A 288,358-nucleotide genomic window follows, 5' to 3' on the forward strand; every position below is an offset into this window, starting at 1 on the left:
CAGTCTGTGAATTCGAGCCCTGCATTGGTCTCTATGCTGACAGCTTCAAGCCTGGAGCCTGCTTTGGATTCTGTGTCTCCCACTCTCTCTGCCTCTCCCCAGCTTGAGCTCTATCTCTTTCTTTCTCTCTCTCTATTTTTAAATAAAAAAATAGTAAATAAAATAAAATAAGACAGTATGCAAATATAGCATATGGAATATACTTAATAATATTGTAACAATTTTATATGGTGATAGTAGCTAAATTTATTGTGGTGATCACTTCATAATACATATTAATGCTGATTCACTATGTTATACACCTAAAACTAATATAATATTTTATCAACTAACAAAAAATTTTTAAAAATTTTTAATTAAAAAAAGAATGGTAGGCTTCCTTTGGTGATTTTATTCTTTTTTTTTTTTTTTGAGAGACAGTGAGCACAAATGGGGGAGGGGGCAGAGGGAGAGAGAGAAAGAGAGAGAGAGAGAGAGAGACAGAATCTTAAGCAGGCTCCATGCTCAGCACAGTGCCCAACCTGGGGCTCAATCCCACGACCCTGGGATCATAACATGAGCCAAAATCAAAAGTCAGAAGCTCAACTGACTGAGTCACCCAGGCACCCCCTTTGGTGATTTTACTGAGAAATTCTAATTTACATAGCCGCAGACAATAAAATGTAATGGTTTTGAAATCAGAGCTACCTGATTTCTAATTCTAGTTCTACCTCTTAGACAAATTGAATGACAATGAGAACAATGCTACATTTCCAGTGAATGGCCTATAGCAAGCCTGATAGCAACTAAAAAGTAGTTTTGGGGTATTTGGCTGAGAGCTGTCACCCATTTGGCTGAGACCTGTCCATGCAATCACCCAGAGTGATTCAGCCGATCTGGCTGGCAAACAATTATCCCATTTTTCCCTCACCACTCAGAAGCTGCATTCTAGGTTAAAACTAAAAAGAAAAACATAAAGATATCCTTCCCCATTTAGAAAGAACTACTTTTATGTATCAAGAGTATAAGGACACATAACCCACTGTCAGAAGGATGACAGTGTAAGTACTGAGATGATAGAATTTTGACAGTAGAGAATACTTATTTTCATCAATATTTTTAGAATCAGTTTCTTAAAAAGGTACACACAATTGGAAAATTCTTCTCACACTACAAGATTTATTCTTTATACTACCATAGCAAAGCTTCCAAAAAGTCCTATAATAAAGAAAATTTTCCACAATGTTTTAGCTTAGGATTTCCCAAGCTTCTGTAGTTATGGACCCCTTTTTCCCTTGGAATACCTCTAAACACTATGTTGAACTAGCTTCCAAAATAAGAGCATTTGAAGACTTCTGATCTGAGCTAATCATTGCATACATCTGAAAACCTAAGGCCAATTCTCTATAAATACCTGAGTTCCCAGAAATCTATCCCACTTGGGGTCCCATTATCCATCTTCAGTGTTGTGAAGTTTTAACTCAATTATGGACTTTATTTGACCTCTGAAATTGTCTTTTCAGAATTAGATCATACATATATGTATTAAATAAAATAACCTAGCTCTTACCCACACTGCTTTGTATCACAATTGCACATAATACTACCAAAACTAGGTTTAAAGTCCTCTCAAATCCTTAACTCTTCCATTAAATTCTCCAGAATGCTTTACATAGACATCCAGATATATGATGACCCAGAATTGCAACATTATTTGAAGCTACTTGAGGAAGGAGGAAATTGAGTTTGTTTCCAACATTCCATCCATGTTCCATCTAGACCCACATTTACTAGACTACACTTCTTAAGACAAGAAGATAAAACAACATATTTTACCCTCTGACATTAAAATGTCATAGAGAAAGATCCTCTGTAGTTTAATGATTTCTGAGAACTAGGTCATATGCATCTTATTACCACATAATTTGGGCATTTCCATACAGCCAGAGTGAAGATTATAGTACAGCTAACAAATGCATTCAAATAAATGTAAAAAGTCAGTGCGCATTATTCAAATCCAAAATACATTAAGAGGGATTTTATTGGCCTGTATCATCAGGAGAATTTCCTCTCCACTTAGTTTACTTGCATTGGCACAGCTTTAGGGAAATGAATCTACAGATAATGCTTTACTTTAAATCAAGCCATGGAGGAAATCCTATATTTCTCATTTATTTCCTGCATTGTCTTAACTTCCATTTCATAAGAAAAATATTCCCCAATAAACTAGAGTTAAAACTTGGATGAGACGGGATCTAGCCAAAGAGCTTCTTAAACTCTATAGTCCTCCAACAGACATAAATTCTGGGAACTGGAGAGTTCTCCTAACTTCTTGAAGACTTTTTTAAATTCCCTTTTATTGTTTGTCATACTCCTAGTCTCAACAAGTTCTCCAGTCCATGAGGATGCCCTAATTTCCCTCTTGCAGCTCCTAAAATCGTGGCTCCGTCTTGCTTTAGTCTAAGTTCTTACCAAATACACTAAAATTGAGCTGTATTCTACTCTCCTGTAGTGCCAATTCTGTACTTTAAAGTTAGAGAACACGTAAATCTCAAAATTCCTTAAGTGTGAGATTTTATCCCTACTTCCTTAAGCCTATATATTAAGTTCATTAATAAATAATTTATTAAGAATGAAGGGAAGTGTATATCCATATTACCATCCTTGATATCTTTTTTCCACAGGCTTGGGGAAAATAATTTGAACAACACATTTATTGCTAATGGTAGTTCACATTTATTAGGCACTATTCTAAGTTCTTTGCATGGATTAGTTCATTCAATCTTCACAACCATCTCATCAGGCAGGTACAATTATTATCCTCATTCTATAGATGAGAAAATTGAGGCACGTAAGGTTAGTTAATGTGACCCAGATTAAACAGTTAGTGACAGCCATGGTATTTGAACTCAAGTAATCTAGCTCCAGAATAAATGCTTTCAATTACTACACTATAGTACCTCTTTTGAAATCGTGAGCAAGAAAGTCAATCATTTGAAGTCCCCATATTGAGAGATACTAAAATTAATATTTTAAGTATTCTTTCAGGTCTTTAGATACATTTTCACTCCCAAGATGTCTTCTTCACTCATATGCCTGGCACCTTGATTTCTCTCTCCACATGGAAACTCATCTTTTAAGGACTCAGGGTTGTCACACTTCTTTCATTGTGGCTCAGGGCTCCAAGAGAAGAAAGTAGAAGCTGCCACTCTCTTTGGGCCTAATCCTGGAAAGTGGTGGGGCTTCACTTCTGCTATGTTCTGCCTGTCAGAGCAGTCACAGAGTCTGTCCAAATCTGAGCAGAGAGTTCATGGATGGCCACACCTTGACAGGAGGAACGTCAAAAAATTCTTGGCCATCTTTTGTCTGGCACAACACAATTAATATCTTTTAATCAGGCTTTCAAGTGTGTCTTCAGACACATAGCCACATATACTGTAAATTTGAAATAAATGGAAATATGAGACAAATGCTATTTTTGTGGACTCCTCTCTTTAAGTAGTTGACTTTTCTCCTCCCGAATACATGCCTACTTTCCCCAGCCTGGTAACCAATGTTAAAATCATTTTCTGCAGTCATATAATCATATGTTTTACACACACACACACACACACACACACACACACAGGTCTTTATGTAGTCATTAAACAGCTGACAGGGGCGCCTGAGTGGCTCAGTCAGTTGAGCATCCAACTTTGGCTCAGGTCATGATCTCATGGTTCACGAGGTGAAGCCCCACATGGGGCTCTGTGCTGACAACTCAGAGCCTGGAGCCTGCTTCAGATTCTGTGTCTCCCTCTCTCTCTGCCCCTCCCCCATGCACACTCTGTCTCTGTCTCTGTCTCTCTCTCTCTCTCTCTCAAAAAATGAAAAAATGTTTTTAAAAAATTAAAATAAAAAATAAAACAGTTGATGAAGCCTCTGCTTGATCAAACTTTAATTAGGCTCCTCTAAAGCCCTCTTTTCAGCTAGGCTTCAACATTGAGCTTCAGTGTGTGTCTGTTACATAGCCCAGTTGTAGCAAGAATCCTAAGTCAGTGTACAGCAAATCCATACCTGATATCTGATCCCACAGTATACAATAAAATTCCTCATCCCCTACATCAGATATCTGATCACCTTGGCCTGCCTTCGGCAAGAGTCCTGTCAAGTTGGCGTAGCCAGAATCCTCCCTTACTCTTAATGTTTCCTCTTAGTCATATTTCACCCCTTGGTCCCCATGCTACTCTTTGGCTATAAATTCCCACTTGTTCATGCTGTATTAGGAATTGAGCTCTGTTCACATGGAGGTCTTTTTTCCCCTATTACAACAGTTCCTGAATAAAATCTGGTTTTACTGCTTTACAGTTCTGGTTTTTCTTTAACATAATACCTCTCTCCAATGTACATGGAAAAGAGTTAACATTCTTTTTATTGAATATATATCTATGTTATTAATATGGCAAAATGCATTCAACCATTCCCTTTAAAGATAGAAAGTGATATTCATGAAAATTATGGAAATAAAGTGCTGATGCAGAAAAAGATGGTGGATTAAACAAAGGTGTCTACTCCTACCCCTTCCTAAAGGTTTACTGAAATGCATTCACAGAAAACTTACTGTAATCTCAAACCTACAATGACAAGGAGAGTGCATAACAGCAACAAAATCTTAGAAGCTAGAAAGCTGATGATGTTTGGTCAATCATGTTTCAGACCCGAGAAAATGAATTCCTGTCAGTAGTAAGCAAAGCCAAGAACCAACCAATTTATACTGTAAAATCACCAAATATCACAATTGGTGATTGGAATATCTCTGGAGGAAGGGTTGAATGGGAAACTAAGGTGTATTGATTGTAAGCCTATTTAAGAAACAGGAGATGTGACATCATCAAGATCACAACATGGGCCATTTCTGGCTTCCATTCTCCTCTCAAGAAGAACAGTTACCAACTATCCACAGATAGGACATGATTGTGAAAATCCCAGAACCTGTAGTGAGCCTGAGGCACATCCCTTGGTGACAGGATCAAGGAGGACCATATTAGAAGGGTAAAAGGAGCAGTTTCACTTTGACTTCATTGCCCATCCCCCAGACCAGCACAGCATCACAAGGAGAGGACTCCCTCAGGCCTGTGGCCTTGCCAGTGGGAAAACAGAGTCCAAAGTGGACATCAGTTGCTCCAGCATTGCAGGACACTTTTCAGGAGACCCGTTCAGATCTTTCATCAGGAGGATCACTGAGAGAATCTCCAGGGCTAGACCACCGCGGATCAGATAGAGAAAGGGGGCAGAGTTTATAGCAACTAGTGCTTAGATCTTGAAGGATCACATTCTTTCTCACAGCTATGCCTGAACAGAGATTTCATCCAGCAGCTCTGCCCACCTGCAGAGCCAAACCAGTGGCCTGGTCTGGCCAGGGAGCTTGGTGGGCAATTCTGTCCAATTTGGATTCCCAGCCAATGGGCTCTACCTGCCATGGAGACTGTTCTATGGCCCATCCAGTCAGGGAAGCAAATTCTCAGTTCTATCCAATGGCACAGCATAGCCTCCAATCCTATCTGATCACAAAGCCCAGCCTACCATGTGATCCAATAATTCCACTTCTGGGTATGTAGCTGAAGGAAATGAAATCACTATCTCAAGGAGATGTCTGCACTCCCATATTTATTGCATCATTATTTACAGTAGCCAAGATATGGAAACAACCTAAGTGTCCATCAATGGATGAATGGTAAAGAAAATGTGATAATACACACACACACACACACACACACACACACACACACACACACAGAACTATTATTCAGCCATAAAAGAGACAGAAATCCTGCCACTCACAACAACATAGATGGACTTCAAGGGCATTATGCTAAGTGAAAAAAGAGAAAAACAAATACTGTATGATCCCACTTTTGTGGAATCTAAGAAAACTGAATTCACAGAAAGAGTAGATTGGTAGTTCTCACGGGCAGGGAGAGGTAGGGGAAATGGATGAAGATATTCAAAGAGTACAAACTTTCAGTTATAGGATGAAAATTTTTTGGATCACAAGCTCCTTAGAAGCTTCCCAGGTGTAATCTAAAACTAGCCCCCCTACAGAGAGGGTAAAGAGACACTAAAAAAGAGGCAGGCCCCTCCAGGTTGGTAGACGGCAGTTTCACTAAGCAAAGGGAACTTACATACAAGGCTTAATTTGGGTGGCAAGACAAGAAGATCTCTGCACCTGTCCACCAAATCTTAAAAGTTTATATAGAGGCCTTAACTGGGTTCAGTCACACATACAGGCCAGATGGCTTCAGTACCATATCACTATCTTAAGGCTGTGTCCTTGGAGCAGCCTCCAGGAGCAGAGAAAGCAAGTGGAACTCACATTCCAAGGAGAGGAGAAAGGTGAAGAGCCTCCAATTGCTAGGGTCCAGCTCATGGGTCAACTGCTGGTCAGGTCTTTTCAGTGATCTTCCCCAACAGTATGTTTTGGAGATTAATATATAGCATGGTGACTACATTTAACAAACCATAGTGTTTATTTTGAAGTGGATAAGAAAGTACATCCTAAAAGTTCTCATCACACACACACACACACACACACACACGTAACTATGTGAAGTGTTAGGTATGTTATCTAACCTTATTGTGCTTATCATTTTGCAATATATATGTATATCAAATCATCACCTTCTATACCTTAAACTTACACAATGTTATATGTCCATTACATCACAATAGAACTCGGTGGAGAGGAAAAGAAACAGATCTCACCTCCAATCAGAACAGGCAGAAGATTGCCTTTCTCCCACCCTGGCAGAAAACTAGAGGTTTAGTTTTTAAAGAAAGTAAAATAGAAGATGTGGCAGTTACTGCTATGTGTTCACCAAAATCAGTTTCCTTTTCCTTCCAGGAACACAGCTAGACAACATTTGCCGGTCTCGCCTGCAATGAGAGGCAACCATGGACTGAATTCCAGTCACTAGAATATATGAGTGGGAGTGATGTGTGCCTCTCATCAAAACTTCCCACACATTTTTCCCCTTTTGGCCAACCAGATGCAATGGACCTAGCATAAATTACAAGGCCATAAAATTGAAATAAACTGGTTCCCTAATGTGAAATAAGTCAGACCAGAAAAAGACAAATATGGTATGATATAACTTACATGTGGAATCTAAAAAAGCCAAACTCATATATACAGAGACTAGAGGCTGGTTGCCATGGCTGGAGAGTCAGGAAATGGGGAGACACTGGTCAAGAGCAGAAACCTCTCCTTAAAAGATTAATAAGTTCTGGGGCCTAATGTGTAGCATGGTAATTATAATTAATAACACTGTATTGTATACTTGAAAGTTGCTAAAAGAGTAGAAGTGAAATGTTCTCACCACAGAAAAAGAAATAGTAATTACATAACATGATTCAAGGTGTCAGCTAGAACCACAGTGGTAATCATTGCCCAGTAGGTAAGTGAATCAAATCAACATGCTGTACCCCTTAAATTTACACAATGTTAGGTGTCAATTATATCTCAGTAAACCTGGGGGGAAAAAGAAATCTATAAAAGTTTCTTAAGTTGAAAAGGATGTTCATTAACTCCCCCAAATGGGTATAACTTTCTAATAGAGTAGGTAGAACTGGGCTTGAAGTTACAAAAGGAACTTATTGTTGACTGCTCTATATTCTCCTGACAGCATCATTCTGTCACACAACTCTAGGGGACACTATTCACATGGATAATTGTGAATGATGTCCCCTGGATTTATGCAATATGGTGGCCTGAATTCCTGTTCAACTATCTCTGATTTGAATGGCAATAAGTTGCTTTAGACTTTTCTGCATTTAAAATAAATGACAGAGTTCTCAAGGACAGTGCCATTTGGGTGAATTAGTGCTCAAAATCTCTGCTCCCCAGTGCTCCATTCCCATCGTCCTCATCACATGGTATTGCAATTTCTCTGTTGATAGGCCAGTTTTCCTCACTCAATTCCTCAAGGGTAAAGAGAAGAAGATGACAGGGAGAAGGATGTCCCTTTGCTTTTCAGCATGAGGACACATGATGAGGGAAAGAGCAATGTGGGGAGAGTCCAGGTTTTTCTCAAGCGACTATTATCTGAAAGATCAAAGACGTATCCATGTAGTGTGTCAGGTGGATAAATTTTGGCCTTAAAAAAGTGAATCCTCTGGCTGCCTGAATAACCATATAGAAAGCATATAGAAAACATACCGAACATTACATTAGATTTTGGGTAAGCAAAGTGTGAACTTTTACTGTATTAAACCATTATGATTTGGGAATTTGTTTTAACAGCTAATATTCTTTATACCAACTTAGAACCTATCACCCCAAAGTGAGGAGCTTTCATAACAAAACAACAAAACCTAAATTATGTGAGGTTGACATGGGGTTCAAGTAAACAAACATGAGGGTATGAATGGCCAGAGACCCTTGTAATACCAGGCAAAACATTTGATAAAACTGCTGTCTGCAATAACTTAAAAGACAGGCGACTGCCTATGAGTCTGGAGCTCCAGGGGAAGTGGTTGGAAAGTGTTAGAGAGATCATACACAATGGCTACTATTGGTATTGCATGTAAAAGATGAGCTCAGGTAAGAATTCGCCTGGTTTTCAAGTAATGACAGAAAAGAACAGACAGTCCGAAGTCAGAATGCTTTCCAGGTTGGAAAATCTGTCTCTTCGTTTACCAAATACTAAAAGATAAGATTTCAAAACACCTTAAGAAACAAGAGTCTTTTCGACTAAGCAAGGAAATTCAGCCTTGCAGCAGATGCCAATAAGGGTGCCACCTTCCAACCAAGACACAACTCAAAGTAGTCATTCTTTTTTTTTTTTCAACGTTTATTTATTTTGGGGACAGAGAGAGACAGAGCATGAATGGGGGAGGGGCAGAGAGAGAGAGAGAGACACAGAATCGGAAACAGGCTCCAGGCTCTGAGCCATCAGCCCAGAGCCTGATGCGGGGCTCGAACTCACGGACCGCGAGATCGTGACCTGGCTGAAGTTGGAAGCTCAACCGACTGCACCACCCAGGCGCCCCAAAGTAGTCATTCTTAAGTTGAGCAATGTGAGAGTAAACAAATAAACAGGGAAAGCTTAAGACGTATGTCCAGGGAATTTCTATGTGAGTGGTAACCAGTATTTGGAACTTATTGAAAGTAATAGTTTAAAAACTATCAAAATTTTGATAGAATTGCCAAAGAAATCATGAGTCTGGTTTAAAGAAACCTGATTTGGAAAAGTCTTACTACAGCCCTCCAGAAGGAAAGGACAATGAGATTTACACATACTGCCAGAAAGTTACACATTCTCTGCCAGTATGCCAGAGAAGACATACTCATCAAAGTCTATGTTTGATGTGAATATAAAAGGCAATGGAGGAGAAAGAACCTCCTAGAAGGAGAGCCAGGGGCCATGAGGAACAGAGTCAGGGAAATTCCTCTCCAAAAGCAGAATCGGAGCCACACAAGAAATGTCTGTATCTTCAGGCTAGGACACTTCTATAATGCTTGCTTAACAAAATTTCAGAATCTATACACCAGAGATTGTTGTGTATCTCCTACCTTTTCTTTCCTGAGTAGAATTTTCTTTGTGTTTATCCTGTCCCTGCTCTACCATTACTGAGGTGGAAGAAGAGTAGTTCCCTTGTTCACCTGTCAGTGCTTCACAGGTAACCACATCCAGCCCTTGTAGGGGGACTGCATATCACTCAGAAATCCCAAAGTAGGAACTGGATGCCATGACCAGATGGGTTGTCTGCCTTGGGGAGGGCTGGAGGGTGATATGTTCTATGTGTGAGAGGAAAATAAGACAGATCCTAAGTGGCCAGCAGAGCAAATGATCGCAGAAGTCTCTTTATGTTCACAAAACCCTTGTTTTCTCCTCCTGGGCACATGCTAGACTACATGTTCCCAACTTGCTTACATTTAGGTGTGACTAACAGACTTTGGCCAGTAGGATATAAGTGTAACGATGTATACCAGTTCTAGGTCTGGCCCATTAAAACCTCCCGAGGTGATCCTCCCTCTCCTTTCCTATCTGCTGGCTACATTCAGAGATCTGGATGAGGATCCCAAGGACCTCGGGGATGGCACAGCCACAAGGTCAAACAAACACAAACAGACAACAAAAAACTTGGGTCACTGTAGAACCAGGAAAGAACAAGGACGGTGAAGAAGGGACCATCATCAGAGAGTTGAGAAAATTGTTTCCAGAACAAGAGTATAAGCTCTATCAAAGCAAAAATTGTACGATAAAGGTGAATAGGTAAAGAAGACTTTATTCAAGGCTACTGCAACAGAGAAGAGAGGCCAGAACCAAGTCTAGTTCAACTCCTCCACCAAAATAACCTTTAGGAGAGGCTGTAAGACCTAAGGTGGGGGTTCATAGACCACTTGTGTTTGCTAATTGCCTTACCCAAACTAAGTAAATTTGCTTTTATCTTTATGATAGGAGTTAGTTTTATAACTTGAAGCAAAGCTGTCTACCAAAGTTAGACTTCTACTCTCCCACAGAGAAGGAGAAATGGGGGCCTGATCTTCCTCAATGATTACATTTCAAAGGGAGGGTTCCCAGGTCCTTGAGAAAGACAATCAGGGATGCAAAACTGGCAAGAGGCCTTTTTAAAATTTTACACTGAGACTCAAAGGACATCAAAAGAATTTACAATTGCAAGTTTTCTAAACTAAATTACCTAAGAAAAGGAGGGAAGAGGCCTGGAGGAAGAAGTCTGTCTAACTAAAGTTTAGTCAAGCTGAGAGGAGCATGAAGTCCTTATTGCAAATGTCCAACAAAGTCTTAGGACAGTGGATGAAAACAGACCCACAAGAAGGCATGTGATTGTGAAATTTCAGAATAGTGAGAGTAATCAAAGATCAAGAAGTTCCTACAGAGAAAAAGCAGGTCACTTACAAAACAGAAACACAGATGACTTTGAATTTCTCAAAGTAATGCTGGAAGCTAGAAAACAATGGAGCAATGCTTTCAAATTTCTGAGGGGAAATAACGTCCAACCTAGACTTCCATACAGAGCCAAACCATCAAGCAAGTGTAAAGGTAGAATTAAGACTTTCATACTAAGTGTCAATTTGTTTCTCATGCCTTCTCCCTGAGGAATCTATAGTTCAATGTCAGTGAAATAGTTAACCAAGAAAGAAGGAAAAGAGGAGAAAAGAGGAGATTGCATAGAAAAGAGAGAAAGAAAAAAAGAATCTCTAGGTGCTAGTGAAAGGAGATCTCCAGAAAAGAAGCGTGCCTCAGGCTGAGGGGGCCACCATTCCAGAGTGAAGTAATCAGAAAACACTGAATAGAATATCTGATGCATCAGAACATCTTGGGAAGAGGGGCACCTGGGTGGTTCAGTTGGCCGAGCATCAGACTTCTGCTCAGGTCATGATCTCACATTCAACGTATTGAAGCCCCGCATCGGGCTCTGTGCTGACAGCTCAGAGCCTGGAGCCTGTTTCGGATTCTGTGTCTCCCTCTCTCTGCACCCCCCCGCCCCCCGCCAAATGACGCTCTTTCTCTCTCAAAAATAAACATTAAAAAAAAAAAAAAAGAACCTCTTGGAGGAGATTTAGGCAATTGGTGCCAATTTGGAAATGAATTGATAGTGACTATATTAAAAACTGAGCAAGTCACAAAAATCACTGTTAACCCTTGGAAGACTAAAAAGTTGTATAAGAAAAGACAAATTATCATAGTACACTAAATATTTCCATTGTGAATACAGTTTTAGAGTTATAATAATATAATCAGTGAATATTTTTCTAACCAAAAGTACAATATACATGTACATTGAGTGGATGAGGAGATAGGCAGGGTCCATGTGCTGCAGGGATGGGGAACAAAAGAGAGCTAAATCCTCATCTAACATAATGGGATATCAACATGAAATTCAATGTAAAGTAGGAATCTCTAAGTTATTTAATTATTGCCTCTAACAGAGGGAAAGGGGACAACAGAGCCAACATGGACAGCTGGTTTTCGAAGGGACAAAAGTCTTATGAAATTATTATACTTTTATTTTTTTAATTTTTTTTAACGTTTTATTTATTTTTGAGACAGGGGGAGACAGAGCATGAACAGGGGAGGGTCAGAGAGAGGGAGACACAGAATCTGAAACAGGCTTCAGGCTCCGAACTGTCAGCACAGAGCCCGACGCGGGGCTCGAACTCACGGACCGCAAGATCATGACCTGAGCCGAAGTCAGCCGCCCAACCGACTGAGCCACACAGGCGCCCCGAAATTATTATACTTTTAAACTGTAAGCATGTATAGTTTGATAAGTCCAAAACAAAAATAGAATAAATAAAACAGAATAAAAGAGTGAGAGAGTATTTTCCTCACCAGAGAGTAAAGCATGCTATTAAGCCATTGTAGTCAAATCAATTTGTTGCTGGCATGGTAAAGGATGAATAGTTAATAAAACACAAAAAAGCTAAACCCAACTAGATTCCACTATATATGGTAACTTAATTATGAAAAAGGTGATATTTGAATTCTATAGGGAAAACATAGCTTGGCACAAACCACCACTCGTCTGAAAGAAAATAAAATCATACCCCTACCTAACCACAACATATAAAAATAACCTTAAGACACCTTAAAGACTTAAATATACAATAAGGGATTTAAATTTTTAGGAAAAATAACTGTAAGTAAGGTTTTTTAAAGAAGGTAAGATTTATTTGACTTTACAAAAACAAATTGTTATGTGGGCAAAAGACACTATAACAAAATCAGTGAAGAAATAACATGTGATCTATGAATATATGTTTGAACTTGCAGGCAATTAGAGAAAAGCAAATTAATTTTTTTTAATATTTATTTATTTTTGAGAGATGGAGAGAGACAGAGAGACAGAGCATGAGCAGGAGAGGGGCAGACAGAGAGGGAGACACAGAATCGGAAGCTGGCTCCAGGCTCTGAGCTGTCAGCACAGAGCCTAATGTGGGGGTCAAACTCACAAACCATGGGATCATGACCTGAGATGAAGTTGTATGCTTAACCGACTCAGCCACCCAGGCGCCCCAAGAAAAACACATTAAAGTAGCCATATTATGAGTTTGTACATATACCAGATTAGCCATTTTCTTTAGTGAAGCCTACTTTGATGGCATTGCCAGGAGAAGGCACTGCTAGCAGAAATGTGAGTCATTATAAGAGTGTTTTTAAGAAACAATCTGCCATTACCAGATACACTTAAAATTCATGTAGCCTCAGACTCAGAAATCTCCTGCATGGATAGCTACCACATAGAAATAAAGTGCCAGTGGGTAAGAATATCAGTACAAAGATGTTTATTGTAGCATTGTTTGAAGAGGCAAAAACTGTCAACCTCTTACAGGGTTTTTTAATGGCGCCACTGATGAAAACAGCTGTTTCAATAGGTTAAACCACAAAAACTGAATCAACAGACTCAGTTCCATTTAAACACCATCTCTGACTTATCAAGAAAGCTAGTATTTCCTTTTTTACACCCTGTCTCTTGGTTTCAATCATTCACACACTTTCAAATCTCTGGACCCCATGTCAGCAAAATCCCTGGAACCCACAAAAACGGTCACATGCCCAAAGCTTTTCATCAGAAAGCAACCACTCCATTTCTGTTTTCTGCACTCACTGTTTCCCTTTAGACCATGCCTCCTTTAATAATATATTGCTTTGAGAGTCCAGGAAACTGAGTAATGATTATATGGCTAAAAAGCAGCCATATCTGGTGTAGTCCTACTCACATGTGAAAATATTGTCTTTCTCTAGAAAGGCACCACCAAATTCTCAACAGAAGAATAACTCCACTTGCTTCATGAAAGTACCACTCATTCTTACTTCCTTCTTTCTGTTCTACCACTTCCACATTTCATTCAATAAATACGTACTTTTGTCAGCGGCAACCACAATAAACATAATGTTATCACAGTTCCAACTTTTGTCTTCACCCATATTGATGTAATATATCTGAGAGTGGGAAGAAAGGCATAATTGTTTCTAAAAGATACTTACTGGAATAGTGAAATGAAAAATCTCATTAGCAATATATAAAAATGACCTATAAAAGGGTACAGTGACTCTGTCTGGGCCCACAAATAAAATTTTGCAATGAAATTTTAAAGGAAATGGTCCTTCCATTTTAACAGTCTCTAAAACTTCAGAAACCATTCAAAGAACAACTCCCCACTTGCCTTTGTCCAGTAGCCATGTATATAAAAGATAGATGCTAATATACCTACATAAGTAAGATTTTTCTCTAAGGAATACTCAGAAAGCGTAACTCTATCAAAAATATATTAGCCCATAAAATCAAGTTACTGCTATTCATATTTGGGATCTTACTGAGAAATAAGTCTCTATAAGGTTATATCATAAGTAAAGATAATAGAAAGCATCTTGAAGAGGTCACACACAAAAGAAGCCATAATTCTCTCATAATAGGGAACAATCACATTATATGTAGCCTTTGTAGGAAGAGATGTATTGAATGCACCATGAACTTGAGGATACTATGCCAAGGAGAACAAAGCCTCCACGTAAGTTGTCCTTTTGATTTAAAGTTATAATACCTTGCCCTCCCTCAATTCCATATGGCATTATATTTCAGCAACTCAAGGCTCTGAAATGAGCTCATATAATACAGACAAAATCTACCTCAATCTCATGCTTGCAAATATCCCAATTAACATCAAGTGATGTGAGCAGTGGTAAAACAACACAAGAAGCAGAGTCAGGAGTCCTGGATTCCAGGCTGGGAGCTCTCACAGGCTGACCTTGAGTAAGTCCCAGAATTCATTTTTCTTTCATGCAATGTGGTTAAATTAGATGATCTCTAAGTCTCCTGCCAGAAAGTCTACAACTTTGGGGCAGGTTGTAATCAGGACTGAGGAACTTAACAGCTTCTTCAGCCTCCAAATGCAACTGAGGGCCGCCCTTCCTCTGCCCTTCATTCCCTCATGTATCTGATCTTTCTTGCTTTACACTGCCCTTTCCTTCCTCCTACTGCCAATTCCCTGCCTTCATTCAACACTGCCCTCCATTATTCTCCAGTAATAATGGTAACATTCATTGAATACTTTCTATGCACCACACAGTTCACATTCATTTTCTCATTTAAGCCTGAAAACTACCTCATGAAATAGGGTAAATTATTTTCTCATATAGACCATGAATCTGGGTCTTAGAAAGATGGTTTTTCCTTCACTCTACCTCTGATCGCCACATTCCAGTATATACAATAAAGTAATGAAGCAATTATTAAACACCTGGTATGAAGTCCTTGGCCACAGTGACCAGAATAAAAGGATCACATGGTGAAGGGTGAATAGTTAGTAAAACACACAAAAAAGCTAAACCCAAATAGGTCCTGCTATACATAGTAACTTAATTATGAAAAAGGCGATATTCTGTAGGGAAAGCATAGCTTGGCACAAACCACCACTCATCTGAAAGAAAATAAAATCATACCCTTACTTACCACAACATATAAAAATAACCTTAAGACACATTAAAGACTTAAATATATAATAAGGGATTGAAAATTTAGGGATATAACTATAAGTAAGATTTTTTTAAGAAGGTAGATTTACTTGACTTTATAGAAACAAATTGTTATGTGGGCAAAAGATGCTCTAACAAAACCAGTGAAGAAATAACCTGTGATCTATGAAGATATACTTGAACTTGCAGAACTTGCAGGTAATTAGAGAAAAACAAATTAAAATTAAAATAGCCATATTATGAGTTTGTACATATATCAGTTTAGCAATGTCTCAGCTCACAGCTGCTCTTCATGATTCTTAAACAAATCTTTTAACTAATGCCTGAGGTTAAAGTGGGGCTGTGAAAGCTGCTTGGGGAATGGGATGATTTCTTCCCTCCTACAGTAACCTGCATAGATCATGGTTGTGCTTCAGCTGTAGCAGAAGTTTGGGTGTGATGTGTCTACTTTGACCAAGGACAAGATCCCCATACTCACAGAAGCTAATATTCAACAGGTTAGGAACCAGAGAAAAACACTTTGGTCACCAAGACTTTGTTCCCTTTTTAATCAATTGACTATAAACTGCTCCAATTTTTCTATGCATATATTTTAGACTCACTAAGATGTTATGAAAGTTAAGGGGAACTATCAGATGCATCACGTTGTTGCAAAGAAAAGCTTTGTGGGCTTGAGCACATTATCCTCTCTAAGCATCAATTTCCTGATTTATAAAATGAAAAAAGTACCTATTTTCAAAGAGTTTTATGCACATTAAATAAAATAACTTCTATCACCTCTTAGCTGTTAGAATGGCTATCACCAAAAAGTCAAGAAATAGCAAGTGCTGGTAAAGATGTGGAGGAAAAGGAACCCTTGTGCACTGTTGGTGGGAATGTAAATTGGTGCAGCCACTGTGGAAAACAATAGGGAGGATCCTCAAAACTTTAAAAAAAGAAGTACCATAGGATGCAGTAATTCCACCTCTGGGTGTGCGTTTGAAGAAAACAAAAATACTCATTCAAAAAGATATACACCCCCCCCCCACTTATTGCAGCATTATTTACAATAGTCAAGACATGGAAACAACCTAAGTGTCTGTTGAAGGATGACTCAATAACTAGAGTGTGGAATGTATGTGCGCACATGCGTGTGTGTGTGCACACTCGCGCACAATGGAAAATTATTCAGCCATAAAAAGGAATGAAATCTTGGTGGGAACTTATTCCTTTCTTGCTCCAGCCATCTTGGCAGCTGCTCTTGGTTGGGTCCATCCCGCACCTAAGGCAGGAAGATGGTGGCCGCTAGGAAGACAAAAAAGTCACTGGAGTTGATCAACTCTAGGCAGCCACTCATTACAAAAAGTGGAAAGCACATGCTGGGATTCAAGCAGACTCTGAAAATGATCAGACATGGCAAAGTGAAACTGGTCATCCTTGCCAACTACTGCCCATCCTTGAGGAAATTTGAAATAGAATACTATGCCATGTTGGCCAAAACTAGTGTCCATCACTACAGGGGCAATAACACTGAATCGGGCACAGCACGTGGGAAATACTACAGAGTGTGCACTCCAGCTATCACTGATCCATATGATTCTGATATCTCATTAGAAGCATGTCATAACTGACTGGTGAAAAGTAAATCATGCAAAAATTTTTTTTAATAAAACTAGCCAGAGCTTGTTTAAAAAAAAAAGTGGGGCACCTGGGTGGCTCAGTGGGTTGAGCGTCCGACTTCGGCTCAGGTCATGATCTCACGGTTTGTGAGTTCGGGCCCGCATTGGGCTCTGTGCTGACAGCTCAGAGCCTGGAGCCTGCTTCAGATTCTATGTCTCCCTCTCTCTCTGCCCCTCCCCCACTTGTGCTTTGTCTCTCTCTATCAAAAATAAATAAAATGTAAAAAAAAAAAAAAGAAGAGACAGAAAGACAGATACCATATGTTTTCACTCTTATGTGGATCCTGAGAAACTTAACAGAAACCCATGGAGGAGGGGAAGAAAAAAAAAAAAGAGGTTAGAGTGGGAGAGAGCCAAAGCATAAGAGACTCTTAAAAACTGAGAACAAACTGAGGGTTGATGGGGGGTGGGAGGGAGGGAAGGGTGGGTGGTGGGTATTGAGGAGGGCACCTTTTGGGATGAGCACTGGGTGTTGTATGGAAACCAATTTGACAATAAATTTCATATATTGAAAAAAAAAGAAGAAAACAAAAAAAAAGAGAAAAGAAAGAAAAAGAAAAGGAATGAAATCCTGCCATTTACAACAACATGGATAGATCTTGACGGCATTATGCTAAGTGAAGTAAGTTAGACAGAAAAAGACAAATATTGTATAAGCTCACTTATATGTGGAATCTGAAAAAAAATTAAAAAACTGAGCTCATAGATATAGGGAACAGATTGGTGGTTGTCACAGGTGGGAGGAAGGGATGGAGAACAGGTGAAGAAGGACAAAAGGTACAAATTTCCAGTTATAAAATACATAAGCCACAGGATGTAGTGTGTAGTGTGCTTACTATAGTTAATAATACTGCATTGCATACTCGAAAGTTGTTAATAGATTTTAAAAGTTCTCATCACAAGAAAAAACATTTTTTGTAACTATGTATGGTGACAGATGTTAACTACACTGACTATGCTGATCATTTTTCAATATATCCGAATATTGAAACATTATGTTGTACACCTCAACATAGCATAATCTTATAGGCCAATTATACCTCAATAAAAAATAATAACTTATGGAAATGCTTGAAATGGTAAGAATTTGGTACCAATAAAATCAGTGAATATTAGATAGTAAATAGTAGATAGTAGATAGTAAAGGATAGTATGTAACGATATGCATATATATGTATATGTATACACACATAAGCAAACATAGATGATGTTCAGACACACAGGAGTGAACATACCAAATCTGATGCCTACTATAAGCTTCATGGAAATTCTTTAAAAAATTTTGTAATCTCTATGTATTCTTGAGAGAGAGAGAGAGAGAGAGAGAGAGAGAGAGGGACAGAGAGAGAGGGAGACACAGAATCTGAAGCAGGCTCCAGGCTCTGAGCTGTCAGCCCAGAGCGGGGCACGGGGCTCGAACTCAGACACCATGAGATTATGAGCTGACCCTAAGTCAGTCGCTTAACTGACTGAGCCATCCAGGGGCTAAGCCTCATGGAAATTCTTTAGACCTTGGAATATGCGCAGCTATCATAATACCAACACAATCACAAAAAAATGCCATCCTTCTCTCTTTACAGTAAGTTTGAAAAAATCTGGTGAAACAATGTATGCAGAAAGCAGCAGAGGCAGATGCCCTGGGCTCTTTCTTCATGTTCACCACAAAGGGCTCTGGCGCCACCGTGTGGCCACATAGCACAACAGCCCACCACTGAATCAACTCTGCAGAAGCTGTGAAGTCTGGACTTTCCAAAGGCCCCCTTTCCACACTGAGAAGATGAATATGGTTTCCTTGGTAAGAACCCTATCCCGCCTCAGACGGAAACAGTGCATAAAGTTCGCTTTAATTGTCCACCAACCTATTTCTGTGTTTTGTGTTGAATTACCCCAACTGACCACTCTCCCTGTGAAGTTCATGATGTTCTTAAGGATTCTGTAGCTGCCCTTATCAGGAGAGATAAGCATGTTGCATGATGGACTAGAACATGATCAGGAAAGAGCTATAATAGAGGTGTGTAGACAAAAATGAGGGCGTTGGGGGAGGCTAACTTGAATACAAAAGCAGAACTAAAGACAGGCTGACAGCAAGGGCTGAGTGGGAGAATTCAACTCAAATTTTTTTTTTTTTTTTTTTTTTTTTTTGAGCTGCAGTTACTATGAGTCATGCTCTCTGCTCAGGGCTAGAGATATGAAAAAAGCTAACACTTTAACAAGCTCACTGAGGAACGAGAAATCTTCAGGAAGTCCTAAGGAATCAAAACCAATACACTTAGAAAACCTCTGGTTAACCCAAGGAAGCAGTGCTTTGGGGGAAGAACCCTACCAAGTTTATAAAGCTAATTTCTAGACATAAACATGTTGCTAGACAAGAGTAAACTTCAATCTATATATGCCACTTCTGGTTTTGGAGAGAAAACAAAATCTTTCTTTTTCCCCATGAAAAAACTTTCACTCTTCAGAGGCCAAGTTCAAAAAACATCCACTTCTCCACTATATTTTCCATAACAAAATAAATGCCAAATCATTGCTCCATCACTTCCATGAATTTTAGGCACCTCTGTCTGTATTTTATTGCCCAGTTCTTGGTTCTAAGTGCTTCTGCAATTTTTTCACTAGTGAACTCAGTTATTCATATATCTTATCACCCAATTTTACTCAAAGGGCATACATTCTGAAGACAAAGAACAACTCATCAATTTTTGCAGTTTTTTTTTTTTTTACTTATTTAGAGAGAGAGAGAGCATGTGATCAGGGGAGGGGCAGAGAGAGAGAGAGGAGACAGAGAATTCCAAGTAGGCTCAGCACTGTCAGTGCAGAGCCCCACACGGGGCTTGATCCCATGAACTGTGAGATCACGACCTGAGCTGAAGTCAAGAGTTGGATGCTTAACTGGCTAAGCCACCCAGGCGCCTCATCAATTTTTGCAGTTTCAGAGTCGTACCCTCCATCCTGTTCAGCTGGTCTTGACTCCCATCAGACCAAGGCTCACTCACTGTCCTTCACCCCTCCCCACAAGACTGTGGGCATCTCACATTTCTCTTCTTTCTCCTAATCTCTGAGAAAAAGGGGGCCTCTGCTTCTGCCCAAAGATAATTTTTCTGCCATGTTCTGCTTCTCCTCTCTGTTCACTTTTCTCCAGTACCTAATTCCATCAACTAATCTCTTTTTTTCATAGATCTTCAATCTCTCTCTACATGCAGCTCTCTTCTTCTCATCCTATAAGAAGAATCTCATCTCTCTCAGCCTGGAAAGAATGTTCTCTAGCTGCTGCTCCAGCTCTCCTTCCTTTTGTATCCAACCTATCAGGGTCTGTTCCCCACTTCTCCATTGTTGCACTCAGTATGGCTTCCTCCCTCAATGTTTGCATCCAGTTAACTGAGTCATCTCAAAGGTTGAATCCAACAGTCTTTTTTACTTCTTACCTTATTTGACCTTTTCATAGCACTTCACACTGTCGACCACTTGCTCCTTAAATTCTCCCCAAGAAGAAGCAATTTATCAGCTCTTTGTGATATACTGTGTTCTTTACTAAGCCTGAGAAATCAAATGAAAAGAAATGGCCCCTGCCTCTGAACAGTTGACAGTTTAGCAGAGAACACTGAGTACAAAGAAAGGAAAGTGCAGAAGTCTCTGAGTCTTCTGGTTCTCCTACTGAACTTTTCCATGTTCCCCTTTCCCTACAACAAAGGTCTCTTCAATTTTTTTATCATATACCCTATCTATGTATACATCCCTAATATACTTATAAATATAAGCACATATATACAATCATAGGCTAAAATCTGAACATAATAAGGTAAGATTTGTCACTATCTATGCTAGATATAAATCCACATTTCAAATGGTCTCTGGATGGCTTTCCCAAAAATTACTTTGTAATGAAACTGACAAAGAGGTTTAACTTGAAGTAAGAAAAAATGCCAGCTCAAGGATATTTATACACTGTTGGTGGGAATTTTAACCGGTACAGCTGCTATAAAAAAGAAAAAGAAAAAAAAACAGTATGGCAAGTTCCTAAACAAATTAAAAATAGAACTACCATATCATCCAGCAAGCCCACTTCTGGATATATACATATATATATATATATATATATATATATATATATACACACACACATTTATATACATATATATGTGTGTGTATATATATATATATGAAGGAAATAAAATCACTATATTGAAGAGATCTCTTGAATAGATGCATTTGATATATTATATTATGCATTTGATATATATACTCAAATGCAAACACATACACACACACTGGAATATTGTTCAGACACAAAAAAGAAGAAAATTCTGCCATTTGTGACAACATATATGAAACTTGAGCACATTATGCTAAGTGAAATAAGGAAGAGAAAGACAAACACAGAGAAAGATATCACTTACATGTGGAGAGAACAGACTGGTGGATTCCAGAAGCCAGGGCAGGGGTGGGGAGGTGTGGAATGGGCGAAAGTGGTGAAAATACAAACTTCCAGTTATAAGGTGAGTAAGTCCTGGTGATGGAATGTATAGCATGGTGACTATACTTAACAATACTGCATTGTATATTTGAAAATTGCTAAGACAGTAGTGCTTAAAAGTCCTCACCACGAAAAGAAAATTGTTAACAATGTGAGGTCATGAATTTGTTAACTAACCACGTTACATGTCAATTATATCTCAGTGAAGCTGACAGAAAATAAAAACAAAAGACAGCAGCAATAAAACATGCCAGTTCTTTCACCTTCTTTTTGTTGGCTTATGCTTTCATTATAGATATTTATCTTCAAACTGCAATTTCTTTGCAAGAGTCTTTTAAATGACTGTTGAAGTTGACTTATAGAATTCAGCATAATGATAGACACACACACACACACACACACTGCACTTAATGAGTATTTATTAACAAAGTAATATGCATTAGGGCTTTGGTATTTTCTGTGCTAAGAAAAAAATATGTTTTGGGTCCTTAGGAAGACTTTAGAAACCCAAGGTGCTGAAACTGGAAAAGCTGCTAAGAAAGGGCTCTGGGTCACTTTGCATAAATACTCCTCTCTCGGGAATATAAATAACATGTCATATAGATTTGCCTTCTTGGTACCCCCAGTATTGCTTTTCAGTTATGGCATCTGGCAATTTTTTTAATTAAAAGGAAAAATTAATTCTATGGTAGCAAGGAGCTTCATAGTGGAACCAAGCTGTGTTCCCACTGAGTATTCGCCACGTCCAGCTTTACCTGGCAAGCCAGCAGGAAGACCATGTAAGAGATCCTCCACACAAGGATGCTCATGGTCAAGACATATAAGGGCTTGCTTTGGTACTAACACCCTCCAGTGTAAGACTAAGCTGTGAGTAACAAGTTTACCCTGAACTTTCAAACAGGCTTCAGAATGAGGAAGACATTAAGCCCAATGAAGGAAGAAATCAAAGTTCCCAAGCTTGGTATGAACACAAGGATCAGAGTTGGAGGTGAATGGAGAATGTGGCAGAGACTTCTAGCTGTTCGCCAAAATTTGCTACCCATTTCCACACTAACAGACCTTAAAAGCTGGCCACTGGGCCAGAGACTACATTTCTCTGCCTACCTTGACACATGACTAAATTATCAGCAATAGAATGTGAGAGAAAGTGCAATTTCTGCCTCGATAATTGCTTTGGACTTGTACTCTCTCCTTTTCCTGCCAGCTAGACCATGGATCTGCCTACGCCACACTTCAACCATGATGCCGAGAACAGTGCCCTAGGAGACATCAGAGCTGCCAGATGGAAGGGGTCAGTATGGTGTGCCTAAATGACGTCATGGAGCAGAACAACCTCACCAACATGGAATACCTGCTGCAGGACTATTACAGGACAGTGAAACCACTTGTTTAAATGCCCTATTTGGTCTTCTTTGTCAGAGTAGCTTAGCCAACACTCTAACGGATACCGAGGGGAAACTGAATGGATTATTGGATGATTTCTGTTAACTGTTACTCTCTTGAATCCACCCTCCCCCCACCCCAACCAAGTACAGCCTGACTGCGTACAGCCAATACAGTACTTTGGCTGCGTATTTGTGGTTATAGAGGTAGTGTTAAACAAGAGAACTGGCATCAAGCAGACTTTGGCTGAAGTCCCAGCTTGACCTCTAAAAACTATACAACTTTGATTGAGTTACTTGAACTTTCCAAGCTTCAGTTCACCTGTAAACAGAGGATTATAGCAATACAGTGGGGATACTGAGAGAACCAAACACAGTCCTGGGAAAGAGTAGGAATTTCAGAACTGATAGTGTCCTTTCTTCTGAAAGCTCAAATCCAGGAATCAGTAGGCATGGTTCTTTATGCCAAGGACTTTTTATAAGCCAGAGTCCATTACAAGAGACTTTAGGTCTAACTCTACCAATCAGCCTTCTTGAACTATCTATTGAACCAGCTCCCCCTATCCAACACTCTCCAGCTCCCCATTTCCTGCAACCCAAAACAGGTAAGGCTGTAATTTCTGTGACAATGACAACTCTGGACCTACATGTTCCTGTAGTAGAAAACAAGAAGGATACAGACTAAGGAAGGTGGGTAAGAGTGTGTCCTGTTTGAAAGAAATAAGTAACAATGGATATGTGCCACAGTTTTTCTCTAAATCATGTCTAGACATTCATAGGTTCCATATTTATATGCCCAATACAACTTTTCTGAGACCAAGGACTAAAATCACCTTCCACAAACATTTACAATGAGTCTATTCCATCAATCCCTATGTTACAAGAGATACAAGGATTAAAGTTGGCAAGGTCTCTACTTGCTTAAAGTTCACATTTTAATGAGGATAACAGAAACACATATAAAAATATTTAATATAGACAGACTCTAAAAAGTGCTATATCAAACAAGCTAGGGTATGGGCTTAGCTACTATAACAAAGAGGACCAAGATGGAATGGTTTAAGCAAGAGTGTATTTCACTATCACAAAACGTCTGATATACACATGTGGTGAAAGGAGAAATTGCCTAGTTTAAGTAATATTATGGAAATTGTGAAATCTATCCCCTTGGTCCTAGTGCTTCTTTTTCTTCTAAGATACAACCCTTTTACAGCTCCCCAGTGTAAATCTTCAAGTTACTGACATTTCACTCCCTATACTAGAACATATTTTCAAAAAAAGCACTGAAATATTTATTTATAGTAGGATGTAAATAACTGGTGAGGCTTAATATGGTACCATTTCCAGGGACTTTAGCCCTTTGATGAATTACAACAGATACAAAGACAATAGGGGTGCCTGGGTGGCTCAGTCGGCTAAGCATCTGACTCTTGATGTCAGCTCAGGTCATAATCTCTTGGTTGGTGGGATTGAGCCCTGCGTCAGATTCTCAGGCTCTACACAATGGTGTGAAGCCTGCTTGGGATTCTCTCTCTCTCTCTCTCTCTCTCTCTCTCTCAAAATAATTTTTTTAAAAAAGATCCAAAGAGAATAGAATATATTTTGTCATGGAATTCTGAGCATCATTAAGCAGTATTTGGGCAGAGATAGATCTGTGAGCACCAAAATAAACCAGCTATTCTTAAAATCTACCCAGAACAGATGTTGAATCTTAACAGTGTTGGTAAAAGAACAATAAATTGGGTTGGGATAGATTACGTGGAAGAATTTTTTAATCCCAAGCCCAACAGTAGAACTTCTGTCTACTCCCAACCACCTTCACATACAGACTTGGGGACAAACTAATCACACACAGTACTTTGATCATTAACAGGAAATCTTGAGAGAGTGACTAGAATTTATCATAGAAGGGTAGCAGAATTAGAAAATTAGGCCAGTAGACCTTTACCATGTGTGCATTAAAATTATCATTTTGACAAAATATTTCTTCATGAATTTCAGGTAATTTTTTCCTTGTCTTAAGATATATCTGATCATTCTTAGTAAGTAGACTTGGGAATATGCTGATCATAATTTGAATTACTGTGCCCTTAGGAGTTAGTTTGATTTCCCAAGGAGATAAACTAAATAAAGTTCTTATCATCAACTTACAATTTACTGTGTATTGCTCTTGTGATTATTTTCAATGGTGCGATCATTTTTATTTTATCTTTTACACCATCATACTCCATTCTTCTTAAATGGCAGTCATCCCATCAAGTTCTAAGATTAAGTTGCTTATTGGTCAGAGAGAAGTATTCATAGATACTAAATTAGTGTTACTTTCCCCATGAAATGTTCATGTGAAATCACTAGTTTAGTTCAAATAACACTGAAGAACTGTTTTGTTAGTATACTCTCTTGCTATAGTTTAAGTTCATCACAAATATTCTGAATGATCCATATTTGATTGTAGCTCACAGTTGAATTCTCTAGTGCTTATTTTAAAATTCTCTAGTGCTTATGTGTCATGCCAAAACCGGTAGTCTGATTTTCAAAATTTTCAAAATTCAAACCGGTAACACTGTTTTCCACAAATCATACTGGTTTTAAAAAGTTTGTGCTATACAGAGGTTGACTCAGAACATTTTACATGCTTTGGCTTTGCGTTTCTCAAAAAAACAAAACAAAAACAAAACACTTTTTCTTTATCTCATACCCAAATCACAGGTTATTTGTATGCAAAAATTGCAGAAATTTCATTTGTAATATTAACCCCTGATGACTCAGTAGAAGTTCTTTAATACCATGGTTTTTTAATCCAACATTGTGTTGCCTTTATAATATCTACAAACTAATTTGTAAACAACCTCATATTTTCAATCTTTTCACTTTGAAATATAGGGTTGCTGGAGAGGAGGTGGGTGGGGCAGATGGGCTAGATGGGTGATGGGCATTAAGAGGGGCACTTGTTGGGATGAGCGCTGGGTGTTATATGTAAGTGATGAATCACTAAATTCTACTCCTGAAACCAATACTACACTATATGTTAGCTAACTTGAATTTAAACTAAATTAAATTAAGCTTAATTTAATTTTAAAAATTTTAGTTTAAGTATAAAACAAAACATTTGGGCTTGATTTTACAGGTTTTAATTAGAAGAAGAAAACCATTTTTAGTTGGAATTTTCTATAATTAGCCAACTTATATTAATATAATAACTTCCTTATTCTCTTCATGTGCAAAATATATTATTAAAAAGAGGATGACCTTTGTTCTACCAAAGCTTAAAAAATGAAAGCAATATTGCTTTGCTCAATCACTTAAAAGCCAAGATCATTTGAAAAATTCAACAATGCTTAGACTCATTCTTAATTCTTTGTGGTTTGTGCAATAAATACAGAGAGATTTTTTTTTTCCAAAACTTTTTTAAGTGATTATTTTCTAGTTTCACTAGAAATAAAGTGTAAGATTCTATTTCTACCACAAGGCGTCAGTCCATGGTAATTTAATCTTCAAAGGGCTTTAATATTACCCGGTGGAAAGTCAATGAGTACAAAAAAAATACATATTAAAACAGGCACAGCCCTTAGTTGATTACAATCATGAAATTGCAGTTGAGAGTTTATCTTCCTTTGTTTTTCTAATCAGGTTAGCTCTGGGGATGTTGTGTACTAACTCCCCAAATGTTGCAATTCAGGTTTCAGACACGCTAACCCTGAGGCTGGTTCCAACTCAGAGTTAAATCCCCCGCACACATTCTCTTTCTCCATAACCCTCATTTTTTAAAAACACCCCAACACTTCTAAATAGTGACAGTAGCTTTAATTTCAGTTTGGAGTACCTGATTGGGTTAGGTATGGGAAGTTGGCTTTAATATATCAGAGGCTAGGAAGAGGAGTTAGCAAGGAGTTGAAGGGCTTATGACAGAGTTTGTGCAGTTTAGCGTACAAGATTTGCACAATTTAAAGGGCAAGTCACTCTCAGAGATTCACATTCGGATTCCTCAACTGTAAACAGCAGTCACTTCATTGAGTTGCTGCGAAGTTTTAAATGGACTAGCTAAGCTCTAAAGCAGTCCATGTCATAGTGTGATCTGAGAGTGCTCCAGCATCACCTGGGAACTTGTTAGAAATGCGGAAACTCGGGTCCCAGCCCAGACTTGCGGATCAGGAAACCCTGAGGGAGGCCCCAATCTGTGTGTTAGCAAGGCCTGCAGGTGATACGCATTAAAGTTTGAGCACCACTGCTCCAAAGAATTACACCAGTGTTCGTTACTTAGATTAACCAAAGTGGGAGGCCGAGGAGCAGACCTGAGGCAGGAGACAGGGCCATTTGAAAGAAAATTGGGAGCAGCCAGGTTGCAATGTGGGGATACCCTTGATTGGGTCTCTGGAACCTCCGAGGAATGCCACTCCAAGGAGCCGCGCGGACTCCAGGCACCTGCAGGTGGCGCTGGACGGGGCACTGACACGGAGGCGGGGTCTGCAGCCAGAGTGCAGGCTTTGGACTCCCAGGGCTTGGACGCCGCGTGGGGCTGGCACTTCTCCGCAGCAGTTGCGCCGCAACTTACCGTCCGGACGGTTGCGCCTAGAAGTGGGTGAGTCCCTAGAATCGTCCCAGCTCGCCGCTTGCTCCCCGTCTCCGGGTGCCCCTGGGAGGGCGGGCGCGGGCTCCCAGTCTCGGGAAGGTGTAGCGGGTTGCAAGCCTCCCAGCCCTGGGGCGGAGGCGCTCCGGGGCGAGTGTAGCTCAATTCTTCCCTTATGCGCGGCTCCAGGACGCGCTGCCCTCCTGCCTAGCTCTCCCCGGAGCACACTGCTCCGTTGTGGCCGGTCCAGGGGCTGGGAGCCAGGGACTCACGAGGAAGTCTTTTCGCTAGGGGCTTGGGGAGTATGATGGGTTATTAAGTTTGTCCTTCGGTTGGGTTCTGATGGCAAGTTTTCCAGCTTGGCAAAATCGCGGCGGGTTTGCATAGCATTGATGAATGGTACATAGTGCTTAAAATCGTGTGACTTGACTTCAAGTTTCCTAGTAACAGGAAGTTTTCATTTTAAGTTCTGGGAACATTAGTCCTACTCTTTCAGGATCTGGTTTGAGATTCAAGTTCTCTCCAAATAGTGGATCAAGGCTTCATATATGTCATGGGTCAAACCCACCAGAAGGGGTTTATAGACATAAACATTTACAAACACTTCAAATTTCTTTCCCTGTATTAAAAAAAAAAAAAAATCCCACAATATCCTGACATTGACTAAGATTTATTTAACACAGATATTAAGCAATGCTTTAAAAAAAAAGAAAGAAAGAAAGAAAGAAAAAAAACCAGCCCAGTGAAAAAAACATCTTCTCTTTACATAGTTAAATGTGGTGAAACAAGTATATGCTTGAAAGTTTAGAAGGTTTGGAAATGCAAAGCAATTCATATTGTATTCTAGTCATCCAGTTTCTTCATATTCTAAACTCTTTGACAAAAACATGAGTCAGTTGGGCTGTGTCAATATTTAGCAGGAACATCAGGTCAGCAGCCATCCTGGTACAGCAAAACAGAACAGTCGCATCAAAAATATGTTTTGCTTTTTAAATGGGACGAAAGTTAGAGAACTTTGGGTCAAATCTGGAGTTCCAAACATCTGAACACTATGTAGTTTCCTGGGGGTTTTTTTTTTCTTTCATGAAAAGATTTTACTGTAGAATTTAAATTATACATTTGGTTAATGTCTGATGGAAACCAACATATTTGATTTGACTGGTATTTTATTTTCTTGGTTTCTGGCACAAATCTAACTGTGGACCACAGAGCCAACAGGCTCCCTCACTGCCCTGGACTTTTCCTTGGCCTTGCTCTTCAGTATGGTCTTCCTACAGTGCAGATGAATGGGTGGATACTTCTCCAAGGCCACTTTGCCTTTTCACCCAGATTCTGTATGAAGTGGCCCTCACTCAGCAAATGCTGCCAACTTGCTTGACGCCCCAGGACCAGGTCTGCAAGAGAGCCCTCACCCTTTCCGTGCCACAATCTGTCTATAAAACTGCCTTCCTTTAGAATTCATTGCATTACCATGCGGTTAGTTGTTGAAATTTCTGCCCTCTCTCCTAGACTTTGAGGTTTTGAGAGCAGAGGCTCCATCTCATTTAACTTCACATTCCCACTGCCTAATATTATTGTTCACAATAGAATTAATGAGTTTATATTGAATAAGTGTAGATTTGTGTGTTAACATCTTTGCCATCCTACAATTCAGAGTTAAAACATCTAAACGTAGTGCATTATATTTTGTTTGATTACAGTAGATAAAACTTCTATTCTTATTCGTAGACACACACCCACCTCCCAGAGTACTCTATAATGTTGGTTAAATCACTAAATGATTTGGAATAATATTTATTAAGGAAATAACTGTGAGCTCCTCCAGAACAGACATAAAGTCTCATTTCTTTTTCCTCAGTGTCTATTATAAAGTTGAGTTCCATAAATATCTGATGATTGGCATATGCTTTACTCAGGAGTCTTTAAAATGCCAGCGATAGATACCCTATTGAAACTAAAGCAAAAAAGGAAAAGTATTGGCTTGTGTGACTGAAAAATTCATTATCTGGTCTCCGGAACTCTAAATACTTAAAATATATCACCAGGACTCTTCTGTGTCTTTCCCTATTTCTTGCTTGTACTTTCGTGTGTTGGCTTTCTCCTGTTCTGTTGAAGATATCTTCCTCCTTATGGCTTGTAGAAGAAAGCATAGAAGGCTTCAATCATCCCAACTTAAAAACATGTTAAAGACATCTCTTTATCTTCCACTTCCATATATAAATATCAGAGAGGGACTCTAATAATTCAACTATGGTTGTATGCCATCTGTAAGTCAATCAGTGCCATCAAGGGAACAGCGAACTGTGATTAGCCAGGACTGAGTCATATGCCAAAGGAGGGCCATTTCTCCAAATGGAGAAAATGTGGGCAGAACAAAACAAATATCCTCAGCATGAACACTGCAAATTTTCAAGATAGATAATATATGGAAAATGTTCTCAGAGCACTTCAACAAAGGCAAATGGTTGGCATTATATAAAGATGGCTCCTCTTTATTTTTTGAGAAAAGCAAACCTTTAAAAGTTGGAGAATGCGGGCGCCTGGGTGGCTCAGTCGGTTAAGCATGTGACTTCGGCTCAGGTCATGATCTCACAGTTCGTGAGTTTGAGCCCCACATCAGGCTCTGTGCTGACAGCCTAGAGCCTGGAGCCTGCTTCAAATTCTGTCTCCCTCTCTTCCTGCTCCTCCCCCGCTCATGCTCTGTCTCTCTCTCCTTCAAAAATAAATAAAAACATTAAAAGAAATTTTTTTTAATAAATAAAAGTTGGAGAATGTTTAAAGTATTTTAAGCTACTCCTGGAAACAACTTTGCACTTAATAAAGTATTATAGGTGGTCTAAAATTCAGGAACACTTGGAATGTTTCTGTCAGCCAAGTTGTTGTATATCTAATCTGTTTTTCTCATTGAAGTGCAAATTGGTGAGGTAGTCCTCAGAAATAAATTTAAAACTAATAAAAAACAGTGAATAATATTGTACTGTTTCTCTTCCTTAAAAAAAAAAAATAATAATAATAATGCCACCCCAAGCCTGAGGAGGACCTGTGAAGGGTGTTAAGAAAGAGATTCTTTTGTCAGGCAGGAAGTTTGGAGAATTAGCATGTCAATGATTGAACACGATTCAACAACCCCTGTGGAAATATACTAACAGTTCATGTCTTACCTACAAAAACCAACCTGTTACTCCAATGATAAAATGACACTCTGAACATACAGCTTTTGGTCCTTTATGCCACTATCAGGGTCCACCTTTCCAAAAGCATCTGTTCTGTTTACTGTCTGAACCTCAGAATACATTGTCCCCATAAAGTCATTTAATTATTTCAGATTCCAGTATCAACCCCAAAAGTCTATTCAACCCAACTTCCTAAAGGATAATCTTACATCAGCCAATTCCAACCTCTACTGATAGCATTGTGCCTCAAAAAAAAAAAAAAAAAAAAAAAAAAAGCATTCCTAATTCTATTTACCTTTGAGCAGAGTTGGCTTTCCTCGAAATGAGCACCAGGAGTCAACTTCTCCTAAAATAAAAGGTGACATCTGACTCTTTGAATTCCCTATAGACATGTTTGTCACTCATTGCACCAATAGTCAACAAAGAAAAGCAGTTACTGTTGACACAAGGGCACTAGTTTGAGATTCTTACAGATTATGTGAGGTTAAATAGTAAATCAGTCACTATCTGTATTTTAATTATACTTTCTAGGCCACTCTCGTCCTAATGTGAGTAAATTTTTCATATTGCCCTATCTATCCAACATTAGACTCAAAGAAGATAATTGTGTTTTCATAGGTGGCTGAAGCAATTCTATTTTACAGAATTAATGGAGAACAGACAAGACATTACAAACCAAGAACCTTGGACAATGAAACCTAGGAGAAATCTAGAAGAAGATGATTATTTGGTAATATAATAATAATAATTAATTAAAATCTAGAAACATGACTTTAATGCTGTCCTCCATCTCCTAGGGTTGTAAAAGTGATTTTCACCCTAGCTGCCTGATATCTTGATTCTGATTCCTGTCACTGATATTGTGATGGGTGAAGGTATAGCGTGGTATGTAAGAGAAAGTCTACCTTGATTGACTTGTCATGGACTTAGTTGAATAACCTCAAATAAGTCACTGAAAATCCTGGGTCTTGGTTTTTCAATAAAATGAGAGAGTTGGACTAGTTCATCTCCAAGGCCCTTCCAATTCCTTCTAACATACTATGGGTCTAAATTTGTAGAAAGAGTCACCAGTGCCCATATAACAGTAATTTTGTGAGCATGCATTTTTTTTTCCATAGGTATTATGGCAGCTTACCAAGAGATCATCAAGTTAATTGATGATTCACCATTTAAACAAATAAATTCCATTTTGGAATAAGAATCATTTGTCCCGCTTTTGTGCCACCTTACATTACTCGACTGAAAAAGTGTTGGAAATTTTTTGTTCCAAACCCTTTTCACCTTTCTAAATGGTATTGCCTGCAGTTGTTACAGAAATTATTTTACCTTAATTATTTTAATAGGAAAAATAGTATATATAATAATTATATTAGTGTTACTTATTTATATTATTTTTGTTAATTATTTTAATGGGAATAATAAGATAGTACTACCACACATTCTATAAAATAAGTGTGCATAAAATAAAATCATCTTCATTTTTCAAGTTAACCATCTTACCTGCTGTTCTATAAATCTTCATCATTAACCAGAAAATTGATCTCAGTCAACTGTACTTAGATTGTTTTAACATGCAGAGATGACAGAAGCTGTATCATGCTCAACTCCCTTCTAAATGGAGCACCTGGAAAAAGCATTGGATGTAACAGTGATTTATCACTGAAAGTAAAAGTGAAATGGCAAGAGGCTACTTTTAAACACTAAAAATGATAGAGAACTATGTGAATTAAGGTTATTCTGCATAAAATGAGGAAATGAACAAGATCATGACTAATATTTTGAGCACTAAAATTTTATGGTTCTACATATAGAGCTCTAAGAAATGAGAAATAACATACTGGGTGAAAAAGTAAATTTATTAATTAAAGCAATACAATATGAAACATTCTAAGTTCTTATTTAGAAGTGTTGTGTTGTTTTGTTTTGTTTTGTTTTGTTTTGTTTTGTTTTGTTTTGTTTTGTTTTGTTTTGTTTTACCTTGCTGGTGTATCAGTCAGTTGGGGAAATGACCAAATATTCAAAGCATTCTTCTTTTGAGTTGTTGACTGCTTAGAAATGCAACTGGGTAAAGAAGTATAACTTTATTAGGAAATAGATCATCCCTATGAGATTTAACTACTTATATAAACTTTGCACCTTCTGATAGAGTAGTTGACAATCACTAATTACACAAATGAGATATTTTAGAAATATAAAATCAAAGTATATCATCATGGAAATTAGATATTTTCATAATTGTAATGACTGTATTCTTCTTGATCCTTTGTACTTGACTTAATGAAGAATTCACTCTTTAATTCTTTGTGGAGAGTTGCCCAGTAACCAATAAAAATATTATAAGACAAATACAACTATCTATGTAACCTACAAGTATTATTTTTACCAAGGATTCCTGAAGTTTTTTTTAAGTTTTTCAATTTCAGTTTCCCACTTACATTATTCTATTCTTTGGTGCCCTCAAAATAGAAACACAATGGTGTGAGCTTTAATGGAGATATCTTCGGTCTTAAAGCACGTATCCTTCTGTCTTACAGAAAAATGAGTAACAGAAACTAATGGAGAACCCTAGAGGCATGTGGGTGGCTCAATAGGTTAAGAATCCAACTCTTGGTTTCGGCTTGGGTCATGACCTCACAGTTCGTGAGATCGAGCCCCGTGTTGGGTTCTATGCTGGCAGTGCAGAGCCTGCTTGGGATTCTCTCTCCCCCTCTCTGCCCTTCCCCACTTATGCTCGCTCGCTCTCTCTCTCTCTCTCTCGCTCTCTCTCTTTCAAAAAATAAATAAATAAAATTTTTTTTTAAATTTATAATGGAGAAACCTAACATAGCTAAGTCTACCTTTGATCAGTGCTACATAGGACTATGACATCTTCAGCTAACCAGTATCCAAAAGCAAGGTTCTGAATGTCCTTTTTTACTAATAAGCACAATGAGCAAAATAAGTAATTAGTTGAAAGGAAATCCCATTATTTTGTTTAATTTTTAAATGTTTATTTTCTTTCCATTGTAGAATAAGGACTCAGGCGAGACCAGCATGCTAAAAAGACCTGTGCCTTTGCACACGCACCAAACAACCCATTTTGATGAATTTGATTGCCCTGCGGAGCTTCAACACAAACAGGATCTCTTTCCAAAGTGGCGCTTGCCAATTAAAATTGCTGCTATCGTATCATCTCTGACTTTTCTTTACACTCTTCTGAGGGAAATAATTCACCCTTTTGTAACTTCCCATCAACATTATTTTTATAAAATTCCAATCCTGGTCATCAACAAAGTCTTGCCAATGGTTTCCATCACCCTCTTGGCACTGGTTTATTTGCCAGGTGTGATAGCAGCAGTTGTACAGCTTCATAATGGAACCAAATATAAGAAATTTCCACATTGGTTGGATAGATGGATGTTAACAAGAAAACAATTTGGGCTTCTCAGTTTCTTTTTTGCTGTACTGCATGCGATCTATAGTTTATCCTATCCAATGCGGCGATCCTACAGATACAAGTTGCTAAACTGGGCATATCAACAGGTAGGTGACAATATTGATAATATCACTAAACTAAAAAGTCTAAGTCATCTACAGATTAATTCTATCTTATTTTAATATCAATACCCCAAACCTGTCTTGAAATGCTGTGCTGGGAATGTAATCTGCATTTTTAAGTGTTTTAGTGTAACTCTTCATTGGGGCTTGTTATAAATAGTTTTACACTGAGGATTTTTTTTTTCAGTTGAAAATAGTAAACTACAATTTGAACAACATAAATACGTGTTTTGTTCATGGACAGGGCCACACAGCAACCTTCTGCCACCCTCATGAGATTACTTTGTAACTCTAATTGTTCTTCACCACACAAGCATGCACATTACAATTCTAAGCATCAAATAACTATTACGTAAATTAATAAAACAGATTATGTAAATGTTGCATTCAAGGAAAGAGACTGATGTCTCCTATGTCACTTCACTTAGAGGAATGCAAAAAAAAGTCACAGATTTGTGGAGGCTCCAAGTTAGTAGGCCCTCCCGTCATAGACGGAATGTAGAAAGAAGGAGGCTCATCTGCCAGAAACCAATGTTGTTTGCATGCCCTTCCTCTTTTTACCCTCTGGTAGGTCCAACAAAATAAAGAAGATGCCTGGATTGAGCATGATGTTTGGAGAATGGAAATTTATGTGTCTCTGGGAATTGTGGCACTCGCCATACTGGCTCTGTTAGCTGTGACATCTATTCCATCTGTGAGCGACTCTCTGACATGGAGAGAGTTTCACTATATCCAGGTAAATTATATATAAAAGAACTCTGGCCCCTCAGAGAGGCAAATCTTTTTGTGCTTATATCATCAAGTATATTGACTTTACACCATAAAAAAGTAACAGATGGTTTTCCAATAGCAAAAATCCCACACTTGTTCCAATCAATAACGTGCTCTCCAATCATTTTTCCCTGTTGCTTCTAAATAGAAGTGTTTTCTAGACATAAATAAAAAGGCATTACTCGAAGAAAAATATTCTAACATTTGAAACTTGTTAGACAATTTTCTATTCACCTACTAACTACAAAGGTGATATTTTAGGAATTTAATATCCACAGTTTTTAAGTTCCCCCAAAATGAAAATATTCTTTTGCCTGTCCCCTGATTTTATTTATGCCTTTTAAGTTACACAGCTTGGTACTATCCATAAAAAAGCATCCCTCCTTGAAATATGTAGTTTTATCTACCGAAGATATTCTAATATCTAATTTTAAAGGCTGCTTTTTCCAACTTCCATTTCATGTAGCTCTCTCACTGGAAGTTTCTGTATTCTTGTAATTCAAAACTGTCTCAGATTTACTGAGGTTAATCTGCTAGTGGTAGATTACACCCTAAGAAGAGCAATGTGCCAGAATTCACAGGGGGGATTCATGTCTGACCAGAGTCAAAGGACTACATTTAATTTAGTCACAGGCATTGCCAAGATTTTTTAAAGTATATTGCTTTAGCTTTTATGGGTGGGCATTTTTGGAAATTCCCACAAAGTCAGACATTCCCCACTATCTCTTCTACAGGTCTATACATATACTTCTACAGACACTTTATCAGGACATCTGATGAGGTTGGAAAATATGTCTCCATCTGAATTTTTCCAGTGGAGCTTAGAAATGGCACCACATTTTCCAAGCACAGTGTTTGCTGATTTTGTAGGCTCAGCATGATAGGCATTAGAGTTCTCCATTCCTCATTAAATAACTTTCTTCTTACATTTGCTCTGCCTGTCACACATATGCTGAGCATCGCTTCTCAGATTTTATTAGGAATTCACACACTGCATCTTGACATTCCAGCCCATTCCCACTATGTACACAATACCTAACCCATAATAAGAATACAGTACATACTTGGTTAACTTGATCTTCAACCAATCACATGTATTTTTCAATTAATAACCTAGAAACTTTTCATTTACAATTCAAGAACTAGTTACTGCATGATTTACCTTGGAGATTTATATTTGAAAATATAAACTTAGCTATTTGATTGTATTCGTTGGGGCTTAAGAGTGCTTACTGCTGAATAATTGTGAGTTGGATTCATTCTGGCAGGCTAATGACCATTTCCAGTAAAATGAATTGAAGTCAAAACTTATCTGGAAAAGCTATTGTCAGAATGCCATAAAATTACGTAGGTGAACAACTGTTTTTAAGCAACTTTTTCTGGATAGTGCCGGGTATCCCAGTGCAAGTTGAAAATTTTCTTCACATCTTCACGTCTCTATGTGTTGTTCAAACAGTGGAAATAATTGTTGGTGTTTTTCTACTTTATCAGGATGTTTGATTTTTAACATGGGCCAAGTTTATTCACTTTAGTATCCATGTACCAAAATCAGAGTCACTTACTTTAGTTGCTTTCATAATTGGTAAAGATCACTAATACCAAATTGATTTTTGCACTAATCTTCAGTCAACCCATTAATATTTACTGAGCACCCAAAATGCACAAATCATTGTGTTGACTCTGCAGGGACCCTGTGATGAGTAAGAGTCCCTGATCTTAGATGTCTCTTGATAGAATGAAGGCAAATGCTCAAGAGACAAAGCGCCATCAAATAAATGTCATAAGACAAATGAAAAAAATGTGGAGAAAAGGAAGACAGTGTTATTGATTGGCTGAGACTGAGAGGAGATTGATTGTGGATTCTCTTAAATAACCTGGGGGCAAAGACATTACCCAAAGTAAGGCGGGGATATGTGAAAAGAATGGAAAGATGTGAGTGGACATTATTGACAAATATGATAGGGAAATAAACACAGGTGAATGAAAGAATTGCCAAGCAGCAGAATATATCCAGAAAAGTTCAGAAAAAATAAACTCTTACTGAACCAATCCCACCAACATAATCTTTTTTTTTCTTTTGCAGAGCAAGCTAGGAATTGTTTGCCTTCTGCTGGGCACTATACATGCATTGATTTTCGCCTGGAATAAATGGGTAGATATAAAACAATTTATATGGTATACACCTCCAACTTTTATGATCGCTGTTTTCCTTCCAATTGTTGTCCTGATTTGTAAAGCCATACTATTCCTGCCATGCTTGAGGAAGAAGATACTAAAGATTAGACATGGTTGGGAAGATGTCACCAAAATTAATAAAACCAAGATGTCTTCCCAGTTGTAGAACTACTGTTTACAAACATTTTTGTTTGATACTGATGTATTTTACCATAAACATTTCAAATTTGTATTTGTTTAATAAAATGACCACTTGAGGGTCTTCATGTATCTCTTTGGTTATGAGTCATGAGTTTGAAATATCTGTAGTTCTTTGTAGTTTGATTCAAAGCAATAAATAAAATAATCTTCAGCACATTCTCTATGTTCAGTAGAACTAACCATAATAAAACAATCGCATCTGATTTGTCAGAATGTAGAGCATATTTATAAATAACAAAAGGCCATGAAGTACAAGTCCTTACTACTCACTAAAAGATATCATGAGCCATTAAAAAATGTATTATCTGAATCTACCATGCAAGTATATCTAGTATTTATGATTGTTATTAAAGAAGTTTCATTTTCCTGTAGTGCCTGGGTGGCTCATCAGTTAAGTATGTGACTCTTGAATGCAGTTCAGGTCATGATCCCAGGATCATGGAATCAAGTCCCATGTGGGGCTCCGCACTGAACATGGAACCTGCTTGAGACACTCTCTCTCTCTCTCTCTCTCTCTCTCTCTCTCTCTCTCTCTCCCCCCCCTTTCCCACCCCACTCATGTGCATGCTTTCTCTCTCCTCTTTCTCTCAAAAGTAAAAAAAAAATTCAAAAAGAAGTTCCTTTTCCTGTAACTGGGTGTTATTCATGAAACAACAAACACAAAAAAACACAGATTCTGTCTATACAAGTTAGGAAACAGAATAATATCAGATATATGTCCAGGCAAAATAAAGCTCAGGCTCTCCAGGAGAAAAAGTAAATTCACTCTTCTCTATATGAGTTACGTAGAACTCAGTTGAACATAATACACTGGTAAAACCTTGAACCTGTTCCTCAGAGAGCTGTAGACATCTGCTGTCAGGACTCTGCAACCCAATTGACTGTACTTCACAGGTTTTTTATAATTAGCAAAACTAACCACCAACCATATCTTTTATGTAGATAAACGATTTGTTATGATTAAAAACAACAGAACTAATGCTAAAGATACAAATTAGGAAAATAGTACATTCACTGAGTGTTCATTTAAAAAAAAAATTATTCTGTTACAAAGGACTATTCTGTATTATTACATGGGGACCAAGGAGGCTTCTGGAGTATAAATTTGAGTTCTATGCACTATTGAGATTCAGACTTACAGAAACAGATCTATGTCTGCAGATAGTGAAGAAGAGTTCAGAGTGGCACAATTGGAAACAGCAGAAAGTAGTGCCCTTGAGAAATAATTCACCATTAGAGAAGAAGGAATTTAGGGCTCTAGAATTGCAAAGCAGATCCTTCAGGGGGATATAACAATGGTTCACTTAACTAAGCATATGATACATGTCATACCCTTACCAAGCAGCCCTGGGATGCATCAATCAAGTGCTTGCCCTCTCAACTGCATTTCGTGATGGCATAGTGGCAGCATCTCCAGGACTGAGAGGAAGAACTTGAGCTCCAGCCTTCTGGCAACAAGACATCATGGTGGCTGCAGCTTAGGAAACAATCCACAATATTACAAAGATAGTAATTTTTTTAAATGAAGATTGTTACTGAGAGGATAGATAGGAGAGTTAATGACACATGATAGGAAGACAGAATTTGCAGGAATTCATTACCAATAGAATATGAGGAGTGAGGGAGGAGAAGGTATTTAGAATGGGAATTCTAGGATTTGGTTAGCATGGATGACTTAAAGAATGGGGCCATGGTATTATTTACAATAGCCAAGGTGTAGAAGCAACCCAAGTGTCCATCCACAGATGATAAAGATGTGGCATACATATATACAAGGACATATTACTCAGCCATAAAAAAGAATGAAATCTTGCCACTTAAAACAATTTGCAGTGGATGCAATCTGGAGGGTATACTGCTAAGTGAAATAAGTCAAAGAGAAATACCATATTATTTCACTCACATGTGGAAACTAAGAAAGCAAACGAACAAAGAAAAAGAGTCAGACATAAAAACAGACTCTTAAATATGGAGAACAAACGTGGTTGCCAAAGGGGAGTTGGGGGAGGGTTGGGTGAAATAGGTGAAGGGAATTAAGTGTACACTTAGCGTGATGAGCCCTGAGTAATGTATAGAATTGTTGAATCACTATACTATACACCTGAAACTAACATAACACTGTATGTTATACTGGAATTTTAAAAATAAGTATAAATGAATGAATGGATGGATGGATGATGCCATGAAACAGAACAGGGAATTCTACAAGAGAAGATTTTTAAAACAAAACAAAAACTGTGAGTGTGTTCCGTATGTTGTATGCTGTTTACAATCATCTCCGTTGCCAAGGCATGCGGTGTGGTGTTTTAGTTTCAGCATATACACACGTAACTATGAAAGGCATACCGTTTTGGACAATGGGGGAGGGGGGAAATGAAGGTATTTCCCTGTTCCTTTAATAAGCTGATTTTCTTTTTTGAAACTTCTGATACAATTAATATGGTTGTGGAGCATAGTCATACAGGGTCTCGCCAAAGCACAAAGAACAGTACCTAGAAAAGCTGCAGGCCAGGAGCCCAAAGTCTTTCTCCTCACAGCTCTCCTTTCTACTTAAAATGGAGTCTACCTAGGATTTATTTTCTTTTTTTTTTTTTCTTTTTTTTTTTTTATTTAAAAAAATTTTTTTTTCAACGTTTATTTATTTTTGGGACAGAGAGAGACAGAGCATGAACGGGGGAGGGGCAGAGAGAGAGGGAGACACAGAATCGGAAACAGGCTCCAGGCTCTGAGCCATCAGCCCAGAGCCCGACGCGGGGCTCGAACTCACGGACCGCGAGATCGTGACCTGGCTGAAGTCGGACGCTTAACCGACTGCGCCACCCAGGCGCCCCTAGGATTTATTTTCTGTAAGCACTTGTTCTTTAGGAATTTTACAGTCTTTCATTTAAAAAAAAAAACTGTCAAAATGATGCCTTTTTATTATTTTAATAATAAATTCATTTAATGCTGTTTTAAGACAATACAAAAGAAATTTATGATTCTGATCTGATTTTCAGACCATAGACCACATGTCTGAGGAAGCCTGTAAAGAATTATGGCCTATTAAGCACAGGATCTCTAAAATTAAACATATAAATTAATAACAAAAATATGTGATTTTCATTGGTAACATTAACTCTGGAATTGTCTTCCAAGAAAATGAACACGTTTTAGTAGCTCCTTTTTCTAAAACTGGTCTTCAAAGCACAAGTGTTAGAAATTTTCCAGTTTGGACTTAATGTTAAATTTTACTCGGTTAATTAGAAGTCCTCTTTCTTCATGCCAATTTTTCCAGGTGTTTTCAAGATGCCCTTTGAAGAGGTAATAAATTATTTGATCCATTTGTGGAAAATAATCCTGTGCTTGAGTAAATTAATGAATCACTGATTTGTGACCATTACACATGACCTGAGGCTGAAGTTCAGTCCCTTCTCAGCTAATTCTACTTCTTCAGCTGGTCAGGGGGTCCTCACGTTTATTGTTAGTGAATATGTGACATTCCCAGAACTATTAATGGATGCCCACTTTAACTGTGCCAAGAACAAGTTGCCAGTTCATGCAGCTGTAAAGTTATTGACCTGGAAGAGACCAATGAGATCACCTGAGCTGCTAATCCCTTGCCCGGAGGCATGACCTCACTGAAATGAGGCTCCCTCAGCAAAATGTTTGTATTTCTGGACAATACTAAAGAGAGAGAAAAAGGAAAAGAAAACACAAGTGCCGGTATTGTAATGTGAGGAAGCTGCTGATCTTCCAGAACCCATACTCCCCTGCACATCAGCCATATCAGGGAGTGGCTGGTTGGACAAGATCTGAGAGTCAGAGAAACAGGAAGCTAAGCTCAGGGATTACTGATCCCTTGGCCCATGACCTGGGAAATGATTTCAGACCTCCCCTGTCTTGTAACTTGAAGCTATTACCACAAAAGATAAATATAAATGGACTTACACCGTGGAATTATACAGTGTAAGAGTTGGAAGAGTAGGTTCTATTTTCATTTTGTTAATACAACCTTTTTAAGCAAAATCCCTAACAAAAGCCCAGCGTGTAATAGAGGTCAGTGTTGGAGTGGGCTTGTAGAACCAGAAGCCGTGCCTTGTTACTTCTTCCAACCTGTTCCCAAGCCCCTGTGACAACTCGGGCTGCAGGCGCACAGTTTGAAAACCACTTCTTTTAACACAGAAGAGGAAACTAATCTTTTTGTCAAAGATGACTTATTCGCAAACACAGAAACCTACTCAAAGTCTCTCAGGTAACGGAGGGAAATCTTGATAACATAAAGGGGGCACTGAGGGGCACCTGGGTGGCTCAGTCAGTGAAGCCTCTGACTTCAGTTCATGAGTTTGAGCCCTGCATGGGGCTCTGCACTGACAATGCAGAGCCTGCTTGGGATTCTCTCTCTCTCTCTCTCTCTCTCTCTCTCTCTCTCTCTCTCTCCCTCTCTCTCTCTGCCCTATCTCCCCCACAAAAAATAAACTTAAAAAAATAAATAAAAGGGAAACGCTGAAAGAACCCGCAGGTAAAGGGAATGATTTATCCTTCCAGGCCCTAGGGCTGGATCCCACAAGACAGGATCTAAGTGCATATGCTTGTTCTATCTCTGCAGACAGATGTAACCATGATGTGAAGTTCAAAATGGGTTCTTCCCCTTTTCTCAAGTTTGGCAACTAGGCCCACAGCTGAGAACCAAAAGCGCTAAGTAGTCCTCCTTCTAATTTCAGAGAACAAGCAGCTGTGGGTCAGATGGGGTTTGCCGAGAGGTGCTTTTCAGCAGAACCAACACTAAAACGTCTCAACACTTCACTACCAATACCTGTAAGAGGACAGAGGGAGGGGCGAAGGCCTCCTTTGGTCTGGAAGGTGTAGGTTTATAAAAAGAAACTATGCAGACGTCTTACCTCACTTTACCTGAGTACAGATTAAACTCTTCACCTACTCTTCATCCTCACTCCAGACGGGCTTGTCTGGAAAACACATACAACTACCACACTGACAAGCTTTGCTTTAAATTGATGATAACAAATGATACATGAACTCTCAACCCTCAGCCTACAGCCTTTGTGTATTTCCATAGTCAGTTTGTTTTTCCTCTTGTTAAAACTGTATCATGCTGTCTCTCTGCTCCGACAATAATAACCTAATAACCTCTCCTCCTACACTCAACTTACTTTTGTTTGTTGTTTGTTTGGTTTTGTTAGGAAATAGATGTACTCAAAAGAGAACTGTCTCATCTTCTAAAAAGATCTGTCTACCAATGTACCTGCACCTGGTACCTGGCACCTGCTTGGTAAAACATTGTCCCTGTCTCTAAGGCCAACTCTTCTGTTTCAGCACCAATCTCATCCCTTTTTCTGCTCAAACAGCTTATATATATCTTTCCTGTGTCATCAGTCTCCACATCTCTGCTGTAGTCTTCCCGTCAGTATGCGAGCATTACAAAATAAATAAATAAAATAGTTTGAACCCCCTCTAGTTCTTGACGCATTCCTCAGAAAACTTAAAATTCCTCCAAAGACTTGCCTACTTTGATATTAATGAATCTATTCAGCTTTCTTTTGATTAATATTTGTATGTCATCTATTTTCTCATCCTATTATTTGTACCTTTTCTGTTTTCCCATATTTTTAGGTGTGTCTGTTGAGAGCAACACACAGTTATTATTTTTTATCCAATCTGGTAACCTTTGCTTTTAATGATAGCATTTAGGGGTGCCTGGGTGGCTCAGTCAGTTAAGTGTCCAACTCTTGATTTGGGCTCCGGTCATGATCTCATGATTGGTGAGATCAGTCCTCACATTGGGCTCCATGCTGCCAGAATCCCTGCTTGGGATGTTCTCTCTCTCCCTCTCTCCTGCCACTCCCCCTCTCTCTCTCTCTCTTTCTCAAAATAAGTAAATAAATAAATAAATAAACAAACAAACAAATAAATAAATAAAATACTAGAAAGAAAGAAAGAAAGAAAGAAAGAAAGAAAGAAAGAAAGAAAGAAAGAAAGAAAGAAACCTAGGCTGGGAGCTATTTTTTTTAGAACTTTGTTGTCATGAAAGAAGAGAAATTTCATTCTGTTGCTTCATGAGTTTCCTACAGCTACTTTATGATTCTTTTTCTTTTTGTCTTAGTTTTAGGTAATTTTACTATAATTGGGCTAAGTGCGGTTTTCATTCTACTTATCCTAGTTGAGGTTTTTAGTGCTTCTTGCATCTGTGGTTTGATATTCATCAACAGACTTGGAAAACTCTCATTGTCTTTTCAAATACTGCGTATGTCCCATTTTCTCTCTCCTCTGCTTCTTCCAGGTCCCTAATTATTCACGCCAATATTCTCACTATAGCTCCTATTTTATGACATTCTTTTTGTATTTTCCATACCTTTCGTCTCTATACTTTATTCTGGCAATCACTTTTACCAATCTCATAATTCACTAATTCTCTCTTCAACTCTGTCTAATCAGTTATTAAATCCATCCACTGAGGGTTTTTTTTAGGTTTACTTACTTATTTTAAGTAATCTCTACACTCAGTGTGGGGCTCAAACTTATGATCCCGACATCAAGAGTCACATGCTCTTCTGACTGAGCCAGCCGGGTGCCCCCCATCCATTGAGTTTTTAATTTCCGTAACCACGTAAATTCAGTTTTAGAATTTCAGTTTGTTTGTTTTCATGGTTTACAATTTCCTGTCAAATTCCCTAATCTGTCCTTAATCTCCTTGAGTGAATTAAGAATCCTAAAGATAAGTTCATGATGCTCCTATGAGTCTATTTCTACTATTAGGAGTTTCCCCCACCCTTGGTTTTCACTCCTGTCATTTTATCTCCTCATACGACATGTTATTTTACTGATTGCCAGACACTGTATATTACGACATTATAAAAATAATTTGAGGCTTTAAATTACGTTGTCTTACTCCATAACAAAGTTATGTTTTCTTCTGGCAGGTAGTTAAGAGCACTAGCAATGTAAGATTTCCTTAATTTCATTTTAAGAATTGAGATTATTTGAAGCTGGGCTACAGTCGCTGCCAGACTTGAACTACTTTTGATTTATATTTATTACTTAGAGTCAGTTCCTTGGGATTCAAATGCAAAATCTGGTAGAAGGTGACTACCTAGCTCTCTCCCTTGGCATACTCTGGATGACATATTTTGTCCTAACAGTCTCTTGAGGCTGTTAAAAATCCTGTTGAGTTTCTCAACCTCTCAGCTACCTCATCTAATTAAAAAATAGACTTTGGTGCTGGGTTTGTCTCTCTGGGCCTCTTTCTTCTTCAAAAACTTATTATCCTTCACCCTTTTGTTAGCTATCCAATACCTTCGGGCAAATAGTTTTTATAATTAGGCTTGTTTTTCTAGTGGTTCTCAGTATTGGTACATATAACTCAGCAAGCATTACCAGAAGCAGAAGTCACTGGAGAGAATTGACTGTTTACTGTCATCGGTCCTCTTCTTCCATTTTCTGGCTTCTATTCTGAACAGCTTTCTCTCTCACTGTTCCACTGTATGCTCTTTTGTCAAGATCACCAAGTGATCAAGTGTCAGCCCTCATCTCATTTGCTCACCCAGTACCATTTGACAAGTTGGAGACTCTCTCTTTCTGGAAACATTTTCACTACTTGGCATCTGAGAAATCATACTCTCTCCTCCATGCTTTCTCTGTGTCTTTTGCTGGTTCCTCATCTTCCCATCATCTCAGTTAGCAAGGTCAACTCCTTGGCCCCCTTCTCTATCTACACCCACAATGTGGGTGATCTCCTTTAGACTTGTGGCTTTAAATATAAAACACTGGAAGCATATTGATGTGTCCCAAATTTCTATTTTATTTCTAGCCTTGAACTTTCACCTGATCTCCAGCATATTACATCTAACTACCTTCTTGACAACTTTATTTGAATGTCTAAAATGCATCTCAAGCATAAAGTTCTAAAAATAAAATCTTAAGCTCCTTCCCATCTCCACCCAGTTATCCAAGATGGACACTCAGGAGTTTCTTTAATACTGCTCTTCCCTCACATTCCACATCCAATTTATCAGCAAATTCTGCTGGCTCGACCATCACAATATAATTTGTATCCAGCTGTGTCTCATTACTAAAACCCATATCAGTCCAAGCCATTGTAGTCATACTTGCTATTCCCTCTTCCTGGAAATCTCTACCTTTCCCATGATTAACTCTTTTACATCATTACATCTATGTTGAGATGTCATCTCTTCATAATGACCTTCCCTGACTGTCCTGTCTAACATAGTTCTCTTCCTGTATCACTGTCTCCTTTTCCTTGGTTTCATTTGTGTAGTTCTTATTACTATCCAATATTGTATCTTGTTTAGATATAACTTGTGTTTGTCCGGTCATCTGGTTCCCCCACTCATGGGAACAGACACTGTGTCTAGTTCATGACAAGGTTCTCGTGACCTAGAACAGAGCCTGGTACATATTAAAAGCTCAATAAATACTAGTTGAGGGGCACTTGGGTGGCTCTGTTGGTTAAGCATCCGACTTTGGCTCAGGTCATGATCTCGTGGTTTGTGGGTTCAAACCTCCCATCAGACTCTGTGCTGACAGCTGAGAGCCTGGAGCCTGCTTCGGATTCTGTGTCTCCCTCTGTCTCTGCACCTCCCCCATTTGTGCTCTCTCTCTCTCTTTCTCTCTCTCTCTCTCAAAAATAAATAAATACTTAAAAATAAATGAATAAATACTTGAATGAACCAACAAATGAATGGATGAATAAGGAACACAGTTTGAATATTGTCAAAAAATGGTTGAGATGGTGGTGTTTAGGAAATAAAAATTATTTAGATGAGTGGTTCTCAAAGTATGGTCCATAGACCAATAGTATCACATCACTTGAGAGCTTATTAAAATTGCAAATTCTGGGACACCCCCTCTAACCCCTGACCCACTGAGTCAAAAACTGGAGGTGAGGAGGCAGTCTGTATTTTATCAAGTCTTTCCATAGATTCTGTTGCAAGATAACTTTGAGAACCACTGATTTCAGGGATAGGCCAAACCTGGCCCACTGCCTGTTTTTCTAAGTAAAGTTTTATTGAAACACAGTCACTTGCATACATTTACATCTTGTCTATATATTTTTGCACTAAAACAGCATTGTCAAAAATTGCAAAGAGCCCTCATAGCTCCAAATGCCTATAATATTTACTATCTGGTCCTTCAATGACTTCTAGTTTAGATCAGCACCTTACACTGTGTCATGATGGTAGCATAAACTCATACATCTATCTCCTTCCCCACTAAATGCCACTGAAATTAAAGAAAACCTGTGGTTAAAGAAGGATACATAACAGAAAACAAGAAAGGGTGGTCTCAGTGGACCAGAAAACCTAAGGAATTTCTAATACAAAAAAAAAAAACATTTTGGGGAGGTAAGGGGAAACAGATGAGATCAGATTAACAGAGAAACAAGTGGGAGAAGCTGCAACACAAGATTCAAATACAAGCTATTGCAAAAGGAAGCAAAAGTTCTTAAGAAAACCCTGAATGAGTTTTATGCTCTAAGCTAACCAAACCAAAGCAGTCCTGGAGAAATCATTGGATGAGTCATTAAAGGACCAATCAGAGAATCTGGCCAGTGACCCTTTCTTCCAAAGATCTGAACAGCTGGCCATAAACCTCATCTATAAACAAAGCTAAAAAACTTTGGGAAAGGCTCCTGGCTTCAGTGCTGGGGCCTGAGAAGCAGAGTCCAACAAGGCTTCCACAATGGCAGCAGAGGACAGAAATAGAAGGTCATCCTGACTCAAACATTTGCACCATGATAAACTGGCATGCACAGGTCTCCAAACTGAGTTCCAGAATTAGAGACTCCCAGAGTAGTTTCTGGTACTGCAGAAGCAGGACTATGTCACAAGGGAAGGGATGGGAAGCCCACTTCTACTAAGTGGACAAGCTACTTACCCGCTGTTGTAGGTAAAATTGTGTGCCTCAAAAAGATATGTTAAAGTCCTAAGCCCTGGTAGCTCGGAATGTGACCTTATTTGGAGATAGATGATGGCAGATTTAATTAGTGAAGATGAAGTTATACGGGAGTATAATGGGCCCTTAATCCAATATGATTAGTGTCCTTTTAAGAAAAGGAGAGAGACACAGAAATGATAAGGCCACATGAAGACAAAGAGACACACAGACCATCACAGTGAAGACAGAGGCGGAGGTGGGGTTACTTTGCTATAAGCCAAAACACTCCTGATGCTACCAGAAGACGGAAGAGGTAAAGAAGGATGCTCTCTTAGGGGCTCTGGAGGTTGCATGGCTTTGCCAACACCTTGATTTTAGATGTTTAGTCTCCAAAGCTGTGGGAGGATAAATTTCGACTTTTTTAAAGCCACTCAATTTGGGGTATTTTGTTAGGGCAGGCTTAGGAAACTAGTACACCAGCCCTCTGGACCACATATTCCACTGTGTTCCCCTTTATCACCAAAAGTGGAACCTGCCTTCATAGACAAGTAAACAGAGATTCTCATGCGGCCAAGGAAATAGATCCACACCAACAATAAGAACAGACAATCATCACCAAATATTTGAGGAAAATTAACACCATTAGAAAGGATGATCTAAGGGGTGCCTGGGTGGCTTAGTTAGGCAACCATTGTCAGCTCAGGGCATGATTTCATAGCTTGTGAGTTCGAACCTCATGCCAGGCTCTGTGCTGCCTGCTCAGAGCCTGGAGCCTGCTTAGGATTCTGTCTCCCTCTCTCTCTGCCCCTGACCAGCTCGCACTCTTCTGTCTCTCTCTCTCTCTCTCAAAAATAAATAAACATTAAAAGAAAGAAAGAAAGAAAGAAAGAAAGAAAGAAAGAAAGAAAGAAAGAAAGAATCATCTTATTCAAATAACAGAAGAACTAAACCCTACAGAAAATAATGGAGGCAACAGAATAAGACTTATATAAATAAGTAATTTATTTGGAGAGATCTTAGAAGATACTACATTCATTAGCAAAAACAGGATTGCTATAAAAAACAGAAACAATTGGGTGCCTGGGTGGTTCAGCTGATTGAGCTCAATTGGTTGACTTTTGATTTTGGCTCAGGTCATGATCCCACAGTCATGGGATCAAGCCCCACATTAGGCTCCGTGCTGAGCATGGAGCCGGCTTAAGATTCTCTCTCTTTCTCCCTCTGCCCTTCTCCCTCTCTTCCCCACTCACCTACTGTGTGCTTTCTCTCTCTCTCTCTCTAAAGCAAAAAGAAAGAAAAGAAAAAGAAGCAATTGGAGTTCTTTGGAATTAGATCTTCACTGCAAAATTTTTTTAAAGCCATGCTGCATAGCACAATACTGTCTATCAGTTCAGGAAAAAAGCATGCAGAGAAGACAACACAACATATTTTGGCATGCAGAATTAGATGCACATTTAAGAACATACATCAAACATCTTAAATAAAAACACTGGTAGGAAGAATGGGAATGCAAATCAGGGAGGAAGTTTTGAAAAACAAGAGAATGAAATAAGACTCTTACACAGACAAATGATAATAACATTGTGCTGTGAACTGAGGTGTTACAATTAAGCCAACTCTTTACACTCGGGATTCAAAAAGGAAAAAAAAATAAATATTAATGGAAGAATGGAATTCCAGAATAATATAGTTGAAGATTAATTTACAGGTTTCCAGAAGGCAGTACAAAAGAAAAAATTCATGAAATGGAAAATGTTGCAGAAAATTTAAGAGACATGGAAAAGCATCTGGGTGATTTCAAATACCTCTCATGTAAGCTTTAGAAGGATGGAATGAAAAAAATAAAAAGAGAAAATAAATAATAAAAGAAATTTTCTGGAGCTAGAGACTGTATAGGTGTGGATTCCTGCCACCTCTCAGGCCACCAAGGACAAGGGGGAGAAAAACCAAAAACTTCTATAGGGAAAAAACAGATTATTTACTTTAGAAAAAAAAGTATCTAAGGTTCAAGCAATTGAGCAGAGAGTAGGTGGTTATGCAGTGCTAAAATTTGGCTTTAGAAAAAAGCTGGGTAGTAGATGGTATAACTCGAAGGGGTGTCATTAATAATGAGCTAAGGATTCTAAAATTATTACTTTCCTCTTAAAGCTTCATGTTCTGACAGGAACGAGGCCATCATAATTCTGGTCTCTGCTGTAAATGAACCGGTGCCAAAATATCAATGCACTGTTGCCCAACTTTTCGTATAAAATCAGTCTAACATCCATCTCACATAAGAAGCAGAGTTTATAAAATCACCTCCTAATGTCTACATATCTGTAATCCAAAATAATTTCTGCAAATTCTAATAAGTAGCATAATTTTGTATAGTAAATCCTCCATGAAGTCCCATTTTACAGATGACACAGAGGCCAAAGAGAGGAGACTCTTCCGGAATCACACAGTTGCAGGTGTCAGAAAGAGGCCTGAGACCCAGGGCCCCTGACTTTGTAGCCACTGTGTCATGCTGAGAGCTTAGCACTGATCCTTCTACGTGCTTGTCTTTGGTCTCCTCTGTGATGAAGGATGGGCATTTGTGTCATTGCAAGTGTCAGCAAAGAGTCCAGAGACTTAAAACAAGCACATTTCCCTGTATTTTGCAGAAATCCTCACCAAAGCTTACCACTCAGAGGCAGGAAATCTGAATTTGCTTCAGATGGGTGAGGGGCATAATAGTGCCGGGAAAAGGACCACCTGAAAACCCAGGGCCAGGAATTGTTCAATGACTACTAATAAATACTTTGTGGCAAAATTCTCCTTTCTGTTGGGACAGAAGGCTAGAAGCAGTTTCACACCCCCATTAATCACCACCATGATTTCCTGATTCATCTTGGTTTTCAGATCCCCGGGCCTCATAGGTAAAATTTAAACAGTAACTCTAGCAATCGTTCCTTCTCAGAGCAACCCTAGAATAATCAGCAAAATCCCGTGGACTCGTCAAAATAGTGAGGTATGCTTTTAAATTAAAAGGCACTGCGTTTTGAGAGAGAGGCAAACCATAAGAGAATCTTAAACACAGAGAACAAACGGAGAGCTGCTGGTGGGGTGTTGGGTGGGGGGATAGGCTAAATGGGTGAAGGGCATTGAGGAGGGCACTTGTTGGGATGAGCACTGGATGTTATACATAAGTGATGAGTCACTAAATTCAACTCCTGAAACCATTATTACACTATATGTTAACTAACTTGGATTTAAATAAAATTAAAAAATTAAAAAAATAATAATAAACAAACGGTACCATGTCTTCCTTTAAAGAAAATATTTTGGGTGGACTCCTGGGTGGCTCAGTCAGGTAAATGTGCAAGTTCGGTTTGGGTCATTCTGTGCTGACAGCTCAGAGCCTGGACCCTGCTTCAGATTCTGTGTGTCCCTCTCTCTTTGCCTTTCCCTCACTCTCACCCTGCCCCCCCCCTCTCAAAAATAAACACTAAAAAAATTTTTTTAATAAATAAAAAATTTTTTTAAAAATTTAAATCTTCTAAAAAGCAAATATAATGTGAAATTTATTAAATATTGTTTTAAAAACCTGAAATTCAAATGCAAAATAACCTATTAATGTCTAACTTTTCAATACTTACTGGAGTTTCCTAAATCTATATTATAGTGATTATAAAATGAAATATTGTCTTTACCTAAATAAGGCAAATTTAGTTTTTCTGAATTTTCTTTGAGGGCAATTGTTTTAATATAGACCAGCACACTACCCACTTTTCCTATCTCTGTTAGTCAACCCAAACCACGTTTCTTTCTTCATAATAGTCCTTTGAAAAACATCTATCATTTTGTTCTTTTCAGAGACTAAGACAGAAAGTGTGACTAATGCATAAGAAGTCAGTGAAAACCAAAATCATTTCAAGTTTTCACTACATTTGTGCAATGTCACCAGTAGGGGAGGAATGGCTTTCCAGACAACTTTCTGGAAGGAAAATATGAGTGGGAAATACACCAGGCCCGTATAGTTAAACAATTCCAAGATAGAAATCACTTTTCTCCCTGGAAACCAAAGGCTTGATTTTCATAATTCAACATATAATTTTAAACTAGGGCAACCAGATTTGCAACATGAAAACTGGAATTTTATTATTAAATTACACAAGTATACTGCACAAATCATACCAAAAGAAACAGCAAAATATTTCCAAAACAGTCTTATACAATGAACGCTTAGGAATCTTCTCCCTGAGGTAACTATAGACAAAGGAACATTTTGTCTGTTGAGGGCTCAGCTAAATTTGTTCCACAAGAGCTGGTGAGATTTATTTCTCACCTCTAAGGGGATAAAGAAAGAAGAATGCACATCGTCTTTAAGAACATCCAGAATGCTGCCAAAATTCTGCCTCCAAATTTGGCATTCTGCCTTTATCCTGAAAGATAATATCTTTATGTTATAATAGCTTATGGTAAAACAAACTGTCAACAAAAAGGAGGGAGGCTGGAGAGGCAGAGGGAAAGGAAAATTATGAAGTCAACTGAGTCACAATACTCTCTTGGTTTGCATTTTATTTATACAAACAGAATTAAAAAGTCAAATAGTCCTGTTAGCCAGGTACCGTGTAGTTAGAAACGGCTGATTGGGAAATTCCCTACTTTCTTTAAACAATTGATGAGTGAATATTGCATCAGCCTGGTCTTTTGAACGTTCCTAGATGGCATAAGAAAACCTTAAAATGTTAAGTGTATCACCAACGATGAACAAGTCTCTTGTGTGATTTTACAAATCATTACAAGTATCACTGCTTTTGCTAATCCTTTTACACTTGCCAAAACAAATATTTTTAAAGATAGCCTCTATTTTTCATTAAAATATTCAAGTGGATGCAGGGAAAGTACATAATAAATCTCTAAGGCAGGCATCTACCAAATCTTGCAAGTGGAAGAGATTTTTCCAGAATTGAAAGAAAAAGAGCATTCAGTGAATCCAAGGCATGGATTAAGGGAGACAAGAGAATGAGGCAAGACTCTGATGGACCTGCTTTCTTTGCATTGTTGCACTTCCTTGTTTTCTGTGTTGCACAAACGCTATTGAATATCAAGATTTGGCTTCCCATGAATAAGACACTTAATAAAGAACCATGTTAGCCCTTTCAAGCCCATAAATGCCTTTTAAGTGTTCACAGAATTTTACAACAATCTGATGAAAAAGCATTTAAAAATATAGCTTGCATAATTGTATCACTACAAGTACTTGAAACTATTACTAAAGGAGTTCAGTGACGCTACATACAAAATCCTTAGGACTTGCTATTTAAATTTATGAGCTAAGAGGAATCTTAGCAACTATCTAGTCTAACTTCCTTGTTTTACATTTCTGTTTTATTTTCTGTTTTATTTTCCCCCAAGCCATGTATTGTGTTTGCTTCAGGATCATGTTAGAGAAAAGGAGAAATGTTTTTAGAAAAATGGCCCAGAGGATAACATTTTTTTAAGGGAAAAGAAACTTCAAGGAGAAGGGAATTGAAGTGTATTGGGCACTATCAGAAAAATGTTTACAGGTCATAAAATCACAGTGGTAAAAACACATATAAACAACACAGTTTGTCCATTTTCTGGAGTGCCTGTTGGTTTCCCCTGTTTTTCTGAGTATTTTGTGAGAATGCCACTTTTATACAGCATGGAATCAAGTAGGAATGGAGCTAAAGTAGTTTGCAAAGTTAAGGGATGGATGTGACCAGAAGTCCCCTGATCCTGGTTCCAGCCTGTCTAGTAAACTGGGTTAGGTGCTCCAACAGAGGTTATAATTCACCTGAAGCAACAGTGAGAAACAAGGAGAAAACTGCTAAGAGCTCTATGATTGGAGAGATTATGGCTATTGCCTCCATTTACCTTTACCTTTAGTGTGAGTGTGTGTGTGTGTAACAACTAGTAGCAATCAAATCACTCACTCAGAAGTGATTTTAGATGCTGTATTATTATAAGTCCAGTCTCCAACATCCGCAATAAGGAATCGAACAGTGACAGAGAACTCACTGTTTTGTGAGTCTACCTCGTTTTTCTAAATACCAGCCATTGTTCCTAAAACTGCTACCTAGAGCCTCAACCTGATGATAAATTTCTTACCTCCTATTCATCTAGCACAATATAACAAATCCTCCTTCCAGACATTGTTACATCTGCTAATGATATAACCATTTTGTCAGGGTTGAAAACTTTGCATTCTCCTACGTCTAAAAATCCAATCAATTACCAAGTGTTGTTGATTCCATTTTGGAATCTGTAGCTTCCAGTTTCACATATAAAATACCACCACTTCTGCTGTATACTCATGTATCATAAAGACCAACCCTAATACAACACGAAGGAGACTATACAAGCATGTGAATGTCAGGAGGGAACGTTAGGACAATGCTGGGGTCTAGCTAGCAAACAATGTTACAGGAAAGATGAGCACTGACGATGTTAGGGTCCCCGAGGAAGAAGGTATCTTTCCTAATAGGTCTAGCAGAAAAAAATTTTAGAGGTAAAACTAATTGGCTCAATTTAGATCATGTGCCCATCTGTGAACCAATAATTATAACCTAGGAATGGACTCTCCTAGTTGAGTAGATCAGGGTCATGTGCCTACCAGTGGCTCTTGAGGGGAAATTGTGCCCTCTCCAGCTGAATCACTGAATCAGAAAGGAAGGAATACCAAACAGAAAAATATCATTATGTTTGCTGCTCTGCCTCGCACTTCAACTGCTTCTCTCGAACAGCCTCATATTACCCTGTCTCTTAGCCCTCCTTTTCTTTTCTTTTTTTTTAATAACTGAAGTTCAGTTTATTTTCTGCATATTCTAATTATCAAAGGAATTATGCTTGCTTTATTTTTTTAAATATAATTTATTGTCAAGTTGGCTAACATGCAGTGTATACAGTGTGCTCTTGGTTTGGGGGGTAGATTCCCATGATTCATCGCTTACATACAATACCCAGTGCTCATCCCAACAAGTGCCCTCCTCAATGCCCGTCACCCATTTTCCCCTCTCCCCCACTCCCCTATCAACCCTCAGTTTGTTCTTTGTATTTAAGAGTCCTTATGGTTTGCCTCCCTCCCTCCCTGTTTGTAACTATTTCTCCCCTTCCCTTCCCCCATGGTCTTCTGTTAAGTTTCTCAAGTTCCACATATGAGTGAAAACATGATCTGTCTTTCTCTGACTGACTTATTTCACTTAGCATAATACCCTTCAGTTCCATCCACGTTGCTGCAAATTTTGCCCTCCTTTTCAAGTGGTACATAGCTGACAAACTACTCTTTCTGAAACCCAACTTGGATCAAGCTTTTTCTTTTATCAAGATCTTCCCCAAATACCTACTCACTGCTTACAAAATACTTAGTCCTTAATCTGGCATTCACATTCTTCCACAATCTCGCCCAAAATGCTTTTCTAGCCTAATCTGCAATTTTTCACCTTTCTGAAAAACTGATTTACTCACTCTCCTCCAAAAATGTCTTTGTCTCCATGGTCTTGCTCACACTGTTCACATCCTTTATTCTCCAAGAAAGTCTTTCTCACCTTTCTTTCATTATTCAAAACCCACTCATCCTAAAGTACAACTCAAAGTCTACTTCCATTTAATTTTCTAAAGTCATCCTATTCATCCCAAAGGAACTCCTCTCCCCTTCTTCCTCAGAATAACATTTTTGTTGTATTATTATATGACCAATATGATGCACTGCTTTATTCTATCATGAATTCATATTTCAATAAATAACACATACTATCTACCTATATCTACCTATCCAGATTGCAAACTTCTTAAAGGCAAGGATTATGGCTTGTATTTCTTTTCAGTGCAAGTAAGGCTTAGCTTACAATTAATAAACAGGTGTTTATTTGATTTTGATCATACAGCCCTGTATATGTATAGGTATGAATGTCTTTAACCCAGTTTGGGAATCTGACTCTGATCAATGTATTATAAGGAAAAAAATACCAAGTTTCTATTGACTCTTTAGTCACTGTACAATGACACTCACATGTATTTTTTTTAATCCATTCAACACATTTGCTTCAACCAGAGAAAGAGCTGTTCAGTAATTAGGCAAGTACTGCTGTTCTAAAAATCTGTGTACTTTTGGGGTGCCTGTGAGGCTCAGTCGGTTAGACATCCAACTCTTGGTTTCAGTTCAGGTTATGATCTCACAGTTCGTGAGTTCAAGCCCAACACTGGGCTCTGTGCTGCCAGTGTGGAGCCTGGTTGAGATTCTCTCTCTCTCCCTCTCTCTCTGCCCCAACCCCACTCTTACATATCTGCAGAAAATGAATTGCGACTTTCTAAAATGAAGTGAATTGTTGACACAATAATCTAGATGACTTTAACCAAGAGTTAAATACTGCTACTCCAATCTAGTTATCTACAATGATTAGATTTACTACATACTGCTATGTCACTTTTTTAAATGTTTATTCATTTTTGAGAGACAGAGACAGAGAGATAGAGAGACAGAGTGTGAGCAGGGGAGGGGTAGAGAGAAGGAGACACAGAATGCAAAGTGAGCTCCAGGCTCTGAGCTGTCAGCACAGAGCCTGGCACAGGGCTCGAACTCACAAACTGTGAGATCATGACTTGAACCAAAGTTGAATGCTTAACCGACTGAGCCACCCAGGCGTCCCAATACTGCTATGTCACTTTTAAAGGAGGCTCTTTGGACGAAAGCACAGTCAATGCAAACTGCTTCCAGGAAACCATTTCTGAAAGAATTTGGCTGTTTATGTCTTTGGCCAGAATGATTTGAGTTTGGCTTACAGTCTCTATTTTGCTTTCCTGATGGAAACATCTACTCACATTATACTCACTGCAAGGATGCCTCGCCAAAAGAAAACCCACACTTCTTCATCATGAAAGGATGATAACAGATAGACAACTGGCATGTACTCTAAATGAAATCAACCCAGCCATCATTTCATTCTTCTTACCAAGTGTCTAATAAGACACAACACTGTTCTAGGTATTATGATAAACACTGTGCGAGGTGTTGCAGATATACAAAATCATCCAAAGGTTATTCTAGAAAGAGAAGCAATACAGAATAATAAGCATGCTCTACATCAATAATAGGATAATAAGTGCCGTACGTAATTAGAGAGAGAGTTTTGTGTGGGCTGGGAAAACACAAGAGAGGCTTCCTAAAGGAAAGAGATCAAAACAGTAGATCAGGGGCGCCTGGGTGGCGCAGTCGGTTAAGCGTCCAACTTCAGCCAGGTCACGATCTCACGGTCCGTGAGTTCGAGCCCTGCGTCAGGCTCTGGGCTGATGGCTCAGAGCCTGGAGCCTGTTTCCAATTCTGCGTCTCCCTCTCTCTCTGCCCCTCCCCCGTTCATGCTCTGTCTCTCTCTGTCCCAAAAATAAATTAAAAACAAAACAAAACAAAAAAAAAAAAAAAACGTTGAAAAAACAGTAGATCATTAGTAGAGGTGGGTCGAGTCTCATCAGGGGATAGGACTGCAAATGACATATTGTAGGCCAAAAAGATGTAAAAAGAGAGCTTACACAAGGGCATAGTAAGTGAAAGAAGCTAAGTAATTTGGAAGTACACTAGAGAAGAGTTCTAATAGTCTGTGTTTTATCCTATAGACAATGGAGATTTTTTTTTTAAATTTGGAGCATCTGTGAAATAGTGTTTTAATATCAAAATGAGAAATAATTAAATCACTAAACTAGTTTTTGGAGAAAAAGAGATAATTAAGAATAATTTTTTTAAACAAAATCACAGATAGCTTAGAAAGGAAGAATAAAGGTCAGAGTCAGCATGATGAGGAGAAAGCATAGATTCTAACAGTATAGTGGTTAGACCATAAAAAGTAATAATATTATATAACTGAAATAATTTAGCACTTTTATTCACATTTAGTGCATTTTCCTGATTATAAAACAATGCATATTCATTGCCTAGAAAAATCTCTTAGAAATTTAAATGTGTAAAATATAACTGGGAACTTGGTAAGAAGGAAAATTTATAAATAAAAATGTAAAAACTCTTGTGATATAAAAGGAATGTATCAAAAATCTTTGCTCTAAAATTACATTGTTTTTAGGGAGAACGTCATTCAAAACCCATTTACAGATACTTTTGACGTGGTTATATCAAACTTTTATCTAGTTTATCAGTTTATTGCACTTTGGATACAACGACTTAGAGGAGTTTTACTGCTAGGTGCTGGCATATTAATATCAGAAAGTTAAAGCTCATGGTGAGAACAGTCCTAAAAAGTATGAAAAATTTACACACGTTGTTAGTCGTCCCCTTACATATAAAACAAACAGCTACTTGCATCTAAAATCATTGTAATTATAGCAAAGTAATTTACATTCCTAATGACCTTGCATCATAAAGAAAACATAAAATTACATAGCATTTAATATGTCTAGTACGGCTTGAGAGATTACTATCAATAATATTTTTTTAAAAAGCTTTCAGACTTAAGGGGCACCTGGGTGGCTCAGTTGGTTAAGCGTCCGACTTTGGATCAGGTCATGATCTAACGGTTCATGAATTTAAGCCCCGCGTGGGCTTAAAGCTTGGAGCCTGGAGCCTGCTTCAGATTCTGTGTCTCCCCCTCTCTCTCTGCTCTTCCTCTGCCTGTGCGCGCACTCTTTCTCTCTTAAAAATAAAACAAAATAAACATTTAAAAAAAACCTTCAGACTTCAAAGAGAAATTTTCAATTATTTAAATAATTTCATAATTATTCAAAATAATAAGCTGTGACAATAGTTTGGGAAAGTTGTCTATTACAACATTTTAACAATTAGAATAATATTAAAATTTTCAATTAGAAGAGGGGAGCCTGGGTGGCTCAGTCGGTTGAGTGTCCGACTTCAGCTCAGGTCATGATCTCACTGTCTGTGAGTTTGAGCCCCAGGTCGGGCTCTGTGCTGACAGCCCAGAGCCTGGAGCCTGCTTCGGATTCTGTGTCTCCCTCTCTCTCTCTGCTCCTCCCCCGCTCATGCTCTGTCTCTCTCTCTCTGTCAAAAATAAATAAGCCTTAAAAAATAAATAAACAAATAAATAAGAGAATGAAAGTTGCAATTATATCAAAAGTCAATATGATTCTAAGAATGACCTATAGAAACATCTGGAACACAAGGACACAGGCATAGAAGTCACTATTTCAACAAGTTTTTAACACTATTTCTTGGTCCAAATGCCAACACACTTAAAAGGAGCTTTTCTTATTGAATCAAAATCTCTTTCTACCAAAAATTTAAAGCATAAATTTGGAATTCTTTAAATTTAAAGCACAAAGTTGGAATGTTATGGTTATAGAATAATAGAAGGATTTAATAAAATCATTATGCCTCTTAATAGGTTCATTATAGCTAGAAATTCAGGTTAGCAAAAGTCAAACAGGAAAAACAAGGATTTTAATAGTTGGGTATAAGATAAGAAGTGCTAACTGAAATACCTATCATACCTATTTTATGTTTTGTGGCTCTGAACATTTACTAATTTTTCCTGCCTACATTTTTCCTCTTTCAGTAATTTCATCATTCTGGCATTCAGCCTTTCCCAAAGCTCTTTGGCTCTGAAGGAACATGACCTGTTCCCCAAGCTACAGGAGTACACTCTGGATCAAACCATACCTGAAACTCTCTCCTATTGGATTTTCAATTATGAAAGTCAGTATATTTCTTTTATTGTTGTAGTCATTTTGAATAGATTTTTGTTACATTATAAAAATGTTTTTAATTATATATTTATATGTGTGTATGAAATATGTACATGAATGCACAGTTAAAATAATAATGAAATTAACACTCATGTGACAGACATCCAGCTTAAGAAATAAAATATTAGTGTCTCAGAAGCCCCCAAGTGCCCCTCCTTATTGTAGCTGGCTCCTCACTCCCACCCCCAGATATAGACAGCAACCTGAATTTTTGGTTAATCATTCCCTTGCTTTCCTTTATCATTTTAGCTCCTATGTATAAATCCCTGTACAAAACTACTTTTAAAATAATACTAAGATGTTATTTTACTATTTTTTAAAGATTTTTTTAAAGCTTATTTATTTATTTTGAGAGAGTATGAGCAGGGGAGGGGCAAAGAGGGGGAAAAGAGAATCCCAAGCAGGCTCTGAGTTGTCAACAAAGAGCCCGACCTGGTGCTCGACCCCACGAACCATGAGATCATGACCTGAGCTGAAATGAAGAGTCACACGCTTAACCAACTGAGCCACCCAGGTGCCCCAAAATAATACTATGATGTTATTTGACTTTTTAACTTTCATTCTCTCACAAGTGAACAGTGGAGTTTTCCAGAGGCTACATGACTGAGTACAGAAACAACTAAGAGAATCAGGCTGCCCATTAAGCTCGGCATTACAGAAATCTTTCAAAATATATGAAACAGTGCCACATTTCTCACTTTTTGTTTTGGAAAATACACTAATTTTTCAAAAACTTATTTATGTTCACATGTAATTGGTCTATTATTGTTATTTTGAAATTAAATAATAAATATTTTTTAAATCTCTTAGGTTTAATTTGGTAAAAATTGATAGATATAACCTACAGAAACAAAAACTCTTAGGGGTTCTCCAATAATGTTTAAGAGTGTAAACAGGTTCTGAGACAAAAGTATCTGAGGCAAATAACAGGAATAGTATTGCTAGGGTGAATACCATGCACATGTTTTCAACCATTTTTCTTTTGGATTGCCATTGCTCTTATAAATTTGTACAGTTTTTATTTTTGGATGCTAATAGTTTGCTTATACGCATAGCACGTATGTTTTTACAACATGACTAGTACTCTTCAATCACTTTATGGTTTCTTTTGGTCATAAGGAGCTTTAATTTCTGCATCAAATGGATACATCTTTTCCTCTTTCGGTTCACATCTTTGTACGTAGGTCTTATTTAATAGATCTATCCCTACTCAAAGGTCACAAAGATATTTTCCTATGTTTTCTCTCTTTTTTAATTTTTATTTAAATTCTAGTTAGTTAACATACAGTGCAATCAATAATGGCTTCAGGAGTAGAATTCGGTAATTTATTTCTTACATCACTTACTGTGCTCTTCTTAACAAGTGCCTTCCTTAATCCATGTCACCCATCTAGCCCATCTCCCACCTACCTCCCTCCATCAACTGTCAGTTTGTTCTCTATTCTTAAGAAACCAAAGCAGGAGGCATCACAATCCCAGACTTTAGCCTCTACTACAAAGCTGTAATCATCAAGACAGTATGGTATTGGCACAAAAACAGACACATAGACCAATGGAATAGAATAGAGAACCCAGAATTGGACACAAATGTATGGCCAACTAATCTTTGACAAAGCAGGAAAGAGTATCCAATGGAAAAAAGACAGTGTCTTTAGCAAGAGGTCCTGGGAGAACTGGATAGCCACATGCAGAAGAATGATACTAGACCACTTTTTTACACCATAGACAAAAATAAACTCAAAATGGATGAAAGACCTGAATGTGAGACAGGAAACCATCAAAACTCTAGAGGAGAAAGCAGGAAAAATCCTCCCTGACCTCAGCTGCAGCAATTTCTTAACGCATCTCCAAAGGCAAGGGAATTAAAAGCAAAAATGAACTACTGGGGCCTCATGAGGATGAAAATCTTCTGCACTGCAAAGGAAACAATCAACAAAACTAAAAGACAACCGATGGAATGGGAAAAGATATTTGCAAATGACATATCGGACAAAGGGCTAGTATCCGAAATCTATTAAGAACTCCCCAAACTCCACACCCGAAAAACAAATAATCATGTGAAGAAATGGGCAGAAGACATGAATACACACTTTTCAAAAGAAGACATCCAGATGGTCAACAAACACATGAAATGATGCTCAATGTGACTCATCATCAGGGAAATACAAATCAAGGCCACATCGAGATACCACCTCATACCGGTCTGAGTGGCTAAAATGAACAAATCAGGAAACTATAGACAGATGCCAGCAAGGATGTGGAGAAACAGGAATCCTTTTGTACTGTTGGTGGGAATGCAAACTGGTGCAGCCGCTCTGGAAAACAGTGTGGAGGTTCCTCAAAAAATTAAAAATAGAACTACCTTATGACCCGGCAATAGCACTCCTAGGAATTTACCCAAGGGATACAGGAGTGCTGATGCATAGGGGCACTTGTACCCCAATGTTTATAGCAGCACTTTCGGCAATAGCCAAATTATGGAAAGAGCCTAAATGTTCATCAACTGGATGAATGGATAAAGAAGATGTGGTTTATATATACAATGGAATACTATTTGGCAATGAGAAAGAATGAACTATGGCCATTTACAGCAACGTGGATGGAAATGGAGGGTATTATGCTAATTGAAATAAGTCAGTCAGAGAAAGATAGATAGCATATGTTTTCATTCATATGTGGATCTTGAGAAACTTAACAGAAGACCAGAGGGGAACAGAAAGGGGAAAAATAGTTACAAACAGAGAGGGAGGGAGGCAAACCATAAGAAATTCTTAAATACAAAGAAGAAACTGAGGGTTGAGAGGGGGTGGAGGAGAGGGGAAAATGGGTGATGGGCATAGAGGAGGGCACTTGTTGAGATGAGCACTGGATGTTGCATGGAAGCCCGTTTGACAATAAATTATATTTTTAAAAAAAAGAGGCTCATTTCCCTCTCTCTTTTTTTCTCCCTCCCATATGTTCATCTGTTTTATTTGTTAAAATTCCACATATGAGTGAAATCCTGTGTCTTCTTCCTTAAAGATATTTTCCTAGGTTTTCAAGTTTCCCTCTCATAGTAAGTCTTTCGTTTTCCCAGAACTAATTTTTGTGGGATAAAGTACAACTTCACTTTTTTTCATAAAATGAATTTGTATAAGAATATAAACAATAGCACTTCCTTCCCACTGACAGACAAGGCCTGCTCTGCCATAAATCACACTTTTTTTCTCTGTGCCCGGGGAACAGATGTTGTCTGTTCTATTACCTTGGCCTGTTTATCTAACCCTATGTTATACAATTTTCACAGTTTTGTATTAGCCTTGTGTCTGAAAGGGAAAATCATCTTATATTCTTTTTCTCTGGGAATTTCATGCCTGTCCTTGACCTCTTGCTCTTCGTGTCAATCTTGGAATTAATGTGTCTAGTTCCATGAAAAATCCTGACAGGATACCTATTGGAGTCACACTGAATTTATAGATATATTTGGGGACAATTGCATTTTCATGATACTGAGTCTTTCTACCCAAGTTTACGGAAGAACTTTATACATTGAAGATTAGAAAGTCTGGAAATTTCTTTATTATATAACTGCATAATAAAGGTGAGAACAAAAGAAATGTTGTCCCAGCATTTTTAAGCCAATGGCCTACTTAATTTTTGCCTTAACAAAGATTCACTGCAAATTTTAAAGAGTTTCTTTAAGTGGTAAAACCTTTGATGATTTGCATAAATACTGGATTGTTCAAACTTAACCAACAGGAGAAGAGTGAAGAGATTACGAAAGCCTATAGACAGTATCTTTCCCAGTGTCTCTGTTTATTAAACAATTTTATATCTTCTGTATTAAAATGTTCAATTCTTTTGTGCTTTTATTGGAGCCTAAAGTTGCTTCTGTTCTGAATTTGTGTGAGCTATTTAAATATTTGACATTAATCTTTTGTTAAGTTACAGCAAACATTTCCCCTCAGTGTATGTTTTTTTAAAAACGCAGAATTTTAACTCTTATTTAGTTGAAATTATAATTCTTTATCTTTGGGATTGCTTCCATTTATTCAAACTTAAAGAATCCTTTCCCCACTAGAAATATGACTAATGTTCACTTTGGTTTTATCTGATTTTCTTTATCATATGACTTAAATTTTGACCCTTTGACCTAAATAGAATTTATTTTGGAGTGTTGTAGGAAATTAAGTATTATAAAACAATTGTCATGTATAAATGCTGTGGTCAGCTCTTATAACATTTGTATAAAATGAAATGGCCATATCTTTTTTAGAGATAGTTGGATTTACAGTGATAAAATTCCAACGTTTCAAAGTACATTACAATTTTACTTAAATGTGTTTTAAAATAAATAAACTAGGTTAAAAATAACTTTAAAAAAATAAAAGTGATTATAAAATAGACTCCTGTTTTATATCTCTTCCTTTCCTAATCTCCTCTGATCCCTTTATAGTCATAGGGTCAAACATTTATGTTTATAGAACTAGCACTTGGGTTTTGTTTCTTGAAGCTGATTTCTTTCATGAGTATTAATGACAGGATTTGTAATGTTGGAGATAACTCAATTATTCCGGAAACCTACATCTTAAACCAGGCATTAAAAAATGATGAAATGACATGAAACCATGAAATAATGTCTTTGTGATTTTTTTAAAATAATAAAACAAAGAAAGAAATAGTCTCCCGAAAAAAGTGCTAATGGAGATATTTTTTAAGAAGTTCTTATGAGAGAGATGTAAAATGGGTATTACTGATCGAAAAGAAAATGAACTTTTTTTGGTCCTTAAACAAGCTACTGTACCACCGCATAACACCTTGCCCCAATGTTGACAGTATAAAACAACAATTGTTTACTTCTCACAGTTCTGTGAGTTGACTGACCTCATTCTGGTGATTCTCCTTTGGAGTCTTTCATGCTTTCGTCATCAGGTGGTAGCTGGGGCTGACTTCATCTGATGTTTTGTGTTGGACATCCAAGACAGCTTCTTCCCTCACATGATTTACACCTTAACTGGGCAGACTGGTCAGGTGTCTGTCTCTTCACGTGGGCTCTCAATGAGTCTAGATTGGGTTTCCTCACAGCATGGTGGTCTCAAGGTAAATTTCAAATGGCTGCTTGCTTCCCCCAGAATAAGAGTTCTAAGAAACCAAGGCAGAGGCTACAAGGCTTCTTGTGTTCTATCCTTAGAAGTCACAAAGCATCACCACTACTGCAGTCTATTTGTTAAATGGGGCCAGCCCAGGTTCAGTGTGGGGAAAGACTACACAAAGGCGTGAATACTGGAAGGTGTAATTCACTGGGAGGCCATCTCTGAAGACCAGCTACCACAAGAACTTTCTACATTTTACATGGTGGCTGTTAAGATGGTGCCTAAAATGATATCAAAAGAATATGATGGGTTAAAAAAGAAAAAAAAAATCAGGAATGACTCTTTAATACTGTGCAGCCAAGTGTGAATTTTCTAGTTAATTTTTCAATCTTTAAATAATCCATATATTCTCCACTTCTGACCATTTTACCTTCTGCTACTTTGGAGAATCTTGTTGTGTATTCAAACTGATACCAAATGAGAAAAGGGCAGACCACTAATCACCTTCCAACTAGGTGATACCACATGAAAGTTTGGCACCTTGAAAGGCACATCTCTCTATTAAGTACTAGGTGACATGACAACTTATCACAGAACAATAGTTGGTATACTGAAAATGTCAGAATTTTAGACCTTGAAGGGACTTGAAGATCAGTCTTCGTATTCAAGACACTATACCTAAGACCCAGAGTAATAAGCAACTTGCTAAAAGTTCACATAAGTCATTGAAGACTTTCTAACTCCTATTCCACAAATTTGCACAGCAACATGCTGCCTTTTTCATTTACCTACTAGTATTTCAACTCAAACTCTAAGCTATGAACAAGGCGACTAAACTTGGGTATGGTTGATCCTTATTAAATTTTAAGACTTAAAAAGTGATGGCAGTGAGGTAGTGGAGAGTATAGAGTGATGTATGGAGAGAAACAAAAAACAAAAAACAAAAGCCTAAGCTTATTCTAAACCAGTGTTCCCCAAACTTGAAGTATGAAATCTTTTTAAAGAAAAAAGAAGGGGGACAAGTCCTCAATAGCCATGTTGTGGACTTACATTTTTTTATTAAAAATTACAGGAATAGGGGAGCCTGGCACCTAACTTCGGTTCAAGTCATGAGCTCATGGTTCATAAGTTCAAGCCCCGCGTTGGGCTTTGTGCGGACAGCATGGAGCCTGGATTCTGCTTCAGAGTCTATGTCTCCCTCTCTCTTTGCCCCTCCCCTGCTCACATTCTATTTCTCTGAAAATAAACATTAAGAAAAACTTTTTAATTATGAGAATATATTCAAATGTAAAACTTAGTATAAATTTCTTATGCTTAGAGCATGTACACAACTATAAAACCAAACAAGTTTGCAAGTTGTTAAATAATATCTAGCATTTACACTAGTTAATAAGTACTAGGCTCTTTACTTACACTGTCTCATTCAATATTCGTAACAACCACTATTAGGTGGACACTATCATTATACCCATTTAATAGATGAGGAAATTGAGACCGAGACAAAGTCAGCAACAGACTGAGCAACTTGTTCTGTGTCACACAATTGTAAGTGGGAGAACAGGCTTTCACAAAAAGTTCAAAGCTAATTAAGTGAATGTAAAGAACGATATTGTTTGATAGAAGTTAAATGACTGCTTGTAAAAGGTGGGCATGGTACTAACTATAACTCTGTAGATCTTCAGGGTTTAACATACATAAATTAAAATGTAGGGCGCCTGGATGGCTCATTTGGTTGAGTTTCCAACTCTTGATTTTGGCTCAGGTCATGATTCCAGGGTCATGGGAGTGAGCCCTGATTAGGCTCCTTTCTGAGAATGGGGCCTGCTTAAGATTCTCTCTCTCTCTCCCTCTGTCCTTTTCCTCTGCTTGTGCTCTAAATACATACATACATTTTAAAGAGATTTTTAAAAATAAAATAAATAAAATAAGAGTGAGTAATTTCTTCCATCACTTTTTTCTCTTCTGTCAACTGCTAAATATACCTTAGTAGAGCACAGATTTAATGTTATCTGGTCTTCACTTGAAGGGGATGCCTTGTTAGAAATTGTCTACATCTGCTCACTCATTAAGGTTTTGGGGGTTTGGGGGGTTTTAAATTTTTTTTTAATGTTTTTATTTATTTTTGAAGGAGAGAGACAGAGCATGAGTGGGGGAGGGGCAGAGAGAGAGACACACACACAGAATTTGAAGCAGGCTCCAGGCTCTGAGCCGTCAGCATAGAGCCTGACAGGGGGCTCGAACCCACAAACTGTGAGATCATGACCTGAGCTCATGAAGCCAGACGCTCAACCGACTGAGCCACCCAGGCGCCCCTATTTTGTTTTGTTTTGTTGAGACAATCCCTGATTACTATTTTTTTTAATTATTGAGATATAATTCACATACTATAAAGTCTACTATTTTAAAGTGTACAATTCAGTGGTTTTGAGTATATTCACCAAGTTGTACAACCATCACTACAATTTAATTCCAGAATATTTTCATCATTTCAGAAAGTAAGCCCCTACCCATTAAACAGTCATTCCCTACCCCCTCCTCACCAGGTAGTAGATTAGCAATTCCTAATTCATTTTCTGTCTGTATGGATTTGCCTATTCTGGACAACTTATATAATGGAATCATAAACTATATGGGCTTTTGAGTCTGGCAGCCTTCATTTAGCAGACATTGTCAAGATTCATCCACACATTGTATCAGTACTTCATTCCTTTTTAAAATAATATGTGAATAATATCCCCTATATGGATATACTACCTTTTATTTATACATTCCTTATTTGATAGACTTGATAGACATTGGGTTGTGAGCTATTATAAATAGTACTGCAATGAACATTTGTGTGCAAGTTTCTGTATTCTGTATTTCTGTAGACATGTTTTCAACACCAAGAAATGGAATTGTCAAACTGTTTTCCAAAGTAGCTGCACCATTTCACATTTCCATCAGCAATGTATAGGGATTCTAAATTCTCCCCTTCCTCGCCAACATTGATATTATGATACTGACTTTTGGATTACACCCATCCTAGTGGATGTGAAATGATATCTCATGTGGTTTTGATTTGCATTTCTCTAAGGACTAATGATGTTGAGCATCTTTCCATGATCTTATTGGTCATTTGCATATCTTATTTGGAGAAATATGTATTGAAATCCTTCATCCATTTTATAATTGGGTTTTTTGTCTTTTTTTTGGTCAGCTGTAAGAGTTCTCTCAGTAAGGTTTGACAGGGTAATATTGCTAGGTACCAATGCAATAAAAAATGCAAAAAAAAAAATGGGATCTGAAATTGCATGGTTATTGTGAGTTATAAGATGGTCATCCATGAGATCCAGAATCAAATCTGCTTGTACCAAAAATTTTTTTTCATTATTTTTAAACACACATTTTTAGGGGTGCCTGGCTGGCTCATCAGTAGAGCATTGTTACTCTTTATCTAGGGTTTATAAATTCAAGCTGCATATAGGGTGTAGAGATTACCTTAAAAAGTCTTTAAAAAAACACATTTTTAAATGTGTGTGGAGAAACAGGGGATGGGAATTAAAGCATACACTTATCATGATAAAACAATAAAAATGATTTTAAAATATGCATTTAAAACATTTTTTAATGTTTATTTTTTTGAGAGAGAGAGAGAGAGAGAGAGAGAGAGAGAGAGTGTATATGAGTGGGGGAGGGGCAGAGAGAGATTGGAAGACAGAATCTGAAGCAGGCTCCAGGCTCTGAGCTGTCGGCACAGAGCCCCAGTGTGGGGCTTGAACCCACAAGTTGTGAGATCATGACCTGAGCCGAAGTCAGATGCTTAACTGACTGAGCCACCCAGGCATCCCTTAAAATATGCATTTTAAATGTTTAATAAAGAAATATTCCCAGGGACACCTGGTTGAGTGTCCAAATCTTGATTTTGGCTAGGGTCATGACCCTAGGGTCCTGAGATCAAGTCCCAAGTAGGGCTTTATGCAATATAATGAACTATATAGTGATTAAGAATTATAACTATCTAGACCATGTTTATATATGGAAATACATTCTACAAAATACCTTTTAATACAGATGCATATTCATATACTTTAATAGATTTAGAAATATTCTGTCATATTTTCCTCAGACAATATCCATAAAATATATTCTTATAAATCTATTGAAATATACAAATGTACTTATGTTTCTATATAATTTTGTCTTCAAACTAAATCTATTTTAAACAGATGGTATGTATATTTATAAATCTATTAAAATATATGAATGTGCACTGACAAAAAAAGTATGTTCATTGGATCCTTTGGTTTCAAAAAAGCAGTTTCACAAAAAATGGTTCTATTTTATGAAGAAGCATTCCTCACAAAGTTTCAGTGCTCAAAATAAATTTGGGAATTTGTGGAAAATAGATTAAGTAAGTCTTTACAGTAGAAATTCTGAGCCTCTAATCCATAATACGCTTTGTGAATCATGAAAATGAAAAAGTTCTTTTTATTATTTATCTCAAAGTCTGTTGTTTTTATCATGATTTATATTACTTTACTTGCATAAATCAATTTGTATAAATCTTATTTGCATTTGTTTACTAATTTAGCTTCCCCACCAAACTATAAATTCTAACAGGACAGATAAGTTTATCTGTGTTCTTCATTGTTTCTAGTGCTGCAGCCAGGGGATATAGTAGGAGTTCAATAAATATTTTTGTAGTGAATGAATTACTGGCAGAGCATCTTGAGGAACCAGTGCATGGTTACACATCTTAAGAACTACCATTCTAAAGTTACTCAATTGTGTAAGAACTTCAAAAAAACTTGTGTTAACACCTCTAGGCCACTAGAGATCCATTTAATAAAATTATTGCTGCACTTGAGTGGAATCAATTACTACTTCAGGGAACTGTAGAGATTTCTCAGAGAGCACATCATGACCTGGAAAAATCTTGCAAAATAATTTTTATATTCTAAAACTCCAACTGAAAAACAGTAGTAAAAATTTCAGTTACCCTGGAATAAGCTGAAAGGAATCATGCTTTGCATCAATGCCAACAATTTTGGGGGACACAATTGGCAACATGAGATTTTCCATCAGGGATATTTAATAGTTCAAATATGAAAAGCAGATATTCCTTGTGGCAATTGCAAATTATTGACTGATTCTCTTTTAAGTGATTTTGCATACAACTTGACCTTTGGGTGGGAGGGGGATAGTCCAATGTTAAGATAGCTTTTAAAAATACTTAAAATACATGGTTTAGGGGTGCCTGGCTGGTTTAGTTGGTAGAGCATATGACTCTCGATCTTGGGGTTGTGAGTTCGAGCCCCAGGTTGGGCGTAGAGATTACTTAAAACAATAAAATCTTTAAGGATAAATAATTAATAATAATAATAATAAAATATATGGTTTACCTACATGTTTTGCACAATAATTAACAGTTTTAGGATAGTTAGAAAATGCTTCATTTTTAAATAACCCTTTGTGAAAGTTTATAATGCTATTGTTTTTTCTAAAAAAAACACATGAGGAAGCTGCATGCTTTTCATTAACAACTAAGATTCATGAATTTCCTCCCCTTGTCCTCCAGAGTGCTAAAAAATGCTAATTTCATTGAGAGTACAATTGAAGCAAAATAATAAAAATTGGTATAAAATTTAACTATTTTTTTTCCAGTCACCAAAATGGAAAGAATTTCACCAGCTGTCAACACCCCAACATCACTAAAAGCTTAGCTTATGCCTAAACTTTAGACCTTAATAATATTTGGCGGTAGGGGACGGGGCAAATGTCAAGTCAAACAAAGAATGTATTTCCAAACCAGCATTTGCAAAGGTTAATCTGTGAATGGACTACAGAGGGGAAAGTGCAGTTGTCCAATGATCGATCAGAGACCCCCTTCTCGGTTCCCCCCCACCTCCGGTTAATAAACCACCAGGAGAGATCATTTTTAAACTTAATTTGCTGAAATGAGAATTAACGTATGAAAAAAAAGTTACCCAAATTTGAGAATTTTCCCAAATTGATTTTAATTGTGAAAATAAAGATCTCTTGCAAAAGATAAAGGAGTCCTGACTAGGTAATCTGCAGGGAGAAAATTTACAATCCCAAAGCCAAAAGAGTCCTTACAGCTCAGAGATTCCCTGGGCATTCAAGGCCATTGAGGCCCCAAGAGTTAAGTGGCTTTCCTAGGAACACAGTTCTCCTGACTCCCTGTCTAACCCCTCTGTTCCCCAACTCCACAGCTAGCTCGGCACCAGCTACAGTAAAGGTCAAAGTCAACAGACTAATCTGCATTCCGCAGGCTGTGAGGATCCTTCTATCTGAGGGAGTTTTTAAATATGGTTCATGAAAGGGCATTTCTAAACATTTTATTACAAGGACACAATCCAGACAAAAGACGGTTTGGGTGGGTAAAGGTGAGGGAAGGAACACGCAGAGGAAATAAAGCGCAGTTTTTTGGAGACTTGTCAGGAACTGAGAGTATGGAAGAGGGAACGGGGAGGGGGTGGTGCACGGCGTAATAAAAAGCAAAGTCTAGAGTGGAAAGGAGACTACGCAGCACAAAAGCAGTGGAGTAGAAAAGTGGGCTTGATTTTTCTAGAGCTTTTTTTAAAGGAATCGAGGGGGAGCCTTGCGGAGACGGAGGGCAGGGTGGGGGCCGCAGGCGAGAGGCGGATACTCAGCAGCTCCCAGTCCAGGGGATACTCAAAGCTGGAGCGAGGCAGCCGGGCTCCCCGCGGCACCGCTTGCCTGGGTCGGCGCTCTCTCTCCGTCCTCCCCAGCTCTCTCCGCGCCCTCTCCTGACCCCGCCGAGCTCCCCGACTCCTCCAGACGCCGCACGGCTCCACACCTCCGCCCGCTGGGCCCTCCAGTTCGCTTTCCCGGCCCGCTCAGCGCCCTCCCCGCGCGCAGCCCCTAGCGGCGCGTCACTGCGAGGCCGGCCTCTGCGCGCCTCCCTCGTCCTCCTCCTCTCCGGCAATACGCGATCCAGCTCGGGGAGGCGGGGAAGCCGCCGGAGCGCGACTGCCGCGGCAGCCACCCTGCAGCCGCCGGTCGGAGGCGCGGTCCCTAGGCCCTAGAGCGCGGACGAGCCCCTGGGGTGTCGGCGCCTTGTCCGCAGAGCTGCCAGGCTCGTCCCTGCCCGGCGCGGGAGGCGCAGAGGTGAGCGGGTCGGGTAGGAGCGCGAGACCAGGTGGTGGCGGCGGAGTTGAGGGTCAAGATGCAGTCGGCGCCTGCAGGAGTGGGAAGGGTGGAGAAGGGTGTCTGTTCCACCTATTCCGCCCTCTACTCCTCTTGGTCTTCCACGAGCTCCCAGAAAGTCCTGACGTTGGGCCCAGGAGAAAGGCCAGGAGAGACATCGTCCCAGGTAGGATGTGCCCCAAAGGGAAAGGACGGGCAGGTTACCTTAGCCTTCCTGATCGTCTACCTACCACTTTGGGTTCATGTAACGCATCTCACTGAGTATCACGCGGCGCTGCTTTGCGGAAAAAGTATTTCTAGTAGTCATTCTGTTTATTAGCCAATTATGCATCCGTGGGGTGTTTAGGCCATTATGTGTTAGGAGGTAATTGGCTGCTTCTTTGAGTGTCCTAAATCGTCTTTCAGCCTTGTGTTCAGCCTCAGCCAAAACTTGTTGAAAATTATGCCCTAAAAATCTTGCTCTTAAAATAGAGCAGAGAGATAAAGAGAATTTTGTCCAGAGATTTCCATTTATTATCTTCCCCACCCCTTGGAGAAGGATTGGTGTCAGTTTTTACTCCTCAGGCAGTTCATTTTTTAGATGGAAAAACTTATTCCGAGCCATGGTTATTATCACTCATCACTGCGGGTGAAATTGGGAGAAGCAGAATTTGAATTTGAACTCCTGCCTCTTCCCCCACCCTCAAGACTGATTAGATTGAGTCCTGGTAGCAGCTCCACTACTGGGAACCCTGAAAATTCTCTCCAAACCACCTCCTCCACCCCATCTCACGCAACTCCACCCCCACACACTCTTACCACCTTTATTATTTCTTTGTTGTGCTGATCTGCTGTATTTATTTTTTCTTTCAGGAAGTGTTTTTTGTTTTGTTTTGTATTTTTTACTCAGCATTTCCCCCTCTGTTGTTTCATAGATTAAAAGCTATTTACAGAAGAAAAATACTCATCCTAGATATTTTGCAGGGTATTTAGAAATGGTTTGCAATTTCTTTTTCTTAGCTAGTCAGTCTTTCAGAGGGGGTAAGAGGTTGAGACACTTTTATAAACAATGATAAATTGAGCTAATTGTGCAAAAAGGGAATGAAAAACTGTATTCAAGTCACTTTTTATTTTACTGGAGACATGGAAAATAATACTGGTAATGAATGAGCATAATTATATTTTAATACTGAAAAAGCACAGACGAAGGCAACTACATTTTTAAAGAAAGGATAATAAGTAAGAAAGGTGAGAAAGAGGGTACACCAGTTTGAAACACTAGGACTGAGGTTTCAATAAAGGACACAATCAGGACAATCAACATCAGGATGTTTTTTCTGTGCTCAGCCAGTGACCATGACACTGGCATATCACTTACTCACTTTGGGCTACCATGTCTTGATCAGCAAAGAGAGGGATCTTACCTATAGACTTTTTACATCTCTTTAGGTCCTCGCGGTTTTTTTTTTTTAACGTTTATTCATTTTTGAGAGACAGAGACAGACTGTGAGTGAGGGAGGGGCAGAGAGAGAGGGAGACACAGAATCTGAAGCAGGTTCCAGGCTTTGAGCTGTCAGCACAGAGCCTGACGCGGGGCTCAAACTCACGGACCGCGAGATCATGACCTGAGCTGAAGTCAGACACTTAACCAACTGAGCCACCCAGGTGCCCCTGGACCTCACATTTTTTTTGGATACATTCAACAAAGATTATTTATTGCATTCTTTTTTTTTTTTTAAGTGGTCTCCACGCCCAGCATGGAGCCCAACACAGGGCTTGAACCTATAACCCTGAGACCAAGACCTGAGCTGAGATCAAGAGCCAGATGCTTAACTGACTGAGCCACCCAGGTGCCCCAAGAATATTTATTGCATTCTTATTTACAGAACAGATTCGGGTACCACTTCCTGGTTCATGGACTATCATCTTGTCCTCATATGGCAGAAGGAGAGAAAGAGTTTTCTGAGGTCGATTTTATAAGGGCATTAATTCCATTCAAGAGGGTTCTACCCTCATGACCTAATCACCTTATAAAATCCAGACCATCTGATACCTTCCCATTGTTAGCATTTCAACATAAGAATTTGGGCGGGGAGGGATACAAACATTTAGTCCTTAACAAGAGTTAATCTTTTTAAGCAAGTGACAATAATTATATCCTTTGGAATTTAGGATGGGTAAAGAGAAACCAGGAGGAGGTCGAAGGAGAGTGATAAAACAGTGGGTCAATGCATCAGATTTCTTCTGCTGTCTAGAATTATCACTTTGAATATTTGACTAGGATTTTTGGAAGGCTCAGAAAATGAGTGACTGAGTGGGGTGGAGGCAGAGATTCATTATTTTTGATGAATAAGTGACAGAAACAAGAGGCCATGAGGTTGAATGGTTTATCCATTTGAATGATGACATACTGGAGAAGGATGACCACTGTTGGTGTAGAGAGGAAGACTGTGTATGTATTGGGGGCCAAAGGCACTAGTGATAAAGAATAAGCTAGAAGTCAGTAGATAAAAGCAGTGCTTATAAGAAAGTTTTATGAGGTGCCACGAGCCTCAGTGGAGCCGAGTGTTTGCAGGAGAGGAGAAGAAAGGTTCAGATGTGGCCTTGCAAAGTCAAAAATACACCTACATCATGGCCCTGGGGGATTACATTTTCTTGGTAGCATATCTAAATCATCAGGTTGTGAATGTTATCAAGATATCTGAGGTCAGCCTTTTCAGAGTTACTGTCATCAATAATGAATGCCCTAGATGTTTATATGTGAAACAAATTAGGTTCTATTTATGTAGCATAACAGCTGCCATTCAGCCAGAGGAATGTCAAGGAAACTCTTCTAAACAAAATTTTAGGAGGGAGGCCACATAGCTGAGTATAATCCAATTCTTTTACCTTGATGGTAAATACACTTCAAGTATTAAATGCAAACAGCAAGTTGAATGGCCATTCAAGAAAAACTGTGACCTTGAAATTTCAAGGAACCCACCCATGTGCTACTTATATCACACTTAAATCGAGCTCATAAAGTTGAAGTGTCACAGTGTGAAATATAAAGTAGTGATATAACTATTATTATATAGCCTTAAGACTTGGAGACAAAAGGATTTTAGTATTGGACTGCAGGAGTCAAGTACAACCTCTTTGTTTTCTATTTAACAAAGGAAACTGAGACTCAGGAAACAAGGTGATTTCGGAGGCCTCAGCCTGTCTTTTCTCCTCAACACCACACAAACAAAACTTTCCATAAATGACATAGTCTTCTCAATTCTTTGATCTGAGAAGGTAGAGAGACTCCAGGACCTTGCTAATCAAATTATAGCCCATAAACTACAAGGACCAGGGCCATCACCCAGGAGCTTGGGAGAAACACAGAATCTTGAGCCTCACACCAGACCTAGTGCATTTTAACAAGATCTCAGGTGATCATATTCACATTAAAGTTTGATAGACATTATTCCAGAGCAAGTCAGTAACTCCCATTTGCTCCAATCAGCAGAACCCCTGATGCCTGGAGAGTTGAGGAGTCCCTTTGCAGACAGAAAGAAAAGATACCATCACTGACCATTCCGAATGTTGAATGTGATGAAACAACAGGAACAAAGTATGCCAGGCAGTGGGATAACACAGTTTAAAGAGCAGTACTGCCCTTTCCAGAAAGTGGAAAAAGGGAAATTGCAAAATAGTGAGTGGACCTTCTGATTCTGCTCCTGCCCAAGAAGGAGAGGGGAAAGGACAGCGTGCATTTCCTCAGCTTCCTCTGCTCCAGAGGGCAACCGTTACTCTCTTGCTAGTGTTACTTTTCATTATTACGAACAACAGTGTAAAAACGAGCATAATTGAGGATCAAAAAGCCACCTTTGTTCTTTCTAAATACCAAATTTAAGTATTAGCTTCAATCCTGAATCTTTTAGTAGGGTTGTTTTCAAGCGTGGCTGCATTTAATTAAAACACTTGATGATCTCCAGAAACAAAGAAACAAATCCTGATGCCCAAGCTGGACTGCAGACCAGTTAAACAAAAATGGGTGGAGTGGTGGAGGTGACTGGGTATCGTTGGGTTTGAAAGCTCCTCAGGTCATGTCAGTGTGCAGCAAGAGCTGAGAACCACTGCTTTAGCAGGCCATTCTCCCGTGTGGGAAGAAGCAGCTCTGAGATTGGAATTCTGCATCTTCATTTACTCAAGTGCTGGGATCCCCTACTACTCCCATAGCACCAAGCAGAGTCAGCAAACCTCACGTCACGCCAGTGGGGCAGTTTTCGTATTTAGGAGATGCCACAATCTCTACTCAGAAGAACTCAGGACTGGGAAACAGGACACTTGGGTTCCTATGTGTGAGTCTAATAACTCTTTCCCCCTTAGGTAACATATACGATTAGGGTCAAGTTGGCCAGTTCACCTTGCATTGTTGAATGAAATGACCATTGATTTAATTATATCTGTTTTTTTTTAACTGCTCTTGATTCCCAAGATAGCCCATGATTTCTCCAAGAGGATGTTGATGGTTTGTATTACTCTGGTGCCTCTGACCTCTGCCTGGCCTTCTGAGTGCATGGGAAGCAGATAATTACCACCCCCTTCTATCTTGAAAAGTGTGAAAGGAAACGTGTAATAGATTCAAAAATAGGGAGTTTTCTCCCTTCCCAGGATCTGAGTTAGACATTAAGATCACTAGCTAATGCTAAGGAGCAAACCACGGCCAGAGAAGGAGAATATACTACTCCGTGGTTGAGCACAACCATAACTAACTGTTCCATGTCACCCCCCACTCAAAGAAAAAGCCCTCTCTTAAATTCTTGACGTGCACCAAAGTGACAACATGCCTTAGCTGGACTGCATGGGTTCTAATCATGGCTCCCTGACTTTCTCACCTTTCACCTTGGACAAATTAGTCATCTACTGCATGTCTGGTGCCTCCTGTTCACAGTGGGCATGGCAACATTAGCACCTGTCTCACAGAGTGGTTGCAGGGTTCGGTCAGTGAATAAAAAAAGCACAGTTGGCAGATAGAATGTGTTATGTGAGTATTAGGCAATATTATTATTGTTTTTCTGAAGATTAACTTACAGGTTTTTTGAGTCATTGTGATCCATTTCTAGGGTAAGAAGTTGAGTTTTTCTGGCTTTCTTCTACATTTCAAATGTCATTTAATTAAAACCCCAAAAACATGTTTTTTGAAGCATTCTACCTGTTCCTGTAAAATCCATTAAATCCTCTGTGGTGCTTACATCTGCTGTAAGCATAAAAGACATTGCGCAATGGGGATGGAGTAGAAGAGTGTTTTTTGTTCAGATCCAGCAGTGACACTGATTCATGGCCATCTGATGTGTCTTCTTGAGCAAGTCATTATGTTACTCACTTAAGTAAAAAAGAATTTGATAAATTTTTTCAGGGAAAATAAACGGCATCCTATTCTGTGAAGCCAACAAATAAAAGGGGAAGAAAAAGATTTCATAAGTATTGTGTAATTTAATTTTTTTTTTCAACGTTTATTTATTTTTGGGACAGAGAGAGACAGAGCACGAACGGGGGAGGGGCAGAGAGAGAGGGAGACACAGAATCGGAAACAGGCCCCAGGCTCCCAGCCATCAGCCCAGAGCCAGATGCGGGGCTCGAACTCACGGACCGCAAGATCGTGACCTGGCTGAAGTCGGACGCTTAACCGACTGCGCCACCCAGGCGCCCCAGTATTGTGTAATTTAAGACCATAAACACATTACTAACCCTGTTTTCATCGAGAAGCTGTCTTTCTCAGTAAAGTATAGGATATAGGGTGAATGACAGAAGTCAGTGGAATCCTTTGTTATATTTTAAAGCCTGTTTTTCTTTAACTCTTAGTTAAATACAGGGGTTCATTTTTTATTAGCTGATTTATCTCTCATTTAAGAATAAAGTCACTCATTAGCTGTGGAGGTGTATAGGATCATTGATTGACTCCATCCTAAATGATTCTAGCCAGTTTTAGTTTAAATAGTTTTTTGGTTTTTGTGGCTTTTTTGTCTTCTGTTGTCATGTGAGCTGTCACATGCCAGCAAGGTCCCCTCTACCTCTAGTGGCATTTCTGATTGGTTCCCTCTGATCTGTTGCCAAACTGGGGAATCAGACTTGTTAGAACCATGTTTCTAGGTGAAAACTTCAGTCGGTTCCTTTTGTGCCATGGTGTCTTGCTGCTCAACGAGGGGTCAGCAAACCAGCAGCATCAGCATCACCTTGTTAGAAATGGAGAATCTTGGGCCTCACTCCAGACCTACTGAGTCAGAATCTGCATTTTAATAAGATTCTTGGGTGATTCATGTGTCCATTAAAAATTTAGAAGCCACACTTTAGCATATCAACTTTGTGACAGTTCATTTTTCTACTCTGACATCCTTTTTTAGTTTACAAATTGTGTCTTGCTGGGTTCTAGGTTTTATACACCTTGCCAAAATATTTCACCTCTAGAAATGAGAGGTAGTATTTTAATGTCTAGAAGTGTTTGAATGTTTGGTCATAAGTAATTGATGAAGATTTTATTTTCTCTCCCCTAGGATATCTCTGGTGATCTTGAAAGAGCCTGTATCATGGAATCGATCTCTATGATGGGAAGCCCTAAGAACCTTAGCGAAACTTTTTTGCCTAATGGCATCAATGGTATCAAAGATGCAAGGAAGGTCACCGTGGGTGTCATTGGAAGTGGGGATTTTGCCAAATCGCTGACGATTCGACTTATTAGATGTGGCTATCATGTGGTTATAGGAAGTAGAAATCCTAAGTTTGCTTCCGAATTTTTTCCTCATGTGGTAGATGTCACTCATCATGAAGATGCTCTGACAAAAACAAATATAATATTTATTGCTATACATAGAGAACATTACACCTCCCTGTGGGACCTGAGACATCTGCTTGTGGGTAAAATCCTGATTGATGTGAGCAATAACATGAGGATAAACCAATATCCAGAATCCAACGCTGAATATTTGGCTTCATTATTCCCAGATTCCCTGATTGTCAAAGGCTTTAATGTTGTCTCAGCTTGGGCACTTCAGTTAGGACCTAAGGATGCCAGCCGGCAGGTATGTGTTTTTTGTGTTTTTTTTTTAATTTGTTTTTAAATTTTCTTTTCTTTGTTTTAATTATTGAAGTATAGTTGACATACAGTGTTCTGTTAGTTTCAGGTGTACAACATGGTGATCTGACAATTCAGTACATTACTCGGTGCTCACCACGAGAAGTGCAGTCACCATCTGTCACCACATATTAGTACAATACTATCGACTATGTTCCCTATCTCTACTTTCATCTCCATGACTTACTTATTCTATAACTAGAAGTTTGTACCTCCTAATCCCTAATTTAAGTGGTGAAAAAAAAGTCATACTTCTAAAAAGCAAATTCTGACTCTCCAAGGATTATCATTTTGAAAACTGTATAGGAGCATCTGAAAAATCGTGTCCTGACCTTGTAAGGGTACATTTCTACCCCTATAAAATAATGTGGAAAGCTAAGAAAATTATTTGGATTTTCCTGTCACTTGACTTTTCCTGTCACGAGCTAATTCAGGGAAAGGCAAAGTTGGCTGATGAATAATGGGCCACATTGCCTTGAGTCTCTCCTGGCTTCCACAAAAACAGAAACAATAACAAACATATCTTTTTTCTTCCTCTATCTCCCAAACTTTCTTCCTCCCTTCTCCTTCCTGGCAGCTGTTTGATAACAGGATTCCATCTGCATATGAAACACTATTTAGTAGGATCCTCAAGAAGAATTCTTTAGTAGTACCTTTTTACTTTACATAGATTCTTCATAGAATTTAAAATAGTGCAGCCCATTTTATTTAAAGTGTAAATTTTAATCTGTGTGGAGAGGCAGGCTGGATTTCTTAAGTTCTTTTTTAGTATATGGGTTCTATCTAGTTCAACTTGAGAATAAAGCAGATGGGGAGCTCCATCAATGCCTATATGGAATGAGAACCTTTAGAAGTAAACGTGTAAAATAGTGCACCTTAAAAATCTTTTAAAGGTGTAGTCATGCATCATAGTTAAGCATGGTGGTAAAAGACTTTTTTGTGTTTTTATTTTTGTTTTTTTGTCGATTTTTTTATTTTTGTCGATAAAGACAGTTCATGCCTTAGATTAAATGCCTTAAGAAATAAATTCAAGTATTATACCACTGCATGCATATCCAGTCATGGTAACCATTCACTTTCAGGTCTTTGATTTGGAAGAGTTGGAAAAGATTATATACTTTCCAGCTTTCCAAAGGTCATTTCTAAATCCTTTTTTCTTTTGTATATCTATCAAAGTTTAGGAATGGATACATATCAAATTTAAATTTGTTTAAATTTAAACCTAAATTTAATCCTTTGCCCATAATTGTGATAATTGTTATTTATTCATTTATTTTGAGAGAGAGACAGAGAGAGCAAGCAGGGGAGGAGCAGAGAGAGAGGAGGAGCAGAGAGGCTCTGTCAGCACAGAGCCCAGTGTGGGGCTTGAATTCATGAACTGTGAGATCATGACCTGAGCTGAAATCAAGAGTCGGATGTTTAACCAACTGAGCCACCCAGGCACCCCTTGATAATTTTAATTCATTAACAACAACTGTGGAACAAATAATTAAATTTAAAGTGAGTTACAGAAATAGTTTTGTTTGTATTTCTTGGCCCTCTGCCTTTATTACAAAAGTTGGATTTATACGTTTAGGTTTATAAATTAAATAAATTTTAAATTTATTTAAATTTATATAAATGTTATAGTTTATAGGTTATATCTATAATTAAATTTTATTACTTTAGGGTTTTTTAACAAGAAGTAAAAAAAAAAAGTCACCATTGTCAAAACTGTCATAAATTACCTTAGAATGCTTTTCCTTATTTCTTTGGAATTCTTCCCCACTCCATTTTAGAAATTTGTGAACATTTGTATAATAGTATAGATACTATAGATACTATACTATAATAGTACAGATACTCCTCTGGTTAATGTTAAGTAGAATTAATAATTGGAAGAGCTCTACATTATTAGCATAATGCAAATTTTAGCATGCAAATATTTTAGTGTGGTCTGTTCCAGAGACCTTATATAAATATCTTCAGGGATATATTTAGGAATTTGTTTTCCCCAAACATTACCCAGAGATTTTATAGCAATATTTTTCTAGCCCTGAGTAAGATGACCTCCCCAGAAGTTATACTGGCTCACTTCAGCAGTGAATTGGTGACAATTCACAAATACTTGTTGAATTCTCAATTACAGTAATTTATCTAAGAGGTTTGTGTAGTTTGAAAGTCCACCTTCACCCCCCACCCATCACATCATTATATTATACAGAGGTAACATCTTAGTGTTAGAAAATGGCAGTTGCTTTACTATTTAAATTAACTAAACCTTATAATACCATTTTTCCCCCACATAGGTATAGTATCACTATTTATAGATGAAAGAATTTCATATTCTGACCAGTGAAATAATATAATAATAATAATAACTTGAGATTCATGGTTCTTCAGATACTTGGTCAATCAGTTTCTAAACCAAAGATAAATTTTATAAATAGTACGTCATTGTGACATAAGTTAGAGATTTTAATTGCAAATTCAACCACCCAGAGTTCATGCCCATCTTCTCTCTTGCTGAATATCTATAAAGGACAGTACTTGTAATCCCTCTACTAGACAGAATCACTACAGTCCTAGAACTGAATATTGTGCTCGAAAGTCCAGGAAGCCAACCCCACCCTGATACCTGTGAGAGTGAGAGCTGGAGTGGGCAGGAGAGGGCCAGCAGCCCAAACTCCACCTCAACCTTACCGTGCCACTGCTGCCGAAACACGTGGTCTAGAAACCTTTCTTTCCTCCTGGCTTTCTTCCCGTGAGGACTTCCCGATCCCAGGCTCTAGCAGGATTGTTCTGCATTTTATTTTCAGGTCATCACAGGTAGCAAGGACTTTGTTGTTTCTATGACAGTTTTAACCTATTAATAAATAGACAAATATGTTAATAAATGCTTTACCTCCTTAACTTTTTGCATCCCTCAAGGTCGTCACAAATGACGTTCCATGGGTGAAGTGGAGCATGTGATCGTCACTGTCACCATTTTTACAAACAATAGTAATGATGAGTCTTTTGTTTTTGCCGCAGGTCTATATATGCAGCAACAATATTCAAGCTCGACAACAGGTTATTGAACTTGCCCGTCAGCTGAATTTCATTCCTGTTGACTTGGGATCATTATCATCAGCCAGGGAGATTGAAAATTTACCCCTGCGACTATTTACTCTCTGGAGAGGGCCAGTGGTGGTAGCCATAAGTCTAGCCACGTTTTTCTTTCTTTATTCCTTTGTCAGAGATGTGATACACCCATATGCTAGAAACCAGCAGAGTGACTTTTACAAGATTCCTATTGAGATTGTGAATAAAACCTTGCCCATAGTTGCCATTACTTTGCTGTCCCTAGTATACCTAGCAGGTCTCCTGGCAGCTGCGTATCAGCTTTATTATGGCACCAAATATAGGAAATTTCCACCTTGGTTGGAGACCTGGTTACAGTGTAGAAAACAGCTTGGATTACTAAGTTTTTTCTTCGCTTCGGTCCATGTTGCCTACAGCCTCTGCTTACCAATGAGAAGGTCAGAGAGATACTTGTTTCTCAACATGGCTTATCAGCAGGTATGGAATGTGCTCGTTATTTACTGGATACTAGTAAAATACCTTATCAGTATTTCTGTAAAATGTAAGATTTAAAGTAGTGTGAGCTTTTACACATCTTGTAATAGAAATTTTGGTATATTTAGGGAGGGGAAAGAATTATTCTTCACACAGTGTTTCTGTTTAAGAATTATGTGGCTGATCCAAAATCATTTAGGATAAAAACTGCTACTATACCTTTCTTTGAAGAGTAAGAACAGAAATAAAGGATTCAATTCTTTCATTTTTTTTTGATGTTATGATTGCAGTGATTGTTTTCAGCATTAAACGTGAGTTAATGTTTTATAATTGGCCATGTTCCATGGAACAATGAGGCATCTCTCAGTAAATATATGCGACAAAATTACAACTAGTGAAAATACAAAACAGAATAGGAAGCCAAGATCAGGAGACATACATTTGTAAGGCTTTTGACATCAAAAAAGCTGAAAAGATACTTTGGTGAAGCTTTAGTTACTCAGGTGAACCGTTATAGCACTTAGCTCTTCAAGAAAATCTCAGGGAAAGCTTCATGGAAGGAGCTTGATGATGGAGCCAAGTATGATTTTCCTCAATAATTCCCACTGAGCAAATGTAACATAAAGGGTTTCACTGAAGTTATCTGCTGTAGCATTTACCTGTGACAGCCAAGGACACTGCACCAAAACAAATGTGAGCTTTTGCGTTTTATAAGGAACCAAGGCATCATGATCCAGCTTTGTAGCACTAGATACTTAGGCCTGTTTCAACAATTTCAACCTAAAGTTATTTGAAAAAAATTTGGTAAATTGATGTTCTTGAAGCCATTGTCTCTGTAAAAATACCCCTTCCCCTAACTGAATGCTAAGGCTTTGCTATCTGCTGCACCAGCTCCCTCACTGGTTGATAAGTTGTTTGCTCAGATCTCACCTTCTCAGGGACACTGAGCCTGGACACCCTTTTAAATTCTGCTATGCGCTTCTGATTCAACCCCTAGACTCTTCCTCCTCCCTCCAGTCCCTCCTCCTCTGCTCTACCTTCACTCTTTTCAATAGCATTTATCACCTCCTAATACACTTTGTTTTCCTTGTTGATTATATTTACTGTTGTCTGCCTCCTCTTATCAGAACATTATTTCATGAGGGGAGGGACCTTTGTCCATTTTGTTCACTGATAGATGCCTAATGCCTAGAACTGTGCCTGGCACATCGTAAGGCACTCCCAAAGTGTATTTGTGGGGTGAATGAATGAACCAGGAGGCCAGGTAGATCCGGGTTGTAAGCTGTAGGTATGTCCTACCGAGGTATGTCCTTGTTCTGTATTGTTGTATAGATGTCAAAAAAGGTATCAAACAAGAGCCTTTTTCCACAGAGGAGCTCTGTGGCTTTCTTCGGGATGTTGGTATGATTGTTCCAGGGACCTCATGCTCAGAACTAGCTTTTCTTTTTTTATTTCAAGTTTGCTTGGTTAACTGGAACTGGACAAAGTTAAACTGTTTTAAGTTAGAGTCTGTTATCCATGAACAGATTTTATTTAAAACAAAGCTTTAACCCAAGGAGTCCAACCCTTGATGTATACTCTAATCATATGGTTTACATGTAAATAAACCTTTTTTTAAGTAAATAGACAATTCTAAAAGTAATCCCTGTGCAGAATACCACATATTCAGAGTTAATCAAGTCTGACTTGATTATATATGTATTATCAATGTAAGGGAAAGACATTTGGAGAAGTACTATATCCGAGTGAGGCAACTGAATAGTTGGAAAAGTATATTGATGAGGCAATTCAAGAGAATAAATATTTGCGTTCGGTATGATTTTATCCATATGGAAATCTCAGCTTCCTGAAGAAAAGAAGTTAAGAAAAAAGAGATAAATTAACATATAAATATTCTTCATGTGAGAGAGGAAGATAGAGGCATAATTTAGAAATTCTCTTCCTGAGTTCTGAGTTGATCTAAGACCAGAATGTATCCAAAATATTTAACCGAGTTTAAACCAACTTGGAGAAGTCCCTCAAAACTAATTGTAACTGCCAGTACGTTTTTTATGTCACCTTGGAACCAACCGCTTGGCATTCATGGTCTTGGGACTTCAGGCCAGGAATGATGGTGAATTATAATGCAGATGGTAGATTTACTCACCCCCTTACACACATGCAAGGAAAGAGAGAATCTTAGTCCTCCTTTTATTTAACTCCCTCTTCTCTTTTCCCCACACCTGGAACAATAACATCCACTAATAAGTTCTCCATCATAGTCTTAAATTGAAATAATGCAACTTGAATATATCCATATATGATGTATTCTCATGCCAAGAGTGAACTGTGCTGAATCAGTTAATGTTCTGCCAAATAAAAGAAATTCACATTTGCTCTCATCAGGTTCATGCAAATATCGAGAACTCTTGGAACGAGGAAGAAGTTTGGAGGATTGAAATGTATATCTCCTTTGGCATAATGAGCCTTGGCTTACTCTCCCTCCTGGCAGTCACCTCTATCCCTTCAGTGAGCAATGCTTTAAACTGGAGGGAATTCAGTTTTATTCAGGTATGTGGGTTGAGGGATTGGGCGGCATAGAATTTAAGTGTTAAATACAGTTTAATTTTAAATATGCTTCTTATAAAAGAGTGCCTTTGGGGCTGCATTTATACATGTAGCTCAAGGAACAAAAACTGCTGGAAGCCAGCTTAGGACCATTTGGGTTTAGTTAGTAAAAGACCAGTACAGGATTCTACTAGAAGACTCTGATAGCACTGCTTACTATGTTACGGGTTAAGGTTATTTTAAAAAGAAAAAAAATGAAAGTGGGGATGGGTAAGCTTAGATCAAGGTTAGTGCCAAAAGTCAGTTTGTTATTAGACCAATGAGTGAATAATTATTTTACATTTTGAGCCACCTTGATCTTTCTAGAAAAATCTCATTAATTTGAATTCAAGTTGGGGAGAAGGCGAGTCTGAATATTGTAAAAGAAAGGTGTGTGTATACACACAAACACAAGCAGTGGAAATTAGGTAACTGGGCTGCTGGGTTATGACAAGCAACCAGCCTTATGGATCTTGTTAGTATATGTATTTAATATATGAGTTGTATATATGTGTATATGAGTACACATAAAGGGTTTTCAAAGTAGCACTGTGTTCTTTAATAAACAATTCACCTTCTCTAGTAATGGTTATTTAATAAATTTGCCTATTTTTAAAACATGTAATTCAAACTTAGACCCTACCTATATTATCACAAAGTCAGGACTGGTTGTATCCAAGTAGTTTATAGCACAATATGTGGATGACTGTCATTGGGTAGTACACTAAATTTTATTTTGTTTTTGCCTATTTGCTCAATTCATCTAAAGAACTCATTTAAGTTAAGGGCATATCCCTGTCTAAATTAACTTTTCCTTTTTGAAGGCAAGAAGATGTGAAAACTTTTCCCATTGTTAGCTTAATCGCATCTGAAAAGAGATAGAAGGCCCTCTGATAAAGGGTGTTAGACGGATGCAAATTATCATTAAATAGAGATGAGTAACTGCCAAACAGGACAATTTTCTGCTAGTTGATCCTTTCCCAGTGAAGTTAGACATTACATCATTATACTGATGTAATGTTACACAGACCATTTTGTCAAAGTAAGCAATCAAACATAATAATTTAGGGAACCCAGAATGCTGGCCTTTTAGATTTTCACCTATAAACTAACAGAAGTACTCTTAATATAAATTTCATTTAATGTGGTCAATAAAGCCACATGTTTGAAATGCTATTCATATTATATACTAATACTATAATATTTTTCATGTTCAATATTTACATGTTTACTTTCAACTAGTATATTTATGTGAGGCAGGGTGTGGGGGGGAGTGTATATGAATGAGAATGCCCTTCAGCATTCACACACACACATACATACATACTATTTTTTTAATACACACAACTGGTGGAAATGTGGATAACCTTCATAAAGAAGTTTGGCAGTTTTCATCAGTATCCTTAAGGAAAACCCAGATGTTTTCACCAGTAATCCCACTATTAGAAACAAGTTATAAGAAAATAAACCAAGATATAGAGAAGGGCTTATAGTTGAGGAAAGTTGGAAACAGAGTAAATGATCTGTTGGAAACAGAGTAAATGAGTAAACAAAAAAGGAAAGGTCGGGGCGCCTGGGTGGCGCAGTCGGTTGAGCGTCCGACTTCAGCCAGGTCACGATCTCACGGTCTGGGAGTTCGAGCCCCGCGTCGGGCTCTGGGCTGATGGCTCAGAGCCTGGAGCCTGTTTCCGATCCTGTGTCTCCCTCTCTCTCTGCCCCTCCCCCGTTCATGCTCTGTCTCTCTCTGTCCCAAAAATAAATAAACGTTGAAAAAATAAATAAATAAATAAATAAATAAAAAAGGAAAGGTCAAGTAAATTGTAACACATCCATTCAGTGGGATATTACATAACATTAAGGTCAAATTTTTCATATTTAATGACATGAGGAGAAAGTTCTTGATATAAAATAATCACAGTATCAAGCTATATGCAGTATGGTCTTATTTGTATAAGATGTGCAGATATATAAATAAATATATATGAAATATATGAAGATATTAAAATTCTTTAATTCAGGAGAGAACAAAGAGTAGCTCAATAATTTAAGATAAAATAGTTTTAGCACACTGTAAACATGAGTGTAGCTGGATAGGTTAATTTATATGAGTTTGAATAACTTCTTATACTTTGTTTCTTTTTCTTCCTCCTCTACCCAAGTCTACGCTTGGATACGTTGCTCTGCTCATAAGTACTTTCCATGTTTTAATTTATGGATGGAAACGAGCTTTTGAAGAAGAGTACTACAGGTTTTATACACCACCAAACTTTGTTCTTGCTCTTGTTTTGCCCTCAGTTGTAATTCTGGGTAAGATCATTTTACTCCTTCCATGCATAAGCCAAAAGCTAAAGAGAATTAAAAAAGGTTGGGAAAAGAGCCAATTTCTGGAAGAAGGTATTGGAGGAGCAGTTCCTCATCTCTCACCAGAGAGGGTTACAGTAATGTGATGATAAATGGTGCTCATTGATGCCATATAGAATTCTGCTCATGCCATTATTTTTATGACTTCCTTTATGTTCATTTGCAAGTGCATTGTCAAATTGATGTGGGCTGAAATCCTTACAGTAAGATCTCAATCAAATTAGTGGCAGAACTTTCTTGAAATTAATTTTCACAGAGATCAATTTTGGCAATATGAATTTTTGTGGTCAACTTATATGTTTTGTTTTACACAACCATAACACTCTTGTTATTTTAATAAACTGTATTCCATAATCAGGCAAAAATATTTATGGCGAATAATATAGATATAACCTAATGTTAAAAAAACTTTACAAACCAGCAGAATTTTAAGTGTTAATATAATTGAATGGATGCATTTTTTTTTTCCTGAAGCTTACTTAAGGTTTTAATTGTCATCCAGCTTAAGAAATAGAAACACATAATCATACATTAACTTTAAGAAAGGACATGTGATATTAGCATCTAGGTAAGGGTGAATGGTAACATTCCTATATTTTTCTCATAAGATAGGGTTTGAAGAATGTAATTAATTGTATGAACCAGTGTGCTTTGTGAACAAACACAAATTAAAAAAAACAAATTGAATCTGACGTATTTGAAATGCAAAGGAGACATGAAATACATACTGATAATATGTACCTTATGAAAGATTTCATTCCTTATCTTTTTACAGAGCAGTTTCATTTGCATATTAATATGTTGATTTGGGAGAAGACTGTGATATTTGGCTTCCAAAACTGATTTTTCTACTATAGTACCAATCCAGGGAATCTTACAGTTGTTTCTAGTGACAGGGAGGGTATTAAGTTTATACACAAGGGGTTGTTTGTCAGCTGATCTATGTTGTTGTACATTAGCCAGTCCCCACTCTCTGGTATATGATTTTATTGATGTTCACTGAGGGATTATAATATGCCAGGTACTGTTGTAAGCACTTTACTCGTACTGTCCCATCTAATATTTACAACTCCATGACAGAGGTTGTTATATCCTCATTTTACATAGGAGAAAACAGAAGGACAGAAAAGCAATTTGCCCAAGGTCACACAGTTAGTAAGAGCCAGAGCCAGCATTTAATATGTAGACAGTCATATTTCCGAGGCTACGGTTTTAACCATGAGGCTAATGGCCCCTGCTCCATCCTTGTGCATTCATTACCATCATGATGCCAATCTAGATGCTTCCTCTTTTGTCAGTAAAGGCACTGACATTCTTCACAGTGTTCTGTGGGTATCAAAAATATATGAAAATATTACAGTCATAAATTTATTATTGATTGTGGGATAATCTACAGTTCCTCACCTTGCAAGAGGTTCTTGCTTGGGACCTGACCCTGGAGACCTATGGCAGTCCATATGACCCTATGCAGTGAGGGACTCCAGCAGGGTAGGACCATAGCAGTTTTTTGTTTTTTGTTTTTTTTTTTTTAAATTTTTTTTTTAACGTTTATTTATTTTTGAGACAGAGAGAGACAGAGCGTGAACAGGGGAGGGGCAGAGAGAGAGGGAGACACAGAATCTGAAACAGGCTCCAGGCTCTGAGCTGTCAGCACAGAGCCCGACGCGGGGCTCGAACTCACAGATCGTGAGATCATGACCTGAGCCGAAGTCAGACGCTTAACCGACCGAGCCACCCAGGCGCCCCAGGACCATAGCAGTTTTAACGAATGGCTAAGGACCTGCAGAATCTTAAAAGTCCCTGAAGAGTTGGTCATCCCTTTTTTCTCTCCCTGAGAAGTCCTCCTGCCTGTTCAACCATTCATGAGGGAGCAGTTTGGAAGCATGAAGGATATTAAGAAAAGTGGTTAATTATAAATCTACTCTAGAGACATATAATCATACAAATTATTCATAGAAATTTTCAGTGCTGACACTCCACATTAAAATTGCATTTTGTTCAAACTTTGATTAGAATGCCCTACATTTTTTTCATTTGTTCCTTCCTTATTAAAATAGAAAACTGCAGACAAGATACAATTATATGCATTATGTAATTATATATCCTGAAATTATAACATTTCTAAACTTATACCCACTGAAGTACTACTGAATGCAACTGCCAAAATAAAAGTTCTGTTTAATGGAGGCTACCTTTCCCATCATTGGCTCTTTCCCTCCTATTGCACCCTGTCAATTTGGTAAATCACTCATGATTCTCTGGTGTTCTCTTCTTGGTGAATTTTAGTATCTTGTACTTCTTAATTGAGCTCTCCCTTTTTAAAATTTTAATTCTATTTTTTCCCTCTTCATAATCACTTCCTTGCTAGTTTTTAGTAGGAACTACCTTGGGTGATAACTTTTAAAGGGAAATACCCATACACTGTTGTAGCACACTAGTGAAATTAATAGCATATTTTCAATTTGTTCCTCAAGTTACCCTCTGTCAAGACCATTGCTTTCACCATTTAATGTGAAAATGCAATGAGACATTTTTAAAAGCTATATGACTATTGAATTATATTGTTGCATGTGTATATTAAGTAGCCAATAATATAACACTATTACAGATAAATGGGGCCTTTGAAAATGTGAAAAAACAAACTTTATGAAAATGTATATAGTATATAACTTTTGTTTCAAATGATAAATTCTTCTTTTTCAGTACTACAAAGATGAAATAATTTTGAAGTTTTAGAATAAATGTAATATATGCATTCTAATTCTAATTCTAAATGTTTAAAAACCTTTCTAATACTGCAAAAATATTGACTTTTAATTTATTTATTTAATTGACTCTTAATTGCTTTATTTTACCATTTTCTACCTGATTTTTTTTTTCTTAATCATTATTTCTCATAATCACTTTTTTTTTTTTTAATCATTACTCTGGCCTCAGAAGTAGAACTGAATTCTGCTCTTGCTAGATGTGAGAAAGTGGTAGGAACTTTAGTAGGGGTTTGTATTTTGAGAAGTGCCCCTGAGAAGATTATAAGAATGTAGAAAATATACCCAGTGTTAATCCTATGCAAAAAAAACTAAGTAAGTTTTTTCCTAACAGGGAAGTAATCACGGGCTGAATCATGCTACTTAGCTTTTGTGTGCAGATTTCATATGTCTCCTCTATGAAGAATATTTAAAATCATGTTTAAATAAGAATATATTCATGCTAACATATATTTTTCAAAGCACATATGGAAATTTAGCCCAGATTGTCTACATATAGAGATTTTTATTTAAATTTTAAAATATTTTAAGGTATGAAGAAATTATATTTATAGGTATTTATGAGATAATTATTTTCTGCTACATACAGTATTGGCTAGTGAACTCCGTTTTAAACTATCTGATTAATTTCTTGTAAATTAGCATAATCTTGACTTGATTAAGGAATTTTACTTTCAACATTAATTTGATAATAGCAATTTAAGATATATTCATACTTTCAAATTATGAAAATTACTTGTGTAAAAGGGCTTCAATATCATATCTGATTTTTGTATTGTTTATCTCTTACATAATATGATAAAATTTTAATTCTTTTTAATTGCCTTTTGCCATTAAACTATTTCATAATAAATTCTGTACAAAGAGTTTTTCCCCCAAATAGAGGTTTATTTGTGAAATGTAAGGGTTTCTTATGTGATATTTTAAATAAAGTACCATAAATGTAACTCATAAGTATTTCTTTAGGAATATTATAAACACTGAACCTGTGTCAGCCTAGAGAATCTCTGTTTTGAAATAAGTATTCAAATAGCCTAAAATGTGGTGTTGAAATTATTTTGTGAATTTTTGCCTAAAGCATTGCTACATGTGCTCATGCCTTGATCCAGTGTTAACATTTCTATTTGTGATGTGTCATCATGAAAATGAGATGCTCTACCCTTAATTGTTTATAAGTGAGTAAAAAAAATATTCTGGTGGATATTCAGTATATGTAATTGCTCTAAATGAACATGTACTGATTTTAGTGGAAACACAGTCTGTTCTTACCTTTGAACAGTGGATTTTATAGGAATGAATGGGTTCTTTAATTTTTTTAATGCAAGAAAATTATAAAGTGCTAATAATCACAGATTCTGTCCATATGATACCAAAAACAGTATTTTGGTTAGTTCAGCCTAACACACAAACATACCGAGATTTTTTTAACTTTCCAAATCACTGGCTTTCTATCATGCAGTCTATATACAATTAGAGCAGACTATACATATAGGACTCTCCCCATGGCTGGACAGGCTAAATTAAATCACTAAGAAAGGTGCTTTTTTATGACTTCAAATTGTCAACTTCAATCTTAATTCTCTTAAGATTTTCCTTGAAGGTCTTTCATAGCTTTGCAGACATTCAGCCTACACAGGGCCTGGAAGTTGTCTCCCAATGTCTGGTTACCCTACTTCTTTAAAAGCTGCTGTCCATCACATTACTCAACTGCCCTGGCAGTTGGGTGTAACAATGAGACTGAGAGTTGGTCAGTGAGATGTAGGGGCACTGTGGTTGACTTCCTGGAAGTCTCTTCAAAGAAAAGCAGCACTTGTTCTTTATCTTATTCCTCCATCTTGCTGCCGCAATTGTGGATACAATAGGAGACCTGGCAAAAGTCTAAGAGGACCAAGGCCACACCCTAAGGAAAGCCTATTAGAAACTAAAAAGATCTTGACAACTTCTACTTCACTATTTGACTCCCTCTGCCTGTATTTAACTCACTGTGCATTTGGGTTTCTTTATATGAAGTCAGACTAATCCATTCTGGTCTTCTGTTCTTTGTCATGATTCTATTTAACACTGAATGAACTAGACTGCAATAATTCTTATCTTTAAAAGTTTTTCAAGGATAATGTGCAATTCAAATTGGAATTGATTTTCCATTGTTAATTAATGATACTCATTTTCTTGCCTTTGATCTTTCATTTGATATTTTGTATTTGCTTGGAAAATATTGTTTTCTTTATAACTGTGTAATAGCTATTTGCTAAAACTCTGTAATAGCTAAAATATCGCTATCAAATTACATGCCATTTTTTATATCATTCTCATAGATCTGCCTTATGAGCATCTAAATAAAAAGTATTATATAATGTGTTTTAACCTCTTTTTTGAAGTGTTACATACAAATGGATTTTTCTTTCTTACTGAATAAGACTTCCCGTATTTGATGAAGGCCGTCTGTTTCTTTCTAGAAGCATCTGGAAAGCAATACATGAAATAGTTTTGGGCTTTTGGAGGTTTTGTTTGTTCGTTTTTGCCAAAGTAGTCATTTAGGAAGATATCTATCTAATGAGGTGGTATTTTAAAAATTATTTCAGGGCACCTGGGTGATCAGTCAGAAAAGCATGTGACTCTTGATCTCGGGGTTGTGGGTTCAAGGCCCACGTGGAATGTAGAGGTTACTTAAACTTAAAAAAAAAAAAATTATTTCAGGGGCGCCTGGGTGGCTCAGTAGGTTGAGCGTCCGTCCAACTTCGGCTCAGGCCATGATCTTGCAGTCCATGAGTTCGAGCCCCACATCGGGCTCTGTGCTGACAGCTCGGAGCCTGGAGCCTGCTTCGGATTCTGTGTCTCCCTCTCTCTCTGCCCCTCCCCTGCTCATGCTGTGTCTCTCTCTGTCTCAAAAATAAATAAAAACATTAAAAAAATTAAAAAAATATTATTTCATTTCACTAGTGTTAAGTATCTTTAAACCAGGACTCAACATAATAGTTGAGCTGTATTCTGTAAGCAGAAACTGTATCTTATTCACTGCTGTATTCCCAGTGTCTAATGCAGTATGGTCCTGAAGATACTAATGAGATAATGAATGCTGACTCATCTTTAGAGAAAATTATGTTATTTATCACCCCACATGCATGCAGCTGTGCCTGCATCCTCCTGCCCACACCCCTCCCCATCACTGTCTCTACCTCCTGCCTTGCTTCCTGGCTGCCACCATCGCCACACTGCTGTACTGAGGAGAAACCAACCTTGGTGCCTGTGCGCAGGATCTGAGGAAGCTCTGGCTTCCCTGACAGCTGCCAGGGAATGCATGGGCGTTAATGTCCTGAGAGTAGGGTTGCCAGGCAAAATAGAAGACACGCAGTTAAATTTGAAATGCAGACAAACAATGAATAATTTTTTATTTAATTCTATTACAATTGCACGGGACTTTTTTGTTGCTAAATCTGGCAACTCTCCCTGAGGAGTGATCTTTGACCAAAGAGATGCAGCACAAGAGGGAGTTGGTAGATAAATTCTCCCTTCCTTTCCTGCAGATAAGCTAGCTATTCCATAGTATAATAATGCTTAAGTCCTCCATGAAAATATCATAAAAGACTGAGCAATTGGCTGCATTTGTTCCAAAGCTATGGCCAGCTCAAGTAACACCTATATTTGCCTGCCTCAACTTCTATCTTTTCCTCACCTGCTTCCCAGAGAGAGTGCCCACTAATAAAGTGGCAGCAAGTAAATGTTTGTTTGTTTGTTTGTTTGTTTAAGGCAGGCTCTAGGGAACCTAGGCTGGCAAATTAACTTTGGTAGAGGATTCTTCAAATGGAAAATGTGACATGACATAAATGATGTTGACAAAGTCGCACACAGGGCCCTGCAGGCTCAAAATCCAGATCACTTGAAAGCTCTGAGAGTGGATGCATCTCCCAGGGACAGATTCATGTAGATCAAATGTATAGTGATTGTTAAATCAGAATAGTCATTTGTCATTTCTGTGAGAAATAATCAATGTCCTATAGGTAAGAATACCAGTATTGCCTTAACTAAGCATATTCTATCCTTTAATTTGTTTTTAGAAGAATTCAAATTATAGCCCAAAGTATGTTGGGATCTGTTATGGGATGAATTAAATCCCCCTAAAATTCATATTAATTCATAGGACCTTTAAAGAGGTATTTAAGGTAAAATGAGGTCATATGGGTGGGCCCTAATCCAAGGATAACTGGTGTCCTTAAAAGAAGAGGAGATAAAGGGGCACCTGGGTGGCTCAGTTGGTTAAGCCTCTGACTCTTGATTTCTGCTCAGGTCATGCATGAGCTCATGGTTCCTAAGAACAAGCCCCGCATTGGGCTCTGTGCTGATAGCACAGAGCCTGCCTGGGATTCTCTCTCCCCGTCTCTGGCCCTCCCCCACTCACTCTCTCTCTCCCGTTCTCTCTCTCTCTCTCTCTCTCTCAAAATAAATAAACATTAAAAATAAAAAGGAGATGAAGACACTGAGGGAAGAACATGTGATGACAAAGGGACAAAATGTCCACCTACAAGCCAAGGAGAGAGGCCTCAAGAATGAAACCAATTTTGGACACCTTATGGACTTCTAGCCTCCAGACTGTGAGAAAATAAAATTTCTGTTGTATAAGCCACCCAGTCTGTGGTATTTATTTTGGCAGCCCTAGCAAATTAATACAGAGTCCATGGAATTGGAGCAAGTCAAGTCAGTTATAAACCTTGAATAATTAATGTCATTGGAATAAACTTGTCTGATTAATCCTGCTCCACAATAAAGACAGTTCTATCCTGGATTTACTACACTGTAACCCCCACCATGTGAACACAATAGTTCTTTTTAGTTCTAAAAGCTGGAGAACATTTTCATTTCATGGAATATTCCTAAGTCACAGAACTGAAGCTTTGGTTAGGTACAAATCACTCCATAAATTCATTTCATTTACATATTACCATTTAGTTTCTCCATTAAACATGAATAGCTCTTCTATCTTCCTATGTAAAAGTCACTTGCAATTTGGATTATTAGTACATTTTTTATTAGAATAGTTGACTGCAGAGGTGGCTGATCTTTTACTTTTGTTCTGTCCCATGTATTTATTACTCCCAAATTTGCACTAATGATTCTGTCAGAAAGAGGTAATTATTTTTGTTTCTCTTTTAAGCTTTGTTTCTGTCACAAACTGAAAGATTTTTTTAAAACACTGAAGTAGATAAAATGCTAGCTTTATATGTTTTCTTTCTGTTACATAATTCCCCCAGAGCTAACCTACAAAGACTATACTCTAATTACATTTCTTATATGCTATAAAAATTCTATTTAAAATTAATTACTCTGACTCACAAAAGAATAACATTTGTTTGAACATTTGGAACATCTGGCATTATTTAGAGACTACAAATTCATATGTAATCTAAAATACTTACTAGAAACATTCTTAAGTTGTGCTAATGAATAATTACAATTTTACTAAATATTGCTTAATTAGGCAGTGTGCAAACAAGTATCAGGAAAAAATATCAGAAGAACAATGTTATTTCTTAATACTACATTTATTAATGTTCAAAATATCCTTAGTTTCAGTGGGAATGCAAACTGGTATGGCCACTCTGGAAAACAGTATGGAGGTTCCTTAAAAAGTTGAACATAGAACTACCCTATGACCCAGCAATTGCACTACCAGGTATTTACCCAAAATATACAAAAATACTGATTCAAAGGGGCATATGCACCCCAATGTTTATAGCAGCATTATCGACAATAGCCAAATTATGGAAAGAGCCCAAATGTCCACTGATTGATGAATGGATAAAGAAGTGGTGTGTGCGTGTGTGTGTGTGTGTGTGTGTGTGTGTGTATATGTTTGTGCGCACACATACACAATGGAATATTACCCAGCCATCAAAAAGAATGAAATCTTGCCATTTGTTTTTTTTTTTTTTTTAGATAGTGAATATCTGATGATATCTTTATTGTACCCTCATATATGATTGATAGTTTTATTATTTTTTTATTTTTTTATTTTTATTTATTTTTTATTTTTTTATTTTTTATTTTTATTTTTTTTTTCTGAAATTTATTGACAAATTGGTTTCCATACAACACCCAGTGCTCATCCCAAAAGGTGCCCTCCTCAATACCCATCACCCACCCTCTCCTCCCTCCCACCCCCCATCAACCCTCAGTTTGTTCTCAGTTTTTAACAGTCTCTTATGCTTTGGTTCTCTCCCATTCTAACCTCTTTTTTTTTTTTTTTCCTTCCCCTCCCCCATGGGTTCCTGTTAAGTTTCTCAGGATCCACATAAGAGTGAAACCATATGGTATCTGTCTTTCTCTGTATGGCTTATTTCACTTAGCATCACACTCTCCAGTTCCATCCACGTTGCTACAAAAGGCCATATTTCATTTTTTCTCATTGCCACGTAATATTCCATTGTGTATATAAACCACAATTTCTTTATCCATTCATCAGTGGATGGACATTTAGGCTCTTTCCATAATTTGGCTATTGTTGAGAGTGCTGCTATGAACATTGGGGTACAAGTGGCCCTATGCATCAGTGCTCCTGTATCCCTTGGATAAATTCCTAGCAGTGCTATTGCTGGGTCATAGGGTAGGTCTATTTTTAATTTTCTGAGGAACCTCCACACTGCTTTCCAGAGCGGCTGCACCAATTTGCATTCCCACCAACAGTGCAAGAGGGTTCCCGTTTCTCCACATCCTCTCCAGCATCTATAGTCTCCTGATTTGTTCATTTTGGCCACTCTGACTGGCGTGAAGTGATACCTGAGTGTGGTTTTGATTTGTATTTCCCTGATAAGGAGCGACGCTGAACATCTTTTCATGTGCCTGTTGGCCATCCAGATGTCTTCTTTAGAGAAGTGTCTATTCATGTTTTCTGCCCATTTCTTCACTGGGTTATTTGTTTTTCGGGTGTGGAGTTTGGTGAGCTCTTTATAGATTTTGGATACTAGCCCTTTGTCCGATATGTCATTTGCGAATATCTTTTCCCATTCCGTTGGTTGCCTTTTAGTTTTGTTGGTTGTTTCCTTTGCTGTGAAGAAGCTTTTTATCTTCATAAGGTCCCAGTAATTCACTTTTGCTTTTAATTCCCTTGCCTTTGGGGATGTGTCGAGTAAGAGATTGCTACGGCTGAGGTCAGAGAGGTCTTTTCCTGCTTTCTCCTCTAAGGTTTTGATGGTTTCCTGTCTCACATTTAGGTCCTTTATCCATTTTGAGTTTATTTTTGTGAATGGTGTGAGAAAGTGGTCTAGTTTCAACCTTCTGCATGTTGCTGTCCAGTTCTCCCAGCACCATTTGTTAAAGAGGCTGTCTTTTTTCCATTGGATGTTCTTTCCTGCTTTGTCAAAGATGAGTTGGCCATACGTTTGTGGGTCTAGTTCTGGGGTTTCTATTCTATTCCATTGGTCTATGTGTCTGTTTTGGTGCCAATACCATGCTGTCTTGATGATGACAGCTTTGTAGTAGAGGCTAAAGTCTGGGATTGTGATGCCTCCTGCTTTGGTCTTCTTCAAAATTCCTTTGGCTATTCGGGGCCTTTTGTGGTTCCATATGAATTTTAGGATTGCTTGTTCTGTTTCGAGAAGAATGCTGGTGCAATTTTGATTGGGATTGCATTGAATGTGTAGATAGCTTTGGGTAGTATTGACATTTTGACAATATTTAATTTTCCAATCCATGAGCAGGGAATGTCTTTCCATTTCTTTAAATCTTCTTCAGTTTCCTTCATATGCTTTCTATAGTTTTCAGCATACAGATCCTTTACATCTTTGGTTAGATTTATTCCTAGGTATTTTATGCTTCTTGGTGCAATTGTGAATGGGATCAGTTTCTTTATTTGTCTTTCTGTTGCTTCATTGTTAGTGTATAAGAATGCAACTGATTTCTGTACATTGATTTTGTATCCTGCAACTTTGCTGAATTCCTGTATCAGTTCTAGCAGACTTTTGGTGGAGTCTATCGGAATTTCCATGTATAATATCATGTCATCTGCAAAAAGCGAAAGCTTGACTTCATCTTTGCCAATTTTGATGCCTTTGATTTCCTTTTGTTGTCTGATTGCTGATGCTAGAACTTCCAGCACTATGTTAAACAGCAGCGGTGAGAGTGGGCATCCTTGTCGTGTTCCTGATCTCAGGGAAAAAGCTTTCAGTTTTTCCCCGTTGAGGATGATGTTAGCTGTGGGCTTTTCATAAATGGCTTTTATGATCTTTAAGTATGTTCCTTCTATCCTGACTTTCTCAAGGGTTTTTATTAAGAAAGGGTGCTGGATTTTGTCGAAGGCCTTTTCTGCATCGATTGACAGGATCATATGGTTCTTCTCTCTTTTTTTGTTAATGTGATGTATCACGTTGATTGATTTGCGAATGTTGAACCAGCCCTGCATCCCAGGAATGAATCCCACTTGATCATGGTGAATAATTCTTTTTATATGCCGTTGAATTCGATTTGCTAGTATCTTATTGAGAATTTTTGCATCCATATTCATCAGGGATATTGGCCTGTAGTTCTCTTTTGTTACTGGGTCTCTGTCTGGTTTAGGGATCAAAGTAATACTGGCTTCATAGAATGAGTCTGGAAGTTTTCCTTCCCTTTCTATTTCTTGGAATAGCTTGAGAAGGATAGGTATTATCTCTGCTTTAAACGTCTGGTAGAACTTCCCTGGGAAGCCATCTGGTCCTGGACTCTTATTTGTTGGGAGATTTTTGATAACCGATTCAATTTCTTCGCTGGTTATGGGTCTGTTCAAGCTTTCTATTTCCTCCTGATTGAGTTTTGGAAGGGTGTGGGTGTTCAGGAATTTGTCCATTTCTTCCAGGTTGTCCAATTTGTTGGCATATAAGTTTTCATAGTATTCCCTGATAATTGTTTGTATCTCTGAGGGATTGGTTGTAATAATTCCATTTTCATTCATGATTTTATCTATTTGGGTCATCTCCCTTTTCTTTTTGAGAAACCTGGCTAGAGGTTTGTCAATTTTGTTTATTTTTTCAAAAAACCAACTCTTGGTTTCGTTGATCTGCTCTACAGTTTTTTTAGTTTCTATATTGTTTATTTCTGCTCTGATCTTTATTATTTCTCTTCTTCTGCTGGGCTTAGGCTGCCTTTGCTGTTCTGCTTCTAGTTCCTTTAGGTGTGCTGTTAGATTTTGCATTTGGGATTTTTCTTGTTTCTTGAGATAGGCCTGGATTGCAATGTATTTTCCTCTCAGGACTGCCTTTGCTGCGTCCCAAAGCGTTTGGATTGTTGTATTTTCATTTTCGTTTGTTTCCATATATTTTTTAATTTCTTCTCTAATTGCCTGGTTGACCCACTCATTCGTTAGTAGGGTGTTCTTTAACCTCCATGCTTTTGGAGGTTTTCCAGACTTTTTTCTGTGGTTGATTTCAAGCTTCATAGCATTGTGGTCTGAAAGTAAGCATGGTATAATTTCAATTCTTGTAAACTTATGAAGGGCTGTTTTGTGACCCAGTATATGATCTATCTTGGAGAATGTTCCATGTGCACTCGAGAAGAAAGTATATTCTGTTGCTTTGGGATGCAGAGTTCTAAATATATCTGTCAAGTCCATCTGATCCAATGTCTCATTCAGGGCCCTTGTTTCTTTATTGACCGTGTGTCTAGATGATCTATCCATTTCTGTAAGTGGTGTATTAAAGTCCCCTGCAATTACCACATTCTTATCAATAAGGTTGCTTATGTTTATGAGTAATTGTTTTATATATTTGGGGGCTCCGGTATTCGGTGCATAGACATTGATAATTGTTAGCTCTTCCTGATGGATAGACCCTGTAACTATTATATAATGTCCTTCTTCATCTCTTGTTACAGCCTTTAATTTAAAGTCTAGTTTGTCTGATATAAGTATGGCTACTCCAGCTTTCTTTTGGCTTCCAGTCGCATGATAAATAGTTCTCCATCCCCTCACTCTCAATCTAAAGGTGTCCTCAGGTCTAAAATGAGTCTCTTGTAGACAGCAAATAGATGGGTCTTGTTTTTTTATCCATTCTGATACCCTATGTCTTTTGGTTGGCGCATTTAATCCATTTACATTCAGTGTTATTATAGAAAGATACGGGTTTAGGGTCATTGTGATGTCTGTATGTTTTATGCTTATAGTGATGTCTCTGGGACTTTGTCTCACAGGGTCCCCCTTAGGATCTCTTGTAGGGCTGGTTTAGTGGTGACAAATTCCTTCAGTTTTTGTTTGTTTGGGAAGACCTTTATCTCTCCTTCTATTCTAAATGACAGACTTGCTGGATAAAGGATTCTTGGCTGCATATTTTTTCTGTCTAGCACCCTGAAAATCTCGTGCCAATTCTTTCTGGCCTGCCAAGTTTCAAAAGAGAGATCAGTCACGAGTCTTATAGGTCTCCCTTTATATGTGAGGGCACGTTTACCCCTTGCTGCTTTCAGAATTTTCTCTTTATCCTTGTATTTTGCCAGTTTCACTATGATATGTCGTGCAGAAGATCGATTCAAGTTACGTCTGAAGGGAGTTCTCTGTGCCTCTTGGATTTCAATGCCTTTTTCCTTCCCCAGTTCAGGGAAGTTCTCAGCTATGATTTCTTCAAGTACCCCTTCAGCACCTTTCCCTCTCTCTTCCTCCTCTGGGATACCAATTATGCGTATATTATTTCTTTTTAGTATATCACTTAATTCTCTAATTTTCCCCTCATACTCCTGGATTTTTTTATCTCTCTTTTTCTCAGCTTCCTCTTTTTCCATAACTTTATCTTCTAGTTCACCTATTCTCTCCTCTGCCTCTTCAAGCCGAGCTGTGGTGGTTTCCATTTTGTTATGCATTTCGTTTAAAGCGTTTTTCAGCTCCTCGTGACTGTTCCTTAGTCCCTTGATCTCTGTAGCAAGAGATTCTCTGCTGTCCTGTATACTGTTTTCAAGCCCAGCGATTAATTTTATGACTATTATTCTAAATTCACTTTCTGTTATATTATTTAAATCCTTTTTGATCAGCTCATTAGCTGTTGTTATTTCCTGGAGATTCTTCTGAGGGGAGTTCTTCCGCTTGGTCATTTTGGATAGTCCCTGGCGTGGTGAGGACCTGCAGGGCACTTCCCCTGTGCTGTGGTGTATACCTGGAGTTGGTGGGCGGGGCCGCAGTCAGACCTGATGTCTGCCCCCAGCCCACTGCTGGGGCCACAGTCAGACTGGTGTGTGCCTTCTCTTCCCCTCTCCTAGGGGCGGGATTCACTGTCGGGTGGTGTGGCTCGTCTGGGCTACTTGCACCCTGCCAGGCTTGTGACGCTGGGGATCTGGCGTATTAGCTGGGGTGGGTAGGCAAGGTGCTCGGGGGCAGGAGGGGCAGGCTTAGATCGCTTCTCCTTAGGTGATCCACTTCAGGAGGGGCCCCTCTTCCGTGGGCCTCTCGTCTGCGTTTGGCTCCGGCGACTCTGTTCTGCTAATCCTCTGGCGGTTTTCTGGGTTATTTAGGCAGGTGTAGATGGAATCTAAGTGATCAGCAGGACGTGCGGTGAGCCCAGCGTCCTCCTAAGCCGCCATCTTGCCGCAACTCGAAATCTTGCCATTTGTAACAACATGGATGAAGCTTGGTGTATTACACTAAACAAAGTAAGGCAGAGAAAGACAAATACCCTGATTTCACTCGTGTGGAATTTAAGAAACTAAACAGATGAACATAGGGGAAAGAAAACTAGAGGGAGGCAAACCATAAGACAGACTCTTAATGACAGAGAACAAACTTTCTGATGGAGAAAGGTGGGTGGGGGATGGGCTAAATGGGTGATGGGCATTAAGGAGGGCAGTGTGTGAGCACTGGGTGTTATATGTAAGTGATGAATCATTAAATTCTATTTCTAAAATCAGTATTATGCTATAGGTTAACCAGAATTTAAAACTTGAAATGTTAAAAAAAAATCTGAACTAGAACCAAAAAATAAATAAATAAAAAATATACTTAGCTTTATATTAAAAGTAAAAAATGTACATAGGACAACATATTATTAAATGTCAAGTTAATCTTCAATCTATAGCTGCTTTTAAGGAATTGCAATTTGTAACTAAACAGATGTTTAATTCTGCAAAATTGTTATCAGACTGAAACATTTCTATTCTCCATAATTTATTTCTCATACATTTCTCTACTATTAATTTATCTTTTTGCTGAGATAATTTACCATTTCAATAGTTAGTCATTTTACTCTTAGATCCTTCTGTGTTGTGGTATCAGGAAACTGTCCTGTGCTCTTAACTTAGAGTCTTCAAACAATACATTTTAAAAGGTTCAGTGAATGATTAAACTTAAATCCTTTACCGGGGCCCTGGGTGGCTAAGTCAGTTGAGCATCCGACTTTGGCTCAGGTCATGAGCTCATAGCTCATGAGTTTGAGCCCCGCACTGGGCTCTGTGCTGACAGCTCAGAGCCTGGAGTCTGCTTCAGATTTTGTCTCCTTCTCTCTCTGCCCCTCCCCCACTTGTGCTCAGTTTCTCTCTCTCAAAAATAAATAAAATATCAAAAAAAAATTAAATTCATTACCTAATATAAACAATTAAAGCTTTTTAAAAGCTTAAACTTGGTACACTTAACAAAAAGAAAAACAAATATTATCACCAGTAAGAAAACAAAGGAAATGGAAAATACACAGATGGATACTCAGTGAAAGCCAATTTTATGGAGATCGTTAAAACTACTCCCAAATAACATTAATGAAAATATACAGGCATCATGCTAGACCAGTGCTTCTCAATTTCAATATGCACACTAATCACCAGGCAGTCTGGTTAAAATGGAGATTCTGATTCAGGAGGTCCATCCTGGGTAGAACTTCTGTACCCTAACAAGCCCCTAACTACCTAACAATGCCTATGTAGGTAGTTCAAGGACCCATTTCGAGCAGCAAGGACTTATAATTTACCTTACTCTGGGTAACTTATGAAATGCCTTAATTTGGCTTCAGTTAAAATTTAAAAACCAATTTATAATCGTTGAAATCTTTAATGTACATTTGTTGAGTACCATTAGCCTGACCAAGAGCATAACATCACTTAGGAACTTGTTACACATGCAAATCCTTGGACCTCCCCTAGGCTTAACTGCAGCTGACTCAGGAGGTGTGGTGCAGACAGTCGGTTTTAATTAGTTTTCCAAATTATTCTGATGCATGTTAAACTTTCAGAAACATTATTCTAGATACTATGCTGAGGGGTTGGGGTGCAAATCCGGGGAAGTGACTTTCCTTGCTTTCAAAGTCTCTAGAAGGAAGGAGTTGGGCACCTGAGTCAATAAACACCATTAAGTATGTGGTAAGAACAAAACCATAATGACAAAGTGGCATCCAACAGAGGATGTAAAGAAGGTTCCCCCAAAAAGTCACATGAGCTGGATTTCACAGGGAGCTAGATATTTGAAGACAGTCCCATGTACAACAATATGCAAAGGTAATGCAGGAAGAAGCTTGGAACCTTCCTGAAACAACAAATAATTCAGTCAAGATGGCTTGCATATGGGGTGTTAGGATTTCCATCCTGGTTGCCTCTCATTTGTCAAATAATAAAAACAAATACCATTAGGGGCACCTGGGTGTCTCAGTGGGTTAAGTGTCTGACTGCAACTCAGGTCATGATCTCGTGGTTTGTGAGATTGAGCCCTGTGACAGGCTCTGTACTGACAGCTTAGAGCCTGGAGCCTGCTTCAGATTCTGTGTCTTCCTCTCTGCCCCTCCACCACTCACACTGTCTCTCGCTCTCAAAAATAAAATAAAACATTAAAAAGATTAAAAACAAACAAAAACAAATACCATTAGAGCTAAAAAAAAAATTACAAAGTTGAATCTATTAATTTCCTAGGTAAGGGAACCCCTTCCTATGAAGAATTTCACTGGCTTCACTGAGCAGGAAAAGAGTTTTTAAGTGCTAGAAAGGGAGCGTTCACAGGAGTCATGCGAATTAAGCATTGGGAACTGGTACTGTGGATATGGGACAGAATGAATATATAGATTTGTAAACAATTAAAGTAAAATAAAAATCTTTTTGTTCATTTGTTAGGAAAGTGTCTGCAATTAAGTCCAGTGAGGAGAGTGTGACTTTCCAGTCACTGAGGTTTATGGATTCTCATCAGATTCACCTTTTGTGCTGAAACACTATAGTCAGTTGATAACTCCCAGATAAACTTTGCTTTAAGTGGAAAATTTTTTTTGACAGTCCCTCCTCTTCATCTTTACTCATCCGGAGATGCCAGGCTCAATACACAAAGATTAAACAAATCATCCGACTGTCAGCTCTCCACTACTATCTTGGTTTTGGGTGCCATTCTCACAGGATCCCCTTGTGTTTACTCAAGTGATTTCAGTCTCCTTTTGATATAGTTTACTTGGAATGTGCAACAGCAATTTAGCTCATGTTAATACACTTGACACAACCTTTATACCCTCCTGGAATAATAGCAATCTTACACCTATTGGACCCACTTCTAGGTGTTAAGGCCTTCAAGGAGCTCTAAAAACGCCAATGAGTAAACATAAAAGGAAAACAAAAAGAGAGCTGAAGTCCAGGCAAGGGAGTTTCAAGAAGGGGAGAAATACTAGAGATACGTACAAGATGAGGACAAGAAAGGGTCCACAGACTTTGGCCACATGTAGTGGTGACCCCAGGGCACTTTCAGGGGATAAAGGATGAGGAAAGTGGAAGAATGAATATAAGTGAGGAAATGGAGACTAGAAACGCTCAGTTCTCTTTCAAAAAAGCTTGGTTTCTTTGGCTATGATTTACATCAAGTGCTGGCATGCCCAATCTAGTTTTTCCATTTCTTTTTATTTGTGTCATCAGAAATGTCATTCAGTGTCTGAACTGGTTAAAGAAACTTAGAAATGACTGATCGACCAGCTCATTCTACAAATGAAGAGAGAAATGCTGAGAGGTGAAGTGAAATTTATTTTCATGCAGTTTGTTATCCGTAATTTTTAAGGCAATAAACTTTATAGATAATATAAAAACACATATGAATCTTGAAGAGTTTCCTCAGGCTAAAAAAAGATGAAAAGGTTTAAAGGACTTTAAGATATTTTCATAGCCATGGCCTTTGGGGTGATTAAGTTATACTGATGATTGTCATAAGCAGCTTTCCATTGAAGTTGTGACCCTCCTTGTGTCATCACTCAGGATACAATGGATAGATAACAGTAATAATAAAGATAATGATAACATTGACCATTTACCTGGGTACTTAAGTGCAAAACGCCAATCTGCAAACTACCATCTCATTCTATCTTCTCACAGCAATCCTGTTGACAAGAAATGTTAAAAATTTATGAGAAAAGGGGGAACGTGGGGGCTTCCGGGGTTAACTTGCTCTAGATTCCATGATTTGACTCAAAACCTCTAACACTGTGTACTATGCCTTGTTTGTTATTTAACTATCTGGTAGAGCCACGAAAGCACAGAAGAGGGAAAAGGCAGGGATTGTAGGTGACACGGGTCACTCCTCTGAGGTGAGATAAACTGCTCCACCTCTAAAACTACCTATCCATCATCCATCACTCTTACAACCCACATCCACCCCTCATCTCTCCACCCACTCTTGCTTTACTTTAAGGCCCGGCGCAAACTAGCAAGACTGAGAACTCAAGACGCCAAGCTAACACGCCACTGCCACTTACCGGGGTCGTCTACTCCCGCCTCCCTCCCGCCAGCGACCAAACTGAGCTACTCGCAACTTGGAGGTGCCTTTAGGGTTTGGGGTAGTTTGGCTCCCCAGGCTTCCGTAGGAGCCGACGCTCCTGCCGCCCCCGACCCCGCCCCTAGCAACGCTCTGGCTTGTTAACAACCCGCCAGCCCGCGGGAGCCGAAGTCCGCCGGTGGGCTGCGGTGGCTTGATAATAAGGGTGGCGTCGTGGTGGCCGAGGCCCCTGCCGGACTCCCGAAGCTTTTCGCGACCCTAGCGGCTCTCCGGTGGCTTTCTCTTCTTGGTGGGGGGGACTTTGTGGATCTTGAGGCTAAGGGAACTGTGTAGGACTGGAGGACCACCCCCGCCCCCCATCCCTCCCTCCCTCCCACTTCAGCCATGTCGGTAGCTGAGGCCGCGGGGACTTCCGAGGTCCCGGAACCGGGCCGCAGGAACAGGTCCAGCAGCCCTCGCCAAATCCCGGTGGTCGGGGTGGTGACGCAGGACGAGGACGCACAGGTATGCTCGGTTGTCTGTGCTTTGGGAAGTGTGGAGGGGAGGTTGGGATCTGGGGGGGCGGGGAGAGGCCTGGGGGCAGCAAAGGGCGGAAATGGGGGCCGAAGTGGAAACAGTCGGATCCCGCGGGACGGAGGTTCCCAAGGCAACGCCGATCCTTCCGAGAACTGCCGCCGGAGGGAGGGTCCAGCTGTCGTCAGCCAACCTGTCTGGGGACTGGGGCGCGAGGTTCTCCCGGACCGTCCCACTAAACAGAATAAGCGAGGTTTTGCCGCTTTTCTTCGAAAAGTGTGACCACGAAGGGCGTGGGAGGAAAGGACACGTTTGTAGCAAAATCATGGATTTAATGAGCATTTTGTTTGCAATGGGCTTGTACGTAGATACCTGTTACTAAGTGATGTTCTTGACATAGGGGTAAAATCTCTCGTGTTTAAATTAGCTCCCACTTTAAAACCTACACCTGGAGGGAAGGAAAATCTGTCAAAATTAGAAAGTAGCCTCATTTTCATATGAAATTGGAGGCTGGTTATGGAGCCGGAGTTGAGAGAGAACAGAATTTACATATTTTACTTTACTTGTATTTGGTTTTGAGTTTATTTTTATTAGGAATACAAAATTAGTTCTTCTAAGTTGGTCTGTTGAGATACTTCACTTCGGAACCCTCGGCTGGATCTCCATTCGTGGCGGAAGTGTTTGTAAACTCCACGTCGTTTGTTTCATACTAGGGTTCCATTGGCCCTCCCTAGAGAGTATTGATCAAACCCTAAAGCGTGAATTCTCTGGAGGAATCCTACCCTACCTCTTCACACTGATGACGTGGGGTCACTACGGGAATTCCTGTGGAGGTTTTGCGAGTCCCAGGCTGCGTCAGGAACCCTGTCTCCTACGTCCACATCCTGGAACCTTGGAGAGTTCCTTGGGAGTGGCCAGTTGACTGGGGACCTCTTCTTTGGGAATAAGATTGAACTCCCTGAGGACCCTCTGACATTTGCACGGTTTTAACTGTGGGCAACAGCACTTTTGCATGAGGAGGAACGGGGAATTTACCTTATCAGTTTTGTGGACGTATTCCAATAGGGTAGGGAGAAGAAAGACTTTCAGGAGCAGCAGCTCTCCACTCCCAAGGCTGCAGGGGGGCTCAACGTTACCGCCATTGTCCCAGGAACCGGGCACAACTGAGAAGTAGGTGAATTTGGTATCTAATGGCTCTTGTTCCTTCACTCGCTGTAAAAGAGGTGGCAGGGATGGGGGGGGGGGGCAAAGTTACACGAGGCAGGCTAGCATGGGTTAAAAAGAAAAAAAAAAAAAAAAGAAAGGGAAATGCTTTTAACAGGCCAAAGCCAGAATAGTCCACAACATATCAAGTAAAGCAAAACTAGTAAACCTTTGTATATGTGTGTGTACTTCCTCCCTTCGCTTTTCCCTTTCTTTTTTCCTTTTCTTTCATTATTACCTCTCCTTACAGAGTCTTGGATTCTCTTTCAGGTAGAACTATTTTTGTATTAATTGGAGTTCCTAGCTTGTTAATAAGTACTTGGAGAAGCATTAATATTTTTCAAAGTACTGGAGAAGGCAGTTTCTACCAAAAGAAATGAGATAAAAACTTTTTTAGAGCTAGGAGAAATGATCACTCAACCTTTTTGGGTATTCTTTGTAGTTGTTCTTACAAATGAGGCCATGAGAAGTTAACTGAGAGGTACTTAGTTTCTTTAATCGGAGTGAGGTCTAGCCATCTTTGCCATCATTGAAATGATAACCTTTTAGACCTCTGCCTCAGACCAGTAGAGGAAAGACTCATGGAACCCTTGGAACACTTGAGAGACAGTAAGTATATACTGGTAGCTAAAAGTGACTTTGGAGAGTCTACCTCAGTGCTTTAAGTCAGCTCCATTCTATGCTTGAAATCACAAATTGTTTACCTTTATCTATGTCCTATTTTTAAAATTATTTATTTTGAGAGAGAGAGAGAGAGTGCATGAGTGGGGGAGGGCCAGAGACAGGGGGAGAGAAACCCAAGCAGGCTCCATGCTATTAGGGCAGAGCCCAAGGCAGGGCTCAAACCCACCAACCATGAGACCATGACCCGAGCAGAAATCAACAGTCGGACGCCTAACTGACTGAGCCACCCAGGCGCCCCAATTGCCTATTTGTTTTAATGTTGTTCTCATTCTAAAGAATCAGAAGCCCTCTAGAGGTGCTTCTCAAACTTTAACGTCCATTTGGAAAACCTGGGGATCTTATCAAGATCAGACTGTGATTCTGTAGGGCTGGGGAGGAGCCCCGGATTCTGCTTTTCTAACAGGTTTCCAGGTGATGTCATTGCTACTGGTTGAAGGACCTCATTTCCCACCTGAAGTAGCAATGCTTAATTTATTATAGCTGCAGTAAAGTATGAACAGTGCTACAGAATTTCACAACATTTAACCCCTGGATAGCTGTAGGAAGTAGTTTCATGTGGATTCAGATTATAAAACAAAATAATAACAAAAATAAAACAAAATTCCAACCCTACCCCCACTGTTCCAGACTGTGTGTTAAAAAACAAGAGATGCCAAATGGGGTTTAAAAGAACTACTTGCTCTCTTTTCCTGTCACCACAAAGCTTCAGTTGATCTTGGGTGAATGTCACATCCTTCTAGTCAGCATCTCTTCATCTCTTCCCAAACTGCTTTCCATAAATACCACTTTATGGTCCTCCTTCCTCCCTCTGAGCCTCACCCCTCTTTCAGCATTCCACAGTAGTTTCTTATCGCTTACGTCACCACACAGAATTACCCTGATCAAATCACTTAACACTCTATTTTCTTTAAATTTTTTTTTTCAACGTTTTTTTTATTTATTTTTGGGACAGAGAGAGACACAGCATGAATGGGGGAGGGGCAGAGAGAGAGGGAGACACAGAATCGGAAACAGGCTCCAGGCTCTGAGCCATCAGCCCAGAGCCCGACGCGGGGCTCGAACTCACGGACCACGAGATCGTGACCTGGCTGAAGTCGGACGCTTAACCGACTGCGCCACCCAGGCGCCCCAACACTCTATTTTCTATAAAGCAAGCCTGTTTGAGAGGAGCATGCCCCAAACCTGGGTGACCATCATAGTCATCTGAGGGGTTCAAAAAACTGTACATAGCTCATTCCTAACCCAGATTTACTGACTCATAATCCCCAATGTGGAGTCTGATACTTTTTAAAAAGCTGTCTCAAGGGGCTGGGTGGCTCAGTAGGTTAAGCATCCAACTCTTGGTCTTGGCTCCGGTCATGATCTCTCCATTTGTGAGTTCAAGCCCCATATCAGGCTCTGCCCTGATGATGTGGAGCCTGCTTGGGATTCTGTCTCCTTCTCTCTGCCCCTCCTCTGCTTGTGCCCACCCACTCACTCTCTCTCTCTCTCATTCTTTCTTTTTCAAAATAAATAAATTTATTTTTTTTAAACTCTCGAGTGATTTTTAGCCTCAAAACCACTGAACTAGATGATATCCAAGGTCTCTGCCTTCCCTAAAGTGCCTCAGGTCTACTTCTCTGTTGTGTTTTCAGGGTTTCCCAATGTATTATTTGTACTTAATCTGTACCAGATTCTCAGTTTAGTGCCACCTCCAAGAAGATAGAATTCTTGCCTGTTGTCTTTTCCTGTGGTGTCCCCCATAATCTTCCAGTATTCCCCAGTAGCACAGCACAATATATGGTACACAGGAGGTGATATTAAATATTTACTAAATGAATGCTCTTCCCCCTTTTCTGAATTTAAACCTTACCCTACCTCCCTACTCTCCAACGTAAAGTACTCTCCCAATAGGAAGCATTTATTTTCACCCTCACAGATCTTCTCATAAATGAATATAGTCCTAGATCTCAGTCACACCATTTGTCACCTAATTATCACTTGTGTTATGTTGGCAACTGTTTTGTTTGTCTAAATTTTGCCTCTTTCCCTAGAATATGGATTCCTTAAGTGTAGGAAATATATCTTAATACCTATGTGTCCTTCCTTCCTTGACTCTGAGCTCAGAGTAGAAATTTAGGTTCATATAAATAACTTACAAAGCCTTTTGTGTTCCACACTGGCCTCCTGGCTTCTCTTCAACCTTGCCGGGTGTATTTTATACCTCTGCCTGAGGGCCTATGCACTTGGTGTGCCCATTGCCTGGGAGTTTTCCCCTATTTTTCATACCTCCTTCAAGACTTTGCTGAAATGTTACCCTCTCTGTGAGTCTTTTGCTGACCATTGCTTAAGCATCTTAACACTTCCTACTTTCTTTCCTCCAAAGATATGTCATCTTGTAGTAAACTATATAACAGTGATTTTTGTCTCCTCCAAAGCATATTAATTCACTTTAAATTTTTATATTTGTGGGGTACCTGGTGGCTCAGTCGGTTAGGTGTCCAACTTTGGCTCAGGTCATGATCTCGTGGTCTGAGTTGGAGCCCCCCCCCCCCCCCCCATCAGGCTATGTGCTCACAGCTCAGAGCTTGGAGCCTGCTTTGGATTCTGTGTCTCCCTCTATCTGCCCCTCCTCCACTCGTGTTCTGTCTCTCTCTGTCTGTCTCCCTCAAAAATAAAATAAACATTAAAAATCTTTTATATGATTATAGGTAACATGATGTTACATTAGTTTCAAGTGTACAACATAGTGATTTGACAAGTATATATATTATGCTGTGCTCACAAGTGTAGTTACCATCCGCCACCATACAATGCTGTTACAATATCATTGATTATATTCTCTATTTCATCCCTGTGACTTATTCATTCCAGAACTGGAAGCCTGTATCTCCCAATTCCCTTCACCCATTTTTTCTATCCTGTCCCTCACCCACCTTCTCTCCATTGGCAACCATCAGTTTGTTCTCTGTACTTATAGGTCTGATTCTGCTTTTTATTTGTTGATTTATTCATTTGTTTTATTTTTTCATTTTTGAGAGAGAGAGAGAGACAGACAGTGTGAGCAGGGGAAGGGGAGGGGCAGAGAGAGAGGGAGACACAATCTGAAGCAGGTTCCAGGCTCTCACCTGTCAGCCCAGAGCCTGATGTGGGGCTTGAACCCATGAATTCTGAGATCATGACCTGAGCTAAAGTCAAACATGTAACCGACTGAGCCACCCAGGTGCCCCTATGCATTTGTTTTTTGTTAGATTCCACATGTGAGTAAAATCATGTGGTATTTGTCTTTCTCAGTCTGACTTAATTCATTTAGCATAATACCCTCTAGGTCCATCTGTGTTGTCACAAATGGCACAATCTCATACTTTTTATGGCTGTGTAATATTCCATTACATGTATATACCAAATCTTCCTTATCCATTTGTCTATCAGGGATACTTAGGTTGCTTCCATATCTTGACTATTGTAAACATTACAATGCTACAATAAGCATAGAGGTGCATATATCTTTTCAAATCAGTGTTTTGTTTTCTTTGGGTAAATTCCCAGTAGTGTAATTATTGGATCATGTGATAGTTCTTATATTTTTAACTTTTTGAGGAACCTCCATACTGTACCAATTTATGTTATTGCCAACAGTGTAGGAGGATTCCTTTTTCTCCACATCCTCACCAACACTTGTAATTTCTTGTTTTTTTTTTTTTTTTTTTTTTGCTTGTTTTTAGCCATTCTGACAGGTATAAGGTGATAGCTCACTGTGGTTTTGATTTGTATTTCCCTGATGATTAGTGATATTGAGCATCTTTTCATGTATCTGTTGGTCATTTATATGTCTTTAGAAATGTATTCTATTTAGGTCCTCTGCACGTTTTTTAATTGGATTATTTGGGGATTTTTGCTGTTGAGTTGTAAAAGTTCTTTATATATTTTGGATATTAACCCCTTATCAGATATATCATTTGCAAATATCTTTTCCCATTCAGTAGGTTGCCTTTTTGTTTTCTTGATGGTTTTCTTTGCTGTGCAAGACAAAACATATTGATGTCATAGGAAAGCAGGAGATTTTGTGTTTTATTCAATACCATATCCTTAGCAACTAGAACAATGTCTGACACAGTGTAGATACTCAAAAATGTTTGTGGAATAAATAAATTGTGATTACTTGGCCTGCATAGGTATCATGGCTTAGCTTCCTTGCCCAAATTTGCTCTTCCTCTGAGAACCTCCACAATCTTCTAGTTGAAGTCCTATCCTGCCACTGTATGTAATACTGCCTTGGACTGTCCTTAAAATTGCCTACCCTGGTTTTGGGGTAATTGCTAGAAATAACCTCAGTGGTCAGTTGAGAAGTCAGGCAGAGAACTAAGGTGCAAAGAACCAGCACTCCTGCATCAGACAGACCTGCTAGCCCAGGTACTAGCTATGTGACCTTAACAAGTTAGGTCTCAATGCCCCAGTTTCATCAACTCTATATGGTAAAGTCGAGGACCAGTTAAGATATAAAGTTTTAAAAAGGGGGTGGAGGGGCCTGCCTGGCTCTGTTGGTAAGAAGATGCAACTCTTGATCTCAGGGTTGTGAGTTCAAGCTCCATGTTGGGCATGGAACCTACTTAGGAAAAAAAAAAAGAAAAAGAAAAAAAGGATATAAAGTGCCAGAGACAGACACATAAAAGGACCACAGTAAATGTTAGTTCCTTTCCCCATAACCATGTATCAAATGAGCAGGATTTCTCCCCTTTGACATGTCCCATGGTAAAATGGGAAAATAAATTTATCCTGTAACTGTAAGTTAAGGTCTAATTTTCTTCAAAACAGTTTATTAGACTTGATCTTACAATGTTTTGTTAAATGTTTTTACAATTCTCTGTAAACATCTTATGTTAACAGCAATTATTTTCATGTTTACATCTGTATGTCCTCTTTTGCTTCATTCTGCTGTGTGATCTCATTTACCCAAACTCTTCCAATTATTACTTTAAGTCTCTGATTTGGAAATCTCTACCCCCCAATTTAACTTATCTCTAGCCTCAACACAGGCCTCTTCCTCCAGCCTTCCCTGTCTCAGCAAAGGGTGACACTACTTCTATAATTGCCCAAGCCCACGAGCATCATCACCTTTTCCTCTCTCTCCCACCAAATCAAATCACTCTTTAAGTCCCACAGACTCTACCTCCTTGATGTTTTTCCTTCCATTCCCTGTTGTCGGCCTGGTTGCCAGTACCTTAGTCAAGGCCTCAAGTTACAGATGTCTCCTACTTCCTTTCCAGTTCAGCCTAGACCTTTCCAGTTCAGTCTCTACTCCGCAAACAAAATTGCCTTTTTATTGTTACACTCCTCTGGTTAAAGCCTGTGGAAATAAAGACCACCCTGATGAGAATAAGCAGGCACTATTTAATATACAGAGCTTGCTATATAGGAAGTCAGCCAGCATTACTTACATTTGGCAGAGACTCTAAGGCAGGCAGGGAAGCTTTGTAGTGCATAAAGGGAAAGCTTCTGGTATGCTCTGTTTGGAGGTTGTTGCCATGGGGAAGCTGGAGGTGGGCTAGCTACAAACAGGGCATTCTATGTGATTGATTTGGGAAGCATATTTGGGTTTCTCTGGTGGTCCTACATAGCAATATGAGGGGCAAAAAATAGGGAATCTGGCAATCATTGCCAAATTCTGACTTTCCAGAGCAAATGGCTCCTGGGTTTGGTTGCTGCAGAGATTACAGGCTAGAGTTCTGTTGCCATATGTAGTCTGGCCATTGGCTGTTTATATATCCAGTCTCTCAAACCGTTCAATATTTTTGAAGATCTTTAGCATAGGATACGTACAAGGCATTCTGTAAAGTGGGGTTAATAATAGTATCTACCTCATACAATTCAATTAGCAAATACGTGGAAAGTACAACTGTACCTGGAAATAGACATCACCATCATTGTTATGATCATTATTGTTATTATTCATGATTTGACCTCTACTTACCCAATTAGCATCATCTGTAGCCACTATCCTTTGCACTATATCTTCCTCCCCATCCTCAAAATGCTTTTTCTTTTGCCTCCAGGCCTTCACATATCTACTCCCTGTCTCCACCTCTCAAACCTTCAGTTCATCTCACAGATCCTACTCCTTCTCACCTCTCCCTGCCAATTACTTTTTACAGCAACTGTGTCATGCCTTCTGTGCTTCCAGTCTGTGTGCTTCCAGAGCACGCCTTTCAGCATCCAGGGAGCATTTTGTAGCTTTTTATCTGTATTACTTGTATTCCATGCCAGACTGATAGCTACTTGAGGTCAGAGCAGTGTTGTTCCCCACACTTAGCACAGTTTCTGAAACATAGAAGCTGCTTCTAAATATTGATGGAAGGGAGGAATGGGCTAAAGGAGGGAGGGCAGGAGAAATCTTAAAAATACAATATATGCTTAGCAAGTAACACACAGAGTAGCATGAAGTAATCAACATAAATCTGAAAGGAATCTGTGCTTTAACCTTTACTACTCTCTGTTTCTTAATAAAAGTTATACCTGCTCACTTGGGAAAAACAATTCTGATAATACATTCAGGTATTAAAAAGAAAATGTTGTGTTGACTTTTCATTTCAATATGCTTTCCAACCTTCAAAAACAATATTGCAGAAAATCTGAAAACAAAAACCTCTTTTTTCCAAGAGGAAGAAAGAAGACAACTGAGGTAGTGGCAGATGGCACTGAACTCAAATCTTAAAAGACAAAATTCTATTATTCATCAACTTTTTTGGTAACAGTAAATTTAATAATTTAAACAATTTAACAGTAAAATATAATAGTTTTTAAGGATAACCATAATACCAGGTAAAGATCAGTATTTAGGAAATCTTTTTTGATTATTCATTTTTTTGGTAAAAAGCATTTGGAGTTAATAAACTCACTCAGATACTTACCCTACAAACTTAAAATTAGAACACTTTACTGAAAATTGTTTTTTTGTTTGTTTGGTTTTTTTAAGTTTATTTATTTGAAAAAGACAGAGAGAGAATCTTAAGCAGGTCTCTGCACTGATATTATGGAGCCGGATGTGGGGCTCGAACTCGAGCCATGAGTTCACAACCTAAGCCGAAACCAAGAGCAGGACACCTGACCAACTGAGCCACACAGGCACCCCTGAAAATTGTTTTTGAAAGACATTGCCTGAGATTAGAATATATGAGTTTGTAATTGTGAAAGGAAAGGAAATTCTAGACTTAAGAGGGAATAGAATAATATCTATGTAGACATAGGGAAAGATATGTATTATAGATTTAGAAATCAAAATACAATGGTGTTAACACTAAGTTAAATTATATATTTATACATGTAAACAAAAACAGAAAGTAGCATATAAAAATAAATATATAAAAACAAAATTATATGTAAAAGTAGATGTATTTAGATGATAGGAATAAGTAGGATTTTCTTCCCTTTTGAATTTTTTTATATCATCATCTTTTATATAATTTTTTGAAGTTATTTTTTTATTAAAAAATTTTTTAATGTTTATTTTTGAGAGAGAGAAAGCCTACATGAGCAGGGAAGGGGCAGAGAGAGGGGGACAGAGGATCTGAAGTGGTCTCTGTGCTGATGTGTGTGCTCTCTCTCTCAAAATAAATTAATAAACTTAAAAAAGGTTAAAAAAAAAGGGAAGAAAACGTCATGCAACAAAGCATTAATACCCAAAACTGAATTTAAAATGTGGAGATTTTTGTATAAGTACTTAAATTCGGGATGATAGCACTTCCTGTTTCCTTCTCCGCTTACCTACAAATAACTTCATATGCCAGGCCCAGTTTCTGGAGCTGGGGTGCCAGAAAACAAAAGTCTTTGCCTTGAGTGAGCTTTGGGGAGGGTGTGGTGGGGGATAAACATTCAAACCATTCTAGAACCATGATGGGAATTGTAGTGGATAAAGAACTTAGGGTGCTATGGGAGCACAAAGGAAGGACATTTGTTCTATCTTTTTCCTTCCCTTGGGGAGGCAATACCTGAGCTGAGTTTTGAAGCACCCGTGAGGTTTAACCAAGGGAAGGAAAATAGAGGAGGGGTGAGGGGCACTAATGGAGAGTAACTGAATGATTTAGATGGGTTATGTTCAGAATTGAGTTTTATTATTCACCATAGAGGACCATGATGAAGGGTGGGAGAGTAGAGGCACTGAGAACAGCAGGATACCTTCACAACTCTGTGAATAAATCAGTTGCGCTCAAGAAATATTTAAAATGTAAAATCTATAGAACTTGGAAATTCTGTTTTCTAATGTTGATGACTGTAAGAATGCTGGTACCAACTGAGAAAGGGGATACCTAGTTCAGGAAGATGATCTCCTACCTGAGATCTACTCATTTAGAAGCGAGTCTTATGTATCCACATATCTGCATAGACAAACTCAATGTATTGTGCATGTGTGGGATGTGGAATATATATGTACTGGATCATTTCATTTTCCAAAGCATGGAAGTGCGATTATTACAGGTATTTTGAAATTTAAAGACCATAAGATTATAAGATAATACTAGAATTCAAGAGGCATTTTTAATATTTTTTTCAACTCCAAAATTTATTTACTCCTATAGGGTCTCATCTGCTTTTCGTTCTCCCCTCCATATCTTTTATAGAAATTGAAGTATAGTTGACATGTAATGTTGCATTAGTTTCAGGTGTACAACATAGTCATTCCACAAGTGTATAGTTAATGCTATGCTCATCACAAGTGTAGCTGTTGTCTGTCACTATGCAATACTGTTAGAATACCATTCACTCTATTTCTTATGCTGTATGTACTTTTCATCCCTGTAACTTATTCCATAGCTGGAGGTCTCTATCTCTAACTCCCCTTCACCCATTTTGCCCATCCCTCCATTATCCCTTTCTCCTCACTATCTTTTTGTCATAATATACTTTCAAGTTGCTGAGGGATAATATCATAGAAAAATAGTGTGTTTGATGTGATTTCTTGATTCTCATGACACAGAATTGTAAGAGTTGTATGTTTTTTAGGGTGCTTTCAAGACCATGGACCTAAATCGCGTCATCAAACTCCTTGAAGAAACTGATAAAGTAAGCTTTGAGAGAAAATTTCTCTACTGTATCACTTATAAACTATGATTTCCCTGAAAGGTAACATGTATTCCCCCAAAATAAGTCTTGTTTATTCCTTTTTGTTGAAAACATTCCAAATAGGAACATTTCTCATATTCAAGGACTGTTTAAATTTAGTATGAATGTGTTTTACCTGGTATGGAGGCTGGAGGAGATTTCATTTCGTTTTGTGGGATGGACAAATCCATGGTAGATATAAACAGAAGGTATCAAGAGTACAGGAAGACTTCTCCAGCCTCTATTAATTGCTTGTTAACAAAAAGGATGTGGGGAACAAGAGTAGAAAAAGTGATTCATGATGTACTACTTAAAATTTCCTGACATGAAATCTGGATATATACACACTCAGACATATTCATAAGTTAATCTACTTTGAGAGGGATCTTATACAGAATGGAATGGAAATAAAATTATTTCAGATCTGAGACTCAAAGTGGAGAGTGTAGGCATTGGGAGGAAGGATAATAAATGCATTTCATGCATGCTCACACACCACACTCTCCTGACATTACCCAAGAATCGATTGCATGCCTAAAAGCCAGCACACACTATAACATGACTACAGGATGAAGATTTCATGCTTTTAATATGTGGAAAATGGGTTGATCATGGTAGAGTCAATCAAGAAAAAGTGTCTAGTGATTAGTAGGCCAAAAATTTAGTTACTGTGTTAGCATTTTTTGGTCTCACATTTTCACATAGAGAAAAAGCACAATAATAATAATGGCCCTTATAAGAATAATTTATCTCTTGCTGGCTGTGTTTGTTGTGAAAGTTATTTTTAATTTTGAATGTGCCTTCATTAAAAAAAAGAAAACCCAACTACATAGAGTTCCAACTAGTTTTTAAATAAAGGTAGACCAAAAAAAAAAAAAATGTATAGAAAATGCCACAGCTTCTTATGAACAATTTAAGAACTTTAAAAGGACAGTGTGATTCAGTTATGAAAACAAACATATCACTGTATTGAGTTTTGTTTTTGTTTCTTTGTTTTGTCTTGTTTTTTGAGTTTTGTTTTAATTTGCTGAAGATGTTTGTGCCATTACACTGGGCTTGGTTTAGAGGTTAAATATACAATTTCTACAGTCAGATAGCCAACTTTGACTCCTAACACCTCCAGTTACTAGCTAGGTGATTTTGGACAAATTAGCGTTTCCACTTGAGTTTCCTATTCTGGAAAATAGAGATAGTAATGGTACCTTCCTAATAGGGTTATTTTAAAAATTAATTAAATGACATGTATCAATAGAGCATAATGGTGCATGGCATAGAAAAATGCTCAGTGAATTCAAGTATTGTTAATATTATTAATGGAAACAAATGCTGCTTTTATATTAATCTAGTTTTGATTCTCAATTTCCTAATCAAACTAAAAAAATATTTTTAACATTTATTCATTTTTGAGAGAAAGTGCGAACAGGGGAGGGACAGAGAGAGAGGGAAATATGGAATCTGAAGCAGGCTCCAGGCTCTGAGCTGTCAGCCCGGAGCCCAGCCCAACACAGGGCTCGGATCCACGAACTGTGAGATCATGACCTGAGCCGAAGTCAGACACTTAACCGACTGAGCCACCCAGGTGCCCCTTCCTAATCAAATTTAAATGATATATTTATTTTTACCTTCACTGTTTGAGGAAATATTTTATAATGCTTGCATTATAATATAGTAATTTAATAATTAACAGTTTCAATTTACTTTTTATATTCAGGAAAATTTTTAATATCTCAACATATTTAACAGTACAAAAGAACTAAAATAGATAACTTGTTTTAGGATGATTTAGAAGAAGAACAACTTAAATCTGTCAAGAAACTGGTGCAGTGTTATCAGAATGGACTTGTATCCTTTACATATATCTATATCTGTATCTAGATCTTTATGGGTTTGTTTCATTTATCCTGAAATGGGAGAATTTTTATTAGAAAATGTATTCATTTCCTCTTGCTGCTATAACAAATTACCCCAAACTTAGTGTCACCAAACATCCTAAAGCTTTTTCTTACAGTTCTTGAGGTCACAAGTCCAAAATCAGCCTCACTGGGCTGACGTCAGGTGTTGGCAGGGCTGGTTCCTTCTGAAGGCTCTAGATGTGAATCCCTGTCTTTGCTTTTCCCAGCTTTTAAGGTGGCCGGCATTCCTTGGCTCATGGCCCCTTCCTCAGAGTAGCACCACTCTCATCTCTGCTTCTGTGGTCACATCTTTTGTGATCCTCTCCTGCCTCTCTCTTTCCCATGTAGAACCCCTGTGATTACTTTGGGCCTACCTGGATAATCTCGGATAACAGTCCCATCTCAAGGCTTTTAACGTAATCACATCTGAAAAGTCCCTTTGCCATGTAAGGTAACATTTGCATTCCAAGTTCTAGGAATTAAGGTATGGACAACTTTGGGCAATCCATTATTCTGTCTACCACAGAAAATATCTAACATTTTGTATTTTTCACAGAATTATATTTTTTGTTTACCAGGGAATATAAAATTGAAGAAACACTATAATGCGATTGACTCTGCACAGATAATGGCAATTTTTAAAAAGTATATTTATTTATTTTGAGAGAGAAGGAGCACAAGCAGGGGAGAGAGGCAGTGAGAGAGGGAGAGAGAGAAAATCCCAAGTAGGCTCTGTGCTCCACACTGAGCCCAATGCAGGGCCTGATCTCATAACTGTGAGATTATGACCTGTGCCAAAAGAGTCACTTTACAGGTGCCCCAATGGATGTAGTTAGGAGGGTCAAGTCAAAGTCTTATTTTTACCAATTTACCTGATTATTTGTACTGTTGATAAACGTACTAACTTCTCCACCTCTTAAGAAAATCGGGATAACAGCACCTCATCATGTTGTTAGGAAGGCTAGATAATGTACATGCAGGTGCTTGATAACCTGCAAAACATTATATAAATATATTATTTCCACTGTATATACCACCCTGATCAGAATATGTGGAAACCAGTGCAGCTCAAAACTGTGTTTAAGAACCAGTTTATTGTTGGGTTGTTGTTGTTGTTGTTGTTACTGTTTTAACCTTTGCATATATTAGCTATTATAAAAGGCAGTGCAATTGTGACAGGAAACTCTCACTCCCTGTAGTCATCTTACCAGATTGGTAACAGAGAGTTCCAGAACTGGCTGTTATGCACCAGGTGGGGTTTTGTTTGTTTGTTTGTTTTTAATGTTCATCTATTTTTGAAAGGGAGAGAGTGGGAGCAGAGCCAGGTAGGGGTAAAGAAAGAGGACAGAGGATCCAAAGCAAGCTTTGTGGTGACAGCAGAGAGCCTGATGTGGGGCTCAAACCCACCAACCATGAGGTCATGACCCGAACCAAAGTTGTATGCTTAACTGACTGAGCCACCCAGGCACCCACGGTTTTTAAATAGATAAAAGGTGCTGTTACCTCAAGATTTAGAGAAGATAAATTTTGCTTTTAGACTATTATAAAAGCAAAATTTTTATTTCATTAGTTTTTTCTTAATGTTTATTCATTTTTGAGAGAGAGACAGAATGAGTGGGCAAGGGGCAGACAGAGAGGGAGACACAGAACTTGAAGCAGGCTCCAGGCTCCCCACTGTCAGCACAGAGCCCCATGCAGGGATCGAACTCACTAACCATGGGATCATGACCTGAGCTGAAGCTGGATGCTTAACTGACTGAGCCACCCAGGTGCCCCTCATTTCATGAGTTTTAAACGAAATAAAATCTCAGCCAATTTACAACATAAAAGTAAGAACATGCATCTGAATAATGTTAATAAAATAAATAAGGTAGGTTTGGGTTGCTTATTCTGGAGCAGTGTATGTTTTATGTGTGGGTGGGGGAAAAACAAAGTGTAAAATTGAGCTATTATTTTTTTCTATGTGTTATTTCTTATTGCCAATAGTAAGTTATTGATCAGCTGAATCCATGGTGTAGTAGTTGGTAATCAAATTCTAAAGGTGTGGTAAGGGAAAATGATATTGTGAATAAGCGATTACTGAGACAAAAATTAAATAATATTCCTAAAAAATATATGGTTCCAAGTTTTCCTCTTTAGACTTCAAAATTAGTATAATTAAAAGTGTCAAAAAATAAAAAATAAGTGTCAACCACATTTAACAAAATAGATGGAATTCTATAGACTTTCTTGAGAGAAGTGCTATAGAGTATGTTAATAAAAATATTAATCTTAATTTTATTTCTTAACTAAAAATATTAAAGCCCCTAAGGGATTTAGCACAAATATTTAAAATTCTGAATCTGTGTGCAGAAAAAATTGAAAACCAGCCCCACTTTATAGAATCTGCATTTAATATCCTAAAATTATGTGGGTAAGTTTTTTTCTTTAACTTTATTTTACATTAGCATGTAGCATATTATTATATTTTATTTTATATTACAAAGATATGCATCATGGTATAGTATGTGATAAAGAACTCAAAAACTTCACTGGATCACTTGATTCCAGTTGATATTTCAGAGGTGGTCAATTTTATTGTAATGGGAGATTCTAGCCACAAGAGATTAAACTATATTAAAATTTTTTCTCACAATAAGTTGCTCTCAAGTGAATGATAAATGTGAGATTAAAGCAAGAAATTATGATTTTTTTAGAGAATTTTTGAGAAAATTTATGAACAATACTAAATAGTTTGCCTAGTATTTTTTTCTCTGTTTAGAAAATTTGGCTCTCAAAGATATATTAACTTCTGAGTCATGTTTTATTGATTTTTCAAATTCCAATGAAGAATAAAATGTCACCAGTTATTTTTGGTATATATATTTTAAATGTAAATTAGAGGTCAGCATTATAAAATTAATATATTCTATCCTCCATACTATTGTTTCTTCACCCATTTGGGGCAACTAGGAATATCTTCTGCTTCCTTGCTGCCACATAGTAGCTAATCAAGACATCCATTTTTAGGTTTCAATATAATATAGTAGAGGAGATTTCTCAAAGTAGGAATAAATCTTTCTGATAATTTAACCTTCTAAATCTTTCTAACAATTCAACTTTTTAAATAGCATGTTTCTTTTAATACACAAATAACACTAGTAGGAGCATATATATATGTAGTTTTAACTCTCACTTTTAGGTTTAGTAGCAATAATATTTTAAAATTTTATAACTATATACATTTAATTTCTTTGATATCTGAATAAAATAATCAAAAATCATTTATTGAATACCTTTACCATACCTTACTTTTTAATACAGACCATGAAAAAAAAAAGAAGTAAATTATTACTCTGATGCTTTTAAAGAACTTTTTTTTTTTAATATGAAATTTATTGTCAAATTGGTTTCCATACAACACCCAGTGCTCATCTCAACAGGTGCCCTCCTCAATGCCCATCACCCACTTTCCCTTCCCTCCCACCCCCCATCAACCCTCAGTTTATTCTCAGTTGTTAAGAGTCTCTTATGGTTTGGCTCCCTCCCTCTCTCTCTTTTTTTTAATGTACTAATTGCAAATTATGATATTGATGTGAATTATATTGTTATCATTTCAAATTCTGAGGCTCTGCAAGTCCTAGAATACCAGGTTTATAAGCATTACTTTCAACAGCAATGCTCTTATGGAGCTTGACCAAGAACTGGTTCTGTGTGAAAGCTGCAACTGGATATTTCCTTACATAATATGACAGACTTGAATTGCACTCTTCACTTTCCCTCATATTTCATAATTATTCAAATTATTTAATAGTTTTCTTTCATAATTTCTGCTTTCATCCTGCATTTCTCCATACCTCACCCTCACATGATTGATTCTTTCCTCAAGACATTTTTGGGAGATAAAAACATTGAAAATAAAAAATAAAACCTAGCCTTTCTGTTTTTGGTGCCTATGTTTTTCTCACTACATCAGAGATATAATGCATATTATTTTCATAACCTTTTGGGGGGAACTTTTCTAGCTTTATCTTTTAGGTTGTTTTCTTTGGTAGAAAAGTTTGAGGACAAAACGTAATTTTAGAGTTCTTCACTTTAGAGATTCAACAACGAGCTGGATAACAAGTAATAAGTTATTGGTTTCAAATGAAAAGTTCTAACAAACACTAAAAAATGAATCTCTGTGGCATTTATAAAATTGTGCTTTTCAAAGCTTTCCCTTGAAATATCTTTAAATTTTTCTTGAAAAGCATGAATTAAAAGTCCTATAGAGAGGATATATTATACTTTATATAGTACAGGAGATTCAAATTTTGAACTCATGAAATGCCAAGATAGTTAATATTTTGTATTTAAGAAATAACTTTTATCTCTCCTTTCACATTTAGACTAATGGCTTAGGTTTGAATGCCCTGCTTTTTATGATTTTTAAATAAATTATTTTCAAATAGCTTTGCTTATAGTAGCTGTGAAATAGAAGTCTAATGTAATTAATATTTGTTAACTTGGATTCTTTAGAGTCTTAAAAAGTGTATTTGTTATTTTGTGGATGGTAACAAGGATCCAGTTAATCCAGTTAATAAGGAAAATCCAGTTAATAAGGAAAAGGTCACTAACCTTTGAGAACAAATAGACCATTCATCTATCAGATTTTCAGAACTTTAAAAGCCCCTGAGCAGAGCAGTTTTCAAGTTCTAGGTAAGCCGAGGTCTGTGATTTGTATCTGATTATTCAGTGTCTTCCTAATTTTGATAGAGGTATACGTGTAATCCATTATTACTTTGCCTTCAGAGAGAAAAGAGGATTCTTAAGTTTTTTATTTATACAGTGTTGCAAGATGGCTTTCTTAACCTTTGCCTTTTATGTCCATCTCTCTTTATTTTTATAAGCCTATTTTCCTTTTGGTCACTTAGTTAGAAACAAAAATTTTTTTGATGGTTGCCAATTCTCCCAGGGCTACAGAATAGGATATTATTTTCATTGTTTTCTTTAGAAAGGAAGATTTCTCATACTTCACAAATGGCTCAATTACAGACTTTATTAAACATAATTCATTTGTTCTTCATTCTTATTGAAGCTTGCCATTTTTGAAAAAGAAAGTATCGGATGAAATAACATATGCTGAAGATACTGCTAATTCAATCGCTCTTCTGGGTAAGTTAAGATTTCCTTAAGGTAGAGGGGTGTAACATATGACAGGCCCTACTGTCAAGAAAAACGTGTCTTATATACTAAGTCTTAGAGTCCCTCAAATGTAGGTTCTTTTCTTGTTTTTGGTTGGGAATTAATCATAGCGTGCTTGATGATAATTTTTGTTATCATTATCCACTTAGGCATTTTATAATACCAACAAGATTCTGTTTTCCTTAATTTAAGGACTGGCAGATGTTTATTTGTCTTGATGTTATTTAGTTTGTTGAAATATTTAACTTTTTTTGTAAATCAGACATGTGTTCCTCTCAGTAATCACAAAAATGTTTTCAATGTTAAACTCTCATAATTGCTAGTCTAATTGATTGCTAGAATCATTGGGATCCAAATTGTTCATTAAATAATCTAAAATTTTATATAAAATGGTGAGACATCCTTTTATATCTAAATAAGTTTCATTAGTCTTCTATGGTATATTCTGGGAGAAATTATTATGGGCTAGAATGGAGTAAGGGTGTCGAGGAAATTAGAATAAATGTGGGGAGTTAGATAAGATGACCTTTTAAGGAGCAGGCAGGCTGGAAACTAATAGGAAACTTGAACTCTGTGAATCTCTACCATCAGTGGAAATTTACAATGGGAAGCCAACCCAAAGGAGGACATGATAACATTAATACATAAAAGATGTAGGTTTGGGGGCACCTGGGTGACTCAGTCAGTTAAGCATCTGACTCATGATTTCAGATCAGGTCATGATCTCATGGTTTGTGGGACTGGGGCCAAGCACAGAGCCTGCTTGGGATACTCTCTTTCCCTATCTCTTTGCCCCTCTCCCTTTCTCTCTCTTTCTCAAAATAAATAAATAAACATTAAAAAAAAAAGATGCATGTTTGGATGATAACATTAAAAAATGCCTCTATTGCCCTTATTGTTTTTAAATGTTGCCTCCATAAGAGTGTTGGCAGGCATTTGTATGATAAATACATGGCTCTTTATTACTGTGTCAGTCTGGTCTTTGCTGAATAACTGCTTGCCTGCCTATAGAAGAGTGAAGGAAGTATGAACTCTTTGCTTAAAATGAGCTACCTTCACTGATTATTGACTGCAAATACTACTGTCCTGTCCCTTATTTTTTAATTGCTGAAAAGATGAGTTTTAAGCTAAAATAATTGTATAGAGTATAAGAGGTTGAACAAATGTTGTTCATTTTTACTAATAACTTCCAGCTTCTACCTAGTAGTAAGTCATATTACTTTTTTCTTCTAAGTGATAATTATTTCTGATTCAAGAGCAGGATTTTGGAAACGTATGAGGGAAAATGTTGGTACTCTGTCCTGAGATAAAACAGGAAACCGTGAGAAATGATCTAAACTTACAAGAACTAAAAGGGTGGGGAGCAGATGAGAAACCTTAGAATTTCCCGTAAACTTGTTTAGTTTTGTTGGAAAAGTTTAGTTGTTTCTGTTGACTAAGTTTTTCCAAAATGTAATGATTTTTCAACATAAAAGGAAGTGTTCAAAAAATTAAGGGAATCATCTGGAAATTGTCTTCTTTTCTTCTTCTTCTTCTTCTTTTTTTTATTTTAGTGGTATTTTTTGCAGATAGATACTCCTAAAGCAAGTGTGAAGCTTTCCTATGTGCTTTCTCCTTTGGTCCATTTGTGTCCCTACTCACTGACCACTCCCAGAGGTGAACATTGTGCAAATCCTAATGCAAATCACAGATCTTCCAGGAACACCTCATTATCTGTTTCCCTCACAGATTCCACCAAGATCTGGTTGAGCCCTGAAGTTGATTCTCCCAACTCCAGTCTCCAGTTGGGACACACACACACACACACACACACACACACACACGTGCATATGTGTGTGTGTGTGTGTATAACCCATATCTTGCCAAAATAATAATAGTAACTTATTATATGCCAGACTCTATTATCAGCTTTTTCTCATATTAACTCATTTAATCCCCACAGCAATCTTTAAAGTGGAAACTGTTGTTATACAAATTTTATAGATGAGAAAACATACAAGTTTACATAGGTAGTAAATGGCAGAGCCAGTATTTAATCTTAAAACCATCTGGTTCCAGCATTTATGCTATTAATCACCATTCCTTTCTCCTTGGGAAGAAGAGGTTGAGTTGATTGAGGGGCCAAATGTTATAAGGATAGATCCAAGGTATTTCATGTATGGATGTTGTGTATGTGTGTGCATGTATAAAATACATGATCCAGCTTGAATTTCCAGTGAGGATATTTTTAATCATATTACTCACACATTTAAATTTGCAAATAAACTTATGACAGTGTTATTAAATAGCATTCATTTATCTTTCTGGCAGGTGAATTAATGAAAATACCAAATTCTGAATTGAGGATACAAATTTGTAAGTGTATTGTTGACTTCTATCATGCAGAACCACCAAAGAAGCATATTACAGGTGAAGTTTTCAATGGTCTTTTAGTAACAACTTACGTCTACAAAACATTATTCTGTCTCTTTGAACCTACAAAGACATGGTGGGATTGATGCAAGCTAGTGGGATCCAAGGACCCAGAGGTATTCCCACAGGACTCAAACACAAGCTGAGAGGTAGTAAGAGCAGAGTTTATTGAAGACATAGAGTGTAAATATGGATAGAGCATCTGGGAGACTCAGAAAGGAAAGAAGAATGAGTCTTGTCTTTGCTTGGGGCCTGTGGTTTTTATTGAGGATTGTGGTCCTGTGCACATCTCCGTAAGTCACTTATGCCCTAGAGCCAGGGGTCTTGATGAGTCAGTGGTTCTTGGAAAACCTCACCCAATTACTCTTAAGATATTGTTTGTTGTTCTGGAAGACTCCAAAGGAATCATTAAATCCATGACCTTTATAAGAAGGATATATATGTATGTATGTATGTGTATATGTATATAGATAGATACACACACATATATGTATATATATATACACATATATATATAATTATTTGCATGATATTTTTATTCTAATACTAAATATTTAGGATACAGTTTTAAAAGTAATGCCTAAATTAGTTTAATTGTAATTATTATTATTAATGTTACTTAATACTGTTAATGATATTATTTATTGTTTCTCTAACTCTTCTATAATTATTCACAATATCTTTTCCACCCAATTAGATGTTAAATTCTAAATGCTAATAACATTCTCACTCATCTTTGGGAAGAAAGTTCTGTATATTATAGCTAAGGGATCTTAATATATAATGGTAAAATGAGTCATACTGAAATGGGTGGTATCAAGCCAGGGGGCACTTGCATTGTGGATGATATTATTTAGGACATAGTTCCTACCTTCATAGTTTCTATAATTTATAATCAGTATAGGAAGGGAGAGAAGACATAAATAATTTAAGTGATATGTTTCTTAAGAGATGAGGAAATAAGCTATGGTAGTAAAGAAACATTACTTATGACTAAGGAAAATGGAAAGACCTCTGAAGCACAGAGTAAGGAGATTATTAAATGTCACATTTGAATTATTGGTGATATAGACAGGTAGAAGTGTTTGGTAGATAGTAGACAATGGATACTTAGAATAGACCAGAAATATAGGTTTGGAATTTATACAAATAGAGATGAAAGTTGAAGCCATCAGGATAGTTCAGTTTGCCTGGAGATAAAGCATATGAATAGCCAAGGAGCAAGAATGGCAGCATGGACAGTGAGTGCCCATATTGACATGTGGAAAAAAATGACCCAAAGAAATCATCAGTGAAAGGCTCAATGAGGAGAAAGAAAACCTCAGGACTGTTATGTCTTAGGCGCCAATGAATGAAAAATTTGATGAAGGAAGAAGTGGTTTTAGCATCAAATACTGTAGTAAAGGCTTCGGTGATTGATGAATGAAAAGGCCAAATTAATATGGTACCTGAAAAGTTGTAGCTAGCCTTTGGTAGATGTATTGCCATGAGGTGGTCAGGGCAGGTACAGGATTGTCAGAAGAGAGGCAGGGGGAGTAAGGGAGTAGAGGCAGTGAATGCTTACTTAAATTGTGAGATCAGGTGGTGAAGAAAAAAGAAGAAGATGGAGAAGAGCTGAGCTGGTAGGAAGATCAAAGAGGGATATTTGGGTTTTACTGCTTTTTATTTGTTTATAGGAGAGGGGAAAATGAGGTTTGTAGACACAACAAGAAGCTAGTAACTCGAAAATGGGAGGGTGAAAGTCCCAAAGAAAGCATGAAGAAGATGGAATTAAGAGCACAGGGATAGGGTTAACCTTGGCAAGAGACAGGCACCCTTTAAGATAGACAGAAAGAGTGACAAATGATGTCTAAGATAAAACAGAGTAGTTAAAGTGTGGTGAGGCTGACCTTAATTTAATCAGGCTCCAAAATTTAGGAGCCCTAGGCAATGCTCTCACTGTCACACGGTTGGTTTTTAGTGGTAGGCATGGCTGGACATCTGGAACCACAGAGAAAAGTCCTCAGTAGAACAATTTAAGAGACAGCCCTGGAGACAGGAATCCAGTCCATGAGCCTTAATATTACTATATGCTTCCACAGAAATAGAACTCAATAGAAAAAGATATAGGGAGTTTAAAAGTACATTTTGGTCCATCCATATGATAGATTAGTATGGAATTAAAAATCATGATTTGGGAAAATATTTTACAGAATGGGGAGAATCTTAAAAAATGTTTAGTGGCTGCAATCGAATATAACATTCCACATATAAGTATATTGTTAAAATTATATGCGTACATTAAAAATATTAGCAAGAAATATACCAAAATCTTAATGTTGCTATCTCTTGATAGTGAAATTACAGGCAATTTTTGCTTTCCTCTCCATACTCTTTTTTTTTTCTTCTCCGTACTTTTTAAATTTCTAAAGTAACTAGTGTATACCATAGAGAGCCCATCCCAGAAATGAACAGGGCCTTGTCCATTGCCAAAGATGAGTTTCAGAAAGATAACACAAACTGACAGACCTCTCAGAACTATGGCAAAGTCAAAGAACTTCATTGGTTTCAAAAGTGAAGAAGTCAGGGAGCTAGATAATTCACAGCACCAAGAGAGGAAATAGCTGCATCAAGTGAGCAAGTACCCTCTAATGTTTATTTAATGTTTCTCATTGAATGTAGTCAGGCAGGCACCTGTGCAATTATGTCAAAAGAGGAGGTAATGTTTCTCATAGGAACTAAGGCAGAAGGAAATTCTTATGCATTGCCAAGAATCACACTTTCCTAAAATACCATTTTATTCACTAGCATTTACCAAAACAGCATTATATTTTCATTTATGTCATTGTCATGTCACATCATCATTTTTCCTTGAAAGCAGCTGAAGTAATGCATTGACTTAAATAGTGAAAACATTTAGTATTTGTAATCATACCACTTTTCTTTGTGGGGAGGCATATCTACGGAAAAATAAGAAATATTTTGCTCCTTTTTAGAATTCAAGATGTGCCCCCTCGGATCTGCGGTCCTATTTCAAATTTTACACCAGGGACCAGCAAACTATGGACCCCAAAGCTAAAATCAGCCCACTGTAAATAAAGGTTTATTGGAACACAGCTACATCCATTTATTTTCTGTATTACTTATGCTTGTTTTTGTGCTATGGTAGCAGAGTTGAGTATTTGAGACAGAAACCTTATAACTTGCAAAACCTAAAATACTTATTACTTGGCCTTTTACAGAAAAAGTTTGCCTGTCCTTGTGCTATACCATTTTAAAATGCCATACACTTTTTAAGTTGTTATTGCTGTTGTTTATAATAATAAATTACTCATTCCTTTGTCTGAACATAGATGATTACTATGTGAAATAACTGTACATATTTTTTAACTAATTGTTTTTAGGTTACCAGCAAGCAAGTTCATCATACAAGATTAAGATGGCTGAAGTTGGAGGATTGGCAAAAAAAATGGTCCAGTCATTGGCCTTACTTGAAAATCAACTTGTTGAGAAGCTTTGGGTACTTAAAGCTCTGCAACATCTTTCAACTTCTGGTTTGTATATTATTAAATTTAAATATTTCATTCTCAACTATTTTTGTTTTTATTTAACAATGTCAAGACTATACAACATAAATAACTTTTAAATTTATTTTAAGAAGTTAATTGTACTTTAATGATGAAAGCCCAAGCAGCCAGTGGAATCTGTGCCCACCTCAATGACCCAGATCCCTCTGGACAGCTTCTGTTTCGTTCATCAGAAATACTTTGGAACTTATTGGAAAAATCTTCAAAGGAAGAAATCATACAACAGCTTAGTAACTTGGAATGTTTGCTGTAAGTATGTAGTTAGATAGGAATGCTTTTTAACCTTAAAATGATAGCCAGTGACATCACTAACATCCTTGTTTGAATATGTGTTTAATTAGGCTTTTGAGTCATGTAATGGCTATGTTTCAGGACATCACTTTTATGCTGCGGTATAAATGCATCTGCACATCAAGCCATTTTTTTTCTATTTGGAAAGCGTTTAAAGTAGATTAATTAAAACTAAGTTATGTCTCTGAATAAGTATAAAGTAAAATTATACATTTAAAAGAACTTCATTTGTTCATTCACTAAACTTATTTTTGAGTACTTACTGTCTTCCAGATGTTGCAATAAGCATTAACAAGAAATATAAGTGAGCCTTTAAGTTACTTATTCATTTATTCATCAAGTAATTGTCTTCTCTGTGCCAACTTTACTACTAGGCCATAGAAATACAAATGAAAGCAATGCAGACATGGTCTCTGCTTTCATGGAATTTGTAAGATGTTAGGAGATGGACAAGTCAATAGCAACTAAATGTTATGAAAGACATTATCACAAGGTGCTACATTTTTTCTTTAGAAAAGAGTGAATCAGCACACCCAGACCAACAGATTTAAACCATTTAGGATATTTATGGGCTTATGTAACTACAAAGTCAAGGATAAAACTTGTTTTGTGGGCAGTTGTAGTCAAGGCTCAGCAAATAAAAGGAGTTGGGCCCTCGTCATCCCTTTGCAGTCTTCCAGTGTGTTATCTTTATTCCCAAGATCCACATGGTGAGACCTAGGAAGTGTATGTTCATATCATCACAACCCCAAATGAAGCAGAAAAGACTTGCTATTCTGAAAGTCCAAAGAAAATATTTTGAATTGAGTCCCTGTAGGCCCTGCATAGTCTGGATTGGCTATATGCCATTCCAGAATGAATTACTAGTGACAAAGAAATGTTCTGGCTAAAAGGAAGCTGAAGGCATCTTTGCAAGACCAAAAATGGGGAAAGAGTAAATGCTCAAATAAAAATAAGGGTAGTGTTATCATAAGAAGGGCAAGTGAGGGGCACCTGGCTGGGTCATTCAGTACATCATGAGACTCTTGATCTCATGGTTGTGAGTTGAAGCCCCACATTGGGTGTAGAGATTACTTTAAAAAATAAAATCTTTCAGTAGTAATAATAATAATGAGAAGAAGAAGGAGGAGGAGGAAGAAGAAAGGAGAACAAAAGAAAGAGAAGAAAGAGGAAAGAAAGAAGAGAAAGAAGAAGGACAAATGAGTGCTAGAAGGCAAAGCAACAAACACCCATTTTACAGGAAACCTGATGTAGATTTAGAGAGTTAATAAATACTTCCTGATGAACCTTAATTTGGTGTCTGAATGATAAATGTGAATTGGCAACAGAGAAGAGTTTTGTGTCCTAGACAGGGGAACAGAAGTGAAAATAGAACCTAGCAACATTAAAAAACAAAAACAAAAAACTGAAAGAAATTCAATATATCGAGAGCAGAAAATAGTAAAATAGGGAGAGATGAAGCTAATTAGCAGGGACCATAACATGAAAGGCTTGATTAGCCTTGGTAAGGAGGTATAGGACTTTCTAATATTAACGACAAAGAAAAGCCTTTAAGTAGTTTACATTTGAATCCTATGTAGAGGCAGATTTGGAAATGTAGAAAAGATTACAAATACTTTGAAATGAATAGTATAATATGAAAATGGGGGAGGTGCCTGGGTGGCTTAGTTTGTTAAGCCTCAGACTTCAGCTCAGGTCATGATCTTGGGGTTTGTAAGTTTGAGCACTGCATCAGGCTCTGTGCTAACAATGCATAGCCCACTTCGGATCTGCTGTCTTCCTCTCTCTGCCCTTCCCCTGATTGTGTTCTATCTCTCAAAAATAAATAAGCATTAAAAAATAAAAATGGGGCTTTTGTTGGTAGACACTTAAGTAGCATTTACAAAAATATGTTTTAAAGATATGATTTTGCTTTCTAGGACTTTGAAGGAAGTATTTAAAAATCTGTTTATGAGAGGTTTTAGTCATTATGATCGTCAGCTTAGAAATGATATATTAGTAATCACTACAATTATAGCTCAAAATCCTGGAGCACCAATGATTGTAAGTATGAATCAAATTGCATTAATTTTAATTGTGGAAGTAGTTGGTATGGGGGGAAGGAGTCCTAAACTATGTTGTAATAGTTACGAACTTTGTTGTGATGCCCAGGTATATTGTAATGTCATTATGGTCACCGATACCCTTGCACTCTGCCAGTTCTTCTTTGCAACCTTTTGGAAACTTGAGATTCTCTTAATATTTTATAATTTACTTACATATTTACCATTTATGATACGTTACTTTGCTTTCTGATAATATGAGTTTATATCTGGCATCATTTCTCTTTCACCTAAAGAATTTCCTTTGCCATTTCTTGTGATGGAGATCTGCTGGCTGCTGGCAGTAAATTCCCTTAGTTTCTTTTATCTGAGAATATCCTTAATTCAGCTTAATTATTGAGGTCTGTGTTCACAGAATATAGAATTCTTAAGTTGAATATTTTTATCTTTTAGCATCTTCTAGTTTCCATTGTTTCTGATAAGAAATATTTATTATTTCAACTTGTTTCCCCATGGACAGTGTATCACATTTCTTTCTGGCTGTTTTTCAAGATTTTCACTCTATCTTTGGTCTTCAAAAGTTTCACTATGATGTGCCAAGATGTGGTTTTCTTTGTGTTTGTTTATCCTGCTTGAGGTTCATTCATAGAGCTTCCTGAGTATTTAATTTTACTAAATTGGGAGAATTTTGGGCCATTATTCAAGTATTTTTTCAGCCCCTCTCTCTCTCCTCTTCTTCTGTAATTCAGATTACATGTATGTTTGTCATGAGGCTCTGTTCACTTTTTTCAATAATTTTTCTATTCTTCAAATTCAATAATTTGTATTGGTCTATATATGTAAATTCACTGACTTTTTTTTTTTTTCTATCCTCTTCATTCTGTTATTCCATCGAGTACATTTTTATTTCAGATGTTACATTTTTGGGATTTTTTAAAAATTTTTGTTTCCTTTTTTATAGTTTATATTTCTCTGCTGAGAGTTCCTGTCTTTTGGTTTATTATGAGCATCTATACCGTGGATTCTGGTGTACTCCTCTGACAAGTATATACTTTTTTTGTATTAATAGGCATTTAGTTTGGCTACTCATCCCTATGGTGGATGACAGGTCAAATCTGAGTTCATTTCTTTTGGCCTCACTTGGGATGCTTGAGAATTCCCTGCCCTGGCATGATTCAGGCATTAGCCAGAGATTTGGGAGTTTATACACAGAAGTTGAGGTTCCCTTTCTGTGGCTCTCTCCTTTATGTGGGATTTCTCTTTTCACATCCCAGTAGTAGCAGTTGCCCTGAGATTACCTCTGCCCTCTGAGTCTTCAAACCACTAAGATTACAGCTTTACTCTGAGTTGTATCATCCATACAAGGTGTAGACTAGGGCCTGGCCTCAGTCTAAAAGCCATTTTTTTAAAAAAGGGAAACCCATGCAGTTTGCATTTTTTAAAAAATGGGAAATCCATTTCTTTCTTCAAAGTTCTGAGTCCCTTCCAGCATCTGCTTGGTTTTGGTCACAAAACCATTGTTTTTATATTTTGGTCAGCGTTTATGATTGTTTTTTTATAGGTTTTTTATAGGAGCTGAAGAAAGGTTTTTTATAGGAGCTACTCTGCTATCCCAGAAGCTGAGCCTTATTGAATGATTGACACCCCAGAGTAGAGATCTTTGGCAATGACATTCACATATCAGCCACACACTTTCTAAGTTGTACTTAAAGGAAATTTGGGAGCGAAGGCCTCAGTCTCATATCAATGGTTATCAAATGATCCCAACAAAGAACAGTCATGGAATTTATAATGTGCAAATGGGGCAACAATCCTCCATAGCTTCCTAGTCAAGGCTGCAATGTATGGGTAGACCTGTATGTTTCTCTGGAAGCCCCTGGTTAGTTAATAAGTTCTCATTAGCATCTTTGGAAACATCCAGGTGCATTTTATGAGTCATATAACATCTCCACACTTAAACAAACTATAGGGGGCATCTGGGTGGCTCAGTCGGTTAAGCGTCCGACTTCAGCTCAGGTCATGATCTCACAGCTTGTGAGTTCGAGCCCCACATCAGGCTCTGTGCTGACAGCTCAGAGCCTGGACTTCACTCCAGATTCTGTGTCTCCCTCTCTCTCTCTGCTCCTCCCCGGCTGGTACTCTGTCTCTTTCTCTGTCAAAAATAAACATTAAAAAAAAATTTTTTTTAAAGAAACTATATGGATCCTAAGGCAGTACAATGCTGCAAGCTCTAAAGCCCAGGGTTTGTCCTTGTAAACTCTCCCTAATTACAAAGTCCAATTAGGATATCTCTGTCAGTAATGAGTTACCTCATGCTGAAATGTTTGCAATTCTGTTTATTCTTCAGGGCTTTTAATGTTAACTAGGAAATGTTATGTTATCTCTTGACCAAACCTTTGACATAATGAGATTGGTTGGGGTAAAGGTGGCAAGCAGGGTTGTTTAAGAAGAAAAGCTGTCGAAAATAACATCTTTCTCCCTCGTTTTGTCACTTAAGGGTATAAATAATAAATTACACGAGTAATTTATAGTCTTAATACATTTTGGGTTCTTACCAAATTTTAAATAGGATCCTATAAAATATAGAGTAATCTAAAAATATTTCTTAGAACCAACAGAAGGAAGTTTATATTAAATAAATTACAAGTTTGTCTGGCTTTACATTTCTTGCTTTCATCCCTTTCTGTTGTGAGTAGTTTATGAAGTCAAATAAATGACAAAGGGAATCTGATAAAGATAGTTAAATATTAAGTAAATATAGACATCTGTAACTTCCATCTAATTAAATCATCCTTCTGTGTATTTATTATTAGGAATGTGGCTTTACCAGGGATTTGATACTATTTGCAACTTTTAATGAAGGTAAAAACTACAAAGCTTTCAACCTATAATTATCCTGATGAGTTTTATACATTATTTTAGCTGTTATTTTCTTTTTTTTTTCTCCTAACAGTTAAAAGTCAAAATCCTTTGGTAAAAGGTCTTAAGCTCTCTAATTCCTATGAAGATTTTGAGTTGAAGAAACTGCTATTCAATATAATTGTGATCTTATGTAAAGATTTACCTACTATACAGGTAAAAAGAAAAACAATCAAAACAAAGCTAAAATTGCCTCACTTTGTAGTGTAACTTTTTAAAACTCATGACTGCAAATCTTTCATCAACACATAGGTTTACTATAGAAAGTAACTTTTATTGGGCAGAATTTCATCTTTGCAAAATTTCTTTTGATTACCTGTTTAATAAACAGTGAATTTACCTAAATTTAAACCACATAAGCCAAATAAAAGCAGGAGAACCTTACTGATTTATTTATGTATTTAGATCTCTTGAATAAGAAAAAAAATTAAAGAAAATCCATATAGGCCCATCCAAACTAATAGTCTGTCTCTGATCATATTATGACTAAGGCTTTAGTCAGGCAGAATGCATTGCTGCCATTTTCTAGCAATGTGATCCCACATAGGCTGTCTAGTTTCTAAAAATCCCAGATATCTTAATTTCAAAATGGGTATAACACCTACCTCATGGAATTATTATGAGGGTTAAAGGAGCTCAGGATTTTTCGGTATTACAACTTTGAAAAACATACACACTAAAAAAGCCCAGAGAAAGAAAAATTGTCTTTAAAGTTATGGCTTTTTTTTTTAAATTTTTTAGTGTTTTACTTATTTTTGAGAGAAAGAGCGACAGAGCACAAATGGGGGAGGGGCAGAGAGAGAGGTAGACACAGAATCCAAAGCAGACTCTACGCTCTGAGCTGTCAGCACAGAACCTGACATGGGGCTTGAACCCACCAGCCATGAGATCATGACCTGAGCTGAAGTCAGACGCTTAACTGACTGAGCCACCCAGGTGTCCCATAGCTTTATTATTTACATCAAAAATATATACTCTATAGAAACTAAGTGTATTTTCTGAATTGCCAAATAGAAAATCATTCCATAAAATATGGTTTTATTAGTACAGTGGAGTCTTCTATAACTATTAAAATGATAGCTATGGAGACAAAATGTACACTACAATTTATAAACCAATTTTAATTGACAACAGAGTCAAATAGCGTAACAACTGTGGTGAGATTCTTAATACAGTATGTAAGCAGTGGAATCAACTAATTTGTTTTATGTTGTAAGTTTGTGGTCCATTAATAGTAATGATGATAAATATATGTCCTATTATTTGAAGTTCATGGAGTATTTTGAAAACATCCACTTAGGGGCACCTGCGTGGCTCAGTCGGCTAAGCTCCCCACTTCGGCTCAGGTCATGATCTCAGGGTCCATGAGTTTCAGTCCCATGTCTGGCTCTGTGCTGACAACTCAGAACCTGGAGCCTGCTTCGGATCCTGTGTCCCTCTCTCTCTGCACCTCCCCCAATTGCTCGCTCTCTGTTTCTCTCTCTCTCTCAAAAATACATAAACATTGAAAAAATTAAGAAAACATTATCTACTTAGTACTTATAGTAATGCTAGAACTAGCTGTTGTTCTTATTCCTATTTTCTCACATCTACATCTTGTGTTCATTCCACATGGACTAGTAGAAAATTTAGAAAATAATCATAGATGTTATTGTGAAAAAATCTTTATAGAATAATACCAAATGAAGGGGCGCCTGGGTGGCTTAGTTGGTTGGGCATCCAACTTTGGCTCAGGTCATGATCTCATGGTCCATGAGTTTGAGCCCCGCATTGGGCTCTGTGCTGTCAGTTCAGAGCCTGGAGCCTGCTTCAGATTCTGTGTCTCCCTCTCTCTCTGCCCCTCTCCCACTCATGCTCTGTCTCTATCAAAAAATGAATAAATGTTAAAAAAATTTTAAATAAAAAAGAATACCAAATGAAAATTGAATAGAATATAGCATACCATGTGTTGCTATCTTGTGAACCATATATGAGCATTAATCAGAATTAGCCGTGGGGCACCTGGGTGGCTCAGTCAGTTGTGTGTCCAACTCTTGATTTCAGCTCAGGTCATGATCCCAAGGTTGTGGGATCATGCCCTGTGTTGGACTCTGAGCTGAGTGTGGAGCCTGCTTGAGATTCTCTCTCTCTCCCCCCACCTCTGCCCCTCTCCTCTGCTGGCACACACTCTCTCTAAAAACAGAAAAGAAAAAAGAAAAGAAAAGAAAAAGAATTAGCTATAACATTGACAATTGTCAACTGTCAACATTGTCCTATTCTAATAGCTATACATTTTTGTTCTGTTTTAGTGAAATAATGGATTCAGTACCATTTTAAAATTCTAGGCATGTAATTATAAATATGGCTTGTGACCTGAGTGGAATTCATTGAATAGAAAATTTATATAAGTTATATTGCAGGTGCTTAAAAGTTAGCCATAGTCATTATTCTGGATAAAATTGATTTGTTTATAGTATACAATTGAGTCTGTGAAGTGTTTCTTTTTCAAAAAGTGAAGGGAAGAGAGAAATGGCAGCAGTTTGTTTGCTCCAAATTTTCTGCTACTGTGGTTTAATAATAGGCAGAAGCTAAATTACATATATAAGCAGCATATATGAAAACATTAATACTTGCTTTATATAATTGTCAGCTAGAGAGTGCATATCCCAGATAAAGGGGATCATAGCCAATTGCTGTTTTTGTTTTTGTTTTTTGTTTTGCTATTTAACATAGGCTGGGATCTTTAGGAAGGAAATAATTTTTTAATGATCATAATAAAACATAATATTGGAAATTTTTAATTTTCTTAGATTAAATAAAACTGTTTTAATTATGCTTCTAATAAAGTACTTTTTGCCCTTTCTCATAGCTATTAATTGATGGCAAAGTTATCTTGGCTTTGTTTACCTATGTTAAAAAACCTGAGAAACACAAAACAATTGAATGGTCTGCAGCACAGTATGAAGAATTACAACTGCACGCAATTGCCACTTTGTCATCAGTGGCTCCTTTACTAACAGAAGAGTATATGTTGTGTCAGGGAAATGCTCGAGTCCTTGCATTCTTACAATGGTGTGAGAGTGAAGGTGAGTGATCCCTGTGAAAATTCTAATTTACAAATTTCAACGGAACTCTCAATATATGCATAGAAAAAGAAATAAAATTAATTAAAGCAAAGAAATAAAATATATATCTGGTTTCTTGTGATTTATATTCATGTAAATATATTCATGTGTTTACATGTTGTTTTAAGGGAAAAAATCTGAGATTTCATTTAAAGTCTGACACATTAGTAAATATCCTAACTATAGGTAACGCGTACCTCTCAGTAAAAGAAATCATTCATATAACCTGATTTAAATTTTTTATCATTAGGCTTATCCAACAATTATACTAAGTCCTGGAAATATTTTAATTATTCAACAAATATTTGTTGAATACTTACTGGGTATAGATACTGTTTTAGCTGCTAAAGATACATTTATGTTCAAAAAAATAAAATCTCTACCTTCATGGAGATTAAAATCTCCAGCCAGAAGTAATGACTCCACAAATAGCCTACCAAATTAGCAAACTCCCAATTTGTACAAATACTTTATTTCAATTCTCATCATTCTCAGAAAGGAAATAAGAAATGACTTTCTTTAAAAAAAAAAAACGTTTATAAGGAAGATACTGCATTCTTTTCTGGTAGTAATTTTGCTCTAGAAATAATTTGGTATGATACATTTTCAGTAGATCAAGAAAATCATATATCCATGAGAGAGGGAAAAAATTATAGCTGATTTTTTTTATCCTCTATTTTCTAATATGCTGAGTTACTAATTTTTTTCTTGGTAAACTGCTGTGCATTAAATAAAACAATTCTTCAGTCTATTCTTTATATCATTTATGTTTACAAAAGATTATAAGGAAAAAGAGGAAATGCTGCCTAACATGAGGAAAACTTATAGCTAACAGTTATTGAGTACCTACTGTGTGGAAGGCCTTAAACACCTAACAAGTATTAACTCATTTAGTCTTCACAACAAATCTAGGGGTTATAGGTACTATTTCTATCCCTGTTGGTCAGATGGGTAGAACTTAATCAAAAAAGTTAAATAACAGGGGCACCTGGGTGGCTAAGTTGGTTGAGTGTCCGACTTCAGCTGAGGTCATGATCTCACAATCTGTGGGTTTGAGCCCGGCGTCAGGCTCTGTGCTGACAGATCAGAGCCTGGAGCCTGTCTTGGATTCTGTGTCTCCCTCTCTCTCTGCCCCTCCCCTGCTCATGCTCTGTTTCTCTCTGTCAAAAATAAATAAACATTAAAAAAAATTTTTTTAAATAAAAAAAATAAATAACATGTTCTTGGTCACACAGGAAGTGGCACATCCAGGATTTAATGCAGGCATTCTAGCTCCAGAAACCCATTTTTAACCTATACACAATACGCACAACAGTACTTTTTTGAACGTTATTTTAGCTTTAAACAAAACGCTACTTCTAAAGACACTTTTATTTTTTTAAATGTTTATTTATTTTGAGAGAGAGAGCACACACAAGCAGGAGAGGGGCAGAGAGAGAGAGGGAGAGAATCCCAAGCAGTGCTAACACTAGGTGTGCGCCCAACACGGGGCTCGATCTCACAATTGTGAGATCACAACCTGAGCCAAAATCGAGAGATGGACAATTAACTGACTGGGCCACCCAGGTACCCCTAAAGAACCTCTTAAAGAATGCATATTATTGTAAAAAAGAAAGGAGAACTAGCCTTGCTATTTACCAAGACCTACCATAAAGCTATAGTAATTTAAACTGTACGGTATTAGACAAGGAATAGATCAATGAAAATAGAATATATGGGAGGTTGGCATTATCAGAGATGATATTGCTTTCAGTGAAAATAAAAATTAGGTTCTTTCACCTTGTTAAAAAAAAAATGAAATGCAAAATAAATTAAAGCCCAAAATGTGAAAAGTTAAACTGTAAAAATCTTAGAAGAAAACATGGGAAAATATCTTCATGATAACAGGGTAGGGAAAGACTTAAAAACCAGAAGAGCCTAAACTATACAGAAGATGAATGCATTTAATAATAAATTTAAGATGAATGCATGTGAAATTTAGAATTGCCTGTGTGACTAAATCTGAATAAAGTAACAATCTACAAATTGAGAGAATACATTTACCACTTCTGTGAATAATAAAAGATTAGAGTCCTGGCTCATAAAGAACTCAAGAAGAAAATAACTCTGTAGAGAAGGTGACAAAGAATAGGGACTGCCAAATCACAAAATCTCAAATTTAAAAAAAAGGAAAAAAAACATTAAAAGATATTAAACCCTATTGGTACTCAGAGAAATGCAAATTCAAATAACAACAAACTATCATTTTCCATTTAACAGATTGGGGAAAATCTATTGGTCTTATACATTGTATCCATATAACCACTTTGGGAAGCAATTTAGGAATTTAAGTAAAATTCAATGTGGGTATATCCTATATGATTCTGGTGTCACTTGGCAAAACCTTTCTCAGTGGGAATAAGAGACATGAACCAGAAAGTTCACTGTAGCAGTTTGTACTACTGAATGGATAAACTGTGATTTATTTATAAAATGAATGTTGAAAGCAATTAAATATTTCAGTCTGTAAGAGTGTGACTACTTTAAAAACCGTAATGCTGAAGAATAGTAGCAAGTTACCACAGATACACACAATATGACACATTTGAGTAAAATTTTAAAGCATATTTCCATTCTGGGAAGAGAAGGAGAAGGGGGAAAGGATACTATTTATTTCTCTAAAAAAAACAAGTATGACAAAATTTTAACATCTTTTTAAAATTAAGCATACATATATAAGGTATTTGATGTATTCTATTTTATTTGAAATGTTTTATGCTGTAAGTTGATACAAAGTATTAAATTATTAATATTTCTCCACAGATTCCTTCTTTAGTCATGGTAATAGTTACCATGGTACAGGCGGCCGTGGCAACAAGTTTGCCCAGATGCGTTACAGTTTAAGACTCTTGAGAGCCATGGTCTATCTTGAGGATGAGACTATAAACAATGATCTTTGTGAAAAGGGAACAATTCAGCAACTGATAGGTAAACATAACATGTTTGTATACTTATGAAAGTAGAATATTTATAAACTAGAGGTTTTGTTTGAAATATTTCTTACAAATTTATTTTGTCTTTATAGCTTAAAAACCCCTGAATATTCTCTTGATATTTGTTTCATATTGTTGCTATATAAGAGAGTTTGTCTTTACTAAAACATCATGATCACTCATTCTGTAAACATCTGTTTACTCAATTCAGATACTATTTCATTTAGGATTATCTTTTTTTTTTTTTTTTTTTTTTTTTGTAATGGGCTACTGTTTAATTTTTCTAGTAATAAGATCACTACTTTTTGGCCAGGAAGAGGATAACATTCCATTTTCCAGTGTATCTGACATACCAGAACACTGGTATGCTGGGATATACAGATATGTACATAGGATATTCTTTTCTGTTATGAAATATCAGGATATCCTTGATTTAAAAAAAAACAATGTTCATTTTTGAGGGGGCTATTTGAGGGAGAGAGAGAGCGTGCAGGGGAGAGGGGGAGAGAGAGAGACACAGAATCTGAAGCAGGCTCCAGGTTCTGAGCTGTCAGCTTAGAGCCCCTGACGTGGGGCTAGAACCCATGAACTATGAGAACATAATCTGAGCCAGTCGGATGCTTAACTGACTGAGCCACCCAGGTGCCCCATATCCTTGATTTTCAACTTAGATTTGACTGTTGAATCACCTTACCCCAAAGTACATACATGTGAGCTCAGTATAAACTCAGAACACCTTAAAAGCTTTTTACCTTTTTCTAGTTAAGAAATAAATAGTCCTCTGGCCCTAACCTTTCCTGACTTTGAAAAGAGCTATTTTGGTTATATTCAAATTCAGTAATTGCCTCATGAGTAAGAGATAATTTGTTGGATGTCAATTAATTACAAATGCCTGCTCAAAAACTCTTCTAAATGTTAAAGTGCCTACTCTTCCATCATTAGTGGAGTAGAGTGGTACCCTTTAATAGCGGTGCCTTTTAAAATGAGGATATTGAGAAGGGTGCTAAGCAAAAACACTCACTCTCTTGATCACTTTACTCAGGATGACCAAACCCAAAAGTAGATATTATCACTTATGCACATTCCATTGTACAGAACTCAGTACCAGCCTAACTGGATAGAGTCTAGAAAATACAATTTTTCATATGTCCAGGAAGGAGTATTAATCTTACCTGTGTAGGAAGTGGGGTAGAGACATGGGAAAACAAATGTAGAAGGATTCTTTTCTTCTTAAAATCCTTTCCCTTTAACTTGAAAGAAGCTGATCTTTATCATGTGAGTTCTTAGAGGCAGTAGTGGCCTTCCCTTAATCCAACAGAAGGCTCAACAAATAGTTTGTTCAACAAATAGTAATTGCATTGTAAATGCAAATGTTTATAATACTCTTTGTGCAGGCACAGGACCTTGGCCTTAATGAGAACAAAAGAAAAGATGTCTATCATAGAAAAATAGCATGTGTTATCTAACACCATCAGTAAGGCCCCTAATGAGTAATACAGAGAGTAAATACCACAGAAACTAAGAGGTTATCAATAATTTTTAAGGCTGGGTAATCTTGGCAGGATTAAGCCGGAAGCTTTATTGAACTTGGGTAGGAGGGTAAAGCTAGTTTTGAGACAGAAAAATAAAAGAGATGGTTTTTCAAGCAAGGGAAGAGCAGGGGCAGAGACATGGTGTCAAAATATGTATGATAATGTGTGCTGAACTAGCTTAAGTGAAGTCTTCATAAAACTGAACATATGCATCAACTATACTTCAATTTAAAAGTAATAAAAAACAGAAATTGAAAATAAACGTTTTATGAAAACAAATAATATGAGATATATGTCTAGTTAGGAGCCAAGCTAGAGTTTTGAATAGCATTGTCTTTAGGCATGGGGAGCCATTAGTGGTTTTGATTAGGGAAGTTAAGTATAATGATGTATTAGGAAAAAGAACCTGGAATAAATATATCTGATGACTTAGAACAAGGAGAGGGCGACTGGGTGACTCTGTCGGTTGAGCATCTGACTTCGGCTCAGGTCATGATCTCACAGTCCATGAGTTCGAGCCCCAACTCTGTGCTGACAGCTCAGAGCCTGGAGTCTGTTTCAGATTCTGTGTCTCCCTCTCTCTGCACCCCCGCCCCCCCCCCACAATGCGCGCTCTCTCTCTCTCTCTGTCAAAAATAAACATTAAAAAAAAAAAAAAGAATAGAACAAGGAGAGGATAAAGGCAAGGAGCTAAAAGATACTGAAATATGAAGGAAATAATTCAATATTAACATAACATGTGGGATAGACAACATAAAAAGTAACATACCTGCACTCAAGTAGGAAGGAAAATGAAATCCTCTAGAAAGGAGAATCTGACCTCTGGCTAATGAGATTGAATTCCTAGGTGTTCCTAATAAAGGAGCATTGGCCCATCTGTCCCTGGCATGCTCCTAAACTGGGCCTCCAGCATGCTCAACTAGCCCCCTAGAGATTGATCCAGCACCTGTCCTTCTTCTAATGGGACCAAAAATCATCCCTTCAGGGCTAGCTATGGAAATAAGCTGTGATTTGTGTGGCCCTCTTACTTTGTTTGGAACATAACTCCACCCCTTCCTGCTAATGCCAAGGACTTCTTTAACAGAGAAGCAATGACTTTTGTTCCTCATTTAAAGCTTGAAGGAAAACTTCTTTTTGAGGCAAAATTTTATTGTGACTGTCATTCCATCACTGTAAGTGGCTCTTTTCCAATCTTTCTAAATTTTTATTAAAAGCAGAGGAGAGATTTCAAAGGACATGGGAATACTGCTATCTAAAGTTGTTGAAGACACCTCCAGGTAGACATAAGGAGAAAATGCAGAAAAAAGTAACAGAAAAATAAAAACATATTTAGAGATATCTACCTTTGCCTAAAATTGACCCTGTTAACCATAAGGAGATGAGCAAGTTGGGATCAGGCATTTTAGTCATATATTTGCAGCAGCACTCATCTCTGCCTCATGGCACTCTGTATATTTCTAAAGAGTTTTGTTTGCTGGGCAAAGTATCAGGTTGTTAGGGCATCTTTTAATGTCACTCCATTAATTCTGTACTAGACATGCTCTACATATGGGGCTACTGATTGTAGTCAAAGAGTCCCTTTATCATCATCTATCTACAGCTTCTAAGTAACTGTGCAATGAAAACAGCCCCTTTTAAAATAGTTGCTCTAGCTGAAATTTTATAAGGAATTTCTTTTTTTTCCTTTTTTTAAGAAGAGATTTCAAAACAGTAATTGATCAAAATAAAAATACAATGTCCAGTAAGTTTACATTCTTTCAATTTTTTTCATACCAGGAGTTTTTAAAAATATAATCAAGTCTCATGACAAAGAAGAAGCCATTGTTTTAGAAATTCAATCTGATATATTACTTATCTTATCTGGTCTTTGTGAACATCATATTCCTAGAAAGGTAAGTATGCCTATGAATCCAAGTTTTGTTCAGATCTCCCAATCACCTAGCACTATGAACTCCTTTTTTTTTTTTTAATCTCAAGTTAGCTAACATAGAGTGTAGTCTTGGCTTCAGGAGTAGATTCCAGTGATTCATTACTCCCATATGTACCCAGTACTCATCCCGACAAGTGACCTCCTTAAAGCCCATCACCCATTTTACCCACCTCCATCAACCCTCAGTTTGTTCTGTATTTAAGAGTCTCTTATGGTTTGCCTCCCTGTTTTTATCTTATTTTTCCTACCCTTCCCCTATGATCATCTGTTAAGTTTCTCAAATACTACATATAAATGAAATCATATACCTGCCTTTCTCTAACTGACTTATTTCAGTTAGCATAATACCCTCCAGTTCCATCTGTGTTGTTGCGGGATTTCATTCTTTTTCATCACAGAGTAGTATTCCATTATATGTATATATACCACATCTTCTTAATCCATTCATCAGTTGATGGACATTTGGGCTCTTCCACAATTTGGCTATTGTTAATTTCACTGCTATAAACATTGGGGTGCATGTGCCCCTTCAAGTCAGCACTCCTGTATCCTTTGGGAAAATTCCTAGTAGTGCAATTGCTGGGATATAGGGTAATTCTATTTTTAATTTTTTGAAGAAACTCCACACTGTTTTCCAGAGTGGCTGCACCAGTTAGCATTCCCAGCAATAGTGCAAGAGGGTTCTCCTTTCTCCACATCCTTGCCAACATCTGTTGTTTCCTGAGTTGTTAATTTTAGCCATTCTGACTGGTATGAGGTGGTATCTCATTATGGCTTTGGTTTCTATTTCCCTGATGATATGTGATGTTGAGTATATTTTTCATGTGCATATTAGCCATGTGGATGTCTTCTTTGGAAAAGTGTCTATTGATGTCTTCTGCCTACTTCTTCACTGGATTATCTGTTTTTCATGTGTTGAGTTTGGTAAGTTCTTTATAGATTTTGGATACTAACCCTTTATCTGATTGGCCATTTGCAAATATCTTCTCCCATTCTGTTGGTTGCCTTTTAGTTTTGTTGATCATTTCCTTTGCAGTGCAGAAGCTTTTTGTCTTGATGAGGTACCAATAATTCATTTTTGCTTTTACTTCCCTTGCATTCAGAGACATGTAAGTAAGAAGTTGCTGTGGCTGAGATCAAAGAAGTTGCTGCCTGTTTTCTACTGTAGGATTTTAATGGTTGCCTGTCTCACATTTAGGTCTTTTATCTATTCTGAATTTATTTTGTGTATGGTGTAAGAAAGTGGTCCAGCTTCCTTCTGTATGTTGCTGTCCAGTTCTCCCCTCACCATTTGCTAAAGACACTGTCTTTTTTCCATTGGATACCCTTTCCTGCTTTCTCAAAGGACAAAGGATTTGTGTGTCCAGTTCTGGATTCTCTATTCATTGGTCAATGTGTCTGTTTTTGTGCCAATACCGTAATGTGTTGATGGTTACAGCTTTGTAATAAACAGGAGAAAGTCCAGGATTGTGATGCCTCTAACTTTGGTTTTCTTTTTCAACATTACTTTGATTACTCAGGTACTTTTGTGGTTCCATTCAAATTTTAGGATTGTTTGTTCTAGCTCTGTGAAGAATGCTTTGATAGGGATTGCACTGAATACGTAGACTGCTTTGGGTAGTATTGACATTTTAACAATATTTATTCTTCTAGTCCATGAGCATGGAATATTTTTCCTTTTTATTTGTGTCTTCAATTTCTTTCATAAGCTTTTCATAGTTTTCAGTGTATAGATTTTTCATCTCTTTGGTTAGGTTTATTCCTAGGTATTTTATGGGTTTTGGTGCAATTGTAAATAGGATTGATTCCCTGATATCTCTTTCTGTTGCTACATTATTGATGTATATAAATATAACCGATTTCTGTACATTGATTTTATATCCTAAGACTTGGCTGAATTCCTGTATCAGTTCTAGCAGTTTTTGATAGAGTCTTTTGGGTTTTCCACACAGAGTATCGTGTCATCTGCAAAGAGTGTAAGTTTCACTTCTTTGCCAATTTGGATGCCTTTTATTTCATTTCGTTGTCTGATTGCTGAGGCTAGAACTTCCAACACCAGGTTAAGCAACAATGGTGAGAGTGGACATCCCTGTTGTATTCCTGATCTCATGAGGAAAGCTCTCAGTTTTTCCCCACTGAGGATGGTATTAGGGCCTTTCATATATGGCTTTTATGATGTTATGGTATATTTCTTCTATCCTGACTTTCTTGAGGGTTTTTATTAAGAAAGGATGCTGTATTTTGTCAAATGCTTTTTATGCATCTATTGACAGGATCATATGGTTCTTATCCTTTCTTCTGTTAATGTGATGTATCACATTGATTGATTTGTGAATATTGAACCAGCCCTGCAGCCCAGGAACGAATCCCACTTGATCATGGTGAATAATTCTTTCTATATGCTATTGAATTTGATTGGCTAGTATCTTGTTGAGAATTTTTGCATCCATGTTCATCAAGGATATTGGCCTGTAATTCTCCTTTCTAGTAGGGTCTTTGTTTGATTTGGGAATCAAGGTAATGCTGGCTTCCTAGAATGAGTCTGGAAGCTTTCCTTCCATTTTTATTTTTTGGAACAGTTTGAGAAGAATAGGTATTAACTCTGCTTTAAATATCTGGCATAATTCCCTTGGGAAGCCATCTAGCCCAGGACTCTTACTTGTTAGGAGATGTTTGATAACCAATTTAGTTTCTTTGCTGGTTATGGGTCTGATCCAATTTTCTATTTCTTCCTGTTTGAGTTTTGGTAGTGTGTGAGTGTCTAGGAATTTGTCAGTCTGAAGAAAGCCACACAATTTTGAAAACTCTGATCCTCAGCTCCTGGCGCTGTTTGCAAGGTAGAAACTGGCACTCTCCATATTTCTCACTCCCCAGTCCGTGGTCTGGAGAGGTTTTACTCTTGTACTAACACAATACCACAATTCCACAGCCTGTCTTTCCCTTTTGTCTCTCCAAAGAAGAGGTTCCTTCCCCTCCATGCCTACACTGTTTTATCTCCCCCAGTTTGCATACATGCACCTCTGACCCACTAAGCTGTCTCCCGCAACCCGTGGAGATCCTTCTGCTACCCCCCACACCCCCTGCCAGATTGATTTCCTGGTGTTCCAAATGCTCTAACCTCAATATAGCTGTGTTTGAGGGAGGAGGGAAATCCTGGTCCCCCTACTCGTCTGCCACCTTAACTCCTCCTCCTCAACTTTTTCTTGGTGTCCATAAATGTTGGTGTTTTTTTAATCCTGTGACGTTTTAATATTCTTTTTTGTAGAGTATTCTTATATACGATAAAATATATATTTTGTGTATATTTTGATAGGTTTTGATGAATGTATATACCCATTTAACCAGTACCCCAATTAAAACAGACTATTGTTATCTCACTATAAAATTCTTTTTTTTTTAAATTTATTTATTTTTGAGAGACAGAGGGAGAGAGAGAGAGAGAGAGAGAGAGAGAGAGAGAGAGCAAGCACTCGCAGGGGAGGGACAGAGAGGGAGAATTCCAAGCAGGCTCCATGCTCTCCACAGAGCCTGATGTGGGGCTTGATCCCACATCTGTGAGATCATGACCTGAGCCAAAATCAAGAGTTAAATGCTTAACTGACTAAGCCACCAGGTGCCCCATCCCTATAAAATTCTTTCATGCCCCTTAGCAGCCATACCCCCACTTGCCTTCAGGTAACCACTATTCTGATTTCTATCCCCTTAAGTTAGTATTGCCTATTTATTTACTTTATATGAATGGAACCACATAGTATTTACTGTTTTATAACTGGTTTCTGTCATCCAGCATTATATTTCTGAAATATATTGATATTGTTGTAGGTATCAGCAGTTCATTCCTTTTTATTGCTGAATAGTATTTCACTCCTTGAATATACCAAATTTTTTTTATCCATTCCCCTATTGATAAACACAGGTTGTTTCCATTTGGGACTATTATGTATAAAGCTTCAGTGAACATTTTTATAGTTGTCTTTTTGTGGACATCATTCTTTCATTTCTCCTAAATACCTAGGAGTGCAATTAATGGTTCAAAAAATAGGTGTCTGTTTTTAAGAAACTGGAAAACAGTTCTTGCAAAGTGGCTGTAGCATTATAAATGTTTTTTGAGTTTACCTTTGATTCAGGGTGATGGGCATTAAGGAGCACTTGTGTGAAACCCTGGGTGCTGTATGTAAGTGATGAATCACTGAATTCTACACCTTAAACTAATATTACACTGTGTTAACTAAGTGGAATTTAAATAAAAACTTGGAGAAAATTGAATTCATAACTAGAATTAAAAATTAGAAAAAAAGAGCTTAATTCCCTTTGATCTTTTTTAACTCTATAACAAACTCTGAGTCTCTAAGATTGATAAATAGCAAAAGATAGAATTGGAAAGATAAAAATTAAAGATTATGAAGTTTTCAATAGAGGGGTTTTAGGGAAAGCCAGCAAGAACAGTAAATCCACACCTCGCTCTGAGCTTTGGTGCAACTTTTCCTTCTATTCTGTCATCCTGTGCCTGTGTTCTTCTGGAAAAATGTTCATAGTCTTGCTTACTGGGTAGCAGAACTGAACAACAAAGCAATGGGAAAGGTAATTGTTAAGGGAGAAATATTAACTGGTAATAACTTGATATAAATTATTAAAGGTTTTACAAAACCTTATATGAGTCTCATATATATATGAGAGAAATATATTATGTATACATATACGTATGTATATTTCTCTCTTGGGAGCATTAAAAAATCTTCCATGATAGAATTTTAGCCTCTTAAATTAGTTTTTGCTATCTAGCATTCATCTGACAGGATATTGGACTACATCCATTATAATGTGGAAGAAAATCATGGGGCAAGCTTATGGTTTATTTTTTTAAAAAAAAAGAAAGGGAAAAATAAAAATTATAAAGAGACATTCAGCTAGCATAGTGATTGATGCCCTTTCTTAAAATGATTAGCTTTATAATAATTTGTCCTAAACTCCTGAGACTGAGTATTAATTCAAAAAATTGTGTAATAAAGTAACAGTGTTTTCTGCTTCTCTGGTAGAAAAAGTTTTAGGGGACAAAATGAAATAGAAAAGGATGAGATTATTTCAAAACATAATTTTAAATAAATCTCTTAGGAAATTTTCGGAACAGAAGGAGTGGATATAATTCTTCATGTAATGAAAACCGACCCCATGAAGTTTCAGAGTGGATTAGGCTATAATGTACTTCTTTTTAGTACACTGGACAGCATTTGGTGAGTATTACTGTAACCAAGTTAGAACTATAATACAAGAAAATTACCTCATGACATTTGTTGGCTTGAGGTCTGATTTTTTTAAATAGATTTAAGATTTCTATCTAATTTTTAAAAACTGCACAAATTTGTATGGAATAAAAGCCTAGAACAAAACTATAGATTGGATAATAATTGAAATTAACTCTAGTGTGTATGATAGAGTAGGGAAAATTTTGTTGCAATAATTTCTCTCTTAAATCAGTTGAAATGTATTTTTGTACCACAATTTAAGCTTCAATAAGTTTTGCTAAACTCATAAAAAAATTTTTCTTCCCTTAAAATCACACCATAAAGATAACTCTTCCAATGCCCTTTTTTTTTTTTGCCTTTTTGCCTTTTTCTTTTCAATAATCCAGAAATGATATTTACTAACATCCTTTGGAAAGCAATCTTGTCTGTAACTCAGGATACAAGTTTGTATATAAACTTAAATTCTTGTTTTTGTGATTTGAATCCATTCCATTTTGGCCTGGTCTGGAAAAACACAAGCATCTACTTTTACTCACACAGTTCCTCACTCATTTCCTCTTTGAAGAGTCAAAAACTAATTGATTAGGTATTTCCTAACCAATATTTTTCCCCAAATGTCTTAGCATTCCTAAAGAGCAATAAATAAATAAATATTGCTTTTCTTAACATTAATTTATGAAATTTTGTCTTGGAGAAAATTACTTGAGTTTCAAATATCATTAACGCTTAACATATTTCTTTTTTTCTGCTTGGGTGGGATTCATGACAGCCCCACTGCAGCATATCTGGGGGGAAAAACTGACTATAGATCTAACACAAAGAGCAATGAGAACATCTTTTGTTACAATATTTGGTCTTTTATTCTCAGTTCCTGTAATAGCTCCAGAGTAATAACTTTTGAAGGCTGTGTCTTTTGTTATATATAACAAGCCCCTTTCAACCACATCTGAGTTTATGTCAATGAGGTAGTTTTTGGAGAGCGCCTAGATAACCACAGGATGGGGGTCTGGTTCTGCCTACAAGGTCACAAACAAGTCTTAACAAATTTAAGAAGACTTAAATCATTCAAAATATCTTTTCTGACCACAATGGAAGAAAACTAGAAATCAATACCAAATGGAAATTAGGAAAATTCACAAATGCATGGGAATTAACACACCCTTGAACTACCACTGGGTCAAAGACAAAAGCAAAAGGAAAATTAGAAATTTCTCAAGACAAACTAAAATGAAAATACAGCATAACAAAACTTATGTGATACAGCAACAGCAGTGCTAAGAGGGAAGTTTATGGGGATAAATACCTAGATAGAAAAGAAGAATGATTCAAACAACCTAACTTTACACATAAAGGAACTAGTAAAGGAAGAACAAACTAAGCTCAAAGTTGGCAGAATAAAGAAAATAATAAAGATTAGAACAGAAATAAATGAGGGATTGGGAAGAAATCCAGAAAAATAAGAGCTGGTTTGTTTTGAAAAGATATCAAAGTCTACAAAGCACTAACTAGACGAAGAAAAAGAAGGAAGATGATTCAAAATAAATGATGTAAATGAAACAACATATCACAACAGATGCCATAGAAATAAAAAAGATCATAAGGGATTATTATGAACAACTCTCTGCCAACAAATTGTACAATATAGAAGAAATAGATAAAATTCCTAGAAACATACAACCCACCAAGACTGAATCAAGAAGAATTAGAAAGCCTGAAAAGACCAATAACAATAAGGAGATTCAATCAGTAATCAAAAACCTCCTGGAACACCTGGGTGGCTGAGTCAGTTAAGTGTCTGACTCTTGATTTTGGCTCAGGTTATAATCTCCCAATAGTGAGACTAAGCCCATGTTGGGCTCTGTGCTCAGCGTGAAGTCTGCTCAAGATTCTCTCTCTCTCTTTCTCTCTCTTCCTCTGCCCCTCTCCCCAGCTTGTGCTCTCTCTCCCTCTCTAAAAAACAAAAAACAAACCTCCTAACAAAAACACCTCAGGACTTGAGAGCTTCACAGTTGAAATTTACCAAACATTTAAAGAAGAATTAATACAATCCTTAAATTCTTCCAAAATATAGAAAAGGGAACACTTCCAAAATCATTTTATGAGGCCAGCATCACCATGATACCAAAGCCACACAAAGATACTATAAGAAAAGAAAAACTACAGAGCAATATTCCTGAGGATCATAGAAGCAAAAGTCCTATAGAAAATATTAGCAAACTGAATTCAACAACAAATTAAAAGGATCATACACCATTACCAAGTGGGATTTATCCTTGGCATGCAAGAATTGCTCAATACAAGCAAATCAATCAGTGTGATATACCACATTAACACAATGAAGAACAAAAATCACAATCATCTCAGTTCTAGAAAAAATGCATGTGACAAAATTCAACACCCTTTCATGATAAAAACAAACTCTCAACAAATTAGGTAGAGAAGGAACTTGCCTTAACACAATAAAGGCCATAGATGAAAAACCCACATTATACTCAATGGTGGAAAGCTAAAAGCTTTTCCTTTAAGATCTATAACCAGGCAAAGATACCCACTCTTACTATTTCTACTCAATACTGTAAGTACTAGCCAGAGCAATTAGGCAAGAAAAAGAAATAAAAGGCATCTAAATCAGAAAAAAAGAAGTAAAATTATCTCTTGATGAGCTTACATGAGCTTACATGAGCTTATAAAGTTTCAAGATACAAACTCATCTACAAAAATCAGTTGCATTTCTTTACACCAATAATGAACTATGCAAAAAGAAAATTAAGTAAATAGCATCAAAGAGAATAGCACCAAAAAGAATAAAGTACTTAGGAAAAAACATAACCAAGGAAGTAAAAGACTTAAACCCTGAAAACTATAAAGCACTGATGAAAGAAATGAAAGCAGATACAAATAAATGGAAGGACTTCTTGTGTTCATGGATTGGGATAATTAATATTGTTTAAATGTCATACTAGTCAAAGTGATGTATAGCTCCATGTAATCCATATTAAATCCTAAAGATATTTTTTTACAGAAATAGAAAACACAATCCTAAAAATTCATATGGAACAACTAATCATCAGGAAAATGCAAATCAAAACCATAATGAGATATCACCTTATACCTGCTAGGGTGGTTATTCAAAACAAAAATAGGTAAATAGATAGACAGGTAGGTAGATATATATAGAGAGATATATAGATATAGAAATGTTGGCAAGAATATGGAGAAAAGAGACTCTCTTGACATTGTTAGGAATGCCAAGTGGTGCAGCCACTATGGAAAACAGTATGGAGGTTCCTCACAAAATTAAAAATAGAACTACCACCTGATCCAGTAATCCCTCTTCTACGTATATATCCAAGAGAATTGAAATCAGGATCTTGAAGAAATAGCTGCAGTCCCATGTTCATTGCAGCACTATTCACAATAACCAGGATATGGAAACAACCCAAATGTTCCATCAATAGATGAATGGATAAGAAAATATGGTATATGTACACACTATGGAATATTACTCAGCCTTAAAAAAAGAAAATCCTATTTATAGCAACATGGATGGACCTGGAAGACACTATGCTAAGTGAAATAAGTCAGTCACAGAAAACTCTCTCTTATACATGATTTCTCTTAAATGGGGCATCTAACATAGTCAAAAATATAGAAGTAGACAATATATATAGATAGTAGAATCCTTGTTAAAGGAATAACTTCCTTTTTATTTAAGGTGCTGTATTTTGGGATGTTATCCCTTAGAGGATTATTTTCTTGAAAAGGAAGGCATTTTTCTCCTTTTGGATTTACTGGCAGTAAGTATGATTGTTAACAACTATAAAATACTAATAATAATATGTCTTTATTAAAGCTTTCCAAAGCTAAGTGCCACAGAACACTATTCTGTAATTAAATGTGTCCCCAAATCATGTTTAAATGTTTGTTTTAAATAAAATCTTGGTGGCTCAGTCAGTTAAGTGTCTGACTTGGCTCAGGTCATGATCTCACGGTTCATGGGTTCAAGCCCTGCATTAGGCTCTGAACTGACAGCTTGGAGCCTGGAGCCTGCTTTAGATTCTGTGTCTCCCTCCCTCTCTCCATCCTTCCTCCAGTTGTGCTCACTCTCCCACTCTCTCAAAAATAAAGAAATAAACATTAAACAAAATCTCACCTGGAGATCATAATTTGCATTTGTATAGATAAAAGCTCTGAAAATCCCTCCTCTGAAGAAACCAGTGTACTTAGGTCAGAACTCACAAACACATAACAGAAGATAATTTGTTTTATGGGATTTCTTTTCCCCACCAACCTTTAAGGAAATAGTGTGTGAAGTGCTAGACAATATCAAAATGTATAATCATTATTGATAACTTCTAGCTTCTTTTAGTATTAAAAGTTAAGGGCTACATTACACAAAGGAGTAAAGTATTTTTTAAGAATTGTGTATAGTTTGTAGGTTATGCGAGGAATTAGTATGTCATAGACCATTTCACAGAATGAACAGGAATGGATATATTAAGCCTGTCAGGAAATATAGTTGCCATCTAATACCAATGAAGAATGGCAAAGACCCTCAATTATCCTCAAAGTCATTTTCTACTGGCCTGAATTCTAAGTCCATAGTCAAGACAATGTGGGAGGAAAAGTTATTTTGGTTTCAGTAAAACTTTGAGAGATGTTCTGTCCCTGCCTGTGATTGCCACCATTCATGATTTTATTAACAGAATAATGAACTTACTTGGATTTAGCAAATGTACTACAGTTATTTGTGTCCCTTCATCTCTCTGAAAGAAAATTAGTTGGCATTACAGATAGGAGAGCAAACTCATTAGATATAAAAAATTACATACAAAACATAAATAATGATAAACTTTGATAAACAGGAATGAATCATGACCAGAAACCCTTGGAAAATTCAGAGATATTGGACATAATATGGAAGGATATATGTGTGGCTCTACTAAATGATGTATACCTCACCATGCTTCTCTGATGAGAGTACAAGTGTGCCCAGAGACACATGGTGATGTGTCAGGAGATTCTCAAAGTCACAGAATTAATTTGGCATATCTTCCTAGAATCTTGTTTTTATTTAAAGACTCAAAAATAGGGAGTTATATAATAGGGGCACCTGGGTGGCTCAGTTGGTGAAGCCTCAGGTCATGATCTCGCTTGTGTTCTCTCTCTCTCCCAAAAATCAACATTAAAAAATAATTATAAAATAATAAATTCTATAGGAATATTTAAGATTATATAAAAAGTTCACAGACATTTCTCAATTGTGTTCACTCTCCTTCACCACTAGGGTTTCTCTGATGGAAAGGCATGAAGAAGACTGCTAGGAGAAGCCATATATAGCACAATGGTTATGAGCACAGGCTGCAATCAGTCTGATTGAGGCCTCCAATACTTGTTAGCTGTGTACCTTGGACAAGTATTTAACATCTCTGTAATATGTTTCTTCATCTATAAAAGAGATAACAGTATCTACCCCGTGCACTGTTGGGAGATTTATATGAGTGATTATATATGCGTGTGCACTTGTGTGTGTGTGTGTGTGTGTGTGTATAGACAGACAGACACATACACACACATACACACTTATTTGGAATAGTGCCTGACATATTTTTACCATGTAAGTGTTTTCTATTATTATGAATATAATTATTAGATTGTACTTAATGTGGATCAAACCAATCAAGTTAATTACAGATAAAAATATTCTTTAATGAAATTTTTAGATCAACTCCAACCTTTGACATTTGCCCCTTTTTCCTGAAAGTGATGTATAGAAATAAAAAACTCAATTGAGGGTTCTGCTTAATACAATCTGCTAAAATATTTATTCAGTATGCAATAATTGCTAATTATGTTACATATTATTTAGAACTTTCTATGTGCCAGGCAGTCTTGTATAATTCATCATAATAACTCTTTAAAGCAGGTAATATTATAATCTTTCATTTTATAAAAGAGGAAACTGATAATGTTTGCAGTTCAAACAACAGGTTACATGTTTCCTTTGCTATATTCTATTAGTGGTATACTATGAGTTAATCAACAAATATTTCAGACACAAATTATTGTGTGGAGGAGGCTATTATTCTGGATGGACTTTTCTATACCTAAATTTTGGTTTGCTGAAAACTAGTAGCAAAACAAAGGAATATGCTTGATGATTTTTCTTAAATGCTTACTGTTTTGGATGCTAATTTTCAAAATACAAAATTATATCTCATTTGTATCTATTTTCACATATGACTTCCACTTGCAATTACCATCAGTTATTTTCTTAATCACAATGAGATTATAGTTAATATGAGTCTTTATAAACCATAATAAATCATGTAAATTGGAAAGATCCTATAAATACAGTGAACTATGTATAGTACTGTTGCCATTGCTTTACCTAAAATGAACATCTTCATTTATTTTTATAATCTCTCTTTTTCTGACTGAACCTAATTATTACATTTTGGTCATGACATATATTCATGACTATATCAGAATTATATTGAATCTTTTTCTTTTTATATTTTCTAATCCTTAATGTTTGGAAACATACTTTTTAAAAAGAGATTGTCCCAAATCATACTTAAGTCTGAATTTTAAGGCAGTCATTTAGAAGAAAGTTACTGATCAGTAATACAAATGTTTGTTTTCTTTTTTGAAGGTAATAATTTTTTAAATTGCATTTTTTTCTTTCCTGTTTCCTTGCAAAAGTTGAACCAAAAAAAATTCTGTAATCTAGTACTGGGAATAATGGTTGAATTTTGTGATAATCCCAAAACTACGGCTCATGTTAATGCTTGGCGAGGGAAGAAGGACCAGACAGCTGCTAGTCTTTTAATTAAATTATGGAGAAAGGAAGAAAAAGAACTAGGAGTAAAACGTGATAAACATGGTATGATCATTGGTAAGTGTATTTATAACTGTTATAATAGCAATTAGATGCATATTTTTAATTGAGATATAATTGAATTTTACGTTGCATTAGTTTTTTAGTTTTTTATACATTACAAAATTATTACCACAATAAGTTTAGTTAACATTCGTCACCACACAGTTACAATCTTCTTCTTGTGATGGAACTTTTAAGAACTACTCTCAGCAACTTTCAAATATATAATAAAATATTGTTAGAATAGCCACCACCCTGTTAATTACATCCATAGGACTTCATCATCTTTCACCCATATTTTTAGAAAGAGATCTTTAAGATATGAGGGAAGTATGAGAACTTTCACCCCTTTGTTTAAGGTTCTTTTCACAAGAGTTTGAAGAACTTGCTATCACAAATTCTGAATGAATGGAAGAAAAGTATATTATCAGCAGATTCATATTTTTATAGATATTTTCAGGAAGTGGTATTTGATTATATTGTTTAACTCAAAACAAAACAAAACCTAACACCATGTCCTAAAGAAGTTCCTTTGAGTTACCTGCTTTTACAAATAGATTCAACCCATTTCATTTACTGATAAAATTGGGGATATAAATAGAGTGCCTGTATAGTATTTTGCACATTTCTGTTGATTCATATTCATGCAGTTTACTTTTTTTTTTTACAAATGAATAGTCTAATGAATTATTATAAAGTCAACATCTATGTGACTAATACAGTTTACATTATACATTGCATATGTATATGTAACACATATATAAAATGTTATAATAATTTTATTGCATGTAAGTTAAACCACAATAGGAATGATTTTTAAAGGAAAAACAAAGAGAAATTATCTATTGTAAACACCCCAGAAAGACCCTACTCATAGACCCTTTCCAAGCACAACTGGATCTCTTCTATTCAATATTGTTCTTAAGATTCATCCACATTAGATTTAAAGCTGTATTACAAAGCTGTGGTCATCAAGACACTATGGTACTGGCACAAAAACAGATACATAGATCAATGGGACAGAGGAGAAAACTCAGAAATGCACCGAACTATATGGTTAGTTCATCTTCAATGAAGTAGAAAAGAATATCCAATGGAAAAAAAGACAGTATATTCAGCAAATGGTGTTGGTAAAACCGGAGAGTGACATGCATACACCACACACATGCTTACACCACACACAAAAATAAACTCAAAATGGATGTAATACCTAAATGTGAGGCAGAAAACCATCAAAATCCTAGAGGAGAACACAGGCAGCAACCTCTTTGACCTTGGCCACAGCAACTTCTTAGTAGACACGTGGCTGAAGGCAAGGGACAAAAAGCAAACGTGCACTTCATCAAAATAAAAAGCTTCTGTACAGCGAAGGAAACAATCAAAACTAAAAGGCAACTGACTGAATGGGAGAAGATAATTTGCAAATGACATATCTGATAAAGGGTTAGTATCTAGAATGTATACAGAATTTATAAAACCCAACATCCAAAAAACAAATAATCCAGTTAAAAAATAGGCAGAAGACATGAATAGACACTTTCCCAAAGAAGACATCCAGATGGCCAACAGACACATGAAATGTTGCTCAATATCCCTCATCATCAGGGAAATACAAATCAAAACCACAATGAGATATCACTTCCCACCTGTGAGAATGGCTAAAATTAACAACACAAGAAACAGGTGTTTGTGAGGATGCAGAGAAACAGGAACCCTCTTGCACTGTTAGTGGGAATGCAAACTGGTGTAGCCACTCTGTAGAACAGTACGGAGATTCCTCAAAAAAACTAAGAATAGATCTACCCTACAATCCAGCAATTTCACTATTAGGTGTTTACCCAAAGGATACAAAAATACAGATTTGAAGGGGGTATGTGCTCCCCAATGTTTACAGCAGTATGCTCAATAATAGCCAAACTATGGAAAGAGCCCAAATGTCCATCAACTGATGAATGGATAAAGAAGAGGTAGTGTGTATATATATACAGTGAAATATTACTCAGCCATCAAAAAGAATGAAATCTTATCATTTGCAATGACGTGAAGTAAAAATATATTGTGCTAATAAGCAACATAAGTCAATCACAGAAAGACAAATACTATATGATTTCACCCATATGTGGAATTTAAAAAACAAAACAAACAAACATATGGAAAGGGGTGGGGGAAGAGAAGAGAGGCAAACAAACCACAAGAGACTCTTAATGATAGAGAACAAACTGAGAGTTGATGGAGGGAGGTGGGGATAATGGGCTAGATGAATGATGGCTATTAAGGAGGGCACTTATGAGAAGCGCTAGGTGTTGTATATAAGTGATGAATCACTTTTATTTTTTTTAAGTGTATTTATATATTTTGAGAGTGAGAGAGAGCATGAGCAGGGGAGGGGCAGAGAAAGGGAGAGAGAAGATCCCAAGCAGCCTCCATGCCACCACTGTAGTGGCCGACGTAGGGCTTGAACCCCGAACTGTGAGATCTTGACCTGAGTTGAAATCAAGAGTCAGATGCTTAACCAACTAAGCCACCCAAGCACCCCAAAAGTAATTTTTTAATGTTTATTTATTTTGAGAGAGAAAAGCGTGAGAGGGGCAGAGAGAGGAAGAGAGAATTCCAAGCAGGCTCTGCCCTGTCAGCACAGAGCCCGATTCAGGGCTCAAACCCATGAACCTTGAGATCATGACCTGAGCCAAAATCAAGAGTCAGGCACTTAACTGACTGAGCCACCCAGGCACCCCTAAAATAGTTATTTTGTGAAATTTTCATATTGTACATAAATAACAAAAAAGCTCTAAATTTTGCCATAGAATGGGGAATAACTGGATTCTTATGCTTTCACAAGAATAACCATATACAATGCACTATTTTATAATATATATTCTATGTCTGGAGTAAAATTTCAAATTAAATTAATTTACTAATGTTTTTACCTGTCCTTTCTATGTTTTCATGATATGCAATGAGTAGATACAAAGAAACCTCTATTTACTAGTTTCCAAGAAGAGCAAAAAATCATGCCACTGCCTGCAAACTGCCCAACTATTGCAATTATGGATGTTGCCGAGAATATCAGAGCAAAAATTTATGCTGTGCTGGGCAAACTAGGTAAGAAGCTACTTGTCACATTCATAAGAGCCTCTGTTTTGCAGAGTGTGCAAGTTCATTTTGCTTTGGAGTCTATTTTTCAGACATGATCAAAAAGTCCCCTGATACAGATAAATGCATGTTTCATTGTTACTCTAATGTCCAGCCTACACCCTTGATGAATTACAATCAGCATCTCTGGGTATGGAGCCCAGGCATCAGCATTTTTCAAAGCTCCCGAGGCAGTTCTAGGTGCAGCCAGGATTAAAAGTGGTTAGTTTAGATGATTAGGCTTAAACACAAGAATTCTGAAATACTTGCATTTTTAAAGTCCTTCTTTTTTTCCCATTTCTTTTCTTTTTTTTTTTTTTTTCTAGTCCTTGCTTCCTATTAAGGGAAAAGGTACTCAAACATTATTCAGCCTCTGAAAATACAGTATCATTGTCTTAACCACAGCAGTGACTCAATAAGGATGACCTGGCAGAGGTTTCTTATAGGAGGAAGCCAAAAGCTCACAAAACTAACTTTTCCATAATCAAGATGAAACAAAAATAACTGTTTGCATTAGTTTTTATGATAGATATATGGGGTTATTATTTTTTTTTTGGAATTACTTGCTTTGTTACAGTAATTCTCTCTTTATAAACTTTGTTTAGATTTTGAAAATTTACCTGGCCTATCTGCTGAAGATTTTGTCACTCTTTGTATCATACATAGATACCTTGATTTTAAAGTGAGTACTTTCTTATAATCTTGTTATTACACTCTGATATGACAAAAAAAAATCAATTGGGAAATAAAAGATCTATATTCATAGTTGTAAGCAGTCAACCATGTATTGTAAGCAGTCAACCATGTACTGTATAGTTTTTATTTTCCATTTTGCATCTGATACTGTTCCAGAAACATGCAATTAATTAACTGGCTATTTTCCATAGGATATGATTTCATCTAACTATTTATAAAAGAAGATGGATGTTACTGACAGAGGCATTCAGAAGTTTTACAGAATTTTTAAAATATAATTTCTTCTGTTTATAGAGCATCAGGAGCTATAATTAATTGAATTATTAATGAATTATTGCTTATTAAAATCAATTAATATTTATTAAAGATTTTATTATTAGTTTATATGGTAATCAAATATCAGTTAAAGGATATTAGGTTGCTCACCCTGATGGTTATATCTTTTTGGCAAATAAATGCTTTTGAAGTGTCAGCAATGTCTTTTTAAGTACATTTTCTTCTACTAATATTAGTATTATATATTTGAATGTTGCCAATGAATAAACCTATTTTCAAATGAAAACAAAGCTCCTTTTCTTCCCAATCCTGGATATATAAATTTTTCTGCAAATATAAGCATACTCAAGCACATTAATTTCCAGACAACCTAGAATATGAGCTGTCAGTATGATGAAACCATGGAGTTTTAACAGCTTACGATTCAGTCTTAGGTAGAAAATAAGGGGCAAGAGACAGGACTCTAGATTCCCAGGAATCCCCATGCTCAATGTCCTACAAGTTCAGCCTGACTTAGATTTTTTTTTTTCTTTCAAGCAATTTATATTCTTTATTTTTTATTTAAGTAGGCTCCATACCTAGTGTGTGACTTGAACTCACGACTCTTGAGATCAAAAGTCGCATGCTCTATGGACTGAGCCAGCCAAGCACTCCTTAACTCATTTTCTAATACATGGGTTTGGGGAGGAAAACATCAGTAGTTCCAGAGGATGAGACTAAAGCAGCAGTTTCTGCAACTATGAAAACAGTGTGACTATAAACCAGAGGGCAGTGACAATGACAGTGAACTAGACTTAGGTAGTAGAGCCTCATCCACAAATACCTTATCACTATAAAACATTTAATAAATTACTTCTGAATACTCAAATGTAACTATTGCCTCAAATTATTCCCAATGCACTTATTCCCAAGTAGTAAGATGGGGAATGGTGGTTTAGTAGGTGTTAACTTTGGAACAACCACCCAAATAAAGGATTACCTAAAATTATATCATTTATTTTTGGTTAATTTAACTTTTTAAACTTAAACTTTATTATAACAGATTGGAGAAATATGGAATGAAATCTATGAAGAAATAAAATTAGAAAAGTTAAGACCAGTCACTACAGACAAAAAAATTTTGGAAGCTATTACAACAGCATCAGAAAATATTGGAAAGATGGTTGCTTCTCTTCAAAGTGAGATGATTGAAAGCCAAGCACACCAAGATGTGCAAAATGAACAAAAAGTATATGCAAAAGTAAGTCACATATACTTTTAAGGCAGAAGATAATTTCATTGTATAAGCTAGTTGACCAGAGGATATATTTGCCTGACTTGTGTTTCAGCACTTAGAGTTATTGTGTAGTTTTTTCTTATAGTTATTTTCAGTGTTCTTGTGAAATTTTTAAAGAAACCATGGAGTTAAGAGCCTGAGATTCAATTACTATATTCACTATGAATTTATGGCATTGTAATTTGATTTCTACAGGCTTACATTTTAAAAAATAGACAACTGAGATACATTTTTTGAAATGTCAGTTCCAAAAATTGTGGTCTATTTAAGGGTATACACTTGGCAAATTGTGTCTGATAGTGTATCTCTGTGACTGTACATTTAACCTCACTGGGAAAGTTGGCCCTCATCCATCCCTCTGTGATAGGCCCTTACTGGCATGCCAACTATAGGCATATCCATAAAGCTGCATCCTCATTTCAGTACCATAAAACTTACAATGAATGTTCTATCTAAAAATCCAGAGGTAAGCTGGCCTCTGACTTTAATCAGAAAAACCTTCCAGGAAAATATAAACCATTCTCCTAAAGCTTTGTGTTCAGTCAGAAACTGAATACTACAGAAGTTTTTGAACAAATAGGTTAAGTAGCTATTTAGCTTGTCTCCAGATACAAAGGTGATGCAGATTCCCCACTTCTGGTTGGTGACCCTTTATGATTACAATTAAATGTTTACAACTCTTTACGGTGATTTCCAAAGTTTTCTATTGTCTGATCTTTCACATAGTCTATTAAACGTTTGTATCTACAGCCTAGTAGGAATTCTGTCTGCATCCACCTGTGAATTCTGCTCCATCTTAGACACCAATTTGCTTGAAAGTTTTAAGAGGTTTTATTGCATAGATGTTGCCATTTAAGTAATTTATTTCTCTTAAGCGGGAGAGCCCTCTTGGAAGTCCTGCTGCCTCATTAGTTCCATAGAATGGCAGAACGTCTGCTGTGTGGACTAACAACTGTTGATTTGTTGGTTATTTTTGATTTGTTATCATGGCTTTGACCCCATTTATTTTTAAGTAGTTGTTTAATTACATACTTAGGTTCATAATTCATAAATTTAATAATATATGCTAAGGGCATGTGTCCTCTGATTATAATTTAGTAAATAGCCTGTTGAGAATTGTTTCTATAATTTAGAAATAGCCTGCAGTTAGTGGTTACCTCCCTAGACTGCATCACCACAACCAACACGGCACTCTCACAAAACTGCTTGTGTTAAATTGCTACAGTCACAAATTAGTAGTTTTCCTGAAGTAACCTCACGTAAACTATTATCAGTGGCAGTAGGAATCTATTTTCTCCCGTGAATTTGCCGTTGGGTCATTTACTTAGCTTGTTCTGGATTATGATGTGTCTTCACAAGTGATAATCACATAAAGCAATCAGTCTTCAGAGAATGATTATTGTTATTTTATATTTTATATTTTTATAACAACAGTTTTATATTACATTTCATGGAAAACAGTTCAAACCTTAGCCACATAGTGAAGGAAGGATTTTTCCTCCATATTTAGACTTTTGCTGAACTCTGAATATTCTAATCCTCTGCTAGTCATTCTAAAATTTACATTGGCAAAATCTAGGTCTTCCTTCAAAGTAAGAGCTTTAGGGGCGCCTGGGTGGCGCAGTCGGTTAAGTGTCCGACTTCAGCCAGGTCACGATCTCGCGGTCCGTGAGTTCGAGCCCCGCGTCGGGCTCTGGGCTGATGGCTCAAAGCCTGGAGCCTGTTTCCGATTCTGTGTCTCCCTCTCTCTCTGCCCCTCCCCCGTTCATGCTCTGTCTCTCTCTGTCCCAAAAATAAAAAAAAAACGTTGAAAAAAGAAAAGAAAAAAACAAAGTAAGGGCTTTAAAAAAGCGCTTTGGTATTCTTCCATAGAAACTGGAATTCTTACTTATCTTTCTCATTTCAGATACAAGCCACACACAAGCAAAGAGAACTGGCTAGTAAATCATGGGAAAATTTCTTGGCCAGAACATCAAATGCTAAAACTTTAAAGGTAGGACTTTTAAAATCTTGTGATATCCACAACAAATAGTCAACTCAGACAAACAGACTTTTTCAGGAATATTCATTTGCCTCTTCTGCTGACCTTTTTTTTTTTTAATGTTTATTCATTTTTTTTTTTTTTTTTAGAGAGAGAGACAGAGCATGAGTGGGGGAGGAGCAGAGAGAGAGGGAGACACAGAATCCGAAGCAGGCTCCAGGCTCTGAGCTGTCAGCACAGAGCCTGACACAGGGCTCAAACTCAGAGACCACGAGATCATGACCTGAGCTGAAGTCAGACGCTTAACTGACTGAGCCCCCCAGGAACCCCTTCTGCTGACCTTTCTATAGAATACCAACACTGTTAGATCCTCACACGCAATGTAGGATAATAAGTGAAACTATGCATTTTCATATTACAGAAGACACTACTTGGAGTTTTATTTGATCTAGCAATGGGAATCAAGGATGATTTCCTGGATTGCATAAAGGAGATGATAGTTAGCCAGCAATGAGCAGGAGAAATGTGCTCCTACTTTCCACTTTGAGTCTTCTTATTCATTGCTCATTTCTTTAAGAAGTAGAGTGAAGGACAGAAAAAATAATTGTCTGTACTCTCTCCCCTAAGGGTATTTCCCTTCCATGACCATCAAAAGTAACGTTATATTAAAGCTTAAATGAGAATTGAGAAGAAACATCCCTTTGGAAAAATGTGATAAGCTGTTTCAGGAATAAGTTAGAAACTAATCTAAAAAGTTTATAATATTGAATGTTTACTTGAGATATGTGAGAAGCAGCAAGTATTTCCAAAACCTCCTTTTTCTATTAATACTTTTGGATATACTTTTATGTAAACTTTTTTTATATATAAACTTTTCCCACTTTTTCCATTAATACTTTGGATATGCTTTTATGTAATGTTACAGTTCTTCCACTAGATATGAAATTGTTGAATGTTAAGTTAGGCCCTGAAAATAGTGAAACCACATTAAGGTAGCAAAACCAAAGTTAAGAACAAAAGCTCACTTGAGGTATCATGTCTCCCCCTTCTCAATAAAAATTCTTCCCAACTTATAAAACATCCTCACAACTATCTGTACTTTTAAGGAATAATTAATGAAAATCATCCCCTCATTTGTTTAAGAATGCAGATCATTTGTTACCTTGAATTTCACCTGTGGCAGGGCTTCAACTATTGAGTTTAACTATAGGTGCAACAGGGGCACCTGGGTGGCTCAGTGATTAAGTGTCCAACTCTTGATTTTGGCTCAGGTCATGATCTCGCAGTACATGGGTTTGAGTCCCACATTAGGCTCTGTGCTGGAAGGGCAGAGCCTGCTTGGGATTCTCTCTTCCTCTCTTTCTGCCCCTCCATGGTTCTTGTGTGTGCGTGCTCCCTTGCTCTCTCTCTCTCTCTCCCCCCCCTCAAAAATAAATAAACTTAAAAATTTTTTAATATAAGTGCAACAAATTATACAATTTATATTATTCTGTTTGAAGCATTTAAGTGTTCTGATTAGTTTAATTTATGAAAAATATTTTGAAAATATGCATCACCCAAGTTAGTAGCTTATTAAATTATGTGCTAAAAATTGAACATGATTTCCTTAGGACCGCCTTATTCCTTGGTCATATATGACTGGTACCTCTGGAAATTTCAGTAATGTTTTTAGGTGACTGGTGTCTTCTGCGTTGTATAAAAGATATAACTTACTAATAATGATCTTTTGAGCCTAAGTGAGTAAGTGTAGGTTACAGGGCTACTTAATGAACACTCTAAGTATAAGCCAGGCACAATTAAATGTATTTCATATACTTCATTCTAAGTACAATGGTTAGTGCTTTAATAGAAATTAATACTACTTTCTTTCTAATTTAAAAATCTTCAGAAAGCAAAGAGGCTTCAGGAAAAAGCTATAGAATCCTCTAGATACAATGGGCAACCTCCAAATGCAATATTTCATAGGACAGATATTAAAGGCCTTAACACAACGGTAAGGGTTTTTGCTTCATGACTTTTCTTAGTAGATACTGAATTTAGTCTCCATAGAATGTTATTTCCATGGGGTTTTGTCTCATATTTGTTCTTTTCACTGGTCACATTACCCATAGTTAAGGCATATTTATCTCTAAAGTACCTCCACTCTCACCCAGTACTGGTTTAGACCAGATCAGCCTTCCAGGATTTCCAAGAAACTGCTATAATTTGGTATCTTTTCCAAAGTCAGCTAAAGGATGAATGGGTTTCTCTCTTATTGGAAAATTTTGCAAATGAACTCTTAGATATATACCTTTTGCTTTTCCAGGTGCCTTCTGGTCGGGTAGTAACAGTGGAAAGCACTCCTGCCCGATTACTGGGAGGACCTCTGGCTGATACAGACATTGCTCTTAAAAAACTGCCTATTCGAGGAGGAGCCTTACAAAGGGTGAGAGCAGCCAAAACTGTGAATGAGCCAAAGAAGATTGCTCCTACATAAGACAGTATACAGACTGTCTGAAATAAAGTCTGCTTATTTTAGTTAAATACATGTTTATTTATAATTATAAAGCAAATATTTTGGAATATTTTTGTAGGAAATATTAAGAAAAAATAAAAGTAAGCACACACAATTTATTTGTACTGAAAATATCAACATTTGGCATCAGAAGAGCTGTCATCAATTTCTTTCGAAAGATTGCTAATTCTCTTAATTGTAAAACATATAGTATCAGTTAAAACTCCTTTGGTTGCATGACTACTCCAACTGGCTTAAAGTTTTAAGCCAATAAAAACTTTTACAGGCACTCTGTAGCTATCAAATCTAGGAGTAAATAAGACTGCAGGCATTGTTGGATCCAGGGACTAAAGCTCTGAGTAGAATCTCCTTCCCTAGCAGCTACTGGATTATATTTTCCCAAATTGATACCCAGTACAGAAAAATACATGCCTGTCTCTCCACAATCTCTGCAACTGCCTCCACATGTTGGGACCCTTGATTGGTCACATGCCCACTGAAGCCATCCACCATGACTTTGGCCAGATCTAAGTACTGCCTACTCCCAGAGCCAGAAGCAGGCCAACTCCAAACAAAATATAGAGATGGACTGGAAAACCAGGATATTGTTATCATATGTACATGTAAGTACTGGGCAGAAAAAACATTTGCAACAATTTGTTGGTCAAAGTAAAATAAATTATGTCTGTTATAAAAAGCAAATGTTATTCATGAGCTAAACAACAAAAATAAAAATACAGATGGTTTTACTCTTAATATATAAATATGCAAAGTTAATTCTAATGCTATTTTCTTCTCTAATGGGGAAGGGAAGGGGAGGGTTGGGAAGTGTTTTCCCTCCTTTGGTGGTGGAGATAGCTTTCCAAAAAACAGGAGATAGATGCATTAATGCTGGATGTGGAACAGAGTGTCCATGTATGTATGCAATTATGAGGTTTCCATAGACTGTCTCCATTCCTATAAACTCCAGGGAAGCCACAAAGTTGAATTCATGTCCAGGATAGGGAGAGACAAGAACCTGTTTTCTTTAATAGGAAAATATGCTGGTATTTGAGTCTAGATTCTAGGCCCATAGGCACACTCAGCAGTATACTGGTAATTGTGTAGCAACTGGTTCTTCAAGAGGAAATAGCCCTTATTTGTAGTGTTTGCCAATTTGCATGGTGTAAATACTCCCACTGTAACCAGTTACAAGCTACCAACATGATGCTACTGAATCCAAAGTTGGGAAGACCTGCATAGAGTCCATGTTATCAAATAAGAGAAGGCTCCATCACCCCACTGGACCCACCTCCTGCAACTTCCTCCTCCCTTCTCCTCCTCTTACCTCATCTCACATTCCACCAGAAACTTTCCATTATCCCCATCTGTGAAGGTAGTAGCATCTGCAAAAAGGGGAGAAAGTGCACCGTTTTTCATGTTCTAATTAAAATGAGTTGACAGTATACCATTGGCCAGCAGCTTCTAATCCTGGCCCAGCTGCCTATTCTCCTTGTGGCCCACAAGAATAGATAACATGCATCAGCTTACCATGCAGCTTTGTCTCTCCCGAATCCTTTTCTTTATTACCACCACCACCACCAAGATATTAGAAATCATAATTTGTTCCTCTTCTTGACAGGAAGCCCTAAGCACAAAGAGTCCATGAAAGAGTAGTTACTGGGTCAAGAAAAGATGTGGATAAGAACACGCAATGATGAGATGTCCATACAAAAAAGCAACAGATACACCTCAAGTATGTCAGATACACACACAATCAAAATGAAGTGTTCATGGCTAAGAACAACAAATCTTGCCTCATTTTGTAGACTATATGCTTCTTCCTCAGATGCTAAGCTCCCTAAGCACAAGGTAGAAACTACATTCATTCATTATTGAAACCAACACTTCAGTAAATAAATCATTAAATCAGTGTAATGGTGGCCCCAGCTCCTGACAGCCTTTCCCTTGAGCTCTGCAAATGCAGCAAAGTTCTGAGCTCAAAAGGAAGATTCAGCCAACAAAATACAGGTAATGCTAAACACAGATATATTAAGGTAGTTCACATGTATTTACTCCATAACAGTGATAGACTTTATCCAAAATGAATTTTAAGTATTTAAGACATAAATACTATTACATTAACTGATTACATAAACACTGTGTAGAAATAGAATTGATATTACTTGGTTGAATATAATTTTTTGTATCTAGTACAATGCGATATCTCCAAACTGATTAGGACAGACTACAAAGTAGTCTGTGATATCGCTGGACCTTTCCCCTCTGCTGTGTAGATCTTACCCATCAGGAAGAGGAAAGGTAAAATAGGGCAGGTTGTTACCTAGCAGCCATTTAACAGCTAAATAAATGTAGGTGGATGGAGGATAGTGTTGCTTCATACAGACAATTAACCTTGGTAGACAGATGTGCATTGTGTTTGCATATTACAATTCCAGCCACCTTTGTAGTGAGCAAGTGAACCAGTATGACAATGTCACTAACTATAATAGGTCTCTGTCTCTCCTCACATCCTGTGCTCCTACACCAGTCTTGAGCCCTCTAGTCCATCCAGCCTGGCTGAAAGGCAGACAATATGTTTTCTTCCATGAGTCAGTTGAGACAAAATTTCAAGCTCTCAAACTGAAACTTTTGCTAATAAACTAAATTCAAAGAGAGTCAAAAGAATAAAAATGGAGTTTAGTGAATACAGATGAAATGGTTTCAACATGCTTCAATAATGAGATTTTTACCACATGAGGGAGCTCATCCCATGGTTAAACTCTATTAGCCAGTTCTTGCTTATATTGGATGAAAACCAGTGAATAATTAGGTGAATAACTCATCTCTTCCTCTGTCTTCTAGAGCACAAGATATGTTTCATATCACAGGAAAAAAACTATTGTGTTCAGCCTAAGTCTTTTCCGGTCAAATATCTATTTTCTGTAATCATTCCTCTTTTTTTTAATGTTTATTTTTGGAGAGATAGAGTGTGAGCAGGCAGAGAGAGAGGGAGACACAGAATCCGAAGTAGGCTCCAGGCTGTAAGCTGCTCTAAGCTGTCAGCATAGAGCTTGACATGGGGCTCAAACCCATAAACCATAAGATCAAGACCTGAGCCAAAGTTGGATGCTTAACCGACTGAGCCACCTAGGTGCCCCTTCTGTAATCATTCTTATTTAATCATTCCAGACTTTATGGATCTGGCTAGCCCCTTCTGAAGTGCCACCATTTATTAATTTTCCTTTAAACTGTTACCAGACAAACTAAACAAAGATTTCCAGGTGTTGTAGGTCCCATGGAGGTTATAATGAAAACAGTATTCCTCATTTTTACATACTTTCTGCCAACAGAACCTAAGCTTACGTTAGTTTCATTAGCAGTTATGTTTCATAGTTGCTTATATTGAGTTTACAGTCAAAGATGCTTTCTGAGAAAGAGAAAAGCAGCCCCTGACAGTCAGGAATTGGCCTGGTACTATCAGGTCAAAATTCTATAGATAAATAAATGTCTGTTAAGTTCCTACTGATATGATGACAAATGATATGATAAATGATGAAAGAAAAGGAATGAAGGAAGAAGAAGGGGGGGAGTGAGGGCAGACAAATCTCCCATATAAATTATCTACAGATAATTTATGTAGATATTCCCTCCTTCAGCATGTGGAACATTACTTCCCATTCTCTTAAATGTGGGTTATACTTAGTGACTTGCTTCCAAAGAATACAATATAGAAACAGAAGAGAAAGTAACATTATAGCGGAGAAACCTGGGATACACTACCTTAGCCAAGGTTAAACATCATCAGTGATAACTTATGTTGATAGCATATACCCTTGATCTGAAGTATTGAGAACAGTACTTTACTTTTGTGGTCTTCACCCAAAAATCCTACAAATTCAGTCTAACTGTAAGAAAAACAATCAAGCAAACCCAAATTGGATATTCTGTAACATACCTTATCAGCACTCAAAACTGTCAAGGTCATTGAATGAAAACACCTTCTTAGAGCCTAAGGAGACATGATACCTTGATATATTATGGAGTCCTGGATGGGATCCTGGAACAGAAAAAGGATATCAGGGAAAAACTAGTGAAATCCAAATAAAATATGAAGTTTGGTTAATAATGTATCAGTAGTGGACCATTAGTTATGACAAATATACCATACTAATGTAAAAAGTTAACAATAGGAAAAAAAATAGGTGAGGAGTATACAAGATCTCTGCATTATCCTTGCAACTTTTCTGCAAACTTAAAACTATTCTAAAATAGTTTATTTAAAGTTTAAAAAAATGATCTTTTGAATGATCTAGTCAGATGATTTTGAACAGGGCAAAAGAGAAATACATATTGTCCCCCACTCAATCATATTTGACCACCATTTCTCTTTTTTTAACTTACGTTTTCATATCATAAAATTGTTTTTGAATTAGTGTATTAGTTCCTACTGTACCTTTGTCCCACTGCAATGGCAGCTCTGTGAGTCAAGGATTATTCAGCAGTATACCTACAAGCTCAATACGTTTTTGTGAATGAATGAACGATGAAAACATAATAATATATCTTTCTTTATAAAAATGGCATGATTTGTGCCAAAAATTGCTGGGGAGGGGGGCGCCTGGGTGGTGCAGTTGGTTAAGCGTCCGACTTCAGCCAGGTCACGATCTCGCGGTCCGTGAGTTCGAGCCCCGCGTCGGGCTCTGGGCTGATGGCTCAGAGCCTGGAGCCTGTTTCTGATTCTGTTTTCTCCCTCTCTCTCTGCCCCTCCCCCGTTCATGCTCTGTCTCTTTCTGTCCCAAAAATAAATAAACGTTGAAAAAAAAAAATTAAAAAAAAAAAATTGCTGGGGAGGGAGGGGATTTTTAACAGAACATGGTATCTAAGTACCAGCAAAAAGACTTAAGATGAATTGCTCTAAAACCAGACTGCCCGTTTTGGCAAATGTCCTTTTTACTGTTTTTAATAATCCAATGTAGCCTGTTAATTCAGTTAGGTGATCTAGGAAGCCATTTTCAATTAACCTATTTTGGATGGCTAACAATTAATTTTATTAACACTGAAAAGTTAATAATTGCTGCAATAAAAATTTGTATGACAACTATGATTGATAACTAGTTGAACAATTTTTTAGGCTAAAATTATCTGGTTTTGCTTTATGACATTGAATTTTTGAGCTTCAATCATTTACCCACAGGTTGTAAAAGAGAGATATCCTCTAAGGAAAGTCATGACCCTATGCCTCCACCTGCAGGAAATGAATTAGGCAGTTTTTTAAAAAAAATTTTTTTTTTTAACGTTTATTTATTTTTGAGACAGAGAGAGACAGAGCATGAACAGGGGAGGGGCAGAGAGAGAGGGAGACAGAGAATCAGAAGCAGGCTCCAGGCTCTGAGCTGTCAGCACAGAGCCCGACATGGGGCTTGAACTCATGGACTGTGAGATCATGACCTGAGCCGAAGTCGGCTGCTTAACGGACCGAGCCACCCAGGCGCCCCATGGGCAGTTTTTTATGTATCTTTCTGGTCATCTGAGCATAATACCCACCCTCCAACCAGCTAATTTTATGAGCTTAGGGATCTGTTCTTAATTGGCAAGATAATGTGCTCGCTTCGGCAGCACATATACTTAATTGGCAAGATAAAATATTTTCAATATAGGAATTTATTAGACTGACAACCTTATCTAGAACCTCATTATACAAAACTCAGTTATATGAAATAATTTTTATAAAATAATACTTGAAAGCCATGCAAACCATTTATTCTTTAATATTGGAGATTCTTAACCTGGGGTTCATGGACCCCTCCCCCCAAAATCATACACAAAATGATGACACTGTGTACATAAAACTCCTTGTTAAAGTGTCTATAGCTTCATCAGAATTTCAAAGTGATCCATAACTCAAAGAATGTCAGCCCCCACTCCACCATTTAATGTTTATTCTGGGATCAAGTCAAATCATCAGACAGTTGCCCATTTGTTCAGTATTATTTTTGCTACTTTTAAAATTATTTATATTTAATTGAGTTTGGGTGTGGTGACATCAGCTTGCATTGAAGGGAATCTGTCATTGCCAGGATACTTGAAAACACAGTGCTGTATCCCATGGTAGCCATTATGAAAACCTGTCATCTTTATTGGTTTTTAGTCCTAGCAAAGGCTGGGCTTGTCCTAAACATGTTGTTTGGTTTTTCTTATCAACAGAGTGAGGGCACCTGCATGGCTCAGTCAGTTAAGCATCCCACTTTTGATGTCAGCTCAGATCCTGATCTCAGTTCCTGAGTCAAGCTCCATGTAGGACTCTGTGCTGTGCTAACAGTGTGGAGCCTGCTTGGGATTCTCTCCTCCTCTCTCTCCCTCTCAAAATGAATAAACAAAAAAAAAAAAACTTGTTAAATGTGAATCTTGAAAATGCTCATGAGTCCTTTACCTTTAGAAGTAGAAAACTCAGACCAAACTTACAGCTACCTTTTTATCAAAGGCATAGGCTTCTATAACATGCATTTAAAAGTATTCATCCAAAATACAACTACATATTATTAGTTTCCTGTCTTTATTTCCCATCATCTAAATTTCCTCATCTACTTCATGTTATCCTATTGTTTGTTATATATTTTTAAAGCTTCACATCCTCTTTGGAATAAGATGTGAGATGTATGTAGGAAATACATTTAAAAAGAAAAACTGAGCTAGTACCTAAAAACCAAAATTCTACCAAACTTCACTTTACTAAAATGAAGTTTCTTACTACCTTTCTGTTTGTTTTTTTTTAATTAAGCCAATAAAAGTGAGAACGTAAAAAATTTTAGTCCTTAATGCATAGAAAAACACTTTAATATATAGGATGGCTTGGAGATGAAATGCACATTTCAGAAGCCACTCAGTACATGACATCAAAATCAAATATTACTTTTTAGGACAATACTGGCATTTATTTTGGCACAATTTAAAGTCAATATTACATATAAGATACCTTAAAAAATTAGTCACAGCATTACTCCCTCAACTATTATATTTAATAATATATTGCATTTGCATTTTAAATGTTTTCTTTAAAGATGCTTTACAGATATGCCTTCCAAATAAAAAAAATATTGACAAATTACCTGAAAAGATGGAAATGCTAATTCAATAGCCATAAAGCATTTACACATCACATCAACAAAAATACAACTTTCATAAATATTAAAGAACTAGAAATAACAATTTTGATAAATACTATAAGAAATATTTGACTTCAAAATACTGACAGAATTAAACCTTCAGGTTGATGTCACTTTGCTTGAGGTATTTTCCATGTTCTCTATCTTCTATGTAAAACTCATGTTTTGTAAAATCCAGTCCTATAATATTAGAGAGGAGAAATTGTTAATACTCACTATAAAATGACTTTTAAGATTGCATCCTTTTAAATAACCCTATTGAAAAACTTAATTTAAAAAGCCTAATTATATGTCCTATCTTTAAAATTTCTTCAATAAATGCAATATGAATAACTATGATGTTAAACAGATTTCTCATGAACTATTTGTGGGAAAAAATAAGGTAATAATTTTAATGATCTACCAAATGTATTATACCTCAAGATCATTTAGATCATGTGTCTGTACATCAGAGCTCCTGTGGTTTCTAAATAATATAAAATCAGTAAAAATGAAAATCAAAGTCAATCATTAGGAAAAAATAAGGCAAATTTGCTAGCTTATTGGCAAAAATGATTAAATGTTGAATTTTTAAGAAGGCTGAACTGCTGGGGGCACCTGGGTGGTTCAGTGGGTTAAGCGTCCAACTTCGGCTCAGGTCATGATATGGTAGGTGAGTTAGAGCCCCATGTGGGGCTCTGTGCTGACAGCACGGAGCCTGCTTAGGATTCTCTCTCTCCCTCTGTCTCTTTCTCTCTCTCTCTCTCAAAATAAAAACTCAAAAAAATAAAGAAAACTAAACTTCTATTCTCTTAAGTATACATTTAAATTACCTCCTGTTCTGCGGAAAATTATACTTGGGAGGCATCACCTGTCTTCTGCCCATTCCATGAGATCGTGAGAGCAAGCAGTCTATATACATGTCCCAGAAATCCTGAGCTATGCTTAAGAAGACATTATAATGTCTAGGCCGCTGGGATTTTTGCAAAAACAACATGAAATTCCAGAAAGCGTCCACATTGTGCTGTATCTTGAGTTCCTTGAGATCTATCAATGTCAAAGAGCAAGAATTCCAGCATTGGAAATCAATATCTTCTGTGATGCCTGGGCTGATACTGGCAAGCACCCCCTTTTGAAATTCAAAGTCAGCATTAATCAGATTGATCAGCATCATGCAGCCCAGTGGTAGGTAGAACCGTCCTCTTGTGGCAAAACCCATATTCTATAGAGAAAAAAAAAATGAGGGAATATATTTTTAAGTTAAAAAGAAAATTATTCAATTATTCAATGATCTATTTAAACCTAAAATTTTACAAAGACATATGTATGTGTTTTTGATCAAGCCAAATTTGTCTACTATGTATTTGTTGATTTTCCTCTAAGTTGCTGACTCTCAAACCTTGTTTTGAAAAGATACAGTTACAATCTATTTACCAATGTTCTGATAAAGTCTTCAGCAGCCACTGAAATGCAATACTTGTTTTTGAAGATGTGATGGATTCATTTCATCACAGACTTTTAGAGCTGAAAGAAATCTTTGTTTTAAATTTTGTTTAATGTTTATTTATTTTAGAAAGAGAGACACAGCACAAGCAGGGGAGAGGCAGAGAGAGAGGGAGACACAGAATCTTAAGTAGGCTCCAGGCTCAGAGCTGTCAGCACAGAGCCCGATGTGGGGCTCGAAATCACGAGCTGTGAGATCATGACCTGAGTTGAAGTTGGATGCTTAACTGAGTAAGCCACCCAGACACCCCTGAAAGAAATCTTTAAAAACATATGCTCCAACCTTTACAAATTAGAAAAATTCTCAACTGATATGGCTATGCACATTCTCAGGTCTCCTGTGTCCGTATCTAAGACTCCTACCACAACACATTCCAACTAAGTGAATCAGAACAGGCTATTCCATGTGTAACCATGAGAAAAAGGTGTTTTTTCCCCTAAATTTTAGATGTAACCAATCTATTAACCCAAGTGGTGTTGGATATTCGAGCACCATTTAAAGTTTCAAAGTTACTGACACTTCTTCCATTTCTATTCATTGAAAAATATTTGTTATGCACTGATGTCTGGTGGGTCCCTGGCTACTCTCAGGTTGTTCAGGATCTGTTTGCAGAAGATTAAACGGACATACCTTTAGGAGCAGGAAGACAATAAAGGTGATATGAGCTAATATGACATAGTGTAGGGCCAATGACATTCAGCAAAATCTTGCCATTTTCTAATGGTCTTTGCTCAAGTTTCCCTGCCAAATCATCACTCAGTAAACTGGCTACATGAGTGGACGTCAAGGACTAAATTGGCTTTGAATTGCTACAGAGCTGGCATTGGAAAAGTCCCTGACACAACCTTGACAGCCAAGGCCGAGGAGTGGAGAGGGGGGACAAATCCAGAAGACTCACCACCTCCTTACCCATATACCACCGTCTGACATCTCCTCCAAAATAATTTAGGGTAAAGAGCCAAAAGAAAAAAAACAAAACAAAAAACTTTGCTTATTCAGGTCTTTTCACATCGTCAAAATCTGTGCAGATTCCCAAACTGAGCTGGCAGTGTCAAATGTATGATAGAAGTTCTAAAAGGAAATGACTGGCTTGGGCCTGAGAATTTTCTTCCACGAGAATTTCAGGTTACACTCCTGACCAGTGCCCTCCTCCAGAGGGTCATCTGGACTCGCTCGGAAGAGGGAGCCCGAGCGGAAATGGAGTACCTCTTGTCTGCGCCGAGGCGCGCGTCCAGAGCGGTGTTCTGTGCGCGCCGAGCTCACTCGAAGGTTGCAGGCGGCTCCTGCCAGGTAGGGACAAGAGGACTCAGAAGGCTCCAGAAGCCGGCCCTCCCGGCTCCCACCCCCTGCCCAACCAGGTCCCACCCCAGTGGCAGGCGAAAGGCGGGAAGCTGCCCTCCACGCGATCCTCTACACGCGCCGCGAGCACCTCAAACTCGCCCAGCTGAAGGGTGTCCGCAGTTCGATGCTCCGGGGCTGGAAGGCTCTGGCTCGCCGATGGCGGCGCTGCGGGCTCTGTTGCGGCCTCGCGAGTGGCGCCCTAGTCAGCGCGCAGCCCGAAACCACGCTCCTTTTCTAGGGAAAGAGTGAGGGGGCAGAGAGTGGGTGGTCACGCTGCCGAGACCCAGCTCTCATCTTGCCCACCTTCCTACACTGGGCACCCACTGGACCCGACACTCCCTGCCCTCTGTTGCTGCTCCTGTCATGCCCTCCTCCCAATTTTGAAATTACAGTTGCTCAGGTCTTCCTCGCCCTCCCCCCTCCCTTCTACCTTTCTGCCTTTGAGAAAATCCATCACAGCAGTCAGTCCACTATATATTCCAGCTGTCTCCTCCCTGCACCCACCCAGCCTTCACACCCTATTCTCCTATCCAGAGAAAAACTTTCATAAGGCTATGGACCCTATTGAAATGAACCTCCTTGATGAGTTCTAACCTCTAGCGAAGCACCATTTAAATTATTAATAGTAACACATACACATTGCAACGTATCTTCCCCTCTACCTAAATACACAGTGTTTAACTTTGAGAAGATAGTTTTCTTTAGTCTTTGGTAGAATGAAGACTTTGGGCAAGTCCCTTAAATATCTGTATATTGTGCATCAATCTCAGCCTTGACACAGCCTTGACTCATCGTTTGTACTATACGTTTAAGTCTGACTTCTATCCCCAAATCCCAAAAGCAATCATCACATGGAGCTGTAAGGGAAACCAACCCAAAGCTAGTTGTCTTAACCCAACTTACCCTTAAGCAGGTCACCCTTTCCTCACTGGTTCTTGAGCTGGGATGGTTAAGATTATGGGCCAAACTCAACAGCCAATTTCCCAGCAGTTGTCTTCCCTAAAGCTCACTTCTCCCAACTCTACCATTATACAAAAAGCTGCACTCTGCCCTCCTCATTATATGAGTGCAGCCATCATTCTTAGTCTTGCCCTGGCAATACCCTTCCATGTCCCTTCCATCTCTAGGACTAGCTCCTGTACAAAACAGAACTGCAAAGTGAGTCATTTACTCTGATTAGGTAGAACACACACAAATCCATCTCATAACAGATTTTCTTCAGCTCTAGGTTTCCAGGCATTTCAGTCCACTATTAACCATGGCCTCTTAAAGTTAGCAGAGACATTAAAAGTTACCTAATCCAACATTCAGCATTCTATCTGAAGTTTAAACCCTGCACTCTCCCAAAGAATTCTTCAACCACCAAAGCTGTTGTCCAATTTGACTGGGCCTTGGGCATTCCACTCCTATATACTAAGGATATAAATCATCAATTCACAGAAGAGTAATACCCCAAATCCAGTATATATGAGAAAAGATGCTCACATTCAAGGATATAATGCATTGTTTTCTCTCATTAATGTTTAACAAAAATTGAAGCATTTGATATTATACAATGTTAGCAAATTTTTGAGCAAATGAATATTTTCATGTACTTTTGAGAAGAATGTCAGCTAGTAAGTATAAGCACCATAGAAGAAAACTGGCATAATTTCTTTAACCTGAAAATGATCCAGAAATTCTGCTCTTGGTTCTACCCTCAAGTCAATGAAAAAACATATCTACAACGTGACTGATTTCTCTCCAGGGTCCACTGCTGCATTATAAATAGAAACTGCCTAAATGATGACAAATGTACTTTTTAAATTATTGTTGAGTAATCAAGAAAGTGAAATCTCCAAGGAAAGAAGGGAATAAAAGAGAAAGAAGAATCAAAGGGTAAGGAAAAGAAAGCAGAGGAGAAAAAAAAAAGAGGAGGATTAGAAAAGTGAGACATAGTAAATTTGGAATTTGTCAATAAATATGTATGGTGAAAGGTAAGATATAGATATTGAATTACACTTTGTAAAGTTGTTAAATAGGTATGTAAAATGTCTTTGGTAGTTTCTAAATGACAGAAATAAAGAACAAAGCTTTTGAACAGGTGGAAAGTAAAAACTGAATACGAAAAAACACATTGATTTGTGAGCAGTATAGGCAGTCTTCCTCTGTGCTTTGCTGTAGGCTACATTTTTGTCCTTTGAGTCATCTAGGGTTGACTGACTTTTCTCCCAACTCTAACATGACCCACTGTTACAGCGAGCAGGCCACTGCAGGCCCTTCCTCCTGGAGAATCCAGAGAAGTTCCAGAAGCAGAAGACAGCTCTGCTACTCTACAAAGGAGTAGTATCATCTCAGCCATGAAGCCTATTGTTGAACCTCTACCTCTTAGGTGTGGTGCTGACTCTGCTCTCCATCTTTATTAGACTGAGGGAGTCCCTGGGGGCTTACTGGAGAACCTATTTCCTGGGAGCTCCTGGACCACCAGAGGTCAACTAACTAGCACACAGCTCCAAGCGCCTTCCAGAGGTGTGGGGTGTGGATAAGACCTCCCTCCACCAGCTATAACCTTGGAACACTGACCTAAGCATATCTATCCAGGTGTCAAATGGCTGGAAAGGCAAGATGAGAGTATCAGTGTTATCAGAATTATTAATTGGTCCTTAAAGGGCCTCTCTCTCTGGATGCTCCTTGTCCGGGATAAAGAGCCTGTTTAATACATAGGTGTGAGTGTGTTGCCTATAACTGTGGGATGGAGTGATGTCACTCTTCTCCCTGGGTTCTGCTGTAAGATTTGCTGCCCTTGGCAACATGGCTCTGACATCTCTTAGACGGCAGTTTGTGCTTCACATTCAGCTTTTGGGAGATGGTGTCATTTTCATCATTGTTCCCTCAACATCTGCCAAGAGTTCCTTTGGACTTGGGTACCTTATGGTCATCTTATTTGGTGTTCAGCCTCTCTTCCATGAGAGCTTGTCTATGTGCAGATAACAGTTGAAGCAGTGGGTGAGTTGGCTATAGGGAGGGGAATGAGGGAGTAGTCAGTGTCCAAGTCTCATTGTTTCACATGTTAAAGTCCCTTCTTCAACATAGTGTGTATGTTCATACATTGATCTGAAGGGGACAGTGGGATGGGTAAGCCAGCTCAGGACATAGCATTATGGCCACCATGTGGCTTAAATGAATTTTTCTAATGAAATAAAGTTGAATATATATATTTTTAAAAAGAAAGAAAAACAGGTTAACAAATAGGAACTCAAGCAAGCAACAATAGAAGTGAAAAAAAGCATAGAAAAAATGACAAGTAGAAAGCACATTTAAAATGGAAGAACTAAATCGATAATCACAATAAACATATATAGTCTGAATTTGTCGATTAAAAGAGGGAAGATGTGGGGTGGTTCAGTCGGTTGAGTGTCTGACTTCGACTCAGGTCATGATCTCGCAGTTTGTGAGTTCAAGCCCCGCGTTGGGCTCTGTGCTGACAGCTCAGAGCCTGGAGCCTGATTCTGTCTCTTCAGATTCTGTCTCACTCTCTCTGTGCCTCCCTCGCTCATGCTCTGTCTCTCTCTCTGTCAAAAATAAATAAAAAAACATTGAAAAAAAAGAGGGACTCACAGGTAATTAAATAGGGTGCTATTGCCTCAGAAATAGATAAATCGACAATGGAGTAGGTTAAAGAGCCTGGAGACAGACCTACACATTTATGGACACTGTGTATGTGATAAAATCAATATAGTAGATCTGTAGGAAAACAGTGGTTTCTTCAATAAATAAGGCTAGGACAATTGGTTATCCATTTGGAGAAAATAAAAGTGGATTTCTACTTCATACTATCACAAAAATCAATCACAGGTAAATTAAGAATTTAAATGTGAAAACAAAGCATTACAACTTTAAGAAGAAATTCAGCAGACTATCTTTCTGATCTTGAGTTTGGTAAGAATTTCTTACACAAAATACAAGTAGTGCCAACCATAAAAATTACTATATTTAACTACATTTAAATTAGTGTTCTGTTAATCACAAGACATCATAAGTAAAAATAAAAAATAACTGTAATCTGGGAGACAATAATTACAGTACCCAAAACCACAAACAGATTGCAATTAGGATCCAAGAGTTTTCCATGGAATCAACAAGAAAAGCACAGACACCATAATAGAAAACTCAGCAAAAGGCTTAAAGAGCCATTTTATAAATAAAGCATAATGAATGAATACATAAACATATTCATAACCTTACTGCAAGCAGAAAGTGTAAATTAAGACCACAATCAGATATGAACTAATACCTTTCAGGCTGCAAAAATAAAGACGTCTAGCAATATCCAAGTATTGGTAAGCATGTAAAGTGTACTAGTCAGGGTCCTCCAGAGAAACATAGAATAAATATATGTATGACTTTATATATTTAGAGAGATTTATTACAAGGAATTAGCTCATGTGATTATGGAGGCTCAGACATCTCATGATCTATCTTCTATAAGCTGATGATCCAGGAAATCTGATGGTGTAGTTTCAGTCCAAGTCCAAAGACCTGAGAACCAGGAGAGTCAACAGGACTAAGTCCCAATCCAAGGGAAAGGAAAAAACCCAATATCCCACCTCAATAAGTCAGGCAATTCTCTCTCCCTCTGCCTTTTTGTTCTATTTAGACCCCCAAGAGATTGGATGATGTCCACCCACATGGAAGAAGGCAACCAACCTTCTTGGCTCAGTTTACCAATTCAACAGCTCATCTCATCCAAGAACACTCTCATAGATTCACACAGAAATTCCATGTAACCAAATATCTGGGTACCCAATGTCCCAGTCAAATTTACTCATATAATTAACCATCACATGAAGCAACAGGCAGTGTCACACAGCTAAGAAAGCATGAATTGATTTGATTAATCTAGAACACAAGTTGGCACTATCTTGTAATTTGAACAAGCACATAACCTGCAAGATGTCTTTTCACTCCAGGAGTGTGTGTGTGTGTGTGCATTTAATTTTTTAATATTTATTTTTGAGAGACAGAGAAAGGCAAAGCACATGCAGGGAAGGTCAGACAGAGACAGAGACACAGAATCCAAAGCAGGCTCTAGGCTCTGAGCTGTCAGCACAGAGCCCAATGTGGGGCTTAAACCCACAAACTGTAAGATTATGACCTGGGCTGAAGTTGGATGCTCAACTGACTGAGCCACCTAGGCACCCCTCCAGGAATACATCTTGAAGAAATTCTTGCATGTGAGTACCAAGAGACATACACTAGAATGGAATATTCTTAGCAACAGTGTTCATAAAAGCAAAAAAACTTAGAAACAGTCAAAATGACCATTAACAGGAGAAAGGATAAATTAACTGTGATATGTTCTCACACTAGGATGTTACTGTGTAGTGAAAATGAATACACTCCAGCTATACTCATTATAGATGAAAAAATAATTTTCAGAAAATACGATTTTTATAAATTTCAAAGACAAAATGAAACCATATTTTCTTTACAAATACATGTATATTATAAAATAATTTTAATAGTAAGAACATAATTAACATGAAATTCAGGAGAATGGTTAAGTTAAGGTATACAAGGGAATGAGATCTAGAAAGAGTAGGGGCACCTGGATGGCTCAGTCAGTTAAGCGTCCAACTTTGGCTCAGGTCATGACCTCAGAGTTTGGGAGTTTGAGCTCTGCCTCAGGCTCTCTACTGTCATCACAGAGCCCGATTCTGATCTTCTGTCTCTATCTCTCTCTCTCTCTGCCCCTCCCATGTGCACTTGCTTGCTCTCTCTCAAAAATAAAGACATTAAAAAAAAAGATCTAGAAGAATGTATAAAGAGCTTCAATGAATGGTGGATTGATTAGTCATTATGACTATGGTTTCCAACATATGTATGTTTTGTATATTCCTTTATATTATTGAATAGTGTATAATAAAAGTGTTAGGATAATGAGAGCCTAATATATTTCAAATACAGAAAGACAAAACTTGCTGACTGGTCACAATGATTTGAAATGGAAAGAGAACAAAACTAATGTTTTTAGCATACCTGCTTATGGGGGTGACAATAACAAATATGAAAGATGGAAAGGGAGGTGATTAGTGGGGAGGATAAGTTTGATTTAGTATTTGTTGCATTAGAATTGATTTTGGATTTTCTGGAATATCTAAAATTTAGCTAGAAATATAATTAAGTTGAAAGGTCTCTATTTTGATAGAAAATTGCTGCTTTGAGAATATACATTGATAAGATACAGTTGAGAAGATGGAGGACTACGCCCAAATTTAGGGAGTCTATGAACTGCAAATGGAATCAAGCAAGGAAGGAGAGAAAGAGCACTCAGTCTATATAAGCTCTAGGATAGTATAATATCACAGAACCAAAGGGAGGATGCTATGATCTGAATGTTTGTGTCCCCCCAAAATTCATATGTTGAGGTCCTAACCCATAAAGGTGATGGCACTAGGCCTTGGAGAGGCTTAAGTCATGAGGATGGAACCCTCATGAATGAGATTAGTGTTTTATAAAACGGGCTCCAGAGAGATCCTTAGTGCCTTCTAACATGTGAGGACACAGTGATTACCCAGTCTTTGGTATTTTGTTATAGCAGCCCAAACAGACTAAAACAGAAGATATAATTCAAGAAGCAGGGGTGCCTGGTAGAGTATGTATATAACTATTGATCTCAGGGTCATGAGTTCAAGTCTAACATTGGTCATGGAGCCTACTTAATAATAGGAAAAAAAAAAGAAGGCAGAAAGAGGAAGAGCAGGAGGAGGAGGATGAAGAGGAAGAGGAAAAAGAAAGGAGAAAGGAAAAGGAGAAGAAGGAAGAGGAGCGGGAGGAGGAGGAAGTAGAGGAGGAGGAAGTTGAGGAGGAGGAGGAGGAGGAGGAGGAGGAGGAGGAGAACCAGAAGACAGCAGTTGGTCAAACACTTTAGAGAAGGTTAGGAGAACTGGTCTCGAAATAAGATTTTTCATTTGGCAAAAAGAAGGCGCAGTAGTGAAATTCAAAAACACACAATACATTTTAAAATAGCTATGAAAAATTCATGCAGAAGTTTAGATTTAACACTCAGTATCTGTAAAGCCAAGTTAACTAATCCAACTAATTTATCATTATATCCAAAGCAAAACCTTTAACTAAGCAGGTATGTTTTCAAAGACATGCATTATTTTTATTAAAATCACCGTCGCCAGCAGCAGTATATTCATCACCATCCTATCATGATCATCTGTTCGCAGCACAACCCTGGCCATCCAGAGACTCCATCTCTGAGTGTATGATACAGCATCTCTCATTTTCTGTCACGTTAGGCTCTAACCTGCTTCAAAGTCCCTTCTACTTAATTCAGTCTTACTTCTGCAACTAGGTGTTCATTTTCATTACATTCCTTGGCATCTATTCCTATTTGTATTTGGCATCTATACTACCTATGTTGTCTTTTTTTTCTATGAAAACGTGTCATCTTTCCTACTAGTTTATAAAAAATACTACGTTTATTTGATATTTTTCTAGTTACTGGCATATAATACAATAGGCACTCAATAAATATTTTTAGCTCATTTCTACTTCATATCCATAATATTCCCTCCATGTAGGAAGATCTGTCAAACCCAAGTCTTGCAGAACTCTAGTGTTGCCTGTGAAGACTGCCTGGTTTAGTCCGGCCAGTAGTAGCCTAGTCATTCCCCCCAACCCACCATTCTTCCTACCTTCCAATCACTTAGTTGCAGTTCTGTCACACTTGTGTTTATTCCAGTTCTCCTTTATACAGCATGCTTCTCCAGGAAATACTGCCATCATCACACCCCACAGAATTTAGAAGAGCACTCCACACACACAGCAGGGACTTGTTGACTGACTAATGCTGAATACCTACAAAAAGAATAATTTTCCAATTCATTGATCTTCTGACTCATTATAATGAAAGACATTAATTTAAAACATCTACAATTGCAATTGTCTCTAGTAAACCTTAATAATGATGTATTTATCAAAATGTGATTCAATGACCTTAGGGAGAAAGAGCAGGAAATGAAGTTGAAACCAATAAGTACCCTGCAGAGAAAACAAGCACTCCTTGACTGTGACTAATTGAAGGGAAATTAGAAGGCATAATTTTTTCAGGAACACAGAGACAAAGATGAACAGAATACTGTCTCTGGAAATAAGAGAAAAAGTTCAGGAGAAAAGTTGAAAAAAATCATTAATCCTTACTCTTGCCAAAAAATTAGTAGAAAATATTGTTGACATTGTTTAAGAAGAAAAAAATAAAAGTGTATTTTAGGTTTACTTTATCTTCATCTTTAGTTTACCTGCAATATAGAAAGTATACAAATATTATGTATTCCAGGATCCTAATTTTACCTCTTTGCATTATTTTGTAGTGGTTAAGGATCACAATATGTATCCTTCACTTTTCACAGGATATTTAGGATTAATATTGAATTGATTCATGTAACATGTAGAAATCTTACAAAGTAGTTCATTTACTCACCCTTGCATCCTTTTTGCTAAAGTTGTCAAATGTACTACATCTATGTACATTATAAACCTCATGATACAATGTTATAATTTCCAGTGCTCTTCATTCCCCCTCTCTGCCAAGACCTAAATTTACATGTTTTTATTTCTCTTTAGCCTGAAGAGCCTCCCTAATATTTCTTGTAGAAAGAACTGTAGTTATAAATATAGGGCTTCCCTGAGTTCCATGAGTCATTCTAGTGAATTGTAGAACTTTAAGGGTAGTGGGAACCCTTAAATATATAGCTAGTGGGTCAAAGGCACAGGTGGTCTAGGAAGCCTGGAATTTCAGATAATTTCTGAAGTGAGGGGAGGATTGTGCCCTTAACTTGTGAAATTTGACCTAAATCTGGGTACTGAGCATTAGAGTTGTAGTTGTAGCACACACAACTAGGCATATTATCATTAAATTTTAGAAAAGTAACACATTGTAAAAGATGGCAGAGAACAATGGTACATTACATACAAGGGAATTATGAACTGAATGATTGACAACTTCTCATCATAAAAGTAATGCAGACTAGAAAACAGGTGGAACATCATCTTTAAAGTGGTGGAGGGGAGAGGGGAACAAAACCATATCAACTCAGAATTTCCACATCTTGTGAAAATGATCTTACAAGAATAAGGGTGAAATAAAATATATTTTCAGATAAAGAAAACTAAAAGTATATGTTGACAGTGGGCTCCCTTGTATGCAATGTACTATGGTTCTCTGACATCTTTCAGAATTACATGGTTACATGTAAATTACATAGTTAATCTCTCTGGTGTGGCCAGCCCCCATCCTGAGTCATCTAATTAGCATAAACTCAAGTAAGGTCCCAGGGGACCATAATAAATAATAAAGACATTCCTGTCATTCAAAGAAATTCCAAAGACTTAGAGGTTACCTCCTAGGAACCAGGGACAAAGGCCAGCCAATTCTTTTTTTTTTTTTTTTTAATTTTTTTTCAACGTTTATTTATTTTTGGGACAGAGAGAGACAGAGCATGAACGGGGGAGGGGCAGAGAGAGAGGGAGACACAGAATCGGAAACAGGCTCCAGGCTCTGAGCCATCAGCCCAGAGCCTGACACGGGGCTCGAACTCACGGACCGTGAGATCGTGACCTAAGGCCAGCCAATTCTTTAATGATAGGTGCAGTTTTCTTTGTATTTATACTATTGGGTTTGTTGTACTTCTTGAATGTGTAAATTTATATCTTTCACCAAATTTGGAAAATATTCAGCCATGTTTTCCTTAGATATTGTTTCTGCCCATTTTTCCTCTCTCTCATCTTCTTCTGACACCCCCAGTTACATGCATCTTAGACTTTTTGATATGTGTTTACTGTTTATTTTTATTTCAACATTTTTTGTGTTCTTCAGGTTAATTTCTATTGACTTATCTTCAATATTGCTGGCTCTGTTTTTTCATCTACATTCTGTTGTTAAATGCATCTGGTGACTTCTTCAAAAAATTTTGTTGTTTGAGACAGAGAGAGAGTGAGTACAAGCAGGGGAGAGGGACAAAAGGAGACAAAGAATCATAAGCAGGCTCAGCACAGAGCCCAACACAACAATTAAGGGAATTTTCTTTTTCTTTTTAATTTTTTTTGATGTTTATTTATTTTTGAAAGAGAGACAGTGAGAGGGGAGGGGCAGAGAGAGAAGGAGTCACAGAATCCGAAGCAGGCTCCAGGCTCCAAGCTATCAGCACAGAGTCCGATGTGGGGCTCGAACTCACGGACCGTGAGATCATGACCTGAGCTGAAGTCGGACACCTAACCGACTGAGCCACCCAGGCGCCCCAGGGAACTTTCTTAAGTGTAATAAATATCACTAGTTTGAATTCATTGGAATGACACCCAGTGTTAGTCAAAATTCTATATTATAAAATATTGCCAAAGAAATGTTATAACTTTTCATTACTTTTTAAGGACTTTGCTAGCAAAGTGCTAAAAACAGAGCTTCAGAAAAGATGTATTTTATTAAGTATCTTAAAACTGAAATTAGCATACACACATACAAAAAGATCATCTAATATTAATGTCTATTCCAAAAGCTAAAATAACATATACAAAAATAAGTAATTGTTACTTCTCTGGATGATAGAATTTAAGGTTTTTTTCTTTTATTTATAATATTTTGAGTTGTATTACTTTGTAATAAAAAAAGAGTGATTTTAAAATGGAATACATTCTAAGGACATTTTATTCATATTAAAGCATTTTAAAATTCTATTTATGTCATAGACAGCAATTAATGCTCCATCCAAATCACTAGAAATTCTAAATTATTATGGGCTCCATTGAAAATACTACTAAAATGAAAGCAAATATCTAACTATTCGCAATTAATTTCCTCATAAACTTATGTCCTTATACCATAAAAATCTTTAAGCAGTGAAAGGATTAAAATGTTTAATTTTTAAAGGAAAAAAATGTTATATATAAGAAAAGTAAGCAGATATTTTGAAAGCAAAGATCTACATTAGTAGTAACCTTTTAACCTTTACTTGTACTTAAAAATTAGCAATGATTTCCTAGTTTTGAAGAAAAAATTAGGCTTTACATCTCTTCTCAATAAGCAGAATGTTTTTTGAATCTTAAGAATCACTGTCACAGGTTGGCTTCTCCAGGAAGCAGGTTCTGTGATAGCATTTGTGGGGCAGAATGTTTGTTAGGGAGTGATCTTGGGATCAAAACCTGTAGGATGGAGGGAAAGGAAGCAGGACTGGGCAGAAGGAAAAGCTGAGCTGTGATGAATTCCCAGTGTTTTCAGGGACCTCCATGGGAAGTCCTGAAGCTGAAATGGCCCACTGGTTAGCCATGTTGTCATATGGGTCATCCCTTTTATCCCTTCCTCTGTTAGTTATTGGAAGACCATGTCTGGATGGATACACCCTTGGGCAAAATGCCTTTTGCAGCTGAGACAATCCTTGAAGGGGCCTACAGCCAAAGGCTATTTGTTAATATCACTCTCAGAAGGTGAGGCAACATGTTCTTCCTTGAAGAGATCTGGGTGCTACATCTCCACATTTATCTCAATTGTGAAATTTCCTTTCTATTGGAAGTTTCAACTAAATGCTAGGCTCAGTATGAAACAAGTAAAATTATATCCAAATTTAAGGAAAGTTGGAAATCTGGGTTATCTAACACCATGATAGGGTATAGAATTCTGGGTAGTAAAGGCCCTATTTATGAAAAGTAGTTGAAACAATTATTTTAACTAAAAATGAGAGACCTATTAAGAAGCAGATGGGATTATCCGGCAAAGTGTCTAAGTATAAATATTGTATAAGAATAAAATAATCTTCTAGAGCCACACTTTGCTGCTAAATCTCTTTACAAGATAAGAGTTGAAAACAGAATGCATTAACCAACACTCTAGGAAGTGAAGCTTCTGTACCCAGAGGGTTGCAGCTCCCTTTGTGCGCCTTCTCTGTAGGTCCACAGTGCAGGCACAAGGGAAGGCTGTACACCAGGAACCAGACAGAGAATGAAGAAGAATGCAAAAGAGTAAAGAACAACGTCCAACAACAGAAAAAGATACCATGCATAAAGAAGAACTTCTGCAAAGTCAAATGGCAAACTAATATAACACGAATACAACCTTTATTCGGGTTGGATCAGGTCATCTGGTACTCCACACTCACATATAAGTCTTAAACCAATTCTACCCTAAAAGGCTCCCAAGAACTTGTACTTGCCCTAGATACAGACTCATCCAACCTGTCAGCACAGAGCCCAACTCGGGGCTCAAACTCACGAACCGTGAGATCATGACCTGAGCCAGTCAGACACCCAACCGACTGAGCCACCCAGGTGCCCCTCATGCAATATCTTTAATGGCCAACTCTAAATTGAAACTACTAAAGGGAAAGAAATTCTAGAAACCATAGTTACAGCTGAATAGACATGGTATAAAATTACCAGTCATGCCCTTCACAAAAATACCATGAGAAAGAAGACAGTGATTCACCTCAACCCCAATCATGGCCCTATTTAAAAAGACATGAAGTGAAGTTGGATGTATTTAAGACTTACAAAATGTGATGGGACAAAACAACTCAATGAATTCAACTTTCTGATTCCAACCACCCTACAATTTCATCTGTAATTCTCAGATATTATGACTAGCACTTGCATAACAGTTTTTATCAACTTGGCTACTGTTGTTAGTAAAATGTTGACCTGGGCAGATCATAGCTTTGACTCACTCGCAATTCCTATCTGCCTATGTAAATAAAATGGATCAAGATTATTCAATTTTATGTCCTCTTTAATTCTGTTACAGCCTTTATATCTAGCTTCAGAGTAATGTTTTATAAGTAGTAATCTTTGTTTTCTTGCAACAGTTTAGTATCTTAGAAGGAAGTAATACAAAAGTGATGTAGTTGTTTTCTCTCCTCTTTGAGCTGTAATTTCCATACATGACAGATCTCACCTTCTTTTAACAAAATGCATTCATCAGCTATAAGACACCATTTTTCTATGATAAAAGAAAACACCTTTCATCTATTGGAGAATATTCTATCAGAAGTCTTACATGGCAAGACAAATGACAATGTTAACGTTTTTTTCTAAAATGACATTTCATATGAGAGATAATTTCCTTAATGAAGAGATGTAATCATTCCTGACACAGTAGGCAAAGAGAAGTCCAAATTTGAAATTAATGGCATACAAGAGAGCAGTTCTTATAGTCCAACATCAGCCTATAGAGGTTTACTTGAAGGATTATTAATTCCTTCACATTTCAGAAGGGGAAAAATGATAACAAGGGAGGAAATTTCATCCACAAATAAATATGTTATTGTAACAGAAAAGTTGTAAAGAGAAAAAAAATTCATATTAACACATTCTTTAGTTCCCCACAACTATATTATTAATGAAGATATTATTAAGAAGAGAAATGACAGGATATAAAACCAATGCAAAGAAATCAGTTGCATTTCTATACACCAGTAATGAAGCAACAGAAAGAGAAGTCAAAGAATCGATCCCATTTACAATTGCATCAAAACCCATAAAATATCTAGGAATAAACCTAACCAAAGAGGTGAAAAATCTATACACTGAAAACTATAGAAAGCTTATGAAAGAAATTGAAGAAGACACAAAAATGGAAAAAATCCCATGCTCACAGATTGGAAGAACAAATATTGTTAAAATTTTAATACTAGCCAAAGCACTCTACATATTCAGTGCAATCCCTATCAAAATAACACCAGCATTCTTCACAGAGCTAGAACAAACAATCCTAAAATTTGTATGGAACCAGAAAAGACCCCAAAAGCCAAAGCAATCCTGAAAAAGAAAAACAAAACTGGAGGCATCACAATCCCAGACTTCAAGCTGTATTACAAAGCAGTAATCATCAAGACAGTATGGTACTGGTACAAAAACAAACACTCAGATCAATGGAACAGAACAGAGAAGCCAGAAATGGCCCCACAAATGTATGGCCAACTAATCTTCGACAAAGCAGGAAAGAATATCCAGTGGAATAAGGACAGTCTCCTCAGCAAGTGGTGCTGGGAAAACTGGACAGTGACATGCAGAAGAATGAACCTGGACCACTTTCTTACACCATACACAAAAATAAACTCAAAATGGATGAAAGACCACGTAAACCTAAGACAAGAAGCCATCAAAATCCTAGAGGAGAAAGCAGGTAAAAACCTGTTTGACCTTGGCCGCAGCAACTTCTTACTCAACATGTCTTTGGAGGCAAGGGAAACAAAACCAAAAATAAACTATTGGGACCTCATCAAAATAAAAAGCTTCTGCTCAGCAAAGGAAACAATCAGCAAAACTAAAAGGCAACCGACAGAATGGCAGAAGATATTTGCAAATGACATATCAGGTAAAGGGTTAGCATCCAAAATCTATAGAGAACTTATCAAACTCAAACCCAAAAAACAAATAATCCAGTGAAGAAATGGGCAAAAGACATGAACAGACAGTTCTCCAAAGACATCCAGATGGCTAACCCACACATGAAAAAATGCTCAACATCACTCATCATCAGGGAAATACAAATCATTATCACAGTGAGATACCACCTGACACCTATCAGAATGGCTAACATGAACAACTCAGGCAACAACAGATGTTAGCAAGGATGCAGAGAAATGGTGGGTATTCAAACTGGCACAGCCACTCTGAAAAACGGTATGGAGGTTCCTCAAAAGGTTAAAAATAGAACTGCCCTATGATCCAGCAATTGCGCTACTAGGTATTAATCCAAGGGACAATGCTGTTATGTTCAGTGTATGTATGCTGTTTCAAAGGGACACATGCACCCCAATGTTTATAGCAGCACTATCAACAATAGCCAAAGTATGGAAAGAGACCAAATTTCCATCAATGGATGAATGGATAAAGAAGAGGTGGTATATAGGAGTATTACTTGGCAATCAGAAAGAATGAAATCTTGCCATTTGCAACTACACGGATGGAACTATAGGGTATTATGCTAAGCAAAATAAGTCAGAGAAATACAAATATCTTATGACTTCACTCCTATGAGGACTTTAAGATACAAAACAGATGAACATAAGGGAAGGGAAGCAAAACAATATAAAAACAGGGAGGGGGACAAAACATAAGAGACTCTTAAATACAGAGAACAAACTGAGGGTTGCCAGAAGGGTTGTGGGTGAGGGGATGGCCTAAATGGGTAAAGGGCATTAAGGAAGACACTTGTAAGGATGAGCACTGGGGGTTATACATAGGGGATGAATCACTGGAATCTATTCCTGAAATCATTGTTGCACTATATGCTAATTAACTTGGATATAAATTAAAAATAAATACATACATAAAATAAAATAAAATAAAATAAAATAAAATAAAATAAAAAGATGACAAAAGTTCATGTAGAGAAAAAAGAAAATAATGTGTTCGTGTTTTGGTCGATTCAATTCATATTAAATTTCATATTTCCCAAAAAAGAAATATCTGAGGGCATTGACAAGTTATAGCTGACACATCAAGAAGTAGTAAGAAGTCGGCCACTTCATACTAAAGTAAGGTGTCAGACTCAAATTCAGATTTCTTTTCCTTTATTATTAATTCCAGTATAATTAATGCACAATGGTATATTAGTTTCAAGTGTACAATATAGTGAAAAAATTCATATTTTGAAGAAAATGGTCACAAAACTCTTGGACCTCTGAGGTCTTCCATCCCCAATGGGCAGAGAACAGGGAATGCCTGTTCACTTTCCTCACTTTCATTTGGATGTGCAGAGGCCTCCAAGAAGCCTACTGAGAGAGCACACTGCTTTACTCCTACAGTGGTGAGGCATAATGAGTAGTCTGATTCCTGTCCAGAGAAATCAAGAAGTCAAGAAATTGGCTCACCAATTGCTAGGGTGCTAAAGGAGAAGAGTTTCTATTGTTTGGATATTGGCCTGCACTCTAATTTGCCAAGGTAAAGTCTATGTGAGGGTTTCCCATGACTGGAGGTGGGCCATATATGAAGAAGAGCTCACCCTGGATTCAGTTCAATAGACTTACTGAAAGGGATCAAGGGGCCCATCCACAAGGATAGGATAAAGAATAGGATTCTCATAGGAAAGAATATCAAAGAAGTGTTCAAACACAGATTTATCTACTAGGGAACAAGAGGTGAGAGACCTCAGTGGTAGGACTCTTCTAAGTACCCATAAAAGCATCCATGAAAGAGTTAGCTCTAAATACCTGCCAAACCCAGGAACTCAAATCTAGCCCACCAAAGCCAAGTTCAAGTAAATATATTCTTATTATCTTTTCTTCCTCTGTCTCATGCTCCAAATCTAGAATGGCCTGAAGTCAAGGTCAGCAAAATGGCACCTAAGATCAGCACTAGCTGAAAGAAGGAGGAAAACTGTAACTTTGAATTAAATGCAGAGTTTTGATTATTATACAAGAACCAACACTCCAATTTCTGAATCCAGACTGTTTGGGCCCTGAAAATGTTTTTAAGGAATGTTTATTATCTAAGAGTGAGTAGAAAATAAATCCTGGAACTCTAATTTAATAGTGGAGGAAAACTCCCACTACTGGAAAGATTTAAAGAGATAATGGGAAGCAAAAAAAAAAAAAAAGTGTTTTGTTAGGTGTTATGCTTAGAGTGTGGTCAATGTAAAAGTAATTAAAAAAAAAACACTCACATATAAGTCTTAAACCAATTCTACCCTAAAAGGCTCCCAAGAACGTGTACTTGCCCTAGATACAGACTCATCCTTTCCATTGTTCAACTATTGCCACCTCATTTTGACTCATCAGAAACTTTTTTAGCATTCTGTTAGGTCAGGGGGGCCAATGCTTAGCTATAATTGCCAAACTGGGTTGTTTTCCACTCAGTTTTGTTATACATTGGGGTTTGAGCCTAATTTTTCTTACTAATAATTACATAAAATAATTACATAAAATCAAAAGTTCTATATTACCTTTTGATATCTTCATTTTTTTCTCTCTTGTCAGTTTGGTCATTAAAATTGGGAAAATATCCGATAACTGTAATTGCCTCACTAATAGCCATTTCCAGATCACATAAAATATGAACTGAGAAAAGGGCCCAGTGAGTGCAATTTTACTGAAATACTAAGAACATAAATAAAGTTCTAGTAGGTTGAAGAGTGAAAGGGAGATAGGGAAATAGGTATCAGAAATGAATACCGAAATTTCTGGGAGCTCTGCAGTAATCAAATGAGAAATTTAGTGCTGTTGGAAAAGACAGATTGAATGAATCAATGAATTTAAATGAATGAATTTAGTTAAATGAATGAATTAAATGAATGAATTTAAAGTCCAACCAGAATTATTACAAATTCAATGTTTTAAAATTATCTCTTTAGAGATGTCTATGGCCCTTTAGAAAGATTAAAAAACTATATATTTTTTATGTTCTATACAACTCTTGAACAAAATAGGTTCTTAATACACTTCACTTCTACACACACAACCATGTCCTCTAATAAGTTATGTGTTGTTCACCTTCTCAGAGTACAGTCTCTGCCATGTGTTTATGTAGGCTATAGAATGGGTGCAATGTGCACAAATGCTATTCCATTCCAAAGCTGTAGCTTACCACGTGTGGAGTGATAGTCTAACACACACGTATAGTGTAACAGCACTCCAGCTGGTCTTAAGGGCTAACTTGTTTCAAGTTAACACACTCCTTGCCTGCTGACTTAAGGCCCTTCATCTGTAACAGAACTAATTTGCTTTCTTTGGTATTTGCAGACCACTGGCCTCGGGGAATAAGGAGCCAAAACTTTCCCAGGCCACTGAGGCCAGCATGTCTGCTTGAAGCCACCTTGGCTTTCTGTTTAGCCCACCAATCTTTTAGCAAAATGTTTTTTTCTGGTTAAAGTCACACAAATGACTTTACTGACCTCTGTGAATCTATAGACCTTCCCCTCCTTTGCAAAAATAAGAGTGCTCTTGAGCAACCACCGTCTGGTACCTAGGAACAAGACCTTCTTGCACAATCAGTCCTGGACACCAAAAAAACAGAATTTCCTGCAAAATTTCCGAGTACCAAGATAACTCTGTAGCTGGCATCATCGAGTCTGCATGTAATCAAGAAGTGTCACAGACCACTATACTCCCTTAACTGATTAAACCCATTTAAAACTCTGGGCCAGGTAGAAACCTAGGAGCTGGCCTTTGGACAAGAGTCCACCTTCTTCCCAGGTGGCTGGCCTCCTGAATAAAACTCATATTCCTTTCCAATCAAAACTCATATCTTGAGTATTGGCCTTTCAACTGATGGGCAGCTGAACTTAGGTTTCAGTAACAATAGGACAATGACTTACATGTTCTTACAATACCTCCTCCTACAAGAGAATATTCTAGATGATTAATTTATGATGAGGTAGTAATAAAGACTTAAAATAATACATGAGTATGTTAATATAAATATTTGTTTCCTTATTTTGTATTATTATTCAAATTATCTAAGAATTCTATTTTACTGTTAAGTGTATATTGTTCAGCAAGTATCAGTAACAAGCAACAAAGAAAATGTGTTAGATAAATGAGAATCTTGAATATATTACTGAATTTCCTGCTGTATGAGTGCTCTTGTTTTGGATAAGCAGGAAGCAGTATTATCAAAGTTCCTTCTGATAATTCCACGGCCATTCTTATACCTGTAGATGATTACAAGAAAGTATTAAAAAGAGAGCAATCAATGACTCATAGTATAGTGGAAGCCCCTTAAAATACTTTTATCCTTCTCGTACAGGTGGTTGACACTGGGGGTCTTAAAAACATGATTCAACCATTTCTTAGGATTTCTATAAATATTTCTAAGAAAATAACCTTCCAATAACATTCTTCAAATTAAAAACAGGGTGCATTAAGAACAAAGCAAAATCATGTTCAATAGGAATAAGTTTCTCCATTCACTATGAATTCAGGTATCAGAAATATTAGTATTTACTTCTTGCTTTCATTAATACAACTACTCTGCTTATTCTTGCTCAGTTATTCCAGTAACCATGGCAGTGTTCCAGCCCACAGATGAGTATGTGGGATAAATCATAAAGTAATTGTTATGTGAATGAAAGAAGGAACAAACTATAAATCCCTAGGAAGAAAGGCAATAAATCTACTATTTTTCTTCACATGGGTTTTGTTTCAGGGAAATAATTACATGGCCAGAGGCCCTCAGTTTGACAGCACTACATTTTAATCTAGAAAGATGAACCTTAACTGGTATATGGCTCTCATTTGTTCAATCTATTTGCCCTTATTACCTAGAAGAACTTGATTTAATCACTGAGTTTCAGACCCCAATTAATAATTGTTCTCAGAGTAACAATATTTTTTTATTTTTATTTTTTTTTAATTTTTTTTTTCCAACGTTTATTTATTTTTGGGACAGAGAGAGACAGAGCATGAACGGGGGAGGGGCAGAGAGAGAGGGAGACACAGAATCGGAAACAGGCTCCAGGCTCTGAGCCATCAGCCCAGAGCCTGACGCGGGGCTCGAACTCATGGGCCGCGAGATCGTGACCTGGCTGAAGTCGGACGCTTAACCGACTGCGCCACCCAGGCGCCCCGGAGTAACAATATTTTTAATGGCATGAAACTAAAAGAATTTATGTTATGAGGATAACAAGAATAACTCTGTGCCCCACTTCAGGTGATTCATATGTCATAGGAGTTAGCAATATAGCCACCATCTTTCTTAAGAATAAATTAACAAATGCAGGGTGCATATATTGAGTCTGAGGCCTGGGCCAAATGGACCCTGTTAGGAAATATAAAAAGAATAAGACATATACATCTAAACAGCTGCAGATGACAAAGTAACCAGCTTATTAAAAATAAAAAAAAAATTAAAAAAAAGAGCTTTTCAAGATAGAGGTAGCAATGAGACATAAGCATGGAACTTCCAAGAAAGAAATTTTATAAATGTTCCCACCTGGAACATGGATATGATGTCTGGAACAATAGCAGTCATTCTAAGATCATAAGGGGATCTTGAAAACAGTGATATGATCAAATGCATTATGTTTGAGAGGTAATAAAACACTTCTGGAGATCATATGGATAAAGGATTACAGTGAAAAAGACCTTTGGGTTAAATTATTTCCTCTGTACATGAAAACTAGTGAAGCCTGATAACAATTTCACTATAGAATCAATAAAATAATTAAGTTTAGAATGAATCTTATAGAAGCAATATAAGCTGCCACCTTCTGTTATACTGGAGCCTTACTCTTTCCATATATTCCCCCACTGGAGGATCTCCCACAGTAAAGCTTTAAATTGTTTTAGTAGAAGTTAGGGCCTTTTTTCATTCCACAAATAGAGATAAAAAACTAAAAGCAGATGTCCTGAGAGAATTAACACATTGGGTTAAAATCATGTCAGGTTGTAAAATGCAGGTATCATATTCATGTCTGAGATCCAGTTTTCACGGGTACTGCGAGAGGATAGCAGAAGGGTACTTAGTACCTGTAGTAAAAAGTAATTATAGTGTCGGCAGTGGAGGGCGGCGGGGAGGAGTGCAAAAAGGGAAGGTTAAGAATACTAAAAACAAACTATTATTTCAACATTTTGTCCTTGGGGTGACTCTGGAAAAGGAAATGCAGAGAGAAAACATTTTATTAGTAAGTACTAGTAAATCTAATCTAATGATTACTTCTTGCTAACATAATATTCATAAAAACTGTAGATGCTAAAAAAAAAAAAACCCGTAGATGATGGAGTATCAGAAAGTTAATTCATAGCAAATTCTGGGATAAGCTATTCACCTCCTGAGTAACTATTATTAATAGAGAGAAATGAGATGAATAATATAAAATTGTTTATTTTTGTAGTACTATAGTATAATATAGAACTATATTTTCAATTATGTGTTATATATGAAATTTCCTGCAAATCTGAGTAGTTATTATAAAAAGAAACAGGCTTGGGGCGCCTGGGTAGCTCAGTCAGTTAAGCGTCTGATTTCAGCTCAGATCATGATCTCACTGTTTGGGAGTTCGAGCTCCATGTCAGAATCTGTGCTGACAGCTCAGAGTCTGGAGCCTGCTTCGGATTCTGTGTCTTCCTCTCTCTTTGCCCCTTGCCTGCTCATGCTCTCTCTCTCTCTCTCTCTCAAAAATAAACATGAAAAAGAATTTTTTAATTAAAAAAAAAAGAAACAGATTTATTTATTTACATGCTTAACCTCCTTCTTTCCCGTCTAGCTCCAAGTCCATCCTGGTTTAGGCCTGTGATTGATATCACAGGAAGCATCTGCCTTAAGCAGATCTGGAAGACCTGCCGATCCACCAAAAACCTCTTCCATAGACTTGCCATGGTACCTGAAAATTCCAGCAATGGAGTTATTTCTCCTCAATGAAGTAACCGGAAGCCACTGAGTACATATCTTTAGTAGGAGTAACTTTATGCCAATTTCACCTAGAAACATCTTGACACAATTATTTTGTCAGAAGGGCTAGTCTGTCCTTGGAAATATCCTCAGGAAATAAGCTGTAGGCTTGCTAAGTTTTGATATGAGAGGAAAAAAAGAGGGAAATAAAGAGGCCTGTTGGAGGAGAAAACACCACATTAGGAGTTCCCTTATGTATCCTGGGAAATTAGTTTTTGGTATAGAGAAGAGGCTGGCATTTCCAGGAAATTAGTGAATACCCTAGAGAGTGGTATAAAATTGATGACAGACTCTATCTTTGCAGTTTCACATATAGACCCTTTAACTTAGTTATGTTGACTTCTCTTGAAAAGAACCAAAAGCATGATAGAGAAAAGGTAGGAACCTAATTAACAGAAGGTGAGAGGGCAAAAGATCAATTTAGATAAACTATAAAGCAAATAATCAAGTTAGTTCTCATTTTAGTCTGCTGACAAAATTAAACAGTACAAAATCATAAAGTTAGATTTGTTAATTATATATTTGTTCATTTTACACTTGCACTTACAATAATAGCTACACTAAAATATTTATCAGATTAAATGTAATGTGGTGTCCAAGATTATATTCTGGAACAGAAAAAGGTTGTAGTTGAAAAAGTAAAGAGATCAAGTAAAGTCTATCATATTGTACCAACATAAATTCCATAGTTTTGACAAATGGTTAACATTAGGGCAAGCTGAGTAAATGGTATATGAAAGGTCTTTGGGCTATTTTATAACTTTTTGCAAATTTAAATTTATTTCAAAATGAAATGCTTATTAAAATTTTTTGTTAGAATAACTCTAGCTTATATTAAAGATTTTTTTGAAATCAAATTGTGAGTTATGCCAATGGCTCATTTGGGACTATCATGCCTATTATGCCAAATTCTCTAAGGCCACTAAGTTTAATGTTTTTCCTATACTTTTATCTTCTTAGCAGCAATGGGTAAGGTGTTTTGTCTTCTCAATGGCAGAGGTAGTAATTTTTTTGTCCAATAATGACTTCTGCATCAGGTCTGGATAATGCCTTGGGTCATTTCACCTCAAGTTCATTTTATCTGCACATTTTTAAGGGGACAGTTTCTAGTTTCATGTTTCTTTTACTATCTGATAACCAGAGCTGTAATAAATATCTCAGGCTCTGACCATGTTTTTCTCAAACAAAATACGCTTTCTCCTTTGCTTATAGTACATAACGTTCCTCTGTATTTTAGGATGTTTTAATATCATTTTCTCATTTGTTTTTATTTGCTGTTATCATTTTCCTGTGTATATATTATGGGAAAGAAAATCATTTTGGCTTGTGTCCATTAACAAGAAAAAAAAATTTAGAAAATAGATTGGGCTTCACACTGGTCTGACAGAACAGAAAGACCCAGTGAAGACAGTAATCCAAATGGCAGCAAAAATTATCAAGATTAAACTAAGTTTCTACATACTAATAACCTAATGTTCTGATTAATTAATCACAGGTGAAACAACAATCCCAACTTTATTGACTAGTGGGGCAGAGTGAGGTTCAATAGCAAAAGAGCAACAGAGAGGGCTTTTTTTTTCTTCACATTTTGTATTTCCAAATAATCACTTTCATAAATGAGGGGTAGAAGTATGAAAAGGATTTCAGAAATAAAGAGCCGGAGTGGTTAAGAAAGATTACTGCACGACTAGCAGCGTGGTGCAGGGTCGCCTAACTTCGCTGTAGATTTTTTTTTTTTTAATTACAGAAGGCCATGGGGAGAGCAGGTGAGTGGAGCGGCTGAGATCTGGCCACTCTCTGCAGGTCCTGTCCCGGCAGAGAAAAAGTATGCTAATTCTCCCAACGGCACGCTTCAGACGTGAGGTGGAGAAAGCCCCCTGTCTACACACCTCCAAGAAGCTACTGTCTCAAAAACGGTTGAAGACAAATTCCCTTCCCCACTACACACAATGAAATTGTTACAGACCTCAGGTCCTGACACATGTGTCCCAAGTTTTAAATGCATTGTCTCCGGGCTTTTACTAGAGATTATTCAACTCGTCAATGAACGAACAGCCTTTCAGCCTCTTCTTTCGCCGCTCAATTTCTGTCTTTTACGCGTTTGGTTTTATTGTCTGTTGGTGGTTCTTCTCGTGTGTGTGTGTTTTGTTTTTTCCACTCCGCTTCACCGAGTGAAGACTGGTACCTTTGGTTTCCTCAATTAGCGGAAAAATTCCTTCACGGCCTTTCAGTCTCCAGTCCCTTCCCATGCAAAGTATTCATTCCTGAGGTATTCACTGTGCACCCGATTGTCCTTTGCCACAGTGCCCCTCGACATTTTCTCAGTGTTTTTCGCTGCTTTACGCCTAAACAGAAGTCACTTTTTCCCACCTACCAGTAGGGCAAGCCACTCAGCGCCTGCGCCTGTGCCAGTTGGTGGGAGGAAATATCGCGTTGGCGGCCAATGGTGACGTAAAACTTGCGCGCGGTGAGTCCGTGTGTACCTTCGAGGGAGTCAGCCCTAGAACGTCGCAGTCATGGTGCGGTGCGGTAGCGTGTGGTTCAGAAAGGTCCGTGACTAGTGCCTCTCAGCCTGAAGCTCGACAGATTGGTGCCTGTAGCCCACCTTTGGTTCCCCTTTCCTCCCTCCCCTTTTTCTTTCTGGGGACCTTTTTCCTGCTTGTTCTACTGTAGTTTTCTCCTCTCAGTCCTTCGGAGTCAGACTTGGCTTTTGAGAAGTGAGAAGAATATATCTTCCTGGAACGGTTAGAACTGTTGTTTGGGGGCCCAGGTGTGGAGGTTCTTCAGGGGAATTGTGTGCACGTGGAATGGGGAGCTAAGGAAATTAGGTTTTAGATATGCAATATAGTATACGTACCGTGTAAGGTTGACTTTTTCTTTTGGCTCAAATAGCGTGTCTTCTTTCTTTTAGGTAGTAATATACATAGCCTTTTCTTATAAAAGTTTTCCTCAAGTTCACGGTTTTTAAGAACTTTCTAAAGACTTTTCATCAGAAAACGAAAGTAATGTAATTGGCTTCCTTCTTGCAAGAAATTTCTCTCACTTTGTATGCAGTGCCTGTTGTAGAATCATTTCTGTAAAAATTTAGTTGCTCCAAATAAAAAAAAGTCTCTTTAAGAGCTTTACTAGTAATGTTTTTTTGAAACTTAACCGGCATTATTAAACAACAAAGAGTCAGATACTCCTAAGTTTGCTTTCTAAACTTCTGAGTCTGGTGAATCTGGAGGAGTAAAAAATGTGGCACCTGTTGAACGGAACTTTAAAAACAGAAACTTTCTTTTTATTGGAGGTAGAGGTATGAGTAATATCTCTGAATTATACTTTATCCAACCCTCTATTTTTCAAAAAAATAGGTAGTCAAAAGAAAAGAGACTTGTGAAAGGTAGTACTTGGGCATGTGAGGTAACTAATTCTTCAACTAAAAAGAAACTGCTACATTTTTGGGGGGGTGGGTAAGTCACGAAGGGCATGGTTGCCATGAACAGTCACTTCCTCTTCGTGTTGTTTGCAAGGGGAATCTATTCACTTATATGTGATGCATTTCTGGCATAGCCTGGAAGAATCAAAGCATAAGTTCTTCACCCTCAGAGAAAAATACTTTGTCTATTCCTCAAGTTCTTCTTTTCCATATTCCTTCTACCTTGTTTCCTTACAACATCCTATTTCATGACTATATTTGCATACTCAAAGACTAATATATGAATCTTTGTTGTGTACCTATCCACTGCAATCTGAGATCTAAACTGCCTCAGAATCACCAAGGGAGTTTTTTCTAAATAATCCTGGTGAGACCTATCCTCATCCCCTCCTCCAGAGTATAGCAGAATGGTCAGTGGACTGTGTAGTTTAAAAAAACGTTCCCAGATGTTTTTGATATTTAAACTACGCTAAATGACTAAGGGCCATGAATTTAAGACATTACTCTGTAAGGAATTTTGATAATTGAGAGGTTAATACATAGGATCTTTACCTACAAGAAGTTTAGTGAGGGAAACAAGTAAACACTAAATGCAGTGTAAGTTTTCAAAGGGTGTAATAAGAGATAAGATCTAACTGCTGAGAAATCCCAGCAAAGTTAGTGGTGTTAGTTAGCAGCATTAACAAAGATATCAGAAAATAGGACATGTAGGTAGGTTTATGATAGAAAAGAACAAATGACTTTGAAGGAAAAAAAAATGAACAGTGGCACGGAGATGTGACAGTAGGTCATGTACAGAGCAGAGTGAGGAAGGAGAGATAGGTGAGGTTGAAGGAACAAAAATGAAACTGGAGAGGTAGGTTAAGAGCTTTGACTACTGAGAATTTTAGACAATTTCATAAACAGCAAAAACTAAAAAAAAAACATGAATGGTTTTTTAATTGGGAGAAACATAGAGATCAGACCCATTTTCAGAAAAATAGTTCAGGCAGCAAGACAAACAATGGGTTGAGGAAGGAATGACTAAACACAGCAAGAGCATTTTAGGAGCTAATATGATGGTCAAGATACTAAGTTGTACCAGAAAGGAAAAATAAATAGAGCTTTGGGGAAAGAAGCAGGTATAGTCAGAGATTCCCCTATGTAGTCTCAATGACTAGATAAACTGTGGTTCCATTATTTGGAAGAACACTGGGGGAACAGAATTTACCTGAGGAAAAGTTTGTGTTTTCATATTATCATGGTTGTATCTGATGTGACTATTATATTTTTGACTAATATCTAGGAAAAGGTGGATTATTTAAGGGGTTTCAAATATAAATTAAGTGGTGGGTTTTGCCCTTAGTTGCTTTAAACTATTAAGCTTACCTCCTGGTGGAAATGTTCAACAGACTAGGCATAGAGAGTATCTCACCCAGATGATAGTTAGCTGGCATGGTCTGAGGTCACCCAGAGGAAAAAGTCTAGATTGAAAAGTGGGACAATGTCATAAACCTTCAGACAAAAAGTGGAACAATAATTGATCATTGAAAAAAAGAGGTATTAGAGGAGTTAATCAGAGGGGAAAGGGAGGTCAGACCAGAGATGAACTAAGAAAAGATTATGGATTTGGAATGCACAAAGCGGTATTGATTTTTTTTAGGAGCTTTAGTGGCAGCAAAGGACTAGAAAGGAGTTCTAAGTTGGTAAGCACGTTTGGTATCTTAATGCTGTCTCTCTGTCTTTAAAGTATGGAAACTTCATTGATAACCTAAGACTCTTCACCAGGGGAGGAAGTGGTGGAATGGGTTACCCTCGTTTAGGTGGAGAAGGTGGAAAAGGTGGTGACGTCTGGGTTGTAGCCCATAAGAAAATGACTTTAAAACAACTTAAAGACAAATATCCTCAGAAACGGTTTGTGGCTGGAGAAGGAGCAAATAGTCGGTAAGTATTGCCTGAATGACTTTGATTTTTGAAAATTTTTCCCAGGGGAAAAAAAAGTTAGAAGATAAAAATTGAATTGGTAATTTGAAACAAATTATATCCTCTATTCATAACTGAGCAAACATCTACAATAATTAGCTCTAGTGAGGATAAAAGGTAGAGACTATGCAATGTTTTGAGACTCTTAAACATTTTTATTTTCTTCTCCCAATGTCTGTTTATATTCTTTTGCACTTCTCTGTAGAAACAGAAAATGATCTGAATCCCCACTATTTCTTCTAAAATTAAATTGTCATTGACAGTCTTTGGGAAAACTTCTTCAAATCTCAACTGTGCTACCCACCCCACCGTCACCAGTAGTTCTGCCAGGATCTTAAGGTTTAGAACCTGTTTCACTGATCTGTCTCTTGTGTATTTTCCTTTGGCTTGTTTTGGTCTTTTCTCTGTGACATCAAAATATTCCCTTTATTTATTTATTTTTTTTGCAAATTTTTGTTATTTTTTTTTAATGGAATATATGTTGCTCTCAAAATATGGGAAAAAAACCTTTTTCTTCTATTATAAAGAAATTGAAGAAAAATCTTACTCAGTTACCTAGATTTTGGAAGTGGTGCTTGAACCAAGTCTTGAAAGGGGAATAGGATGTTGCCAGACAATCAAGGCAGGAAAAGGTGTGTTGGCAAGTGTACAACATTTATAAAGGCACTGGTTAGGAGGGAACAAGCTGTTTGGTGACATAATAAATATTTCTAGCATAACTGTGGTACAAGTGGGGCAGCTTGTTTTAAAATAAAGACATTGTACAGAGTGGCCAAAATGAACAAATCAGGAGACTATAGATGCTGGAGAGGATGTGGAGAAACGGGAACCCTCTTGCACTGTTGGTGGGAATGCAAACGGCGCAGCCACTCTGGAAAACAGTGTGGAGGTTCCTCAGAAAATTAAAAATAGACCTACCCTATGACCCAGCAATAGCACTGCTAGGAATTTACCCAAAGGATACAGGAGTACTGATGCAAAGGGGCACTTGTACCCCAATGTTTATGGCAGCACTCTCAACAATAGCCAAATTATGGAAAGAGCCTAAATGTCCATCAACTGATGAATGGATAAAGAAATTGTGGTTTATATACACAATGGAGTAGTACGTGGCAATGAGAAAGAATGAAATATGGCCCTTTGTAGCAATGTGGATGGAACTGGAGAGTGTGATGCTAAGTGAAATAAGCCATACAGAGAAAGACAGATACCATATGTTTTCACTCTTATGTGGATCCTGACAAACTTAACAGAAACCCATGGGGGAAGGGAAGGAAAAAAAAAAAAAAAAAAGAGGTTAGAGTGGGAGAGAGCCAAAACATAAGAGACTGTTAAAAACTGAGAACAAACTGAGGGTTGATGAGGGGTGGGAGGGAGGAGAGGGTGGGTGATGGGTATTGAGGAGGGCACCTTTTGGGATGAGCACTGGGTGTTGTATGGAAACCAATTTGACAATAAATTTCATATATTAAAAAAAAATAATAAATAAAATAAAGACATTGTAGTCCAGATTATGAAGGATCTGATATACTGTGTTACAGTTTGAATATTATCTTAGAGTGACGGGAAGCCATTGAAGGATTTTAAATAGGCAAGTGACAATACATTAGTGTTTAGGAAGATCACTCTAGGGATAATTGGTTAAAGAATGGATTGGACGTGTTGATTGAGGCCAATTTACAGAATTTCGCAATATTTTGTAAGTGACGAAGTTCTCAGGGTCTGGCCTGTACCTATCTTTCTAGGTACAGGCCCTCTACATTCCCTTCTACATTCTATGTTTTCTGCATTCCAGCCATGTTGGCTTTCTTTTAGTATCTTACAGTGGTATTTGTCTTCTATCACTGGTCCTTTGTTTGTGTTATCTCTCCTGTAATACTTTTTCCTCACCTTCATCTGGTTGCTTCCTATGAATCCTTTAGATTTAAGCTCAAGTCTTTCCTGATTTCTCTAAGTCATAATTCCCATACCTACTCACATGTGTAGGTTCTAATTCATAAAACTTGTCACAGTTATAATTTTCCATTTTTCACATAATGATTACTGTCTGCTCTCTTACCAGTCTACTGTTGAGGTCCGTGAGAGCAGAGAAGAGTTTAGATCATCATTTCTCTCCAGATGTATAGTACAGTGATTGGTACGTAGTAGATACTCAGTTAACATTAGCTGAATGATGGATTGGATTGACAGATGGATGGATTAGAGCTAGGTTAAAAAAGTTAAATAAGTTAGACTTCGTGATTGATGGCAGTACTGAAGGAGAATAATAAATCAAGGATAACTTCCTGGTTTTGACTTGAGTAGTAGGTAGATAGATAGTAGTATCATTCTTTGAGAAGGATTATGGTAGAAACTGGCAACTGAGATGTAGAGAAGGGGGTTTGAAGGGTCTATAAAGATATAAGCAAGCACTTAAAATATAGGTCTGTCATTCAGGAATATGGTCAGGTCTAGCGATAAATTTGTTGATCATAATCATGGACCAGGGTAAGTGTATTACAGAAGAGGAAAGGATTGAGGATCAAATTCTGTTATTCACCAACATTTAAGGGAAAGAAGCAGAAGATAGGATCTAAAATAGAGAGTCAGGAGAGATTTAGTGTCATAGAAGCTAAGGAGGAGGTGACAGTCTTGTTTATCTTGTAGAGTTGTGTAAATTAAGTCACGAAGTTGAATAAACTTACTGAATGCCAGAATTTATTCTATAGCTCTGTGAATTATGTCTTCATGTGTCTAAATTTGGGTCCTACAAGAAGTAGGTACCAAGGTAGGATGAGATGAATGAGAGATTTTTTGGGGAAAACACTTAAACACCTGTAAAGGCAAATTGGGGAGGGACCTGAGGGGTAGTTGGGAAAGCTGTCTGACCACTTTGCAGTTCTAATGCCTTATGAAGGAGAAAGTTTTAGTCTGCTCTGTAGTTCTAAGAAAGTTTAGGCACAGCTGATGGTGATTTCTTAATCAAAAGTTGCCCATCAGAGGAATCTTAGTTTCCTACAAAGGGGTTGCCTTAGTAACCCTGCTGTACCCAGTCATTGGCTGGAAGTAGACTGCAAGAAGCATCATCTCTTTAAGATTTCAGAGCACAGCAGCTGGACCATAGGTCAGTTATGTTCCCTGCAGTCAGGTCTAGGAGATGCATTTTTATGGCCCACTATGTTACGCAGTGTTCAGTGTTTTTGTAATCAGTTGTTCAGTGTTGTTTTTGTCAACTCAGAAATCTACAAGTGATTTTCAAGTTACCTTATCTGACATTTGGTATCTGGTTATAGAACCAAAAGATGAGACTCTTGAATTGATGAAATTGAGCTCTCATTTGTTTTCATTTTGCAGTGCTAACAGGGATAACACACTTTTTGAGAATCAAGAATAAACTAATGCCTTACATGTAGTAGACTCAAAGATGAACTCCTACAATGGGGTATGGTGTATCATGCTCTGATTTTAAGGTATCGCTTTGTAAATTTCAGTTCAAAAACTTTGTATAAATCAGTTAAAATCATGAATGATTGAGAATAGATTGGTATTTTAACTTTTTGAAATATTTTTTTGGAGTTTAATATTTACTACAGAGAATTTTTTTTATGCACTAATATTTACACATTGCTTCATTTATCCCCCATTTTACCTCAAGAATATAGTACTTTCCAGCCAGTCTATGTCCTTACCCCAAACAACCAAGTTTTATCAGTATTTTGTTGCCAATTTTCCCCCCCACCTACCTTCACCTCCTCATTTTCTGTTTTTCAGACAAAACTCACTTAATTCCATCTGAAGAGATTTGTTCCCTATTGAATATAAATCTTAACTCCCTTCTTTTCTTTAAAAATTGTTCATGTGCTTTAATTTTGGGGAGGTGAAAAAGTTAGTCCTGGGAAGAAGATCTCGATTATTAGACTTCCTTTTCAGTGCTCTAAGTCAGTGTTTTCAGACTGTGTCTTTCCGTTCTTTATTGTGCTACTTTCAAATGAGTTTTACTGCCATCCATAGTGAGAAACATTTTAGACTTTACCCGACCATGTATGTTATGTCTATTTTCTGTTCTATTCTGTGGCATATTGTACATTGTTGTTTTCTTGTGGGAAAATATACATTATAACATGAAATTTCTTTTAACCATTAAAAAAATTTTTTTTCAATGTTTATGTTTTGAGAGAGAGAGGAGACAGAGTATGAGTGAGGGTGGAGCAGAGAAAGGGGGAGACACAGAATCCAAAGCAGGCTCCAGGCTCTGAGCTGTCAGCACAGAGCCCTATGCAGGGCTCGAACTCACGGACCATGAGATCATGACTTGAGCCAAAGTTGGACGCTTAACTGACTGAGCCACTCAAGCGCCCCTTAACCATTTTTGAATGTACAGTTCTGTGGCATTGTTCTACATTCATATTGTTGAAGTGATCACATATCTTGTTTTAAATGCTGGTTGTGACTGTATGAATGTCACACATTCTGTGAATGTTTGAAAAACATTGCATTAGGATTTTAAAATCAATTCATTAGATTTCAAATAAAAAGAATAGGAAACAGTATCATGTATCACCTATTAAATACAGTTTCACAAAACTTTAAAGTCATACACACACACACACACACACACACACACACGACTGTGAATTTGTGTGTGAATATCTATATTATTTCTTATTGAGTTGCAATTGAAAATTGACAACTACTTGGTTAAATACCTAGTAGTGCAATTGTTGGGTCATAGGGTAGTTCTATTTTTAATTTTTTGAGGAACCTCCATACTGTTTTCCAGAGTGGCTGCACCAGCTTGCATTCCCACCAACGATGCAAAAGAGATCCTCTTTCTCTTAAATGTTAAAATTTCTATGCTGCAGACTGTGAGTCTGGAGTTCTCTCTTGTCCAGTAAGCAGATGGATGCAGAATTGAATATGAGAGAAGTTAATGTCCAGGAGAAGACAAGGGCCTGGAACAGGAGTTTTATCTCTGTTTTTATTGAGCTCACAAGATATTACTCACCCAGTGAACATGAGGAAAACAAGAGCTTACACACATGAAAGTGGAGAAAACAAGATCTTACACATGTGGTGAACGTGAAGAAAACAAATCAGATAGTCATCATTAACATGTGTGTAAGCAAAGTGGGGGGGGGGTGCAAGTGGAATTTATACGTTGGTGCCAGATGGAAAGTAACTTCCTGCAGGTGATACAAGTTACTCGTGATTCCATTACAATATCTCCTGGGACTCTCTCTCTCTCTGCCCTTCCTCAGTTTGTGCTCGTTTGTATGTGCTTTTGCTCACGCTCTCTCTCCAAATAAACATTAAAAAAATAAAGCTGTTAATAGTGCCTGGGACATATTATTGGCTGAAAAAGTAGTAGATGATTATGTAATAGCCTTAGTATAGTTATTATGTAACTGTATAGTCTAATCTCTTTGTATATTTTTGTTCATTTTGGCTCTATATAATTCAAGCTCATTGTAAAAATATCAGATAAAGTAAAAAGATGTGAAAAAAGAAGTCAGTCACCTATAATTCTTCCACCCATAGGTAACCACTATTAATCATTTCTTGACTTTTCTAAGACTTTTATGTACATTTATGCAAATTGACTTGTGACAGCTTGTAATTATATGGATGTATTTAAAATTTTGGGGTACAAAAGTGAGAGCACAGTATTTTCTGACCTTTTCTTTTCACTTAACGTTTTTTTTTCCACACCGGACAATTGTTCAAAATAGCTGCATACTAATATACTACTGGAAATAACATAACGTTTGTCATTCACTTATTGAGGTAATTATAGATATTTTTACTGTTATAGTCACAATGTAATATATATCCTTGTGTATATAGTATTTTATATGGTTGTTCATTTTTTTTTTTTTTAGGATAAATTTCCAGAAGTAGAATTGCTAGTTAAAAGTTTATACCAATTAATTTTTTCATGAACAGTATGAGACTAGTCAGATGAGCCTCCTATAATTAGTGTACTCTTTATTTGAGATCAGAGTTAAAATCTTTCTTATTCAGTGGGTTTTCCTTTTATTTCTAGCTTATTTGTGTTGTAGCAATGATCTCTTCAGATATGCAGTATTTTAGTTCATTATGGGTTAAAATGACTTTTGGTGATTAGCTTGGTAACTTAAATCATTATGTATTATGTATTATTTGTTTTTATTATTTTATTTTTGTTAAATTTATGTGATAGTCTAAAATGCAAGCAAAGGGGCGCCTGGGTGGCGCAGTCGGTTAAGCGTCCGACTTCGGCCAGGTCACGATCTCGCGGTCCGTGAGTTCGAGCCCCGCATCGGGCTCTGGGCTGATGGCTCAGAGCTGATGGCTCAGAGCCTGGAGCCTGTTTCCGATTCTGTGTCTCCCTCTCTCTCTGCCCCTCCCCCGTTCATGCTCTGTCTCTGTCCCAAAAATAAATAAATGTTGAAAAAAAAAAAATTAAAAAAAAAAATAAATAAATAAAATAAAATAAAATGCAAGCAAACAATTAGGGACAGTTTTCTCTTCCACAGATATTTGGCCACTTAACATCTGCATTAACAAGAAAACTTTGTTGCTAGTCTTTGTAAACCATTATATTTGGTTGGGCATAGACCATTTGATATAGTGGGTTTTCTCTGTTTTGATTTAGCTTTATTTTTTTGTAGTGTTAATGCACTGAAAGGCTCCAGAGGAAAAGACTGTGAAATTCCTGTACCTGTGGGTATTTCAGTAACTGATGAAAATGGTAAAATTATAGGTAAGTGTATTGTAGATTCTAAGGTTGAGAAAAATGCATATTTTCTAAAATTGTTTGGGAGCTGTGGGGCATAGCTTCTCTTGAATTTCAGAAATTTTTTTCAGCTTGCTTGCTTGCTTGCTTGCTTATTTATATATTTATTTATTTATTTATTTATTTATTTATTTATTTATTTAAAGCCCATGAGCTAGGGAGAGGGAGAGAGAATCCCACTCAGGCTGCATACTCAGCGTTGAGTGAGGCTCAGTATCACAACTATGTGATCATGACCTGAGCCCAAATCAAGAGTCTGTCAGTTGAGTGTCCAACTTCGGCTAAGGTCATGATCTTCCCGTTCATGAGTTCAAGCCCCACATTGAGTTTGCTGGTGTCAGCCCCAAGCCTGCTTCGGATCCTTTGTCCCCCTCTCTCTCCTCCTCCCCTGTTTGCACTCTCTCAAAAATAAATAAACATTTAAAAAAAACAAAACAAAACAAAACTATTTCAACTGCTAATTTATAAAATATTTTTAAAACTTAATATAAACACTATCAAAATTAACTGCTAAATTTAAAATTATTATAAATATAGAAGAGTATTTACTCAGTTTAAAATATATAACTAGTCTCTAATCAACTGCTTACAAAATGTTTTCTGGGATCAAACTTTTAATAGAATCTTAACCCAGTGGTTTAGTCCTGTAGATTCATAAACTGGAATTTTCTGGCATCTGTTTATAAACAAAAAATGTCATTACTGATTAGCTCCACTTAGTAATCTTTTCTCTAAGTATCTTTCTCTGTGTTTTTAAGGAGAACTCAATAAAGAGAAGGACAGAATTTTGGTAGCTGAAGGAGGTCTTGGTGGTAAATTACTTACAAATTTCTTACCATTGAAAGGCCAGAAACGAGTCATTCACCTTGATCTAAAACTTATAGCTGATATAGGCCTAGTAGGGTAAGTATCATTTATATTTTTATTTTTATAATTTGAGAGCGAGAGTTCATGAGTAGGAATTAAATATAAATGGTAATTTGGGACCAGTGTTACTTATGGAATAAATTTATGGACTTTGTGCATTGTTTGTATACTTGAGAAATGCTGCTAAATATAGTCATTTTCATATTGTAAAAACAGAGTTTCATAGTTAATATTTATTTTTAAAAAGAAAGGAAGATCATAGCAATTAAGTAGGCTAGTGGGAATCTTAGAGGATGAATCAACAAAGAAAAAAATCAAATGCAATAGTATAAGAAGGTAAAAAATGTTACCAGATATTAAGGAATAAAATTACAAATCCAAACCACATTTTAAGAAACGTATAGGAGAAAGTAAAAAGAAAAGAATAAAATGATTGAGATACTCTTACAAATCTTAATAGAGATACTGATATTTTATTAATCAGGTGGCTAAAGGCCAATCCAGACCATCTCAACCATCAGACTTAGATCCTATTGTGCACCAAGATGGATCTTGCTTTGACTGTTTCCCTGTCCTTCTTGTTCTACTTGGGATCTGTCCATTCTCAGTACTGCAGCCCCCACAATGTTGTCCTCCTTCACCAGCTTCCATTCTTTCATCAAGCAGTGCTGTTTAGCTGTAGGGTTTGCAGTGCTGACACCTGACCAGAGGGGGATGGATAGCAAGATAGAAAGGAGAAAAATGAAGGGAAAATTTTAACATTACATTTCTCCTGTCCCTTTCTCCCTGGCCCCACTTTAGCATTACACAGTAGTCAGATAGAATACCTAAGAAAACGGTAGGGAAGACTGCCTTATTGCTGGCTTTACTTGAAACTGCCAGTTCCATTCCTCACCTTACATAGCTTCTTTCTAAGCTCTTTTTATTTTCCACTCCAGCGATTTCACTGCTTCTTTACCAGACTCCTCAGTCTGAATCCCTTACCTCTTGCCATGCCTGTCTAGCTACTAGGTCTTAACAGCAATGGCTTAGAGTTCATAAAGGCCCCATTCCTGTTCACATTGTAACAGGGAAAGATGTGATCGTGGTGTTCACATTTAGTCTTTTCCATAAACCTTAGTTACGAGCCATAGGTTCTATATTAACTGTATATATTTCACAATGTTGTGGGTTTAGTAGGGTTTTGTGGACTGAGAATATAGCCATTTACAGTCTCATTTGACACAAAAATGTGTTTCAAGTTCCATAGAGACACCTCTACAGACTAAGAATAGCCTCACAAGGCTGAGTAGTAAAGTTGGAATGAGGATGGGAGACTCAAGTGAGAGACTGTTTGGGTTAGAATCTCATATTCTTTGGAGGCCACCTGGATGGTGTCGGATAGATTGTAGAACATCTCTAAGCCTTTCCCATTTTTAATAGTGGATTTAGATGTTGGTAAAATATTGCTGGTGAGTAAGATAACACATTTACAGCATAATATATGCCTTGGATTTATGAATGCTCAATGAACAATTGGTAGTTGCTATCATTATCATCATTATATTGTCAACTTATTGGGAGTACATATAGTGAAATATTAAGCTTTTCAGAGATATGATATTAGTCAATATAAAGCATCAAGTTTCTTTTTTTTATTTTTTTTTTAGTGTTTTGAGAGAGAGCGAGAGAGAGCAGGAGAGGGGCAGAGAGAGAGAGACACAGAATCTGAAGCAGATTCCAGGTTCTGAGCTGTCAGCACAGAACTCCATGTGGGGCTCAAAGTCACAAACTGTGAGATCATGACCTGAGCCAAAGTCGGATGCTTAACTGACTAAGCCACCCAGGCATTCATCTTTTTTTTTTTTTTAAAGCATCATGTTTCTTACGTACAATACTTAACATATGTATTTTAATACTTTTAAATTAGGCACCTATTATTAAAAAGTTATTGCTGTGAATACCAGCATAAACAGATACCTGTTTGCTGGTTTCAGGAATGAACTGAACCTTAGAAGAAAGGTGTCATATAACTAACATACTTGTATGGCTGTTGTCAAATCTGATCTTTGCATAGGTTAGATTTCAGCTTCTAAAGTTTTTGTTAAGTACTTCCCAGGAAAACTCTCAAGTATCAGTTCTTCAATCATTAGCGTTCTTTCTCATCTCTTATTTTGATCTCTTTGGAAATAGTTGCTGGCATTTTTCTATGTTTAATACTATTACGAAAATATGAAGATAATGGAAAGAAATAAGTTCAGTTAGTGATAATCATGGATAAAAATGATTGCAATTTTCTTTCCTTTTTTTTTCAATTTGCTTTTCAAAAAGTTACACGAGGGGCACCTGGCTGGCTCATTTGGAAGAGCATGCAACTCTTGATCTTAGGGTCATGCATTTGAGCCCCACGTTGGGTGTAGAGATTATTTTAAATAAATAAATAAATAAACTTTTTAAAAAAGTTATAAAAGTCTGAGTGAGTATAATAAGATAAAAGATGACTGTATTTCCACAGGAAAATGAGTCATTAAAAAATCTTACATTTTATTCTAAATTCATTGTAGGAAGATCTATTTAATAAGATATTTTAATTAGATTTATTTTAAAAGTTAAAAGAGTTCTACTAAGAGGTAGAATTTTTATTGAATTCTTATAGAATAATTTTTTATAGAATTTATGTAGGATTTCATATTAATATTTCCAAAGTATTACACCATTATTCCAAGTGCAAGTTTGGCAGGTTTGAAAGAAGAACTTTTTCCAATTTCAGTGAAAAGCGTAAAAGTAGGGATCACATTTATCTCCTTGATTGCTTTATTTTTGATGCCTAGTATATTGCTTGATATAAATTAATGCTTAATAAATATTTTTTGGATAAATATAATGAAAATATCTGAATGGAACTGAGGAATCCTCTCTTAAGTGATGCCTGTTCCTAGTACTTTCTTCCTTATATGGTGGGCCTTTTTTTTGTTTTTTTAATTTTTTTTTTTTAACGTTTATTTATTTTTGGGACAGAGAGAGACAGAGCATGAACGGGGGAGGGGCAGAGAGAGAGAGGGAGACACAGAATCGGAGGCAGGCTCCAGGCTCCAAGCCATCAGCCCAGAGCCCGACACGGGGCTCGAACTTACGGACCGTGAGATCATGACCTGAAGTCGGATGCTTAACCGACTGAGCCACCCAGGTGCCCCAATGGTGGGCCTTTCTTAAGGTAAATTTAGCAATAAAATAAAAGCCTTTAAAACAAACATCTATTTTTTATTTTATTTTATTTTATTTTATTTATTTATTTTTTAAAGTTTATTCATTTACTTAGAGAGAGTGCACATGAGCAGGGAAGGGGCAGAGAGCAAGGGAGAGAGAGAATCCCAAGCAGGCTCTTTACTGTTAACACAGAGCCCAATGCGAGGTGTGATCTCACGAACCATGAGATCATGACCTGAGCCAAGATCAAGAGTTGGACAGTTAACTGACTGAGCACCCAGGTGCCCCTACAATAAACAACTATTTTAATTCAGCATTTTCTCATCAAGAAATGTATCTCAAGAAGGAGATTAAAGTGTGTGTAAAAGTTCAACGAAAATAACTGTAGTATTTAAAGTTTTAGGAAAAAAGCTAGATAATGAATAGATAAGTAAATGCTGAAAGAAAATTTGCCAAAAATAGTTGTTTATTAATTCTAGCACATGCAGGTGACTGTACTGTTGATATATGTCTTTCTAGCTATACATATTTTTTTGTGTGTTATTCCTAATAAAAAATTGGAGATAACCTAAATGCTTAACAATAAGAAATTAGTTAGGTAAATTACAGTGGGCCTTGAAAGGTGTTCATGATGTATTATTCAGTTTAAAAAGCAGGCCAACTAACTATGAAAGTAGTCTTTCAGGAAAAAAAAATCAAAACTAAACCTGATCAAGGCTTTATATCAAACTAACAATTTATAGAAAATCTGGGGCACAAGGAGCATGCTAAAGGACATCATGGGGGTGCCAACAACAACAAAAAAAATCCAGACTATGGGAAACAAATGCTGCTATAGGACAAATGACCCAGTTTCCTTAAAAATAAAATTGCAGAGGGGAAACAAGATGGAGGACCTTTACCATAAGAAATTTAACAGATACATCAACCAGTTGTAATGCACGGATCTTGTGTGGGTCCCTGTTCAAACAAACCAGCTTTAAAAAAGTTTTGGGAATGTGTTATTTGTTGAAGCTAGGTGATGGCTAAATGGGATGTATTACTTCTCTCCACTTTTGTATGTATTTGGAAATGTTCATATAAAATGTTTAAAAGAAAATCTACAAAGCAGTATAAGCAATATTTTGTCATTATTTGGCTACAATTCGTGGATTATAGATATTTTTATTAGTTTCTTTTTGTTTTCCTATGATTTGCAGGTTTTTTAAAGATAATTGAATTATTTACTCTCAGAGTTACTAAAACATCTCTAGTGTCCAGCATGAATTTGTTTTTAATTTTTTCATATGTATATTTTGTTGCTCAAGTTTTTCAAGATTATTTTTAATTTATATTCTACTTTTATTCTCAGAAAATATCCAAGAAATCTACTTCCTGAGGTGTTAAAAATTCAGAGATAAGCAAGTATTAATAATACTTGTTTTAATACATTATTTTATTTTTCCATTTCAGATTCCCAAATGCAGGAAAATCCTCTTTGCTAAGTCAGGTTTCTCATGCAAAACCTGCAATTGCAGATTATGCATGTAAGTATAATTTGTTGTATATTTTAATGTGTGTAGGTAAACTTTTAAAGACTGCACTTCCTTTGAGTATGAATAAAATGACAACTCTGACGTCGCTTTAGTTTGAAAACTCTTGGCCGATAGAATACATGCATTTCCCGTTAATCCTTGAAACTTCTGTAGCCCTCAGCAAAGTTCCTAGCACTTGTTAGGCACTTGCTTTGTTGCATTTATTTCTCTATTGCATAATCATTTATTTAATTTAATTACGATTTTATGAGCATCTACCCTTTATTAAGCACTATACTTTCATTTAGCAAGTATTTATTTCTGTGAACTACAGTAGGTACTAGAGTTACAAAGATTGGTAAGCAGAAACAGATACCGTTCTGACTCTTACTGAGCTTACAGACTAGTAGGGGAAGGCACATATATCACACATGACTATGAGGGAATATAATATTCTATGAAAGAGTGTAGGTGGCTGCTTAAAACTCCTTTGGGGGGGCGCCTGGGTGGCGCAGTCGGTTAAGCGTCCGACTTCAGCCAGGTCACGATCTCGCGGTCCATGAGTTCGAGCCCCGCGTCGGGCTCTGGGCTGATGGCTCAGAGCCTGGAGCCTGTTTCCGATTCTGTGTCTCCCTCTCTCTCTGCCCCTCCCCCGTTCATGCTCTGTCTCTCTCTGTCCCAAAAATAAATAAACGTTGAAAAAAAAAAAAATTAAAAAAAAAAAACTCCTTTGGGAAAGTGTGATGCTAGGGCTGAGGTGTAAAGAATACATGAGTGAATCAGTGACACACAGTGGATGTGAAAGGTGTTTCAGCTAGAGGAAATAGCATGTACAGAAATGCTCTGTAGTAGCAGGGAGATTTGTGTGTCTAGAGAGCATGTAGTAAGGGAAAGAAGGATAAAATGATTAGATTTGCTTTTCAAATACATCTCTCTGAATATAATATATAGAGAATGGAATGGCATGGGTCAGAAAATTGGTCTGGGAAAAATATGCCATTGCAGTAGTTAGATGAAATATAATGAAGGTTTAGACTAATGAATGAATGTGATAGAATCTTTGCCATCATTAAACAAAAAGATACAAAACATATATTAACCTGGAAAATAAAAGCCATTCTAAAATTAGACTCTGAGGGAGTAGAATTAAGTTTGGACTAATTGCTATAAATTACATAACCAATATTTATTGTTATGATACAGGGACTCTTGAGAAGGAAAGAGGAAGAAAAGCTCAGAGTTGTAGGAAGGAGGCTAGTTTCTAAACTGATGAGGCTTGAGGATAACTGAATGAGAAAAGGACTAGAGAAGTTTCATCCATAGACCCAGTGATAGTAACCTAAATTCTCCTCTACCCACCAACACCTTTACCACAATCCTTAAAGTACAATAAAAGAACTTTGAAGCCCTCTAATTATATTAGATCTATGGCTATGCAGATTATAATTATATTTTCCATTCCAACAAATGAGAACATAATCTGAATTAAGTTGTTCACAAAAAAGAAATATTATTTATTTTATACATGAGGCTAAGACAATTTTGAGAGTACCAGCCTTTATTCTAGCCTTAATTTATTGTTTTTTCTTTCAGTTACAACATTACAGCCTGAACTTGGAAAGATTGTGTATAATGATTTCAGACAGGTGAGTATTTTTAAAGTAACACAGTTGGTTAGAAGGGAAAGTACTTGCTTTTGACACTTGGACTTTGTAATATTTTATTGTTTCTGTGGTGTTAGGGGGAGAAAAATTACCAGGATTTTGTTTTTGGTAAATGGAACCATTAACAATTCAATTCTATTGACTGCAATCATAGTAAAATATTGTATAAGAATATAACTTCCTTCTCCTTCCAAATTTTAGGTCCAGTTTATCATTACAGCATCCTATCTTCTTTATCTCTTTGATCTCTGTTTGTTCTCATTGCAATTCCATATTTTACTGCCATATTTGATTATTGATTTTTGTTTCCTAAAAGCATTTTCTAAAGTTCATGGAATTGATTTTATTCCAACTTTCTCTTTCTAAAAAAAAAAAAAAAAAAAAAAAAATGGTTTTAATTGAAGAGGATTCTGGTCTAGCTATTAAGTTATTTTTCCTTGATAAGGAAGAACTATAGATAGTTTGAATAATTAGAGTAAAAATAAATAAAAAATGGAAGTAACAAAACTTTAAAAATATATAATGTATGATCAATAATTGTGCTCCTTAGTATTTACCCAAATGAATTGAAAACTTAACATACACACAAAAACCTGCACATGGATGTTTGTACCAGTCATATTCATAAGTGCCAAAACTTGGAAGTAGTCATAATATGCTTCAGCAGGTGAATGGATAAATAAATTGTGGTAATAATGGAATATTATTTAACATTAAAAAGAATTGAGCTATCAAGCCATGAAAAGACATGGAAGAACCTTAAATGCATATTACTAACTGAAAGAAGCCAATCTGAAAAGACTGCATACAGTATGATTCTAACTATGTGACATTCTGGTAAAAGGCAAAACTATGGACATAACAAAAAAATCACTGGTTACCAAAAATTAAGGGGACAGAAAGAATGAATAGAAGAGCACAGACGATTTATAGGGCAGTGAGACTATTGTGTATGATACTGTGCTGGTGGATGCATGTTATATGTTTGTCAAAGCCCATACAGTATACAACACCAAAAGTAAACTCTAATGTAAAGTATGGACTTAAGGTGATGATGTATCAGTGTAGTTTTATATAATCCACTGAGCTAATTAAAAGACATTAAGATTGGGGCGCCTGGGTGGCGCAGTCGGTTAAGCGTCCGACTTCAGCCAGGTCACGATCTCGCGGTCCGTGAGTTCGAGCCCCGCGTCAGGCTCTGGGCTGATGGCTCAGAGCCTGGAGCCTGTTTCCGATTCTGTGTCTCCCTCTCTCTCTGCCCCTCCCCTGTTCGTGCTCTGTCTCTCTCTGTCCCAAAAATAAATAAAAAACGTTGAAAAAAAAAAAGACATTAAGATTTATATTCATTTTTAATAGTGATATAACAGTAAAAAATGAAATGCTTCCAACAATTATACAGAATATTAAATAATAAAGTTACAAATACAGGATAATATATGGAGAGCAATATTTAGAGGAAAAGAGTACATTGTAAATTTTAAGGGAAACTTAATTCTCAGTAATAAAATTCTCAGTGGAGAACCTCCAAACAAAATTTTAGGACATGAAAAAAAAACTTAGGACATGAGACCTCTGTTGTATTTTGTCTAGGTAACTACTTTTTCACTTAGCCACAATTGCCTTTAAAATTCTGAAATCCTATCCACATGGGCAGTTTGTGTAGAGCAGTGCTTCTCATCAATTACTGCACATCAGAATTAACTGGATGGCTTCAGCAGAACAATGATAAATGAAGCCTGAGCTCCAGAGATTTGAAACCAAATTCCTTAGTGGTAGGGCTTGGGCATCTCTACTTTGTCAAAGATTCCTGGGTGTTTATAATGTGCAGTGAGTTTTGAAAACCACAAATGTAAATTAATGGTTAACATTTCAAAAAGGAGTTAGAGGAACATTATGTCCTTTACTTATCAAGAATCTTCAGTAGTCCTCCTGGTAGAACATGAACAAAAAAGGAACAATAGTGCCAAATAATCAATTACATATAGAATTTAAAACTTGAAATGACAGAGCTATACTAAGTAAATGCTGAATTAATATCCTTCTGTACTTTTAAGAATTTACAAAGTTGAAATTCTATGACAGGTTCATATTGAACAATATAATGAATGTAATTCTAAAAAGGATTTATGTTATTAATGTTAAACTAATCCCTAGAATTCTTAGATTATTACATTAATAAGTAAAACTGGGACTCTAATTTTTGATAACAAAGTATTTTGATTCTTAGAACATTTATTTTGTTATAAAGGTATCTTGGCTTTATAAAGAGTCAGTGGTAATCACAAATTAGAAACTATTTATATTTGAAATATGAAAATCTGTGGATATAATTGTTTTCTTTTTCATCAAACCATTTAACTTTGTATTAGATATCAGTAGCTGATCTTCCTGGTTTAATAGAAGGAGCGCATATGAACAAAGGAATGGGCCACAAATTCCTCAAGCATATAGAAAGAACTAGACAACTACTTTTTGTTGTAAGTCATATGCATACCAATGTAATATACAAATGAATGTGAAAATCAGTGAGTTTAGTTTTCCTAGAAATTGTTTTTGGCAATAAGTTTTAAAGATAAGGTAGTATCATATGTTATCCCACTAAGTGTTTAAATGGGGGTCAAATACAGTAAATAATTCAATTATATTGTAGGGGTGGAAATGGCATTACTGTATCAGATGTAAATTTGGCTCTACTTTTCAAGGTTTAATTCCTTAAGATTGTCAACATTCTGCTATGTTGTATAGTATCTCTTTCCTACTTCATTTGTGGTGCTAAAGCCATACATTAGATTATCTGTATAAGTACATACAAATTGCCTTATCTATACTGCTTTCTCATTTCATTAATGATTGTAATTTTATCAGAATAATTATAGCTATCCTAACACCACAGTTTCTCTTACTTATTTTGAATTACTAAATTACCAATAGTGTATAGGTTGAGAAATTGTTTTTAACTTGAGAGAGTAAAACATTTCAAAACAGAAATTTATAACTTTTTATGTTGTTTTTATGTTAGAGACTCTTTCCATCTTTTTTTAGGTCGATATTTCTGGATTTCAGCTTTCTTCCCAAACTCAATACAGAACTGCCTTTGAAACCATAATACTTCTTACAAAAGTAGGTTTTCTGTTTTACTGTGTTCTGCATTTGGTCTAATATGTAGGCATATAGGACTGTATTAAATAACAGATAATTAGAATAAATATATGTTCCACCTCTACTTCTTGAAGCTTTGATGTCAAAGAATTATCTAAACCTACTTTCTACAGTTCTTCTGTGTTAACCCACTCTTCAAACTGTTACAACCAATAAAATCTTGTTTGGTTCCAAATCCTTGTTACATATTTCCCAGACTTTATTTTGCTTGAACTTTTATTCCTACTTTTTAGATTGTTTCTTCGTCTATTTTTTGTGCTCTTGCCTGTTCATTGTTTAAGTAGCATTTGGTTACAGTTAATATACTGATGACTGCCAAATCTGTTTCTGATGCTTAGATCTTTTGGTTGTGCTTTTGATCAGCTGTCTAATAGATATCTTTGATTGGATGTCCCATTAAGTTATCAGACTTATAAAATAACTTAGTTATTTTAGTTAGTATAAAACAACTAACTTTTTTTTTTTTTTTAACTCTTCATCTTCCCCAAGAACTTTACTGGGTATATAAACCAGAAACCTGCGTGTTGGTCTTGATTCTATCTTTCTCACCACCTGCATTAAGCCCTGTCAGTTCTGTATCTTAAATCTCTCTGAAATTCATCTACTTATCTTCATCCACACTGTTACAATCAACCCCCCTTCACTAGAATGTAATCTCCTTGTTTCCAGTCTCACCTCTCTCCAGTCCATTTTTTTTTAATTGAAATTTAGTTGACACACAAAGTTATATTATTTTCAGGTGTACAACATAGTGATTCAACAACTCTATATAATATGCTATGCTCACCACAAGTGTCGCCTCCATCTGTCACCATATAATGGCTATTATTATACCATTCTCTAGTCCATTTTTTATTTGGCAACTGGAGTGATCTTTGTGAAAGAATCAAACTGATGTTTTTTCCTTGTTTAAAATGCTTCATTGGTCCCCCACTGCTGTTAGGTTAACATCTTACCCTGAACATGGTTTTTGAGGTCTGGCAAGAGTTAGCTCCTACCTAGCAGTTCATCTGTGCCCTTCCTGCCTTACTTTCTATTATCAGCCGTATGATTTCTCTTTAACACAGCATGATGTCTCTTACCTCCAGGACTTTTTATATCTTACATCCTTGTTAATTTTTGTCTATTATGAATAATGCTTCTGTGAGCATTTGAATACAGGTTATTGTACGGACATGTTTTCATTTCTCTTGGGGATATACCTAGGACTAGAGTCGCTAGATAATATGGGAAATCAATGTTTAACACTTTGAGGAACTGCCAAACTTTAACAGAGTGGCTGTATCATCGTACTATTTTATAATCGCACTAGCAATGTTATGTGAGGCATTCCGTTTTTTCCACGTGAATGCCAACATTTGTTATTGTCTGTCTTTTTTATTTTAGTTATCTTAATGGGTGTGAAGAGGTATTTCATTATGGTTTTGATCTGCATTTCTCTAATGATTAATGATATTGAACATCTTTTCATGTGCTTATTAGCCATTTGTATGTCTTTGGAGTAATGTCTATTCAGAATACTTTGCCCAATTTTTAATTGGGTTACTTGTCTTTTTATGCTGAGTTGTAACAGTTCTTTATATTTTGGAAATAAATCCCTACCAGATATATGATTTACAAATATTTTCTCCCATTCTGTCAGTTTTCTCCACTTTTTTTTTTTTTTTTTGTTAAGTTTTTATTTATTTATTTTGAGAGAGAGAGCATGCGAGAGCAAGCACAGGCAGGGGAGGGGCAGGGAAAGAAGGAGACAGAGAGAATCCCCAGCAGGCTCTGCACTGTCAGCACAGAGCCTGATGCGGGCTTGAATTCAAAAACTGAAATCGTGACCTGAGCCAAAACCAAGAGTCAGACACTTAACCGACTAAGCCACCCAGGCACCCCAACCCATTACTCCATCAGTTGTCTTCATTTTCTTTATATTTTTTTGAAGCACAGAATTTTACATTTTAATGAAGTTCCGTTTGTCTGTTTTTTCTTTTGCTTGTGTATTGGTGTCATAGCTAAGAAACCTTTGCCTACTCCATGGTTATGAAGATTTACTCCTAAGTACACTTACTTTTTCCAAGAATAATACAAGTGTAACATTAAGTTGTCATTATTTGCTTCTGAATTTTATCAGTGTGCTTAATAGATGTCTAGATATCTGCATTTGGACCTTGGCACAAAATCACAACTGTGATTTTGAATTAAAATATTGGAATTAAATTCAGTTTGAATTTAAATATATTGAATTATTTGAATTAAAATATATTAACACATGACCTAACCAGTAAGCATTTTATGAATTTTGTCATTTAGTTTTGTGGTTGTTGGGGTTTATTGCATTTCAGGAATGTGAGTGGGCTGTAGATTGATTACCCAGGCCTGCATAGTAAAGATATTACCAAATAGGTGATCTATACAGATATTTTAATACAATTGTTTGGTTTTTCTTTTTTTATTTAAAGGAGTTGGAGTTGTACAAAGAGGAACTTCAGACAAAACCTGCACTCCTGGCAGTTAATAAAATGGACTTGCCAGGTGCCCAAGATATGTTCCATGTACTGATGAATCAACTCCAGAATCCTAAAGGTAAATACATTTGTTCATTTAATGTCAATTTAATGATTACCTCTTGTGTGCAGAGATTGCTAAATGGTATAATCAATGGGTAAGAAAACTGCCAGTTCTACTCTTAAAAAAAGTATGAAGAAAGAATGCATACCATATGAAACTTTAACACTGTAATATAATCAAGTTTCAGACTTGTGATGTGGACAGTAAATTAGAAGAGACAAAAGAAGAGGTCAGGCTTCATGAAGAAGTAAAACTTAAACTGGGCCCTTAAAGAATTAATGGGATTTGGATCAGAAGAGGAAAAAGTCAACATCTTACCTGTAAATTCTTTTACTTTAATGTACTTAACAAGTTCTAGAACTTTATTACCCTAATACACCACAAATTTAAAACCAGAGCAGATAGTTTTAAAGAGGTATGTATCTTTGCAATGCTAGCTCTATAGGTCTCTGAAGGGTACTAATCTTCTAAAAAGAACTTGAATACCTGTGTATGTGTTACATAGAATAATAGAAGCTATAACTGCAAAAGGATTTATTTGTTTGAAAATTTGTTCCTAAATGGACCACTTTGTGTAAAGGAACTTAAAGAGACTCTCTACAGTTTTGAATATTGACCTTTGCAGAACACTTCATATCCTACAGTGATGATGCTTTCACTTTTCTGAAGCTAGTAGAGGACCTCTTCACAAATGAGGAAAAGTAGGGTGGACGGAAGGTGGCTAATATGTTTGTAAATGGTACTAACTTTTCTGTTTTTATCCTTGGCACAAAAATTGGGGAAAATAAACTCTAGTGTACTAGGACTAGCAGAAAGCACCAGAAGATCCTTTCTCTCCTCTCAAAAATCTTTCCACTGTGTCATTTATGTATTGGAGATGACCTTAAGTTAATAAATTACTCTTAGAATATAAATACCCTTGGTACTACTCAATAATCTTCATTCCTTAATGTCACTTGCTTTATGAAGTCATTAGATCTGTTTGCTAATTGTTCTTGCAGAAAAGGGAATTTTTAGAGGAGGTATCAGAAGGGAGGGTAACTCAAGGGTTTGTGCCTATTTTGGACTGTCGTAAAACAAAATATAGTCCCCTCAGTGATAATTCCTGAGTTAGCTTCTTTAGATTTCTTTGGGGGCATATGAATCTCAGAAACCAAGCTCCATGTTAGCTTGTCCAGTTTCTCCCAGTCTAGCCTTTCTGTTAACCCATGTTAACCCATCCCATCAGGGTGCCATTCCCCCGCCCATTGTCTTGGAGGCAGGGAAGCGGACAAAAAGTAATATGTCAGTCCCTTTGGGGTGATAAACCAGACTCATCTGAAATCATCTACCCTTGAACTGTCCCCACACCCTTTTCAGTTTTAGTATGGCTCCTACCACTAGTGATAAGTCTGTATTTTAGGGAAGCTAAAGGCCACCTATATACTGAGGCAAGCTAGAATGTCCCACTCATGAATGATGTTATTTTTATACATAATGTCTTTCAGACATATGTTGTCTGACTTCATTGAACTCTCCAAGAAAACCAAATTTATTGCTTCTGTAAGTAAATCATATATGATTTATCTTTAATTTATTCTTAATTTGGTTTAAAACATATTCATCCAAATATTTGCTAAGCACCTATCATGTGCAAAGAATCTTATCATTGTCATTTGTAAAAACAAAAGATTCTGAGAGCTTATTAATGAGGGAAGGAAAAAAAGAATTAAAAATGCCAAGTTTTTGGTTCATAAATCAAACCTCTAACATAATTTTAACTTCTTTTCAAAGACCATGAAAATCAGCTTAGTTTTGAGTTTCTCTGTTTCAGATTTTTTGCATTTATTTAAGAAAAACATGATTCCAGAGAGGACTGTGGAGTTCCAGCACATCATCCCCATCTCTGCAATTACGGGAGAAGGAATTGAAGAATTAAAGAACTATATAAGAAAATCTCTGGATGAACATGCCAACCAGGAAAATGGTGCATATCATAAGAAACAGTTGCTTAATTTACAGATTTCTAATACAATATCTTATAATGAGCCACCACCAAAGAATGGTGTTACTAGTCCCAGATAGATGTAATTTAAATCTATTAAAAATGATATCAAGGGGCCCCTGTGTGGCTCATTCGGTTAAGTGTCTGACTCTTGGTTTAGGCTCAGATCGTGATCTCGCGGTTTGTGAGATTGAGCTCCGTGTCAGGTTCTGCACTGACAGCATGGAGCCTACTTGGGATTCTCTCTCTCATTCTCTCTGTTTCTCCCTTGCTCACACGCATGTATGCACAAACACACACTCTCTCAAAAAAATAAATAAGTAAAATAAATAAATAAGATATAGAAATTGTGTTCATTTCAAAGACCTGTTTTTTTAGGTTAGTTATTATTAACTTTCTGATATGTATGCCATCATTCAAGAACCATACTTTCTTGTTTTGTAGTTAAGTGCATTGATAGTAAAAAAGTAACTTAAAGCTAAAAATGACAATTTGTAATTTTATGGCCAATTCACCTAAAACAAAATCCTGATATTCCTGTATTATGATGTCTCTAGTGAGGTCATTTATTTATTTATATATATATATATAGAGAGAGAGAGAGAGAGAGAGAGAGAGAGAAATTTTTTTATCCTAGGATATTATTAGAATGAGCAACTAGGTTTTGTTTTTGAGTCTGTCTTGTACCTGATTCTACTAAATATGTGATAGTTCGTTTAATTGGAAAACCTCAGAACCCTAAATTTCAACTTATGTTCAGTTGTAGTGAAGATCACTGATAATATTTAACAGAAACTAGCAGGTAGATGTTTGTAATTTCACCTTTTAGACATTTTTCTTTCTTAAGTGTAAGTATTTTTTCCTGCTTTGGATCAGACTGGTATATCTCATTTTGTTGTGCCCATATCTGTTTTGTTGTCTATTCTCATATTTTAGTAAAGAGAAGTAATAAGAAGTGTAAACTTTAAACAGTATTATCAATCATCAATATATTCTAAAGAGATTAAAATTTCTAAATTTCTGTTGTAGTTTCAAAATTCAAATTGGATATTTTTTCTTAATTAGTTTCATTATAATATATATGTTCATTGTAAAAAAAATTTGAACAGTGCAAAGCATATATATCTTAATTAGTTTTATTATATATATACATATATATGTTCATTGTAAAAAAAAAAACCAAAATTTAAACAGTGCAAAGCATATAAAGGGAAAAAGAAAAGTTCCCATCTTTCTGTGTAGGGCCATCCGGTCCTTCCCAGAGAAAACCACTGTTAATAGTTTCTTATATTCTGGCAGAATTTTTTATTCATTTATCTTTTTACCCAAATGAGTTCATTATGTAAACCTAAGGTTTTTTTTTAAATAGTAGCAAGTTAATTAGCTTTTTTTAAAACATAACTTATTGTCAAATTGGCTAACATACAGTGGCAAGTTAATTAGCTTTCAAAAATTATTCTTCATGGACTTCAAGCTGTATTTACTAAGCTGTAATCATCAAGACAGTATGGTACTAACACAAAAACAAACACTCAGATCAATGGAACAGAATAGAGAACCCAGAAATAGACCCACAAACGTATGGCCAACTCATCTTTGACAAAGCAGGAAAGAATATCCAATGGAATAAAGACAGTCTCTTCAGCAGGTAGTGCTGGGAAAACTGGACAGCGACATGCAGAAAAATGAACCTGGACCAATTTCTTGCACAATACACAAAAATAAACTCAAAATGGATGGAAGACCTAAATGCAAAACAGGGAGCCATTAAAATGCTTGAAGAGAAAGCAGGCAAAACCTCTTTGACTTTGGCCGCAGCAGCTTCTTAAATTTTTTTTTTATCATTTATTTTTGAGAGACAGAGCATGAGCAGGGGAGGGGCAGAGAGAAAGGGACACACAGAATCCGAAGCAGGCTCCAGGCTCTGAGCCGCCAGCACAGAGCCCGACGTGGGGCTTGAACTCATGAACTGCAAGATCATGACCTGAGCCAAAGTCGGACACTTAACCAACTGAGCCACCCAGGTGCCCCATTTCTTTTTAATTTTTTTTTTAATGTTTATTTATTGACAGAGCATGAGCAGGGGAGGGGCAGAGAGAGAGGGAGACATAGAATCTGAAGCAGGTTCCAGGCTCTGAACTGTCAGCACAGAGCCCAATGTGGGGCTCGAACTCACAAACCAATAGATCATGACCTGAGCCGAAATTGGACGCTTAACCAACTGAGCCACCCAGGCACCCCTTCAGTAACTTCTTAGCATGTCTCTGGAGGCAAGGGGAACAAAAGCAAAATGAACTATTGGGATTTCATCAAAATAAAAAGCTATACAGCAAAGGAAACAATCAGCAAAACTAAAAGGCAACCGTCAGAATGGGAGAAGATATTTGCAAATGACACATCAGATAAAGGGTTAGTATCCAAAATCTGTAAAGAACTTACCAACTCAACACCCAAAAAACAAATAATCCAGTGAAGAAATGGGCAAAAGACATGAATGGACACTTCTCCAAGGAAGATACACACATGGCCAAATGACATGAAAAAATGCTCCACATCACTAATCATCAGGGAAATACAAATCAGAACCACAGTGAGATACCATTTTACACCCGTCGGAATGGCTAACATTAACAACTCAGGCAGCAACAGATGTTGGCAAAGATGTGGAGAAAGAGGATCTCTTTTGCACGGCTGGTGGGAATACAAACTGGTGCAGCCACTCTGGAAAAAAGGATGGAGATTCCTCAAAAAATTAAGAATAGAACTACCCTACGACCCAGCAATTTCACTACTAGGCATTTATGCAAGGGATACAGGTATGCTGTTTCAAAGGGCACATGCACCCCAATGTTTATAGCAGTACTATCAACAATAGCCAAAGTATGGAAAGAGCCCAAATGTCCATCGATGGATGAATGGATAAAGAAGATGTGGTATTACTCAGCAATCAAAAAGAATGAAATCTTGCCATTTGCAACTATGTGGATGGAACTAGAGGGTATTATGCTAAGTGAAATTAGAAAAAGACAAATATGACTTCCCTCATATGAGGACTTCAAGATACAAAACAGATGAACATAAGGGAAGGGAAACAAAAATAATATAAAAACAGGGAGGGAGACAAAACATAAAAGACTCTTAAATATAGAGAACAAACATAGGGTTACTGGAGGGGTGGAGGGAAGGGAGATGGGCCAAATGGGTAAGGGGCATTAAGGGAATCTACTCCTGAAATCCTTGTTGCACTATATGCTAACTAACTTGGATGTAAATTAAAAAGAGTAAATTTAAAATTAAATACATACATACATACATACATACATACATACATACATACATAAATATTATAACCCAAAGTGCAAAAAAAAAATATTCTTCAAAGCCGCTTTTAAATTATTACAAATTATTTTGGAATTTAAGGCTTAGTGAAGCCTTTACATATAGCAATAAGTATTAAATATGTCAATATTCTACTTAAATTTCTTCTGATATGACACTGTGAATGAGTTTTTTACAAGCATTATTCACTTTTATTTGTTCTACTTTTTGTTCCCCACTCCCACCTCTCATTCTAAGCCCCAGATCACTGGCTTTCTTTTGTATTTCTTTTTTCTTCATGCACAGGTATTTATTGTTTCTGCTATGTTAGGCACTATGCAAGGCACAGCATGTATAGGGTTGAAGAAAGCAGACAGGATCTGCTTCCCTATGGATCTTACTTACATTCGGTAGCAGAAACTGGGAAATTAGAATAGTCTGGTTCCACTTTACAACAAAGAATTAAGAGTGAGGAGAACATGCAGAATTTGAACATCTGTACTGATCGTTAGGACCATGTTTCATATGGGCATGTTTTACATTTATAACTTTAGTGTCATTTTTCTATTTTACTCTTATTATTTCCTAAATATAAACAAGTAGTAATGTGAGGACAGTTTCATCAGGTAAATTTCTGAAGTTCTGACACCATAATCTTATTTTCTGCTGTGGCAAAGGATAGTAGATGTGTGCTGAGGATTAAGAGGAACTATCTCTTATTTCCTCTGTCAGCAATGCCAAGGTTACTACTCCACAACTAACTGAAGCACTGTGTTATGTAACTCACTATAATGTTCCATTATTTGTATCTTCTAGTTACTGAAAAGTTGATGGTTAATTTTTATTCTAAACAGAAGGAGAAAATCTGGATCCCTTTTTATTTTATCAAACATACATTTTAAAAAGTAAAGATTTATCTTGAAATAAATATACTAACATCTCAGATGCCATTTATTTTGTCCTTAAGCAAGATTTTTTGTCATTTTTACCTTTCAAAATACATATACTTTTTGGAAGATTTATTTATTTTTTTTAGTTTTAGAGAAGACAGAGACAGAGCATGAGTGGGGGAGGGGCAGAAACAGTGAGGGAGACACAGAATCTGAAGCAGGCTCCAGGCTCTGAGCTGTCCACATAGGGCCCAACCAGGGGCTCGAACTCACAAACTGTAAGAACATGACCTGAGCTTAAGTCAGACATTTAACCAAATAAGCTACCCAGGCGCCCCTGGAAGACTTAATTTTTATATTACTGAATAGCCAGACTATCAATGTGCTATGTATAGTAAATTTTTACCACGTCCCAGTAGTTCTTGAAGAGCTTGTGTCATTCATTTACCGTCATGAATTACAAGTTTGTAGCATCAGCACGTTAAGTATTAAGCAGATCATACTGTGAAGTTGGATCTGTGCTTTGAAGATGTCACCTGTGAACAAGAATATTCCAGAAACCTATAACATTATTTTTGCAATATATATCCATATTATTATCATACCAACATGAACTTTATGGAAAATTAATGTTTTCTTTTAAGTGGTAAACATGTATATAATTGGGAAAAAAGTCATAATGGGAAAATTGAGGTCAAAGTTATTTAAGCTTTTATCTAGTTAGCTTTATTGTAAAGTTACATATCTTTGCTCAGTATTCATTTGCTTTGGGAGGAGGGAGTACAGAGATTTCTTTGAGAAAGTTAATGAAAGCTAAAGATTTTTTTTCTTTCCAAAAATGTACATAAATAAATGGAGTATTTTCCAAGTAGTTTCACAGGGTTTGCAAAGTTCAGATAAAAAAAAAAAATAAAGGTAGATTCTCTCTAGAAATTTGTAATATCTTTTAGTTACATTTAAAATAATGTTTCAGGTGTCTGGCTGTTTCTGTCAGTGGAGCATGCAACTCTTGATCTCAGGGTCGTGAGTTCAAGCCTCACATTGGGCATTGAGATTACTTTAAATCTATAGATAACAGCTATTAAAAAAATGAAGCATACAGAATACAATTAAAAAATGTTTCAAAGCAGCAGTGAAAGCAGTAGTCTAAATTGTAAACCTTGCACAGAGGACATCTTATTTCAAAAACATGGTAACATTTTGTTTGAAGACCAAATTGTGAAATGAATTTAATGTATATTTTTAAACCCTTGAGTATCAGATTCAGTTTAAATCTGTCTCCTTATGGAATAGACAAGTGAAACAAATCCAGAAATTTTGTTTGAGTACATGATCTGTGCTGGTATTCATAATATCTAACACAGTAATGTTTCCATATGCTGTACACTGTGCTGAGATTTTCACATATATTATCTCTTTTAAACACTACACTATATTGCCTTTGGGTCATTTATTAAGTTTGGTGGTGGGTACATGAGAGTTTGGGGTTTTTTTTAACCTTTTTGAGAGACTAATGTATTTTATAATTAAAAAAAAAGTCTTTGCCTTACAAGAGTTTATACCTTGTAATTAAGTCATTTAAATAAACATAGTTAATAAATGTTGGCAGACAACATGCTGTAATATTTACTGCAAAGTTAAACAATAATGAAAATTTTATTTTTTTAAACAGCTACTTAAGGGTAGCATTTTGTTTTGTTTTGTGATTGGAGCTTGGCAAATAGAGGGAAAGTATCAGGAGTCTCTCTAGCCTTAAGTTGGGTGTCACAAGCCAGCTGAAGGAAAAGCAAAGTCAGGTAGGTAAAAGAAATGAGAATAGGAGAGAGAAAAGCATATATGTTGGAAAGTTGTAGTATTTCCATTTGAGTATTCAGGAGTAACAGGTGGGGTTATTACCTCACTTGGCTATCAAAAATGAAAAAGCCAGGGACAATATCCACTACCATTTCTAGCCATCACCAATCATTAATTTTAGGCAGTTCTAAATTTTGTACTTATTCTGTTTCTCATTATATGACTGTTGCTTAGTTAGTAATGTATTTGTAATAGAAATTAAATTCATTGGGTTGCCCAGACACTAGGTTATGTGAAGCGTAGCTATTATTTGAATCATGTCCTTATCCTCTGAAATACTTAAAATTTGAAGATCAGCCTATACGGTTTATATTATAACTAATTTTGGAGCAATATATGGCAAAGTTGGTTTTTCTTTTCTATTTATTTTATAAACTCCAAATGCATTGAAAGTCGAAAATGAAGCACAAAAGCTTCCTTTGTTCATGGCACATATTTCAATATATTTTTCTGAAATTGCCAATATCTTCTCACCAGTGGCTTCATTTTCTTATTTGTTATCAAACATTATTACTGTTATTATTCCAATATAAAAGGCTGTAAGAAGACCATGGTGTAATTCTCTTATAATAAGAAAAAGGATATAATTATAAAGCTAAAATATTCCTTCAGTTTTATTGTATATGATTTGCTACAAATTGAGGGAGGTTGAAAATGGTACTTCAAATCAAGAGCAGGTGCTGAGTAAAAGCTTATGGCTTTGAATGGATTTGAAACATCATTAGATGACAGTAAATAAAAGTCTCTGGTCAACCAAATCCTAATGAGGCAAAAGAAGAGTACTCTGTAATAAGCCTCAATTTCAAAAACAATTCTTTCCATGAACTGGTACTACTTCGAGGTCAACAGAAATTATAAGAACAATGTAATGTGGGGGCGCCTGGGTGGCGCAGTCGGTTAGGCGTCCGACTTCAGCCAGGTCACGATCTCGCGGTCCGTGAGTTCGAGCCCCGCGTCGGGCTCTGGGCTGATGGCTCAGAGCCTGGAGCCTGTTTCTGATTCTGTGTCTCCCTCTCTCTCTGCCCCTCCCCCGTTCATGCTCTGTCTCTCTCTGTCCCAAAAATAAATAAAAAACGTTGAAAAAAAAATGTAAAAAAAAAAAAAAAAGAACAATGTAATGTGTACACATGGCCTTTCCTATAAAAATAGAAACCAGAAAAAGTCACCTGCTTTAAAGAACCACTAATGCCATACTGCCAAATTTGTAACACGTTCATCAAAAGTTTATACAGGTTTATCTGTAAAAACTGGGTTAAAAACAGTGGTGATGAAAGGAGGGGGTTCTGGGCATGGTAAATGACAAAGACTTAGCACCTGAATTCAATTACACAAAGACGCCTTCAGTTATGCCACTTTAAACCAATTCTTTTGTTCAATTTCCTTCCCTCCCCTATTCACCAGTAACTTTATTAAGACTAAAAACATGGGCGTTCATCCTACCTCTTTTATAGTAGATTACAAAGTTCTAGCCATTTTTAAAATGACAGCTCACTGCTTGATTATCCAGAACGTTCTTCCCTTATTTCCTGTATTCGTTTGCTAAGATACTGTAACAAAGTACCATAAACTGAAGGACTTAACAGAAATGTGTTGTGCCACAATTCTGGAAACTAAAAATTGGAGATCAAGGTGGTTCTTTCTGAGAGCTGTTGGGAGAGAATCTCTTTTGTGTTACCTGTCTAGCTTCTAGTGGTTTGCTAGTCAACTTCGGTGTTCCTTGGCTTATAGAAGCAACACCCCAATTTCTGCCATCATCTACATGGCATTGTGTGTGTGTGTGTGTGTGTGTGTGTGTGTGTGTGTGTGTGTGTGTTTGTCTCCAAATTTTTCCATTTTATAAGGAAACATCATGATTGAATACGGCTCACCATAATGACCTCTTTTTAACTTCATTACCTCTGTAAAGACCCTGTCTTATCCTGAGGTATGTTGAAAGAGTTAGGACTCCCAACATTGGAACTTTTGAGGAATATGTTCTACCCATAATACTTTCCTACTTTTCTCTCTACGTTTCCCAACTTCCCAATTAATAGTATTTTTATGTGACTCCTCTAAAACATAGTATGTAGGGAAATTTTTAAATTAATCTGTATTTGTTGAGTTTTAGTCATGGAAATATTATGGTGAGCTATGACTAAAACATAAAAAGGGAACAATATGTGCTAGTTGCTTCCCAATTTGGAATTGACGTGTATAATCTAGAGAAGATAAAATTATTCAGATAAGGGTGAAAGCAGGATTTGAGTGGGAAAAGAGGATAGTTGAAAGCCATTCCAAGTTCAGAATAGCTTCAACGGGCATTTCAAAAAAGTACAGTTTTAGACACAAATCCAAAGTAAGGAGACTGCCCTGATCTGGAAAGTTCTGAATGGTAACAGCTACCTTTTGGGAATACCTACCACAAACTACTTACTAATTTTGAGCATATCATTTAACCTCTCTGCATCTCAATTTATTTGTCATTAATGTGGAGTTATTGTGATTAAATTAGATGATTCATGGAAAACGTGTTTGGAATGTAAGAAATATTCAATGTTCTCTATTATTTTTAAATTGGCAATATATACATAAGGAAATTGTTGCACATATCTTAATATGAGGAGACAAGGGCTTAAATAGGATTGTGACAATTCCTTGTAGTGAAAAAAGAGCAAATGGATATTCCAAAGGAAGAATTAAGATGCGGTCCCTAATTTAACTAAAAAGTATGAAGATTTCAAAAACAGATAAGAAAGGGAAACTGCTGATAAAATAAGGAATGTTGGAAGCCTTAAGGAGTATAATTATTAACTTATATTTGGAGAATACTGAAATTAAAGTTAATGGCAGTTAACAATATGAGCTGGTAATTAGAAATAGTCCTAAAGTTATGAAAAGTCTTGGCCAGACATGTGGATTTGGAGATTTCAGGTTACCCTTTGAAGAAGTATTTATTGATAGAGAGGGCCCCAAGGACAGAGGCTTTTGATAATTGGGGAATGGGGAGGAGAACGTGAAAGCAACAGGTGGACAGGGAACAAATCAGGTAAATCATGGTAGAAATGGGTAGGGTAGAAATGTTGATGTTTCCAAAAACGAGAAAGCAGAGTTCGGGGTGGGTGCGGGCGGGGGGGGGAGGGGAGAGGCAGTCAGAACTGTGCAATGTGGACCTGAAGGAGGTGGAAGACAATTCGGAACCCAAAAGAGACCCTTGGATGCAACGGAAAGGAGTTATTAGTGACTGTGGCAGGCAGAATAATGGTCCCCTAAAGATGTCCTCATCCTCATCTCAAGAATATGCTGTGAATATGCTCTGTTATGTGGCAAGGGAGAATTAAGGTTGCTCATCTGATGACCATAGAGTAAATTATCCTGGGTGGTGCAAATAGGTCAAATGTAATCATAAGAGTTCTTAAAAGATGACAGAGGGTTACAGAAGAATGTCTGAGTGATGTGATTCAGATGTTGAGAGACTCAACCAGCCATTGCTGAGTTTGAAAATGGAAGGGGGCCATAAGCCAAAGAATGCAGGTGTCCTCAGGAAACTGAGAAGACAAGGAAACAGAACCTTTCCTCAAGCTTTCAGAGAAGAATGCAGCCCTACCAACACCTTTAGTTTAACCCAGTGAGATCTGTGTCAGGTTTCTGACCTTCGGAACTGTAAGATAATAAATTTGTGTAATTTTAAGACACTGAATTTTGTGGTAATTTGTTACAGCAACAATAGGAAACTAATACAGTAAGCAGACCTTTGTAGAATTGGTGGCGAGAGACTGCAGTGAATTTTTTTAAGGATTTGACTTACTCCTTGAAAAGTCTCCATGATTGGGGGGGAAGGAGTCTTGTTTGAGAAAAGAATCGAAAGCCAGGATTCTTAACTGCTGATCTAAAGTCTTTCCTTTAGAGAATGATGTTCCAATATTCTAGTCCCACAAAGGTGTGTGCATATGCATTTTGTTCCATCTTTGCTATACCAAAGGCCAGGTTAACCATAGACATGAACTTATCAATTAGTTTAAAAATAGTGTTGTCATCCCTTCCTTTTGGTGCTGTTACTTTTTTATTATAATCAATTACATATTCATCCCAGCTAACGTCTGCTAACCAGGTAGTATTCATTAGTGATGAGGAAATAAATTATAAAATGATTTTGTATACAGTTATGGGATTCAATTCAGTTTTTTAGATGAAAGAGCTGAAGTTCAGAGCAAAGAAGTGAGTTATGCTGTGTCATATTGCCATCATCCATCACTGAGGTCGAATATTCTTTCTCATAATTACATCTCTAGGTCTAGTTTTAGGATTAGATTGCTTCTGGTCTTAGATAGCTCCATCCATCCTCTGAAGCAGTATGGCAGATGGGAAGGTAGTAATAGTGGATAGTAGACTTTCACCCTTTTCCATCACTAACAAAATTCCCTCGAGCAACACAAAATGGAAAATGGTTAAAAACAACAACAACAAAAACCAGTGTCAGACACTGTTGTAAACTTCTCTATGTATAGTAACTCATTCAATCCTTACCATTATTTTTAGATAAGATCCCGAGCCACAAGGAGGTTACTTAACTTGCCCAAGTTAAGTACAGGGGCAGAGTGGGATAGGGATGGATGCCATGCTTTACTTTTGTTTAAAACTATGATGCTTTTTTCAAACTTTTATTTGAAAATGTTTAAAGATACAGAGAATTGGAATGGTAAATTAACACCCATATACTTCCTCTCTCTAGATGCAACAATTACTAACATTTGCCACATTTACTTTATTTCTATTTATGTGTGTGATCATTTGAAATTAGTAGGCATCATGACACTTCAACATCCTTTATATATGAAAAAGAAATCAGATCTGTCCAATACAAGACTTCTGAAACCTTTATTTTAATTCAGATATTCACGAATACAGTAATTCATATTTAGGAGAAGCCACAAAGAAAGGGACAGGATGTTGAAATTGTGCAGAAGAGTAGAGTTAGTTCAAATATCTAATAGCCAGTTATGTGCTCAGCGCTTTGCCTGTATTAAGTCCCTTTAATTTTCAAGACAATTTTATGATGCAGGTAATCTTATCCTCATTACAGATAACCTCAGAGGGAAGTAACTTGCCCAAGGCAGCCCAACTAATATGTAGCAAAACCCCATATAAAACAAAGCAGCTAAATATGTTTTTAAAATTTTAAAACAAAGGATGCTGAACTGTCACGATGCCTATCATCATAGTGATCACATACATATAAGTGGAGAGAAGATAAATGTGGCAAATGTTGATAATTGTTGAATCTAGAGCGTAAGTGTATGGGTGTTCATTGTACCATTCAAATTCTCTATCTTTGAAAATATTCCAAATCAATTTGAGCTGTTTTCCTTTTTGTGACTCCATAAATGTTTTATGAAAAAATGTATGTAAGGATTTTTGCTAACAAATCTTAAGCGGAGATCACATTTAGTAGTAAATATTTACTTGAGCACCTAACTCAAAAGTATTTTTACTTCTGTTTCGTTTAACTTTTTTTTTTTTTTTTTTTTTTTTAAACAGCTGTAACTGAAACCTGGACGGAACTGAAGGTGCAAGGGGAATAATGTGGCTGGAGGTTGGGGAGATCGGCGAGAGGTGGTCGCAGGATGTTGCCTGCGGCCGGCGTCCCCGTGGTTTCTGGGAATTGTAGTCTCTCAGTCATTCAGGGCATTCCTGATTAGGGTCTCGGGAGAACCTGACTAAGCTCCCAGAAGCCTCCGGTGCGGCTCGCCGGGGACGCACTTCCTGGGACGCCGCGAGGGAGACGCTCTAAGAAGCTCCTCTGTGTCGGCGAGTGAAATGTCTTGGATGTGAGAAACAGGTAGGTGTGGTCAAGAATCCGGGTCTTTTGCATGAATAGTGGAGGATTTTGTGTAAAATAGCTAAGTGGAAGGGAATCAGGAACCCCGAAAACTGTTGACCACATCTGTGGACGTCAAGAATCTGGGTCCTTTGCATAAATAGTGGAGGATTTTGTGTAAAATAGCTAAGTCGAAGAGAATCAGGGACCCTGAAAACTGTTGACCACATCTGTGGACGTGAAAATTGAGTGAGGAGGTATTTTATAAGGCTTTAAAAAATTATTTTGTACAGAGGAGTATGGAAATGTCGAGGTGTCTTGCCGCAGCAGCCAAGGGCTTGGGCTTGGCTAGCGGGGTGTGAGGTGTGGAGCTGGAAGTTGCTATTTTTGAATCACCAGCTGGTTGTGTAATGATGACCTGCTCTTGGTTCAGACCCACTCAGTGTTCCAGGGATGGGCTTGTTCACAGTCACTGTTGCGGTCTCTTTCCATTGGCTCTAACCAGGAGAGCTTTTTTTTCCCCTTCTTTTTCTCTCTTTCTTTCTGCTAGCTCTGATGCTTCTAAGGACAGGGCTTGAAGGAAAGGAGAAGGAGTGAGGGTTTTTCTGGAAGCTTGGTTTACTCTGAAGCCCAAGTTGTGTGTAATAACGCCTTGGAGGGGGCTCGTCACCACGTTAGAGGAAGGCCAGATTTGGTGACCCCACTTAAAATGAAAAGTCAGGGATCCTGGTGTGTGTCTTTAATTGTAAATCAAGTTACCTTAATTTGGAGTGAGGAATTCTATGATATTAACTCAAGAAACATACATTTAGAAAAGAAAAATTACAATTTGAAATCTCTTCTGTGCAGACTGTTGAGGACAACATTCTATATAATAATAATAGGGCTAGTGATAAATGCCTTATCCAGGAAGTTCTGAAGCTTTTACAAGTTTGTATCCTCGTCCTACCTATTGTGATAAATAGTTTGAAAAGGAAGTTGTTGATGCTTAAAATAGATCTATGGTAACATACTTAAATGGCAGGTAGAGCCATTGGTGGAATTGTAAATTAGTTGCAAAGTTTAGGATGCACAATGCAGATCAACTTTTGTTCAGCCTAGTTTTGTTACCAGTATTCTTTTAAAAGGTACAAAAGAAACAAATTTCTTTTACTTTCAAGACAACTAACTGCACAGTGTTTCCTTGGCTCTCCTTATTCGTAATCATCAGAAGGATCTAAAAAATCCGTTATATATGTGTGTGTGTACGTTATATGTGTGTGTGTATACATATACACATAATTTAGAGAGGTATCATGTTAATTTGGGACATTTTCCCTATTTCTTTAGGCCCAGATCATCTCTACTGTCTATTCAGATGTGCATATATTTCTTCTAAGTTGATTAAAGTTGTTTTAGAGCTGTCAAGTACTTCAAAGAGTAAGTACATTCTTTGATTTTACTCCTTTTCCTTTTTCCACCATATATGAGATGTCATGTTTTTCTCTTGTTCAGCAAAATAAAGTTATAAGATAGATCTCCCTTGTGAGTGCAATGATTGACCTACAGTTTCTAAAATAACTCAAATTACTGGTAGAAGGGACTGCTAGTGTTACCATCAAGAATTAATGTAGCTACTGTTACACATGTGTTCTCATATAGCTATTCCTGGGATTATCCCTGAAAAAAATTACATAGCGATGGGTCTGTGAATTCCTAAAGCTGTTACCCATTATTCCTGCCTTAGACTTCTTTGAACACTATTCAAAACCATAGATATCTTTTTGAAAATATTTTTATTTGAAATGATACATTTGATCACCTTTAACTGCGTACCAAATTTTATCCATCTACTTCTCTGAAAGTCACCATGGAACAGATAGATGACAAATGTGAAGTGCTTGTTTTGAAACAGAGACTTCATTTGATGTGCTCAGTAACTACTCTAAAGAGAATGCTCTGTTATTATTGTTTTATGGCTGTAACCATGTGTGATTGTTTGCTAAGATCCGGAAGAAAAGTGTGTTCCTAGCTAAAGAAAATAAATAAGCCTACTAGTAATCATTATAAACTTAAATTTCTGACCATACTCTGTTTTACAAAGGGTTTTACTGTTCATGGTCTTACAGCTACCTTGGATGGCATTTTATAGGTGAGATATTTGAGTTCAGAGGACATAGATGACTTGCCCAGGTTGTGACTGGCATTTGGGTCTTCGGTTGCTGGGACTGTAATACCAGGTTGCCTCTTAGATGGAAACAAAAAGCCCAGACACCTGTATATTTGACCTAGCTGGTATTCAGGAGTGCTACTTAGATTTGTTAGTGTGTTTTTAACCTTACATACTTTCTACAGTCCCTAATAAGGGATTTTCATGTGACAAAAAGGTGTTTATCTTTTTTTTTTCTCCATTGCTCTTTTATTTTTTTTTTAATTTTTTTTTTCAACATTTATTTATTTTTGGGACAGAGAGAGACAGAGCATGAACAGGGGAGGGGCAGAGAGAGAGGGAGACACAGAATCGGAAACAAGCTCCAGGCTCTGAGCCATCAGCCCAGAGCCTGACGCGGGGCTCGAACTCACGGACCGCGAGATCGTGACCTGGCTGAAGTCGGATGCTTAACCGACTGCGCCACCCAGGCGCCCCTCCATTGCTCTTTTAAAAAGAAAATCTAAATACAAATAAAATAGTTTTGCTTTAAAAATAGTTTTGCTTTGATGAACATTAATTTGATATATTAACCACTCTTAATAAAGGAGTATATCCACTAGTAACATACCTATTAAGTAGAAAACACCAGGTTCAACACTGTTATAATTGATTGATCCATTGACCACTATGGAAGTTAACTAGTGTTGCCAAGCTTAGATATTTATTTCTAGAAGAATAGTCTCTATGTGAATACTTGGGAATGGCCTCATTTATCTTGGGAAGTTTTTAGGGCAAGAAAATGAACTTTGTTTTAAAAAAATAGGAGAGACTGGTCACGTAAGAGTGGAAAGCGGAGGCATGGTCTAGAAGCAACTTGGAGACTTCAAAACACAGGGTATGAATGAATGAATGAGTAAGTGAGTGAATGAATGAAAGAAACTGATAACAGAGCAAATTTGTGACCTTCTTCCTGGATCATGACTATACCCATGTGGACCTTACATTTATTTGTTTGTTTATTTCTTTAACAAATAATTGAGTGTCTTCTGTGTACCAGTGTGGGACAGAATAAAAGAGAAGGCTCTCTGTCCTCCTGGAATTCAGTCTGGTAGGAAAGATAAATGTTGAATGAGGAATTATAAGCATAATCACTGCTACCAAAGAAAAAGTACAAAGGTGCTTTCAGATCATATAACCAGGGCCGGTGGGGAGGTTAAGGATAGGGGAAGAGAAAACAGGTTTGGGGCCAGCCTCCTTGGAAATTAGAAAGATGAACACCTGTTAGGTAAGCAAAGAATAGAATGAAATTAAGAAAGTCCTGGAAGGAAAAATAGCATGAACTAAAGCCTTTAGCCAAATTTAAAAGTGCAAAATTTGGGGGTTAGTCAGTAAGTGTCCAACTTCATGAAGCTCAGGTCATGATCTCATGGTTCGTGAGTTCGAGCCGCATGTTGGGCTCTGTGCTGACAGCTCAGAGCCTGGAGCCTGCTTCAGATTCTGTGTCCCCCTATCTCTCTGCTCCTCCCCCACTCACACTCTGTCTCTCTCTCTCAAAAATAAATAAATAAATAAATAAATAAATAAATAAATAAATAAATGTGCAAAATTTGAAGAGTTAAAAGCAGTATGGCTACATAGTCTGTAGCATGTTAGATGGGAAGCTGATACAATAAGGATATTGAGGATTTGGCAGGAACCAGATGGTGGGATTTGAAACTTTGGAAAACATGGGAAAGTTTTGAAACTTAGAAACTGTATTCTGAGGGAAATAGGAAGCCATTGAATGTAAGAAATGTAGCAAGGGGCATCTGGCTGGCTCTGTCAGTGGAGCATACAACTCTTAATCTCAAGGTTATGCATTTGAGCCTCATATTGAGTGTAGAGATTACTTAAAATCTTTAAAAAAAGTGAAATAATCAGATTTGTGTTTAATTATTTTGGATTAAGAATTAATTGGCATAGCACAAGAGTAGAGATCTTTCACCCTCTTAATATGAACAAATCCTAACCTGAGAGCATTATTTTCAGTTTTAAATCATTAAACATTCCTTTTCCTAACTATCCCTATTAAATGTTATTTCATCCCTCTAGTGAGATCTATGACATCAAATCATGCATATGTGGAGTTAAGAACAGGTCATAAAAAGTAAAGCAACCAAAGAAAGTTACAAAGAGCAAGGACATTAATTCCAGCACTGAGGTTGAAATTAGCTAAAGAATTGAGGTTACTAGTATTTCCCATGTGAAAAATGCCATTGCATTTCTTGTTGGCTGTGTAAATTAGGACTTCTACTCAATCTCTGGGGTCTGAGCTAAGAATGCTTCAGTAAAAGCAAGTTCAGGGGACTGATATAACATGTGTGTTGATTTGATGCAGTATAAATATTAACACACTTGATCCCAAAGTAAATATTGACCCACCTCTGTTCATTAGTGTCATTTGATAGTCTATAGTCTAAGAACTACAGAAATTTATTTATTAATATTAAAGTCATTCATTCTGATATCGTTTCTTACTCCCTTTGTATTGTAGGAATTAGTGGCACAAGACAGCTTGATTGGAGAAATCTCAATTATATTGATACTCCAAGTTTTTGACGCCTATCTCTGAAAGCAAGAGGGAATTTGTGATTGGGTTAGGATGCTGAGCGCATTGCCTAAAGGAGTTTTGAGGCTTTGAGAGAAACAGAAGGAACCTTTTTTCTTGAGTCTTCACAACTTTAATCAAATCATCATTCTCTTTCATTGCTCAGTCTTTTTCTAACGCTGGATGATACATTTTTATGAACAGGTACCTTACTGGTTCACTTTCCTTAATATCTAACAATATCAGTTGATAGGTAGTAATCATATAATTGATTGTTAGCATTTTGAGTTCTCATAAAGCAGCATATTCTTTCTCTCAGTCTGATTGTTAACACATTGGAGCAAGGTCCAGATCTTAGTGGCCTCAGTGTCAATCTAGGGTATTTTGCTTGTGCTAAATACTGAGTTGAATAAATCAATTCATTGAATGAATTATTACTTATAATAACTACTTCCTTGTCCAGTTCTACATTACCAGTAGTCTAATAGTGCCCGGTACTTATTTATTCCAGTATTGCCAGAATGACTTATGTGCCAGGTACTGTGCAAGTTGGTAACAGCATGTGGGGGAGACAGGTAAATGAACGAAAATCAACAAGAAGCTGAAATTTGGAGCGTGACATCATTAGCAGCCTTTTCCAGTATAAACATCCTCAAACCTGCACCACAGTTTCCATTGCTGGAACAAGGTGGTTGGTTGCTAAAATTAAGCAAGACAGTGTTTCCCCCCAATTTGAATGAAAAATATAAATTCAGACTATAATTCCTTTGTTTTTTTCATCTGTTACATATTCATAAACAATTTCTACTTCTGGTAATCTTGACAGAAGGCAACATAATAAACAAGTAGTAAACTAATATTAATGGAGAAACTCAGAACTAATTATGTTTAGCTTGAAGACTTTGAAAAATGATTCACTTGTGCTTACACTTTGATTTTATATTGTACAGTTATATAGGTATGTATACATACCTATATGTTTTCTGCTAGTAAAGTTATTCCTAGTTTATGTGATTATATTAATATGCAAATATGTTGTTTCCTAAAGAACATTATGCCTTCCCATTCAAACACATGTGATCAAGTCCTAACCCAGTTTAGCATTTTGATCTTCTTTCTGGCCCCTGAACTCCTGGGAATGCTACTCCACCATCGCAGCAGATAATATTTGACTCTGCAAAGGATGATGGGTACTCTGAACACATACATACAGTATGTATCATGAAGATGCCCCTTCATCATTATCTGACTAAAAGAAGTAAATGTGCTGCCTTATTAGTCTGTTGTGTTGCCTCATTGGGGGTATGATAGAAGGCAGAGAAAATACATTTGAGTGGTTTGGAAAGTGAGTTTTAGACTCTTAAAGCTGAATAAGATACTGGTTCTTGTACTTTGTCATATACAGAGAAAGAACACAGCCATTTATTTATTTATTTATTTATTTATTTATTTATTTAAATTGTTTTTACATTTATTTATTTTTGAGAGAGAGAAACAGAGAATGAGCAGGGGAGGGGCAGAGAGAGAATCAGAAGCAGGCCACAGGCTCCAAGCTGTCAGCACAGAGCCTGATGCAGGGCTTGAACCCACGAACCGTGAGATCATGACCTGAGCTGAAGTCGGACGCTCAACTGACTGAGCCACCTAGGCACCCCAAGAACACACACAGCCCTTTAATTTGCAATGAGAGAAAGGCCTGGCTACTTTTTTTTTTTTTCCTTTTCTTACAATAGCATTGGTAGAGATATATAGGTTCTCATAACTTCAAGAATCTTTGCATTCATCTTATATGAGCACTAATTGTATAATAACCAATAACCACTACTGTAATAACCTGAAAAGCATGCAAGTCAGCTTGAGTCGGCCAGGAAGTAGTTGAGCAGACTAATTTCAGGGGTCTTTGTTCTCTTCTTTTCATTTGACTAACTCATTGGAGAGGAGTTCGTTTAGATTTTGTAATTATCAGTGTGGCTAGTATATAGGAATGAGATGTTAGATGTTGCTTTTTCTTTTTTTTTTTTAATTTTTTTTTTTTTTTAACATTTATTTATTTCTGAGACAGAGAGAGAGACAGAGCATGAACAGGGGAGGGGCAGAGAGAGAGGGAGACACAGAATCGGAAGCAGGCTCCAGGCTCTGGGCTATCAGCCCAGAGCCTGACGCGGGGCTCGAACTCACGGACCGCGAGATCGTGACCTGAGCTGAAGTCGGAGGCTTAACCGACTGAGCCACCCAGGCGCCCCATAGATGTTGCTTTTTCTTATGTAAAGTTTATTCAGCAAACATTCTTTAAACTGCTCTGTGTGCCAGGCACTGAGCTGGTCACTGAGTGCTAAGAAGTAGTTAACACTTGAATTGCTCTTACCAACATGCCAGACATGTTTTAAGTACTGGACATTATATTAACTCACTGAATACTTAAAAGAACTCTGCGAGGTAGGTACTATTATTTTTACAGATGAGGAAGATGAATTACAGAGAAGTTCTGTAGCTGACCCAAGGTCACTTGGTTAGTAAATGAGGAAGTGGGGATTACAATGCTAGCAGTCTGGCTCAGAGTCCCTCCTCAGCCAGTCTGCTGTCTTGTAATGCTTCTTTCCCTACATCTTTGTCTTTTATGAGCTGCCTTCACCTCAGCCGCATGCTAGTTTCATTTTACATTTCATGAGCATTGGAGGCTGAGTTTGTGTTTTTTTTATAGTTGACAGTTATGAGTCCTCCAACCCAGTATATTTAAAGGCCGGACACATTAAAGTACTTCATATATATACGTTGAATGAGTGATTAGTGACAACTGAGAGACTTTAAGATGTGATGTTAAGAGAATTTGAAATTATTTTGATGGTTCTTCTGATTTGCAGAAAAATACTCATGTTCAATATTTCTTGAAACCCCAATATTTCTTGAAAATACTCATATTTGAAGAAAAGTACTCATGTTCAACAACTTCAGCTGCTACATGACCCAGGCAGTGGTAACTAAGCATATGTGAGTGTACCTGTGCTCTGAGGTCACATGCATATGTGTTTATATACATTCATATTATACATAGGAAACAGGGACAGAATTTCCCTCTTTGCATTGACATCACTAGTTGTGCTGCCAACCAGCACCACCCTTCCTGCTCTGCTCTCCTATTGTCCCCTCATGATTTGTCCTCTTGTGTGTCACCCCTAGTCTTACTGACAGTACTGCACAAGCCTGCCTGCCATGGGCTGTCGGGATGTCCATGCAGCCACAGTCCTCTCCTTCCTGTGTGGAATCGCCTCGGTAGCAGGCCTCTTTGCGGGGACTCTGCTTCCCAACTGGAGGAAATTACGACTGATCACATTCAACAGAAATGAGAAGAATCTGACTGTTTACACTGGCCTGTGGGTGAAGTGTGCCCGATATGATGGGAGCAGTGACTGCCTGATGTATGACACTACTTGGTACTCATCAGTTGACCAGCTGGACTTGCGGGTCCTCCAGTTTGCCCTGCCTCTCAGCATCCTGATTGCAATGGGTGCCCTGCTGCTCTGCCTGATTGGAATGTGTAACACGGCCTTCAGGTCCTCAGTGCCCAACATCAAACTGGCCAAGTGTCTGGTCAATAGTGCAGGCTGCCATCTGGTGGCTGGGCTGCTGTTCTTCCTGGCAGGTACTGTGAGCCTCTCCCCATCCATCTGGGTCATCTTTTATAACATTCATCTGAACAAGAAATTTGAGCCAGTCTTTACATTTGACTACGCAGTGTATGTCACTATGGCTAGTGCTGGGGGCCTGTTTATGACTTCCCTTTTACTGTTTATTTGGTACTGTGCATGCAAATCTTTGCCTTCTCCTTTCTGGCAACCACTGTATTCCCATCCTCCCAGTATGCATACTTACTCACAGCCCTATTCAGCACGCTCTCGCCTCTCTGCCATCGAAATTGACATTCCAGTAGTTTCACATACCACCTAATGGGGAAGTAGTTAGTTCTCAGAGAAAACTTGTAGCCTCACATTTCCCTTGTACAAGGAGCTGTTTTAGACCTATATACATTTTTCTTTGTTTCTGACCAATGAAGCCAAATTTGTATGTCCCAGTAGAATGAAGTGCTGCTAGTTTTATGAAAAGTACATTATTTCAAATGTGAATCATTCCTTTTATCTTGCTTCTTATGCTAGAAGGATTTTTAACCTCTATGTTGATATCTAATCAGTTATTCAAGTGGAAAGGACCTGTGTCTCAGTTGAGGTGATTTAGAACAACATGGTAAAGTAAAAAAATGATGGCTAAGACAGGCTGTTGTACATGATCTTTATGAGTATTTCAGAATGTGTATTGTCCTTTTTCCATAATACCTTAAACTGGGAAGAAGGGCAATTTCAAATATAAGAAATTTCTTTCAGGTAAGGGTAATGTTTTAACAGTAGTCAGTCTACCAGCTTAAGGCTGTAACTTTTCTTACCTTTCTCTCGGGGCTAATTGTATTGAATAGAGTTTGGTATTTTGAAGATTACTTTCTTTGTGAGTTCCTTATCTTCTACCTCATGGCAGTGTTTAAAATAAAATGCATTTTAAGTGATGGCAGAGAGAATAAGTCTAACATTTTAAATAACTACTAGTATGGATAACATTTAACATAATTTTAAAAGTTAATGATTCTGTAATTTGTATTATCAGAGTTAAAATGGGGCCATGCGATGGATTGGTGCTTCCTCTCTGAGGCAGAAAAGCCTTATTTTTTTTCAGATAGCATCCACCAAGTAATACACATGCACCTGTATAATCTCTTAGTGACAAAGAGAAAGAAAGAAAGAGGCCCAAGTGGTTGGTTCTCTTTTAGACAGTGGTAGGGGACGAGCATCTGTTCTTTGGCGACAATATCAGAGATTCACTCTGGTGACTGCCTTTTGAATGATGAGTGAAGTAAGTTATGGCTTCACCATGACCACATTCACTCTTGATTCAGTTCCTGCCCTTGTCACTGATTATTTCCTTGAGCGTATATCTTTGCTCAACACTTTAGTGGGTGCTATAGAGAATACATGAAAAGTATGAGATCAGGTCCCATCCACTAAGAAATTTTAATATAATAAAGAAAATCAAACTGTTAAACAACAGGGAACAGTCTGACTTTATTGGCAGCTGGTCTTAATTTCTCAGTCATTGATCCAGGAATATATTTCAATCAGCGACGTGGCTTTCTAGCAGACAGGCTTATTGTACAATACCAGCAATATTCTGGAACTTAGAAATTCAGTTCATTGGATCTTTTAGAGCACCTACCTTAGCCTAGACACTGTAATGACACTGTCGGATTCATGAGAATGGACAAAATTGGTAGAGAAATTAAATTGTTTCCTTCTCACCTCTGAGAGTATGATGATGTATTGAAGAGGGAGGAGTATTTAAAATCTTTCCTCTAAAGGGGTAATATTTAGGTACAACCATGTTAACACCAAGATGAATGCTTAGAAATTCAGGGAAATTGGGTCTTTACCCTTATGAATTTGAGCTGCTGACTTAATTGGTATAATTTGCTACACATTAGTACTATGTTCATAAGGATTTTGTTTTATTAACCATTACATATTTCACAAACAGCTAGTTGCATGGTAAACAGGTGGTTATTATGCCTCTTTGCAAATCTGGATATGATTCTGGTACTTCTGTGGATGTAAGTGGTTCTTCCCCACCCCACCCCCCACCCCCCGCAATTACAGCACTAGTTTATGTATATAGCAAATAAATCCAGTTGTAAACTTTTTAAATGCCATCAGTATAAAGCATGCAAAACTATGGTTTTTTTAGTTATAGCTTCTGATTACCTTCAGTTCCATTCCTTTTTACTCTTCGCAGATGTGGCTGAATCTTGATCACTCCAAAACAATGGCAAGTAGAATTTTGAGATTAATATTAATTTACTCCTGTGCTAATTAATATCAGTCCCCTCTCTCACTAAATTTGTCCAGAAGTGTCAAGAACTATACCATCTTCCTGTTCTTTGTATAAACAATGTTAAAGAAAAGCAGATTCAACCATTAATACACTAGACATGTTTTAGTCCGTGCGATCATAAATATAAATGTGCAGCTTTTCCTGTAAGCATTTTTTGCAGTCTTTTCATAATCTGTAGACTCAAATTAGTATTTATTATGGATATACTAGGCAAAAGAAACAGCTGTTTCCCTTATTGTCTTTAATATTTCAGATTTGCTATCAATACCTATTCTTCAAAGCCATCAAAGGAAAGCAAGTATTTACATTTCTTTTTAGTAGTTTTTGAGTACTCATCAAGCTATCATTGTGATGGGGGATATGTTTTTTTGTTGTTGTTACAAGTTATTAATGTTAAGGGCCTTTTACAGAATCCAGCTTGGAAAACAACCTTAAATGTGATATGATGCACCAGATTTGGTTTATCCAGCCATGGGAGGAAAAAAAAAAGAACCACTCTTGAGTTTACTTTACTTGTAATTATACACTATAATAGATAATGTTTGTTGTAAACTGCAATGTAAAACCTCAGTGAAACTGCACTGTATTTCTTGATGTTTATTAAAAGATGTATTTTTACAAGTTTTTGTTTCCTTTTCCTCAATGCTTTAAGGGAAAATGTTTTGAGAAATGTTTCTCAAGTATATATAAATTGGAAAAGATACAGCCCATTTAAAGCCCTATAGAATAGCAATTGGAAAGGAATTGGAAAACATGGATTTATTATTCCAGAAGCATCAAGACCCTTCACCCATTTTAAGAGTGGTCCTAGGAGTTCACTGGACTATTTCAGCGTTCCACAAGAAAGCACTGAATGAAGTTAGTGTGCCAGATTTGCCTCATCAATGGAGTTTTCTCATGGTCTGTGTTCCTGAAGATTGAGAGTTCTCAAATGGTTAAATAGGAGGGTGTTTCCTTATTCTTCAGAACATGAGGTTTCCAGAAGTGGTCCTGATAGGTAAGTCACCTTAAAATTTCTGAAGCCTGGGATGGGCTTTTAGTTTTTGGATTATAGCCTTCTGGGATGCTTCTCATATGCACTCTTCACTGAATCCCTGCTCTGTGGTAGTACCTTAGATGGAAGAGCCATACATTGCACTGGAAATCGGAAGCTGCTACAGGTTGGGCATCCCCAGCTGAATACGCTAACACTACAATTCAGAGTCTGCCCCTCAGTTGGACAGGTTCAGTGAGGAAGACTGAGTGCTGGAGAATTCCTTAATGCAAACCAAATTCACAAGAGACTGATTTACCAACCATAAATGAGAAATACAGCTTACTGGCAACCACTATCCAAGACCTGTTTTATAAATACACCCTAAACAGATCTCCTATGAGAAAAGACAGATTCCAGCCCTGGGATAGGCAAAGTACAAGATAAGCCCAGCATATCTTTCTCTTCCAGAAAGTAGAAAATGCTCAAAGAATGATGGAGACTTGACAAATTATATAGGAGCCAGCTTCAAGAAGTTCCCACTGGCCATACCTGACAATCTGAGCATCAAAATGAATAGTAATGGGTTCTGATCCATTGAATAAATCCAAATTTTGTGTGTCTGTGCTGATATAAATAGAAAGAAAGAAAAGCTATTTATTATAGTAAAATACCAAGAAGTAAATATAGAGAAGAAGATGGAGTTAGGAAAATATTAATAGAACTAAAGGTAGTTTGTGAGAGTTTGATGAAAACCAACATACTTACTTAGTCTCAAAATACTCAATAAGTCTACAAATGACTTATTATTTTCAAAGGGGAGAATACTAACTTTATAGTGGATAAAATTGCCAGATACAGCCTTAACTGAGTGATCACATATATTATCAATAATAAGACCAACATCTCCTGATATGTTGCAATAAGGACACACCATTGCTTTTGTGGTGTTGCCATAAAAAATACATAGCTTGTGACTAATCTTGAGGAAATTTGCAGCTTGTCAATTCTGTTTTTGCTTTTTGTTTTATTCTCCTGTTCCTGATTCCCACTTCTTCCATTTTATAAAAAAGGCATATGGGGCACCTGGGTGGCTCAGTTGGTTAAGCGTTTGGCTCTTAATTTTGGCTCAGGTCAAGATCTCATGGTTTGTGAGTTTGAGCCCTCCGTCTGGCTCTGTGCTGCAGCTCGGAGCCTGCTTGGGATTCTCTCCCTCCTATCTGCCCTTCCTCAGTTCTCTCACTCTCTCTCTAAATAAATGAATAAAATAAACATTTAAAAATATATTGGGGCACCTGGGTGGCTCAGTCAGGTAAGCGTCTGACTTCAGCTCAGGTCATGATCTCACAGTTTGTGAGTTCGAGCCCTGCATCAGGCTCTCTACTGACAGCTTGGAGCCTGGAGCCTGCTTTGGATTCTGTGTCTCCCTCTCTCTGCCCCTCCCCACTTCACGCTCTGTCTCTATCTCTCAAAAATAAATAAATGTTAAAAAAAAAAAACACTTTAAAGATATAAATAAAAATTTTAAAAGGCAATTAAGACTTACATTCTAAGTTGTCTCCAAAATATTGTGTGCAGTAACTCTTTTAGGAGGGATTTTGAAGAGCTTGTATCAGGTCTTCCATACTGAAAAACTAAAAAGGGAAGATCCCTTCCAGAAGAGATGTAAATCAAAGTCACAAAACCACAGGACCTGGTTCTTAATTAGCTGTCCCATTTCCATTCATTAGGAAAATATCTTCAGTCCAAAACATACTGACCTGTTAGTTTATAGGGCTCTCTCCCCTTGCTCTCCATCTCTGACATTTGGAGGAAGCTTTCTAGGAGGTCACTCTCCCTGTACCTGCTGGGTGTCTCCCCACCCTCTACTTCAGAAAGGTTCTTCTAAACCTCTGCAGGATTGTAGAATTCAAGTAGAAAAAGCACAACTGTTGCCTGCCTGGTATTCATATCCAAATCCACTATTAATGAGGAATTTGGGTTTGTTTATTGTGTTTTGTTTGGAAATATACCAACTTTCCAGACTGTTGTATAAAACAAATTCTTAAGCAAATTTTGAGGAAGAACATGAGATGATGATGAGAAAAAGAGAAAATTTTCCTTATTTTGCATGAAAAACCCAGTGTGACTGGGTAGCGTTAGCAGGAATCTAGTAATCAGAATTTTGAGTGGTCCTTGTTCATTAAAATCCTCTATAGAAAGAATATATATGCAGGTCTCCAGAGTTTTACTTTATAGAAAAAGGTAATAGCTGCTACTCATTAAGGGAAAAGGCATTGTTGATACTTCAACTGTGTTACACTTCTCTGTGTCTCCCTCTCTGTCTCTCTGCCCTTTACCCGCTCACCCTCTATCTCTTTAAAAATAAATAAGCATTAAGAAAAAAAAAAACAAAAAACCTCAAAAGTAACAGTGGATGCTGGAGCCAGGAGGTACTGGCCAATTGTGCATATATCTTCCCAACTCCCTGTCCCATGACATCATGTTGGTGGTTTGAAATTGGCCATGTTGGAAGTATGTATGCTCCAGAAATTGGCAAATGCTAGAAGTTAGGACTTTTTCTCTTTCAACTTGTTGAGCTTCAGTGTAGTTGATGAGGAAATTTAGGAATGATAGTGCTGAAAACTGTAAAACTTCACCTGTGATAAAAAGACTCTGAAATAGACTCTTAACAGGTCTGTCTCCAGTATTGCTCTGTCTCCCTTTGCACCACCAATCCATCCTATGCACAGGTAACAGAATAAACCTGATAGAATGCAAATATGACTTAGCCTTTTCCCTACTTAAAATAATTCAGGGGGCACCTGGGTGGCTTAATTGCTTAAGTGTCTGACTTTGCTCAGGTCATGATCTCACAGTTCATGAGTTCCAGCCCCGCATCCAGCTCTGTGCTGACAGTGCAGAGCCTGCTTGGGATTCTCTCTCTCTCCCTTACTCTCTGTGCCCCTCCCTCGCTTGCTCTCTCTCTCTCTCTCTCTCTCTCTCTTTCTCTCTCCCTCTTTCTCTCAGAATAAATAAACTTAAAAAAATAATTCAGCAACTACCCTTCAGAACAGAATCTAAGCTCTTGCCTTAAATCTGAATGGAAGATCTTGTCAGTAATATAGGAGTACGTCAAAGAATATAGAGCCAGCCAAAGCAAACTCACTGGCATAGCATAGTGACAGAGGAGTTACTTAGAAGGGGATTTTTTTCCCTGGACCCATTGCTTTCAGACTTTTAGTGATTATTGATACTAAAAATATCTCACAAGTGTAATGTGTAACAAAGAATACAAATTCAATAATAAATAATAGGGAATACCTCTTCAGTCACATGCTTTTTGGTCACATGCTTTATTCAAGGAGTTTATATTTCCTATGTGATAGAGTGCCATGAGGATAGCTGGCCTTTAAGATGGGCCCCCAATGATCCTTCTTTCCCAGCATGCATACCTTTTTGTGGTCCCATGCCACACTGAGCAGGGTTGATCTGTGTTTTCAATAACATTTTGCAAAAATGATAGTGTGTGACTTCTGAGGTTAAGGTCATAAAGGACACTGTAGCTTCTGGCTGTCTCTCTTAGATCACTTTCTCTGGAGGAAGATAGCTGCCATGTTGTGACATGGACAACCCTATGGTTAATACAGGAAGAATTGAGGCCCCCTACCAATAGTCAGTAGCAACTTGCCAGTCGTGTTGGAAGCAAATTTCCTCAACTGCAGTCAAGCCTTTAGATGACTGCATTCCTGATCAGTCAACATCTTAATTGCAATCTGATCGAGAGACACCAAGCCAGAATTATCCAGCTAAGCTGCCTCCAGCTTCCTGACCACACAAACTGAAATAATATCTCTTACTGTAAGATGCTAAGTTTCAGGTTTGTTATAGAGCAATAGATGACGAATGCAAAAAGCATAGAACAAATTCAGGGGACCAGTCTTGAAGAGTATCTGGGTTTTTTTTTGCTCTGAAAGATATTGTGAGTTTCCATTGCTCCATGTCAGAAAAAAATCTCTCGTGACCCCAGATTCCCTTGAAAAGTGTTGAATATTGCTCAAGTGTGGTAAAACAGCCTAATCTGAAGTGTGTATATTGGGAGTGGGTGGTGAGAAAGATTTGAGCTTAGAGTGGGAGCAGAGTTTTAATTTTGGTTAGATTGTAAGTGGCTACATTTGTTACGGGGTGGGGGGGCGGGGAGGGGGGGGGAGGGACCTGAAGAACAGTCATACACAGAGTTTGAAATAGAAATTAAATACACGTACTGCCAAATTAATATGTATATAGTGGTTATGTTGTTTTATGGTTACCAGGAATGAATAAACCATACTTATAAAAAATACATAATTTGTTTTTAACTATCCGATTACATCCAGCCCTACAGGAAGAAAATAAAAGGGATAGTTTCCCATGTGGAAGAGGAAATAGCTGATTCTAAGACTCATTAGGCAGTTGAGTTGACAAGTAATCCCTCCCTCTAGTAAAAACAAATAGCAAGAGAAAAAGCCTGTGGCAGCAGTTGTGAGATAAGGGTGCAGAGAGGGAAACTGAATTATAAAGGCATTTCATGACAGTGAATTTAACTTGATTGCTCTCTTAACACTTGCCCTGAAAAGGGGCCAGACATGGAGGCTTGAGACCTTATGCTATCAGTCTAAGGACACTGAGCTCCTTGGTTGGGGAATAAAAGAGATTCATAGGAGAAAATGTAACCTGAGTGGAGGGATGGCTCAGCAATGGAAAACATCAAAAGCTAACTTGTCTTACTCCTTTTAGGTTGCTTCTGTTCCCACCCAGCTTGTATACCTTGTTAGGCACTAAAGTGAGAAAGCCATAAATGTAAAAGTGGAATGGAGGAAACTGATAAATTTTCCCAGGTAGAACCACAATGCCCATGAATTCAGCTAGCTTTGACAGAAAACAGAGCAAGAATTAAGAGAGTCCTAAGACCTTGTGGCAGAATTACCTGTATGTAGTTCAGCTCAAGTCAAGTGAAATGCTGTGTCCTTAGAAATGATACTGTGAAATAATGATGAACAAAAATTCAGTTTGTTCAGAGAACAAAAGTATATGAGTGTTAAAGAAGCAAAGGAATCAAACTTTTAAGATTCTCCAAAGAGAAAACCACTGGCAAATAAAAAAAAATCATCTCACTCTTCTGTTTTACTTAAAACCCCTGCTGTTGTCAGTGGCATAGCAAGCAACTGGCAGCCTTTCTGTGTTTACGTATTTGTTTTTGTTTCTACAGATGCCTCTGAAATTTTTGTTAGGAGCAAAGTCACTAAGGCTGCCAAGAGAAATTAGTAATGCTTGCATGGTAGCATAGACATGAATCATACCAACAAGGACAAATAGGAGCACCCCCTTCCCAAATTTTCACTAGATCTGTGCTTTTGGAATGCATTGTGACATAAGGGCAGGATGGGCTTCATAGGTATGAGACCTGTGCAGCAACAAGGCCATTTGTTTAGAAGGGCCCTCTCTTTGGTGGAATATTCTGTGGTTACTGCCTTGAAATTCTTAATTTTTGAAGAAGGGGCCCTGCTTTATTTTGTGCTGGGCCCCACAGATATCTAGCCAATCCTCCATGAAGTCACTCTGGGAAAAGCAATACACCAGTTTGAAGGCAGGCAGATTCAGGATTCTATCCAAACTGTCTCTTACTTGTATGCAGTGGGAAAATTACCCTCGGAACCTCAGATTTCCATCTACAACAAAGACAAAGCCATCTACCCCCTAGGGTTATTATTATGAGGCTTAGACATCATTGTGAAAGAATGCAGATAAAGCACCAAGTACAGTATGCCTGGCCTTACAATGATTATTATTCATAAAAGCCAAGTTTAGATCAGATCCTAATTGATGTCAGTGCTGGTCATAAAAGTACGTATCTTTATAAAAACAGAATTCTATTTTTCTTTACATTTTACTGGTGGTTATGGATTTACATTGGCACTGCTGTCACTTTTGCTAGGATCCTCATGCCTATTTCTTTAGTTGGAGCCTTTAGTAGAGAAATTAACAACAGTCTTCTTAAGTATTAGCTACTTCACGTAGAGTAGTTATGTTTTTCATGATTCCACTACAGAAACAAGGAATTCAGTGAGTGTCCCCAATTCCCCCCAGAAGATATGAAAGTGACTAGATATACGATCAAGAAATAGGGGCGCCTGGGTGGCTGAGTCGGTTAAGCGTTGGACTTCGGCTCAGGTCATGATCTCACGGTTCGTGAGTTCGAGCCCTGTGTTGGGCTCTGTGCTGACAGCTCAGAGCCTGGAGCCTGCTTCATATTCTGTGTTTCCCTCTCTCTCTGCCTCTCTCTAACTTGTGCTCTCTCTCTCTCTCTCAAAAGTAAATAAGCATTAAAAATTTTTTAAAAATTAAAAAAAAAAGCAATAAATACACACACACACACACACACACATGCACACACACACACACACATATATATATATTATGGTGTCCTTTCTGGTAAAAAAATTTTTTAAGTGTGTGTGTATATATATGTACATATGTATACATATATATAGGATATATATGGATATATACATATATAGGATATATTTGGATATATATATATATATGGATATATATATATAGGATACACACACACACACACACACACACACACACACATATATATATTATGGTGCCCTTTCTGGTAGCCTGGTACAGGATTTTGCTACTGTCTCCACTATCAAAGCAGCAAGCAGCAGGCCTATTCTCTGGTTGGAGGGAATATAAATTTGAATTTAGTCACCATATGAGGTGACTAAACAAATTGCCTCATCTTTTAAGCCAGCCCCCAAATAGCTGCAATCAGGGAAGTGCATTTACTTCTTTACTTTGGAAGAAAGAGTGATACTGGAGCACCAATTTACCGAACGCAAATCAAACCTTAAGTTCTACCTTGACCAGCTCAAGTTGTCCTTACTGTGGGGAGAGGACTGGGAACCAAGACAGGTTCTGACATTACACAAGATTGACATAATATACCTCAAACCAACACATAAGAGATTGTGTCTACAGTAAATTCTCATTATTCATGGTAGTTGAATTCTTTTTTTTTTTTTTTTTAAAGGGAATTAGAAAGTCTTGGGGGTGGAGGAGTAGGTTGAAATGTTTTTTAATATATTTTTTTAAAGTTCACTTGTTTCGAGAGAGAAATACGAGCAGGGGAGGGACAAAGGGAGAGAGGGAGAGAAAATCCAGAGCCTGATGCAGGGCTCAAACCCACTAACTGTGAGATCATGACCTGAGCCAAAATTAGACACTTAACTGACTGAGCTACCCAGGAATTCAATGGTAGTTATTTTTCAAGTCACTGTGAACAATGAATTAGTGAATAATGACCCATTACTCCTGGGAAAAATACAGACTTAGGTTCCTGGAAAGCTCTGGCCATAATATTTTCATCAGTCAATGTCTCTATAACTTTGTTTTATGTGTATTTCTGTTTAAAAACACCTTACTTAATATATCACTGATTCATTAATATTGAACTCATGGCCAACAGCACTGTAACTCACTTGAGCAAAGCTTATCTAACACACGTTTTCTCCATAAAGCATATAACAGTTCTCTTGCACTTAGGAAAACTAGAAAGCACTTTATCACTATGCTTGGGGGGACTTTTAAATGGTAAAATCCCTAATAAAAAACAAAAACAAAAATGTGACAAACATGGCACTAAAAAGATTGCAAAAAAGACACTTCTTTATAATATGAGAGCTGTAACAGGAAGGCAGTGTTGCCCTTTTTGACCTCAGCTGGGAACATGCAAGTTGGGCTATTTGAATTTTTTACTCTCTATTTGTTTTCCAGGAATGACCATGAAAGCCCATGATTATTGATTTGGGGGTTACAAATAAATTTTAGCGAGTAGGCAAATTTACAAATATGGAATTGACCAATGATGAGAATCAATTGTATATGGAAATTGAGAGGGAGTGATTTCAATACCTTGGTGGACTTGAGAGAAAAAAAAAAAATCCAGTAAGTTGGTTAAGAGATATACATAGATATGAGATCCAGCCATCTCTCTCATCTCCTTTTTCAGTAAGATGCAGCAGAAGTCAGAAGAACTGAGATCTCTACAATTCTACATCTTTTTCTTACCAGATGCACAACTTTGGGTAGGCATCTGGAACTCCATATTCTTATTTCTCAGTTTCCAAATCTGTGTGTTGAGACCAATAACATTTGTCTTACTTATTTCAAAGGGTAGTTGAGAGGGTCCAGTGGATATTTCTTTAAGTTCTGGCTTACTGTTACCATAAGCCATAAAGTATCATATTGTGCATCAGAATCTTCCTTTGTAGATGGAAGATGTAGATGGCTGTCTTCCCAAAGAAAACAAGAGCTAAGTCTATGCTAATGTTTGGATTTGGATAATAAGTATGTTTTCATTCAAAAATGCATTATGAATCCAAGGAAACACAATATAACCATAAGTGTGTTGTTGTTAATCTATCCTTCCTAGGTAAGATAAAGTAATTGAGCCAATGGTTTTGAGACCTACCCCTACTTCTAGGATTTTAGAGGCAAATATGGGAATGAGAATACTTGTAATGTAGCAGTGTTGGGATGGGGGCAGTGAAAAGTTGACTCTGCTCTGATGTACAGAAATTGGGGTGGGTGATGGAGACTCTCCAAAGACCCAACCCTTGGTGATGGTTGCACATTAGGAATATATTCAGTACCACTGAACCAGATGCAGTACCACTGAACCACTTAAAAATGGTGAAGGTGAGGGGCGCCTGGGTGGCTCAGTCGGTTGGGCGTCCGACTTCTGCTCAGGTCATGATTTTGCGGTCCGTGAGTTCGAGCCCTGCGTCGGGCTCTGTGCTGACAGCTCAGAGCCTGGAGCCTGTTTCAGATTCTGTGTCTCCCTCTCTCTCTGACCCTCCCCCATTCATGCTCTGTCTCTCTCTGTCTCAAAAATAAATAAACGTTAAAAAAAAATTTAAAAAAAATGGTGAAGGTGGTAAATTTTATATATAAAATAAATATAAATATATAATATAATATATTCATATAAATATAAATATATAAACATATTTAATATATTTAAAATTTATATAATATTTATATAAATAAATATATAATATCATATTTGATATATAACTATAATATATTTATAAATATATATTTATATAAATAATTCTATTATATATTTATATTTATAATATATGTATGTTAATTAAACAATAGAAAAAAGTAAAAAGAAAAACCAGTGGTGGGCTAGACTTGGCTGAGCTGGAATTTGCTGACCCCTGACCTAGTGGATCATCATGGGTGCGTTCTACTTAGAAGACTCCTGGTCTATAAGACAGAAGGGTCTGTATTTGCACAGCTCTCCAATAATGTGACATAGAAGAAAAATTTTAAAAAGGAAAGGACCCAGCCCTTAGCCAGTTTAGAACTATTGCACTGTTTTCCAGTAACATTAGGGAAAAGATGCAGTCCTAATGAGGCAGGACATATGGAACATGCCATGGTTCATGAAGAGGCATTCCTATTTCATCAGCTGTAAGCCCCATCCATCTGAAGGAGATGTGTGCCAGAGCTGTGAGTAGGTTCTACCCTGACGCCAGGGAAAGGGGGTGGGGGACAGGGCACTGATGTCATTTCTAGCTTCAAAAAATTTGTCCACAAACTCAATAGGTAAATTTGGTTTCTTCTTTCTGAAGTGCCTAAGGTTAAAGATATTTGATTTAGTTGAACTTATAGATAGGCTAGAGAAAGTTGATCAATAGGCTGTTAATATTTTTTACATGAATGCAAAAAAAGTAATTCTTCAGGAGAAAATAAAATAAGGTATATAAACCTGCTTTGAAAATTGTGGAATGTACCACGAACAGAAGGTATTAGGAATTTGCTGGTATCTATGGCTAAATATGCTTACAAATATAATTTTGTTAACATAACGCCTTTCAAATGAAAGATGATTAAAAAGCTGCATATTCAGGTTTGGTATGCCACATTTTGGTCTGCCAAGGTAAGACCTTCTCAGCCCTTTTCATTATTATGATTTTATTTTATATTTGATATAAACCTAAATTAATGAGCACCTATTTCTAAAAGTTATCACCTGACACTGTTGATTGTTTTCCTGTTCAACTTGGCTCTCCTGTTTCTTTCTTTGGTGAAGAAATTTTTATTATAAGACCAAACATTTATTTAGCCCTGTGTCTCCATGCAATTTTTATATGTGGAACTCCTTAATCAGAAACTAAATATAGGTTTGTTTTTAATATTTGCCTTAGCAATTAGTTTATGAGTACATAAACAAATCAGTGACATCTGTTTCCTAATATATTTGTGCTTATTTATTTTAGATCAACATAAAATATGCAACTTCATAGAAGAACAGTAGGAAATCCCTGTGACAGTATGGGTTTTGATAAGCTGAATGTTGTTTAAGGTCTTAGGTTTCCTGGGCTATTCATACTTCTCAGTAGTAAGATCGCAGTGAATTGTGTCAATAGTGAGTTAAAGGACAATACAGGAGACACACAAAGCCCAGACTAAGAGCCACCTCTTCCTAGTGTGCTGTCATCCCACCTCATCTCTTCCTGGGCCAACCCAGTGGATTTTTAATCAGCAGTAAGTCCTCGAGGGGTCACTCCATCCAGAGGTATTTTACAGTTAATATGCCACTGCTAAATATTGGAAACTCTTAAATTCCTCAAAATTAATCAGCAACAGTGGAGTTTTAGGTATTATTCATGTAAGAGGTAAGATTATTTGAAGCCTGAATTTCTCCTGGAAACTCCCAAATCAGACCATGTGAGCCTACCCAGTTATAGTGCATTTTAAGCTAAAGCCTTGTCAAAGCATATGAATACTTGAGACTTTATGAGAAGAATATTTTTAAAAGATAACTTGAAGATCACTTTGTGAAATACTCTATTTTGCAAAGTACCTAGTGATATACAAAATAGTTCTTGTTTTAGAGTTGCAATTATTTTTAATTTAATTTAATTTTTTAAAGTTTATTTATTTTGAGAGAGAGAGAGAGCACATGAGCAGGGGTGGGACAGAGAAAGAGTGGGAGAGAGAGAATCCCAAGCAGGCTTTGCACTGTCAGCATGCAGCCTGACATGGGGCCCGATCTCACAAACCGTGAGATCCTACCCTGAGCCTAAATCAAGGGTCAGTCGCTTAACCAACTAGGCCACCCAGGTGCCAATTATTTTAAGGTGAAGGAGCATATATGGAAAGTTTATTCCATATTTTCCCATATTTTTCAAGCACCAATTCTTTTAAAGTGAAAGAACATATATGGAAAGTTTATTCCAACCTTCAAATTCTATTTACCCAGCTATAGCTAAATTTTTGTGTAACAATTGTGACATCTAGTGGTTAAACTAAGTAATTCCAGTGAATGGTTTCATATGTTATTTTCCTTAAATTCATTTAATATGGGAACTTGCCATTCATACAATACTGTAACAAATATCTTCATGTATTTAATTACAAGGGACAAAGACCAAGTAGTGAAATTACTGATTGAAAACATGTCTGTATTTAGAATGTTGATATTGCCAATTGACCATTCAAAGAAGGTTGCACCAATTTACACTTCCACTCTGAGAATAGTTCTTCACATCATCCCAACAATGAGTATTATTAAATGTGTTCATTTTTGTTTTAACCTTCTGTATAAAAGTTTCAGTTCATCCTCTTAAGGCTTGTTTTTCTTTTCTTTTCTTTTTTATTTTGTTTGGCCACTTGTATTTCTTTATCAATGACATGCCAACCCACATCTTTATCCCATTTTTAGAAATTTACTGATCTTTCACCATGGTGTGTGTGTGTGTGTGTGTGTGTGTGTGTGTGTGTGTGTATAAAAGGTTCTGCATATTGAGGAAATTAGTCACTTATTTGTCTTTTGCATGGAAAACATTTTTCCCAGTTTGTCATTTATTGTTTATACTTTGTGATTGTCTTTTTTTTTAATTTATTTATTTTGAGAGAGAGAGAGAGTGTGTGTGAACACAAGAGGGAGAGGTGCAGAGAGAGAGGGTGAGAGAGAGAATCCCAAGTAGGCTCCATGTTGTCATTGTACAACCCAACGTGGGGCTCAATCCCATAAACCACCAGATCATGACGTGAGCTGAGATTGAGTCCAACACATAACCGACTGAGCCACCTAGGCGCCTTGTGATTGTTTTTTACTTTGCAAAGTTTTAAATTTTTATGGAGTAAGGAATTTTCCCTTTATAATTTTAGTTTTATGTCATATTTGAAATGGGATATTGGTAAGATAAGCAGAATTTTACTTGTTTCTCAATACAGTTCTCTACTATTTTAATATACTACTATGAACAGGTATTATAACAATTATTTTAAAGGAATATTTAATACCCTGGGAAGATATTTAGGATCTATAGTTAGCTGAAAAAACAAGTTGTAAAATAATAAGTAAAATGTGATCCCCGTTTAGAAAATAAAAGAAAAATATGCAAATAAAAATGACTGGATATGCACCTAAATATTAATGATCTTGGAGTTGAGGAATTTAGGTAACTTTTATTGTTTTCTTTTGTATTAATTTGTATTTTTAATCACTGTACAGTGCACATATATTTATGATTATAAAAAGTAAAAAAAATATGTCATCATTGATTACCTCTTCTATATAGATCTCTGTAAGTTACCTTAAGTATGATTTCATATAGCTTATGTTTTATTCACCTAAAGATCTAGCACTGCCTTTCTGTCTATTCTCTACTCCATTGACTGATTTCGTTCTTAAAAAGTTTGATTCATCAGACATTTCTTATAAAATAAGATGATATACTTCATTAACACCTTTAAAAGGAGAAATTTCTGGCTCATGGAGCCAGAAGATAATTGGATACAAAAATATCTGACATGAAAGTTATTTCTCTCACCAAATTTCAGTCATGCAAAACCTCTTAATCCTTGGATTTCTCCTCCATATTTGACTGATTTCATCTATGTTTTATGTGGAATAAGTAGCAAATACTTCTGTTGTTCTTTGAATTACTTAAAAATTGTTTGTATCTTTACACTCACCCTGTTCCCAAAAGGATTTAAAGTGGTTAGTAAAAACTCAGGTTTAAAGATAAATAAAATAGCCAGATAACATAGAATGTAAAATAAACAAGCAAAGAAATCAGAACAAAGAAAATAAGAGATAAAGAGTGATAAAATGAAATCTATCCCTTAAGGACCAGCACTGTTCTTGAGGGTGATACTAACTCTTGCAAGCAGCTTCCTCACACCACAAGAAAGAAACCAGAGTTGGAAAGGGCCACATTGTCCTGAGATTGAGTCCAGAGGGAAACGACTCAGGTGCAGGAGATTTATCTGTGACGGTAGCAGTTACTGAGACTTCCTGTGGGGTCAGGAACAAAGCTAAGCTTTTTAAGTCATGGTTTTATTTCATCTTCACCATAACCCCACTGCTAGTGTGGAACACGTATTCCTGCTTTCCATGTTTCCACGTGACTCCCTGGGAGGGAAACATTTGGGAGTAATTCTTTGGGCTTCTCAAATCTGCCCCCTCAGTAACTTCTTTCTCCTCTGGACAAGTCTGGGAGAGTTGATGAGTTTGAGAGAAGGGAAGGCAGCTGCAGCTGCTTTCTCAGGAAGGCTTGTTCTCCAGGCCAGGAAGGTGGCATTCTCTGCCCCTCTGCACACTAAGCTTGCTCTGGAGAGCCCTTGTACTTCTGGGGTTCTGATGTATTCCTCAGTTCAGCTTTGTCAGTAATAAACCTGACACTGTCCACAATCTCTTATCTGAAGTTCCTGGGAGCAGGTGGGTGGGTTTCAAACTTTAGAAATTTTCAGATTTTAGAAAGATTATATGATTCAATGATAGTTTCTGGGACAGTTGTCCAGTATTAAACACTATTATTTCTGCACTAAAAGGTATGAATAGTCACACTGAGCGGGATAAATTAAGACCATATCACATCACATCAGATTTCACTGTCAAATGAGTTCAGATGATATTGGATTTTTCTGCTAAATGAGTTACAAAAATACTTTTGGATTTTAGGACTTTTTGAATTTTGAATTGTAAATAATAGATTGCTTGACTGTGTTTTGATCTCCAATTGTGACTTTTGTGTCTACTTTCTCTGTTGGTTCTTGGCCTGGAGAGTGGAGGAAAGCAGAGGTAGGTATACCAAGAAGCTAATAAAGCTTAAGCTTCAGGACTCCTTTTATGACCTTATAACTTATTTCGTATATATAATGTTAAATTCTTAGGGTACCTGGGTGGCTCATTCAGTTGAGCATCCGACTTTGGCTCAGGTCATGATCTTGAGGTTTGTCGGTTTGAGCCACATATCTGGCTCTGGGCTGACAGCTCAGGGTCTGGAGCCTGCTTCGGATTCTGTGTCTCCCTCTCTCTCTGCCCCTCCCCTGCTCTCACTCTGTCTCTCTCTCTCCATCTCAAAAATAAATAAACATTAAACATTTTTTTAAAAATAATGTTAAATTCAGGGGCGCCTGGGTGGCGCAGTCGGTTGAGCGTCCGACTTCAGCCAGGTCACGATCTCGCAGTCCGTGAGTTCGAGCCCCGCGTCAGGCTCTGGGCTGATGGCTCAGAGCCTGGAGCCTGCTTCTGATTCTGTGTCTCCCTCTCTCTCTGCCCCACCCCCGTTCATGCTCTGTCTCTCTCTGTCCCAAAAATAAATAAATGTTGAAAAAAAAATTAAAAAAAAAATAATGTTAAATTCTTGCTCTTAAAGAGTCTCTTCAAAAATGTAAACTTCAGGCCTCACAAAACCTAGATCCACCTGAGGAGAGAGTTAGGATTGTCTTCCCTAAAACCCCAGTAGCCTAAAGGTAGGTACCATCATCATCCCCATTTTACTGAGGAAGAGACTGAAGCAGAGAGGTTAAATTATTTGGCATCCAATTGTAAGTGGCAAAGTCTGGTTTCAAACCCAGCGGAACTACTGAGTTATTGCTTTTAACCATTGCCTTTCTACATCTGCGGATAAAAATATGAAAATAGTTGACATTCTTTTTCCAATTAAAGTAAATTTCAGAGGTTAGCCTTTATCCCAACAAAAATAACTGAAGGCATCTTAATTTCTATCAAACATCTTAGTCTGATAAGAGAAGAATGAAATTCTTCAAATAATGTTCTTTGGTAAGTTAAGAAAAGGCACTAAAATAACAAACACTTCCATACATTTTCTTCCAAAGATAATCCTCAGGATTAAATCCTGTTTACAAATTATCAGTTTCTTGATAATGAACCTTTAGTATTAGGAAGCTTCTACCCTTTTTCTCCAAAAAGTGATTGTATTTGCACTTCCCAACAACTTAACTATATTTGGCTTTCTGTGAAATTCGGTCTGGAAATCAGTGAAAACTGTGTACACAGAATCCTCCAACATTTTATAGCAGTAAGCAGTAATATATATATATATATATATATATATATATATATATATATGTATTATCTACATAACAAGCTAGTGAGAAAGGGAAATGGAATACTCACAGTTTACAAATGAAGAAACTGGAGACAGGAGAAAGTAACTTCTCCAAGGTCACCAAGTAATGAGTGGTTAAGATTGGCACCAAGACTCAGGACGTTTCCCTCTCCTCTTTGTCCAGGACCAGCATTGCCACCTCTGTTTTATAAAAGCTTGAGGGAGAAGTTTTTCCATAAGGGGAAACATAGATGGATGTTTATTTAAAGAGCATCGACTCTGGTCACATAGGTCCCAAGTTATTTCATGCATAACAACTTCATCTGCTGGCTGCATTGCTGGTAAAGTTTTTAGGAACAACAAATTCATCCACACATTTAGACTGATTCTTATTTCATTCTCAGATTCTCCACTTGGCATAAGGGAACAATAAGGAAAATTTTTGTTCTGTTCCTCACAGTTACAATAATATTTAAAAACATTTTGTTATGAAAGATAAAGTTATAGAGAATAATTATGATCTTTTTTTTTGGTTTTGTCAAATGTTTTATTGAGTGTAGACATCTGTAGTACTGTAAAACATGCATTATCCGTAGATTCAAAAAGGAGCAAGCCACATTGTCCTCACTGTCAAATGTGTCCGGCTTGGCATCCGTGATGGGGATTAATGAAGTATCATGAGAGTAATATGGTTCCTGAAAAGCCTCTACAATTTGGACTAGGGTCTTATTCACGTGAAAAGCAAAGCTGTTCACATTTAGTGAACTTGCATTTCATTGGAGGTACACAGTGTTTAATTTTAAAGCAAAAATAATTCTGTTTTTAGAAGATTCCCATCCCCCAACTGTATTTGTCCCTCAGTTTTCAGAAATTTTAATTAAATGAAATCCTATCCCTTTTTGGAAGTTGTACATTTATCTGAACAATAAAATTTATTTCTTCTTAGGTTGCTGAGGTATATTAAGTTTGAAGAAGATAATATCTCCATCTTTGACAATGTAATTTCTGCCTTGTTGTCTGTACTTTCCAGCAGCCTTGACCGCATTTTCAGAACCTTCCTCTTTAAAATCTTCGTATTTCATTACTTCAGCCATAATGAATCCTTTTTCAAAATCTGTGTGAATCTTTCCTGCAGCTTGAGGAGCCTTCATCCCTTTCCTGATGGTCCATGCGCGTACTTCATCTGGACCTGCAGTGAAAAAGTATTCTAGTTGGAGTGCTGCAAACCCAGCCTTAATGATCTTTGGCAAAGCGCTTGGTATCATGTTCGCTTCCAGATACTTCTGTCTCTCCTCAGCACTCAATTCTTGCAACTTGAGTTTCAAGGCCCCACTAAAAGGAATGACCAAGGCACCTGGGTCATACTTGTTCACCCACTCTTTAATTTTTATCAACCCTTTGTTTTTCTTTCTAATGTAGTCTTTTTCAGAAAGATTAACCAAGTAGACCATTGGTTTTGAAGTCAGAAATAAGTGTTTATTCAACACTTCAATCTCTTTGTCATTCCAATCATGATAGAAGAGAACAGGTTTCTTTTGATCTATAACCCAGGATTTGACTTTGCCCATTATATCATATTCAGGTTTTACTTTTTTATCTCCTCCTCTCACAGCCACTTTTCCTACTTTATCTATAATGGGCCCAATCATTTCCTCATCTTTAAGCTGAAGCTCTTCGTGTATTATTTCTATATCTCGGATAGGATCTACACTTCCTTCAACATGCCTGATATCATCATCTTCAAAAGCACATGTTAGATGAAAGATTCCATCACAGGCACTGATATGAGATAAAAAGGCATTTCCCAGGCCTTGCCCATTGTGAGCTCCTTTCACAAGCCCAGCAATATCCACTACATTTAGAAAGGCAGGAATTTTGCTTGCTGGTTTGTGGTACTGGCAAAGAAAGTCAAACCTTTCATCTGGCACAGGTACTCTGCTCTCATTAGGATCAATAGTGCAGAATGGGAAGTTTTCTGCTGAAGCCTGACTATTGGTTAATACATTGAAGAAGGTAGATTTCCCAGCATTTGGCAATCCAACAATACCAATTTTCAAGGAGTTTCCAAATCTTCCAATGGTTAGGGGCTGTTTAATTCCATCACCTCCCTTTTTGGGGCGCATCGTGCTCGGGGCGGGCGATGACACGGGGTCCCAGCAACAGGGTAGACGGAGTGAGAGGAGGGGATGAAGGAGGAGAAAGCACAGGCCCAGCCCTTCCGCTGACCAGCGCGCATGCTAGTGGCGGTAGCGGCCAATGCTGATCTTTTAGAGAGGATAATAATAATCCACCTACAACATACCTTACCATTTTGCCATGTTTGCTTCAGATATTTTCTTAAGCAGTAAAATCCCTGTGTTTCCCCAGTCCCATTCTTTTCTTGCATTACCCAGAGGTAAAACCAGAAAACTACATTTTGTATATTAATCCATAAATATTTATATAGTACTTTTGCATTTAAATTGCTTTAAATACAATATTTTTTGTATTTATATAAAAAGTTAAATTTTATCATTTATATAAATATCTTGTATCTGCCATTCTGCAATTTGTTTTTTTTTTTAAACTCAGTGTTGTTTTGGGATTTATTTTGATATTGAAAGTTAATAGATTTATGCCTTTAGTTTTTGTGATATTATGGATAGGATTTTCATTTCAATTACATTTTCTAATTGGTCATGACTGGTATATGAGAACACTATTGGTTTGGGATTAAGGAAACTTTCTGAGCTCATTTATTAGTTTTAATAGCTTGTAGATTCTCTTGGATTTTCCATGTGGGCAGTCATCTGAAAATAAGCACAGACAAGCATTTTTAAATGGTCATATTTTTAAATGATCATATGTAAAGTAGTGTGACATGCTACTTTACAGAATAAAAATCTCCAAGGATATCTGATTTCTAAAATAAAATCACTCTCCAGTATCTACAAGCATATATTCCGATACAGATATTCAGGAAATGCCTCCTATTTCCCATCCAGAATGTTTTTCAAAAGGTATAGTTATGACTATGTTCTTTTCTTACTCAGTTACACTAAGACTTCAGAGTCTCAGAGGATTGCTTGGTGTGACTTCAAATGCAGCACCATAAGCTCCAAGCCTTGGAAGTAAATGGGTCACTGTTATTTCAAGAAGAGCATATTGGCCCACTTAAGAATATCTGTGATTTTATACAACAGTGGACTTTTTGGAGAAATAGTCTTTAGATTTAGGAAGCTCCTAATCAGATTTCTCTATTAAGTTGAAATAAAGGTGTTCTCTTTTTGTTTTTCAATAAAATAAGTTGGAGATGAGCTATGAACTTAACATCATCTGCTCCCATTGAAAAGAAAAGTTTCTTTTCATAGAGCTGCATAATGAAAATCAAGGTCAAAGACACATTATCTTTGTGGCCATTTATTCTGATCACCTGTCAGTACGGAGCAAAGACCAGTAGTCTTAATAAAACAAGTCTCCTGGGTGCGTCTTCTCTGGTTTCCATGTGAGCTGGGAGTTAGAGCTTTAACTCTATGTCTTTTCTCATTATTTTGAACCGACATCTTTAAGGACGTTTTTCCAAAACTCTGCTCAATAGAAGACATCATCAAATAAAATCTACATTTCAATTTGGCTCCTTAGGATGCAAATAGGAACTGACTAACTTAAGCAAAAATTATTGGAAATATTCTAGACAGCTCAGAGAGTCAAAGGAGATGCTGATGAAGGGAAAGGGATGAAGGCAGTTTTGGGAATCTAGGCAACTAGAAATGAATGAATGCCTCTGCAGAGAACTGACGCATGTCGAATCTACACATAATTCCTGTCTGTGTTACTCCATTCAAGATTCAGACTCCTGGAAAGAGAGACTCACTTGCCTGACTCATGTTGTGTGTGGCCACTCCTTGGTATGTGTTGCTGGTGAATTGAAGGAGGGCGGCAGGGAGGGCACCTTCATTTCCATGTCCTTCTGGAACTATATGTGCTAGGGAAGAGAACTTCCCAAAGGAAATCATGTTTTTTTTTTTGTTTTGTTTTGTTTTTACCCAAGCAAAGGGCAGAACTGCTCTGCAGGACGACACATTTCATTTCTCTCCCACATGCTTTTATCAGAGCTCAGTGCAGCAGTCTCCTGGCAGAGCCTCCTGGCAGTGGTACCAAAGGGATCTCAGACCCCAAAAGGAGATAACTCCTCTGAAAGTGGCCCTGAGAATGTGTGGAGGGGAGCATCCATCAAGTTCACTGGGGACATCAGGCTGCCAGCAGGGACCTGAGTCCTCTTGAAGAAAGTAGCCTTATCACACACATAAATAATGGGGCTAAGCCTTTTAAAACTGAGAAGAATCTGTTTGGTGGGCACTTGTGGGTAGATTGACCTAGATGGCTTCCAGGAAAGCAAATAGGTCCTGTAAAGTGGCTTTTTTTTTTTAAACTTCAGACTATTGTTAGAGCATTTAGCTCCCACGAGGGAGTTCTATGGTATCTGTCTCCCACTTTGACACCTCTGCTCGACTACATAGCTAAGGAAGTTTCTCTCCAAAACATCTCTCCCATCATTTTTTGCATCTTTTGCTCTTTCTGTTGTTTTTGCCTGTAAGGCAGGTAATGTACCGACTCCAGAGTGAACCACCTGGGTTCAAATCCTGATTCTTCTTCCTACTTTACTATGACCCTCTATGTCCCTACCCTGGCTAATCTGAGTGACCACTACTGCTTTACCACTTACAGCCCTCCCGTCTTCCCTCCTTCATAAGATTGATTAAGGTACCCATTCATAGCATTACCCCCATTTCCTGAGAGCATCCAATCCAGAGAAAAGTCTCACTTCCTTAAGCCCTTCCCCAAACAGAAGGCCAAATCCTTTAATAACTGCTTTCAAACACCCTGTTGTACATCTTCCTTCTCTGTAATAAGAAATATACCCAGTTCATTCAAATTCAGGTATATTCCTGGTGGTCTTTAGCTGGAGGGTATTGATACAATTGTGGGTTTTAAAATTTCAGTGACCTGGTTTGGCATCCTGGCTCCATTTACCAGTAATGTGAACTTACAGGTCCCTTAACCTCTTTGTACCTCAGTTTCCTCATTTATAAAATGGAGATAATTATAGCACTTTTCTATCTGAGCTGTTATGAGCATTAACATGTGAAGAGCTTAGCACAGTGCCTGACATATAAGTTATCAATAAATATTTGCTATTATTGTTGACTCAGAGTAATTTTCTTATTTTAACAGTAAATTTCTTATTTAGACATACTAATTCCAAGATTTGCACTTGATTTTGTCCTTTGATTTGCATTTGATTTTGTCCTTTGATTGCTGGAATTATCGTCAATTTTATTCCATGATTCTTACCAAATTACTAACTTTGAATTCCAGTGTATGGGTGTGAATGTGTGCATGCATGCATTTGCTGAGAGGATGAGAGGATGGCCTAACAATTACTGAACACTACATACCAGATGCTTTGCTGGGGTTGTTAATTTTTTGTAATGAACAAAAACTAAGGGAATTTTCTTGAAAACCTTTTTGAGGCTAGTTGCACAATTTTCCAGCAGAGCTGTTTGCAGCTCTGCTGAAAAAAGGGACCACTTAGCCATCCTCCTGAGGAATTGGAGTCTGATTTAAGTCTGAAGCAAGGATTTAGATTTAATTTTCCTGCAGGGGTAGACAAATTCTCTGCCAAAGACATGACCTTCAATTTTTTTCCCCCATGAAATGTCTTTTAAAGCCTGCAAAACAAAATTAACTCACATGAAAATGTAAATCAAATTAGGATATGAAATCACATATGCTATTTACTGGCTCTATAGAAGTTTGACAGCAGAGTTTAGGTTGCAACAATCTTCAAGATATCTGAGAAGACCTTTCATTTCAGGGTCTGGAATGATTAAATGATTAAAATTGCTCTTTAATAATTAAATGTGCCATCTGTATAAGGTAGAGTGTGACCTTTCACCCAGGTCTCTCAGGCTGTTCTAGAATTTCTGCAGTTGGCACATATGGTATCAGAAATCCATTGCTATTCTTCCTTTGAAATATTAGAGGAGCAGACTTAGAGCAGCTGTTTTTGTGCTGCCAGATTTCATTGAAATGTGGGTTTTAAAAGCCCTTGGCTTGTCATTTTGAGTTAGCTTACCTTAATCACAAATTTCACCATGATATAATTCAACTGATGCCTGAAACTCAATATAGCAGAACATTTGCTGAACAATGCACTTAACAACAATAACCAACCAGAATGTACGTTTTCCATCAAAATGTCCTTTTCATGGTATATGTGCACTCCAAAATGTCTAATAGACGATAAACCTTTTCTAGAACAACAAAATACCAAGAAAACAATCTCCACCATGCTCTCTTCCCCCTGGCTGGCATGTAAAAGGGAACAGGACATTTGGAGAACTATCTGCTCGACTATCGCAGTACTACTGAAAACATTGATGCAGTCCTGTTATGAAGCCAACTATAGTAATTGGATAGCAAGTGATGAGTACACTTGCTTATTTGTCTCAGATGTCATTTCAGAGGACTTCCATGGCTCAGAGATTGACAGGTATAATGTTCAGAACAAAGGAATATTGGTCACCATAAACATAATTTCTGTGTGTTGCGGGAAGGGGCCTAGACCTCGACTTTAATAGTGCTCATTAATTAATCTGTAGTATCCCGGAGACTTTTTGTCTGCTGGCTTTCAACAGGCCGTTTAGTTATTAAAGTTTGACTTTGAAACTACATTTGAATGTTTTAAGTATTGACTTCAGTGCTTCTTTTGGAGATAAATTCATCACTTCCATTTAAAAGTGTGGATTTTTAAAGCTAGAAGCAAAGATGAGTGAGCTAGTCTTATTTTAAAATATGCTGAAAATTTTATTTTTAAAAGCCAAACCATGAGACAAACTCTCTGAGAGTCTGGTATTTAAATTTATTTCTCACATAAACTTATAGCTGGGGATCAAGAAAAACTATCATGTTTGCCTTATTGTATTCAGGAACCAGATGAAATTCACTGGGCATTAAGACATAAGATAAAATAGGATACTTTGCCCTTTTTACCCCAGCAAGATTTTTAAACCAGGGAACAGACAATAAGCATTCATTCATTTATTTATTTAGAAAAATGTTTATTGGGGCACATGGGTGGTTCAGTCGGTTAAGTGTCCGACTTTGTCTCAGATCATGATATGACAGTTAGTGAGTTCAAGCCCCACGTTGGGCTCTGTGCTGACAACTCAGGGCCTGGAGTCTGCTTTGGATTCTGTGTCTCCCTTTCTCTCTGCCCTTCCTCCACTCGTTAGCACTCTCTCTCTCTCAAAAATAAACATTAAAAACAATTTTTTTAAAAAGAGTTCTTATATATGTATGGGTACTGGAATACTTACCATCATAAATGAGACATGTAAGAATTCAATCTGGGATCAATATAGAGAACCAAACACATAAAATAAGTATCCATAATACAAGATGAGTTTCTTTGCCCCTCTGGCTTTAGGAGGATAGATAGTAGAAGAGAGACGTAGGGATATTTATTCCTCTACTCCCTCAGCCCAACTGTGTTTCCTATACTTTATGACCACAGCTCCTACCAGCCAGTTCCTCTCCAGTTCTCTCCAGATTTTAGCCTCTCTGGTCCCACTTTGCCCTCCGTTTCAGGACTGGTAATAGCTTCCCTTTGTTGGCAGTTCCCAGGTGCTTCACTATCCCTTGTTCTTGTTATTCCTGCCCACACCTCATTGTTCAGTCCCCTAATCGACTTTTCTTCATTTAACCCTCTTGCTGGAGTCTTGACTGACACAGAAAGAAGGAATACAGAAGGTCAAGAAAGATAATATGGAGGTTTCTATACCTTTAAATGTTCTACACATATACTTTGGTAGATTTAAGCAAAGTTATTATCCCAGCTGAAAACATGTTTCTGTTGCCACCAACAGATGGCATTAGCAATCATGTCAGTCATTCAGGGCTGTACATTGTTCTTTTTTTGAGTCAGTTAACAATTGTGGTACAGTGATTTATAATAAGAAATATAGATTTGGTCTTCATCCATATTTCTGGCTCAGAGCTACCTAAAACCCTTGGGATTTCCTAAGTGAGGAGAGCCATAAAGTTTTCTTTTGTTATGTCAATGAGGTGACTTTGAGAATGCACCTAGAGATGGGGGCTGGCTAGCCAGGAGAACCAGCCAGCCCTGTGATTGGAGGGTTGGAACTTTCAGTTCTACTCCTCCACCCCACACCCCACCACATCCCCTCACCTCTAGGAAAGGGAGATGGGCTGAAGGTTGAATCAATTGCCAGTGGCCAAAGTTTAATCAATCATACCTATATCATATCATGAAGCCTTTAATTCAAAAGGACTAGGTTCAAAAGCTCCCAGGTTCGTGAACCTTTGGAGATTTGGGGAGAGAGGCAAGCCTAGGGAGGGCATAGAAGCTCTGTGTTCTTTCCCCATACCTTGCCCTATGCATCTCTTCCATCTTGCTGTTCCTGATTTATATCTTGAGTGATCTAGTAAGTAAAGTGTTTCTCTGAGTTCTGTGAGCTGCTCTAGCAAATTAATCAAACTCAAGGAGGAAGCTGTGGAAACCTCTAATGTATAGTTGGTTGGTCAGAAGCATAGGTGATAACCTGGGTTTGTGACTGGTATCTGAAGTTTGTGGGGACATCTTGTAAGACTGAACCCTTAACTTGTGGAATCTGGATGCGATCTCTGGGTAGCTAATGTCAGAATTGAGTTGAATTATAGAAACCTAGCTGGTGTCCAGAGCATTGTTTGTTGGTGTTGAGGATCCCTTCCCCACAACACACACACATTGAAATTGGTGACCAAAACCTAAAAGAGCTATTTTTCTCTATTTTTAAAATGTTATACCAACATGAATTCTATCTACCTGATAAATGCAAAAGCTGTTAAAGAGTTGAAGAAAAACTATTTAAAAAAAATTTTTTTTTCCACGTTTTTATTTATTTTTGGGACAGAGAGAGACAGAGCATGAACGGGGGAGGGGCAGAGAGAGAGGGAGACACAGAATCGGAAACAGGCTCCAGGCTCCGAGCCATCAGCCCAGAGCCTGACGCGGGGCTCGAACTCACGGACCGTGAGATCGTGACCTGGCTGAAGTTGGACGCTTAACCGACTGCGCCCCCAGGCGCCCCGAAGAAAAACTATTTTAATAGGCCCACATTTGCTTTTGATAAAGGCAAGAGTAAAGGTGATTTGGGAAAATGCAAAGTAGAAAAAAAACACAAATTTTTCCTGTGTGCAAGGAATGGTAAAAGTAATTCTAAAGGACAAAGAAAGAATCACGTGATGGGGGAAAAACATGATGCCTTTACTACTGGGGACTGAATTGTGTCTCCTAAAATTCATCTCTTGAAGTCCTAGTCCCTCACTGTGACTGTATTTGGAGACAGGGACTTTGAGGGAGGTTAAATGAGGTCATAAGGGAGAGGCATTAATCAAACAGGAGTGGTGTCCTTATGGGATGAGGAAGACACCCCAGGAGTATGCATGCACAGAGGAAAGGCCATGTGAGGACACGGCAAGAAAGTGACCATCTGCAAGCCAAGGAGAGGGGCCTCAGGAGAAACCAGCCCTTGAGTTTGGATTTCTAGCCTCCAGAACTGTGAGAAATAAATTTATGTTGTTTAAGCCACCTAGTCTGTGGTATTTTTTTATGGAAGCCTGAGCAGGCTTATGCACTAATGATTGGACAATGATCCCTGGAAGACTAATGCAAGAGACTAAGGCTAAAGGATCTTAATTAATACAATAAATGCCTGTTAGCATTAGGAAAGGGCTAGGAGTTTGTTCTAAAACTTGAAATGAGGAATGACTTTGAGGCTTCTCTCCTAGGTGACTGGATAGATATTAATGTTATGAATCAAATTCAGAAAACAGGAGGAAGAACAAATTTGATAGAGAATGTCAGAGAGCAAGAATTCCTGTCCCCTTCAAGGGTCCTTCTAGCTGGACTAGAAATCAAAATGATACAAGAAAGATTAACAGAAAATCAAATTTAACAGTGTTTGTGCAGGGAATCTGCACACATATGGAAATTCCAAAGACAGTTGGGCAAAATGAGGTGTATATGTCATCCTGAGCTAGGGAGAAAGGGGGTAAGGGTCTGGGACTTCAGAGGAAAGGAATGCACTTTGTAGGGTGATAAGAAAAGCAGATGTTTGTTAATTAGATGTTTGCTCTGCCATACAGATGGGTCACTCAGATAAAATTTATCTCTGCTATTAACCCTTATTCTGGGAGAGACTCCCCAATTTAGATTCATCTCTGTAGTTAAGGGAGGGGCAGAAGTATCCCTCGAGACTGTAGGGTCTCGATTGCCTTCAGAATAATCATCATGCCAAAGCAGTCCACCTTGGGGTGGCCTGCCCTTGGCCCCTATAGGAAGATGACTCTGACTTTGAATGTAATGAATTTAAGGTATCTGAAGGACATTCAGGTAGAGATTTCTAAAAGGAACTTGTGATGGGGTGCCTAGGTAGCTAGCTTAGTTGGTTAAGTGTCAACTCTTGATGTTGGCTCAAGTCATGATCTCATGGTTTGTGAGATCAAGCCCTGCATCAGGCTGTGTGCTGACAGTGCAGAGCTTGCTTAGGATTCTCTCTCCTCTCTCTGCTCCTCTCCCACTCACACTCTTTCTCTCTCTAAATAAACAAATCAACATTTTTAAAAATTAAAAAAATTAAAGGAACTCGCAATATAAAACCAGAACTATGGTGATAAATGATTTGGGATATAGACTTAATTTTAAAAACTATTTATTGAACAGCTACTATGTGCTGGGTACTATTCTAATGTTTGGGTTATATCAGTAAACAAAGGAGAAAAAAACCCCGACTCCATGGATCGTATATTCTGGTGGACAGGAGAAAGGAAGAAAGTGATAACATATGAAGTAAATTATACAGTATTTTAGATAATACAATGCCTGGAAGCAATAGAGCTTAGTAAGGGAATTGGGATTGCTGATATGAAGAGGTGTGGGTTCCAGTATTCTCTGACATGGTTCAAGTTAAGCCTCACTGAGAAGATGCCATTTAAGCAAAGACTTGGAAGACCTGAGGGAGTTAACTGAGGGGCTATCTGAAGGAAGTGTGTTCCAGCCGCCATAAAGGCTCTGAGCTTACAGTATGCCTGGTATATCTGAGAAACAGAAAAGATGCCATCATGGCTGTAGACTAATCACACAAGAGGACAGTAATAGTAGATGAGGCAGAGAGGCAAGCAAGGTGGGGAAGTGTCAGATCACATAGATGTCAGCTGTTTGTAAAAAGCTTGGGTATTACTCTGAGTAAGATGGAAGGTTCTAAATAGAAGTGTTACCTGTCTTTCCTTTCTTTTTCTTTCTTTCTTTCTTTCTTTCTTTCTTTCTTTCTTTCTTTCTTTCTTTCTTTCTTTCTTTCTTTCTTTCTTTCTTTCTTTTCTTTCTTTCTTTCTTTCTTTCTTTCTTTCTTTCTTTCTTTCTTTCTTTCTTTCTTTCTTTCTTTCTTTCTTTCTTTCTTTAAAGTTTTTTATTTTAATTCCAGTATACTTAACATACAATTTTATGTTAGTTTCAGGTGTACAATATAGTGATTCAACAATTCTGTACGTTACTCAGTGCTCATCACCATAAGTGTACTCTTAATTCCCTTCACCAGTTTTACCCATCCTCCCACCCACTTATCCTCTGGTAACTTCAGTTTGTTCTTTGTAGTTAAGAGTGTATTTCTTGGTTTGTCTTTCTCTATTTTCTTTGTTCATTTGTTTCTTAAATTCCATATATGAGTGAAATCATATAGTACTTGTCTTTCTCTAACTGACTTATTTTACTTACCATTATACTCTCTAGCTCTATCCATGTCACTGAAAATGGAAAGGTTTCATTCTTTTTTATGGCTGAAAAAAATATATACACACACACATATACACACACCACAATTTCTTTATTCATCAGTTGATGGACACTTGGGATGCTTCCATATCTTGGATATTATAAATAATGCTGCAATAAACATATGAGTTCATGTATCCCTTTCAATTAGTGTTTTTGTATTTTTGGCTAAGTATCTAGTAGTGCAATTACTGGATCATAGGGTAGTTCTATTTTTAACTCTTTGAGGAACCTCCATATTATTTTCCACAGTGGCTGCACAGGTTTGCATTCCCACTAATAGTACCAAAATGTTCCTTTTCTCCACATCTTCACCAACACTTGTTGTTGCTTGTGTTTTTGATTTTAGCCATTCTGACAGGTGTGAGGTGATATCCCATTGTAGTTTTGATTCACATTTTCCTGATGATGAGTAATGTAGAGCATCTTTTCACGTGTCTGTTGGCCATCTGTATGTCTTCCTTAGAGAAATTTCTATTCATGTCTTCTGTCCATTTTAATTGGATTATTTGGCTTTGGGGTGTTGAGTTTTATAAGTTCCTGATATATTTTAGATACTAATTCTTTATTGGATATGTCATTTGCAATTAGCTTCTCCCATTCAGTAGGTTGTCTTTTAGATTTTTTGGTTATTTCCTTCACTTTGCAGAAGCTTTTTTTGATGTAGTTCCAGTAGTTTATTTTTGCTTTTATTTCTCTTGCCTCAGGAGACCTATCTAGAAAAATGTTTTTTATCTATGGCCAATATCAGAGAAATTACTGCCTCTCTCTCTTCTAGGATTTTTATGATTCCAAGTCTCATTTAGGTCTTTAATCCATTTTGAGCTTATTTTTGTGTATGGTGCAAGAAAGCGGTCTAGTTTCATTCTTTTTCATGCAGCTCTCCAGTTTTCCCAGCACCTTTTGTTGAACAAATGGCTTCCTATTGCATATTCTTGCCTCTTTTGTCAAAGATTAATTGACTATATAATCACGGATTTGTTTCTGGGCTTTCTGTTCTATTCGGTTAATCTATGTGTCTATTTTTGTGCCAGTATCATACTGTTTTGATTGCTACAGCTTTGTCTTATAACTTGAAATCTGGAATTGTGATACCTCACCTTTGTTTTTCTTTTTCAAGATTGTTTTGGCTATTCTGGGTCTTTTGTGGTTCCCTACACATTTTAGGATTATTTGTTCTAGTTCTGTGAAAAGCGCTATTGGTATTTTCATAGGGATTGCATTAAGTCTGTGGATTGCTTGGTGTAGTATGGACATGTTAACAATATTTGCTTTTCCAGTCCATGAGCATGAGATATGTTTCCATTTCTTTGTGTCACTTTCAATTTCTTTCATCAATGTTTTATAGTTTTTAGAGTACACTGGTTAAGTTTATTCTTATGTATTTTATTCTTTTTGGTGCAATGGAAAATAGGATTGCTTTCTTAATTTCTGTTGTTTTATTATTAGTGTGTAGAAATGCAGTGGACTTCTGTGCATTGATTTTGTATCCTGCAACTTTACTGAACTTATTTATCAGTTCAAGTAGTTTTTTTGGTGGAGTCTTTAGGGTTTTTTTTTTAATTTTTTTAATGTTTATTTATTTTTGAGAGAGGGAAAGACAGAGTGCAAGCTGGGCAGGGGCAGAGAGAGAGAGGGAGACACAGAATCCGAAGCAGGCTCCAGGCTCCGAGCTGTCTGCACAGAGCCCGACGCGGGGCTCGAACTCACGAACTGTGAGATCATGACCTGAGCCGAAGTCGGACGCTCAACCGACTGAGCCACCCAGGTGCCCCAGGGTTTTCTACATAGAGTATCATGTCACCTGCAAGAAAGGTTTTACTCCTTTCGTACCAATTTGGATGCCTTTTATTCCTTTTTTCCAGGAAATATTCCAATATTTCCTGATTGCTATGGCTAGGACTTCCAGTACTCTGTTGCATAAAAGTGGTGAGAGTAGACATTCTTATGTTCCTGATCTTAGGGGGAAAGCTCTCAGTTTTCACCATTGAGTATGATGTTTGCTCTGGGGTTTCATATATAGCCTGTATTATGTTGAGGTATGTTCTCTCTAAACCTACTTTGTTGAGGGTTTTTGTCATAAATGGATGTTTTACTTTGTCAAGTGCTTTTTCTGCATCTATTGAAATGATCATATGGATTTTACCCTTTTTCTTGTTAATGTGATGTATCACATTGATGGATTTGTGAATATTGAACTACCTTTGCATCCTGGGAATAAATCCCACTTGATTGTGGTGAATGATTTTTTAAAAAGTATTGTTGGATTCAGTTTGCTAATACTTTGTTGATGATTTTTACATCTGTATTCCTCAGAGATATTGGCATGTAGTTCTCTCTCTGTCTCTTCTCTCTCTCTCTCTCTCTCTCTCTTTGTAGTGTCTTTGTCTGGCTTTGGTATCAGCATGCCTTGGAGAATGAATTTTGAAGTTTTCCTTCCTTTTCTATTTTTTTGAAATGCTTTGAGATGAATAGTTATTAACACTTCTTTATTTTTTTAAGTGTATTTATTTTGAGAGAGAGAGAGAGAGAGAGAGAGAGAGCGAGCGAGAGCGAGCGCGTACGCACGCCTGCAAGCAGGGGAGGGGCAGAGAGAGAGGGGGAGAGAGAGAATCCCAAGCCAAGAGCTGACAAACTGTGAGGTCATGACCTGAGCCAAAATCAAGAGTCAGCGGCTTAACTGACTGAGCCACCCAGGTGTCCCTAACTCTTCTTTAAATGTTTGGTAGAATTTGCCTGTGAAGCCATCTGGTCCTGGGCTTTTGTTTGTTGGAAGTTTTTTGATTACTGAGTTGATGTCATTGCTGGTAATAGGTCTGTTCATATTTTCTGTTTCTTCCTAACTCAGTTTTGGTAAGTTATATGTTTCTAGGAATTTATCCATTTCTTCTAGGTTATCCAATTTGTTGGCATATAATTATTTATAGTAATCTCTTATAATCCTTTGTATTTCTGGGATGTCACTTGTTATTTCTCCTCTTTCATTTCTGATTTTGTTTGACTTTCTTTCTTCTTTCTTTCTTTCTGAATCTGGCTAAAAATATATCAATTTTGTTGATCTTTTCAAAGAACGAGCTCCTGGTTTCATTGATTTATTTTTTTTTTTTTAGTTTCTATTTCATTTATTCTTCTCTAATCTTTATTATTTCCTTTATTCCACTATTTTTGGTTTTTGTTTGTTTTTCTGGCCCCTTTAGGTGTAAGATTAGTTTGTTTATTTGATAATTTTCTTGTTTTTTGAGGTAGACCTGTATTGCTCTAAACTTCCCCCTTATAACAGCTTTTGCTGTATCCTAAAGATTTTGGACCATTGTATTTTCATTTTCATTTGTCTCCATGTATTTTTTTTTTATTTCCTATTTGTTGTCTTGATTAACCATTCATTGTTTAGTGGCATTTTATCTAACCTCCGTGTACTTGTGTTCTTTCTAGATTTTTTCTTGTGGTTGATTTCTAGTTTCATAGGGTTTTCATCAGAAAAGATGCATGGAATGACTTTGATCTTTTTGAATTTGTTGAGACTTGTTTTATGGCCTAACATGTGATGTATTCTGGAGGATATTCCATGTGCACTTGAATAGAATGTTTATTCTGATGATTTGGGATGGAATGTTAAATATATCTGTTAAATTGATCTGGTCCAATGTGTCATTCAAAGCCTTCCTTATTCATTTTCTGTTTGGATGATCTGTCTATTAATGTAACTGGGGTGTTAATTGATAGGTAGATATTTATTTATTGGTAGGTAGATATTTATTGCCATTTTGTTACTTGTTTTATGGTTGTTTTTGTAGTTCATCTCTGTTCCTTTCTTCTCTTGCTCTCTTCTCTCATGATTAGTTGGCTTTCTTTAGTGATACACTTGGATTCCTTTCTTTTTATTTTTGGCATATCTGTTACTGGTTTTTGATTTACGATTACCATTCGGTTTTTACATAACAGTCTATATTAAATTGATGGTCACCATCACTGAACTACTTAGTGACACTGGTGCCCTTTTTAGCAGCATGTTCCTGATGGCCTTGATGTTTTCTCTGGACCCTCTCCTGGAACATAATCATCTAGTGGTTTTTATGACCTCACATAGTGGTCATCTTGCCCAGCATGTCCTCATCTAGATTGTACTGAGTGGTCATCTTGCCCAGCATGTCCTCATCTAGATTGTACTGAGATTTAACTCTAGTTTTTGGTGTATCAGCCAGGAGAAGGGGCATGGGGAGCTCCTATGAGGACACTTCTTGAAACATCTTATTTTCTAGCATATGGCGAGTCCACTTCCACAAGCTCTGAGATTTCAGGGGCACCTGCAGAGTCAGCATCACATCCTCTGGAGCATCCATCCGTTTATGAATGCCATCAAGAATGTGGTGGTAAAAAGGGAACTGCATCACTAAGAAGTTCAGTGTCTCTCTTCTATAAACCAAAACTGACAGTAGAGTCAGTCACAGAATTGGGCTCATTAATATCCGTGGGATTAATGAGGTTTCCAAAGTAGTAGAAGCCAGGTGGTGGTACTTAAACACAGAAGCCATGTTTCAACCAAGTTTTCCCAGCAAGAATTCTGGCCTTAGCATGAGACCTGCCCGGCTGGACACATAAATATCTCTGGAACTCTGTCACTATCTGGTCCTCAGTCTGCTGCTTAGTTGTGTCAATTCCCAGGATAGGGGATAAAGGCTACCAAAGAGGTCCTCTGCTTTTCCCACTTAGTCTTTAACTGATAGTCAGTGGCCCCTGGTTTCTCATTATCCCCCTCTGCAGGGCATCAATACAACTCTATAACCAATCCATTCTGCCATCCTTGTAGGGGTCCACTCCCCCATATATTTCAAATGATTGAATCATTACACCTGCCAGGATATTCCTCTCCATCAGTTCATTTTCCTAAATGGAAAATATTTTACCACCCGTGAATTTTTTTTTAACAATTCGGCTGTCATCTCCTTTCAGAAACTATTCATGCTCCACATACTACTCAAGATGGCATCTTTTTTATCTATTGGATAGTAACTGAACCAGTTTCAAAGCTTTATCTTACCATTTGTTTTCTTAGAACACTTCTAGTAGTATTTGTATTAGTTTGTGTTCTTCAAGGATCAGCTGCCAAGATGGGATTAGAAGTGCAGGAGGTTTATTGGGGAAACATTTGGGAAAGATAAAGGAGAGGGAGCTAGTGAAGGTGTAGAGAATCTTAAATGGTGATACAAGGATGTATCCTGTAAAGGAGAGGGGAAGGAGTGAAGATTTGTTTGGAAGAGTTTCAGAGTACAGCCTAGTTCTAAAGAAGTTCCAGTCAGATTGATGGGAAGTCCTCAAACCAAAATTTTCCACTAAAGGCATTCTGCATTAACATTCTTAGCACGTTTAGTTTTGACTAAGAGCAGCCTGTAGGAAGCATGACTTAGGTATGTATATGATGGAGGAATCTGAGGGATAATAGCAGAGGCCATCAAGTCACTTATGCTCTAAACTGGACTATTTTCACAGCCATATGCTACATGATCTCAAGATGACTTTTAGCAGCTATGGGGATTAAATCCTTTCAAGTTTGAATCCAGATGAAGATAAGCATCTTGGTCCTAACATTTCTAGCAAAAGCCCTAAAATTGATTTGGATTGGGTTAGCTTGGGCCGTATGCCCACCCACCTCATTATAGCCAGGGAAATACCATGTTATGATTTTTTTTCGGGTCTAGGTTTCACCCAATTACAGGATAGATATTGGGGCCCCACTCATACCATGAGAACTGAGCAGCGGTGGAGGGCAGATTCCCAAACAAAAACATGCACATAAAAAATGTATGTATTTTTAATTTTAACTGTTGTTGCCAGGTTGCTATCCAAAGACATTATAACAACTCACAGTTCCACCAAAAGTATAAAATGGTACTTTTCTCCCACATCATCACCAGCAATGTTGGTTAGCTTTGTTTTAATATTTTTTTTAAATTTTTTTTTCAACGTTTATTTATTTTTGGGACAGAGAGAGACAGAGCATGAACGGGGGAGGGGCAGAGAGAGAGGGAGACACAGAATCGGAAACAGGCTCCAGGCTCTGAGCCATCATCCCAGAGCCCGATGCGGGGCTCGAACTCACGGACCGTGAGATCGTGACCTGGCTGAAGTCGGATGCTTAACCGACTGCACCACCCAGGCGCCCCTGTTTTAATATTTTTGCCAACCTGATGGATACAAAGTGCTAGCTAATTATTACTTCAATTTACAATTTCCTAGTTCTAGCATATTTTTTCACACATTCATGGGACACTTGGATTTGCTTTTCTATAGATAGAATCTTTACATCTTTGGTCCATTTTCCTATTGTTTTTCTTCTTTTTCATCCTTGTCAGTCTATAAGAACACTTTTCGTATTATAGCTAATAATCCTCGGTCTGTCCTCTGCATTGCAGATAGGCAAGGAAAAAGCCTCAACTCTGCACACTCTTGCCCATCTCCATCTTTATAATCAGTATGAGATCATAGTCCTCAGGGTGCAGTTTAGGTCAATATGCCAGGAATGTGCAGTGCTGGGACCACTCCATTTTTGAAAAACAAAACAAGATAGGCCCCAGTGAAGGACAATTTCCATGCCCCGTCCTCTCCTCCATCCCCCTCACTGGGGCAATATTCCTCAAATTTCAGTCATTCTGAAACCACATAAACAATTTTGTCATATCCTTTAAATTTTGCATGATTTCTATTTCTGGAACTTGACCTTAAAAAAATGTTTATTTATTTATTTTGAGAGAGAAAGAGCAGGGCAGGTAGGCAGAGGGAGAAAGAGAGAATCTTAAGCAGGCCCCATGCTCCATATGGAGCCTGATGCTGGGTTTGATCTCATGACTGTGTGATTATGGCCTGAGTCAAAATCAAGAGTCAGATGCTTAACCGACTGAGCCACCCAGGTACCCCTGAAACTCGACATTTTAACATATCTATATTAAAAAAAAATTTTTTAATGTTTACTTGTTATTGAGAGACAGAGAGGCACAGAGCATGAGCAGGGGAGGGGCCGAGAGATGGAGAGACACAGAATCTGAAGCAGGCTCTAGTCTCCGAGCTGTCAGCACAGAGCCCCACATGGGGCTCGAACCCACAAACCGCGAGATTGACCTGAGTCGAACTTGGACACTTAACCGACTGAGTCACCCAGGTGCCCCTAACATAGATATATTTTAAAAGAAAAGTTTATGTTATTGCCATGATATCACTATACTTACTAGTTACAATTTTCCAATACACATTAAAAGTAAATTGACAACTCTGAAAGTAAAAGATACTCATCATCTGCATGCCACTTAAAATACACCATGCTTTGGGAAACTACATTAGAGCATGCCATAGGTTCAGGGACTAGTGAAGCAGAAAATCAAGGATGTACGGAGCTATGAGCTTCACCCCTTATCTATAGCACAATGACCCCAAATGGATGGGGTGCACGATACATTCATTTATATCTGAGGAAAAAAGCACAGAAAGGTATAATTGCTTTCCATGCTATAGGTAGGCATTAGAATCCAGGCCTTGCTCCAAAAGTACTGGGGTAGCAGGTCTCTATCAAGTCCAGTGGGAGAACTTTACCTACTGGTCAGGGCTCTAGGAAGCCTGAGCCCAGGACAAACCAGGATTGTATTACCAACATTCTGCATTCTGGCCAGAACACTACAAGTTCTAAGGTTCTGCGAATTATGCTAGGGTCAAGGGATCAGAAGGGGCTGCCTCTCAAGGTACTATGATTTTGTTGGGTCATAGTCCCTGATGGGGGTGCCTGTCCAAGCCCACCAAGGTCTGACTGGCCTAGAACTGGCTGAACCCAGGCTGGAGGAGTGATGTGCTGGCTGCGGGCATGGGGCCAAATCCTCTTGCCAGTTTTCCTCTCCCTCTTTCTCATTCAGCTGCTTATCAGCTTCTCAGAGAATCACTTTTCCCAAATCTCCAGACAGAGGGGCAAGCAGAGACCAAAATCTCTGGATGATGGTGAGCCATCCGGAGCTGAGGGGTTGATCCCTACACACACCCCTGCCACCATATTTCCTTTTGGTTGTGCCACCATGGCAGGCTGAAATTTTCATCTTTAAAGTTTCATTTAGTGTTGGCAGGAAGATATTTTTAAAAGCCCTTGATATTTTTGGTGAAATCCAGTTTAATTGGACTCATATTGATTTGCTTTATCAGAAATGTGAAGACTGGATTAAAACAGTTTAAAATATTGGGAAAGCATGTGGCCCCTCCACCCTCCCTTTTTGTGTGACCTATAGCACATGTTTATGCTGTGAATAAGCTGTTGGGTTTTGCTCTAATCAGACTCTGCTGAATAGCCATAGCTAGTCTTTCTTGGTTTTTTAAGGTTTTAATTAATAAACTGCTTAATTTGTGTCTTTTTAAAAATGTTTATTTATCTTTGAGAGAAAGAGACAGAGCATGAGCAGGGGAGGGGAAGACAGAGAGGGAGACACAGAATCCGAAGCAGGCTCCAGGCTCTGAGCTGTCAGCACAGAGTCCAATGTAGGGCTCAAACCCACGAACCACGAGATCATGACCTGAGCTGAAGTTGCATGCTTAACTGCCTGAGCCATCCAGGTGCCCCTGCTTAATTTGTGTCTCAAGAAAGACTTACTTTGGTCTGAAGATTTTCCTTGAAGATTTCCCTGGGATTTCCCAACTGAAGAAATTTTGATGTTAAAATTCATGCTGAGTTGAATTCATGAACCTGGAAATAAGGTTTTTAGTATCCTAAATTGAAATTGTATAGAGAGAATAAGGGGTGAATTAGGATTTGAATTATTTGGAAAATGTCCTGTAAAGCCAAGATTGCCATTTGTATAAAAACTGTAAGGATTACAGCTGTCTGGTTTCTGGAGTCTAAAAGAATGTTAATATCTGTAAGGGAATCAGTCTTCCTTACTAAAACCAAACCCAAAGCTCTCAGCTTTGAGTCTCTGAAATGAGACTCCCCCTTTGAGATGATGGGGAGTAGGGAGAGGCTGAATCAAAAGGCCTAGTTTGTTTCTTTTGATTTCATCTTTCCCATAGATTTTTCTCTTTTGACTTCTTGGTCATCTCCATACATATTCCAAGAGGAACAGTGTTCTATTCCCACCATGTTCTCCCCACAAACAGTGCCTGAAAACATAGGCCAAGCATGGAAACAAACCCTTCCTTTAGTTCCCTAGCAAACTGGAGTCATACTGGACTTTTTCAAAAGACTTTATTTAAATGCTGATGAAGAACAAAAAGAAAGTGAACAAAAACAAATCAAGAATTACAGATAACATAGTCTGGTCTCCAAAGACTGAAGTTTCTGATTCTAGTTAGTTCACTTCTAGGGCTGAACAACCCTGTTCAAGGTTTCTGAAGAAAAGGCTTTCCTTTGTGAAGGAAAACTTGGTTCAATCTGTCCTGGGCCTCCCCTGAATGTTTGCTTCCTATCCTGAGGCATTTCCCTTTTGTGCTTGTATTCAACCTTCCCATCTAACAAGGATATGGTTTCTTAGACATCTTGATTCCTTCAGCTCCAAAACAGAAATTGATTCTAACCCCTCACTGAGATCCCCACCTCCATCCTTCCTAGCACTCTGAGTGAATAGGCCTTTCCCACAGGACTTTGTGAATGAACCCACAACTGAGACCTACTCCAAAGCATGTTGCTTTGATCCCCAGAGCTTTTAACCCTAATGTTCACTTAGATTTGAGAGCTCAATTAGCAATTTGCTAAGAAGTTACAGTTGTACTTGGAATTTTGGGTTAGGAATCTTTTCCCCCAATATCTAATGAATGAATGAAAAATCACACCAAAATATAGACAAATTCTTTCACCAGAAGCAACCAAACAACTAAGGAACATAGTCTAAAAACATGTGGCAACCAAGGAAAACAAATCAAAGATTCTACAACAGAGTAGAATAGCATAGGGGCAACTGGGTGGCTTAGTTGATTAAGTGTCAGACTCTTGATTTCAGCTCAGGTCATGATCTCATCATTCCTGAGCCCTGCATCGGTCTCTGTGCTGACAGTGTGGAACCTGCCTGGGATTCTCTTTCTCCCTGTCTCTCTGTACCTCCTCTGATTGTGTGTTCAGGGGCTCTCTCTCTTAAAAATAGAGCGCCTGGGTGGTTCAGTTGGTTAAGCGTCCAACTCTTGATTTCAGCTCAGGTCATGATCTCATGGTTTCTGGGTTAGAGCCCCACGTCAGGCTCTGTGCTGATGGTACGGAGCCTACTTGGAATTCTCTCTCTCCCCCTTTTTCTCTCTCTGCCCCTCCACTGCTGTCTCCCTCCCTCTCTCTCTCTCTCTCTCTCTCTCTGTCTCCCAAAATAAATAAATACACATTTAAAAAATAACAAAAATTAAAAAAATAAAAACGTAAAAAAAGAGAGAATAGAATAGTATAGCATGACAATGCTCCAAATACCACTATCACCCTTTAGAAGAACTGGTGACTAAGTTCCAAGAATTTCCATGAATACTCCTGGAACTAGAGAGATACAAACTGAGTGTGTTTCCTGTACTTCACTCTGTTCTGAAGAATAACAAAGGAAATGGTTGCAGAGGAGAAATAAGGGAAAAATAAAAACTGAACAACGCATCTGTCTCTGATGGAAACATCTGTCCCTGGGCAGCAAGCTCAATTTCAGGGCAGATCTACAGTCCCCTTTATGGAAATGGGAAATACCTCTAATTAGCTAGAATCCTGGCAAAGGAAAATGACAAAACCTCAGACGAAAGTGTAGAACCCAGATATTCTAACAAAGTCTGGCACAGCCTCACCTGAGTTCTTTCCCTTTGTCAGGTACTGAGAACAACAGAATGAATAGAACATAAAAATACCATAAAACTGTAGTTTCTCAGAAAAATATCTCAAGGATAGTTGGAAGGTGGTCAAGGTATCACCTACACCATATCAGCACACATAGAATATTTGAACACAGCTATCCAAGCATTAGTAAGATGAAAACAGACAACCGAGCAACTATGGAAACACTGCTTAGCTAACAAAACAAATAATGAAATTAAGGAGTATGATAGCATGCAGAATAAGAATAATTTCCCCCAGAATAAAATGTAAGGAACAAATGAAAACTTCCCTACAAGTGCTCTGAGTTGGGGAACCACCAAATAAGAAACAGATTCCGTGAAACTGATCTCAAAGTAAATATCTGAGAATGAGATAAAAAGGCAGATTTCTCTGAGGGAATACATTGAAGGCTAAATAATTTGAATATGAGGCAAGGTTTCCAGGCTTTCTCCTTATTTCTGTAAGTACCCATATATTTCTGCTAATGGTGAACATACCAGGAATATTTATCATTTATACTCTAAAGTATAATATTCTTTTGGGCTCTGTTAACTGTCTTCTTCCTCTTCCTCTAGCCTAGGGGGTGCTGGTATCTGGGAGGAAGTGAGGTTTCACTGTCTTTCCCCTGGCAGACTCCTCGGTTTCTTCCATCACCTGTACACCCAATTCCCAGTACTAAGTTTTCTATGTCATGTACTCAGAGTGATTACTATCACTCACAGACCCTCTCTGAAATACACACTCAAAAAGATATTATTTAGCAAAATGCAAATGAGCCAAAGGGAAATGTAGAATTCAAGAAAGAGTAGTAAATAAAGAAACCAATAACTTTGAGTCAATTCTAAATGATTGATAGAAAGTCAACAGCAATTTAAATATAAAAATAATTTAATAATAAGTGATAAGCATTTAATAGTAATTAGCATTCCAGTTGACATCTACCTGGGAAGTGGTGTGGGGAGGAAAAGGAAAAAATCAAAAGCATATTAGGCTCTTGTAGATGTAGAGAATGTAGATCCTGACTAGGCAGATTAAAAAGAGGCATATAGGGGCGCCTGGGTGGCGCAGTCGGTTAAGCGTCCGACTTCAGCCAGGTCACGATCTCGCGGTCCGGGAGTTCGAGCCCCGCGTCAGGCTCTGGGCTGATGGCTCGGAGCCTGGAGCCTGTTTCCAATTCTGTGTCTCCCTCTCTCTCTGCCCCTCCCCCGTTCATGCTCTGTCTCTCTCTGTCCCAAAAATAAATAAATAAAAAAAAAGAGGCATATAAAATATATCTCTCAAAATTTTTAAAATAATAGTTTACATATAAGTAGAAACAAGAAGTGTGACTTCAAAACCATTAGAGGAAATAAAGGCACAAAGAATAAATTTATGGAATAAAATAAACCTTTCAAAAATGCTACTGAAAAAGAAAGCAAGTATAGCAATATTAATATTAGATAAAATAGAATATAAGTAAATCTTTTAAGTAGAAGTAATATTTTGTGCTCATATTATAGCACAGTACATGAAGATGACATACGGAGCTTTATTATCAAGTTTTGAAGTATATACAGCAAAAGTTGATAGAAATAAAAAGAGCATTTGACAAATTACAAACCACATGGGATCACTTTACATGCCTATATCAGAAATCAACAGATCAAATATATAAAATATAAGGATATAGTATAGAGAATTATAATATATAAAACCTTGTGATCTGCCCCCATTGTTTTTTTTTCCCCTCTTAGCTGTTCTTGAAACAATTCCCCTTCCAGATAAACATTAGAATCAACTTGTCTGATTAATTGTTTTATTTTTTAAATTATTAATTTATTAACTCATTGCAATATCAGTCAAACCAGAAAGATCCTGTTTTGATATCTGGCATAATATATGTTGATGCCTGGCATCCCTAGGTGTTTCAAATTGAGATCACTCATGGGAGAA

The 288,358-nt window shown here is 37.3% G+C and overlaps 9 protein-coding genes and 2 long non-coding RNA genes across 16 annotated transcripts in view; 7 read left to right on the forward strand and 4 right to left on the reverse strand.

The window, feature by feature from the left end:
- Positions 1–16,303: 16,303 nt before the first annotated feature.
- Positions 16,304–17,092, forward strand: LOC122486441 (60S ribosomal protein L30-like). The gene has a single exon (XM_043585849.1). The coding sequence runs from the start codon at positions 16,733–16,735 to the stop codon at positions 17,066–17,068; it is 336 nt and encodes a 111-aa protein (XP_043441784.1). The 5' UTR covers positions 16,304–16,732; the 3' UTR covers positions 17,069–17,092.
- A 10,170-nt stretch (positions 17,093–27,262) lies between these two features.
- STEAP1 (STEAP family member 1) lies at positions 27,263–37,549 on the forward strand. Of its 3 annotated transcripts, none has more exons than XM_043588798.1 (5): positions 27,263–27,548; positions 31,328–31,439; positions 33,719–34,231; positions 34,818–34,982; positions 37,101–37,549. In XM_043588798.1, exons 2-5 carry the CDS (start codon positions 31,359–31,361, stop codon positions 37,356–37,358), a joined length of 1,017 nt encoding a protein of 338 aa, XP_043444733.1. In that variant the 5' UTR covers positions 27,263–27,548; positions 31,328–31,358; the 3' UTR covers positions 37,359–37,549. The 3 variants fall into 3 exon arrangements, with proteins under 3 accessions (XP_043444733.1, XP_043444730.1, XP_043444732.1); XM_043588795.1 differs by having other exon boundaries at positions 27,424–27,548; positions 31,354–31,439; XM_043588797.1 differs by lacking the exon at positions 31,328–31,439 and having other exon boundaries at positions 27,459–27,548.
- Positions 28,280–32,329, reverse strand: LOC122487851. The gene is made up of 3 exons (XR_006298487.1): positions 32,210–32,329; positions 31,005–31,055; positions 28,280–29,662 (listed from the first exon to the last, which is right to left on the reverse strand). It is a non-coding gene; the product is annotated as an uncharacterized LOC122487851 (long non-coding RNA).
- A 33,014-nt stretch (positions 37,550–70,563) lies between the features above and the next one.
- STEAP2 (STEAP2 metalloreductase) lies at positions 70,564–87,463 on the forward strand. Its single transcript, XM_043588801.1, has 5 exons — positions 70,564–71,175; positions 77,715–78,239; positions 81,305–81,832; positions 84,215–84,379; positions 86,575–87,463. The coding sequence occupies exons 2-5, from the start codon at positions 77,748–77,750 to the stop codon at positions 86,860–86,862; spliced, it is 1,473 nt and encodes a 490-aa protein (XP_043444736.1). The 5' UTR covers positions 70,564–71,175; positions 77,715–77,747; the 3' UTR covers positions 86,863–87,463.
- A 17,851-nt stretch (positions 87,464–105,314) lies between these two features.
- Positions 105,315–166,507, forward strand: CFAP69 (cilia and flagella associated protein 69). Of its 2 annotated transcripts, none has more exons than XM_043588799.1 (23): positions 105,315–105,703; positions 116,576–116,635; positions 118,451–118,516; positions 120,870–120,979; positions 123,623–123,699; positions 126,040–126,138; positions 129,525–129,674; positions 129,779–129,956; positions 131,918–132,041; positions 134,854–134,902; positions 134,994–135,115; positions 137,808–138,024; positions 140,866–141,030; positions 144,344–144,459; positions 149,610–149,728; positions 153,456–153,537; positions 156,446–156,638; positions 159,588–159,725; positions 160,361–160,437; positions 161,770–161,967; positions 163,910–163,996; positions 165,873–165,977; positions 166,290–166,507. In XM_043588799.1, exons 1-23 carry the CDS (start codon positions 105,584–105,586, stop codon positions 166,458–166,460), a joined length of 2,823 nt encoding a protein of 940 aa, XP_043444734.1. In that variant the 5' UTR covers positions 105,315–105,583; the 3' UTR covers positions 166,461–166,507. The 2 variants fall into 2 exon arrangements, with proteins under 2 accessions (XP_043444734.1, XP_043444735.1); XM_043588800.1 differs by having other exon boundaries at positions 129,782–129,956.
- Positions 111,630–116,569, reverse strand: LOC122487856. Its single transcript, XR_006298489.1, has 2 exons — positions 115,340–116,569; positions 111,630–112,925 (listed from the first exon to the last, which is right to left on the reverse strand). It is a non-coding gene; the product is annotated as an uncharacterized LOC122487856 (long non-coding RNA).
- Positions 166,508–167,218: 711 nt separating the features above from the next.
- On the reverse strand, positions 167,219–200,235 carry FAM237B (family with sequence similarity 237 member B). Of its 2 annotated transcripts, XR_006298488.1 has the most exons (9): positions 199,777–200,235; positions 184,133–184,295; positions 176,536–176,681; positions 176,313–176,389; positions 174,436–174,824; positions 173,711–173,803; positions 170,416–170,517; positions 168,009–168,105; positions 167,219–167,863 (listed from the first exon to the last, which is right to left on the reverse strand). XR_006298488.1 is itself a non-coding variant. In XM_043588805.1 (5 exons), exon 5 carries the CDS (start codon positions 174,819–174,821, stop codon positions 174,432–174,434), a length of 390 nt encoding a protein of 129 aa, XP_043444740.1. In that variant the 5' UTR covers positions 174,822–174,824; positions 176,313–176,389; positions 176,536–176,681; positions 184,133–184,295; positions 199,777–200,235. The 2 variants fall into 2 exon arrangements, 1 of the variants encoding a protein (XP_043444740.1); XM_043588805.1 differs by lacking the exons at positions 167,219–167,863; positions 168,009–168,105; positions 170,416–170,517; positions 173,711–173,803 and having other exon boundaries at positions 174,432–174,824.
- An 11-nt stretch (positions 200,236–200,246) lies between these two features.
- GTPBP10 (GTP binding protein 10) lies at positions 200,247–225,898 on the forward strand. Of its 2 annotated transcripts, none has more exons than XM_043588802.1 (10): positions 200,247–200,359; positions 202,958–203,151; positions 209,820–209,911; positions 210,703–210,847; positions 215,450–215,523; positions 217,105–217,157; positions 219,545–219,652; positions 220,218–220,295; positions 222,785–222,908; positions 224,707–225,898. In XM_043588802.1, exons 1-10 carry the CDS (start codon positions 200,327–200,329, stop codon positions 224,955–224,957), a joined length of 1,152 nt encoding a protein of 383 aa, XP_043444737.1. In that variant the 5' UTR covers positions 200,247–200,326; the 3' UTR covers positions 224,958–225,898. The 2 variants fall into 2 exon arrangements, with proteins under 2 accessions (XP_043444737.1, XP_043444738.1); XM_043588803.1 differs by having other exon boundaries at positions 200,294–200,406.
- A 10,637-nt stretch (positions 225,899–236,535) lies between these two features.
- On the forward strand, positions 236,536–248,000 carry CLDN12 (claudin 12). Its single transcript, XM_043588807.1, has 3 exons — positions 236,536–236,754; positions 238,063–238,152; positions 244,629–248,000. Exon 3 carries the CDS (start codon positions 244,662–244,664, stop codon positions 245,394–245,396), a length of 735 nt encoding a protein of 244 aa, XP_043444742.1. The 5' UTR covers positions 236,536–236,754; positions 238,063–238,152; positions 244,629–244,661; the 3' UTR covers positions 245,397–248,000.
- Positions 248,001–264,600: 16,600 nt separating this feature from the next.
- On the reverse strand, positions 264,601–265,925 carry LOC122487857 (obg-like ATPase 1). The gene has a single exon (XM_043588806.1). It carries the CDS (start codon positions 265,880–265,882, stop codon positions 264,692–264,694), a length of 1,191 nt encoding a protein of 396 aa, XP_043444741.1. The 5' UTR covers positions 265,883–265,925; the 3' UTR covers positions 264,601–264,691.
- Positions 265,926–283,358: 17,433 nt separating this feature from the next.
- PTTG1IP2 (PTTG1IP family member 2) overlaps positions 283,359–288,358 on the forward strand; it is a 24,096-nt gene continuing 19,096 nt past the window's right edge. Inside the window, exon 1 of the mRNA XM_043588808.1 lies at positions 283,359–283,608. Within this exon, the coding sequence (XP_043444743.1) occupies positions 283,461–283,608 (148 nt within the window). The 5' untranslated portion in view covers positions 283,359–283,460. The remainder of the gene's footprint in view (positions 283,609–288,358) is intronic.

This window comes from Prionailurus bengalensis, chromosome A2 (genome assembly GCF_016509475.1).
Source record: "Prionailurus bengalensis isolate Pbe53 chromosome A2, Fcat_Pben_1.1_paternal_pri, whole genome shotgun sequence".
NCBI classification, from domain to species: domain Eukaryota; kingdom Metazoa; phylum Chordata; class Mammalia; order Carnivora; family Felidae; genus Prionailurus; species Prionailurus bengalensis.

Bases quoted from the DNA above. Each gene is read 5' to 3' on its own strand.
- LOC122486441 (XM_043585849.1), top strand. From the start codon at position 16,733: ATGGTGGCCGCTAGGAAGACAAAAAAGTCACTGGAGTTGATCAACTCT.
- STEAP1 (XM_043588798.1), top strand. From the start codon at position 31,359: ATGGAGAACAGACAAGACATTACAAACCAAGAACCTTGGACAATGAAA. The intron at 31,440-33,718 runs GTAATATAATAA...TTTCCATTGTAG, and splicing joins TAGAAGAAGATGATTATTTG to AATAAGGACTCAGGCGAGAC. The intron at 34,983-37,100 runs GTAAATTATATA...TTTCTTTTGCAG, and splicing joins GAGAGTTTCACTATATCCAG to AGCAAGCTAGGAATTGTTTG.
- STEAP2 (XM_043588801.1), top strand. From the start codon at position 77,748: ATGGAATCGATCTCTATGATGGGAAGCCCTAAGAACCTTAGCGAAACT. The intron at 78,240-81,304 runs GTATGTGTTTTT...TTTTTGCCGCAG, and splicing joins CTAAGGATGCCAGCCGGCAG to GTCTATATATGCAGCAACAA. The intron at 81,833-84,214 runs GTATGGAATGTG...TGCTCTCATCAG, and splicing joins TCAACATGGCTTATCAGCAG to GTTCATGCAAATATCGAGAA.
- CFAP69 (XM_043588799.1), top strand. From the start codon at position 105,584: ATGTCGGTAGCTGAGGCCGCGGGGACTTCCGAGGTCCCGGAACCGGGC. The intron at 153,538-156,445 runs GTAAGTATGATT...TCCTTGCAAAAG, and splicing joins TCCTTTTGGATTTACTGGCA to TTGAACCAAAAAAAATTCTG. The intron at 161,968-163,909 runs GTAAGTCACATA...TTCTCATTTCAG, and splicing joins AACAAAAAGTATATGCAAAA to ATACAAGCCACACACAAGCA.
- FAM237B (XM_043588805.1), bottom strand. From the start codon at position 174,821: ATGGGTTTTGCCACAAGAGGACGGTTCTACCTACCACTGGGCTGCATG.
- GTPBP10 (XM_043588802.1), top strand. From the start codon at position 200,327: ATGGTGCGGTGCGGTAGCGTGTGGTTCAGAAAG. The intron at 217,158-219,544 runs GTGAGTATTTTT...ACTTTGTATTAG, and splicing joins TGTATAATGATTTCAGACAG to ATATCAGTAGCTGATCTTCC. The intron at 220,296-222,784 runs GTAGGTTTTCTG...TTTTATTTAAAG, and splicing joins CCATAATACTTCTTACAAAA to GAGTTGGAGTTGTACAAAGA.
- CLDN12 (XM_043588807.1), top strand. From the start codon at position 244,662: ATGGGCTGTCGGGATGTCCATGCAGCCACAGTCCTCTCCTTCCTGTGT.
- LOC122487857 (XM_043588806.1), bottom strand. From the start codon at position 265,882: ATGCGCCCCAAAAAGGGAGGTGATGGAATTAAACAGCCCCTAACCATT.